Source organism: Hemicordylus capensis, chromosome 11 (genome assembly GCF_027244095.1).
Source record: "Hemicordylus capensis ecotype Gifberg chromosome 11, rHemCap1.1.pri, whole genome shotgun sequence".
NCBI classification, from domain to species: Eukaryota; Metazoa; Chordata; class Lepidosauria; order Squamata; family Cordylidae; genus Hemicordylus; species Hemicordylus capensis.
The window spans coordinates 7,038,054-7,325,299 of record NC_069667.1 but is presented as its reverse complement, the minus strand read 5'-3'; the positions used below and the strand labels follow the sequence as shown (position 1 = coordinate 7,325,299).

Genomic DNA, 287,246 nt, shown 5'->3' with positions numbered 1-287,246 from the left:
CTATCAGCCCCTTGTGTTGTGACCAGGTGTATGTCATGAAAGCGGTGTGACTCTAAAATGTTATGGAGTCAGGAGCAAGGGCAGAGCTGTTAAGTTTCGGCCCTCCTGCAGATGTTGGCCTACAGTTCCCATAATCCCTGGCTATTGGCCACTGTGGCTGGGGATTGTGGGGACTGTAGTCCAAAAACAGTGGGGAGGCCTAAATTGAGCAGGCCTGCACTAGGGAGTTCATAGGAACATAGGAAGCGCCATATACTGAGTCAGACCATTGGTCTATCTAGCACAGTATTGTCTTCACAGACTGGCAGTGGCTTCTCCAAGGTTGCAGGCAGGAAGGAATCTCTCTCATCCCTCTCTTGGAGATGCTGCCAGGGAGGGAAGTTGGAACCTTCCGCTCTTCCCAGAGTGGCTCCATCCCCTGAGGGGAATCTCTTCCAGTGCTCACACATCAAGTCTCCCATTCATATGCAACCAGGGCAGACCCTGCTTTGCTAAGGGGACACGTCATGCTTGCTACCTCAAGACCAGCTCTCCTCTCCGCTTCATGTGGGCACTGGAAACATGGGATTTGAATCAACGAACTGTACTTCTTTGTCATGGTTGGCCCTGGTAGATTACCTTTTACACCCCAGTATTTAGAGTTAATACTAAATTTACCCGAGTATTTACCCTGTAAGGTAACAGATCACAAGAGGAGAAGGATGTTTGCATTCCAGGCCACATATTATGGACACAGTTTGGGCATGATCGAATTAAAATATTGAACATGGGATAAGAAACTTCATAGGAGTACAAGGAGTGTGAACCTTTTTTACTAGTGCCACTAAGGAAGACTGACCACTATTGAATCACGCATGGCTTTCCTTATAGGACTACCAGGAATCTCCCTGAACAAAACGAAATTGATTTAGAATTTTATGGGAAACATCCTTTGAGATCCTCCTTCTACTTTGGAGCTTCAGGTTTTTTGTTGGCAGGCTTTGTTTATAAGATATGCTTTTGTCATACACAGATTATTTAAGATGACTTTATGATTACTGTACTTATACTCTTTGTATTGCCCTCCATATGGCAACATTGATTGGTTCATATTAATTTTCTTTATATTGTTGATTAATTAAGATATTTTTATACTCTGGTAGAATATTAGATTTTGAATTTGGGGTTTTGGACTTATAAGTGTTGGACTACAATTCCCACCATCCTCAGCGACAATGGTCAAAAGCCACTGTGGCTGGGGATGCTGGGAGTTGTAGTCCAACAACATCTGATTTTAGAACCCCAGCTATCAGGTATATCACAAAACTGGTGTGCAAAGGTCCAAACCATAAATTACACCACATGTGCATTCATGCTCCTCACAAGAGTATTGTAATGGCAATAATTAAAGATGAATACTCACGAAAAAAACTTCTCTAATGATACTAGTTTACTTATATAGCTTCTAGAACAGCATATATAGGCATTAAACGTAGACAAAGCTTAAGACATTAAAACATAGCATTGATTACAGAGGGCATTTCATGAAAAGCAGTGTCAAGACACAGAATGCTTACTTGCAAATGGTGAGGTAAGAAAAGAGTAAGCTGAGGTACCTGATGACAATCTGAATCGCCATCCAAATGTCCACTGTTTTAGCCAAAAATTTCTTACCCTAAACTCCATAAGTTAGTTAGTTTGTTTGTTTGATGAAAATTTCTAGAATACCGCCTCCTCCAAAGACTCTAGGCGGTGAACAATAACAATAATAATAGCAATAATTCACACACACACACACACACACACACACACACAAATGTCTGGCAGGTCTTAAGAAGGGTTTCAAAAGCCACGACGGATGGGCCTGAACGAATCTGAGGGGAAAAGGTGATCCAAAGAAGTGGGACGGCCACAGAGAAGGCCCTCCTATGGGCCCAGACACCATGCACTACGCTAGGGCCCAGAACTCTAAGGAGGGCCAACTGAGAAGACCTCATAGAATGGGATACAACTGGCCAAGAGAGGCAATGCCATAGATATACAGGTGCTAATTTTATTATTATTATTATTATTATTATTATTATTATTATTATTATTATTCCATTTCTATACCACCCTTCCAAAAATGGCTCAGGCCAGTTTACACAGAGAAATAATAAAGAAATGATAAATAAAATGGATCCCTGTCCCCAAAGGGCTCACCATCTAAAAAGAAACATAAGATAGACAGCAGCAACAGCCACTGGAGGGATGCTGTGCTGGGGTTAGATAGGGCCAGTTGCTCTCCCCGTGATATATAAAGAAAATCACCACATTAAAAGGTGCCTCTTTGCCAAGTTAGCAGTGGTAAGAGTTTTGTAGGGAGAACCATCACTTTGAATTAGACCCAGAAGTGTACAGGCAACCAGTGCAGTAACCATAAAAGAAGTGTGACACTATCAGATCTACGGCCACCCATGAGGAGGTGAGCCTCTGCATTCTGGACTAGCTGAAGCTTCTAAATTGTTTTCAAAGGCAACCCTAGGTAGAGCACATTACAGTAATACAAACGAGAGGTAACAAAGGCATGTATTACTGTTGCCAGGGCCTGCCAGTCAAGGAAAGAGCGTAATTGGCGAACCAGCCGAAGCTGGGCAAAGACACCCCTGGCCATGGCCTCCACCTGCTGTTCAAGCAGGAGCCACAAGTTCAGAAGGACCCCCAGATCATGAGCCATCTCTTTCAAGGGAAGCGCAACCTCATCAAGAGATAAGCTCACACACAGCAATTGGCCAGACTGCAAACTGAACAAGAGCAACTTGGTCTTGGGGGGATTGAGCCTGAACTTGTTTTGGCCCATCCAGGTCCTGACATCCAAGGACATCCAGGTCCTTGTTTTGGCCCATCCAGGTCCCCAGCTCTAGGCATTGAGTCAGCACATGAACGGCATCACCTGTTCAGCCAGGAGGAACAAGGCAATGAAAGTGCTCAGCCTGCAGCACCATGGACAGCTCATAAGAACAGCCCTGCTGGGTCATCAAGACCAAGGTCTATCTAATCCAGCATCCTGTTTCCCACAGCGGCCCATCAGATGCCTCTGAGAAGCTCACAGGCAAGAGGTGAGGGCACACCCTCTCTCCTGCTGTTGCTCCCCTGCAACTGGTATTCAGAGGCATCTTGCCTCTGAGGCTAGCCTGTGATAGACCTGACCTCCGTGAATTTATCGAAGCCCCTTATCAGAAGCAATATGTTGCTCCAACTTGAGCCAGAGGCAGACTAAGCTCTCAATAAATCTGAGCTCAGACTATCCTTCCTTGGCTCTGTCTCCCTGCCTGTAGTATGGAAGCCTAAAAGGGGCAGCCTTCTAGACTCTGCAGCCCTCAGGGACATATTCTTCCAGGTGAATAGTCCTTTGGGTGGAAGGAGAGAGCACTGAAAAACGACCCCCTCCTTCGAACCCAGGTCTTCATAATTCATCACTCAGTCTCCTAAGAACTGTACTACCAGCTTGGATGGATTTGAAAGACTTAGACAAATTCATGGAGCACAGGTCTGTCAATGGCTACTAGTCTTGATGGCTATAGCCCACCTCCAGGCTCAGAGGCAGGATGCCTCCAAATCCAGTTGCAGGGGAGCAACAGTAGGAGAGAGGGCAGGTCTTCATCTCCTGCCTGTGGGCTTCCCAGAGGCATCTGATGGGCCACTTTGGGAAACAGGGTACTGGACCAGATGGGCCATAGGCCTAATCCGGGAAGCCTCAACTCATGTTCTTATGTACTATATATGTAGAATATAGGAAGCTGCCTTCTACCAAGTCAAACCATTGGCCCATCTAGCTCAGTGATGTCTACATAGACCGGCAGTGGCTTCTCCAAGATTGCAGGCAGGAGTCTCTCTTAGCCCTATCTTGGAGATGCCACAGAGGAAACGTGGAACCTTCTACATGCAAGCTCTTCCCAGAGCGGTCCCATCCTCTAAGAGGAATATATTACAGAGCAAACCAGGATGGACTCTGCTTAGCAAAGGGGACAATTTATGTTTGCAACTACCAGAATAGCTCTCCTCATACTCATGAACTGGGTACCACTCATGTGGTATCCAACAGCGCTAAGACATAACATACAACAAGGAATGATGGTTCCACAAGTTCCCAAGACTTTGAGTAAGCCTCAACATCCTGGTCGGTGTTGTGCCTTATATACAGTGTATTGTATGCAATATTTTAAAACCCCACCTCCCGTGAAAGTAACTGAAGGCATAGCTAGACAAAGATCGGCATTATTACCATTATCTTGATAAAAGAGCCGGGACACACAGTCTGCCTGTCACAATTAGGGTGATAGATGTCCTCTTCTTTGAAGCTTGTTTGAAAGTCAATTATGCAGATTATTTTGAGAATACAGACAGATGGTCTTTTCCCCCATATGAGATTATCAAGTTGAACTTTGATATGTGCATAAAAATATTGTAATTTGTCAGGCTCCAATGGGGCCACTTTATCACGCCATCACCACCAAAGGACTCTGTGGGTTTTTAGATGTAGCCCTTTCCCACCAATATCGCCGATGCGCCTTTTAAAAAAAATCATATTTTTTCCCTAATTGGAAGCTTTGCTACATTTCAGTCCAAAGTCAAATATTGATCTTGCACTCAGAGCATCAGGTTTTGATTAACTCCGAAGGTTGCCGAGAGAAAGGCGTTCCATTTGTATTCTCCTTTTTAAAAATTATTATTATTCGCTCAGTGCAGTAAACCTTTCTTTTTATTTTCCCGACCGCTGAAAACAGAAAAAAAAATGGATTGATCCAAGGACCTGAATAATTCACAAGACAGGCCTTTCCTGGAAAAACCTAATGCAATGGTGACCTTCAGTACGACTGCTGCCCAGGCTTTCTTGCCAAAGGAACTGTAATTCTGATGTTCTAATGATGGTTTTAATGGATCAAAAGATTTAAAGAGATGGTGGTCAAGGCACACATTTACTCAAAGGAAAACATATTGCTCTTGGCGTGATTCCAAAGCATGGCCCTGATTCAGAAAGACTGTATGTCCACCTTTGTTCTCTGTTAACAGATGTTAAGCTGCTTTGGCTGGGGATTATGAGAGCTGAAGTCAACAACGTCTGGTAATCCTTGTTACAGAGAACACTGATTGCAAAAATCCCACCACCACCCATACTGGATGGATAGATTCTCATCCCTTTCAGCTCTGAAAGTGGTGGCTACCTTTGGTTGGTATGGAGAAAAGTAGTGACTAGAGAAGCTTTGTATTACCTGGTTTCAAATGTGAATGTGTCCAGCTTGTGATGCTTTCTTCTATTCCAAAGTGATTCAATTTCTCGCCAAAGTTCCTCAGCACAGATTGTAACTCTATGGCCGCCTTCAGATGTAAAGCAGAAACGTGGGTCCATTGGACCCACGGTTCCATGCCCACATCCCCACGCTCTTCCATCAACTCTGGTTTCATGGGACCCAAACTGCGGTGCCATCCAGTGGCCCTGGACCTCCTGTCTTCTTCACTCTCCACTCATGATGTTTCTGCAGAAGAGCTATATGGATGTGGTGGAAAACAATACATTCCCAGCATTCCTCTTCTCTCACTCCTATGTAGATAACATCACACATTCACTGCACTTTGATCAGCAGCCAGAAGCGTGCCAATGTATTGAGGAGGAGGGAGGGAAGGGCAAAGAACAGGCTGTTTCCCATATAAGAGGGCCCAGAGAGATTCAACCCCCACCACACACACACAGAGAGAAACAAACACATGCACCCCTTGTTGGATTATAGCTACAGCCCTCAGCAGGGGCATGGCATCACCCCAACTATCTGCCCCCAGAGGCAATTGTCTCACAATGAGGCCATTCACACAATCAAAAACTGTGTTCTACCCAGGTTTGGAGCTGAGTCTGCTCCCAATTTTTGGTTGTGTGGACGCAAGGTAGGACGTTACGTTTTCTCCTCCCTTGCTTCCACCCAATCACTTCTACTCGGGTTTTCCTCTTACCTTGCTTCCTTCTTCTTATCCGTTCAATTGTGTCTGACTCTTGGTCACTCTACAATGCACTCCATGCCATCCTATCTTGTACAGCTTCCTTTAATTCCACCATGGTCATTCCAGTGTCATATTTAATAATATCCAGCCACCGAGTACAATGCCGTCCCAATCTCCTTCTTTTTCTGATCATTTCCAGCATAATTGTCTTTTCAGGTGAAGCAGCTCGCATGACATGACCAAAATATGTCAGTCTTTGTTTAGTCATCTTGGCTTCTAGCGATATTATTGGTTTAACTTGATCTAAAACTTCCTTATTCGTGATTCTCGCTGTCCATGGGATACGCAACAGTCGCCTCCCTTACCACACCTTGCTTCCACACAACCAAAAATTGGGAGCACACACAGCTCCCAAACCCAGATAGAACACAGTTTTTGATTCTGTGAATGACCTCCTTCTCTCATGAAAGGGCAATATAACTAATAGCCAGGAAATTTAGGAATTTTTCTTTTTCAAAGACTGCATCATTGATCTATGGAATTCTCTGCCACGGGATGTGGCAATGGCCACTAGCTTGGATGGCTTTCAAAGGGGCTTAGATAAATTGATGGAGAGCCGGCCTATCGATGGCTACTGGTCTGGTGGCTATAGGCCACCTCCAGCCTCAGAGGCACGATGCTTCTGAATAACAGTTGCAGGGGAGCAACAGCAGGAGAGAAGGTCTGTCCTCACCTCTTGCCTGTGAGCTTCCCAGAAGCATCTGGTGGACCACTGTGGGAAACAGGATGCTGGACTAGATTGGCCTTGGGCTTGATCCAGCAGGGTTCTTATGTTCTAAAGGACTGCCCCTGATCCACAAAACTGGACTCAGCTCAATTCCAGAACACATACAAAAATCACATAAATATGTTTCTTTAAAAGCCCAGTAGGAATGTTTTCTCATTAAAATGCTCATAAAAGATGCAAAACAAATTACTGAAGTCAAATCTCCCCTTCAGACTTGAGTGTTCATGTGACAGCCTTTTAAAAGATCAACTGTTTAAAAAAAGAAGTGGGGGTGGATGGAATTGAAATCCAGTATTCCAGACATTTGTTTGCCCTTTAGAATGTGTTTGAAAGGCTTTAATATCTGTAATATAAGATCATTGCTTCATAAAGTGTTTCTTATTAAAGTACCTGTAGTACAAGACGTGCGAGTTTGATCAGGTTACATTCTGCTCCTCCAAAAGCCAACATGCAAACAAAAAATGAAGGAAATGAAGATTTTAATTTCACTCACATTGTTTTAACCACTTCTTTGACAGTAGACATAAAATGCCAACTTTAATTTATATGGTAAAGAGAGAGAAAGTGGATTACTTTGGCGCTCCCAAAAGTGGCACAGCAGCGTGATTTCTTTTCACTGTCAAACAAAGGGCATATTCCTAGGAAACAGGTTACATGTTCATTGGTAAAACTAGCATCAGCCACGATGCTGCAGTGTTTTCTCAAAAGTGGTGAACTTCTTCTACTTTCCAAACAGGCCCCATGGTGCTTTGCACAGGAAGCTGATAAGACTTTAGTGCCTGAACCACATGAATTGTCCCCTTTGCTAAGCAGAGTCTGCCCTGGTTTGCATTTGAATGGGAGACCACATGTGAGCACTGTAAGATAACATACAGTGTCACTCCTTAGGGGATGGGGCTGCTCTGGGAAGAGAACCGTCATGCTTGCCTGAAGAAGGTTCCAAGTTCCCTCCCTGGCATCTCCAGAGAGAGCTGAGATTGTCCAGCGAGGAGACTTCTCCTCCTTGGAGAAACTGCTGCCAGTCTATGTAGACAATACTGAGTTAGATTGACCAAGGGTCTGACATGGTCCAAAGGCAGATTTCTTTGTGGTTCCCATTTCCCTACTCCATCACAGTGGAATGTGTGCAAGATTACACAAGCACAGTTAAACCATTTCCTCCTGATGTACTAGATTATTTGCAGATTTTATTTGTATTATTGTATTTTTAGAGCATTACATGCGCATTCGGGGTCTCTCTCTCTCTCCTTCTCTCTCTCTCTCTCTCATTCTCCTGATACAAACACAGGATATTTATGAGCTTGATATAGAACATATAATGCATTGGGATATGAGGGCTCGAGAAACCCTGTATTTTACAATATGTTAGACTGTTTGAAGTCATCTGGACTTCAGAATCCACACATCTTAAAGTCCTGTTTGGTAATTCCATTTTAACAAGGATTGCCAGCTTTCCAAAACTGATCTCCAGACATCAGTGCATCAATCTCCAGGTGTCTCTTGAAAGCAATCCTGAAAAGAAATCTGCAGGGATAGCTTCAGACAAAGTTGGCAACCCTCCTTTTAACGCAGCTGTAAAGAAATGCATCAACTGAAGGAATCCTTGTTTGCTGATTCTTTTGATATGTTTTCCTGCTTCTGTTCTATAATAAAATATTTAATAAGAGTTCTGTCTAAAGGGGATCATTCTGCACCCACATGTTACACGAGAGACTGCCTAGATTGCTTGGTTACATGCTTTCCTAAAAGATGGCCTTCTGCTCAGATTATCAAAGGAAATTCAAAAATCTGGCTAGGTCAAGTGGGGACGTCCCAAACCTTAAAGTGGTTCTTCCCCACAACTCATGTTTTATTGCAGGGGAGAGTCCAAAAGAGCCATAACACCTTTGGTGGTGGCAGTTGTTGAAAAATAGTCCTCGTTCACTTTAAATTTCCTAACAGGCTTGAACTGAGAGTTTTACTCTGGGACTCGAAAGCTGTAAAGAAGAGACAGAAAGATCCCATTACAATGAAAAGTTAAGCCATCCAAGAGAAAATGGTAAAAGTGGCATTCCCCCAGAGGTAGAAGATTCAGCTTTTCACAGCATGGAAGCTGTTTCACAAAAGAGATGTTGTCTTGTAAAGAGGTGAGCATGTGAATTTGCCCACAGACATACTGAGCACCACAGAAAGGTCTTCCAAAGCAGCTCAGAATATATGAAGCTGTCTTGTACTCAGCCAATGTTTATTCAATTTAATTAATTAATTAATATACCGCCTGACTCCAGAGGCTCCAGACAATTCACAAAAACAAAAACAAAAACAAAAACAAGCAAGAACAGCTATTAAAAATCTAATGCATTCAAAAATCACAGTAATTTTAAAAAAAATCCAAACAGCAATTATTATTTTTTTAACATTCAGAAATTACAGCCAGTAAAAAAAGCTAAACAATATTATTGCCATTCCATTCAAATTAGGTTCGAGAGCCATTTGGCACCTTTTAAAAATCATTCAGGCCCCCTGATTGGTTTAAAATGAGGTCACCCAAATGGAGTTGAATTGATTCGAATTCAATTCTAATCGAATCTTCGGACCAGATTTGAATGTGATTCAAATTTGGAATGAATATTCAGAATTCAATTTGAATTCATAATGAATTTTTTTTAAAAGTGTTTCATGCACATTCTCTACTCAAAAGCCAGGTGCGGAGCCAGACCGCCAGCGGACCGTGTTCGGCTGCGGCAGCAACCCCGCTCACCCTGCCCCCACGTCTGGCGTGAGACGCAAGGGGCATGCTCTGGCTCCCGAACGGAGCTGCGCAGCTCCATTCGGGATTTAGAGACTGGCTGGTGCTGCATTCGCAGCGCAGCCAGGAGCAGCTCTTCCCTGCCTTAAAGGCAGAGGAGAGCCGCTTCTGGCCATGCTGCAAATGCAGCATTGGCCATTCAACTCCCAGACGGGGCTAGATTGGGGCCGGCGCTGCGTTTGTGGTGTGGCCAGGAGAGAGCCGCTCTTGGCTGTGCCACAAACACAGCAGCCATTTAACTCTTGAATGGGGGCCACACGGCCTCCACTCAGGAGCTAAAACAGCACCCCCGCGTCTGACGTAAGATGCTGGGGGCATGTCGGGGCCGTGAGGCGTGGCCCCTGATTGGCAGTGGCCCGGGTTCTTTGAACCAATTCGCCCAGTGGTGGCTCTGCCCCTGTTGAATGCCCTTTTCTCTTCCACTTCCCCTCCCTTCTCAATATCAACCCTACAGTGACAAAGGAGGGGCCACCAATGAAGAGAGGTAAAACAAGGAAGAGGCAGCCACCTTTCAGCGAAGAGCTGCTCAGAAGGTAGGGACTGTGGAGAGAAGCAGGTCAGATGATGGGAGAACATCTTGCCACCCCAACTGGAAGCCCAATAATGCACTGCTCGAGGTGACCACCTTCCCTTATGAAAGGACCACCCCTGAGGGAACTGAATTGGGAATCTTGTGCATTAAAAAGTATGCCTAGAACACCTTTCTTATGAAGCAACACTCCAACAGGTTCATCTACAATTGCCACTCATCTGGTGGCTGTGTAGGGATGGGCCTTCTCCATTGCTGCCCCGAGGCTTTGGAACACGCTCCCTGATGAAATAAGAGCCTCCCCATCTCTTACATCTTTTAAAAAGGCAGTCAAGACACATTTGTTCACCTGGGCTTTTAATTAGATACTGCTTTAATAGTTTGATGATTTTTAATAGTTTTAACGTTTTAAGTTTTAAATTGTTGTAATATTTTAACTGTTTTATTTGTTGTTTTTTATTGTTGTTTTGTAAACCACCCAGAGACTTGCATTTTGGTGGTATACAAATATGTTAAATAAAAATAATGATTAAAAAAACATCCAGGGCTTTTTAGTCTCAAGATTGGGTGACTAATGGAAGACATGAGAAGAGTTCTTATAAAATTATGCATGGTGTGGAGAGAGTGTGGATAGGGAGACGCTGGTCTTGTGACAGAAAGCATGAATTGTCCCCTTTGCTAAGCAGGATTGACAGACCAATGTCTGACTCGATATATGGCAGCTTCCAATGTCTCCCTTCAAGAATGCTCTACTTCAACACCTCCACCCCAGAGGTGCACCTAGGTAATTTTGGAGCCCGGACCCAAAGGCCTTTGGAGGTCACCACCCTATCCCCTGCAAATTAAGCATAATCAGCTGGGCAACCACACCACCCGGGACAGACTAAAGAGTATTGGGGGGGGGCAGGGGCTGTGGAGGCCCTGGACTTCGTCCCCAAAGTCTAGGGGAAAGAGCACCTCTGCTCCACCCCCCAAGTGATCCACACTGGTTCATGGCAGTTGCAATGCCCTTTGGCTGGGGATGATGGGGTTTGTAGTCAACAACATTTGAGAATATCACTGGCTATCAGCACAGCCAGGCTCTTTGCCACAGATGGCTGACTTTGCAGTAGCACACTTGGAAACCCTGAGACCCTCTGAAGCCAACTTTCCCTACTCTTCTCACACCCTGACAAAAGCACCTTTTATTCTTTTGTCTTTCCATCCCACTTCTCTCTCTTTCTCTCTTCTTCTTCTTCTTCTTCTTCTTCTTCTTCTTCTTCTTCTTCTTCTTCTTCTTCTTCTTCTTCCTCCATGCCAAAGCAAACTTACTGTCCAGGTAGGCTTCGCCAAGCTGCCAGGCCCACGTTTCAAGACGCCGTTGGCAGAAGGCAAAGTTTACACAGAAAGTCAAGGTTTTGATGAATGTCACACTTGAAAGCCAATTAAGGGGGCTGAAAGGAAGACACAATTTCCCATTGTCTAATTGCCTCGTCGCACCTTCAAGGTAATAAATTTGTCACATTGCATTATTAATGAGAAGCGAATATTTGACTTGCCGTGTTGAATAGAAAAGAGTTCATTATCCGTCGGCATTGTTCCTTCCAAATAATGAGTGTGACGTGGGGGGAGTTTAAGAAGAAGGCAACTTTGTCTTTCTAATTTCATCCACCTTTCCATTGAACACTCAGTACTTTTTTTTTTCCCTGAAGGGGGAAAAAATCCATTAACACTTATCCTTAACCTTAGTTAGCCTATCTGTAGCTACAGTTTAAGGAACATTCTCTCTCAATGTTCCAGGACAAAGGTCCAACCCACACATGCATTTATTTATTATTATTTACATCAGACATTCACGGGGGCCCCCTAAGATGGCTGAAAAATATCAACTAAAACAATATAAAAAGGTAAAGTGTTCCATCAAGTCGATTTCGACTCCTGGCGCCCACAGAGCCCTGTGGTTTTCTTTGGGTAGAATACAGGAGGGGTGGACCATTGCCTCCTCCCACGCAGTCTGAGATGATGCCTTTCAGCATCTTCCTATATCGCTGCTGCCCAATATAGTACCAGCCGGGATTCAAACCAGCAACCTTCTGCTTGTTTGTCAAGCATTTCCTCACAGCTCCACTTAAGGTTAAAACAATATATGCCCCATTAAATATCAGGATGAAAAAAAGAGCCAAATGAATCAGAATTCAGAAGCAAGATGTTCAAATCACAGAATGTCTGAAGGGGAAGAAATAAACTCAACCAAATCGCATAATATGGACGATCCATGTCCAGATCTCCCAACCTTCTAAATGTTTTACCTTAAAGCAGTGTTGTGGGAGGTCTGGCTTTGATCAGAGAAGAGGGCCTGCAGCAGGAGATCAGCAGTAGAGCATCTGCTTTGCATGCAGAAGGCCCTAGGTCCTATCCTGGCATCACTTAAGTGGGAGTGGGCTGAGAAAAATTCCTGTCTGAAACCAGAGAGAGCTGCTGCCAGTCAGTGTAGATGATACTGAGCTAGATGGACCAATGGTTTGAGAATGAGATTATAGCTCAGTGGCAGAGAATCTGCTTTGCATGCAGAAAGAAGGCCCCAGATTCAATCCCTGGCAGCATTTTCAGATAGGGCTGAGCAAGACCCCTCTCTGCCTGAAGAGCTGCTGCCAGTCTGGGTTGACTTTCTTCCTGGCAAGATTTTGCCCTGGAAGAAGAGTTACCTGGGCCTGAAGGCTCACGTTTATTTATTTATAATATTTCTATACCTCCCAAAACTCTGATCTCTGGGCAGGGCATGCAGTTCTGCCTGGAGTACTGCTGTAAAGCATTTTAAAACTGGAGGCATAAAAGCAAAAGGAGACCCATAAATGTGTGGTTTATGTTCCTCTTCCAAGCACTCTGCCTCATCACAAAAATATCATCCCCATCTACCGGAGACAAGACAGATACATCAGTACATTTACTCCTCTGACTGTCCAGTCAGAGAAGGGAGAGTATTTCAACTGAAGAAGCTATTCATTTTATTATCAGGTGTTTTTATAGGTTGCCCGGCCTCTTCAATTAAAGAGATGCGAGTGGAGGGAGGGGAAAGAGAGAAATAAGGGAGAACGGAGAGCTCAGCCCATGCAAGGAACAAGCAACTGAGCGGATCCAGGATTTGCTACTTCTAATAGAGGATTCTGTAAGTCTGGGAGGAACGCTGGGGTTGTGGTAGTGAGTACGAATTGTTCAGTTCAGTGCATTTTATTACAATCCTTGATCAAGTACACAGTCCAAACCCAGATAAAAGGGCCCTTAAAAGTGAATATCGATACAAATGTATACACACATATAGGAACGATGACATAACATTGGAATCAATTAGAATAGGGTGAAACAAACAAAATACCCGAATGAGCCATTTCTAACACACCATGTTGCTGCCCCGAGGCTTTGGAAAGCGCTCCCTAGTGAAATAAGAGCCTCCCCATCTCTGACAACTTTTGAAAAGTCTTTAAAGACGCATCGGTTCACCCAGACTTTTAATTGATATTGTTTTGATTGTTTTAATGTTGTTTTTAGGATATTGTTTTAGGATTTTCAAATCGATGTGTTTTAAATCTCTTGGTTTTGTTTTTAACTAATGTTTTACTTTTGTTGTTATCTTGTTGTAAACCGCCCGGAGACGTACATTTTGGGCAGTATAAAAATATGTTAAATAAATAAATAAATGTGCTGATCTTAATCGCAGCCACACAGAATTTGGTCGCCATTTGTGAGACATTGGTGTATTTTACCCTAGTTATCCTAACCCCTGCTAACTAGGCAAAGAGGCACCTTTTAAACATGGTGATTCTCTTATATTTCACAGGGGGGGAGCAACTGGCCCTATCCAGCCCCAGCACAACATCCCTCTAGTGGCGGTGGCTGGTTTATAACTTATGTTGTTTTTTAGATTGTGAGCCCTTTGGGGACAGGGATCCATCTTATTGATTTGTTTATTATTTTTCTATGTAAACCGCTTTGGATGCTTTTGATAAAAAGCAGTATATAAATATTTGTTGTTTTCCAGAAAGAAATAAGTTTATATAAAACTCATCAGAATTATTTGGGTATCTAAAAACAAGAGGAGCGATGTATCTACAACACAAATCACAATAGAAGGAACTGTACAAAAGCACATGGCCAACTGCTTTTGCTAAGTCAGGTCCACCTTGGTTTTCATTTGAATGGGTGACTACATGGGAGTGCAATAGCTCAGCTGTAGCTCAGTGCTAGTGCATCTGCTTTGGATGCAGAAGGCCCCGGATTCAATCCCTGGCAGCTTCTCCAGGTAGGTCTGGGAGAGACTCCTTGGAGAACCACTGCCAGTCCAAGCAGACAATACTGAGCTAGATGGACCAAGGGTCAGACTCGGTTGGAGGCAGCTTGCTTTGTTCCTAAGTATGTTCTCTGCATGACTCGTTTTGAATAGATTAATGTTGATTTGAGGCATTTCTGGCTCACATCTGATCTGCAGGGCTTGCACGCTACGTGTATCTCATCAGCATATATCATTTGCGGTGACAATAGCTCCGTGCAGATGTTTCTTTGTTTTATTACAATGTTTTTAATCTTACCTTTTCCCCCTGTAGGAACTCAAGGCAGCTAACTCAAGAGAACAATAATGCATCCTTCAAACACAACCAAAAGACAAAAGCAGCAATTAAAAAAACCTCATCACAGGAGACAGGGATGTGGCAGATTGTAATGGGGGAGGCAGTTGTGCAAAACTACAGAAAATCCCCACTCCTGCGTCATCACCAACTTTCCCCCTAAAGGCAGAGGGACCTGCAGGAAGGCTTTCCTAAAAGATCCTAGACAAACATAAGAAGTTGCTGTCTACTGAGTCAGACCTTAGTCCATCTCGCTCAGTCTTGTCTGCACTGACTGGCAGCAGCTCTCCAAGGTTTCAGGCAGGAGACTCTCACAGACCTACAGAGGTCCTCCAACCTCAGAAGCATGATGCCTCTCAATACCAGTTGCAGGAGAGCAACAGCAGGAGAGAGGGCATGCCCTCACGTCTTGCCTGTGGGCTCCCCAGAGGCATCTGGTGGGCCACGGTGTGAAACAGGATGCTGGACTAGATGGGCCTTGGGCCTGATCCAGCAGGGCTGTTCTTATATTCTTATAAGAATAGTCTTATATTATTAATTATTATATTATAAATTATTCTTATATTCTTATATTATAGGGCTGTACATGGAAACTCTGCCAGGAATTGATTGATTGACTGATTGATTATTGGTTTGTTTGTGTTATCTATCTATCTGTCTGATTGAATTTATATACCGCCTAGTATAAAAATCTCTAGGCGGTGTACAGAATTAAACAACATAAAACATAACCCATTTAAAACTCATAAAAAGATAAAATCATAATAAATAAAAAATACATTAATAACACATTAAAATTTTAGAAATTGAAAGAAATATTTTAAATATTTATATCCCACCCCTCCAGTACAGTACTACTCAGGGAGGCTCACAACAGTAAAAGTAACATAACATTTAAAAACAAATAAAAGACAGCATAGCACAAAATGAATTAAAACAAGCCCAATAAAAGAAAAACCAAAAAAGTCCATCAATTTATAATTAAGAGATTATAATTTAATTAAATTTATAATCAATTTATAATTAGATTTTAAAAGCCTCCTAAACAGATGGGTTTGGAAATTTTTTATTTAAACCCCAAGTGAGGGAGCATGACGAAGTTCTTCTGAAAGGGCATTCCATAGCTGAGGGGCCACCATCATAAAGGCCCTGTCTCTTTTCACCACCAACTGCAGCTTGGTCAGTGGTGGATAGAACCTTGCAGGGAGTGGACCTGGGACCCTTCTGCACGGACATCAGATGCTCTACCACTAAGCTATGGCCCCACCCCCAAAGATGTCATATATGGGTCTCCCATCCAGGCAATGAGCACCCCGAGACCAGCTAAACCCCACCAAAGTGGCTGCGTCACGTCCCTTCAGCCCAGGGCTGCACAACTCAAATGCCCTGGTGGGCCAAAACCACCCATGACTTGGTGGGCTTGGTCCAAGGTCGATTGTCAGTATATTATTACATTAAGGTCAATCAATCATTAGTTACTTGTGGGTCTTCTCTTCTCGTCAAAGGACCCACCGCATTAATCAAGGAGAGTGGCCAGAAAATAGACCCTATACTTGCTCAGTCAGTGGGCCACCTGATTGCATGTCGGGCCCTACACAAAAGCCAAGTAAACAGAACGGATGGTGCTGTAAGGCAGTTTCCAGCTTCTGTGTTGCTGTAGGATATTCATAGCTGCAGGCCAGTAAGTCCTGGTGGGCTGGATTTGGCCCCTGGGCCTTATGTTGTGCAGGCCAGCCTTAGATCATGTTCTAGGACCTTCTATGGGCTGAGCAGACGCATGTGGAATGGGCAGCCCTTCTGGGCCCTAAGCAGGCAGGGAGGGAGGCCAGCAGTGGCCCGAGTTCTGCCGCCGCTGCAGCTTCCTAGCCCCGCCCCCTGCATCTGACATCAGACATTTAGCCATGCCCCCTATGTCTGACGTCAGATGCGGGGGCCTGGTTTAGCTCCCGAATGGGGCCATGGGGCCCTGTTTGGAGCTAAATCGGCCAGCACTGCATTTGCAGTGCGGGCAGGAGTGGCTGAGTTGCTTAGCTGTGCGGCCCCGTTTGGGAGCTGAATCACACCCCTGCGTCTGATGTCAGATGTGGGGGCGTGTCTGGGGCATGAGGCGTGGCCCTTGAGGGGCGGCGGCCCGTGTTCTTTGAACCCGTTTGCTCAATGCTGGCTCCACCCCTGGCCCTAAGCCCTTAAGGGACTTGAAGGATACCTTGAAGCCCACTGGCAACCAGTGCAGCTGATCAGGGTGGAGCTACAACAGGGCAGACAGGTCCGAACAACCCGCACTCTCGCCCTGCCACAGGGGCTCTCACTCCCCACCCCTCCCCTGCTGGCCAAATGGCAAACCACTCCAGTTGCTGCCCACCATGCTGCAGCACCATGCTGCTGCCCATCTCTGGCAGTGCACGGTTCTTCCGTATCGTGCTGCACCTTCCCAGCCACTCTGGGTTCCGACTGCCCTGAGGTGGCCAGGAATGAGGGGGCCCGTGTGTGCTTCATTGGCAGCCACCTTGGAGTCAGAGCCAGCTTGACCGTAAAGCCTGCTTGCATTATATTGACCACAAGTGCCTCATTCGTGAAGGGCTCCATTAAAGGAGAGGAGAGCTGGTCTTGTGGTAGCAAGCATGAATGGACCCCTTAGCTAAGCAGGGTCCTCCCTGGTTGCATGTGAATGGGAGACTAGAAGTGTGAGCCCTGTAAGATATTCCCTTCAGGGGATGGAGCCGCCCTGGGAAGAGCAGAAGGTTCCAAGTTCCCTCCCTGGCAGCATCTCCAAGAGAGGGCTGAGAGAGACTCCTGCCTGCAACCTTGGAGAAGCCGCTGCCAATCTGGGTAGACAATCCTGAGCTAGATAGACCAGTGGCCTGACTCAGGCTATGTCAGCTTCCTATGTTCCTATGTAAAGATTGTTGCACACTCATGTCCGCAACCGGCGAGTTTGTGCTAATATAACCACTTGTGCTAATAACTTGATTAAACTCGTGGTGTGTTTTTGTTCTGAGGTTTATACTTTAAGACAGCTGACATTACTAGAAGACCAAAAACACACACAAAAAAAAAACACCTGCATTTCAGAGAATATTGCAAGATGTTGGTGCAAAGAGCAGCTTGCTGTTATTGTCCACATTCATTATGGGGCCATCCCTGCCTCTGCCATGTCTTGTCAAAAGTAAAATGTATGGCCTGATCATAGACCTTCACCTGTCCTTACCCAGACCATCAGCTGTCACCGAAGTCATCCTAGCAATACTCTATTGAGCCACAATTTTTTATTTGCAGTTTCGTGATGAACTCGACAGACCTGATGATTTCATTGTGGTTTTTTATATCAGCTGATGCGGGCGATATATTTCCTCTCCAGAAAGAAGATTCTGCAAGAAGCACTTTACATGGAGCAAAGTGTATTATTATCTATCTATCTATCTATCTATCTAATTCTCTTAGATGTACCCGTTGCTAATCCTATGCGTGGCAGCTCTCACAAGAGTTCGCAAGCGAGAAGAAGGGAGGGGGAGAGGAAAGCAATGGCGGCAGGGAACATACGGCCAACTGACAGGTCAGTGATCAGGTTGGTGGGCGGGGAAAGAAGGTGGCTGTGGTGGCAGCAGCAGGAGGAGCGAAAGCAGCAGTGGCAGAGTGGACATAAAGTGGCGGTGGGAGAGAGAAAGCAGCAGCAGCTGCTGGGGCGGGGAGGGGAGAAAATGGCATACAGCCAGGGCGGAAGAAAGCAGCAGGCAGCCGGAAAATGTTGCTGGCCAGGTGGCCACCCAGAGAGAAAAAACATTGGAGGGGGGAAGAGGGAAGAGGAGAGGGGAGGGCTGAGAGTGAGGGGCTGAGAACGAGGGAGGGGGTGACAATGGGGAAGAACTTGAAGTGCAGATGTTCTGCGCCCAGGTGAACTAGTTATTGTTGTTTTTGTTTTTTAATGTCCACTCAGTCAATTTTAGATCCCGCTCAGGCTGAAATAATAATAATAATAATGATGATGATGATGATGATGATGATGATGATGATGATGATGAAAGCCCCACTCTGAATACACATGTGCACACACTGCCTTGATGCTAGGACTTCAGTATGTGAATCATGATCTCTGTCATCGAGCTATGGCTCTCTCAGTCTGATGTTTGACCCTCTTGCATCAGTGAATTTGTGGGGTGAGGGCCCCATTCTGTGGCACTCACGAAAGATCCCCAATCTAGTTCTTCACCAGATGCATCAAACACAGTTGGGCTCTCTGTGATCTCCTGTTTGGTCCGCGAAGCTAAAATATTACTCTAAGAAGATTTGTCAGTCCCTTTTCCCCAGTTCCTGGTAAAGAAGTGCTGTTTAATCAATACAAATGAATAATTTAAATTCAATATCACCCTGTCACTATCAATAATACTTTTGTGAGTGATGTATTGCTTCTGTAATTCAATTTGTCAGGTCCTGCCAGCTTTATATGACTGTTTGTTCAAGTTGTAAACTTAATTTACCAGTGGCAGTTGACTTGGGCTGCTTGAATTACATTGATGTTTTATCTAAAAAACATTGATTTTCTTTAAAGTATCTTTTCTGCCTTATCTTTATTGCGTTAATAAATAAGCAGGCCCAGGTAAAGAAAACGTGCATTCTTCTCTATTAGTTTTTCTCTGTTCACCAAGGTCTGCGCTCACTTATGAATATCTTGAATAAGTTTTCTTAATTAAATGGATTTTTATTTTATTTTTTGCCGGGAGACAAAGTGAATGCTCAGAAGCTGATTTGGTGCATTACACACTGCAAAACAATGCAGAAGAAGATACTTACATGGTCTGTCTAGCACCCATCCTTTCTCCAGAAGTGGCCACCTCCAGAGGTTCCTGGCTCTTTCCTTCTTCATCTCCTCCACACTTCTATGCTTTCAGCTATGAGAGATCCCTTTAGCAAGCTCTGACCATATTTCTTCTTTTCTTGGATTGAGCCAGTGTGGTGTAGTCGTTAGCGCATTGGGCTAGAATGGGGAAGATCCACGCTCAAATCCCCATTAATCACGAACCTCACCGGGTGACTCCAGGCCAGTTACTAATCTCTCAGCCTAACCTACCTTACAGGGTTGTTGTGAGGGTGAATACAGTATAACCATGTACACCTCTCTGGGCTCTTTGGAGGAAGAGCGGGATATAGAGAGTGGGATATAAATTCCTCTTTGGAGGAAGAGCAAGTAATAAATCAATAGAATAAATAAATCTTTAGAGCCCACCCCAACCCTTAGGGTGGCTAAAAATCAAAGAACAAGTGCTTTTTTCTTGGTGAGAGAGATTTTGCTACTTGCTCCACCGTACCTCAAAGATAGGGCCATAGCTCAGGGGTAGAGAATCTGCTTTGCATGCAGAAGGTCCCAGGTTTAATCCCTGGCAGCGTCCCTAGGTAGGGCTGGGAAAGACTCCTGCCTGAAACCTTGGAGAGCTGCTGCCAGTCAGAGCACACAATACTGAACTAGATGGACCACTGGTCTGACTTAGCAGATTCCTATGTACCATTCAGTAGCTAAATGGATTAGGACAAAGGCAACTGGGCAAAGAGGCACCTTTTGCCGTGGTGATTCTCTTTATTTAGCAGGGGGAGAGTAACTGGCCCTATCCACCCCCAGCACAGGACCTCCAGTGACTGTTGCTGGTGTGTGTCTTATGTTTCTTTTTAGAATGTGAGCCCTTTGGGGACAGGGAGCCATCTTATTTGTTTGTTATCTCTCTTTGTAAACCACCCTGAACCATTTTTGGAAGGGCGGTATAGAAATCGAATTAATAATAATTAATAATAATTAATAACTGAAGGACTGCTTCTCCCCATATGAAATGGCCTCCCCCACCTCTCCTATCTTCACAACAGCCCTGTGAGGTAGGCTGGCCCAAGGTCATCAAAAGAATGATGATCTGGACCCAGGTTCTAGTCCAGTGCTCTGACTACCAAATCACACTGGCTTTGTTTGTTTTTAAAGAACCCAATACATTTTCCCTCCTCTCCAATTAGACCATCAGGTCTCTCTCTAACTGCACTATTTCTGGCTCTGCACCCAGAGAATCCCTGTTTCTCTCTTCCTTATAGATTGCTGAGGTTTTGGAAACAGGGACCGTAGCTCAGTAGCAAAGCATCTGCTTTGCGAGCAGAAAGTCGCAGGTTCAATCTCCAGCGACATCTGTAGGTTGGGCTAGAAAAGGCCCCTATCTATCACCCGGCCAGGGTGGGTCTGTAGCTGATAGCATGCATACTTTGCATTCAGAAGGTCCCAGGCTCAATTTCTGGCATCACCCAATGAGGCTGAAAATGCAGAACTGCTACCAGTCAGAGTAGACAATACTGAGCTTGACGCACCAAGGGCCTGACTCAGTAGAAAGCAGCTACTTATGTACAGAATTCCGAGTGCCCCGCTAGCTTGGGTGCAGTGCTGAGAGAGGAACAATCGTACTCAAGGTGACCCGAAGGTGTGTGCCACAGCCGCTCTGGTTTGTATCCCCTTGCCAAACACAACCATTTCCAAGCGAAGCAGGGAAAGGCAAGAGAATCTGAGGGAGCCAATTAAACAGCATTGCTGTTAACAAGAGCATTCTGTCCTTTCTGTTCACTCCTGTGCTATACGGAATAATAAACGTCCCGGTAATAAAGCCATATTGCAATAAATATGTACGCATTAACTATGCTGCGCTTGTTTGCCAAGTGTGCTGATGTCAATTTCCCCCCTAAGAAGATGAGCTCTCACCTGCCTGCCTCTGACATTTTTATTCCTTTTATATATATATATAAAGGGAGGCTTTTGCTACAAGGAAGTCAAGACGGCTGCCCAGATTATCTCTGTCTACTTGAAATAAAAAGGAATTTGTTTTATATACTTGACCTTTGATAGACTGCCATTCAATAAATCCTTTTCATTTCCCTCTTCCTGCTGCGAGAGTCTATTTAGCCAAGCACAAAGCAGACTCGATTGTCGGCTCCGGCATGCAACCACAACAAAGAGCGAGAGGCTCCAGAAAATGTGTTGGTTTCGTACGTGGCCATGTCCTTGTTTTTAAAAGCTAATGGCCGTCCTTCAGAGACGGCTTCCGGGAAAGATGTATTTGAATAATAGGCATCCATGTTTGCAAGTGACGGCAGACCTGAAGCCCTGACTAAAGCCCAAAATGTTTACACCAAATGCAGACATGAATTCTCAATTATTATAGCCCAGAATGCGGCAGCCCGCTTGCTTATGGGCACTAGAAGATATGATAGTGTGACTCCTCTTCTGCAGTCGCTGCACTGGTTACCTGTTTGCTTCCGAGTCCAAGATTCGGTCTGCCTCCTCCCTTTCAGCCTTTAAGACCTTATTGAAGACATTTCTTTTCTGCCAGGCATTTGCGCTATAAAATCTTTTTTTTTTAAAAAAAAATCTCAGATGCTGTTCCTGCTTTGTACACTGCCCTGAGTCTGTGGATTGGGCAGTATATTAAATCTTTTAATTACTTACTTACTTACTTAATTATGTTCATTTTATTATTCATTTCTTATTATTAATAATAATATTTTATCAGTTTTATTTATTTTTATTATTCTTTCTTGGTTGCAGTCAAACTGGTGTTATTGACTGGTTTGTTTTATCCAGACATCGAGTCCTTCCCAAGGACCTGGGATGCCAGAATTTTTTTTATCACTATTGTTGTTGTTATAGATATCGCCGCAAAATGTAGGCTGTTCCAAGTAAAGTCATCTTTTGTAGTTGGCTGATGGTGATGGTGATGATGATGATTCGGGTAGGAGAAGCCTTCTACCCTAGTTCGGAGCTGTGCACACTCCTGAAATTTGGTCGTGTGTTAGATAAGAAAGAAAGAAAGAAAGAAAGAAAGAAAGAAAGAAAGAAAGAAAGAAAGAAAGAAAGAAAGAAAGAAAGCAAGCAAGCTTGGCAGCAGGGAGTTTGCTCATCCATGCAACCCCAGCTGGGTAGGATGAGCACACCCTACCCAGATTCCATCCCCAGTTTCAAAATGAGGTAGGAGGGAAAACCATCCTACCCAGCTGGCCTTCCTGCTGGCCATAGGGGAGGGGCGTGATTACTCACCCAGTTGTGGGGCCGAGAAGACGGAGGCTGCACCACTCCCAGGTACAGTCAAAGCCAACTGGGACCTTCCCCAGTGGCCAGGGAACCAACAGACCGTAGATGGGCCAGCATGGGCCAGCAGGTTGGCCCTTGGTGATGAAGAGGATAAAGCAGGGCCTCAACAGCCGGTGAGACAGGCAACAGCTGAAGGAGGAAGGGTGGAGGCAGCTAGATTGGAGAGGGAGGAATCAAGAGAGGGTGGTTGGGATTGACCTGATTGCAAGGCTTTATTTAAGGTTGGGAGGTCTGGAGCGATGGGAGTGATTTGGCCCTAGAGACTCCTGGCGTGGAGCGATCTGACCCCTCTCTCTTAAGGGTGTGCACAAAACCAGAAAACCCAGTTTAGTTCGAGTAGAACCAGACTCAAACTGCATGGGGTCCAGTCCAGTCCTGTGCACACTAGAACCAGGCTTGGTCTGGCTCTAATCCAAACCGGTTCAGGCCCGGCTCAGGGGAGGGGGATGGGAAAAAATGTAACAAAAAGAAATGGTGGACTTACCTCCAATGTGGAGCTTCAGGGGGCGCTGCTGCAGCTGCGGTGGGGTCTGGCCAAACTGGGCCTGGACCAGACCGCCAGATTTGGCTCAACTTCGAGCAGAACCAGGCCCGGTCCAGCTCAAGGGTGATCCTTGGAGCCGGGCCAGTTCGAGTGCAAGCCAGCTCGACCTCGAGCCAGCTCACACATCCCTACTCTCCCTGACTGCTGGCGGAGGAATTGAGTGATAATGAACCCTTTCGCCAGGACTTCTGAGGCCACCAATAGAATTTGTACAGAAGCAGAGGAAGGGAGGCAGTTGGTGACTGTGGTCACAGGCACGTGCGTGACAGCAGATAAGCAAGCTCTGTTCTAGTCAATGACCGTAATAAAGATCTGACTCTGGTTCTGGCAAGCAAGCTCCCCACCTCCTCCAACCTGGCTGTTATCTCACACATGATCAAATTTGAGGAGTGCGCCCAGCTCCCAAAGCCAGGTAGGGGGTTTCTCCTACCCTTGTTCCAATCATGAGAACAGTTCTTTCTGTCACAAAGGTCCTCCTAGGCCAGGATCCTGTTTCCAACACGGGATGGGCCCGTAGTTCAGTGGTAGTGCATCTGCTTTGCATGCGGAAGGTCCCAGGTTCAACCCCTGGCATCTCCAGTTACACGATCAGGAAGTGGGTGGGATCTGTGTGGACTCTAGAAAGCTGCTGCCAGTCAGAGTAGAGGATTCAGGGCTAAATGGGCCAATGATCTGACTCAGTATGAGGCAGCTTCCTATGGTCCAAGAAGTCCCATTCCTTTCTTGCTCCAGGTATAATCACTGGGCATCATGGTCCATTCCTCTGCTGCCAAGGAACTAGCTAACTCTGCATGAATTTCTACCACACACACACACACACACACACACTTACGATCGGCGCTTACTCTGAGATCCATTCCCTGCCCTCTGGTCCCTGCTCTTTTACTAGAAACATGTAGCTCTTAAATTTTGTGTTCGAGTCTTTTAAAAGGACTCAGAATTGATTTTCTGGTGTTGGAGGAAGCTCGTAAATTATTGCAAAACGAAAATCAGAAGTCGCGAAGAAAGAAAAGAGCAAAGGTTCCACACAAAGAGAGAAGTCCCTACTTTTTACTCAGGTTCATGGAAAATCTAGCAAGCAATGAGTGTTTCTCACAAGGAATGGCCTGTCATTTGTATTGCTCTAAAGTCTTTCAGTCTGTTGTCGCTCTTTCTGTTGGACGACTCAGATCCAGGCCAGGAAAGATGCTGATCAATGTATTTCAGTAGCTTGAACTAAGAAGGCAGGAAGGCAGGGAAGGCAGAACCTCCTTATTCATACAGGAGCCAGCCGGGGTGGTCAGTACTAGGGATGTGCAAATCGATTCAAGTACAAAATGATTTGTACCCAAATCTACCTCTCCACAAATCGCCCCTGTGCTAGCTGGCCAGATTTGGGTCCAAAACAAATCGTCCAGATTTCGGACCTGAAAAATTTGTAGATTCAGACCTCAATTTTGTGTCAGAAAAGTATTTTGAAAATCCCACCCTCCCAAGCTTCAGATTGGTGACTTACAGTGTGCAATTTCCCTTCCTTCCAGATTGGCTCGTTTCCATTCAAATCTTGTGTAGCCAGGGGTGTCTGACCCCGCATTGCCTAGGGGAAGGGTCAAAGGAGGGACAAGGGACGGGCAGGTCAAAGGAGGGGTTTTTACTTAAGGAGGCCATCTATTTCAGGAGATTTGTGGACAAAACAAATCACCCCTGTGCTAGCTGGCCAGATTTAGACCAAAAACAAATCAGGGGTGATTAGATTGGGGTACAAATCAAATCAAACAAATCTATTTGTGCACATCCCTAGTCAGTACCATGTGTGGGGACCGAAGTTCTTAGGCTGAATTCATATGTATTGTAGAACCGCGTTCCAATGGACCTGCAGTTTCTTACATCTGCATTCGGACATACTGGAGAATGGGAGTTGATTTCTTTCTTGCTTAAAGGACAACCTGCACAGCCAATCAGGGAGGGAGAGAGGGGTGAACTTTTCATTAAAATAATTCCAAATTGGTTTACAATATAATAAAAAATTGTAACTGAAATACAAATTAAAAGTGCAATCATTAAATATAAAAATAATACATCTCTATTTAAAAGTTGGCAAACCTATATAAAACAGTAACACACACACAAAAAAAAAACACCAAAGCAGCAGCAGTGAAAACTGTAGAGTACTCTCATATAAACGCCTGGGGGAAGAGTCAACTTTTTACTTGTTTTCTAAAAGCTGTGATGGAGAGCATACCAAAGCCCAGGGGCCATGACTGAGAAGACCCTGTCCCACATGCATGACAGCCAAGCTTCTTTCACCGTTGGCACATAGAGCAGAGTCCCCTCCAATGATCTTGTCAAGCAGACACAAACCCTTGGGAGCAGGCAGTCCTTCAGATATCCAGGGCCCAAACCATTGAGGGCTTTAAAGATCAAAAACAGCACCTTGAATTGGACCCAGAAACAAATTGGTAGCTAGTGCAGTTCTTTCAGAATGGGTGTAAAATGATCCCAGCAGGCAGCTCCAGATAAAATCCTAGCTGCTGCATTTTGCTCTAGCTGCATATTCTGAATATTCTGAATATTCTTCAAGGGCAGGCCCACGTAGAGTGTGTTACAGTAATCCAACTGTGAAGTGACTAGGGTGTGAGTAACTGTGGCCAGATCTGCCTCGAAAAAGATCTCAAGAAAGAGAAACAGCTGCCCTTTTTCTCATCCTCCCTGTGATTCCACCCTACTGTTTTGGCTACCTTGATAGACCTTCTTCATCATCATCATGAGCTTGAACACCTTGGGCATTGATAATATTTCAACACATCAAATACAGAAGGCCACACTACTTGGGACATCACAAATACTACAACAATATCTTTAATTCTTCTTTAGTTGTCCTAGAACCTTGGGAAGGGCCCAATAATTAAAGTAACAAATTCAGTCAATAAAATCTGGTAGACTGTGTGTAAATATTATCATCATCATCATCATCATAGTAATAATAATCATATTTATATACTGCTTTTCAACAAAACTGCCCAAAGCAGTTTACATAGATATAAATAAATAAAATGGTCCCCTGTTCCCAAAGCGCTCACAATCTAAAGAAAAGAAACATAAGATAGACACCCACAACAGCCACTGGAGGGATGCTGTGCTGGGGATGGATAGGGCCAGTTGCTCTCCCCCTGCTCAATAAGGAGAATCACTATTTTTAAAAGGTGCCGCTTTGCTCAGTTAGCAGGGGGTAATGCAAGGATTGGGCCCCTGGAATGTTGCACCCCATTGGGAAGCATTTCCTCCTGTTTATAAGAAGCAGCAAGGAATGAGCTCAAAACACATTGGCATTATCAGGGCCAGGAAAAGACTGATGGACGCCATGGAGACGTAATATGGTTAAGAATCCCTTCGGGTACCATAAACAGGGAGCGAGTGAAATGAGGCTCTAATTAGCTTTTACAATACTGGAAGCAAACCGTCAGGCTGTTGGCTCCATAAGACCAACACAGGACTAGGGACTGCAGGTTGTAGGAAGGTCGGAAGCTGCCGCCATATACCTAATCCGACCTCTAGTCCATTTAGCTCACTGTTGCCTACACTGACTGGCAGCAGCTCCAGAGTTTCAGGCAGGAGTCTTCTCTTTCCCAACCCTACTTGGAGATGCTGCCAGAGATTGAACCTGGGACCTTCTCCATGCAAATCAGGTGCTCTACCTCTGAGCTTCAGCCCCATCCCCGAACAGATAAAGCTCCATCAAACTTCCAATGGAAGGATTTCCCGAGGAGCGTAGGAAGCTTCTTTTTACTGAGTCAGACCCTTGGTCCATCTAGCTCAGTACTGTCTGCACTGACTGGCAGCAGCTCTCCAAGGTTGCAGGCAGGAGCCTCTCCTCATCCTACCTGGAAATGTCGGGAATTGAACCTGGCACCTCCTGCATGCAAAGCAGATGTTCTGCCACCGAGCTAACGTCCCATCCTGTAGCACCCATTAGTTACAGCACTGGACAGCTCAAGACGTCAAGAAATGTCATGTCATCACATTTCGGCCAGCACCACCTCTTGTCCAGAATCATATGAGACCTCAGAAGAGAGAGAGAGAGATTGCCCTCACTTGCCTATACTGCGGTCCGGCACTGGGGTGGGGGGTACCTTTAAGAGTAGCGGGAGGGTTTACTTACCCCTCCCGCCGCTTTCCCGCTCTGCCGCCGTAATCTTAAGAGTAATTGGGGCGGCAGGATACCTCCCTGCTGCCCCTTCCCCGCTGTTACTGTAAAAAACTCCCAGTAGTCCTTTGCACACGCGCACATCGTGCGCGGGCTTCACATCTCTGTGACGTGCGCACGTGCAAAGGACTACTGGGAGTTTTTGAAGAGCAACATCGGGGAAGGGGCGGCAGGGAGGTATCCTGCCGCCCCCATTACTCTTAAGATTACGGCGGCAGAGCGGGAAAGCAGCAGGAGGGGTAAGTAAACCCTCCCGCTGCTCTTAAAGGTACCCCCCACCCAAACAGAACCATCCAGGTCTGGACTGGTCCGGACTGGTCCAGAGGCCTTTTCAATGGCCTCCGGACCGGTCCGGGCCCATCCCTACTATACAAAACATTCAAAGCGGCTAACAGGGCCTATTTCCTGCTAGCCATCTCTAGAGCCCCCTTTGGCACCTTAAACACTGGGGAGCAACTGGCCCTATCCAACCCCAGCACAGCATCCCTCCAGTGGCTGTTGCTCAGGTCTCCCTTGTGTTTCTTTTTGGATTGTGTGTCCTTTTGAGACAAGAAACACTTTTATTCATTCATTCATTTAACATATTTATATATTGCCCAAAATGCAAGTCTCTGGGCTGTTTACAACAATACAATAAAAACAGCAAATAAAAAGGTTTAAACACACAATTTAAAACTTAAAACAACGTTACATAGAAACATAGGAAGCTGCCTTACACTGAGTCAGACCCTTGGTCCATCTAGTTCAGTATTGTCTACCCCAGACTGGCAGTGACTTCTCCAAGGTTGCAGGCAGGAGTCTCTCTCAGCCCCATCTAGTATCTAATTATAAACCTGGGTGAACAAATGTGTCTTGACTGCCTTTTTAAAGTTGTAAGAGATGGGGAGGCTCTTATTTCAGCAGGGAGCATGTTCCAAAGCCTCGAGGCAGCAACGGAGAACACCTGTCCCTGAGTAGCCACCAGACGAGCCGATGGCAACAGCAAATGAACCTTTCCTGATGATCTCAATGGGCGGCGTGGTTCATAGCAAAGTTTTTGCTACATGAAACGCTTTGAGAACTTTTTTGCTGAACGGCAGGAGCTAAATATTTTTAATGTTGCAATTAGACTTATTGCAATATCAAATACTCATGATATAAAATAATTAAAAGAATTCTCCTTTTAACACACCCAGAGGAGCAGCATCCATAATTGCACCGGCAGATCAACTCCATGTGGATACCTTAGCTTGGTTTTGGTTCGGGGAGGGGGGATTAAAAGTTGACACTTAGTCCGCATTCGCACATAACACAGAACTGGTTTTGAATGGGACAGAGGCATAGTGTGAGAATGCGTGCAAATGTGGTTCCATACTGCGACGTACCTGAGGTTTCAGGTTTTTTTACTCCAATCTGAACCCTTTGCCGCAACTGAATGCAGAACCACAGGCTGCATCCCCTTCAACCGGGAGGAAGCTCGTCCCTCAACTCCAGCCATGATTGGCTGTGCGTTCTGTTCTTCAGTCATGAAGGAAGCCCACACAACCAGTTCCCCTCCTCTTTGCAGTCTCGCTGACTGCAGAGGGATCACTCTCTCTTATGTCTGAATTCGGAAGGGAGAGCAGGGGGAGTGGAAACCTGGGTTTATTGGACCCGCGGTTCCGCATTACATGGGAATGCAGTCTTAGCAAAATTAAAAGCTAGCTCACTGGAGTTCTGTTTGTTCACCTTCCCTCTCTGACTGAGCATATTTGCTTATTTGGGAGGGCTCACTGCCAACCAGATCCCTGTGCCATCACTTCCATGGCATCACTGCTCCCTCACTTGCCCTTCCCTGTGTCAGATTTCCCTGCGTCTGGGCCTCTGCTTACCACTGGCCTTGTGATGACTTGCTGCACTACAGCAGATTTGGGGCTCCAGGCCTATTCTGGTCCCATCCAGAATAATTATTGGCTTCCCTGCTGATAGGAAGATTATAAGGGGCCTACTGCCTCCAAAGCTGTTGCAGTGCAATAAATCCCCACAATGGGCAGCTAAAAGCCGAGTCCCCGCCTCAGGGAGTTTTGACAAGGAGAAGGGCATGTAAGGGAGCAGTGAGGAGGCAAGCAAGTGAGGGAACAGGGCTCTGGATGGCAGTGAGCCCTCCAAAGTACAATAAGGATCATTGCACCCCTAGTTACAGTTTAGCTACTCCCAGCAAGCTGAAACAAACTAAACGCTAAACCTCTCAGCCGGCAAACAGAATTGATGCTTCTACTCATTGGTAATGGCTGTCAGCCTTGAGTGTAGCAAACACAGAGATGCTCCAACCTTCAGCCAGACTTAATGATGATATAAATGGCCTGAAAAACATTGCAACCAGCAGCCCCCTCATGGAAACCTTCACCTCCTCCATCCTGCTTTTAGAGAAAATGACTTATGGTGATAACGCAATAAGGATGATATGAGCCAATAAGTCTGCGACAAACTCCCTGTTTAGGAGATAATTTCCAGATATATAGCTGTGCATTTATTTGAAGGTATGTAATGGATTTCTTTAATATAAGTGACAGTCTCTAGTTCATGGAAAGAGGCTCCGGAATATTTTGCATTTATCTCAGACTCATTACCCTAAATAAATCATACTGTTTCAGGGCAGCTTCGCCGTCAATGCTGAAGGTTCAGGCTTTGCATATAATAAGGACAAATAATAGAAATGGCTCATCATATTTGCATGGTTTTTTAGAAAATCGTGTTTTTTTTTAAAAAATAAGACACAAAAACAAACTCAGTCAGGATAATGCAACACAATCCACTTACAACACTGATAATAAATGATCAGACTCCCCACCTGATAATTCGGATTTGACACAGAAACAGACCATTTTAGCTGGAAATTAGTAGGGATGTGCAAATCAGTTCAAATCTGAATCCATTTGAATCAAATCTGGGTGATTTGAGTGATTCAAATTTGAATCAAATCACCCATTAAAAGGGCAATTCAATTCAAATATTTTCAAAAATCAATTCAAATTCAAATTAAGAGCCATTTGGCACCTTTTTAATACCATTCAGGCCCCCGATTGGTTAAAAAAAGGTACCAAAACAGGGTCAAATTGATTCGAACTCTATTCAAAATCAAATTGAATGTTCAAACCAGAATCAAATCTGATTCAAATTTGAAATGAATTTTCAGAATTTGATTTGAAATCAAAATGAATCAGAAAAATTTTGTGCGCATCTCTAGAAATTAGTATTTGTTTACTATCTCAATGTCTAGTTAAATTTGTTAATGGATTCCAAACTATTTAGAAGCCTATGAAGCCATCTTTTTTTTTTTTTTTTAACAAGAGATCGTGGCAATTTCATTTGGGGGCAATGTCTACTCATAGTGCTATTGGTTGATTGATTGGCTGATTAAGTGCCATCAAGTCAGTGTTGACTCTTAGCAACCACATAGATAGATTCTCTCCAGGATGATCTGTCTTCCACTTGGCCTTTGAGGTCTCTCGGTGATGCATTCATTGCTGTCGTGATCAGGTCCATCCACCTTGTTGCCGGTTGTCCCCTTCTTCTCTTTCCTTCCACTTTTCCCACCATTATGGACTTCTCAAGGGAGCTGGGTCTTTGCATAATGTGTCTGAAGTATGATAGTTTGAGCCTGGTCCTTTGTACCTCAAGGGAAAATTCTCAAGTGGAAATAATAGTGCTATTAGCAGATTTAATACCAGGTCCTGAGCTACAAGGTCAGAGAGATATTTTGCGTAGCTTAACGATACTGTCCCTTCTACTGTCTATATGGGATGGACACATCAGCCTTTATGCAAAAGAGCAAGTGGACGCAAATCTGGCATTTTAAAAAATGGCAGCATCCAGTGGGAGAACTCTTCTGGGACCCTTTGCTACTAACAATCACCTGAGAAGGCTCTACTTTGCCTGCCAATGCCTGCTGAGGCCCATTTGTTTACAAGGGACAGGGCCTTCTTGGTGGTTGCCCCCAGGCTGTGGAACTTGCTCACAGATGAGAATTGTATTGTATATTTCATTTTTTTAAAATTCATTTTAAAAATATACATATAAACAAATAAAATAAATACAGAAAGGCTTTGTTAAGGGTGGCCAGAACCTCAGGGGTATACTTGTGAGTCAAATGGGCCGTAACCCAAAATTTGGCTTTTAAAAAGCCAATCAATTTCCTTCTAAAGGCTGGGAGAGAGGGAGCCATGTGGATCTCATCTGTGAGCAAGTTCCACAGCCTGGGGGCAACCACCAAGAAGGCCCTGTCCCTTGTACTCAACAAATGGGCCTCAGCAGGCATTGGCAGGCAAAGTAGAGCCCTCTCAGGTGATTGTTAGTAGTAAAGTGTCCCAGAAGAGTTCTCCCACTGGGTGTTACCATTTTTTAAAATGCCAGATTTGCATCCACTTGCTCTTTAGTGTTCCACTGAAAAGCAACAGATCTCTTGCATTTATTGGGTGCATGTTGTGGTGTTTTTGGTTAAGCCATTCTTTGATCCACACCAGTTTTTGAATGGGGCTCTAGTTACTTGAACATAAGAACAGCCCTGCTGGATCGGGCGCAAGGTGGCCCATCTAGTCCTGTTTCACACAGTGGTCCACCAGATGCCACTGGGAGCCTACAGGCAGGAGTTGAGGGCATGCCCTCTCTCCTGCTGTTACTCCCCTGCAACTGGTACTCAGAGGCATCCTGCCTTTGAGGCTGGAGGTGGCCTACAGCCCTCTGCCTAGTAGCTGTTGATAGACCTCTCCTCCATGAAGTTATCCAAGCCCCTCTTAAAGCCATCCAGGTTGTTGGCTGTCACCACATCTTGTGGCAGAGAATTCCACAAGCTGATTATGCGTTGTGTTAAAAATTACTTCCGTTGGCTGGTCCTAAATTCCCTGGCAATCAGTTTCATGGGATGACCCCTGGTACTGGTGTGATGTGAGAGGGAGAAGAATTTCCCTCTATCCACTTTCTCTACACCATGCATGTATTCCAGTATTCCAGTCCTGGAGTAAAGGCGGGGCTAACAAACAACCAGTAGCAAGAGCACTGCAAAGCAGTCTGCACTTGCCTCTCTGTACATGATCTCGATTTCATTAAACTATTAACATTCCTGATTCCACTCCACTGCCTTGTCTTTGCATACCACAACTCTTTCCCTTGGAGTGTACGTGTGTGTGTGTGTGTGTGTGTGTGTGTGTGTGTGTGTGTGTGTGATATCAACTCTGTGCATCTGTGGCATATCTCCAGTCCACAAAAGCTGACCCCACAATAAATCCCCTCAACTTCCAGGTGCCACAAGGCTCTCTCTTGTGAGAGATCAGTTTTTGAATCCTACCAAAAGATTCATCAGCAATGCCTAGTCTGCTATTTGAAATTCCTACTATTCGCCTAATTGCCACTATTCTCCCAAACTGGTTTATTTTTGGACAAGATCACAAACAATGAATGACGCTGGCAAGCTCAGCGCAACATTAGCAATATCTTCATTTAAAACTAGGATTTATTGGGTGTCCGTCTAGTAGCCAGTGATATATATTTATACAGTGCTGTATGAAAATGTGATGTGACAGAGAAAGATGACTCATTCCTGGGCACGTATGTCCATATTTTACTTAAGAGTCCAATACTGTCTGCTTCCTCTTCGCTTCGTCTATACACTAGCACTGATTGGCTATGCATAATAACCATTGTGAATTCCCTTCTAAAGGTCTTTAGGTGACCATGACTAACCAAACCACACACGAGGCTGCCAATGAAAGGGCTACATTGTCTAAATCTGCACATATGTGACACTAATTGCACAGTCAGAGGTGCACCTAGGTAATTTTGGAGCCTGAACCTAAAGGCCTTTGGAGCCGCCAGCCCCCCAGCACACACACACACACACTGTGACACATGCAGTATGGTTACCATGTGGGTTCTTGAGGGCACAAACAGCAAATGAACTCACACGAATGTACGAATATAAAACAGGTATACTGATGCAAATATGCATTAGCAGAACGCATATTTCCGCACACAACTTCACATCTTCCCAACCCACATATTTCTTTCCCCCATCTGCCCCCCAAACCCCGTCTCACAATCATACTCAGCCACGGCACAGTGTGGGCCAGCAGCGACCACACCACCCAGGACAGAGTAATGAGGATTTGGGGGGCCCCAAGGGGTGCGGAGGCCCTGGACGACAGCTCCAATGTCCAGGGATAACAGCACCTCTGACAGTCCCATGCATTTATTTTTTTAAAGAATCCACTTCCATTGTATTCAACAGGTCTTACTCTCAAGGAAGCATACGCAGGAATCCAACTTGAGGGAATGTGTGACATACCCACCTAATGGCACAGTGGGGAAATGACTTGACTACTAAGCCAGAGGCTGCCAGTTCGAATCCCCACTGGTACTATATGGGGCAGCAGTGATATAGGAAGGTGCTGAAAGGCATCATCTCAGATTGCGTGGGAGGAGGAAATGGTCAACCCCTCCCACCAAAAGAAAACCACAGGGCTCTGTGGGCGCCAGGAGTGGAAATCAACTTGACGGCACGCTTTACCTTTAAGATGTGTGGAGAATGATTTGGTTTTCACCATGTCCTTAGAAGTTCTTCTACAGCAAAGACACAGAGGGTGGAGAAAAAGGTGGGAGGTGGGGGTGATCCATCTTTACTTCTTGCCTCGGGGGGCATTCCCACCTTGCCACGCCCCAGAATGTATTATGAGGACCCAGAAGGAATTAAAATGAAGGGCAATAAGGGGCACTTGAGTCCATGAGTGATAGGGATATAGGAAGCTGCCTTATCCTGAGCCAGACCATTAATCCATCTGGCGCAGTATTATTTACACTGACTGGCAGCAACTCTCCAAGGTGTCAGGCAGAGGTCCCTCCCAGCTCTACCCAGAGATGCCAGCGTGTACCTGGGACCTCCTGCATGCCAAGCAGAGGCCCTGTCGCTAAACTGTGGACACATCCTGTAAGGGGAATATCTTACAGCGCTCACATGTCTCCCATCCAAATGCAGACCAAGGCATACCCTGCTTAGCAAGGGGGACAGTTCATCCTTGCTACCACAAAACCAGCATTCCTCCCAGACCAGCTCTCCTCCTGTGATCCAGTGTAGTGATTGAGAGGGTGCAATTCTCCTTGGATCAAACCCAATTTGAGGTGGAATTGTAGATTCAAGATAATAAGTGGAGTGAGAGGTCCGAGATTTCGTGAATCAATTTCGAGATATTCCCACCAGACTTCCTTTTCTCTGTTTACCTCTCTGTCCACATTTGCCCATATGAACCTGCCAGGGCCCTCCATTTTAATGTACTGGGTGGGGGGGTAGGGTTTTTAAATTGTTTTATGGTGTTTTTAAGATTTTTGTTTTTGTTGTTGACTGATTTTAACAGTTTTTGTTTTGTTTGTAAACCGCCCTGGGCCAAATTGGGAGGGGCGGTATAAAAATTCAATAAATAAATAAATAAAATGTGGCATCTATGGCCCGAATGGAGGTCCAGCTGGTAAGGACTAGAGACAGGGCCTTTTCGGTTGTGGCTCCTCAGAGTTCGAACACCCTCCCAGAAGCGCTTTGCCATGCTTCCACCCTCAATCTTTTTAAAAAAAAAATAATTCAAGGCATGTCTTTCTAGAGAGGCTTCTTAAAGTTTTATGTGCTGCTTATATCTGACCTTTTAAATACATATTGAATCTATTTTATTTTTATTCTTTATGGTCTCTATGTTATTAATCTAAGTCATCCTGGGCAGTAGTGCACTGGAAGGGCTCTGAATTTAAACAATAAAATAAATCAAGGTGTGTCTGGATTCCTTTGGAGCTACATTCCCTGACTGTTGGTGTAATGAGAATTCAGGAGCCGGCCAGCAGCAAGGCTGAGGTGCCATTTAGCAGGTAAACACAGACTCTAGTGGTTAAGCAACCATGAAAATGAACAGCGCGCTTTGCCTTCAGGCTGGGGTAAGCCAGGAGTAGGCTCAGCCAGCTGTCTTTCTGCAGCCTGGCAGAAATCTCTCATTTCTTTCTTTTTTAAAAGGCTAAGCAGTTTGGAGCAGGACAAAAAGTCTTGTAAAGTTCCTGGTAAAGTTTTGAGGGAGCTGGCTAGCCACCATTTGGTTTGCCAGGGCAGAGGGTATCATTAAGTGTATCTTAATGGCCAGGGGCGTAGCAAGGTTGCAGTGGGCCCAGAGACAAGATTTTAAAATGGGCCCCTCACTGATATACACACACAAACACACTTCACAAATATATAGTGCACTCACACTCACATCCCCATTATGAATACAGTGAATATCCAGTTCACATTGAATCTAGTTTTTTTTACTCTCTGCTCCTGCCGATCTCCAAGAGACTCAACATAATTCATAGGGGGTGCAACATGTGGGCGGAATAGGGAGTGATGTGATGTGCCTCTGGGGGCCCCCTCGAGGCAGTGGGCCCCCAAGACGACTGCCTCCCCTTGCCTAATGGTAGTTACGCCCCTGTTAATGGCAACTTAATCCTAATGGTAGCTTAATCTTCATGGGTAACAATGATACCTTAAAGGGTATCAGGGCAGCAGGTATCTCGTAAACTTTGGAATGATTTATGTCACACTTAACTATTTATTTATTCAGAGTCTCATGCATGTATTTAGAAAGGGGGTTCCCAACCTGTGGTCTTCCAGATGTGGCTGAATTGCAGGTCCCATCATGGGAGCTTGTTCATACAAGACCAGTGCTCTTCTAGAAGAACAAATCTAGATCGTTCATCTGCCCGCAAGGAGACTACATCTTTGCGTAAAGTGGCTTTTGATGTCTGCTCCAAAGATAAAACTGGAAGGCAATACTGACGGTATTGTAGCCAATACTGAGCTAAATGGTCTCTCTCCAAACTTGGCAGCTTCTTATGTCCCATAATACGGTTCATCTCACTAAAAAAAACCAAAAAAACAAGGAGCATGTTAGTCCATAAAAATAATATCTGGGGGTTTTCCCTAATGGATCAACACAACTACCTATAACGTGTGTGGGTTAAGTGAGATATGATCTGAATTATGGACATTCCGTAAGGGAACTAGTTGTGGGGATGTCATTAGAAGTCATTAGAACCCTATCTGCAAATCTAACTGAGAGATGCAGTTACGTCTAGAAGAACTAAGTAAACCATGCGATTATTTTGTGTAAACACAGCAGTTTATTAGCCTTTATGCTGAGAGATCAGTGGCATGAACCTCACCATGGATTCGTGGTAGCTTCCTCCCAGGTTTCCTCATTTGTGCTATAGAAAATTAATCGGACAGAATTCTGCTCAATTAGCAACTGCTTTAGTATTATCGTGTTTGCTAACGGAGTAGCAGGCACATTTTCCGTGCCCGCTGGCAAACAGCTGCTGAAGGTTTGTTCTGCCACTTTATTGGAGGGGAGGGAGGGGAGAAGGGAGGAGAGAGAGAGAGAGAGAGAGAGAGAGAGAGAGAGAGAGAGATCTGCGGAACTGGAGAGACTACCAAGTATCTCAGGTCTCGCGAATAAACCCAACACTGAATGAATCATCTTCATTGCCTTGGTCCCCAGAGCATCTCACTAAAGGCCACTGAACAAAAAGTTGCCAGAAGACAAACATTTGGATCATGTAATAATTAATAATGTTAGATGTGCTTCATCCCTATTGAAAATTTCCACAGCTTAACATTTCCAGGTGAAAATGGTGGTATGAAAAACCACTAAAAGAGTTTTGATAGTCTGGTCCAACTCTGTACCCACCTGCTCTCCATCTCCTTCCAAGTAAGTGATGTGTACAGTGCTCAGATACTCAAACCCCTGCTAACTGAGCAAAGAGCAAAGCACCACTTGGAAAGTGGTGATTCTCTTATGTTTAGCAGGGGGAGAGCAACTGGCCCTACCCAGCCCCAGCACAGAGCTATAGTCAATCCATCTGACCTGTGAGAAAAATTCCAGAACTTTTATCGTTGGGGGGGGGGGTTACCTAAAGAATGATGATACAGCACTGAAAGGATAAATTTACTCCTGAATTACATCCTTGGATAACCAATAGGTATTCCTTGTCAGCATTTGAACTGGGTTTTGTTTTTGTTTTTTGACAGAAAGGTAAAGAAGAGGAGTTTTCAGCAATACGGTCCAATTTTAATGAATTGTTCACATTTCAAAGAAATATATGCTTAGAAGATGCCCCCCTTCCCCTTTTTTCCCTTTTGTTTTGGCCAATTATGTTAAATTCAATGCTTAAGGGTTTTTTTTTTTTAAAAATCATTGTTTTCTTTTTTCAGTTATACATATACATAATTCATAATTTTGATTATGTTACATTGTTTGTAATGCTGTAATAGGAACATAGGAAGCTGCTGTATACCAAGTCAGACCATTGGTCTATCTAGCTCAGTATCATCTACACCAGGCCTGCTCAACTTAGGCCCTCCAGCTGTTTTTGGACTACGACTCCCATCATCCCCAGCCACAGTGGCCAATAGCTAGGGATTATGGGAGTTGTAGGCCAACATCTGCAGGAGGGCTGAAGTTGAGCAGCCCTGATCTACACCAATTGGCAGCGGCTTCTCCAAGGTTGCAGGCAGGAGTCTCTCTCAACCCTATCTGGAGATGCTGCCAGGGAGGGGACTTGGAAGAACCTCCTGCATGCAAGCAGGCAGGTGCTCTTCCCAGAATGGTCTCCCATTCAAATGCAAACCAGGGTAGATCCTGCTTAGCAAAGGGGACTATTCATACTTGCTATCACAAGACCAGCTCTCGTCCTTTAGTTGAAATAATTTTTTAAAAAAAAGAAATCCCCCTTCTTTTTATTTTTTAAAACCCTCCCAAATCTAATAACCCACCCCATATCTTCAATCCCCAATTTGTGCTGTGTTTCTTTGAACCCATCTGCCCAGTTATCACTCCATGCCTGATCTTGTCTATCTATCAGCTTCCAGCAGCCCTGAGCAGCCACTGTGAGACACGAATGCTGGGTGAGATGGACTTCAACCTAGTCCAGCCGGGCCGAATGCTGCATTCATCCAGGATGCATCCTTTGGCCCACTTTAATTACCTTTGGAAGACTTCCCTTCCTAGGTAAACCTAATTGCTTTGGTTTTCGGGCAATTCTCTGCTGTTGGGCTGATAGCTTAGCCTTTGAATGCCAGACTTTACCGGCAGCTGCCTGAAGGCTCTCACGCCGTCCATGCTGCGGCTTCAAGATAATTCTAAATCGCAAACATTGACTGATTGCAGCCGAGCAGGTGACGGCAGGTGACCATCTTACAAGATAAAGTGGATGTGTTCAATGACTGCCTTGGAATAGACACAGAGCAACAGCCTGACTCTATTCACTTAAGAAACCCAACTTGAGAAGAGTGGAGCAAACCTTCACCAGCATTACTAGCTGCTTAGCTTTCATCTGCAGAAACACAACTTCCTTTTCTTCCTAGGACAGTTAACAAACTTATTAATTATTTTAGTAGTAGTAGTAGTTGTTGTTGTTGTTGTATTGTCATCGTCATTGTCATCCCTGCTAACTGAGCAAAGCGGCACCTTTTAAATTGGTGCTTCTCTTATATTTAGCAGGAGGGGAACAACTGGCCCTATCCATCCCCAGCACAGCATCCCTCCAGTGGCTGTTGCTGGTGTCTGTCTTAGGTTTCTTTTTTGTATTGTGAGCCTTTTGGAGACAGGGATTCATTTTTTATTCATTCATTCATTCATTCCTTCATTTATATCTATGTAAACCATTTTGGGAACTTTTGTTGAAAAGCGGTATATAAAATATTTGTAGTATTCGTATACTTTTTTTTTTTTTTACACAGTCAGACAGGTGTCATTGACTGGTTTGTTTTATCCAGACATCGAGTCCTTCCCAAGGACCTGGGATGGCTGAATTTTACTGTCAATTGTTATAGATATCGTCGCAGAATATAGGCTGTTCCCAGTAAAGTTGCTTTTTGTAATTGGCTGATGGTGATTTCTATGGTCCCTATGGCCACAGAATTTTATTATCATTATCATTATCATTATCATTATCATTATCATTATCATTATTTCATGAGAATATTTATATACTAATTTTCAACCCCAAAAAATGGTTCTCAGAATGGTTTACACGATTTCCTGAAATATTTTATACAACAAAAGAAACAGAATAACAGTTCCTATCCCAAAAAGGCTGGCAATCTAAATACAAAAAGATATGAGGGAAAGAACCATGGCGGGGAATGGAGCCATCGCTCAATGGCAGAGCATCTTCTTGGCATGTTGAGGGTCCCAGGTGCGATCCCTGGCAGCGTCCCCAGGTAGGGCTGGGAAAGACTCCCACCTGAAACCTTGCAGAGCCACTGCCAGAGCAACCCAGGGTCTGACTAGGTAGAAGGCACTTCCTCTGTTCCAGCAGCAACCACTGAGAGCCATGCTATGCTGGAATAAACAGTAAGGATATGTGAACAGGTTCGAATTTGAACCCATTCAACATCAAACATGGCCGGTTCAATGGTTCAGTGTAGAACCACCCCTGAACTGGCCCCTGTTTGACCCAATCTCAGACTGAACAACCCCCGGGTTGGGTTCAGGGGTTCGTAAAAAAAGGAAAAAAATTAAAGATTTTTAAAAAACGTAATTAAACTCCGCCACCTGGTCCGGGGGCTTCTGCGTGGCCACAGGGGGTTCTCCAGAGATTCCCCCCCCCCCCGCTGGCCTCCATTTAATTCCAAATAGCCTAGTTCAGGCGGTCTTCAGCCCGTTCCAGGCCTGTCCATGGCGGTGGCCATTTTGGAGGCCACCACTCATGCCCAATGGGCCTCTGCCTGACCAGGTCGTTGCCTCATTCCCAGAAAGTAGCCACATCATTTCTTTGGGTCAAACTATATGACATCAAATGCATCACTGACCCTGGAACATAGGAATCTATGCCCACTGAGTCAGACCATCGGTCCATCTAGCTCAGTATTGTCTGCTCTGACTGGCAGAAGTTCTCCAGGGTTTCAGGCGGAGATCTTTCACAGCCTACATGGAGATCCTACCAGGAATTGCACCTGAGACCTTCTTGCAGAGGCTCTACCACTGAGGCTAGGGTCCATCTCTAAAATACTTAACACAAAACTTAGACACTTAACTAAGCAACTGCTCTATACCTTGGTGATGGAGTTGGCGTCTCTATATATCATTTGCTGGGTTTCTTCTCAGTGTAGTCCTGAGCATCAAGTCAGGACACACTGTAGAGATAAAAATCACAATCGATATTTATTCCACAGACAGGCTCCTGGTCTTTATATTCGAGTCCATCACTCTTTGTAATAAATCACTGCCTTCCCTGTTGGATGTAGCACCTGATACCAACGACATAGATCTGAATATACACTGGTGTTTATGAGAAAGCGAGACTAATAAATGAAAAATTATGAGTGCGAACGGAAACTGCCAGATGAATTCTCAGCCATAGATTAACATATGCTGCATTTGCAAATATATATATATATATATATATATATATATATATATATATATATATTTCCTCCAACCCATATTAAATATTAAAATTGCTGCAGTTTCCTCGATGTTTTCTGTGTATTGTAAATGTGCATATTGCATTAGCTGCAGAGGCATCCTTAATAACTTTCTAACTCCCGAATTCCTGTCATTCAGGCTTAAATTTGAAGAGGCACTGAAGGTCTATGAAACAGGGGAGAAATAAGCAACACACAGGGAAAGCAGTACTCTTTCATTGCCTTTGTCAGGGAAAAGTTCCCTTTGAGATGCATAATTGAAAAGCCTAACACCAGCACAAAATATTACCAGACGGGCATTTCCATGATAAAGCTTTGATCTTACAAACCCAAACACAATGTATTGTTTATCACAGATAATTGCAAACCATTTTAGCTCCTTTGTTGGCTTCTAAATAAACTCCCTGTGTCAATTTTACAGAGGGGAAATGGGTTTTTTTCCCTGAAGGGGGAAAAAATCTTCATTTTTTTTAAAGCAACAGGGAGTGTAAATGAACACATGAAGGGACAAAGTTACCCCAGTGTAGAACAGCTGCAAACTTTTGGAGATAAGATACAAGCCTCAAATCTTGTATTACAATCCTTTTTGGTTTCTGAAGGAAAGCTTAAGATCCTGTCTTATAATTTTAATCTCTCTATACACATCTTTGTTCTTGCCACTTTCAAATTTCCCAGAAGAAAAAAATACTTTAGTTTATTAACTTTATTAGCTAAAGTTGCTTATCTCGAACTTAGCAATGACATACCTATTAAAATATTCATACCTTCTTAAAAGAGTGGATATAATTGAAAAATCGCCGACGACAGATCCATAAACAATGCAAATATCAGATTTAAATCATATCTCTCAGTTTCTTACAAAACTTTGGAGGGATGAGAAGAGAAAGATGATGCACCAGCAATATAGCCTTAACACTCCCCTGGAAGAGCTAATTTACAGTTTTATGTATACATGCTGCATCCACTGAAGTTAATAATAGTGATTGTTCCTTAAATCAGAAACCAGAGATTTAGACATAAGATTGCATGCATCCTCCTCTGTTAGTTTCTGTAGGGGAGAATTTGAATCAACTCCTTGTTTGGCAGAGAAACCCAGTTTGGTGAGAACAGAGCTCAGGGTGGAGATCTTGAGGCAATTGCTTAAGGTCTAAAATGAGTAAAGATTTATTTGAAGAAGTTACAAACTTAGATAGTGGCTGCCTTCAGACATAACAGAAGACCAGAGGCAAACATGCCAGAGGTTCAAGATTGTGCTAGTCCAAATGTGTGAAACTGCAATTTTGTCGCCAAACCGTGGGTTGGTTTTCAACCCAAAACCTGAATTTGAACCGTAGGTTTGCATTGAGTTTCACCACCAAAACCTCAGGTTTGAAGATGACAACAACAAATATTTATATACCACTTTTCAACAAAAGCTTCCAAAGTTGTTTACACAGAGAAACAATAAATAAATAAGATGGATCCCTGTCCCCAAAGGGCTCACAATCTAAAAAGAAACATGATAGACACCAGCAACAGTCACTGGAGGTACTGTGCTGGGGGGTGGATACTACTACTACAATATTTACTTACCACTTGTCAACCAAAGTTCTCAAAGTGGTTTACATAGAAAATAAATAATACATCAAGAAGATGGTCCCCTGTCCCCAAAGGGCTCACAATTTAAAAAGAAACATAAGGCAGATACCAGTAACAGCCACTGGAGGGATGTTGTACTGGGGTTGGCCAGTTACTCTCCCCCTGCTAAATGAAGAGAATCACCACACTAAAAAGGTGCCTCTTTGCCAAGTTAGCAGGCATCATGTCGTCCGGGTTCCGCCGCAGTGTCCTCCAGTTTGTTCAAGCTGCACAACCCGGAGTTAAGGGTAGGAAGCTCCTCCCTCTCTCCTACCCTATTGGCTGCCACAGCTTTCCTTCACATGAAGGAGGAGGGACATGCAGCCAATTCCTTTGCAGTCTCCCAGAGACCACAGATCACGACGATCATCTGGAAGTGCGCCAGGAAATGGAGGCTAACCGCAGGTCTGTCAGACCTGCGATTTGCCTTTATGACCGAAGGTGGCCAGAAAGTCTGCAAGCTGTGCTAGCTACCTCCTGGTGGAAGGAAGAAGAGGGAACAGCGAGGCCACCAGAAGAAGGGAGTGTCCTAAGAGTATTAGACAGCCACATAGGGAGGCTGGCGGCGGCTCATGTGCGGTCGCAGTTGCAGCCTCTTGACCCCACCCCCTGCATCTGATGTTAGACGTAGGGGCCCAGCTAGCATCTCCCTCACCTCTGACGTCAGACGTGGGGGCGTGGTCTCCCTCCTGAACAGGGCCACACAGCCCCATTTGGAAGGGAGAGCAGCCCGCGCTGCATTGGGCAGTGCAGGCCGGAGCAATTCTCCCTGCTTCAAAGGCAGGCCAGGGAGAGCTGTTCTGGCTACGCTGCCAATGCGGCATGGGCTGATCTCTCTCCTAAACGGGGCTGTGTGGGCCCGCTTGCGAGGGAGATTAATCAGCCTCGCTGCGTTGGTAGCGAGACCAGGAGCGGCTCTCACTGCCTTTAAAGCAGGGATAATCACTCCGCCCACGCAGCAAGGGCTGATTTGGGTTCCAAATGGGGCCACACAGCCTGTTTGGGACTGAAATAACACACACACCCCCGCACGTCTGACGTCAGATGTGGGGGACGTGCCTGCAGCCCCGGATTGGTACTGGCCTGGGTTCCTTGAACCTGTTCGCCCAATGGTGGCTCCGCCCTTGGTATTAGACCAGGGATTTGCAACATTGGGTCCCCAGATGTTATTGATTGATTGATTGATTGATTGTTAAATTTATATACCGCCTTTCATTAAAGCAATCCCAAGGTGGTTTACAGCAAAAAATTTAAACACAAGATGGGGAAAAAGACACAATTAAAATATTAAGTGAAGAAAATATTAAACAAATCTGATTAAAAATTTAAAACAAAAGCATAAAAGCAATACAGACTATAAAGAGCAGCAGCAGAGAATCAAATAAATGCCTGGGCAAAAAGCCAAGATTTTTCACTTTTTCTAAAAGCTGCGATGGAGGCTGAGGAGCAAATAGCCACCAGGAGAGCATTCCAGAGTCTGGGGGCAGCAACAGAGAAGGCCCTGTCCCGCGTGCACGACAACCAAGCCTCCCTCATTGTCAGCACCCGGAGCAGAGCCCCCTCAGATGATCTCGTCAAGTGGGCAGCAACTCTTGGGAGCAAGCAGTCCCTCAGGTATCCTGGGCCTGTTATTGGGCCTATTAGATGTTACTGGATTTTTACTCCCATAATCCCCAACCACTGGGGCTGGGGATTATGGGAGTTGAATTCCAATAACATCTGAGGACCCTACATTGAGGATCCCTGTATTAGACTACCTATCACAAGAGACTTGGAGCAAATATACAAGGATATAAAGAGAGAACAAGGGGGGAATCCTACAGTCTCTGTTTCTATTCCTGATGTCCCCACTGGTAAGTAGGCATTATTGGCGATGAGAGTCAATGCCTATAGCAGGGCAGCACAACTTTGGCCCTCCTGCAGATGTGGCCTACAAATCCCATCATCCCTGACTATTGGCCATTGTGGCTGGGGATTATGGGAGCTGTAGTCCAACAGCAGCTGGAGGGCCGAAGTTGAAGTCACATCTCCAACACTTTCAAGAAACATGCATTATTATTTTTAGTGAAACATCTAGTTATCCATATTTAATGGCTGTGCAACAGAATGGTGTGAATTTTAATTGATTGTTGGTTTTATTTATTATAAACCTCCTGGAGCTATTTTAACAGAGTGGTAGAAAAATCTATTAAATCAATAAATAAACCTGCTCCTGTATTTCTGTGAATATTTCCAATTTTCTGGTCTCTGTCTCTCCGTCTGCTTTCTCTCCATCTCCACCTCCTCTCACCCTTTTTGCTTTCTTCACTGTCCTTTGCTGGTGGTGACTGCCAGTGCTTCAGACCTGACCACAACGTTCTCAAGAGATACTGCGCATGTGTTGGATTGGCCTGCATTGCCCTGGAGTAAGGCTGCAAAAAATTATTGTCCCCTTTATTGTCCCACCAGCTCGTTGAGAATTTCTCTTGTAGTGGTAGGGCCCTAGATGCACTTCGACCCAGAGGGACTGAATGGTCTTAATTTCCACCGCCAATAATTAACCAACCGCCCCATCAATTTGCCATACCTGTAACAGAGCTTGCACAGGAGGAAATAATGTTGTTCTATATGGAATAATATTTAGAGCAGAATGTCAGTTTCAGGCGTAGTTACATTTGGTCGTGGAAGCAGCAGCTCCATCAATTAAAATTTTCTAATAAACAGTTATGAAGATTGGCACCTTGGAATTAATTAAGTATTACATATTTTCAGGCAATTACTGTGGCAGTAAAGTTAGACGTGCACATTTTCAGAGTGAGGGATAATGCGTGGCTTTCATCATCATATTCAGTGGAATCATTCATATTGGTTTTGACATAATGATTATTTTTCATAATCAAATTTGCAGCTTTTCCAAACAATTAGATACAGAAAAATTTGGGGACAGTTTTACAGTTTGGAACCAAATTCTTGCATTTGGAAACTTGTAGTTAGTTACTGTATTTACTTGAATCCAACACTAGGTTGTTGTTTTTTTACCAAGTTGTTTAATATTAGAAAGCAGGAGGCTGTCTTAAATCCAGAGTCCTGTTCCTTCTGAGCAAATGCAGGCATAACCTGTTTTGTTTATTTATTTATCATATTTAACCTCTGCTTTTTAAGAGGGTCGTCTTAAATTCAGAGTAATCTTTGAACTGGGTAAATACGGTATATTAGAGATAATAAGGAGCTACAGAGAACTTCAAATGCATTTACATTCATTCTCTCAAGGCCATTCAGCAGAGAAAATGCGTTTCAGTAAACATTGCTTCTAAACAGCCTCTGAAGAATATTTATGGCCCCCACAAAAAGTAGCTACATATTCTCAGTTATATTATTATACTTTTATCAGCAGCTTTTTGAATGTTTGCCAATAGCGTCATAATTTGGTTAGCATAAATCGGAGAGTAAAAACAATCACACATTTTCTGTGGAAATAGTATGCCAGAAATGTACAGAGCATTTCTCCTTGGAGCACATTTTCTTGAGGTCCCTTTAAAGTGTCTCAACTGCTTGTGTCAGCATGATGGTAATCACCAGCTTCTGCCAGGAGTCCGTGCTGACAGAGGGCAATAAGAGATATTTAATTGTACTTTGAATTCTCCTCCAAAGTTGGACTTTTGATGCCAGGCGTGTGTGTTTATCTAAAGAGAATTTGTAGTTGTGTGGCTTTCATCCTCTCTCTCTCTCTCTCTCTCTCTCTCTCTCTCCCACCATTCCCACGCTTTTTGCAGAGTTAAAAGAATCACACGAACAAATAAAAATGGAGTGGAAGCAAGAAGCAAATGCACCATTATTAGAATCATGGGATTAAACATGAAATGTATCCTGATATTTGCCCATAAGAACATCCCCAATCACTTGGATCCAGCCATTCCATTTAATCTACAAACCCTAAAACCCTCTTTAGACCTTAATTGGAAAAGGAAGCCGTACATTAATGGTGCACTATATATAGTTCTCAGCTTCTTAGGACAACGATCATCCATTCAACAACTGTAGGAATTGTCTTGAATGCCTTGCTGGATTAAACCAGCAATCTGTCTCCCAACAGTGATCGGCCAGATGTTCCTGGAAATGCATAAGCAGGATACAATGGAGTTTGGGTTTTTTTCCTTTTTTCCCTACTGATAATAACAGATAAATGATCTGGTGGTAACAGATAAACAGCCTCTGGACATGGAGGCCAATGAGTCATTCAAGAAGCTAGTTTATACTGAGTCAAAGTATGAGTGCTTTCAGACGTAACGTGAAACCGCTGGTTGATGAACCTGAAGTTAATTCTTGAAACCAGGGATCGTCCTGCAGATGATTTTCCAACCTGGGTCAGGTGGCCTCTGGTTTCAGGGCAGAGGAGCCCCACCATCCTCCTAGTCCCCCAGCATGCATCACCAGACTACAGGCAAGACGTCAGCAGGTTGGCAGCCATTGGCCACGATCTTCACATTGCACGTTGGGGCTGCCTTTGAAAATGGTCCAGAAACTGCACTTGGCCCAGTTAAGGCAAGATTATTTACTGGGGCTGGGCATTCTGATCACATCAGGCCAGTGTTTCCTTGGTTGCACAAGCTCCCAGTCCATTTCCAGGCTAAATTCAATGGGCTGGTTTTAACCTTTACAGCCCTAAACAGCTTGGGGCCAGGTTACCTGAAATTACACCTTGCCCTGTATGTCCTGACTCTACAACACCTACAACACCTGGGGCTATGTCCCAACTCTACAACAAAGGCTACAACACCTGGGGCTATTTAGTTTAGGGGGGAAAAGATGACTGTGGGGAGACATGTTAGAGATCTATAAAAGCATGCATGGTGTGGAGAAAGTGGATCGAGAGACATTCTTCTCCTTTTCACATAACACTAGAACCAGGGGTCATCTCATGAAATAGATTGCCGGGAAATTTAAGACTAGCAAACGGAGGTACTTTTTCACACAACACATAATCAACTTGTGGAATTCTCTGCCACGAGATGTGGTGACAGCCAACAACCTGGAAGGCTTGAAGAAGGGTTTGGATAACTTCATGGAGGAGAGGTCTATCAACAGTTACTAGTCGGAGGGCTATAGGCCACCTCCATCCTCAAAGGCAGGATGCCTCTGAGTACCAGTTGCAGGGGAGTAACAGCAGGAGGGAGGGCATGCCTTCAACTCCTGCCTGTAGGCTTTCAGCAGCATCTGGTGGGCCATTGTGTGAAACAGGATGCTGGATTAGATTAGCCTCCTTGGGCCTGATCCAGCAGGGCTGTTCTTATGTTCTTATGACTCAGACCTGAAGATCTTCTTTGGAGGCCCTGCTCTGAGTGCCTTGCCAAAAGGGGTGAGGCAGGTGACTACTAGGGAGAAGGGCCTTTTCAGTGGTGGGACTCCATCTATGGAATAGCTTCCCCAGTCGGCATGCCTGGCACCCTCACTTTGTTCTTTTAGACACCCGGTGAAGACCTTTCTGTTCACTCGGGCTTGTAAAAATTGATTTTTTAAAAAGGTTTTTAAATTGTATTTTCTATTTTTTTATTTTCTATTGTAACTTGTTTGTTTTGTGTTTTAATTGGAAGGGTTTTGTGTGTGTGTGTGTGTGTGTGTTGTTGTGAGCTGTCCAAAGAATAATTTGTTATGGGGCAGCTAACAAATAAAGTTGTTTATTATTATGCCATTTACACACAGTCTACCAGATCTTATTGACTGGATTTGGTACTTTAATTATCGTGCCCTTTCCAAGGGTCTAGGATAAGTAAAGAAGAATGAAAGATTTTGTCATAGTATTCATGGTGTCCCGAGTAGTGTGGCCTTCTGTAATTGATGTGTTGTAAATTTATTACAACACATCAACACATCTCGATGCTCAAGGTGTTGAGAAAAATTACAACACATCAACTACCAAAGGCCACACTACTTGGGACAGCACAAACACTACGATGATGTCTTTAATTCTTCTTTAGTTACCCGGCCTAGACCCTTGGAAAGGGCCTGATAATTAAAGTACTTTTATTCTTATTTAACTATTATTTACTTTAATTCTTATTTAATTCGATTATTATTTAATTATCATCATTATCATTATCATCATCATCACAATCATCTGCTGTTGTTGCTGCTGCTGCTGCTGTTGTTGTTTACCCTGTCCTGATGTCCAGTCTGTGCCCTAATTATTGCAAGAGGGGGTGGATTTATTTCCCAAGGCAAGCAGATATCCAGGTTTATTGCAGGGGGTGGGCCTCAAGCAAACATTGATATGGACCCAACTTTAGTGCTACCACTGATGGTCAATAGATGGGCAGTCATATGTATATTAAGTTGTGGCCAGAATCTAAAGCTATGCCTACATAGAAAAAAGCTTCCACAATTCCTCATGAACTTTTGGCCATTTGTAGTGCCTTGATACTGAAACCGTCTAATGTTTTGATGCTCCTCAGAACAAGTATCTCTCTCGCAGACTTATGTGGATTTTGCAAGCACCGTTGCTTCTGTCATCTATCTTACACAACAGGCACGTTCAACTCATATGTGAAGGTAAAAGGGTTTATAGAGCTGGTGGCGGCTGTTCTGAATGCAGTTATTGCCCATGTTTCAATACACCTTGGAAGCAAATAAGTCGTGCAGGGGATAAAGAGAGAGATTAAATTATTTTGCTTGTAGCTTTATCTCTGGTTTGGCTGGAACTGGAATCAAGTCCAAAAGATAAAGAAAAGCTAATTAGCTGGGAGGTCATATAGATCTAGATTCCACCGGTTTCAAGTTCGGGACAAGGCTAGCAATAGAGAGACACAGAAAGCTGCCCATTGGTCCATCTAGATCAGTGTGGTCAACACTGGCAGGCAGAAGCTCTCCACAGTTTCAGGCAGGAGTCTTTAATCCCCAACCCTATCTGGAGATGCTGCCAGGGAATGAACCTGGGACCTTATGTAGGCAAGCATGCAGATGGTCTTCCACTGAGCGATGGTTCCATCTCCTAAGAAGAATGGCTGCATTCACATGTAATGCCTTGTTGCAGGACCAATAGATGTGCAGTTCCACTCCCAACCCCAACCCCACCCCGCTCTCCTGTACGAATTTGGATGTAACGGAGAGGACTCTCTCTGCAGTCAGCGAGACTACAGTTAGGAGGGGGGACTGGCTGTGTGGGTTTCCTTCTTGCATGAAGGACAACCCACACAGCCAATCATGGCTGGAGAGAGGGAGGAGCTTCCTTCCTCAACTCCAGTTGAAAAGAACACAGCCTGCAGTTCCAATTTTGGATGCAATGCAAATTGCATTGAACCTAGGGTTGGGATGACGAAACTCACTACAACCCGAGGGTTCAAACTGGAGTTCCTGAGAGGAAACCTTGGGTAACTCCTCTCGCGGAACCAGAGTTGCATTCATTCAGACATAATGGTAGGACAACTTCTGGCCCCTTTTACTCCAGTTCCATGTTACATGCAAATGCAGCCATTATCTTACAATGCTCACCCTGCATAGCAATGGGGACACATCATGCTTGCTACCACAAGACCAGCGCTCTTCTACAATAACTAATATGGCTTGTTCATCTGCAAGGGAAGAAACTGCATCCTTGCAAGGAGTGGCTTTTGATACCTGCCCCAAACACAGCTACTGGGAGGTAATACTGATGACATAAGAAGAGCTTGCTGAACATCTGTTTTGGTCCAACACTTGATTTCCAGTGTTGGCCAAGCAGAAGCTTCCAGAACACTAGCAAGTGTTTGGAGCACTTAGATCAAGGCAGATAGGTACAGTTAGATTAAGGCAGTTTTCCAACTTCTTAAGCCACTAAATTTAATAAGGGTATGATCTACCCACAGGCAGACAAGAGTAACTTGTGTTGCAGAGAAATTACAGGAAGCAACTTTAAATGAGAAACAAGAGTTTGATATTTATTACTAATTAAACTCACCGTGATGTCCGATTGTGTGCAACTCCAGTTCTGTGAGGCGACCCAACTGAGATTGGCATCTTGAAACTGCAATCTGAACCTGCAAGTTTCTGTGAGTTTCATCACCCCAATCCGAGGTTCCACACAGCCAGTGTGTCGTCTGAATTTGGAACTGCAGGCTGCATTCCCTGGGACTGGAGCTGAGGGAGGAAGCTCCACCCTCCCTCCAGCCATGATTGGCAGTGCAGGCTGTCCTTCACATCAGAAGGAGGCTGACACAGTCAATTCCCCCTCCTCTCTGCAGTCTCACTGACTGCAGAGGGAGTGCTCTCCATTACATCCAAATTCAGACAGGAGAGCAGCGGAGTGGGGAGCAGAACCTCAGGTCCATTGACCTGCAGTTCTGTGTTATGTGCAAATGCAGCCATACAGACAAGCATGTCTAGTACAAGAACTGAGACAATGCTATGGCAGAATCCCAACAACGTTCAGGTCAGGGAAGAGAAGGAGAGGAGGGGCATGCTATGGGCACACCAACTTCCCATCGTGAATTATGGCCATCTACATATGCCCATGCATGCATGCCAGTCAGGGGGAGAAAAGGAGAGGATAAAGGGAAAGAAACCATTCTGTTGAACCAAACATATGAAGCCAGACTCATATGGGTGGGTGCAGTGGAAGGGAATCATGTCCTAGTTTCTAGGTAGTTCTCATTACTATAGCCTACCACGGCTACTCAGAATGGCTGTTTATGGACCCATAATCCTGACTGAAAACCTAGATTTCGTTAGAACCATCACCAAAAAAAATCTGGAAACCTCAGGCTTGACACAGAAAGATGTGTCAAAATTGACAAAATTGGAATAGTCAATTGTGCCTTATGAAGCATCAAAGAAGAGCATTTTCTGGCTTTGACTGAAAAGCTGTGCCATCTTCTGTCCATCAAAGTAACATCCAATGTTTGGAATGGGTGAGGAAGTTCCCCACCCAATCAGGGAAGAGTTTGAACCAACCTCAGCTTGCTCTCTGAGTCAAATAGTCACTAGTTACTTCTTACATAAGACAAAAACAACCCATCCTATTGTAAAACCTCCCGCGGTGGAAATAGCCTTGACATCAGGCAGAACTTCTAGAGGATTCATATGTATTAGACATCGGTTGTGAATGACACCTGCAAGAAACATTACTGATGAGCTGCATAATGAACCAACGTGGACAAGAAGTCTATGATTCCTGAAATTTGAGGATTCAGTAATGCTATAACTAAATGATCATTGTAGCACCATTCGGTCAAGGGCATTGTGAATCTAAATTATTTCTAAAAGGGGGAAGATTTATCATTCTTCAGTCGTGATCAGCAATGATGCTAAATTTCACAGAACCAACCAACGTAGTCGAGAATGTCTATGGTTCCTAAAATTTAAGGATTCAGTAATACAGAAGGATTCAGAAATTTCTTCTCAAATTTTGCAGTTCTGAGTGATCTGGTCTTGCTTCCAAAGTGAAATTAGTGCAATAAGAATCCTCAAGGTCCCATTTTAATTTCTGCATCTTGTATCGAGCGCTATGCATGGACAACTATTCTTTATTATTGTTACTCTTCGCCAACTGAGCAATGAGACACCTTTTTAAGTGGCAATTCTCTTATATGTCGCATGGGGAGAGCAACTGGCCCTATCCCGCCCCAGCACAACATCCCTCCAGGGGCTGCTACTGGTTTCTCTTTGTCTCACCTCTCCCTCCCCCCCCCCAACCCCTTAGCAAGAGATGCCTCCCACCAGCACCTCTCTGGCCCTTTAGCCAGAAATCCATGTCAATGCTGCACAATGTGTACTACAAAACCAACCTGCGTGGAAGAGCAGAGCAGATAAACAAGCAGTTGACAAGTGGACGGGAAAGGGGGTATTTTCTTCTTTAGAGACATGTGTAACAATGATTGGAAATAAACCTTTGCTAGGTGGAAGGGAAATAATTAGGAAACCCTAGAGAAGGTTGCCACATGCACAGTAGGCATAAGCATTTATTTTTTTAACACGGTGTGTTATCGGCCCAGCTTTGCAACATGGCTCAAGTGGCCAGCTGCTCAGCAGAGATTCGGAGACAGCTCCCATTTCTGTAAATACTGTTTGACTGCAGAAAGGCCTGGAGGAAGGGGAAGAAACTTCTGCAAAATTCAACTCTGCTTCCTGAGCCAGCAAAAGACCCAGGAATCATTTTAAAGGCTCCCCCCACAAAGGATAAGTGGATTTAGATATTGAGATGCACCCCCCACCATCCCCCTCCAACATACACACACACACACACACACACACACACACACACACACACACACACAGCTTTGATCCAAAGAGAAATTCAGTCAGCTTCATGGTCCCCAGATTATGTGTGTTTCTTCTAAAGTCCTTTTATCCAGGGAGGATTGAGGAGTGATGTAAAAATATCCTCATTTAATTGAAATCTCCGTCTCGGACTCGCTTCCAAGGATGGGTTACTAATCCAATATGTTTGCCACCGCGCCAGTCTCCTTGTTCTCACTTAAGAACTCTCCGCTTGCCCTGTCCCATTTAAAATTGCAAAGTGGTCTTTCCTTGATGGCTTTGCTATCTCCGCAAAGAGCTTTATTGAAATTCAGATTTGCTGCAAAAAAAAAAAAAAAAAAAAAGAATGGAATGGAAGAGGAAGCAAATCAGCTTGGTCTCTGGTTGCTGCAGAGTAAAGAGGCAGAATCTCGAGGTGATAGAGTTGACACACTACCACTTTGGACCCCAGGTGATATATTCAGCTTGTGTAAACTATATTTATTTATGTATTTTTATGTATTTATTTATACATTTCTATGTATTTAACACATTTCTATAAACGTAAGTTCTCTGGGCGGTTTACAAGACCATGTAATACCATGTAAAAACGTATTTGTCCCTGCAAGTAGAGAACTTGTGCATCAGGGAGAGAAAGATTCTAACCCAGCCCACTCCTGCTGTGCTAGTTTTCTACTTGCAGTGCGCAAAACATAGGAACATAGGAAACTGCTTTATAATGAGTCAGACCATTGGTCCATCCAGCTCAATATTGTCTACAATGACTGGCAACGGCTCTCCAAGGTTTCAGGAAGGAGTCTCTCCCAACCCTACCAGGAAATGCTGCCAGGGATTGAACCTGGGACCTTCTGCGTGCAAAGGAGATGCTCTACCACTCAGCAATGGTTCCATCCCCAAAAATGTTTTAGACATAGTTACATAGGAAGCTTCCTTCTACTGAGACAAGCCGTCAGTCCATCTAGCTCAGTATTGTCTTAACTGACTGGCAGTGGCTCTCCAGGGCTTGAGGCAGGAGTCTTTTCTTGGAGACAAAATCGAGACGAATTGGCAAATCAATATGAATTTGAATCAGCTCAACTTGAATCTGAGTGATTCGAGTTATTTGAATTTGAATTGAATCGCCACTTAGAAGGGCAATTTGATTTGAACCCAAAAAAGTTTTTTAAAAAATTTCTTTTCAAAATCTTTTTGAAATTTCTTTTCAATTTTTTTTGAAATTTCTTTTTGAAATTTGATTCAAATTTGATTTGAGAACTCTTTGGCAGCTTTTAAAAACCATTCAGGCCCCCTGACTGGTTGAAAAAAGGCACCAAAACAGGGTTGAATAGATTCAAATTCTATTCAGATTTGAATCAAATTTTTGGACCAGATTTGAACTTGATTCAAATTCAGAATTTTCAGAATTCAATTTGAATTGGAAACAAATGGAAAAATCCATTCCGTGCACATCTCTAGTTTTTTCCCCAGTCCTCCAGTGGTTATTAAATGACCCACCAAAAGAAGGGAGCTTGTCTTGTGGTAGCAAGCATGACTTGTCATCTTAGCTAAGCAGGGTCCACCCTGGTTGCCTATGAATGGGAGATGTGTGAGCACTATAAGATATTCCCCTCAGAGGATGGAACTGCCCGGGAAGAGCAGAAGGTTCCAAGTTCCCTCCCTGGCAGCATCTCCAGATAGAGCTGAGAGATTCCTGCCTGCAACCTTGGAGAAGCCACTGCCGGTCTGTGTAGACAATCCTGAGCTAGATGGACTCAGTATATGGCAGCGTCCTATGTTCCTATGTTCGATGTTTAGTTGGAATGACGTCTGTTTTCAAATATTATTCAAGAACCTCTTGGGTGATCTTCTTCACCTCTTTGGTGATCTTCTTGAACAAAGGCCGTTTAAACTGTGCAACAGATGCGACGGTACCCAGGACCCAAAGGCCGGCGGCTTGTGCTTGGAGCCTTTCTCTGGGGGCGGCCAAGGCTCTGCGTTCCCATCATGCACTGCAGGAACCAGGAATATGTCATCCGACCAGCCTGCACTTCAGTTGATCGCATGTTGGGCATTTGCACTCCAAGTGCCAAGTATACTTACTTGAAGGACATTATTTTAATGAAGTCATTTGTGCCATTAAATATTAATCTGTCAACGCAGTTAAAGTCTAGTGACTGTAACAAAACCAAATAATATATAATGGAGAAAGGTAATGAGGAAAAAACGAAGCCAAAAGTCAAGGTTAAGTAGCTGACTAAATGAGAGAGAGAGAGAGAGAGAGAGAGAGAGAGAGAGAGAGAGAGAGAGAGAGAGAGATCAAAACCAAAACCAGATGAGTTGTTTCCTTGCTGCAGATATACTTAAGAACATCCCTGCTGGATCAGGCTCAAGGCCCATCCAGTCCAGCATCTCTGCCGTGGCAGCATGTAAGATCCGTCAGGTCCTGATTGCCTGTCCATGCTCCTTGCACCAGATTTCTAGCTACTGATTATTTTACTTGATTGTCTCGTTTTAATTTGTGGCTCTACTTCGCATTTTAGCGATTATGTGTTATTTTAACTATTTTCTACTTTTAGATGCCCTACTTGCAAAAATAGTTGTCTACTTACCCTTGTTTTATCGCTACTTTATTAATCTCCCCACAACTTCTATGATTGTATCTCATAAGTTCACCCTGGTTTTATCTCATTTTATTAGTCACCCCACAATTTTTAGACTTGTATTTCACTAATCATAATCTTATAGTCTAATTATAGTTACGAATTTGCAGCAGTTTAGTTGTGCTCTGTCGGTTCGAATCCCCGCTGGTACTATGTCGGGCAGCAGCGATATAGGAAGGTGCTTAAAGGGATCATCTCATACTGTGCGGGAGGAGGCAATGGCAAACCCCTCCTGTATTCTGCCAAAGAAAACCACAGGGCTCTGCGGGCCCCACGAGTCGACACCGATTCGAGGACACAATTTAACCTTATCTTACTTTAAGATAATCTGGTTTCTAATAACTTTAATGACCTTTTATTTCATTGTATTTGTACTATATCCTGTGCTGGTCTTTGACTGTAATATAGATGCTTGATTGATTGATTGATTGATTGATTGATTGATTGATTGATAGTCCAGCAACCTGCTTCACACAGTGGCCCACTAGATGCCTCTGGGAAGCCCACACGCAAGAGCTATGCCTTCTCTCTTGCTGCATCTTGCCTCTCCCAGTTATTTTCTGGGAGATGTGTTGGCAAGACTGCCTCCACGGAGAGCTTTCCCCCCTCTCCTCAGCAGTCCCTCACGTGCACCAGCCACACCCCCTGTGTGTGATGTCACACCCATGGGTGTGGCCAGCATGCAGAGGGCATGGCCAGCCCCCCACCAAGGGCCAACACAGCCCTCCACAATTCGTTTCCCAGCTGGCTCCGTTGCTGGCTGGGTGTTTCCTTTGCGCTCTCCTCCCCTCTGAGCAAGGGAAAGAATGAAGACAATATCTAGCGGACAACAAAGCTGGCTGGGAAATGAGCCTACCGAAGCTCAGGAGAAGGTGAGGCCGAGAAAGGCGGCCTCCAGTTTCTGGGCGGCTCAGGTTCTTTGAACCCGTCTGCCCAGCTCTGCCCCGGCTTCCTCATTGTGACAAAATGTGCATTTTGCACATTTCATACACTACCTATCATCTATAAGGGTTTTGCAAAAAAACATGGCCTTATAGTATGTTCTCTTGCCAGTGAGTATATATAATATCGACTTGGGAAATTGCTTACGGTGACAGTGGTTGAAAAAGTGGGGAAACGCCTGATTCCTACCTGGGGAATTTCCCCTTCTGCACAGAATTGTTGATCTCTATGAACATACAGTTATTCACAAGTTATATACAAATATGCATACAGCAGCATACAGGATCTGAGGTTGTTAAATGATGGGATGGGTGCTACCATTCCCTCCCACTTCCACTGCACACACCTTTCTAAGTCGTTCCTGTCACACAAACCAATGGCTCCCAAAATGCTCCCTGTGAGGGCTTCGTTTCCTATTTAGCCAGGAAAGATTCTACTAGGAAGTGTCATTAGTAGCTGTTTAATGGCACACAGTACACGAACAGGAATTGGAATAGAAGTCGTTATACGGTCTTTCTCTTCTCAATGACATTGATTTTCTGATGGTTTCTGCTTTGAATGTATCTGGCTCTAATGGATTTCTCTGAGAGGAGCACGAGACTACCATAACAACATTCACAAACTGAGATCTGTAGACATCAGACTCTACCTCTGCCGGTGTGAGTTTCCAGAACCCTTTGCCTATGAGAGATATCTCTGGGCACACCGTATTTCTTTGATAATGGCAACTGGCCAGCTTAATCACGTCTTCCGTCATTTTAAACTTTGTATTCCCTGGCAGAATCAAACATTATTGCTCAAAATATATCAACCCGCTCATTAAACTGCCCAGTAAACCTGAAGGTTAATCTGAATCAAAGGGCGAGAACTCGAGTCATTTATTGTTGAGAAGAAGAATGATTCAATCATTGGTGGGCCATGCAGAGATGGCAGGGTGTGATGAGATGGGATACTGCGTGAAGCAGGAGCTGTTAATTTGCACTGTTTGGATTGTAAAAAGAGAGGAGGTTGAACTGCCAAACTGCTGTCCTAGATGAACTGAGGTTGTTGGAAATAACTATAATACTAAGGGACGAGCATTCTGCAGATGCATAGAGATATATTCCCCACCAGCTGCAGAAGAAAACAATCCTATCAAGTTGGGAAATGCATCTCTGACATTTTTTTCTCCTTACAAGGGTGTGTGCTTTTAACAGCTCATGGCAGACAGATATTCAACAGGTGAAGCCATCTCCTCTGGCGCTTCTTCCTCCCCACAGCATCTCCATACACTTCTACTTTTCCTGAAAAATTTATCTAGTTAGATAGTTAGTTAGCTGATTGATTTTTATTAAGTTGTTCAATCCAAATTCTCTGAGTTGTTTGTAGAGAAGAAATACAGCTATCCCTCACCAACTGCGGTTTTCCCAACCATGGTTTTGAGCATCCACGGCTGGGACATTGCTTGTCAACCACAACTGGAGCATGCGCGATTCTCGTGGGGGTTTGTTTGCAGGAAGCACAATTTTTGTGGGCGAGAGAGGCGGAGAAGAGAGGAGGGAAAAGTGGAGGAGAGAGAGACATTGGAGAGAAGTGGTCCAATGGAAGAGGAGAGCTGGTCTTGTGGTAGCAAGCATGACTCGTCCTTTTAGCCAAGTAGGGTCTGCCTTGGTTGCATATTTATTTATTTTATTTATATATTCGATTTCTATACCGCCCTTCCAAAAATGGCTCAGGGTGGTTTACACAGACAAATAACAAATAAATAAGATGGACCCCTGTCCCCAAAGGGCTCACAATTGAAAAAGAAACATAAGGTAGACACCAGCAACAGTCACTGGAGGTCCTGTGCTGGGGGTGGATCGGGCCAAGCTTTCAGGCAGGGGTCTCTCTCAGCCCTACCTGGAGATGCTGCCAGGGATTGAATCGGGGATCTTCTGCGTGCAAGGCAGACGCTCTATCACTGAACTGAATTCCCAAAAGGAGAATACCTTATAGTGCACAACGGTAGTCACCCATCCAAATGCACACCAAGGCAAAACCAGCTTAGCAAAGGGCACAATTCATGCTCACTCCCACAAGATCAGCAGGATCTGGAGATAAATCTGGGTGGATGTCAAAAACCAAATTTCAATGGCTCATTCCATGTGCTCCGGAATGATTCACCGTGTGATTCCTTCCTGCATATCCCTTCAGCACCAGAGTCCTGAACCAAGAGGAGTGGGAAGGTTGGTGTGGGCTGTCCCTGACATGCAAACACAAAGTGTGCCCTTTGCTAAGCAGGGTCCCTTTGCTAAGCAGGGTCCACCCTGGTTTTCATTTGAATGGAAGACTCCATGAGTGAGCACAGTAAGAGATTCCCCTTCAAGGATGAGGCCACTCTGGGAAGAGCATCTGCACGCTTGCATGCAGAAGGTTCCAAGTTTCCTCCCTGGCAGCATCTCCAAGATAAGGTTGAGAGAGACTCCTGCCTGCAACCTTGGAGAAGCTGCTGCCAGTCTGGGTAGACAATACTGAAAGTGATGGACCAATGGTCTGACTCAGTAGAAGGCAGCTTCCTGTGTTCCTATGTAAGGCTTTTTCTCTCCCTAGCTTCAACTTTGCTGAGTTCCTGAGCAATTTCTGAAGTCCATCACCAGGATCTCACGCACACACACACCCCACCCGCCACAAAGTCTGTGCTCCACTGCACACAGGCCCATTTTCCATGAAAGGATCCTGCTCGGGAACCTCATTAGAAACCAAATTACTACCTGCATCAGGTTTGCACTAATGCATTGACACCTACAGCAGTTGCTAAATGAACTGTAAATCCAATACACTGAAGTCATTTTCAAGTGAATCAAATCAGCCCGCAGTCAAAAGAATTGCCAAGCGTGAGCAACTTAACGCCAGACACTTTCATGGCATTCCCCAGCTAGATGGCTTGAGACGCAGAGCGAAAATTGTGAGCCCGGGAAAGCGGCTGAGCTGGGTGGGCTGCGCCGTGAGCATACTAAACAGAGGGCTGCGGCTTTGCAGACAATAATGTGCTCTAATTGAGTCGTTGGTAAACGTGCGCAGATATCTGGGTTTCTTTGTTTGCGGATCGGTTTTCACGGCTCTGAATCCTTCTCTGCCGTTAATTCAGGCCGTCCAATTAGAAGCCAGATGGCTTGTTCGGAAGGTCCCTTTTAGACCTTTCGAAAAGCATGTAAGGATAATGAAGTAGAAGGTACTTCATTATCTCAGAGAGTACATGAACCAGCTGGGGTGGCTGGTAACATCTGAGGGGCAGGGGTGAACATAAGAACAGCCCGGCCGGATCAGGCCCAAGACCCATCTAGGGTGCACCTAGGTAATTTTGGAGCCTGAACCTAAGGGCCTTTGGAGGCCCCACCTTCCCCTGCAAATTAAGCATCATTGTGCTCCACTGGGTGACCACACCACCTGGGACAGACTAAAGATGATTTGGGAGACCCCAGGGGCTGTGGAGGCCCTGGACTTAGGCCCCCAAGTCCAGGAGTAAGAGCACCTCTGCCTCTCTCCTGCTGTCACTCCCCTGCAACTGGTACATAGGAACATAGGAAGCTGCCGTATACCGAGTCAGACGCTTGGTCCATCTAGCTCAGTATTGTCTTCACAGACTGGCAGCAGCTTCTCCAAGGTTGCAGGCAGGAATCTCTCTCAGCCCTGTCTTGGAGATGCTGCCAGGGAGGGAACTTGGAACCTTTTGCTCTTCCCAGAGCAGCTCCATCCCCTGAGGGGAAGATCTTGCAGTGCTCACACATCGAGTCTCCCATTCATATGCAACCAGGGTGGACCCTGCTTAGCTAAGGGGACAAGTCATGCTTGCTACCACAAGACCAGCTCTCCTCTCCGAGGCATCCTGAGGCATCCTGCCTTTGAGGCTGGAGGTGGCCTATAGCCCTTCGACTAGTAGCCATCGATAGACCTCTCCTCCATGAAGTGATCCAAACCATCCAGGTTGTTGACCGTCACCACATCTTGTGGCAGAGAATTCCACAAGCTGATGATGTGTTGTGTGGAAAAGTACTTCCGTTTGTCAGTCCTAAATTTCCTGGCAATCAATTTCATGGTTCCAGTGTTATGCGAGAGGGAGAAGAATTTCTCTCGATCCACTTTCTCCACACCATGCATGATTTTATAGACCTCGACCATGTCTCCCCGCCGTTGTCTTTTTTTCTAAACTAAAAAGCCCCAGGGGTTGAAGTCATGCCTCCCAAGGAAGGTGCTCTAGTGGTTGGGTGGGATGAATGCTCATTGGGATTTTTGACCAGTCTACACCCCCAGAGATGGGAAAGAGGCAATTGCATTGCAGGACTTAACGAATACGGATACGACAAATATTTATATACCACTTTTCTACAGAAGTTTCCAAAGCGGTTTACACTGATATAAACAGATAAATAAAATGGCACCCTGTCCCCAAAGGGCTCACCAGCTTTTTTTTTTTTTCCAGGTAGACAGCTGCAATAGCCACTGGAGGGATGCTGTGCTGGGGGTGGAGAAGGCCAGTTGCTCTCCCCCTGCTAAGGCGGGAGTTTCAGCTTTCAGTGTGTTATCCTGCTTTTATGGTCCTGACCATCAGGCCTGCAGCCGCCAAATCTGCGATGGCATTTCAAAAGCTTTGAAAAGTTTTAAAAACACAAAAACGGCTATAAAATGTGATTGATGTTGTCAAAGGTATGGAAATGGAAATTGGAAGGAATGTTCTGCCAGGTTTACTCCATAGGGGGAGCACAGCAGTGGGTTCATTGTTACCCTAACCCTTTGCTCTGTGCAAAAATGATTCCAGTTTTACCCTAAACATTTGGGGATAGGGTTAAAGAAGGGGTGATAACACAGAGAAACCTGTAAGAGCAACGGAGCACCTATTTTCCATCTCTAATGGAGTAGATTTTGCTAAGAATCACCATGGGCCTTGATCCCTTGAGATGGCACCAGTGACCCAAATTTGTGAGCCGATATCAGGGGTGGGCAAACTTGGCCCTCCATCGGTTGTTGGACTACAACTCCCATCATCCTCTGCCACAATAAATTGTGGCAGGAAGTGATGGGAGTTGTAGTCAACAACAGATGGAGATCCGTTTGCCCACCCCAGCCTAGATCATTGACTATATACAGGTGGCCCTCATGGAGGCCACCTGTATAACTTCACAGGGGTTCTGCTCTCACCTATAGGCACAAATATGGAAAGCACCAATAAAACCTTACCTCTATGGGAATCTAGGGGTTAGGTTCCTAACAAAAAAAGGAGCCCCACCCCCCCAAAAAAGCAAGAAAGGCAGAAATAAGAAGAGAAAAGCACTGTACCTTGTTCTTCAGCTCTCCAGCCATGCCCCCCAAACCCTGAAAACAGTTGAATATTTGCCTCCCCCCCCAAAAAAAAATTGTTTTAAGAGCCACAAAATGGCTGTCCTCTGTAAAATGGAGTCATTTCCAGGTAAGGAGTCATTTCCGGCCATTCAAAGTGGCAGAAAGATGAATTTCACCTATTGTTTTACCCGCAGAGAAAGAAACTGGGTCTCTAAGACTCAATCACAGCTATGAGATCCAGCGGTCAAGGAGTCCACGCTTCATAAGGGCCACCTGTACCAATCATCACTCACTGGTCCTTTCCCAGGAGCTGGGATCTGTCCATGGTCCTGGGAAAGCACAGGACCATGGACAGATCACTGGGCAGTGATCTTTCTAGCTCAGGGTTTCTTAACCTTGGGCCCCCAGATGTTGTTGGACTGCAGCTCTCAGAATCCCCAGACATGGCCTTTGTGGCTGGGGGATTCTGGGAACTGTAGTCCAGCAACATCTGGGGGCCCAAGGTTAAGAAACTCTGGTCTAACTGATAGAGCCTGTTCCCAAATCTGGGGATTCTGGAGGAGTAGAGGACCCTCCTGAATCCTCAGAGGAAGGACAGGCAGTTGTGTGAGCCGTAAACCACCCACAAGGCCCGGTCATAGGAACATAGGAAGCTGCCATATAATGAGTCCGACCCTTGGTCCATCTAGCTCAGTATTGTCTACCAGGGCTACTCAACTTCGGCCCTCCTGCAGATGTTGGCCTCCAGCTCCCATAATCCCTAGCTATAGCCACTGTGACTGTGGATTATGGGAGTTGTAGTTCAAAAACAGCTGGGGGCCCTCCGCTTTTATATTGGAACATAGCAAGCTGCTGCCGACTGAGTCAGACCATTTGTCCATCTAGCTCAGTATTGCCTACACAGACTGGCAGCAGCTTCTCCAAGGTTGCAGGCAGGAGTCTCTCTCAGCCCTATCTTGGAGAAGCTGCCAGGGAGGGAACTGGGGACCTGGATGCTCTTCCCAGAGCGGCTCCATCCCCTGAGGGGAAGATCTTCCAGTGCTCACACTTCTAGTCTCCCATTCATATGCAACCAGGGTGGACCCTGCTTAGCTAAGGGAATAGGTCATGCTTGCTGCCACAAGACCAGCTCTCCTCTCAGTCCTCAGTGAGTGCCTGACCTCAGCCCGTGAAGCAGAGCCCTCTTGGTAGCTCTTTGAGCTGGGTAGATTCAGCTGAGAGCAGACAGCCCCTAAGATCTCTGGGGCCCAAGCCATTCAGGGCTTTAAAGATTACAACCAGCACCTTGAAATGGACACAGAAGCCAATCAGGAGCCATTGCGGATTCTTTGGGATTGGTGCCATATGGTCACCTCAATCTAGTTGTTGCCTTACACGCTAGCAGTTGCTTCCAAATATTCTTCAAGGGCAGCTCCACAAGGGGGCGGGGAGAACTGGCCTTGTGTTAGCAAGCATCAGCTGTCCCCTTTGCAAGGCAGGGTCAGCCTTGGTTTGCATTTGGATGGGAAACAACATGTGGGCGCCGCGGTGCTCAGTGGTACAGCATCTGCTTTGAATGCAGAAGGTCCAATGTTCACTGCCTGGCAGCATCTCCAGGTAGGGCTGGGAGAGACTCCTGCCTGAAACCTGGGAGAGCTGCTGCCGGTCAGTGTAGGCAATACTGAGCTCGATGGACAAACGGTCTGACTCAGTTGGCAGCAGCTTGCTATGTTCCAATATAAAAGCGGAGTTCATAAAGCTCCACTTTGGAGCTGAGTGAGCAAAGAGGGAAGCATGAACAGATATCATGGTGTGTCTGGATTGGGGAGCAATTGCACCCCAGTTTGTGTGTTTGTTTACTGCAGATGTGTGTCGGAATGAAAAAGGCTGGGAAACACTGGGATAAGATACAAGCCAGGGATTCCTAGAGGGGCGAGAGGACACTGAACCAGCTCTGCCAGCAGCCGAATGGCGTAAAAACAGCCTCCATAATCGAGAACTGGCCTCAGGTGCTCAGTGTCCAGCTGTAATCAAGGCCCGCTTGTAGCAAATCCTTCCCAAGCCTTGTATAAAAGCCGCCACACAGAAGTCAAGCAGATGGGGGGAACCACGGCTGTTCCAGGCGACAGACCCGTAACAATTTACGAGCCTGGATTGGGGAGAGGGGGGGAGAGCATTAACCTGTGCACAAAAAATATGTTTGTTGTTATTATTCTCGGTAAACTTGTCATATGCCGGTGGAAATATACACCGTAAAAAACACGGTGACTGATATAGTGTGATAGTAAACAGCCCGTTAAAGAGAAACAGTAAACTCAACAAAATGTGCTTGATCTTGGTCAACGGTAAAATACGGTATGGGCTTGAAGCTCGCAAGTAGCACAGGCCAGATCTCCAGCAGCGTCTCTGCCCGTGCCCCATCCCAGGAAGGACACAACACAAGCAAGGGACGACAAGGCAGATATACACTGAGGAGGAGGTTTAATTTTCAGATCGATTTCCCGAGTCACAAGGATTTCTCCCCCATTTGAATTCCAGCTAGTCAACGCAATCACTTACCTCATTCAAAGCTGCTAGAGCATCTCATGCATGGGCATGTGGATCGCAGTTGTGCTGCGTCATGGGTTTCACAGTCCTGCAGCAGCACAAACCCCCCTCTTTATAGAGGTGAATTGAGGAACCACCCGCCTCAAAGGTCCCAGCGCTTCATCACTTCCCTCAGTCAAAGGTCCTGGAGCTTCTCATGCAAGGGTTTTTGGATCAGAGTTGGGCTGCATCATAGGTTTCACAGTCCTACAGCAGCACGAACCCCCCTCTTCATGGAGGTGAATTTAGGAACCAAATTTAGCTTTCACTTCCCTCATTCAAAGGTCCTGGAGCTTCTCATGCAAGGATTTTTGGATCAGAGTTGCCCTGCATCATGGATTTCACAGCACAAGCCCTTTTTATATAGCTTGGGGCTGCACAGCTTTGACCTGCTAGCTGTTGTGGGACTACAACTCCCATCACCCCTGGCCATTATAGCTGGGGCAGTGGTGGGAATTATAGCCAAACCACAGCTAGAGGGTGAAAGTTGGGTCATCCTGATATTGAGACGACGTGAAAATATTGTGGCAATACAGAAGAGTCATTACTTTGTCAATGAAAAGCACTAGTGGTCTTCCTGGATTTGGTTTAAACACTGCCAATTTCAGTAGGTCTGCTCGGGAACCCTGTTCTGCTTCCGCAAAACCCGCCACGTTCAAGCCAAATATAGAACTTTGCAGCTTTTCCAATCAATGCGTTCCAAAGAAGTGGGCGGTCGTTTAGTGACCCCAGAAGAGCTTGTGCGGTCCACAGCAAAGACAGCTTTGAGGGTAAAATAATGCTGGGAGAAACAGACTCCGGCCTGAAACCTTGGAGCGGCGGTGGCTGCTGCCAGTCAGTGTAGACAATACTGAGTTAGATGGACCAATGTCTGACTCAGTTACACAACAGCCTCCTGTGATCCCATCCGTTCCTTTGAGGATGGAGAGCAGCTCATGGAGAAATCAACAAATAATTCAAAAACAGAAAGAGGCAACTTCTCATTTCTTGCTCACCTACAAGAAACAAGAGATCGGGAATTAGAGTTTGTTGGAAGTGATGTCACTGAAGTGATGTCACTTCAGACCTTGAAACTGTCAAGGTACCTGGGGTCGCACCTTGTTCTGGATTGAATACACACAATCATGAAGTGTGTTCTACCCACCTTCGGGATGGGAGCTGTGCACGCGTCCCATGTTTGGTCATGTGTGGGTTAAAAAACTAGATCAGGGAGCGGGGAGTGGTCCTGTGGGAGGTGGGCATAGGTTCCACCATCCTTGACTTACCCACAACTTGGGAGGTGAGCTGGTCTTGTGGTCGCAAGCATGACTTGTCCCCTTTGCTAAGCAGGGTCCACCCTGGTTGCATTTGAATGGGACAGTACTTGTTTGAGCACTGGAAGATATTCCCCTCAGGGGATGGGGCCACTCTGGGGAGAGCAGAAGTTCCCAAGTTCCCTCCCTGGCAGCATCTCCAAGATAGGGCTGAGAGAGATTCCCTCCTGCAACCTTGGAGAAGCCGCTGCCAGTCTGTGTTGACAATACTGAGCTAGATGGACCAAGGGTCTGACTCGATATCAGGCAGCTTCCGATGTTCCCAGCTTCCATTTGTGTCTCTTTGTATTTTGAAGATTCCCCCTTCCACAGATGGGGACTCAGAAGTCTCGGAGTATAGGGGTGTGCACAAAACCAGCTTGTCTGGTTCGGTTCGAGTCTGAACTGGACCTGGACCGGACCAGGCCAGTTTGGCTTTGCCCCCCACCAACTCCCCCAAGGTTTGGGGGGGTTTATGGCGTTATTGTTTTTAAATTTTTAGTACTTACCCCCTCCAGGGCTCTTCTCTGAGGCCATGTGTGGTGGGGGGGCTGGAGGTTTCCCCTCCCCCTGCCGGCCTCTGTTTTGCCAAAAACTGCCCTGTTCAGGTGTTCCTCAGCCCATTCAGGGCCTTTCCCCTTTGCAGTGGCCATTTTTTAGGTTGCCGTGCATGCGCAATTGACCTCTGCATGGCCTGGATCATGGCCTGGCCATACAGGGGCCCATTGCTTGTGCCGTGGCCTCCAAAATGGCCACCACAATGGGGGAAAGGCCCGGAATGGGCTTAAGTACACCCAAACCAGGCAGCTTTTGTCAAAATGGAGGCCAGCGGGGGAGGGGGAACCTCCACGGATCCCCCCCATGGCCTCAGAGATGCCCCCCAGAAGAGGTAAATACTAAAAAAAATGTTTTTAACAAAAAACACTTGCAAACCAGCCAAACAACTGGGAGGGGTAGGTCTGGGATCCGGGAAACTGTCAAACCGAACCGGTTCGATCTCAAATGAGCTCAACATCGAACCAGTTTGCACATCCCTAACAGAGTATATTGCGGAAGTTTATTTTCATTTTAGATAGCCAATGGTGCTTTTCTTCCGTGTTTGACAAGGAGCAGCATTGAGGGAGGAGAGCTGGTCTCATGGTAGCAAGCATGACTTGTCACCTTAGCTGAGTTGGGTCTGCCCTGGATTGCATCTGAATGGGAGACTACATGGGTGAGCACTGTAAGATATTCCCCTTAGGGCATGGGGCCACTCTGGAAAGAGCTCCTGCATGCTTGCAGGCAGGCAGTTCCAAGTCCCCTCCCTGGCAGCATCTCCAAGATAGGGCTGGGAGAGACTCCTGCCTGTAACCTTGGAGAAGCCACTGCCAGTCTGGTTATAAAATATTGAACCAGATCGCTAGCTTTTAACTCATAAAGTAAAGTACAGTTGTGCCGTCGAGTTGATCTCAACTCCTGGAGCCCACAGAGTCCTGTGGTTTTTTGTGGTAGAATACAGGAGGGGTTGACCTTTGCCGCCTCCTGCACAGTATGAGATGATGCCTTTCAGCACCTTCCTATATCGCTGCTGCCCAATATAGGTGATTCCCATAGTCTAGGAAAAGATACCAGCAGGGATTCAAAGCGGCAACCTCTGGCTTGCTACATGACCAAAAATCTGGAATGCACACAGCTCTTGAGGAGGACTCTTGTCCAACCCAATTAATAGTCGTGTGCACTGCACATTTGTGACTGTACATTTAAATGTGTACCGTACACCATAAAGGTGATTGTACATGAAGTGGTTACATTAATACTTCCCCAGAATATACTGTGAGGGGAAAAGGAACAACACGGGGTTTTCCCCCCTGGGTTTTTTCCAGGCCTTAACATTTCTATTCATGGTAGGTTTTGCCTTGGAAATATTCCATGGCTGGTGCCCACTTCTTCCCCAGGCAAGGATGAGAGGTGTATCTTTCCTTACCAAAGGAGTCACAAAACCTGATCTGTTCCCCTGATTGTGTTATCCTCTGTGGAACAAAGTAACTTTTAATAATGTGTGCCAGTGCCAGAGAAAAATTGATCTGATCACAGAGCTGGTATAATAGGATTTAATTCTGCTTCAGATGTGCTAGTTTTAATAAAAAGGGATTGAACAAAGCTAAAATAAATTACACAGAAAGGTCAGGCTTACTGCTTGTACAGTTATGTTAACTCTACCACAGACATTTTTAGAGACTCTATTTATGAGACCTTTTGATTTCGGGAAGAAGGATATAAACCACATCTCTGGTTCCCCCATTATTTGCGGCCGTGATTCACTTCATTTGCAAGTGACGGTTCTCGGCACTTAAACACAGCCTCTTTAAGGGGAGTTCATCTATACTGATGGCTTGTTTATAGAGCGGGTGTCCCCAATATATTAGCACAACTCTCTGCCCTTCCACTCGAAAATTAGAAGATCTTAACTAGCTGGCTGGGTATGAAAGATGGGCTCATTTACGGGCTGGTCTCATTCTGTAATTGTTTCCTGCTTTTCGGTGATTACTCTGCTTACATGTTAAATATTTAATTGGGTGGGACATAAAGAGGAACCTTGACAGCGCAGGCCAAGGTTTCCTCCCATCCCTCCAAATCCTTCACATACAGTATGCTATAACTGTGAGAGAAGACATATGGGTGTGAGGAAGGGAAAAGATGGTCTTGTGGTAGCAAGCATGAATTGTCCCTGTTGCTAAGTAGAGTTGACCCTGGTTTGCATTTGAATGGGAGACTACATGTGTGAGCACTGTAGGATATTCCTTGTAGGGGATGGGGCTGCTCTGGGAAGAGCACCTGCATGCTTGGATGCAGGTTCCAAGTTTGCTCTCTGGCATCTCCAAGATAGGGCTAAGAGAGACTGCAACTTTGGAGAAGCTGCTGCCAGTCTGTGTAGGCAATACTGAGCTAGAGGGATTAATGGTCTGACTCAGTATATGGCAGCTTCCTATGTTCCAAAGGGCCATAGGAATGCATGGAATTTCTGAATGGCCAATGGATTTCATGCATTGACCAATGCATTTCATAGTCATTTGGAAGGAACCAGGGCTTTTCAGTGGGCATTCCCTGTCATTCATTTTAGTCCATTCCCTAGAGTATCTTCTTTGCATGCAGAAGGTTCCAAGTTCCCTCCCTGGCATCTCCGGGGGGGGGAGGGAGAGACTCCTGCCTGTAACCTTGGATGAGCTGCTGCTAGTCTGTGCAGACAATACTGAGCTAGATAGACCAAGGGTCTGACTCAGTATCAGACAGCTTCCTATGTCCCTATGTTTATATGTTCCAATGAAGCTGCTAAAGTTGCTGTGATGTATGCCCACATATGTTTGTGTGTGCATGCAGGTCTAAATATATGCATATGCATGTCTCTATTTGTGCATGTGCATGTGCATGTGTGTGTGTGTGTGTGTGTGTGTAAATGTTTTAGGACTATCCATCAAAACATATGCATACAGAAAACATACATATATACATACATATTGGACTACAGCAATGTGTTCTGTGTAGGGCTGCCTTTGTACATAGTTCGGAAACGTCCGTCAGTCCAAAATGCGGCAGCCAGATAGGTCTCTGGGGTGTCCCAGAGAGATCACATTATGCCTGTTCTTAAACAGTTGCACTGGCAAATTACAAAGTGGTGGTTATTACCTTCAAAACCCTGAATTGCTTAGGTCTAGGTTACCCGAGAGAGCTCCTTTCTCTACAAGATCTCTACCACTCATTAAGATCATCAGGAGGGATCCATCTTCAGGTGACACCTAGGGATGTTCTAACAGGTTTGGAAACAAACCTGTTCAACATCGAACTGGTACGGTTTGATGGCTCAATATTGGACCGAACTCCCCCCACCCCGGTTCGGTTCGATATCGAGCCAAACCCCACCTGGCATGTTTGGGGGGTTCGTGAGTTGGTGTTTTTATTATTATTTATTTATTTAAGGAGGCCGCCACACTTGCTGCCTCCATGGGGGTGAGGCCCAAAATGAGCCAAAGACTGCCCGAAATGGCAATTTGGAAAATAATGGAGGCCTGCGGGAGAAGGGGGACTTCTGGAGACACCCCGCCCCCATGGCCTCAGAGAATCCCCCGGAGCAGCGGCAGTGAGTTCTATTTCTGTAATAATAATAATAATAATAATAATAATAAGAAGAAGAAGAAGAAGAAGAAGAAGAAGCACCTCAGCACCATAGGGGTCACAGAAATCACCATCAGCCAATTACAAAAAGCAGCTTTAATGGGAACAGCCTATATTCTGCGACGATATCTATAACAATTGACAATAAAATTCAGCCATCCCAGGTCCTTGGGAAGGACTCGATGTCTGGATAAAACAAACCAGTAAATAACACCTGTCTGACTGTGTAAACAAGAAATAATTACAAGTCTAGTCCAACTAGAAGAGGTTATTTAAAAAGAATGTACCAAATTTGGAAAGAGAAGCATCCAGATACAGAAATAACAGAACAAAGGCTAGCAGACCAGAGAAGATTCATAATAAGAAATAAAGTATTCACAGGAGTTGAGCCGGAAGAACTGCAAAGAGCAACACAGGCTCAAAATATGGAAGAAGAATTACCACCAATTGAAGAAGTTGCTCAGGCGCAGGTGGAGGAGGTGTTGGAAATAGAGGATGCCACCGTTGCTGAACTGTTTCAAAATCAAAACCAGGCAATCTCCCCTTTGCCTTCACCTCAAAAACCCAAATGCCGTTTAACAGAAAAGCAACAAGAACTAAAGCAAAAAATAACTGAGCACATGAACCAAACAACCACCAGGGTTTGACTTCCAGCACTAAAAACAGTTGCCAAAAAACATCTTGCTCAGGTATTAAAAGATATCAATGCTGCACTTGCAGAAATAACTAATAATTTGCAAGAAACAAACCAACTAATATACAGTGCAGCAACAATAACAACACAAGAGCTGGGATACAAGATCAATGGACCTGTCAAAAAAGAAAGTAGTACATCACCTAAATGGAAGATTAGATTAGAAAATAAAATCTCCAGGCTTAGATCAGATGCTAGTAAATTGAAAGATATGAAAGACAAGAAGCTGAAGAATGAAAACACCAAACAGTATCTGATCCAAAAATACCACCTAGATTCAAGGAAAATTAGAGAAGTCCTGGAAATAGTAAAGCAGCAAATAACAGCAGTGTCAAAGAAGATTAGCAGATACGAAGCCAGAATCACACAACACAGGCAGAATCTCCAATTCCAGTCGAATCAGAGACGTTTCTACCAAAGCATAGAAGGAGAAACTGCAAGAAACCTAGAAACACCAAATAAAGAAGAAACGTGCAATTCTGGGGGAAATTATGGGACAATCCAATAGATTATAAGAAAAAGCAGGCTGGATGAAAGAGGTCAAAAAATGTAACCAACAAATGCAAGATCTAATAATAACACCAGAATTAATAAGTGAAAGAGCAAAGAAAATTAAAAATTGGACTGCGCCAGGCGACGATGAACTGCATGACTTTTGGCTTAAACACCTAACAAGCCTTCATAAACAACTATCAAAACAGTTCAATCACATTTTGCAAGGAGGTGATATTGAACAATGGCTAACAACTGGGAAAACTCATCTCATCATGAAAGACCCAGCAAAAGGTGCAGTTCCAAGTAATTATAGACCGATAACCTGCCTGCCAACATTGTTCAAATTATTAACTGGAATAATAGCAGATGAAGTGATGCAACACTTATTAACTAACAAACAGCTTCCAGTTGAACAAAAAGGAAATTGCCCGAACACCAGAGGCACAAAAGACCAGCTGCTGATTGACAAAATGATTTTAGAAAATTGCAAGAGAAGAAAAACCTATCCAAGTGTTGCATGGATTGACTACAAGAAAGCCTCCGATTCATTGCCTCACACATGGATACTAAGATGTTTAGAAACAACTGGTGTCAGCAAAAACATTCAGATATTTATTTTTAAAAAGCAATGAGCATGTGGATTACACAGTTAACAATCAGTGGTGAGACACTTGGACAGGTTAGCATTAGAAGAGGCATTTTCCAAGGGGACTCACTATCCCCTCTGTTGTTTGTAATTGCCATGACCCCACTTTCACAAATACTAAACAAAACAGGCCTCGGATACCAAACATCTAAAACATCAAGTAAAATCAACCATCTGCTGTACATGGACAATCTGATTGGACGAACCATCAATTGTATGGAAAGCCCCAGTCAGAAATCGAATCACTGCTAAACACTGTCCATATAATCAGTAGCGATATAGCAATGGAGTTTGGACTAGACAAGTGTGCTGCATTAATAATGAACAGAGGAAAAATAACAAAAACAGAAGGAATAGAACTGCCCAATGGAAGCAACATCAAGAACCTGGAAGAGAAAGAACATTACAAATACTTGGGCATTCTCCAGGCTGATAACATTGCACACACTGAAGTCAAAAGAAAAAGAAATCACAGAAATCACCATCAGGAGAGTTAGAAAAATCCTCAAGTCCAAAATCAATGGCGGGAACACCATACAAGCCATCAACACCTGGGCTATACCTGTTATCAGATACAGTGCAGGAATAATAGACTGGACCCAGGCAGAGCTAGAGACACTAGATCGTAAGACCAGGAAAATCATGACCATCAATCATGCTCTGCACCCCCGCAGTGATGTCGAGAGGCTATACCTCCCTAGCAGCTCAGGTGGAAGAGGAATGCTGCAAGTCCATCAAACAGTAGAGAAGGAGAAAAGAGGCCTTGAAGAATATATCAAGGACAGTGAAGAAGATGCACTTCAAATGGTCAAGAACGCGAAACTATTCAACACCAATGAAACAAAGCAGGCCTACAAGAAAGAACAAGTCAAGAATTGAGCAGAAAAATGGAAAAATAAGCCACTGCATGGTCAATATTTGCACAATATAAGTGGAAAATCAGACATCACCAAGACCTGGCAATGGCTTGAGAATGGCAACTTGAAGAAAGAAACAGAGAGTTTAATACTGGCTGCACAAGAACAGGCACTAAGAACAAATGCAATAAGAGCAAAAGTAAAAAAAATCCACAACAAACAGCAAGTGCTGCCGAGAAGAAGCGGATGAAACAGTGGACCACCTAATCAGCTGTTGTAAGAAGATCGCGCAGACTACAAACAAAGGCATGACAAGGTAGCAGGGATGATTCACTGGAACATCTGCAAAAAATACAAGCTACCTGTAGCCAAAAATTGGTGGGACCATAAAATTGAAAAAGTTGAAGAAAATGAAGATGCAAAAATATTATGGGACTTCCGACTACAAACAGACAAACATCTGCCACACAATACATCAGATATAACTGTAGTCGAGAAGAAAGAAAAACAAGTTAAAATAACCGACATAGCAATACCAGGGGATAGCAGAATAGAAGAAAAAGAAATAGAAAAAATCACAAAATACAAAGATCTACAAATTGAAATTGAAAGGCTGTGGCAGAAAAAGACCAAAATAATCCCAGTGGTCACTGGAGCCCTGGATGCAGTTCCAAAACAACTTGAAGAGCACCTCAACACCATAGGGGCCACAGAAATCACCCTCAGCCATTTACAAAAAGCCACTTTATTGGGAACAGCCTATATTCTGCGACAATATCTATAATAATTACAGCAACAACATTGATAATAAAATTCAGCCATCCCAGGTCCTTGGGAAGGACTCAATGTCTGGAGAAAACAAACCAGTCAATAACACCTGTCTGACTGTGTAAATAAATAATAATTGTTGTTGTTATTATTTAACTCGCACACTCCCCAAACCCAAACCAAACTGGGGGCATTCAAGGTGCACAAAACCAAACATGACCAGTCCAGTTCAGACTTGAACCGAACCAGGCAACCTGGTTTTGTGCACTCCCCTAGTGCTACCGGTTCATCTGGTGGAAACCTGGGATCAGGCCTTTTCAGTTATGACTCCTAGGTTGTGAAATACACTCCCTGTGGATGAGAGTTGTCTTCTTTGGAGGCCTTCAGGAGAGCCTTAAAGGACCCATCTTTTTAGCCTGGCTCTTAATGATATCTAGTTTTAGTTTTAGTTTTAATCTGGTTAAAATGTTTTTTGATTTTAATTGTTTTATTATGTTATTTTAATGTAAACCACCCTGAGCCACTTTAGGAAGGGCGGTATATAAATTGAATAAATAAAATAAAATAAAATAAAATGTGCCATTCCCAAACGGCAGAAACCCTGGACACCACAACAATGCAATATTTAAGTGCTAAAGAAGCAAAACTGATTTTGTATGTCACCCTGAGCAGTGGTGTACTGGATGGTCAGGGTATAAGTATAATACGAAATAAATAATCAGATCAATGCAGAGAGATGGGGAAGGAATCAAATCAGATGAATCAAAACCTAGCCCAAATTCAGTTAAACGTGACAAAAGAAGAAGTGAACATACGGCCGCAGTCTTTGAAACCTCTGCAGCTCTTGTCTATCAGAGCTCTGGCTTCAGTGGATTGAAATGGGCCCTCCCTAGCCATGACCTCAACCGAAGACTGAAACAGCAATACTCTCCTAACCTTGCAAAGCTGTGTGACTCACACACAACTGGCCTCCAATTCTCTAGTGCTTTCTGATGCTTTGCAATGTGTACCATCAAATGGAGAGATTAACATGGAAGGCATTTTCATTCCGTGGGGAGAAGATACTTGACAATGAATAGGATCACTCAAGAGGCTGAAGCTGCAGTGAAGGGAGGGATATAAGGAAAGTAAATTTGTGCCGTCATCGAGTTGGTGTTAACTGTCGCCTCCTGGTGCCCACAGAGCCCTGTGGTTTTCTTTGGTAGAATACAGGAGGAGTTTCCCATTGCCTCTTCCCGCTCAATATGAGATGATGCCTTTCAGCATCTTTCTATAGCACTGCTGTCTGATATCAATGTTTCCCATAGTCTGGAACACATACCAGTGGGGATTTGAACTGGCAACCTCTTGCTCCCTAGACAAGTTACTTCCCCGCTGCGCCATTAGGTGGCTGGTATGGGTATAGAGAGTAGAGGTGTGCACGGACCTGGCTGGCCCAGTTTGGTTCCAGTCCAAACCGGACTCGAACCGGACCAGGCCAGTTCAGTCTGGCACCCCCTCGAACCCCACCCATTTGGTTCAGTCCGGGGGGGTTCACGGATTTATTTATTTTTCAAAAAAAAATCACTTACCCCCTCTGGGGGACTACCTCTAGATGGCGGAGGAGTCCATAGGGGTTCCCACTCCCCCTGCCGGCCTCGCCATCCTAACTGGCTGTTCAGCCGGCTCTTCGCGGGCCTTCCCCCTCTGGCACGCCGGCTATTTTGGAGGATGAGCCGGCCATGAAGAGCCAGTCGAATGGCCAGTTAGGGTGGTGAGGCTGGCAGGGGGAGGAGGAACCCCCGTGGACAGCCCCCTGCCACCTAGAGGAAGTCCCCTGGAGGGGATAAGTGATTAATTATTATTATTTTAATTAAAAATCATGAACCCCCAATGAGGTTCGGTCCGAGGTCGGACCAAACAGGGGGTGGTTCGGTTCGACCCCAAACAGTCAAACCAAACCAGTTTGACATTGAACCTGTTTGCACACCACTAATAGAGCAGAATACAACCCAGCAATCTTCTGCATTACCAGATGCTTAGACTGAGCGATTACCAGGGCTTCAGAGAGCCCTTTGCTTATGGTGATGAAGGATACGTCTACCATGGAGAGTACAGTATCAACGAGACACAATCAAGACAGCTTTGGCCCAAAGCCTGGAGGATTCCGGGTAAGGTCTCTCCTTTTGCTTCTTTTTTCCCCCCCAATGTGCCTCGGTGGGAAAATAAAACACCACCTAGCACATGTGCGACATGCTGTGAAAGGCATGGAAGCCACATTATGGCAGATGCTCCACCACCTGCCTCTGCAAACACCAGTGATTCATCTTGTCCCTCTGGGCTCAGCCGTAATCAGATCGGAAGCTCCTCTTTTTTTTTTCCCCCTCCCCCCCCCCGCCACGGAATGAAAGTAGGAACTGTTGCTGTGCTCAGGCCTGGTATGATTCAGAATGCGGGCTGTGAATGTAGAGAAAATGGGAACTCCCTGGTTACACTCTTGGGTTTTCTTTCCTTTGGCAGAAGTCTCAACTCTGTGCAAGTACCCCTAAGTGAAAGGGGCTAGAATAAAGAACCTTTAGGGAAAGCAGCAGCAATGACTCCAAGGATGCTCCCCCGCAACATACGCCCCACTCCCCCTCTCTCTCCCCCTTCCAGTTGACTGGAACGTTGTAGCCGAGCATCAGACAATACAGCCAAAGCATATTATGGTCTTGCATTTCAATTAGACTTACAGAATGTATCATTGCTTTCCATTGTTTTCATGTTTCAACATTGTTTTTAATTTGTGTTTTTTTGAATCGTAAACCATCCAGAGACTTGAGTTTGGGATGGTATATAAGCATGCAAAATAAATCAATACAAAGAACTAAATTAGGGATGTGCACTGATGTTGGGGCGGGGCAGGAAGCAGTTCCTCTAAGCATGGGTCAAGCAGGTCTTTACCTGCTCCTCCACCCTTCTGCCTCTTTCCCAGGCATGCAAAATAAATCAATACAAAGAAATAAATTAGGGATGTGCACTGATGTTTGGGCAGGGCGGGAAGCAGTTCCTCTAAGCATGGGTCAAGCAGGTCTTTACCTGCTCCTCCACCCTTCTGCCTCTTTCCCAGGTATGACGCTGAGCTGCTCAGACGTCCACATGCTGCCACAGGGCTTTACCCAGCAGCCTGCATGCGGCTGCTATGTGCATGCTCGGCAACACCCTGCTAACCATGCACATGGCCACTGTGCATGTGCAGGGGCCATGTGCGTCCTGCCACAACATGCAGGCTGCTGGGTGAAGCCCCACAGCCATATGCAGACTTCTGAAAAGTCGGGGGGGGAGCAGTGGAGCAGGTAAGGACCTCCTTTACTCGTGCTTAAAGGTACCGCTCTCCACCCCACCGAAACGATCCAGTCGGCCACACCGAATCGATTTGGCACGTCCCTACTGGACACGCCGATTCGATTTGTACACATCCCTAAAATGAATTGAATATTTTCAAAAGCCTCCATTGTTTAAAGACCACCTCAATTTAAAGGACTCTGGCTCATGTCAGAGCAGTGGGTCAACATCAGCTAATTTTCAGTGTGCAGAGACGTAGAAACAATTCCCCATGGCATCAAAAATGAGCTGAACATCATTGAAGGACTCAGCAACGAAGCATCCAGCATCAAATCTGCATGCAAACTATTGAGCAGCTGTGCATTCACCTGGGACCCCCCCCCCCAGACCCTTTGTTTATAGGATGCTGTGAGCTCTCCAGAAAACCCCCAATATGCCACACAAGACAATTTATTTATTATTTATTTATTATTCATCATTTTATACCACCTTTTGTCTGAAGACCCCAAGGCAGTTAACAAGATCAAAACAGTACTAAAGCTTCAATGAAAACAAACTGCTAAAGGAAAATTACAGTTACATTAAAAAGAGAGCTGGGAGTCATAGGAACATAGGAAGCTGCCATATACTGAGTCAGACCATTGGTCCATCTAGCTCAGTATTGTCTACACAGACTGGCAGAGGCTTCTCCAAGGTTGCAGGCAGGAATCTCTCTCAGCCCTATCTTAGAGATGCCAGGAAGGGAACCTAGATGTTCTTCCCAGAGTGGATTCATTCCCTAAGGAAGATTTTACAGTGCTCACACTTCTAGTCTCCAATTCATATGCAACCAGGGCAGACTCTGCTTAGCTAAGGGGACAAGTCATGCTTGCTAGCACAAGACCAGCTCTCCTCCAAGTCATTCATTGGCCAAATGCCTGTTTAAAAAGGGCAGTCATCAGATTCCTCCGAAATGCTGGGGAAGAGGGAGCTGTGTGGATCTCAACTGTGAGTGAGTTCCACAGCCTGGGGGCAACCACTGAGAAGTAGGGATGTGCAAACAGGTTCGACCATTTGGGGTCAAACCAAACCATCCCCTGTTCGGTCCGGCCCCAGACCGAACACCCCCCGACTGTTCGGGAGGTCCACAGATTTTAAAAACTTTTTTCTTAATAAATCTTTTTTTTTTAACTTACTTAAAAAAATAAAAAAAATTGTTCATGAACCCCCCCGGATCAGACTGGACCAGGGAGTTTGAGGGGGTGCTGCACCAAACTGGCCCACTCTGGTTCAGATCCCGTCCGGACTCAGACCGTATCAGACCAGCCAGGTCCGTGCACACCCCTACTGAGAAGGCCCCGTCTCACGTGCTCGACAAATGGGCCTCAGCAGCTGTCGGCACGCGGAGCAGAGCCCTCCCAGCCGATCTAGTCAGGTGGGTAAATTCAGCTGGTGGCAGGCAGTGCCTAAGGCACTCAGGGCCCAAGCCATTTCGGGGCTTTCAAGGTAATAACCAGCACCTTGAGTTGCACCCAGAAACAAATAGGCAACCAGCGCAATGCCTTCAGAAATGGTTCTCCTCCTTCTCTCTGATCTTGGCTGATGGCTGTGTGGACGCCATTGTATATTTTCATGCTAGAAACAAAACAAAACCAAAAAAATCCAAGCCAGCAAAGTCTCTTTTTTATCCACTCCCTTTTTGCCTCACGTGACCGCAATCAATAGTGGCACCTATTGATCGAGGACATAAATTCAAAACATTAATTTACATTGAGTACCGTAACCTAATAAAAAGGCAACAACTGAATTTGCCCAGATTGATTTCCCTTTTGTTTTCCAGAGAAAATCTGCAGGTCTGTGTGGGAAATAAAGCATCGATAAGTTGTGGTTATACAAAAGCAGTTAATTATCAGTAAATATCACAAAGTCAGGGACTGAACGTCTCTAAGCAGAAAATGTATAATTACTGAGCTGGGAAAATTCACAGACTATGAGAGTTAAAAAAAAAGCCACCTAAATTGACTAACAAGCATAAGGTTGCCTGTTCAAATCCCCGCTGGTACTATATCGGGCAGCGGTGATATAGGAAGCTGCTGAAAGATATCATCTCACACTGCGCGGGAGGAGGCAATGGTCAACCCCTCCTGTATTCTACCAAATGAAAACCACAGGGCTCTGTGGGTGCCAGGAGTCGAAATCGACTTGACGTTACACTTTACCCTTACGGAAGTAAAGGGGGAGGGGGCTCCTTTTTCCAGTCCTACATGGAGAGCGGATCTTGCAGTAGCAAGCATGAATTGCCCCCTTTGCTAAGCAGGGTCCACCTTGGTTTGCATTTGGATGGGAGACCACTTTTAAGCACCTTAGAGGATCAGTCATAGCTCAGTGGTAGAGCATCTGCTTTGCATGCAGAAGGTCCCAGGTTCAATTCTGGCATCTCCAGGCAGGGCAGGGAGAGATTCCTGCCTGCAACTCTGGAGAGACACTGACTGTATGTGTATTAAAGGTAAAGTGTGCCGTCGGGTTGGTGTCAACCTGTGGCGACCACAGAGTCCTGTGGAGTTTTTTGGTAGACTACAGGAGGGTTTTACCATTGCCTCCTCCTGCGCAGTATGAGATGATGCCTTTCAGCATCTTCCTATATCGCTGCTGCCCAATATAGGTGTTTCCCATAGTCTGGGAAACAGACCAGCAGGGATTCGAACCGGCAACCTCGGGCTTGCTAAGTCAAGTCATTTCTCTGCTGTGCCATTAAGTGGCTGGATGTCTATTAGGGATGTGTATTAAGGTTCCTGATTTATTCCCTGGGATCTCCAGATGGGGATGGGAGAGTCTCCTGCCTGAAACTTTGGGGAGCTGAAGCCAGTCAGTGCAGACAATACTGAGCTTGACAGACCAGGGTCTGACTCAGTATAAGGCAGCTTTCTATGTTCCTAAAAGGGATTTTTCCTCTATTGTTTGAAGACAGAACACATGCTTTGCCCTCAGAAGGGCTTCAGGTTCATCAGTTCAAACTGTCCCTATTTTCTGGAGTGGACTTTGGGCATTGTGGCTGAAGTCGATAGGAATAGAGGAAGCTGTCATCTTGAAGTCCAGTAATTATGTCAAGTGTCCATTACCTGGGAGGAGAGCTGGTCTTGTGGTCGCAAACATGAATTGAACCTTTTGCTAAGCAGGGTCCACCCTGATTTGCATTTGAATGGGAGACCACGTGTGAGTATCATAAGATAGTCCCCTTAGGGGATGGGGCCGCTCTGGGAAGAGCATCTGCCCGCTTGCACACAGAAGGTTCCAAGTTCCCTCCCTGGCATCTTCAGGCTAGGACTGAGAGAGACTCCTGCCTGTAACCTTGGAGATGCCACTGCCAGTCTGTGAAGACAATATTGAGCTAGATGGACCAATGGCCTGACTCAGTCTACGGCAGTTTTCTGTGTTCGTATGGCTCCCACATTGGGTGCTGGCTCCTAGAGCCAGAGGAAATTAATCAAGGCCCATAGTGAGATATATTCAAATAAGATAGTAGATTATGAAAGCGAAAGAGAAAACCGGGGGATGCAGAGTCAAGTTTTGTAAGAGTGCAGATCAGAGGCGTAACTAGGGAAAACGGCGCCCGGGGCAAGCATTGAAATGGTGCCCCCCCCCGCGCCCCCAACATACTACATTATACTTAGGTTTTTCCTCACAAGCGCCCGCCGCCGCCGCCAAGCCAGGCCACTGACTGGCCGCCAGGCGCCAGCAAAGCAATGGGGGGGGCACGGGCGGCACACAAGGGACCGCTCGTGGGGGAGGGGGCGCTGACGCGCTCCCTTGACTGCTGCAGCACTGCTGCACTGAGCAGGAAACATTTGTATTAAAAAAAAAATTTTTTTAATTTTTTGTTATGGCGGCGCCCCCCATGTTACCAAAAAAGATGGCGCCCGGGGCACGTGCCCCCCCTGCCCCCCCTATAGTTACGCCTCTGGTGCAGATGGAGAAAACTGCCTATTGGCAGAGAGATAATAAAAATGTTAAGAAGCCTATGGCTTCCCAATACAATCACTGACTAAGCTGCTGACATTACTATAAAAATGTTAGCATTATATCCAGTGCCTCCATTTGACAGACACCTAATTAAAATTTTACTAGGTTAAATTTCTTCAAGGACTCGGTTGCATTCAAGTCACTGCTTCAGCAGAGGAGGAGAGTAAATGTTACGCCTCTCTGCGATGTGTGGGTTGATCATTTATTTAAGTCACGGAAATCGCCTGGAATTTTAAAATGCAACGGCAATTATATTCTGCATGTAGGGCTCACGTGTCCTCAGATTTTTCCTGCGATGGGCTTGAAAACCTTGACATTAAACGGCGCTCCTGTAGTGGACGAAAGAGCAGAATTCAAGCACCGCACTTCAAGAGCGTGTTGTCGCTCGCTGTTGCTTTAGGAAAATGGCTTGTTACAATAATGTCATCGTAATTAGCAGGTCCAACAGCTATATTAAATCAGAGATCGTATTTTACACAAGGTCCTTAGAAATTGAATTTCTGTGCTATTTTTATTGTATTTTATTGTCACATTTCTACCCTGCTTTTCCTCCAAGGAGCCCAGAGCAGTGCACACAGTTTTGTTTATCCACACAACAACCCTGTGAGGTAGGCTAGGCTGAGAGAGAGGTGACTGGCCCAGAGTCACCCAGTGAGTTTCATGGCTGAACAGGGATTTGAACTCGGGTCCCCTCGCCCCAGTCCAACACTCTAACCACTACACCACGCTGGTGCTCAGTCAATTGGTTGATCTTACCTACCTTTGCCATAAACCAAGGGTCTCAAATTGTGGCCCTCCTGAAGATGTTGGACTACAACTCCCATCATCCCTGGCTACTGGTCATTGTGGCCGGGAAACTGCAGCCTAGGAGGCAGCTGGAGGGTTGCCATTTGAGACCTCTGCCCCACAGATGGAAGCCTTTAAAAAAAAAAAAAAGATGGCGGGAATCTCCATTATAACTCCTATTTAATTACTGACGATGGGTGGACACAGGAGATAGTTTCCCAAAATGTCCAAGCTGGTATGACAGAATGAACACTGCCCACCAGTTATTCTTGTCCCACCCTAATGGCACAGCGGGGGAATAACTTGACTAGCAAGCCAGGGGTTGCCGGTTCGAATCCCCACTGGTATGTTTTCCAGACTATGGGAAACCCCTATATAGGGCAGCAGCAATATTGGAAGATGCCGAAAGGCATCATCTCATACTGTGCAGGAGGAGGCAATGGTCAAACCCCCCCCCCCCCCCGTATTCTACCCAAGACAACCACAGGGCTCTGTGGTTGCCATGAGTCGACACCGACTTGACGGCACAACTTGATCTTTACTTTACCCTGGTCTCTGGTCGAACTTCTTTTGAAACATTTTGTAGCACTGCCAGGATAACCTGGGGAAAGCCAAAGTTAAACAAATGACCCATACAGAGTCAGACCCTTGATCCATTTAGCTTAGTATTGCCTACACTGACTGGCAGCAGCTCTCCAAGGTTTCAGGCAGCAGTCTTTCCCAGCCCTACCTAGAGATGCTGCCAGGGATCAAACCTGGGACTTTCTGCATGCAAGCAGATGCTCTTCCACTGAGTAATGGCCCCAGCCCTAAGGGGAATATCTTACGGTGTTCACCTGTAACCCCCCAAGACGTACCCTGATCAGCAAAGACGACAATCCAGGCTTGCAGCCACAAGACCCGCTCTCTTCCCCAGCCTTCTCAGCCTATAAGATCCCTGCCTTTTCTAAACTTGGCCATTCTTTAGTCATCATTGAATTCATTTAATCTTTTCATTGCACTTGGACAAACAGCTGCCCCCTGGAGAAAGCGCTTTTATCCAATTCTGCAAACAGACGCTGTGCCCAATCACAACGCTTGACAGGAGCTAAAATATTGCCACAGCATGTCGGCCGGACATCATTTCCCTCCAGGCCAGAGGGGTCCTGAGTAATTTGTTGAGACTGTTGTTGTTCACTCCGCATTTCAGCAACGGAAGGGGGATCTTTTCTTACGCACCTCTGTGTGGCATTAACACCAAAACAAAGCACAATGCTAATCCACAATCCGAGAGAACACCTCAGCCAGCGCCTCGCAGACCGACAAAGATCAGAAATGTGCAGAATCCCATCGCTTCAAAGCGAGATAAAGGCACACGCTGGGCGATTTCATCTCACTTTGGCAGCATAAGAGATTTGTGTTTAGACTTTGTGATTTTGAGATATGAACCATTGGCCAGGCCTTTTGTGTGCGAATCATCAAAAGGACGAGCCCGAAGGCAACTTCTCCCATCAGAACATTACGGATTGCTCACTCCCATTGATGGGGACTTTTTGCTCTGATCTCCACTGCACATCAGCATTGTTCTCTGGTCTGCTTCCATCCAGAAAGTCAAGAGGTGCATTGCTACAAGACAGTCTGGTTTCTTCATGTTGAAACTGTACCCAATTAAGCGATTCCCTGAATTGTTGTTTATGCTTTCTTGTGTTTTATCTATGTATCTATGCAATTATTTTGCTGGTCTATGGACCGTAACAATAACATTTAAGTTTCAAGTTCAATAAGCACCAGGTTTCTGATAGCGATGTGCAAAAAATTCAACCAAATCAATTCGAATCCAAATCAGATTTGAATAGGCTCGAAACTGCTTGCACGGATTGGGATTCATTTGAACCTATTGAAATTCGGGCAAATTTGAATCAAATTCACATTGAATTCGAGTGAATTTGATTCGGATTCAGCCAAATTCGAATAGATTCGAAAGAATCCTGTTCTGTGCACGCAGTTTTGAGTCAAACCAATTCAAATTCAAATTGATTTGGTCAAATTTCTGTACATCCCTAGTTTCTGAATAGGGCTATCAAAGCCTATGTCTCTCTGGGCTCAAATAATGGATCAGGAAGATTCCAGAAAGCTTGGGGGAGCAGGCAGTACTGAGCCCCTCTTGATAAAAGACAGAACTGTCCAGGGGCAGGCTACAAACTTTGGCCATTCAGCTGCTGTTAGACTACAGCTCCATCACCCCTATTGGCCACGGTGGCTGGACATGCTGGGAGCTGAAGTCCAGCAAGAACTGGCGGGTCAAAGGGGTGCAGCAGCCCTGTCTTAGGAATAACTCAGCGAATGGTGGCGACCAGCAATCCATCTGTATTCAAAATAGGAATCTCCCTTGGCTGTATCCCAATGATGACCCTCCCTCCTCCAATATCTCACTCCACACCTACGTATCAGTAACAACCCTGCAGCAAGGGGATAGAATAATGGTCTCATCCAAGAGTCCTCAAATGTGGGTCCCCAGATGTTGTGTGGGACTACAGTTCTCATGGCCTCTGGCCTTCATGGCTGGGGGTGATGGGGATTGTAGTCCAACAGCATCTGAGGACCTAGGGTTGAGGGTCCTCAAACCTAAAGGACCCAGGAACCACTGCCAGTCTGGGTAGACAATACTGAGCTAGATGGATTAATGGTCTGACTCAGTGTACGGCAGCTTCCTATGTTCCTAACCCCTGGTCTAATCCAGTGCTGGGGAGTGTCCGTCTTGCAGAAGGGTGTTTGCAAACCTAGGTTGTTTTTTTAATTTACAAAAATTCCGTTTCCCAGTTTCATGGCCTGATCTGTAAACTATAGTTAAGCCACAGCTCCAGGGGCGTAACTACAATTAGGCACGGGGAGGCCGTTGTCTTGGGGCCCCCGCGTTGGGGGGGGCCCTCAGAGGCTCTCCCCCACCCATCCCTGCCCGATGAGGCTCGTCTCACTTCTCCTGCAAACCCGCCTGAGCTGCTAAAGGAGAGGGCGAAGGAGTGAGGCACAAGTAGGGACGCCGCTAAAAGAAGCGCAGGCTGGTGAAAGCACAAGGAGGGGCAGACATTGGAGCCCTTCTGTCGCCGTTTGCTGCAGAGAGCAGCTGGGGGCTGGACTTAAATAGAAGACCTCCGCGATTCCTCCGAAGGTTCCCAGCGGGGTCCGATTCCCGCTCTGCCCCCTACAGGCGTCTCTGTCCAGCAGCTCGCTGGCCGCTGCTGCGCTACCGTGCGCCACGCGGGAAGAAGCCGCCCGGCCCCATAATCTTGCTCACCATCGCCCTTCTGGCCTGGACCTTGCCTCTCCGCGGGAGGATGTCACGGATCGCTAATGGGATTCAGACCCACGCGGGGCGGCCCCCCTTCCCCGCCCGGTCCCTGCTCGATCGCTTTCCTTTTCCTGCTGAAACCAACCTCTCTTGCCGTGGGACAGCAGAGCTCACGGAGGTGCCCAAAGAGCACACGAGAGGAGCCCTCCCCCTTTCTTCCCCCAAGGCAACCGGGACGGGAGGAGCTGCTGCTGCTGCAGCTGCTACTTCTGCAGGGGGACGAGGGCGGGGAGGAGGAGGAGGAGAGAAATGTTATGTCTCCTTCGCTCCTTGTTTTCCATCCCATCAAAGCCGGGAAGGAGGGGAGGGGGTGTGATTGCATAATGCTCCCTCCGCAGAGGAAGGCTGGAGGGATGTCTCCCCACCCACCTCGAATCCTTCTTCAGAGCACTCGCACAGCCTCCAAGACACACCACCCCCTATCTCGATCATCACCTCCTCTGGATAGCCACACAACACATACCTTTCCTCTGTTCCTACAGCTGTAGTCTATGCCAGTGTTTCTCAACCACCGGTCCCTGGACCGCTGCCGGTCCCCGAAGGGTTGAGTGCCGGTCCCTGACTGGGAGTCAACCCCCCCCCCCCCCAACTGAAATCAAGGCACTCACTTCCTCAATTTTGCACATGGCATGGAAGAGGAAGAGTATCACAGAGGCATGGGACCCTTCTTGTGCCTTGCCTCCACGTGCTGCTGAGATCTTCCTACAGCTATCTTATTCCCTATCTTTACAGCTTCAAACTGTATGCGATGCGGGGGCATGGAGGAAAAAGTATGGCAGTGGGCGCCACTTGAAGGGCTACTGGTTCTTGCATGCTCATTGTTTGCAGCCAAAGGTTGGTTGATTGAAACCCAGCTGCCTGTTGTGGTTGAGGCGCCTTGAGAGGGAACGCTGTTTCCCTCTTGCATCAGTGGGGCTTGCTTGTATGTTGTTTTCATTGGCCCCATGTAGCTTTTGAATTTTTCTAATGGCCCAACATCCCCTCTCCATTGAGTAATCACAAGCACCTCCACTCCAGACATACTGGAGACAAATTTGTTCACCCAGGCTTTTAAATTCAGGGGTTCTCAACCTTGGGTACCCAGACGTTGGTGGACTTCTACTCCCATAATCCCCAGCCATAATGGCCAAATGCCATTGTTGTTGGGGGTTATGGGAGTTTAACTGAGGGACCCAAGGTTAAGAACCCCTAATATTCCATGTTTGCAAAAGATTCCAAATTTAATTATTTCAATGCTTATATTATTTTCATTCTAAACTGCCCAGAGATGCAAGTTTTGGGCAGTATAGAAGTCTGATAGATAGATAGATAGACAGACTTGAAACCCCTTTACTAACTGCTGGTCCGGGAAACTGCGCATGAAGAATGTAGCGGTCCTTGAAACTCTGCACGAAGAATTTAGCGGTCCTTGACTCCAAAAAGTTTGAGAAACACTGGTCTATGCCATGCCCCTACCCCTCCTCTCTGGGATGTTGCGCCCCTTTTCAGACTTATCCAGTTAACCCCGCAGCAGGAAGACTCATTCATCAGCTACAGGTTTTGATTTCCTTAGCAAGCACAGAGCGCCTACCCGATCTTCCTTTTGAAGTCATTAAAAAAAATTTCTCAGGGGGGGGGCATTTAAGAATCTTGTCTCAGGGCCCACTCCAACCTAGTTACGCCCCTGCACAGCTCCATGCCAGAAGCAAGGGGAGGTAGCAGGAGGAGGAAGCGTGTGGGTTTGAGGGTCCTTAGCCTCATGTCTGCAATCCAAACAAACCATTGTTTGTTGAACTCACTCAACTGGAACACGTTTTCGCAAATTGCAGGGATCAAATGGAGCAAAGAGTGGCTTCCTCACCAAAAGATTACACTGCTATTCCAAAGTTTCAAAAGCTTAGGAGCTTAATTTACATTTTCAAGAGCTGAATAGATATCCAGCAAGCATGACCAAAGCAAAGAAAGGACCACAGTACTCCCAAACACAAATTGCATCAAATTCATATATTTTCTCTTATCTTCTGTTCCTCCAGTAGTAAATATCCTCTTAGAGACTGTTTGAAAAAGTTCTGCGCAAGGAGAAAAGTTGGAAACAAAAAACAAAAACACATGAAAAAAGTGTTTCCACAAGACTCCTCCAGTCATTTTAATTCAGTTTGTTTTCCACAATCATATAAAGTAGCAAACAACAATAATACAACGATAGAATCAAGGGGGAATTTTCTTCTGTCAAAGCAGCAGCATATAAAACATATAAAAGCGAAAACCTCAGCACAAGCTTCAGAAGAACTGGGACTGAGTCAATTTTGCTGAAGACATGAAAAATCACAAAATACAAGTGCACAAAAATATTGGAATGCATAAAATATAAAGCTACACATTAGGTAAAGAAAGGCATTGTAAAATATACAGATTTGCAAAAATTAAAACCATGGGATTTCTTTTTTCTTACGAGTACCATGAATACATCGACGGTGGCAATAACACTGGCAGATAGAGAGAGGGAAAGATGGCAGTTTTAAATTGAACATTTTGTTCCCCGCTTTTATGTCTTGACTTTCTTGGCATCCTTTTTTCCAGAACTCTCCGCAGCTGAATCTGCTTTTCTTTTTTGTGACTAAAAAGAGGGGGAAACACAAATTTTAAAACCCTCAATTTCAGCAGTCTTAACAAACTCTGATACTATACACATATAAATGTACTGAAATCTAATAGACCATGATGTTGCCAGCTGAAGATAACAAAGGATTTTAAATTTCTCAGCATTTCATCCATTCATGAACATACACACAGGGTAAAAGACCAGCAATGGAGATCGCATTCGATGTAAGATTTGCTTGCTTGCTAGTCCTAACTTTATAAGGCCCTCCATCTGCACACTCAGCTGCTACTGGCTGATATGATGAGGAAAATCACTCAAAGTAGTCCCACAGATATGAAAAAGGGAACATAGGAAGCTGCCTTACACTGAGTCAGACATTGGTCCAACGAGCTCAGCACTGTCTACACAGACTGGCAGGGGCTTCTCCAAGGTTACAGTCTCTCTCAGCCCTATCTTGGAGATGCTGTGAGGAAGGGAACTTGGAACTTTCTGCATGCAAGCATGCAGATACTCTTCCCAGGATGTCCCCACCCCTTCAAAGGGCATATTTTCCAGTGCTCACACGTCTCCCATTCAAATGCAAACCAGGGCAGACCCTGCTTAGCAAAGGGGACATTTCAAGCTTACTACCACAAGACTAGCTCATGCCTATCTTGTCCTCTTAATTTCAATGGGACTACTTTCGAGTAGTTTTCCTCATCTTATAAAGCAGCAGAAGGTACCCCCACACTCACATGGAGCAGCAAAGAAAAATCCACCCTTCAAACAATATTTATGGATGAAGTGGGAATGCTAAAGACCACATCAGAAGTGAGAGCGGATTGTGAGCCATTGGGGACTCACATCTCATCCATCCATCCAAACCACTGTGAGCACTTTTCTTGAGAAATGGTATTCATCGTAAAATGATTCAGAAGCTTCAATTAGTCCAGAATGCAGCAGCCCACCTCTTTATGGGCGGCCGTAGATTTGATAGTGTCACACCACTTACGGGTGCTGCACTGGTTTACACCACTTTTAAGTTTTTTCTCTCTCTGTGTGCTGTCATAAGCTGTTTTGCATACGTGCTGGAAAAGTGGGCTGTACACATGGTAAGTATTTAAGGAACAAGCTTAAAAAGATACACAAACACTGATTAATTACCGCTGGAGTTTTTGTTCCTCGTTTCTTTTTTTCAGCTTTCTCTTTTTCCTCGATTTCCATATTTTCTTTTTCAATAAGCGATATGAGTGTATTGCAACGTCTCTGGAGCTCCTGGGCAACGTGACAAAAGAAACATCAAATTCTGCAGCATTGTTCAACAAAACATACAGTGGGCATATTAAAGGCCAGATACCTGGGGAAAGCACAGATCACTCAGACTGGTTGAAATTTTGAAAGCACAGCCACAAAGTCCTGTGAAATTCGTTTCATGTTGATTGCAGCTTTAGGGGGCAGTTCAAAGCCATTAAAATCTGAGTGTGCTTCATTCTGAAAATGCAACAGCTGACATCCAGACTGAATTATTCCACTTGAAATGAAGTAGCCTTTTAGAGCAACTCCTGAGCAGTAGTATTCAGTAAATTAGCCTGGATGTCAGCTGGTGGGATGTAGATTAGACCCCGAACTGTTTCTTATGAGATTCTGTAGCAACTTACAAGGATATGTACATCTTCAAACAACTTCATTGCACAAAATGACTGCACTGCCAGTGAAATGAGCATTTCTGACAATATCAAATCAGTGCTTTATTTTATTTATTTATTCATTCATTCATTCATACATACATACATACATACCCTGCCCCTCTAGTACGCTACTGCTTGGGATGGCTCACAACATTAATAAAATAGACACCATGTAAAATAAGACTAATAAACAAGTTTTAAAAAACCAGGCTAGATCTTTAGAATTACAATTAGAATTACAATTTTTAAAAAAAGTTTCAAATTAAAAGTTATTTTAAAAGCTGAAAACTGAGAACTACAGATGCAACATATGGATGTATGGATGCAAGACTCTTATATACAGATTAGTATTTTGAAGCCCGTTATAATAACGGGCGCTAGCCTTTTCCTCTCCTCTTTATTGGTTTTTTTTTAAAAAAAATACTGCTGCCGCTGTTGCCACCAAAGTCCCATAGTTCCGAGACCACCTTACCCCGGCCCGTGTCAGTTGAGCAAAGTAAGTCCTTAATTGAAGAGGGAGAGAGGAGCTCGTAAGCAGTGCTCCTCTCTGAGCAAAGGCTCTGCCCGAACTGGCGCTTTAGGCGGAAAGGACGCAAGAGGTGTCCTTTCTGCCCAAAGCGCCAGTTCGGGAAGAGGCTTTGTAGAGGGAGGAGCACTGCTTGCGAGCTCCTCTCTCCCTCTTCAATTGAGGTCTGTCTTTGCTCAACTGTCACGGGCCAGGGTAAGGTGGTTTCGGAAGTTGGGAGGGAGGGTGGGGCAACAGCGGCGGCAGCATTTTCAGTTTAAGTTTTATTCGGCCTCCGGCCTCCGTCTCCCTGGGCCGGTCTGGACCCCCGCCGCCATTCCCCCTCCCGCCACCCACCGCGGCCCGCGGCTCTGGCCGGTCCGGCCACCCACGGCTCCGGCGGGCCCGCCACCCACCGCCGCCGCCCGCGGCTCCAGCCGGGCCCACCGCTGCCCGGGCCCTCTGCCTTGTCACCTCGGCGTGTCCTCTGGCCAAGGCGGCGGTGGCCAGTGTCCCCTGCCGCCGCTCACCCGGCTTCTTCTGGGCGGCCACTTCTGGCCGCTCAAGATGGCCACCGGGTGCCGGTGGTCGTGTCTCCCTTGCTCTGTTCTGGGCATGCGCTCCGCGCATGCCCAGGACAGGACAGGGAGGCACGGACACACGCTTGGTGTCCGTCCACGGACGGACACCAAGGGTTTTATTATAGAGGATATACAGAGGCAAGACTCTTCTAGAGCTTTCGAACCATGCATGAGAAGCAAAGGGAAAACTGTCTTTTAATTTGCTGGGTGAACTTGTGTGTCTAGGTTCCTGGCCAGCAAATGTCCTTGTCTTCCAGCCACCTCCTTTCAATCTCTCAACCCAATATCCACTTCTCTCCTCAGGTGGCCTCATCCAGCTCACAATGGTCAGTCTAATAACTCCATTTCTTCTCACTGCAAATATTTTTGATCCTCTCCTCATCTCTTGTCCTTGCTACACTGTCCACCTACTGAAAGTGCTGACGTCCCATAAGCCTGGCAATATAAAAGTTGATTAGAGAAGGATTGTGCGATTTCACTAGGTATCTCTCTCTGGATCTCGGATGGCATCTGTGTGTGTCGGAATTGCTGTGAAGGGGAACTGGAGATGATAAAAGCTGAAAGATCTCTTGAGCTTTATATAGAAATATTTTGGAACAATCCCATTTGTTCAATTCCTTGAGAACAATACATTGAAACAAAAGAACAATCTTATTTCTTGCTCATGAAGACAGTCCATTTGTCCCTTCTACTTATTAGGACAGGCACTCTGCAAGAGGAGCTGCCCTTCCAGACAAGAGTAACCTGAAGATATTAAAAATGACCTAAAATGACCTTATGATGCGGTTAACAAACTGCGATGGGAATTTTCCACATCTTTTCCAAGCGTAAATGAGGCAAATGCACAACCTCTTTCAAGGCAGTATCGACACCCATGCACACTCTAATGAACCTCAAAAGCAGAGACATACAATGCTGTTTGTTCTGTAACCTTGCAACCCAGTGCTTTCAGAAACAAGTCCAGGATGTAATCATATCACTGAGCAAGAAACAGATCTCCTAGGGCACTCAAAAGGGTTTGGAGGGAGGGGATAAGAGCGGTTCCTGAGCGGTCTAACCATTTAACACGTCTAACTGACCAGTGCTGGTTATGTATACCAGCAATTTATGTATACTCTGCAATTTCAGACTGTGTGGGGAGCTTCCATACAAGCATCAAAAGCCTCCCAAAATATCCTGAGCTGATGAGGAAGCCATTTACGTGACCGACCCCATGGTAAGATGCACTGCAGTGAAGCAAGGTGAGACACTTCTACACAGAAATAGTCAGCGTAATATGTAGAACAAGTGAGTGTAATGGGTAATGGGTAAACGGCTTAGGCCCTGGGTATCTAAGAGAGTGTTTTCTTCACTACGAGCCCCACTGCCCATTGATGTCATCTGAGGAAGTCCGTCTCCAGTTACCACCAACTCGTTTGGTGGCTACACAGAGACGGGCCTTCTCGGTTGCTGCCCTGAGATTGTGGAATGTGCTTCTGGCTGAGATACAATCCTCCCCATCTCTGGCAATTTTCAAAAAACACCTGAAAGCCCATCATTTCGCCCAAGCTTTCTCAGCTTCCTAATTTTTTTTAGGTTTTAATCTCTGGTTTATTTTTAAATTTTTAAATTGTTTTAAGTTTTTAGTTTTTTGTATATGTTTTTAACTTGTTTTATGCTATTGTTAACCGCCCAGAGACGAAAGCTTGGGGCGGTGTACAAATTCCAAAATAAAATAAAAATAAAAATAAAAATAAAATAAAATAAAATAAAATAAAATAAAATAAAAATAAAATAAAATAATGCCAGACTAGGATCGGCAAGACCCGGGTTCAAAGCTCACAAGGTAACCCTGGCTCTCAGCCTAATCTACTGTGCACGGATAAAATACAGGAGCAACCATGTACACCATTCTGAGATCTCTGGAGGAAAGGTGGAACACAAGAACTTGCCTTCTACTAAGTCAGACCCTTGTCCATCTAGCTCACTATTGTCTACACAGACTGGCAGCGGCTTCTCCAAGGTTACAGGCAGGAGTCTCCCTCAGCCCTATCTGGAGATGCTGCCAGGGAGGGAACTTGGAGCCTTCTGCATGCAAGTATGCAGATGCTCTTCCCAGAGCGGCTTCATCCCCTAAGGAGAATATCTTATAGTGCTCACATGTAGTCTCCCATACAAATGCAAACCTGGGCAGAGCCTGCTTAGCAAAGGGGACAAATTCATGCTTGTTACCACAAGGCCAGTTCTCCTCCCCTGGGTGGAATTAAAAGGGGAAGCAATACTGTGTTTCTGCAGAGCTGCTGCGAACTTCTAAAATAATGCCACCGCTGTTTCACAAACATGCTCTTGCACAACATTGCTAGCACTGTTTTAGACACCCGCAGCTGTGTGGGCAGCAGTGTTCCCTCTAAGGCGTGCACGTGTGCATGTGCTCACATGGTTTTTGATGTCTGTTCTGTTAATTTTAGAACCCGCTCAGGTTGAATCAAGAAGGCCCCACTTTGAATGCCTTGATAGGCATTCTGGCCACACTGCCTTGATACTGCTGCTCCTCAGACCAAAACCCATTCCACACACCGATGAAAAAAATTACTGGTGGGCAGTGCAGATCCACCCATGGTACACTACATAGCACATCAGCCTATGGAAACTACCTCCATTCCACTAACCTCTAAGAGACTACAATACATTGAGTGAGTGCAAGCATGTCATGTCTTACACGAGTTATGGATTATCACCCATCATGTCTACTGGCTGAACAGGAACGGAAGGGAGAGATTTTGCCCATTTTCCTCTTCGACCTCTAAAAAGAAATGTCATTATTGCGGTTAGAGAGGAAAAAACAGGGAATCCAATGAACGCGGTAAGTCAATCAGATCTTCCGCTCAGTCTCTGACCCCGTGCGATGGGTGCAAGCCAGGCCGTGTCTAAATAGCTGTCTCACATAAGCACGTACTGAAAAGCCTCTATTTCAGGCAGAGGACAGAGAGGCTGTTCTCCATTATTTTGGGCAGCTTCTGAATTCCAGAGCCTGCATGTCAGCATCTGCTTTGCACTGAGGCAGACTGGAAAAGCAGTTCCTGTAGGCATGAGTTACAGTGTTGTTCATTACTCTGCAGCAGTGACCGACTTCACATAAGAACATTAAAAAAAAACCTTGCTGGATCCAGACCAAGGCCTATTTAATCCAGCATCTTGCTAACCACAGTGGTCCAGCAGATTTGCTTTATTTATTTGTTTATTTGTTTATTTATTTATTTAATTTTTACATTTATATCTTACTCTTCCTCCAAGGAGCCCAGAGCGGTGTACATGGTTATGTTTATCCTCACAACAACCCTGTGGGGTAGGTTAGGCTGAGAGAGAAGGCCTGGGCCCAGAGTCACCCAGTGAGTTTCATGGATGAACGGAGATTTGAACTCAGGTCTCTCTGGTCCTAGATCCCTACACCACACTTGCTTCCCTGCAACTGCTATTCAGAGGAATCCTGCCTTTGAGTCTGGAGATAGCTAGCTTATAACTATTAAGACTAGCAGCCACTGATAGACTTGTCCTCCATGAATTTGTCTAAAGCCTGCTCAGAGCCATCCAAGCTGGTGGCCATCAGCACATCCTGTGGCAGAGAAATCCAGAGATTAATTACGAGCTGTGAGAGGAGAGCTGGTAGCAAGCATGATTTGGCAAGCATGAGTCCACCCTGGCTCGCATCTGAATGGGGGAATACATGCGAGCACTGTAAGATATCCCCCTTAGGGGTTGGGGCTACTCTGGGAAGAGCATCTGCACGCTTGCATGCAGAAGGTTCCATTCCCCTCCCTGGCAGCATCTCCAAGACAGGGCTGGGAGAGACTCCTGCCTGTAACCTTGGAGAAGCTGCTACCAGTCTGTACAGAGAATACTGAGCGAGATGCACCAATGGCTTGACTCAGTAGAAGGCAGCTTTCTGTGTCCGTATAACTCCTAAGTTTAGATTTCCGCACTTTAAGAAATCTCAAACTATTTGCACTGCTTTAAGGGAGCTATATAGCCTTTTAACCAGCAGGCCAGCTTTAGCTGGCCATTCCAGATACACAGAGAACCCTCCAACTGCCAAGAGACTGGAAGTGGAAAAGCAGGCCTCCTTACGCTCTTCAGTGAAACCTCCAGCCTTTCCAAGCCCCACTTGTGGAGTCTGCGAAATAAAGAGGCAACTTGAGAAAAACAGATGTTATGTTTTAAAACACACTAAAAACTTGGGATCCTTGAAAGTGATAAACAGCCTTGTTCACGTTGTAAATGCCACACACTGTTCGCGTTACAAATCATCTTAGCATGGGATAAGGCTGTCGTATGCTTTGCTTTGAGCGGCATGTTCCTCTGCTGAAGTGATGCCTCCACTGAGCGCATAAAACCCAGAGTCGTATTTTATCTGTTGGTTAACACTCCTGTCCCCCGAGGGGGGTTCACAACCCTAAAACATTAATGGTTTCGGGGATAAGAGAGACCAAGTAAAATCAAGATGACACTGTCAACATAAAATCCACTTAAAAGGGGGGGAGGGAACGGCACCATCCCCACCAACCGCCAAGGCTACTGTTGGAAAAGGTGCTGGGCTGAGCTGGATGAGGCCAGAGTTAGGCAGTGGGGGAGTCCCTAAGGATCTGCCCAGGAGGGAAGCAGAGAACTCGCAGGACTCAGAATGCTGCTGCCTCCCCAACTCTAATACGTAGATTGTTTCACACAGATACTGGTTACCACCATTTCCTCCCTTCCATGGATGTGGGCTTGAAATGGACGGTTTTGGCACAAGGGGAGATAGGAAGAGGACAAGTGGCACATTCCTCCTCAGACTCTGCGAAGATGAAACACTGGAGCCTTCACTCCACAGGCTTCCAAAGGACGTGGGGGGTGTTAGCTTGGAAAGGAATTCTTCTGGACGTTTAACAGATCTGCACTAGAACACTGAAAATGTCTCTCTCTGTCTCGGTCCTCCTAGGTGTAGCATGGCCAGGATACTGCAGCTGGTTGATTGTCACATTCATTCAACAGCACATATCAGGATGGTTCCCTTACTCAAAGAAGGCAAAGGCTAATCAGACCCCCACCCAACCAGCTTGCTTATGTTTTAAGCAGATAGTAGGGTTGAATCATGCACTAGCTTTCAAGAAGGGGGAAGAAGCACACTTTGGAAGTATTCAGAACTTGTACCCAAGAGACACGCATGAAATATTCTTTATTTTGTGCAGGCTGGAATGTGAATGAGCTCGGATTCCTCCAAGATGCGGTTCTGTCCTCCTCCTCCTCCTCCTCGAAATCTAGTGCACAACTCAAGAGCTCTCTCCTGTCCTTACTGGCACATCAACACAGGGCGGTGTTTGTGACCACAGAAGCATGAAGGCCACCAAGAGTTCATGATTTACTGAAGGTTACTGGTGTCACTGATACCATCACTGTCGTATATGAAACAGAATAGTCAATAATGCCTACTGGTTTTTCTGCAAAGCTGCCTCGGGAAAGAAACGTATGAGGAGCACTGAGTATGATACCAATTCTCAGTGCACTGAGGAGCAGGGTTTAGAACTAGATATTTCTTGCTAATACCAACGGCAGTCCAGATTTCTGGAGTTAATCTGGATTCATGAATTCTTTGCATAGATCCTACCTAAGATCCAATATTATCCTCCAGAGATCTGTGGAATATTGCACTGATGGACAAATTAACTCAACACTTGCACATTTCTCAAGAGGCTTCCACCTCAGGTTGTTTTATTAACTGCTGGTATCCTCTTATACACAAACAACCATCCAGATTGCTGCCATGGCTCTAAAAGACAGTTTACATTTTGGAAGGACGTTCTCTCTCTGAAATAAAAACAGTTCCTTTTATTCTATTTTTCTTTTTCCGATTGTCTTGTATCCAACAGATATTTCCCTGTAATGTTAACATCTTGCTGCACAGTTGCTACTTTTTGTTGTGAAACTGCTTGGTTGGTGGGTTTTCCCCCTTTTCTTTAAAAAGATATGTAAAACTCATAAAAATTAAATATAAAATTCAGCCCATGCTATTTGTCCTCCTCGTGATGATGTTCACACACTTCAAGCCCAACAAGCAGGAGTGAAACCTGCTTTAGTAGTCATTTATTTAGTAGCTTTAGTAGTCATTTATTTCCCAAGTTTTCCACCTTTCAGGTGTTCCCTGAGAATTTCTCATCCATATAATTCTGATGTCCAAAGCATGAAGAATTGCTACATCCTGCAGGCCTCTTGTGTCCACAACAGGATGCTCTACAAACACTAATCTCAACTTTCCTTGTATCCCACACTTGAAACAATTCCATGCCTTTTGAGAACATCTCCGGGCTCCTTCCGATTTAAAACTTGCTAATCAAACCATTATAGGAACTCTCTTGTTTACTCTTCTTGAGAAGCCTGCCCTAGAGACCAAGCTTCACTAGGCTTGGCACCCTGGATAGGTTACCGCTTGGAGTAAGAAAAGCAGGTGTCCTCACGGGCACCACCTATGTCGTAAACTTTCTCTTTCAACCTGTGTGTCTGCACTTCTAACAACTGCTCATGCCTCTACAGGGAATGCTCCCCGATATTTGAAGAACTTTGGATCCTGAAGGAAAAAGTCTCAAGGGTGGACTATCCTTCCTGACAACCATGTGCACCTCATCTCCCAGAGGTAGAAAAGAGATCCTGTTCACTGCTGCTGAGGTCTATGCTGTAAACAAGTTAACAGTGATGCAGAAAACGTGAGACACATTTAATCCGAACTTGTAGAGAACGCAGAACCCAGAGATCCTGGGTTAGGGTTAGGGAAGTATGCAGAGAACAGACACATGCCACGCCAGTTTTGAGTCAACGGTGCTCACCGCCCCCATTTTCAAGGCACAAAGACAAAGAACATACAAAAGCAAAGCATCTAAACAGAAACTGCAGAAAAATTGGAAGCTCACAGAAACCATCATGCCATTTATGAGCTCATAAGCTCACAAGACAATAAGAAACACACAAGAACTTTATTTGTTTTCTGACCAGAAATTTTCAAATCAATATATAGCAGAGGTGAAATAACATGAAGGAAAACCGCCATATTCACACAGAACTGGAGAGACATCTAGTGGCCAACAGAAGGTAATGAGAAGTTAAGGGCTTTTCCAGAGTTTGGCTCTCTGGTTCCAACATAATCTTAGAGAGAGAAAGCTTACAGTTGGGGAGTAATGGCAGCAGGATGATACACGTTCTAACGAGGAGTCTGCTTCGAAATATTTTCTTGCAAGACCCTCAATACAAAATGGCGGCCGACATCCGGACGAACGAAGCCCTTGCTGTATTAGTGCGAGACTGTTGTGCTAATCGCCGGCTAGTGGAGCATGAGCACAGATATGTCTGCACTTGCACAAGGTGCCCCAAACATTTTGCAGGGAACTTTTATGCAACATAGTTCATAAGCCAGGCCCACAAGTTTGGGCCACCGGTAACATCTCAGGGGGCCCAGGATTATCGTGATTTTGGCAACATCTACCCCACTAGAAATGGGAAAGGGGTGACAGCACTGTTGCACTTACAGCTTTCTTTGTGTTATCACCTCTCCTTTATCCCTTCCCCCAAATGATCAGGGTAAAACTGCAGTCATTTTTTGCACAGAGGAAAGGGGTAGAGTCAGGTCAGGGTCACAATGAAGAAATGGTTGTACTCCCTCCATAGAGTACATAGGAACATAGGAAGCTGCCATATACTGAGTCAGACCATTGGTCTATCTAGCTCAGTATTGTCTTCACAGACTGGAAGCAGCTTCTCCAAGGTTGCAGGCAGGAATCTCTCTCAGCCCTATCTTGGAGATGCTGCCAGGGAGGGAACTTGGAACCTTCTGGTCTTCCCTGAGCAGCTCCATCCCCTGAGGGGAATCTCTTCCAGTGCTTACACATCAAGTCTCCCATTCATATGCAACCAGGACAGGCCCTGCTTAGATAAGGGGACAAGTCATGCTGGCTCCCACAAGACCAGCTCTCTTCTCCTGGCTAGACCAGCTCTCCTCTCCTGGCAATGTCCTCCCAGTAATTTTGGGAGGACATTCCTGCCAATTTTCATCTCTCTTCCTCTGGCATCGATAAAATTCTATAGCTTTTTGAGTTTTTAAGACTTTTTAAACCAAGCTTGGAGTGGAATGACCTCGTTTTGAGCTTGGAACTCTTGGACCTTCTTAGTGCCATTTTGGACTCCAAATTGGCACTCTCCTGGCCTCTGCACAAACCTGGCAGTCAGAAGAGCCCCATCTCTGTGTAAACCATCCTGAGCCATTTTTTGGAAGGGCAGTATAGAAATCAAATGAATGAATGAATGAATGAATGAATGAATGAATGAATTTTGGAGCCCAACTAAGAACAGTCCGACAGAACATTCCACGGATCTTGCATTCCATTCCATGCTCTGAATGTTTTGTCAATATCCCTATAAAACTACATGGCACATTTGGCTGCTGCAGGCCTGAAGGTCAGTACAATAAAGGTTGAACGTCTTGCAATGCAGTTGCCTCTTTTCCATCTGTAGGGGTGTGGACCTTGTCAAAAATCTCAAGGAGCATTCATCCCCCACTGATGGTACTGACCACCCCAGCTGGCTCATGGACTAACCGTGCGAATTAGATCTTCCCTGTAACTTCACTCAGCATCATGATTTTCTTGTACTAGTGCAGCTTTGTTGTGCAAGAGAGTTTCATTCGTCTGCATGCCAGCCAGTAGTGGAGTCAGGTAAACAAAATATGGTAACAATGCAAGTCTCTTCTCGGTTACAGAAAGGGAATTTTTTCCCTACAAAATGCTGGATGTTCAGGCACACATTGTGGATAAAATTACAGACCGACGGCACTTTAAGGGAGCAAGAATCCCACCTTACGATCCACTATTGGGAGAGGGGCTGGGTGCTACATCAGCACATCCCCACTGCTTGGGGGGCTGCATCAGTGTCATGATCAGACTGAAGAGGAGAGCAGTGAAGGTCATCAGCACTACTACGGCACACACAGCTCTAATGGACTGATACAGAGCAGTGATGTAATGCTGTTCTTGGCACAGAGTGGGGTGGTGAAAAGCCATAAATTGAGACTTCTTGTCCACACAGCATACAAAAGGTATCCTGCTTGCTGCAAAGTAGCTTTGCCAATGCAATCAATGCATTTAAAATCTGGAGATCAACGTTGGTGCTCAAGAGCGCAGAACTAGGGAACCTGCTAAGCTTTGGGGGATAGCTTAAGGAGGTCTCAGCTACTGGGCAGCTTCCACACGGGGCTCTCGTACAATTCTCTGGGAGACTTTGTAGCCCCCAAGGGTAGGAAACAGCCCCATGTCAAACAGCACCAAAAGCATCAATTGCTCACACCACTTTTAACCAAGAAGCTCCACCTCATCAAAAGAGCCATTTTACATGCAAAAATAGAAATGCACAAAATTCAGATTGGTCTAAACAAAATAAATCACTCTTTAATCTGATTTGGTTACAAAAAAAATATTCGGTGCTTACTGAGGCAGCCTATCTTTCCCCTGACTGTACAGAAAATCCTTGCTAAACTGCCACTGCATCATATACTGTCCGTCACCCTCTCAACCTCACTCCCAGCAGGACTGCACACATACCATCTTCCTTGGAACAAGAAACATGAGCAGATGAACCACAAAGAACACAAGTGAGCTGTACTAGGTAGCACACTGTTGAGAAGTATTGGAATATAATGGCAAACCAAAGTACAAGAGGACCTCGTTAATCGTGGGTCCAGCACTCACCGTTTCGCGTATGTGCAGCTGGGTAATTAGCACCTGACCTCGGTATACTGGGGGACAGGGGGAGGGTTAAACCAGGTTGGGGTGGCCAGAAATGACCTCAGAGGTCATTTCTGGCCACTATTTTATGTTTGGGGGCCATTTTATGGCTCATTGAGTTGGAAAAATGGAGCAAGAGGTGCAATTTTCAGTCGATTCTTGGGTGCCCTGGACCACTCTGCAGCATGGTAGGGCACTTTGGGGGGTGATGGGGGGAATGGGGCAAAACTGTGCTTTTGGAGCCGATTTCTGGCCATTTTGAGCAGTCCAGAAACCTAACCCCCACCCCCCATTCCCACGGACCTAATGCCTCATTATTCACGGATTCACTATCCATGCCCCCACCTCTGGAATAGAACCCCAGCGAATAACGGGGTTTTCCTGTAGTGCAGGGAAATGTCAAGATTAAGTCAGTATTCCGATCAACTAGCTTTCTAAGCAACCCGCCTCTGCCTATCCCCACACTACCCTACATATTCTGGTGCAAACATACACATACACACACACACACAGAATGCAAAGATCTTCAGTCTCATTTTATGCCAAGTTTTCTTAGGAGGGAAAAAGCACTCAGCCAATCTGAAAAAGAATGAATTTCACTCCTCTAACTTTCATGAGTGAATGTGCACAACAGGGCCAAATCTGCTTCTGCTCTGAATCTATGTCTGTGGCCACTACAGAGTCAAGCCTGACTTGGAAAGTCTATGTGTTCAGCTACGTTGCCCAGCAACATAGCAGGCGACATGACATTGTCAGGAGCTTCCAGATGGCAATTTCTCCAGCTAGGAGAACGCCAGAACAGGGAATTAAACAAGAAGTACTTCCGAGAATGTGGGCTTGGTGTTCTGGTGCCTGGTTTACTAGCGCTGCTGTGGCAACCAAACTGAGACTTCTGGTCCAACTGCAGTCTCCAGGTCAACTTGGCCAATTTGGAGTGCCAGATCCTTTCAAACACCTCCACTGGGAAGTGCTCTTACACTGGAATCATGTCAATATACAGACTCATTCTCAAACTTACCAGTTCCACTCATCCTCAGGTCACGGCAGAGTGGCACACGGGAAAACTGATTAATTTAATATGCCTATATTGCTTTTTCACCAACAAAACAAAACAAAACCCTCTAAGCAGTTAAGTTCAAAATATAAGACAAATACAATCAATACAACCAGCATAACATAAACAAAAGTCCAAAGACCCTAAAAGAAACAAACACATACAAAATGTAACTGACACACACACACACACACACACACACACACACACACACACACACACGTGCTGTTACCTACCATTGCTGTTCTCGACTTGATAAACCAGTCGAATCTGAACTGGGGTGCATTGCGCACACACTGCCTTAGCTCTTCGTACACATTTTCTTTATCAAAGCCCATTTTGTGTAGCATGCATATCAAGAATCTGTCTTCTTCTTCTGTGTAGTTTTTGCCTTTGTTTGTTCCATACTGAATACGCAGTTGATGAAAAGGGGCCTTATACCTTGCAATCTAAAATAATAATAAAGAAAAAATTATGATTAATAGTATGTGAGAGGGAGGGGAGGGGGGAGAGAGGGGGGGAGAGAGAGGGGGAGAGGGAGAGGTTGATTCAGTAAGTAAGAGACATTCAATTACCATTTAGGAGACATTGACTGCAATGAAGTTTGGGGAATTAAGCTAAATTTATTTGTTTTATTGTTAAATCATCTCCTAATCAAGGCATTAATATAGCCAGTGCTGCAGTCTACTATTGTTGAAGCAACTTAAATACTGTAGCACCAACCACGTGTGTGTACACTGGATATTCCATCCCAAAGGGCTTTATCCAGTAAAACCACTCGTCACAGAAAAGAATGGCATCACCCACCACTGAACCAGCATCGGCATTATCCTGCAAAACGAGAAGGGGCTGCAGTTCAGGGGGCGAGCACATGGCTGGCACGCAGGAGATCCCAAGCTCAGTCTCTGGGATCGACAGGTGGTGCTGGGAAGGGACCCTGAAGAGCAGCTCCTGAGCTTCGTAGACCAATAGTCTGACTTGGTAGAAGGCAGCAAAATTAGGAGGGGACCGCAAAGGCTTTCAGTGGGGAACACAGCCACATGCTGCTTTGTTAAGGACATTAGTCAGAAATATTCATTTGGAGAATTACTTTGACATCCAGGGCCTTCTTAATGCTAATCCGTCTCTGTATTCTGGCCTCCCCTCGTTCAATCTGAGCCATAATCCTCTCAATGTCCTGAAGTTCATTGCAGCGTTCCCAGAAAACAGCTGAAATTTTCAAGCATTAAGGAGTTAGATGTTTGGGAATAAAACATATTAACAGTTGTACATAATTAAAACTTTTTATTCTTTTACATGATTACCCAAACACAATGTACAGCGCTTACTTTGTCTCTATATTTAAAGGAAGGTTTTTTTAAAAAATCCTATCATCACTGCACTGAATTTATATAGCCTTTTACGCAAATCTTACATACCCTTAAAAAGTTGAAAGAGAAATCATATATATGGTTCAAGGCACTCTTGTGAAAAGGCGTAAAACAGCTTGAATCCCAGCAGTGCCTTCTGAGCAGTCACTCTTATTTAGGGATGGAGCCGCAGAGTGGGAGAACATCTACTTTTCATGCAGAAGGTCCCTGGTTCACTCCCTGGCAGCATCGCCAGGTCGGGCAGGGAAAGACTCCCGCCTGCAACCTTGGACAGCCGCTGCCAGTCCGTGTCAACCATACTGACTTAGCTGGAGCAATGGTCTGACTCAGCGTAAGGCAGCTTCTTATTGTTGCTAGGTTTCTCTACAAGTGCTGATTCCAGATACTTCAGCTTAATACTCTGTGGATAAAGCTCCATCTTAAAACAGCTGGTTCTACACACACAGGGCTATTTGCTCATCTCTTCCCTTCTGTTCTCAGTGAACAGAGGCGGATGAGCATGTAAAGTGCAGTGGCGCCGGGTGTAGGGATGGGGACCGGCCAGACCTGGGCTTTCTCCTAGACATGGTCGACACTGTTTTGTTTTGTTTTAATGCCTCCTCCCTGATGGGCCTGGCCTTCAATCCTACATGGACAGGCCTACAAAACAGAATTCTGCTTGCTTACACCTGGAATTTTGGATTCTTCCTAATCCCCAGAACAGCTTCAGCTCGACGGTGCTTTCGAGATAAGGCAAGAATAAAGGGGAATAAAGAATAAATAGATCAGCTTCCCTCCCTGCCTTGTCCTCTTCGGCGGTGTCAAATGAAGCATGTCACGAACTAAAAATCAGGTAGCGGCAAATGGTAATGGCTAAAGAGCAACGCAGTAGCTTTCTCAGCACAATCCCTGTGCAGATCTTAAATCTCTCCGTGCAGGAAAGGAGATTCCTTCTTCACCTCACCCCGCTTCAAAATCCCCTATACGTAAAATCACAAAGGTCAGCCAACACCACCCCTCTTGCTAGAGTCCCTCTTATTTATTCAATCGGCACACCGGAATACTCAATCACTTCTTCGGGCGACTTTCCTTCCACCTCACGGGCAATATTGTCTATGTCATCGCGTCCATATTTTTCATTAGCTTTGATAAACTGGTTGAAGTCTCTTTTGTTCCAGTTTGTAAAACCCTGCAAAGCAAGAAGTTGCCGTTAGCAGGAGGAGGAAGCATTTGGCTCGAACTCGCATCTCCGAAGGATACAGTCGGATTCGCTCGTTAATGCTCTGGTGCAATGTCACCTAATCATTACAGGGGGTTAATGATCTTGCCGGATTTCCATAAACATCTATTATCCAGGGTTTATTACTCCGCCGTAAAAATGCAAGCGAGTTGTTTTTGCACACCGCTCCACATGTGGAGGGGAGAGGCGCCTTTTAGCCAGGCGTGCGAATGGCAGGTCTCTGAAGAAACAAGGTTCCATGCCAATCTTAATGGATTTTCACTTCTATCACATTCCAGCCACCACAAGCAACAAATATAGCAGGAAGAGTTTGGGAGCCCTAGTCCAGATGTCAGTGGCCGTCTCCTGGGCAGCTTGGTACAAAAGGCAATCAGTCCATCTTGAGGACTTACGAAGCAAATGGCGAGTGAAATCAACATCTGGATGGGCAGAAAAGGAACTCCCAGCACCCTCCTCTCTGCTATTTATTCCAAGCCATTGGTGAGATCCTCCTATTGACTGACGCACCAAAGGCAATCCAAGAAGATGCAATGCATAGGGAAACCAGGAAATCTGGGCTGTGCAGTTCCAGTCCTCCTGCTACTGAAGGACTACAACTCCCATCATCACTGACTACTGGCCACTCTGGCTAGGGATGATGGGAGTTGTAGCCCAACCGTAGCTGGAAGGGCACAGCTGTGCAGCCAGTATTAAATCGCCCTTAAAATAGCCAACACTGCTATTCAGAGGCCCTGGAGAGGTGACCAGTGAGGGCCACAAGGCACAAGACTGCGAGAAGGCCCCAGAGTCCTCTGCGCTGCCACAAGGTAGTCTGGGCACCACCAGTAGCAGCTTGTCCTAATGAGCCAGCGAGGGGAGGTGTCAAAGGAGGCACGGCTGCCTCTGCTTCCCAGCAACTCGGGTTGCTTGCTTCCTTCTCTTCTGCCCCGCCCAAGAGACACGCTGCCTGCAGGCTGGCTATGCATCAGGTAGAGCTGTGTCATTAATGGCACAGCTCTACCTGATGAATGGCTAGCCTGCAGGCAGTGTAGCTCTCAAGTGGGTCAGGAGAGATGGAGAGCAGCAACCAGAGCTGCTCCCAGGAAGGAACATAGGAAGCTGCCATATACTGAGTCAGACCGTTGGTCTATCTAGCTGAGTATTGTCTTCACAGACTGGCAGCGGCTTCTCCAAGGTTGCAGGCAGGAGTCTCTCTCAGCCCTGTCTTGGAGATGCTGCCAGGGAGGGAACTTGGGACCTAGATGCTATTCCCAGAGCGGCTCCATTCCCTAATAAGGGGAATATCTTCCAGTGCTCACACTTCTAGTCTCCCATTCAAATGCAACCAGGGTGGACCCTGCTTAGCTTAAGGGGACAAGTCATGCTTGCTCCCACAAGACCAGCTCTCTGCTGGGAGCTGTAGGCAGCATTGCCGCATTAGGACGATGGCGCCACTGGGTCCCACACTTCCTTTGCAAATAACTTGGAACACTGATGCATTTGCTCCTGGCTGGGCCCCTTTGCCTAATGCCACCAGCCTTTGGGGCCAACCACGATGCCTCATGGCTTGGCCAAAGGGATCCTCAGTCTAGGAAGTCAGATCGGTTGGAAGTCCTGGTAGTCATGACAGCAAAAGTGCTGGCAAAGCTGATAACAAGCACAGTTATGGCAAGGGGTGGCCATGCCTTGCCTTGGGGCACAGTGGATGGAACTTGCCATTGGGACGGAGGAGATTGCCACTGAGCAACTCCAGGGCTAGGGGGAACTCGTGTCTGGGTGAAGGACATAAAATCCCTAGCCCAGAGATCTCATGCTTGTGAAAGCAAGCATGAATAGCCCCCTCTGCTAAGCAGGGTCCACCCTGGTTTACATTTGAATGGGAGATGACATGGGACTGTGACAAGATATTCCCCTTAGGGCCATAGTTTCCAACCAAGGTTCCTCCAGATATTGCTGAACTACAACTCCCACCATTCCCAGCTACCATTTATTGTGGCTGGGGGTGATGGGAGTTGTGGTTCAGCAACATCTGGTTGGGAAGCACTAGCTTAGGGGATGGGGAAGAGCAAGACGGTTCCAAGTTCCCTCCCTGGCAACATCTCCAAGACAGGATTGGGAGAGACTCCGGCCTGCAACCTCGGAGAAGCCGCTGCCAGTCTGGGTAGACAATACTGAGCTAGATCAACCTATGGTCTGACTCGGTATAACCCATACACTCTGCGGCTTATGCTGCTTTAGTTAACTAAATGAGGCATTTATCTTGAGTTTTGTTGGTTCATCTCAAAATGCTTTGGGCTGAATAAGAAGTGGACTGTAGTCTGGTGTTTCAGCTATTAACAGGAGCCTGGGAATCCTCTGTCCCTGATTCTTACATTCATATTCTTACACTCAGTGGATACTTTCAATGAAGGATACTTTATTTACTTTAGAGTCATAAACTAATACTCTCAATGACAATTAAGGAGCAGGTCATATTGCTATGACTTGATCAAAGTCATCTGCGTAAAGAACTACGAAGAGAAAAAGTTGTTTCCAGGGATTTGGGCATATCTAATTCCAGGTATTAATACTGGCGCTAAAGACCTTCAGATTGTCTGAAGAGAGACTAAGAATGATCCCGTTGATACTGTAATTTCAAGTGAAGATTCACTTCAATCAACACAGACAATTTAAACTTCCAAAGAACAATTACTAAAATATCCATTTTAAGAGCACCACTCAAGAATGTGAATGCTTAATGCAGAACTATATTACGGGAAATGTGACAAAATGCTACGCTTCCTGCTTCTTAGAAAAGCAGAGAGGTTGAAAAATGGTCTTCCAGCAGTCCAGTCTAAATCGCTTTACTCACAAGAACAATTACACTGATTTCAACAGGACTGGTTAAATCCATAAAGCAAATCTAAGTGTATTATATTAATAACACTGAATGGGCACAATAGATGGTGAAAAAAGAAATGCTGGCATGAAGCTTTTACCAGCAAGAACTCACTTGAGTATGTTCATCCAAGAAAGATTAGTACAGCAATCAATGTTCAGAGAGGAGGGGCATTCAAATTTGAGAGAAGTCAGCAGAACTTCATTGTAAGGACATTCTCCAAGGACTTGAGACTCAGTGGGTCTTGCCCATTACAATACCTCCCTTCTCTGAATGTACCTACTTATGCTCCTCTCTTTTCAAATGGCAGCTGACAAGCTGTCCCCATCTCCTCAGGAAGGTGGGAACAGTCTGTCAGCTGCCATTTTGAAAAGAGGGAACCATAAGCAGTTATTCCCATCTTTTCTTTGCATAAGAGATTTAATGCATCGGGGTTGCTGTAACTAACGTCCCTTTAAAGCAATAAACTTGGCAAGATTATTTACCAGGTATTATGACATCTTCTGTTTTCCAGAGTATGACTACAACTTTTACTTTATTTGTTGACTGTGTGAGGCTATTATCAATCCTTATCACCAGATTCCAGCTTGTCACACAATAAGAAGATAAGCTTCTAATTGTTTCTTCTTTTAAAAAACATGCAGTGTAAAAAGCAATTTACCTGGGTGAGAAGTTTTTCTTTCTCTTCTGCCTCTTCTGAAGTCAAAGGAGCAGACTCATCAATCTTCCGCTGTTCTTCTTTCTGTACCTGAGCTGCGTTTGGGAGCTCAGGATTTCTGGGGACCTGAAATCAGCAGTGGAATGAATTGTTTTGTTTTGTTTTTTTAAAGCTGGGCCATTAAGGGTTCTGTATATACACCCATCTATCTCCCTTTTACAGCCTGCTCCTGAAACACAAGTCAGGCAGGACTGATGCATTTCTCTTCTACAGAGTATTTGTTAGGGGGAGGAAATATTTCCCTGGCATCAAGACATTGGTAAAGCAATGTTTCCTTTACTTGTGCGTACATTCCTCAGAAAGTTCTCCAGGCAATGTGAATGTAGCATACCATAACTCTATCATCCACATTTGTCCGTTCATGGCTTACAGGTTCTTGTTCCGCTGAAGTATAATGATAATGGCAACCAGTGAGCAATGCACCCCAAAAGGTTTACTGAAAGGTGCTCCAGGATATCAAGAAAAAATCTCTCTCTCTCTTTGTGTGTGCATATTATAGAGAGTGGTCTCCGTATATACTCCAGTTATTAGGTAGTGGAGCAAACTTTGACTTTTCTAGTTACTTTTATCCAGGATGAGATGAACTTTTATCCAGGATGAGCTACAATTATTTAGCATTACAAGAATGATTGAAGTGCAACTGTTTGGTGCTTTGAGTTCCTTTAGCATTTCTAACCTGCCCCACACAAATGGCCGACACGCATGCACATGCGCGTGAGCACGTTGGCCATTTGCGTGGCGACGTTGGTCTGGGTTGCAATGAGGCACGCTGTAGCCCCACGTGCCTGCTTTTCGGAAGAGTGCCGTCAGGGGGAAAGCAGCGGGGCAGGGGCTGGCAGGTAGGCAGCGCCGAACCAGATGTGATCTCAGCCTACTACTGGCTTTTGGGTGGAAATTAGGGGAGGGGGTGTCAGAAGAGCCAAGCTAGCTCAGGTCACAAGCAGCTTCCTGCAATGTGCACCTGGGAAACAAGAGACAGGCAGAACACACACTAGGTCCTGGGAGCCATGTGTCTGAGAAACAGATGCGGCTGTCCCCTCGCCATCGACAGGAACAAACCAAACAAAATAGCCAGTTACAGTAGGACCTCATTATTTGCGGATCCGCATTTCCACGGGGTGTCTAAGCATTACAAGAATGATTTAAGTGCAACTGTTTGGTGCTTTGAGTTCCTTTAGCATTTCCAACCTGCCCCCCACAAATGGCCAACGCGCATGCACATGTGTGCTGCACGCATGCACGTCGGCCATTTGCGTGGCGACGTGCGTCCAGAATCCATGGATATGAAAGGGTTAAAACCCACATATCCGCAGTTCCTAGAGGGCCAGAAGTGATCACGGAGATCACTTCCCCCCGCCATTTTGTCTGCAGAAGCCCAAGAGGAGACAAGGAATTTATTTTTAAAAATTGACTTCTCCCAGCAATTTTCCACAGGTTTGGGGGGCACTGCGTCCGTGGTTTGAGGGGGCATTCCTGGGCACCTGGGGGGATTTCTGGACATATGGAGATGCCGCAGAGCACACCAAAGTAAGTTTTTTCTCCATGTTTTGCCATTTTCCCTCCAGCCTGGAACCTAACCCCACTTTCCCCATAGGAATAATGCATCATTACTTGCAGTTCCATTACTCACTATAGAACTGAGACCTTTTCCATCTCTCTGGATGAAGACAGCATCCCATTGTCATATACAACTGAATTCTGTGGGCCAAACTGGACAAGCCAAACTAGGTTTGGTTTTACCAAAGGCAGCCTGTTGGAAGCTGCTTTCTGGACCAGGAAAGGATGCCGTGAGGAAGAAGGGCCTCCGGCATTCCTAGTAGACCATTTTTCTACTCAAAATTGCCCACTCTGGGCTGCTGTTGGCTTGCAGAGACAAAAGCGGCAAAAAAAAAAAAAAAAAAACAGCCAGGAGGGGACAATCTGCATAGGTAAAGTGGCCCACAGGGAATATGCAAGCACACTGCAAACCCACGTGCAAACTGCAGCTTCCCACACATTGTCTAGGTAAACACACACACACACAAACACTGGGGAGAACGTTAAAGGGAATTTGCATTGCATGGAGACAGCAGGTGGACAGTCCATGCATCTTCTGGCAATGCCTGCAGCCCAGCTGGCTTCACGTCTGCAATGGGTGTCATAGCAAGAAATAAATGGGCTGGCAGCTGGCCTTCTCGGGGATGCAGTCTCCACATCACTTGCCCAGCAGTTTGCAGTACACCACAGAAAGGACATTTTGCCCTTGCTTTTACTTGAAAGCAAGTACTCCTGGGAGGAAGCAAATCCAGGCACTTTCCTATCCAACAAGCCTTTTTTCCTTCGAGCAGCACTCCACAAAAGGCTGGGGCCCAGCCCTGTATTTGTATTTTCTTCCATTTGCCCAAAGAATTTCACAAATTTTATTCCTTTTCAAAATGTAGATCTACAGATGCCACTATACTTCCCTTCTGAAAAAGAGGAGGGGCGGAGGGAATCAGACTGCTTGTTACCTTGTAGCCTATGGTCTTGCGGTAATAGAGAATTTCTTTTTCAAGGAGTTCAAACAACCGTGGTGGAAAGAACTGGAAATCTTGAATATTTGGCTGCTTGGGAGGACGCGGCGCCTTTGAAGAAAAATGCATACATGTTAATGCTACATTGGGATTTAGTATTTCTCATTCAAAGACATGACAGTATCTCTTTCTTAATGTAACAATGTTATTAGACAGGAAAGAACAGCACAGAGAAGAACGCCATGCTCTTTCACCTTTGGGATTTTGGGTTCACTGACACGGAGAGCTTCTCGGAAATAGGCGTCCACAGCATAATTGGCTTTGCGCTCTCGTTTTGGAGGCTCGATCCATTCCATCATGCTGAGCTAGAAAACAAAAAGCCAGCTATTAAACTCAGTCCCATTTCTTAAGAAAAAAGTAACAAGAGATTTTAAGAAGTAACCCAGATTCCTCTGGACAGTCAAGATAGGTTGTCAACAGAGGTGTTCTTTTTAAAAAGAATGAATACAAGTTGCAATAGAAAGATTAAATGACCTAAATTGCTATATGAATACTAGCAAAGCACACGATTCAAGGGGACTTGTCTTTTAGACTTGTCTGTCCACATAAGAGCAAAGAAAAGCTTGCATCTATTTTCATCTAAAAATTATAGACGCCTACTGAGAAGAGCCGTTCAGACAGTGGATTTTCACAACCCCTGCCTTATGCTGCAACAGATTACTATCATCCATTTATGCTTGATTTACCAGCCATCTCTTGCTATCCCCATACACCTTGAGTACCAAGTTCTGTTCTAGTGCCTCATTCAGAGGTGCACCTAGCTAATTTTGGGGCATGAACCTAAAGGCTTTTGGAGGCCCCCCGCCTCCTCTGCAAATTAAGCATCATCATGCTCAGCCGGGTGACCACACCACCTGAGACAGACTAGAGAAGATTTGGGGGGCCCCAGGGGCTGTGGAGGACCCGGACTTCGGCCCCAAAGTCCAGGGCACCTCTGGCCTCATTGTTTGACAGGAGGCTTCTCAATCAGCCCTTAGGGCCTGATTACTTCCATTGCCCAGCCTTTTTTCTTTTCCAAATATAGAACAGTTCTAGATTGATTGCACTGGATGTGTTTTCCATGATTCCTGACCCCTTCAAAACAAGTGAATGCAGAGGCTTAGTCTTCTAAGTAGAGAAATAATGCTACAGAGCTAAATATATGTCCTGGTTGTACACCAAGGTTCACTGCTCTATCTTAAAGCTCAAATTACAAACAACAAAAGATGCTATCCTCCGAAGAGAACTGCAACGTCTGAAGAGACCCAAAGCTCCTAGTAGAAGCTCCTGGTCCAACAGCAAACTGCAGATCGCTCTGAAGCAACAGTCCTCCAAAAAGCACTCTGGAGAAGGAGCAGTTCTCTGCCCAAGCACAATGCTTCCTACAGTGGGCTATTACTGCACTACTACTGCAAATATTTATATACCGCGTTTCCTTTGCATAGAAAAAACAAAGATTATTTCCTGCCCCCAAAAGTCTCAGTCTAAACAGAAATACAAGACAGATACCAGCAACTACCACTACAAATATTTATATACTGCTTTTCAACCAAAGCGGTTTACTCAGAAAAATAAATAATACATAAAGAAATAAGATGGCCCCAAAGGGCTCATAATCTAAAAAGGAACCTAAGGCAGATTACCAGCAACAGCCACTGGAGGGATGCTGTGCTGGGGCTGGAGAGGGCCAGAAAAGAGAATCATCACTTTAAAAGATGTCTCTTTCCTCAGTTATCAGGAGTGGAGGGATGCTGTGCTGGGCTCAGACGGGGACTTCGTTAAATGCCTGGGATATTTCCTTGCACTCCATTGTCCTGCATGGATTAGGCCTCAATCCATTATGTGTCCAACTGCCATCAGATTAACTAAGGGGGGGGCTTTTCCCCCCCTTTATCTTATTCCACCCCAGTTCCCCTCTAGTCTGAGGATGTCCCTACAACAACTACAGGTAAAGCCAACTGGGAAAAGCACAACATGTCATAAAGTCTTAGATCTTCAATGTGAACTGTCCTTTGATCATTTTTGTCCTCCTTTAAGTACAGATCCAACACAAAAACACTTACAGTGAGGGAAATAAGTATTTGATCCCCTGCTGATTTTGTCCGTTTGCCCTCTGACACAGAAATGACCAGGCTATAATTGGAATGGTAGGTTTATTGTAGCTGTGAGAGACAGAATAACAACAAACCCTCAAAAGCCCAGTGCCCAAATGTCAGCGATGGATTTGCATTGTAGTGAGGGAAATAAGTATTCGATCCCCTATCAACCAGCAAGATTTCAGGCTCCCAGGTGTCTTTTCACTATATGCAGGTAACGAGCTGAGATGAGGAACACCCTCTGTAAGGGAGTGCTCCTAATCCCAGCTTGTTACAGTACCTGTATAAAAGACACCTGTCCATAGAAGCAAGCAATCACTCAGCTTCCAAACTCACCACCATGCCCAAGACCAAAGAGCTGTCGAAGGATGTCAGGGACAAGGTTGTAGACCTGCACAAGGCTGGACTGAGCTACAAGACTATTGCCAAGCAGCTTGGTGAGAAGGTGACTACAGTCAGCACGATAACTTGCAAATGGAAGAAACACAAAACAACTGTCAATCTCCCTCGGTCTGGGGCTCCATGCAAGATCTCACCTCGTGGAGTTGCAATGATCATGAGAACGGTGACAAAGCAGCCCAGAACTACACGGGGGGAACTTGTCAATGATCTCAGGGCAGCTGGAACCATAGTCACCAAGAAAACAATTGGTAACACTACGCCGTGAAGGACTGAAATCTTGCAGTGCCCACAAGGTCCCCCTGCTCAAGGCAGCACATGTACAGGCCCGTCTGCAGTTTGCCAATGCACATCTGAATGATCCAGCGGAGAACTGGGCGAAAGTGTTGTGGTCAGATGAGACCAAAATCGAGCTCTTTGGCATCAACTCAACTCGCCGTGTGTGGAGGAGGAGGAATGCTGCCTATGAGCCCAAGAACACCATCGCCACCGTCAAACATGGAGGTGGACACATTATGCTTTGGGGGTGTTTTTCTGCTAAGGGGACAGGGCACCTTCACCGCATCGAAGGGACAATGGACGGGACCATGTACCGTCAGATCTTGGGTGAGCACCTCCTTCCCTCAGCCAGGGCATTGAGAATGGGTCGTGGATGGGTATTCCAGCATGACAATGACCCAAAACACACAGCCAAGGCAACAAAGGAGTGGCTCAAGAAGAAGCACATGAAGGTCCTGGAGTGGCCCAGCCAGTCTCCAGACCTTAATCCCATAGAAAATCTGTGGAGGGAGCTGAAGGTTCGGGTTGCCAAACATCAGCCTCGAAACCTTTCTGACTTGGAGAGGATCTGCAAAGAGGAGTGGGACAACATCCCTCCTGGGTTGTGTGCAAACCTGGTGGCCAACTACAAGAAACGTCTGACCTCTGTGATTGCCAACAAGGGTTTTGCCACCAAGTACTAAGACATCTTTTGTGAAGGGATCGAATACTTATTTCCCTCACTACAATGCAAATCCGTCGCTGCCTTTTGGGCACTGGGCTTTTGAGGGTTTGTTTGTTGTTATTCTGTCTCTCACAGCTACAATAAACCTACCATTCCAATTATAGCCTGGTCATTTCTGTGTCAGAGGGCAAACGGACAAAATCAGCAGGGGATCAAATACTTATTTCCCTCACTGTATATTGTCGGGACAGCAAAGGGGTACCTTCTGTTTCCCTCTGTAATCTTCACCTTCAAAGTTGTACAAGCTCATTTCTGTTTCCATGGTGAAGTTTCGGAGAGAGCTCTCGCCCATCTTTTGCAAGCGCTGGTTCATTTCGGCTGTCTAGAGCAGGTCACAAAGAAGAATGCCATCACCTTTGGGGAATTCCAGTTTGTCTGAGTCAAGCATGCAGATCAATGTGATCGACTTATCTGAGAAGCTGGCTAAACAGGCCTAGTTCTTTCCTTCTGATATCAGAGCTGATCGTTATTATACAGGCACACGGCAAACAAAAACAACATGCTCGGTATTTAAAATGACCCAGACCTTTTTTTCACCTCTCTCTAGAATTGTGGTAATGTCCTCGTCAGTCAGCTCGCTGTCCTTAGAGGCAAACACGTGTGTTGCACCATGACGGATCATCTGCAGCATCTCATCCTTGGCCAGTTTATTCGACTGCTGGTCAATAAGCCTCCCTACCCCAGGAAGCAGAGAGAGAGAAGAGTTATAATCTGAAACTCCTCGGGGTGTGTGTGTTAATGCAGGTTATAACGGGACCATTACTCATCTGACACAGGGACATAGGAAGCTGGCTTCTACCAAGTCAGACCCTTGGTCCATCTAGCTCAGTAACTGACTGGCAGCAGCTCTCCAAGATTTCAGGCAGGAGCCTCTCCCAGACCTATCTGGAGATGCTGCTAGGGACAACCTGGGTCCTTCTGCAAGCAAGCAGATGCTCTCCCCCTGAGCTCTGGCCCCATCCCCTAAGGAGAATATCTCCCAGCAGACAGTGCTCACATGTAGTTTCCCATCTAAATGCAAACCAAGGCCAACCCTCCTTCGCAAATGGCCCATCCATGCTTACTACAAGACCAGCTCTCTACCGGATCATAACACATTTGATATAACTGGAGGGAGACAGAATGGATCCTAGTCTGTTTTAGCCACCTACAGATGTACAAACATTCAACAGTACCTTGCTGTATAACGATCGAGTCCAATCTCAGTTTTATCTCAGCTCTCTCTACGATCCGCTCTTCGACAGTGTTGTCCGTGATGAGTCGGAATACCCGCACCGGCTTCTTCTGGCCAATACGATGTGCACGATCCTAATGGCAAAGACAATTAATCTAAAGAACGCATCTAGACACAGCTGCAGCTGTATTTCTGACGGAATCAGAGAAATGCTGACAGTGTCGATATTAGCACGAACCAGAGGATTTGGGATTTGTCTGTGTCGGTTGTGGTTCGTCCTAATAAGCCAGGGGGGAACCAATGGAGGCAGCTCAGGTTGCTCCTCTCTCTCTCTCTTGCCCAAGAGCTGCACTGCCTGCAGGCTGGCCATGCATAAGGTAGAGCGGTGCAATTAACGGCACAGCTCTGCCTGATGAATGGCCAGCCCACAGGCAGTGCAGGTCTTGGGTGGGACAGGGGAGAGGGAGAGAGAGAGAGAGAGAGAGGATGGATCAACTTGAGCCGCCAGGAAGCAGAGACAGCTGCGTCTCCTTTGGCGCCCTCCTTGCTTATTAGAATGAGCCATTACTGTTGAAACATATTTCAAAGCTAGTAGGGCTTGAATGTGGGGGAAGAAGGGAATGGGGGCGGGAGGAGGAAATACTTCATGTTACATGTAAACCAAGCCCTAACCTGCTTCTCATCTCAGGGAAGACTCCTGGCAATTTGGTAGTTTGCCCGCTAAGCTACCAGGGCAGGGCCTATGATGGCACAAACTTCACGAGACACACTAAAAAAATTCCTCACCATCGCTTGCAGATCAACCTGTGGGTTCCAGTCGGAATCATAGAGGATAACAACATCAGCGGTGGCCAAATTAATCCCAAGGCCTCCAGCTCTGGTACTCAGCATAAAAACAAACTTTCTGCTGTTGGGAGCATTAAAGGTGTCTATTGCTTCCTAGAAAGAGAGACAGGGAGAGCGCAATCTTAAAACGGCAGGAATTTCAACAAACAATGCTTTTGTTGGCAATTAAAATTCCAGTTTATTCTGTCCCCACGGAAAGCTCTTGAGCTAACTTTGGTCATGGAAAGAGCACCACAGATCGAAGTGATTTCCCTTGCACACCCCCGGCACAGTTACAAGGACATCTTAACCCCAGCCTCAGATACCTTTCAGCTGCCCTGTTGCTCTTTTCTGGCACGAGCTTATGGTCTCATTTGCAAGTGAACCTTTGACTTACTTCCCCATCACATAACTGTTTAACTCAAATTGGTTTCTCTTCAGGTCGTAAAAATCTTTCGCCTTTAAATTAGAAGACTGAATGGCAGAAAAGGAACCCAAGAGACCATTCAATAATATCCCGATTATGACCCTGCCACCAAAAGGGATCCTTAGCAAGCAAAATGGCACCTTGGGAAGCTTAGAGGCTCGAAAAGAAGTGACGTCGCTGGATGACAGCTACTGACCAGCTTTCAAACTGCCTCCAGGACAGAGTAGAACACAAATTCAAGTAAGTAAATGAATCCTTCTCACCTCTCTTTCTTCATGTGGTGTTTGCCCATCTAATCGGCAATATTCATAACCTCGCCACATGCAATAATCTTCCAGGATGTCCAATAAACGCGTCATCTGGCTGAAAACAAGAACTCTAGAACCTGAGGGGCAGGGGATGAAAGAATATTTTAGGATACTGCTGAAGTAACATATTAAGGGAATATTTTACAGCTGCGTAATCTTGTTCATTAGAATTCAATTAAAACTACAGAATCTTCATAGCGCTAGAAAGGACCATGGAAGGCCATCTAGCCCAGCCCACAACTCTGTGAAGGGAACTGCTAGAGCTTCAGTCTCCATCTGAAAATTTCCAGCAAAGGAGAGCCCACCACTGCATGAGGCAGGCTGTTCCACGGTCAAGAAGCACTTAGGGAATTCCTCCTAATTTGTAACCTGAATCTGCTTCTTTGCCATTTTGCTTTTGTGGCGCCACCACAGTGAATGGCAGCCATTCATTTATATGGGAAAGAAAAAATGAGTCCAGCTGAGACTCACCAGCTGGGATGAGAGGTAAATCTTCTCTAGACAGCCATGTCCAGGATGGGGGGGGGGGGGAGAAGAGAGCTGTTCTTGTGGTAGCAAGCATGAATTGTCCCCTGTGCTAAGAAGGGTCCACTCTGGATTGCATTCGAATGGGAGACTACATGTGAGCACTGTAAGATATTCCCCTTAGGGGATGGGACTGCTCTAGGAAGAGCACTTGCATGCTTGCATGCAGAAGGTTCCAGATTCCCTCCCTGGCAGCATCTCCAAGACAGGGCTGAGAGAGACTCCTGCCTGCAGCCTTGGAGAAGCTGCTGCCAGTCTGTGTAGTCAATACTCAGCTAGATGGACCAAAGGTCTGACTTGGCAGAAGGCAGCTTCCTATGTTCCTGTGGGTTTTAGGGATGTGCACAAACCTTGTGCACAAACACAAGGCCATGTTAGAGACCTGTGAACTGGTTCGCAAGTGGCCCGGTCCGGCGGTTCGAAGCTGGAGTGGGGGCTGTACCTACCCCTCCCACCCTCCATTTTTTAGTTAAATTTTGGGGGTGGCAGCGTTCCTTCCTGCCACCCCTGCCCCCTTGTTGACTGGTAAAAGCAGAAGTAACTTCCGTGCATGCGACCGCCACTGACGCATGCGCGCTGCACACATCACACATTGCGTGTGCACGCTGCGCAGCACGCTGCACGGCACGTGCGAATCAGCGGCGGACGCATGCACGGGAGTTACTTCCGCTTTTACCAGTCAACAAGGGGGCAGGGGCGGCAGGAAGGAACGCTGCCACCCCCAAAATTTAACTAAGAAATGGAACACCAGAGGGGGGAAAGGAGCAGGAGGGGTAAGTACAAACCACCACCACCCGCCCTTAAAGCGAGACACACACACACCCGGCGTAGGACCGCGCCTCCGCAGTCCGTGCACATCCCTAATGGGTTTGTCCCCTCTCAACTGTGTTCCAAAATTGCAACTCGTGTGTCCTATACAACTACTACTGCTATGTACTGCTTTTCAGCCCCCTCTCAAAAAAAGTTCTCAGAGCAGTTTACATAGAGAAAGAAGGAGAAGGTGGTTCTCCTGTCCCCAAAGGGTTGACAGTCCAAAAAGAAACACAAAGCAGACACCGGCAACCACCCATGGAAGGATGCTTTGCTGGGGCTGGATAGGGCTAGCTGCTCTCTCCGTGCTAGATATAAAGAGATATTTAAGAGAATGTCTTCTTTGTCATGAACCCCACCGCCTATTGAGATCATCGGAAGAGGTCTGTGCAGTTGCCACCAGCTCGTCTGGTGGCTACTTGGGAACAGGCCTTCTCAGTTGCTGCCCCGATTGATGCTTTGGAACACGCTCCCTGCTAAAATAAGAGCCTCCTCATCTCTGACAATTTTTAAAAAAATGTTAAAGACACATTTGTTCACACAGGCTTTTAATTAAATGCCAGTTTAATAGTTTTAACATTGTTTTAAAAAAAATTAAGTTTTTAAATTGTATATTTTTAAACTTTTTGTTGTCATTTATTTTAACCAATGTTTTAATTTCTCTGTTGTCATTTATCTGTTTTAATAAATGTTTTACCTTTTCTGTTTTTGTTGTAAACTGCCCAGAGACGTAAGTTTTCGGCGGTATAAAAATGTTAAATAAATAAAATAAAATGAGAATTACCACTTTGAAAGGTGCCCCCTTCAGTGCGACCCGCCAAGAACCAAGTCAGGCCTGCAGAGATTCTGGTTCTGGGTCACACCAGGGCTTTTTGGGGTGTTTAGAGCACAGGACAGAATGCTGGAAACTGACAGGCAGAAAGAGATTTCTAAATTAACAGTTATTCACGATCGGCCTTCCTTACCCTGTTCTTTGAGTTTTGCCAGCAATTTATCCAGAGCGACCATTTTGCCACTGTTGGTGACAAGGTGAGTGTCCGTGGTGTAGGGAGGGCCAGGTTCGGCCCCATCAAACAGGTAGGGGTGGTTACAACACTTGCGGAGCTGCATCAGGATGTTCAGCAGCCGCATCTTGTCCATCTTCCCAGCCGAATTCAAGATGTCAATATCTTTCATCAGGATCTTGGTATACCTGCAGGGTTAGCAGGCAACTTATCAGCAGCTGTTATCATCCACGTTTGAAATATGAGTCCCCACTTACTGCATCTCAAATACATTTACTCAGAAGTAAGTGCTACTTATTTCAACACGACTTTCTAAGTCAACGGGCTTAGGTTTACACCTAACCATGTACACCTAACCATCTCTGGTCTCCTCAGAGGAAGAGCGGGATAGAAATGTAAAAAATAAATAAATAAATAAATAAATATCTCCCAGGTTTCTCCACGGAGCTTGCACTAGATCCTATACGTTTTTAAAGTATTGAACTGTGTCCTTGGGCCAGTCTTAAATGAAAGATAAACAAACACCTTACCATTCTCTCTGCATTTTGCTGAGTCCCAGATAGATTTTGACTTCTTTTTTAGGAGGCAGGCTCTTTTCAACCTCCGCTTTTATGCGCCGTAACAAAAATGGCTTCAAAACCTAAAGCAACAACAGGTGGGGTTTTTTAACAGATTTTTCCACACGCCTTGTGTTAACAGACTCTACCAGAGTCCTGGGTTCCTTACACGGAGCCTTCTGCCTCTTACTAAGCAGTTCTGCTGTCGTTGCTTTAAGAGCAAGAAAATAAAGTGGAAGACGAGCTACTAAGCCAATGCAGAACATCTGAGCATGTGCAGAAAGGCTGCCACTTTCTATGGCATTTCTAGGGCCATTGGTAGGACAGGAGCAGCCTGGTCCCTGCAGAGAATGGCACTGCCTCCCAATGACCCTTGACATCAGAGCTAGGTATGGAGAGTCTCAAGACTCCTCCTTACATTTAGACTGATGAAAAAGCACATGAGTGTTTCATATAAATAAGGGAATATCATTTAAGATGGGATGCTTTGCTTCCAGCTGTGGGGTGGGAAGACACACATGTCCACAAAAGGCTACCCTAAACTGGATGTAAACACTTCAATGCATCCCTTCAGCTCCTTAAATACTGACCTATATGGCAATGGATATCTGTTATTTCTTAGATGTATACATTACACAGTTACTCCAAGAATAAAATGCTGGCTTCACAATACAATTTGCCATGGCTGGAGCACAGGAAGAAGACAGAGACAGTAGCTGTCTCATTCTGCTGCAGGGGAAAAAAAAAAGTAATCATACTTACTGCATGGAGGCGCTCAACCAGCTTTTGATCTCCAAGGCAATTTTTAGTGTCAAACCATGAGTCAAAGTCCTGTAGGTTTAAACATTATTATTATTGTGTTAGTAATTTCCCTGTCATCCACACTTAAGAGCACAAGTAGAAATGTTAGGGTAGAACTATGTCTTATGAGCAACACGAGGCTGCTACTGAAAATGGCATCTTCATGTCAAGTTCTCCCCCAGGGTAACATATAGTAAAAATGACCCTGTGCCCTGGCGTCATCACGTTGTGTGATCTGTCCTCTATATGCTTCACTGGCTGCTCTTAGGAGGGATGGGAGAAACACAATGAGGTCATTCACACACTCAACAACTGAGTTCTAGCCTGGTCTGGGAACGGTGTGTGCTCTCAGTTTTCGGTTGTGTGCAAGCAAGTTAGGAGGAAAACCTGGGTATCTTTTCCTCCTACCTTGCTTCCACACAATCCCTTTTACCCAGGTTTTCCTCCTACTTTGCTTCCACACAACCAAAAATTGGGAACACAACCAACTCCTAAATCCAGGTAGAGCACCGTTTTTGACTGTGTGAATGACCTCTACATGTGATAATGTCAGGACATGGGTAAGTTGCATGACACATGATGGCTGACAGAACTCAACATAGAAATGCTGCTTTCAGCAAAAGCCGTGTGCCTCTCATTGTTTGCAGTTCCGCTCTGAAATGTGGTCCAAAGCGACTGTACCAATACAGTATTTCAAGAGCAAGGCCAGACTATCCAGACCTTCCCTCAAGCACAGCTGTAGATCAGCAGAGGTCAGTGGGAAAGAAGGCAACACAGATGCTCCGACAGCATAAGCCAAGGCTGCACAACTTCAGCCCTCCAGCTGTTTTTGGACTACAACTCCCATCATCCCCAGACACCGTGGCAATAGTCAGGTATGATGGGAGTTGTAGTCCAAAACATCTGCGGAGGGTCAAAGTTGTGCAGTCCTAGCATAAACCAATTCCTCCCGGTTGATTCCTCCAGAGAGAAGGAAGACGGTGAGGCTGCCTCCATCAGCCTGGCTGGGACCACATGCCATTTGCAGCATCCGCTGCCCGCACGGCCTCCAGAAGTGGCCGTTCTACCTTGTCATCTTGGAAGTCTGCAAATGAACTTATTCCCCTTGTTCCTCCCTCCTTTTCCATCTCTTCCTTCTTAAAAATGGTTGTTATAAAACGTAGACTGCCTTGAGCACTTTGGCAGAAAAGCAGTGGGTGAGTATGCAATAAATCAATAAACTAGATTATTATTAAAAGGATGTGAACAGCACGACGATTCCAATGCCCTGTCCAAACCTACCTCTGCAGAATTGAAGACATCAGGTAAAAGAAAATTGAGCAAGGCCCACAGCTCATGAAGATTATTCTGCAAGGGAGTCCCTGTTAATAGCAGCCGGTTTGTGGTCTTGAACTCACGAACAATCTCAGATAACTAGGAATTTTTTTAAAAGAGCATTTATTATCATTGCATACGAAGATACGTTGTTACCAGTGGTATTACCAAGTATATAAAATAAAGCTCTGAATTATCATTAACTTTCCAACATGCAGTTATAAACACTTTGAATAAAGCAGATGTAGAAGAGTTGTTTTAAATTCCACTCGTAAGAAACTTTCACTGTCACCATGACAAAACATATATTTTATAACATCACCTTTTTGCTTTTGGAAGTGTACCATAAGAACATAAAGACAACCCTGCGGGATCAGGCCCAAGGCCTATCTAGTCCAGCATCCTGTTTCACACAGTGGCCCACCAGATGCCTCTTGGAAGCCCAGAAGCAGGAGATGAAGGCATGCCCTCACTCTTGCTGTTGCTCCCCTGCAACTGGTATTTATTTAGAGGCATCCTGCCTCTGAACCTGGAGGTGGCCTTCAGACTAGTAGCCATTGATAGATTTGTCCTCCATGAATTTGTCTAAGCCCCTTTTAAAGCCATCCAAGCTAGTGGCCATCACCACATCCCATGGCAGAGAATTCTATAGATTAATTATGCACTCTGTGAAAAAGCAGGGTCGTAACGATAGGGGGGGCGGGGGGGCACGTGCCCCCGGCGCCACTTGGTAGGGGGCGCCAAAATGTGCCCCCGCCAATCCCCTTCCTTTCTCAAATTTTTTTTTTTTTTTTGCAAACAATTTTTTTTGTAAAATATTTTGAGTTGGGGTCGGCGGTGGCGCCCCTCCCCCCCCCCTCGGCGCAGGCACGACTTGCCAGTCACGCGATCTTTCCGGGCGGGGTGGGTGCTCTCCCACCATTGGTTCCTGGCTGATGACTCCTGCTTCTGTAAACCCCAAACCATGTGCTGCTTCAACGCTGCCGTGCCGACATCTCCTTCAGTGCTCCCTCTTTCTCGCTCTCAGTCTCCCCGGCCCTAGGAATGCCTAGCCAGTGGGGTGGGGTAGGCAAGCGAGGCAGCCCAGCGGAACCTGTGTACTCGGTATAGATCTGTCCCAGCTAGCCGGTAAGGTTCGACCCCGCCCCTCTCCCTAGGCAGGAAGCGAGTGGGCTGGTGGATCATCGTGGATGAAGGCAGGGAATGAAGAGGAGGCTTTCCATGAGCTAGGGGTGTAAGCGGGGGGCAGGGGGCAAAGAGAGTGGGTATGGCTCCAGGAGAATGGGGAAGGGATACGGACCAAAGGAAGTGCTGCGGTGGGAGAGGAGGAATGGGCAATAGTCTCAATGGCAAAGGAAGAAGTGGGGAAAGCTAGTGCAGGTACACGGAGAAGGGCAAGGCTTCCAACAAGCTGGAGAGAGAGAAAAGCAAAGAAACGTCTGTAACCTCTCCCAGCTCGCCCCGCCCCCCTATATAGCACGGCAAAAAGAGTAGCGAGCAGCCAAGTGGCTTGATGCAGCTATTTGCTTCCTGATTGTGCTCCACCCATAACTCTTTGCTGGCAAAGTTCAAATCAGCAAGGAGTGGGATTGCTGACTGAGCTGGAGATACGCTTTTCCAATTAGCACCTAACCTGCACGTGAGAAAAAAATAGTTACTCTCCTCTGACTGACAGTATGTTTGTATTTAGGGTGTTTGGTTTTTTGGGGTGTGTGTTTTTTACAATTTGCACCTCCTAAATTGCTTACAAAATCTTTTATTAAGTCTAATATCCTTGCCTATCCCCGAGAGAGGCAGAGATATCCAGCCAGTTTGCCTTTTGCATATTTTGCAAGTTGAACTTTGAATGGTGAAGAGGATGACTTTTGAGATTTGTCTACTGTTTGTTAGGGGTGTGGGGTGGGGTGCTGATTCTCTCTCTCTCTCTCTCTCTGCAAGAAGGCTTCATTTGAGATGTGAAGATCTCTGAATCGGATAACTGGGCTGGGGGGAGAGAAAGGTCTGTTCAGTCGTCCCCCGCAATTCAACAAGTGAAAGTAGTGATATATTTTCCATGAAAATGGAGAGTGATATGCATGTCTTAATTTTTCAGTGAAGAATCTCCTTAGCAGAATGCTAAGTGGAATCTATATTCACACACATCAATGATTTCACTTGACTTTACCATGTCCGGCTGCTAAGGAGTTTCTTTGATAAAAGTACAATGAATGAATAAAGTGGGCAGGGATGTTTCCTAGGCAGTATCTGCCATATCACCATCAACAAATAATTTATATTCCAAATGAGAGGGGAAGGGAGTGGGGGTGGCTCAAGATGTAGTGAGAAGAAGGAAGTGGGGTGGCTCCTTCTCCCATGGAGAGCCTCCTCCTCCCCCCATGTATGTGTATGCACAGTGCACACTTTTTGTTTTGTTGGGCAGGGACTGGGGAGACCCAAGTTCAAATTCCCACCCAGCCATGATACTGGGTGCTCTTTGCTTCCCCATTCTGGTTTTCAGCCTCTTTTTTAAAAATGACACAATGAACTACTATTGAGTCTTCTTTGCCTTGTGCTTAATTTTTGGATTATTTTTAGATCTCCCAAGTACAGCCTCTTTTAAAAACAAAAAATTATATACCAGTTATTTGCCAGTTCTATTTTGTACTGTTTTGCTTTACAAACCTGCAGTTACTCATTGCTGCAGAATGCAGTCACATAATAGTTTTAGTGAAGTATTTCTTTATTCATGTTTAAATGTACACTCCATGCTTCCTCTGAGGAGTCCGGAGTGGTGTACACATTTATGTTTATCCTCACAACAACCCTGTGAAGTAGATTGGGCTAAGTGAGTGGCCCAGAATTACCCAGGGAGTTTCATGTCTGAAAGGGGATTGAACTAGGTTTCCCCAATCCAAATTCAGCACTATAAACCTTTTAAGGGTTGCATGTATATGCTTATCTTTATTTCACTTTTAAAGTCAAGTTTTCATTCTTGTACTTGTCTCTCTAGTTAACCTGCTACACAATATTACACAAGTCCTTATAGTTTTATGACAAATACATGGGTGTAGGGGAAGGAGATGAAGGTGGCAGGGTATGTGTGCGTGTGTGCACATTTCCAAATCTTGTTGGGACCACTCCAGGGCGCTTTCCAGACTGCAAGAGGAAGTGGTGTAAAATCACGCAGCTTTTACGCTAACGTTTTGAAGCCACTGTCAGAAGTGGGGGGGATGACTGACTGCTTTCCCTCGCCCCCCTTCCCTTAGTGAATTTGCAATGGCCAACTTTCTTGCCACTCTCTTCCCTTGACTAAGAGGCTCCCTGTCCACCACGTCTCCTCCCTGCAGCCAAGCATGGGCAGGGAGGCACCCCCTCTCCTTGGCAGTCGCTTCCTGCAGCCATGTCACTGGGTGGATTCCCCCCCCCCACCCCATTTGCACAAGATGCAGCACTGTGATCTGCATAAGCCAGCGTGGTGTAGTGGTTAGAGTGCTGAACTAGGACCGGGGAGACCCGAATTCAAATCCCCATTCAGCCAGGAGACTTGCTGGGTGACTCTGGGCCAGTCACTTCTCTCTCAGCCTAACCAGCTTCACAGGGTTGTTGTGAAAGAGAAACTCAAGTATGTAGTACACCGCTCTGGACTCCTTGGAGGAAGAGCGGGATATAAAATGTAGTAGTAGTAGTAATAATAAATAGCATAGGGTTAGGGTAAAAACAAAACTGGCGAAAAATATTCTGCCTCTGAGCAAGCCACACTTCTATAGCTGCAATCTTATGCACTTTTACTTGGGAGGAAGTCCACTGAGTTGAACTGTGTAAATCAAAATCAGCCTCCAAAAACTAATCAGAGAAGCCATGTTTTAATTTTTAATTTAATTTAAAATAGCAAAGATGTCTTGAAATAAGATAATACCATTGCACTTTTCCCAATTATGGGCTTCATCCAAATTAGAGCTTTCAGTGGAGCTACATCTCTTTCAGGCCTTGTCTTGGAACACCATCTACAAACACCATCTACAAACACATTGATTCACCAGGATTGGCATTTGGACCTCTGCCACATAAAAATCTAAAGGGTGTTGTCAGATTTGTGAATCAGGCTTATTCATAATTTATATTTCATCCCTTATTTGTTATTAATGTAACTTTGCTAATCACAATTGTATGCTTTATTTATTTGATGTAATTGCAAATAACATAAATGTACCAATTAGTTCCTGGGACAAACTGGTTAGAAAGGAACTTAATTAGTACAATTAGTAAATGTTTTAATAGAGTTCTGAATTGTTAACAAACATGGCTGCAAGGGGGGAAATGACTCTACCAAGTTTACTGATTCCCTTTTTGTATTATTTTTTTCTGGGCCAACAAACAAAACAAACAAACAACCACTTAAAACCATCAGTTTAAACAATATAAAAACAGATTTACAAGTTTAAAACATTTAAGAAGAATTTAAAAATCTAGGAAGGTCAGACTGAACAAATAGGTTTTTAGAGTTCTCTTGAAGGCCAACAACGAGTCCAAACTATGAATTTTTGCTGGGAGTGCATCCCACAGGTAATTTTTGTAATTTTTGGTAATTTTGGTAAATTTTGTAATTTTTGGGTGCGTGTCAGATGTATGGGCGGGGGGGGGGCGCAATTTCAGTGCTTGCCCTGGGCGCCGTTTTCCCTAGTTACGCCTCTGTGAAAAAGTACTTCCTTTTGTGAGTCCTACATTTCCCTAAATTTCCTGGAAGTCTCAAAGGTCTTCCTCTCTTTCCCACTCCCCTAAATTCCCCAATCCCTCCACCACCACCACCACCAAAAAAAAAAAAAAAAAAGGCAAGCATTATGGCATTTATTTCTACAGAAATGACACTGAAAGTTACCTTAGATTTTTCATTCTTAATCCGATGAGCTTCATCAATCACCAGATACCTCCAGTTAAATTTTTTGAAGACTGATTTCTCTTTAATTACCATTTCATAGGAGGTCACACACACATCCCACTCTCCAGGCATCATGACATCACGGATGAAAGCGGCCTAACAGAAAATGAATGCGGGAGACAGATATAGCTAAACAAGGGGGGACGATCTAACTCGGCAGAAGGCTGCTACCTACAGCCATCAATAAGAGGTGAAAAGATGAAAGAGAGCAGGTTCGAGAAAGCAGTTCCATAAAGGGTTAATGCCAGGGCTGTCACCCGATTGAAAGAAATCTTAGTCATATGAGTCTTAATCAATTAAATATGCATAAGAGGAAAAAGCATAGTTACAGAGGAACAAAGGAAACTGCCTCCTACGGAGTCAGACCCTTGGTCCATCTAGCTCAGAAGGGTCTACACTGACTGGCCGCAGCTCTCCGAGGTTTCAGGCAGGAGTCTTTCCCAGCCCTACCCAGAATACAACTACGACGAATATTTATATACTGCTTTTCAACAAAAGGTCTCAAACTGGTTTACGTAGATTTTATTTATTTTATTAGAAACATTTAATATACCGCCCACTCCAAAGACTCCGGGTGGTGTACAAAAACATGAAAATAAGGCAACATTAAAGATTGCATTCTAAATTAAAAACTAAAGTAGCTAACGGAAAACAAATAAAGTAAACTACAGGACAAAAGCCAGGCGAAAAAGAAAAGTCTTCAATAGAGATTTGAAGATCCGTAAGGAAGGGGCTAGACAAATCTGAAGGGGAAGAGAGTTCCAAAGAAGTGGGGCAGCAACCGAAAAGGCCCTTTTGCTGGTCTGATAAACAAATAAAATGGCTCCCTATCCCCAAAGAGCTCACAACCTTAAAAAAAAGAAACATAAAATAGTCCCCATCAGTATTTCCTCTAACAGGGATTCCCAGATGTTGCTGACTACAACTCCCATAATCCCCAAACAAAAGCCACTGGATTCTGAGAGTTGTAGTCAACAACATCTGAGAATCCTTGTTAGATGGGACACTGGACCCCAGCAACAGCCACTGGAGGGATGCTATGCTGGGAATGGTTGCTCTCCCCCTGCTAAATAAAGAGAATCACCATTTTGAAAAGGCGCCTCTTTGCTCAGTTAGCAGGGGACTAACCGGGAGATGCGAACAGCAAATGAACCTGGGACCTTCTGCATGCAAAGCAGATGATCTGCCACTGAGCTACAACCCCAGCCATTGCTCCCAGATGAGACCCACGTGCCACAGCAGGCATCATGGGGGAAGCAGCAATCCTCCTCTCTTGCAGATTCCAGGCTGGAATGCCCCTTTTAAGAAGGTCTCTGCTGCCTCTGCCAATGGGGACTGGCAACATCTTTTTAATCGTTCACAATATTTTTAATCAACTATGGTAAACCCCTCCTGTACTCTACCAAAGACAACCACAGGGCTCTGCGGTCGCCAGGAGTCAACACCGACTCGACGGCACACTTTTACTTTACTTTAATCTACTAAACACTAGGAACATAGGATGCTGCCATATCCTGAGTCAGACCCTTGGTCCATCTTGCTCAGTACTGTCTACCCAGACTGGCAGCGGCTTCGCCAAGGTTGCAGACAGGAATCTCTCTCAGCCCTATCTTGGAGATGCTGGCCAGGGCGGGAACTTGGAACCTAGATGCTCTTCCAAGAGCAGCTCCATCCCCCAAGGGGAATATCTTACAGTGCTGCTCACACTTCTAGTCTCCTATTCATATGCATCCAGGTTGGGCTCTGCTTAGCTAAGGGGACAAGTCATGCTGGCTACCACCAGACCAGCTCTCCTCTCCACTGTCCTGCTTAGTTAGGAGTGCTCAATATACAATCAACCCTCACCTTCGTGGGTTTCCCAACTGTGGTTTTAAGAATCCGCGACTGGGAAATTGTGGCAGGTCTTGCCAGCTGCAACCCAAATATCTGTGGTTTGGTGAGATTTTTTTTGCAAGGGGGGTGTTTCGTGATTTCTGGGGCTTTGGGGGTGATTTCTAAAGGTCCCCCCTCACTCTTCTTGCTAACTATGGCTGATTCCAGGTGTTTTGGGGTGGTCTTTTAGTCTTTTTTCTTTATTTTTTGGTCTTTTCCTGACCGCAATTCCCCTAACCCCTTTCCAATGCATTTCTATTGCTCGCCAACCACAAATTCACCAACCACAAGGTTTTCCCAGTACTGAACCCTCGTGGTTGGCGAGGGATTACTATATTCCAAGTTATGACGACTGTGATTTAGTAGCTTTGAAATTCTAGTACTATTCCAACAAGCCAAGGGAACAAGCCAAGGGAACTTTCAGAACTTCAAGTAACAGTAGCCCTGTTAACGCACTATACAATCTGTGTACAGAGTGCACAGGGACACTTATTCACATGTTATGCTGGGGCACAGGTACTGCAGTACACTTCCAGTCTATACCACTTCTAGCCTATATCAGAGGCGGGGCCTGGACCCAGGTTCGCTTTGAAAAGGAATGCTGGTACAGTCGTTCACACAAACACATGTACAAGTGTGCATGTACATTTGGACACAGGTCCAAAAAAAGTCTGAATAGGATGAATTAACTGATAAACATGGCAAACTGATTCTAGTTCTTATTGATTGATTGATTGATTGATATCACATTTGTATACCGCCCCAAACTTTCGTCTCTGGGCGGTTAACAATAGCATAAAACAAGTTAAAACATATACAAAAACTTAAAACAATTTAACAATTTAAAAATCAACCACAGATTACAACCTAAAAATTTTAAAAACTTTAAAAGCTGAAAAGGTGGGTTTTCAAATGCTTTTTAAAAATTGTCAGAGATGGGGAGGATCATTACGTTAAGCTTCTACGTTAAGCTTCTTAAAGCTTTCCTTAGCATTCATAACATTCATTTTTCTGGGTAGTGCCTTGCTATGGTTCCCCTTCCCCAATTTCAGTGCCCCACTGACAGGCCCAACTATATAATGAGGGGTCTGTTTCGCAGGTATTTGTGAGCAGAGGGTAAACCTGAGTAGTGGTAGTAGCACAGTATTTTATAACATCCTTCCTAGAGGTTTCTGGGAGGGGGGGGAAGCAACCACCAGCCTACACAATGAGTGCCATCCCTGCCGCAAAACAGGTGACCAAAGGAAATGATAACGTGAGAGGGGAATTAGTTCAGTGCCCCTTTCAATCCCATCCACATCCCCCCCCCCTTAAAATTCTATTAAGAACTTTTGGTCCAGCTCAAATCAAACTGATTTGCTTAAATGGCCACAAAACTTGAACTAGTTACAAGAGAGAAACGTTCCAGAGGTGACATGAAAAGCATCACCCCAGTGGTTACTCACTCTGGCATCCTTGTCCCCAATGAGACAAACGGCCCGCAAAGAGGGAACCCAGCGTTTAAATTCATTCATCCAGTTGTGCAATGTTGATTTGGGAACCAGAACCATGTGTGGGCCTGGAATGTTTCGGTAGTGCTTCAGATAGCCCAGCAACGCAATGGTCTGGAGTGTTTTCCCCAAGCCCTAGTTTAAAAAAAACACAAAACCCACGCAAAAAGCATTAGTTTAATATTATGCGACACTGTTAGCAGTACTGAACTAATTTTCATCTATAATAGCGCGTGGAAAAGTCTATGTACACAGTACCATCTATGGAACAGAAATCTGCCATAATTTCAATATATTGCAATATGCAAATTACAACTCTGGTTAGTTTGTTCTGAGACAATAAAATTACAGCTTCTCATAAGCATTTCTCATATACATGAGATATTGCAGAGAATGAAATTTTTAATTACATTTTGCTCTGAGCCATGTTACAAGCGAACACTTGAATCTCAGGCTGTACTATGGTTATGCATTATGCATATTCTCCTTGAATTGCACACAGAACTGTCCTTCCTTGGTTATCTAAGATCCCTGCTATTTCATTCGTTTTCTCCCTACAGAAAAGGGACACATTGTCAACAACAGCAACAGAGGGTAGGTTAGCTGTGATACTTATTTTCTTTCTCATGCCGAATCTTGTTTCCACCTAAGAGAAGAGGGTTATGTGATACAGAGTTAAGTCTAGACCAGGGAGACCCGGGTTCAAATCCCCATTCAGCCATGATGTTCACTGAGCCACTAATTTTCTCTTGGCCTAGGCTACCTCAGAGGGTTCTTGTGATGAAAAATGGCGGGGGGTGAGGGGAGAGGATCATGCATGATGCTCTGTGCAGTCTCTCTGTACACGCCACCTGGACAGTCACTGAACACCTTGGGAGGAGGCTGCATTCTGATTCTAGACCGATTCTTTGCATACAGTGTGCACTAATGCACAGGATTTATGTTTGCATCTTTGGAAGTAACTGTTTTTCAACAGACACACACACAACAAATATTACCATTTCATCTGCCAAAATGCCATTGACACCATTTTCATACAAGGAAATCATCCAGTTCAAACCCCGAACCTGATAATCTCTCAGTGTTCCTCCTTTAACATCTGCAAAAGCACAAAACACCATTTCATTAGCTAAACCTTTGATTATACCATAATCTGATTTTTTTAAAATTTTATTTTTTTAATCATCACAGCAATCCAAGCAAATGGACAAATTTACCAGTGAACAGACTTACAAGAAGGGGATTCCTCAAACCGAACACACACATTAGAGGTTTTTCGGCTCTCAGAGAGCAGCTCTTCATCTTCCTCTTGCTCTGTGCGCCTGTGGCGATAGCTGCAAGAGAATGAAGACACTTAACAAGTATCTCCAGGAAGGACCTTTCTGTATAGGACATCTCAAGTCCCTTTGCCTGTTGTGGCAGGTGGAACTTCACAGGTACACAGATCGGTTTCCTCTGCCAGTGATGGCAATGAAGAACTTTAGTATCTAACTCTGACTTCTGGCAGATCACACCTAACCTGAAACACACATTCTGACGTGCATGTTTTCTGCAGTAACCGAGGCCTAGTTCTCAGCAAAGTGGTAAACCTGTGCATGGGCTATGCAATTTCAGACGTAGGCTCACATGATTCAGTGCGGCTCCATATACCTATTAGGTTTTTTTTCTTTTTTGTTAGTTACTTTAGTTTTTAATTTAGAATGTAATTTTAATGTTGTCTTGCTTTGCATGTTTTTGAACACCGCCCAGAGTCTTCGGAGTGGGCGGTATATTAAATGTTATAAATAAATAAATAAATAAATAAATAAATGAATGAATGAATGAATGAACAAAAAATTATTCCAGGGAGAAAGGTTCTAGACTAGTCTTCTCTCAAACATCCTATTTTTCTATGTGTGGGAATTTTTAAAAATATGGATCAGCTTAAGTTATAAGAACATAAGAACAGCCCTGCTGGATCAGGCCCAAGGCCTATCTAGTCCAGCATCTTGTTTCACACAGAGGCTCCCACTTGCTATTTGAGGTAGCATGGTCCAGACACGGGGCACTATCTTGTTGACAGCTAGGGCTAAAATACACATGGGGCACTGGATTCAATTTCTGTCACTGAATCCACTCTCATTTGCTACCAGAGAATCTACTCCCAGAACACCTCAGAAACAACAAAAGCCCCATGGGTTTTTGGGTTTGGGGTGGTTGGCACCCTATGTGCACTACACCACTCACTCTGGGCCATCCCAGTGCCCCCCAAGTAGTGTTATGGGGCTGCTGAAATCCCCACTATTCCCTGAGGGGAAAGCTTAAAAACACGCAAGATTCAGAGGTTCTTTAAAAATCACCCCTTTCACCAATTTATTTGAAATCTGGATGATAGCAAGCACCCATTGGGGCACTACCACCTGACCCGCTCTTCTGCCCCTGAAACCCCCTTTCTGCCCCGAATATGCCCCAAAGCCATGCGAACTTCAAAAATCATTTAAAAATCACCCCTTTGCCCAATTTCTTTGAAATCTGGGTGGTAGCTTCCTTGCACCCATTGGGTACTACTACCCACCACAACCCACTCTGGGCCACCCTGGTGCCCCCACATGGAGCTATTATGTTGCTGAAATCCCCATTATTCCCTATGAGGGAAAGCTTAAAGACATGCCAACTTCAAAAATTCTTTAAAAATCACCTCTTTGCCCAATTTCTTTGACATTTGGGTGGTAGCTTCCACCCATTGGGCACTACTACCCACTCCACTCTTTTGGCCCCAGGACCCTTTTTAAAAATCCAAATAATTCGGATTTGGAAAATTCTGGTACAAATTGAAACTGGGGTGATGGGGGGCGGTCAGATTTAGACCCAAAACAAATTGGAGGTGTTTCGATTCAGGTACAAATCAAAATGAAAAAATCGATTCATGCACACCCCTAGTAGCAAGCACGAATTGTCCCCTTTGCTAAGCTGGTTGCATACAAATGGGAGACTACATGTGAGCACTGTAAAATATTCCCCTTAGAGGATACGGCCGCTCTGGAAAAAGCACCTGCATGCTTGCATGTAGAAGGTTTCAAGTTCCCTTCCTGGTTTCTCCAAGGTAGGGCTGAGAGACTGCAACCTGGAGAAGCCGCTGCCAGTCTGTGTACAGAATACTGGACCAATGATCTGACTCAGTATATGGCAGTTTCCTATGTTCCTATGAGAGAGGGCATGCCTTCATCTTTTTCTTGTGGGCTTCCCAGAGGCATCTGGTGGGCCACTGAGGGAAACAGGATGCTGGACTAGATAGGCCTTGGTCCTGATCCAGCAAGGTTCTTCTAATTCTATGTTTATGTACTGTATACAGAGATATTCCTAGAAGATTGGGGATATGTGTTAATTACATCACCATACATACATAAGACACATAGAGTCAATTTCAAAGTTAAATAATTCCATCTCAAAATATTTAAGCTATAAGCAAAATACTCAAACATAAACAAGCTTTTAGAACAGCATTTTGGGGGCTGGGGATCAACCCACTGTCCAAACTATTTGGGAATATATTTAAAGAGTCAAACCTGCATGGTTATGCCCCTTATCCATCAACTTCTATGGGATTCGAGTACAGTCAGTCAGTCCTTTATTACGGTCATGGACCAGTGCATAGCTAAAACATACATACTTACATGCTTACATATAAGAAAAGAGACTCAGCATAATAAAACAGACAGATTATAACACAATAGTACCAAGTTAAAATTAGAACAGTTATGGTGAACTCCAAATAGGTCTGACTGAAAACCTTATTAAGCAGAGCACCCTCCATTGCAATCATAAGACAGGAATCACAGGGGGAGGAAAGAAAAGAACAGAACATTATTGAAAACCTGAGCGGATGGTGCAAATGATATGACAATACCTTGCCATTTTGATGATTAGGTTGTCATCAGAACTGGACAATAAGTACTTCAAAGAGAAGTCATCCAAGTGCCCGGGAAAACGTTGCAACAAAGGGGACACTAATCTTAAGCGGGTGTCCCTATAAAAGTTACAATAAAGTATGGCATGCGCAATTGTCTCCACTTGACCAGACCCGCAAGGGCAAAGTCGAGCAGAAAAAGGGGTACCTTTAAATCTTCCCTCCATGACAGCAGATGGAAGCACAATAAGACGGGCGAGCGTCAGAGCACGTCTAAATTTGGGGATGGTAACTAGACTTAGATAGCTAGCTGGTTTAGTGTTGAAGATTACATAACTGGATATAGGTTTCTACCTAAAAATAAAAACCCCTAAACATGTTTGTTCAAGTGTTTACATAAGACTTTGACTGAATATTTCCCATTACCATATACCTGTATAATACAAGCAATGAGATTTAAGCCACAAAATGCAGCTTAACACCTTAACATAAATTTAAAACAAAACTGAAAAACTGAAGCATACTCTCCAGCTGAAAGCAAGCTCTGCTTTTCATCCTTCTTTATCCGCGGTCTTCCAAGTTTCACTTTGAGGGGAGATGTCGGTGACTTCTGTGCTGCAGGTTGAATAAAATGTGCAAAAAGTTCTGTCTGCTTCAGCAGGAATTCAAACCTTTTGGCTCGATCTGTTTTCTACATTCAAAGCAATCAAAGCAAAATAAGATCAGAAATACAATGCAGACAGATGACTTTAAACACACACTGATGCTCCTCCTGGTCAAAAATATAACCGGCTTACTATTGAATATAGACTTAAGTCCAAGTAAACATGCATAGGATCAGGCTGCAAATATATGAACTTGCTATAGTGACTATTCTGGTGTGTTTTATATTTTGATTTCTGATACTTTCACTTTTGTACACACAAAACATCTAATTGATTTCCATGTTATCTTTTGATATACATGCAGACACAATCTAATTAGAAATGATGAAACAGGGCATCACTCTGTGAGAATAGAATTTGTTATTTAACAGCTACGATAATAAATATTTTTGCATCCTCTTGCTTATCCCAGCAATAGCATAAGACACAGCAAAGGTTTTCATAAGAACCGCTGAATCATAAAATTTACCATCTTCTCTTCATATTCTGGGTCAATTTCTTTTTCAAGTTTAGATGCCTTTGGAGGAGGTTTGAGTTGAAATGGAGGATCATTTTTCTGTAAATAAAATTTAAAATTATATAAATAAGGCATGGTACACACACACATATTCACACTCACTACCTTTGGGATCCCTTTGCTGCAAAGGCAGGGCACAACAACTTAATCTAGAAATTTCTATACTTCATAAATTAGGGGGAAAAGTTGTCTGTGCTTTTGAGAACAAAGCCTAATCACCAGTCACTCCTAAATGTTTTCTGCATCCAGATCCTGCTTTTGAAACTGAGGACAGGACTTTGTTATATGACAAGAAATCTGCTATTTCAGGACATTAATTACAGTGTGTGGTATAATGGTTAGAGTGTTGGACTAGGACCAGGCAGTCCTGAGTAGGGATGTGCACAAACCGGTTCGGCAGTCTAGTCACAGACCGCCAAACCAGTTTGAAAGAAACTGGTTCGGAGACTGGTTCGGAGTTTGGTTCAGAAACAAACCGGTTCGAAGACAGAGAGGGGGTTGTTTTAAGGCGCGGGGAGGGTCTCCTTACCTCCCCTGCCACGTTTTCCCTGCCGGCGCTGCTGTCAAAATCACTGGCACGGGGCGGCTGTATACCCTCTTGCCACCCCGGTCAGCGTAATACCGGAAGTGGCTAGCCCACAGGTGCTTGTCACACACGCACCGGCTCGTCTGGTAGCTGCTCAGGGACACGCCTTCTCCACTGCTGCCCCGAGGCTTTGGAACACACTCCATGCTGAAATGGGTGGGTTTGGGGGTGGTTGGCACCCTATGTGCACTACACCACCACTCACTCTGGGCCACCCTGGTGCCCCCCAAGTAGAGTTATGGGGCTGCTGAAATCCCCATTATTCCCTAGGCGGGGGAAGCTTAAAGACACGCAAGATTCAGAAGTTCTTTAAAAATCACCAATTTATTTTAAATCTGGATGGTAGCAGGCATCCATTGGGGCATGACCACCTCAGAGTTAGAGCACCAGACTAAGAGGGGAGGTCCGGGATCAAACCTGGGTGATGACCTTGAGCCTGCCACTATCTCCCTGCCTTGCCTACTTCACAGGGCTGTTGTGAAGATAAAAGAGCAAATATTGTTTCCCCTCTTTTATTGAATATCCCTGGTAGAACTGAGAATGGGTATGTTTCTTTTCTGTTAGGAGACTGTAGTTAAAGTATAACACTTAATGTGGCTAAATTTTGTGCAGCAACAGTCAAGATTAGGTCTAAATTGTTTGAGTAAATGGTATTAGAATGATTTGGTTTAAAAAATGCTGCCCTGACTTCACTGGAGGTAGGCCCGGATATACATGCAAAAACATAACTACATAATACATATACATTTAAGTGAAGCTGTTTTTGTGTGCCTTATGGAAAAAGAGGATTGCCATCCTCAGCTCTTTTGAAATGGACATTTTGATCCTCCCAACATTAACATATCCAACTGTGAAACAATAAATGGCCAGTGAGGCTTTCTGAATGGCCTTAAGAGCTTCATTGTTAAAAAAAACCTGCTAGGTAAACTAACATTAAGCCTGGCTTTTTACCAGTCAACAAAAACTTAAAAGGCCATTCAAATGTTTAGCAAATACCAGCCCAACACACCATCCGAGACATTTTACAGAGCATCTCTGAGGCAGATGCTATAACAGCCTCTCCTCTCCTCAATAAATACAATGGACTTTGTGATAATCCTGACTCCTGGGCATTTGTGAGTGTGTAGCACTGCTACCATTTTGCTCCCAAAAATTCTGGCCCTGGGAATGACTACGTGAAAGTGTGTAAAGTTCCTGTGTCCCACGATTCAAACATGGTGCCATGCAGCACCATGGTCAGCACACAAATGGCATCTGCACATGCACAGACGCCATGCTTGTGCTGGTTTACTGGGATGCACACCGCCCCAGCAGGAAGCTGGGTAAGGACCGGCTCTCCTTTTTTTTTAAAGTTCTCTGTCTCATTTCCCCAAAAGTGTTCAAACCGTGGTCCGTGCGCATCCCTACCAAAAAGAGCTTCAGCCAAAGCTGGAAAGCCTCTGAAAGCCACCCTGGAGCTCTTAATGAGCGGATATTAGAAATAAATTTGGCAGAGAGCAGTCCTAAAGGAGCTCCGCCCAGAGCTGACAGCACTACAAGAGCAATCTTGGAGATTTTAATAGCTGGATCTTAGGAGGAAATATTGGGGGACACTAGATATCGGAAAGCTTCAGAGCTGGCAACCCTACAGAGCTTCCATGGGTGGATGTGAGGAATAATTAGGGGAGAGGGGCCCTCCAGGGAGATCTCCTGTCAGCCACCCCACAAGGAGGAGAAGCTCCTGCTGAGGAGAGGAGGAAGAGGAAAGAATATGGTTGCCAAAATTCCACTAATTAAGAGCTGATTAAGGGCTGTGAGGCAAGGAGTATGCAGGAATAGGGAGCTTGAGTGCTGTTATGTGCTTTTATCACTTTCAACTTAAACTACAACTTAGATTGCTTCTCCTCTGCTTACTGTTATAACAACTCGGGAAGAACCGAGTTCGAATCCCCATTTAACCATGAAAGTCACTGGGTGACTCTGGGCCAGCCTAACCTACTTCACAGGGTTGTTGTGAGGATAAACATAACTATATACACCGCTCCAAGCTCCTCAGAGGAAGAGCAGGATATAAATGTAATAAATAAATAAATAACCATGGTTAGCCAAGCTGAGAGGAGAGCTGGTCTTGTGGTAGCAAGCATGACTTGTCCCCCTTTGCTAAGCAGGGTCTGCCCTGGTTTGCATTTGAATAGGAAACTACATGCATGAGCACTGTAAGATACTCCCCTCAAGGGATCGGGCAGAGCAACTGCATACTTGCATGCAGAAGCTTCCAAGTCACATCTCCAAGAGAGGGCTGAGAGAGACTCCTGCCTGCCACCTTAGAGAAGCTGCTGCCAGACCGGGTAGACAATTCTGAGCGAGATGGACCAGAGGCCTGACTGGGTATATGGCAGGTTCCAGTGCCTATTCTATTTTAAGGGTATGCAAATTATTTATGGGATGTTTAAAGTTTTGAAAAGTCTGCTGCCAGTCCGTGCAGGCAATTCTGAACTAGGTAGACTGGTGGCCTCACTCAGTATATGGCAGCTGCCTGTGTCCCCATGTACTATACTGTTTTAAGGATATGCAAATTATTGATGGGATGTTTATGTTATGTGTATGGGAAGTTTCGAAATGCCCGCTGCCAGCCCGTGCAGACAACTCCGAGCCAGGTGGGCCAAGGGTCTGACTCAGTGGGAGGCCGCTTCCTACGGGTCTGTGATGATACTGTGATTCTCTTCCCTGGAAAGAGGAGCCTTGCTGCTCGCCTCTGAAACCAGCAGCTCTCCCCCCAGGAGGAGCCCCCCCTGCCCCTACCTAGCGGCCACCCGGCCCTCCATGATGACCCGCCCCCGCCCCACGCATGCCCAGTGATGACAGGCCCTGACAGCTGTCAATCCTTTGGGGCGCCCAGCAGTCAGGACGGTTCAGGTCCATCTTTGGGGTCTATGAAGGAAAGAGAGCCCGGGGGAGGGGTGCGGAGGGAGGGGCGCATCAGGCATCATGGCCAGGACGGGAGGGACAGGCCGCCATGGGCTGAGGCAATGGGCGGGCGGGCGGACTCTCAGGGCCGGGGGGCGCCTCCCTGCTTCCCGCCCGGGCCGTACCTCCTCTAGGCCGGGCTCCTGCGAGGGGGCTGGGAAGGCGCCAGAGGTGGAGGGCTCCTCTTCCTCCTCCTCCTCCTCCTCCTCGCCCTCCGGGCTGGCAGCAACGTCGGCGGCGGCGTCCATTTTGTGGAGGACTAGCCGCCGGTGGGAGGGGGGAGGGGCGGGGGAGCGGGGCTGGGGGGAGGGGAGGGGGACCCCCGCAAGGCCCGCCCCCTCCTCCTCCTCTCCTCACCCTTCCCACCCCGGGCCGCGCACTCTCGCGAGGAAGCCCGAGAGGGAAGGGAGGGCCGCTCCAGCCGCGTCCCTCCGCTCTGCCCCTGCCCTTCTCTCTGTGTCTCAATCAATCAATCAATCTCTCTCTCGGTTCGTCACTGAGCATGCGCGGTCGGCCCTCGCTTCCGAGGCCGCTGCGCCATAGAGAGAGAGAAAAGGACTAGAGCGGCCCCCGGCAGGCCGTTTCCGGAATCTGTTCCCCGTCGCCTTGTCGCGCTGTGAAAAGGTGAGGCGTGGCTCTAGGCCTTGGCATCTCTGTGGTAGAAGCGCTGGGCCGTTTGCTTTGCTTAAGACTAGAGCAGGAGGCTGCGGCTCAACTTCGTTCCACCCACCCCCGCTGTTTTTGGACTACAACTCCCAAAATCCCCAGTCACAGTGGCCAGTTGCCAGGGGTTATGGGAGTTGTAGGCCAGCATCTGGGATTCTCAGTGTTGGGTCCCCAGATGGTATTAGACTTCAACTCCCATCATCCCCAACCGAAGGCCACTGGGTCCAGTAACATCTGGGGACCCAACACTGAGAATCCCTGAGCAGCCCTGCTTTAGAAGGTTAGGGTGGGAAAACAGTTCCGTTTTTGCTGTTTGAAATCTTCACTGGACACATGCCTAACAAGACCCTGTTGCAGAGGCCTGCTGGACTACTACTCCCATCATCCCAGCTGCGATGTATTGCAGCTGGCGATGGTGGGAACTGTAGTCCGATAACAGCTGGAGAGCCTTGGATGCGCCACTCCTGCCCTACTACTATATGAAAGAGTAATATCTGTATTAAGATATCCTATACTGCTTTGGGGTCTCAGAGCATGCTGGAAGTCTGGCACGTGATATAGCTATCTTGCTGAAGCTAAGCAGGCCTTGGTGTGGCCAGCACCTGGATGGGAGATCCTTGTATGTCACCTTTGACTGGGAAAGACAGATTGCTGCCTAGAACCTTGGAGAAGCCGCTGCCAGTCAGTGTAAACAGTACTGAGCTAGATGGTCTGACTCGGTGTATGGCAGCTTCCTGTGTTCCTCTGCTTTATTATTATTATGTGCATGGACGATCTGAAGTTGTATGGAAAGTCCCAGTCAGAAATCGAATCCCTGATAAACACTGTCCGTATATTCAGTAGCGATATAGCAATGGAGTTTGGACTGGATAAGTGTGCTGCATTAATAACGAACAGAGGAAAAATAAAAACAGAAGGAATAGAACTGCACAATGGAAGCAAGATCAAGAACCTGGAAGAGAAAGAACATTACAAATACTTGGGCATTCTCCAGGCTGATAACATCGCACACACTGAAGTTAAAAGAAAAATTGGAAGTGAATACATCAGGAGAGTTAGACAAATCCTCAAGTCCAAACTCAATGGTGGGAACACCATACAAGCCATAAACACCTGGGCTATACCTGTTATCAGATACAGTGCAGGAATAATAGACTGGACCCAGGCAGAGCTAGAGACGCTAGATCGTAAGACCAGGAAAATCATGACCATCAACCATGCTCTGCACCCCCGCAGTGATGTAGATAGGCTATGCCTCCCTCGCAGCTCAGGTGGAAGAGGAATGCTGCAAGTCCATCAAACAGTAGAGGAGGAGAAAAGAGGCCTTGAAGAATATATCAAGGACAGTGAAGAAGATGCACTTCAAATGGTCAATAAGGAGAAACTATTCAACACCAATCAAACAAAGCAGGCCTACAAGAAAGAACAAGTCAAGAATCGAGCAGAAAAATGGAGAAATAAGCCACTGCATGGTCAATATTTGCACAATATAAGTGGAAAATCAGACATCACCAAGATCTGGCAATGGCTTAAGAATCGCAACTTGAAGAAGGAAACAGAGGGCTTAATACTGGCTGCACAAGAACAGGCACTAAGAACAAATGCAATAAGAGCAAAAGTAGAAAAATCAACCACAAACAGCAAGTGCAACCTTTGTATTGGTTTATTTCAGCCCAAGGCCAGCATAAATACCAAAGGAAAAAGAAACAACAGGAGTAAATACATAAAATAGATAAAATACATAAAACATAAAATACATAAAACATTAATACCTTCAGATACCGTATACATAGCTAATTTCATTTGCTACCCTCCTGTAAGCATACTCTGACTTAGCAGCAACCAGGAAAAGAAACTTGTCCTTGCCAGAAGGGCAATTAGAATTGTAATGAGTTAGTAGTGGGGAGAGAAGCTTTCCCCTTAATTCAATATAAAATCTGCACTTCAGCATCAGATGTTCCGTAGTCTCCACTTCACCGTTCTGGCAGGGGCATAATCTTTGATCGTAAGGCACCTTCCCAAAACGTCCTTCCAATACTGCCATATGAAAGGCGTTAAGTCTAGCCGCTGAAAGTGCCCTACGATGATCCCCGTTAGAGATCCTAAGTAAATATTCAGCGGGGAAATGGCTACTGATTTGGTCTCCTGGGAATAGGCCAGGACCTATTTTGGCAACATCCCCCTGCTTCGTCATGTCCCAGATACGTTGGGTTATGGCAATTTTGGCCTGCAACCTTTGTAAAGAAGCAGATGAAACCGTGGACCACCTAATCAACTGTTATAAAAAGATCGCACAGATTGACTACAAACAAAGGCATGACAAGGTAGCTGGGATGATACACTGGAAGATCTGCAAAAAATGCCAGCTACCTGTAGCCAAAGATTGGTGGGACCATAAAAATGAGAAAGTTGTAGAAAATGAAGATGCAAAAATATTATGGGACTTCCCTGACTCAGTGTATGGCAGCTTCCTGTGTTCCTCTCCTTTATTATTATTTTATTTTATTTTATTTTATTGTTGTTGTTGTTGTTGTTGTTGTTGTTAATTTATTTGCTTTCTATTATTAAACCCTTCCAAAAATGGTTCATGGCGGTTTACACAGAGAAATAACAAATAAATAAGATGGATCCCTGTCCCCAAAGGGTTCACAATCTAAAAAGAAACATAAGATAGACACCAGCTACAGTCACTGGAGGTATACTATGCTGGGGGTGGATAGGGCCAGTTACTCTCCCCCTGCTAAATAAAGAGAATCACCACATTAAAATCACCACTTGCCTCTTTGCCAAGTTAGCAGGGGTTAGTTATCCAAGTTATTTGGGGGGGGGGGAATCTCTGTCCCACAAGCAGTTATCAACCATTCAAAATGTGTCTTGCCAGCACATCAAAGGGCAGCTGGTACAACCCATGATGGCACTTTATAGGAGTTTGTGTTTGTGTGTGTGTATTGCTATCAGAGCTACATTCAGAGAATTAACTTCTAGAGATCCTGGAGGATGAGCTGAACCTCGAAGAAAAACACAAGCATCTTATTTTTAACAAGGCATTGCCAGCGACCTGTATTTTGTTTTCTGCAGCTAGAGCAAAGAGATTTACGTTTTGGAAAAATAGGCTTAAACACCTCATAGGGACATATACTGCCATATACTGAGTCAGACCATTGGTCTATCTAGCTCAGTATTGTCTTCACAGACTGGCAGCGGCTTCTCCAAGGTTGCAGACAGGAATCTCTCTCAGCCCTATCTTGGAGATGCTGCCAGGGAGGGAACTTGGAACCTAGATGCTCTTCCCAGAGCGGCCCCATCCCCTGAGAGGAAAATCTTACAGTGCTCACACATCAAGTCTCCCATTCAGATGCAACCAGGGTGGACCCTGCTTAGCTAAGGGGACAAGTCATGCTTGCTACCACAAGACCAGCTCTCCTCTCATCCCCTAGCACCACTGTGCTAATCCTGTTCCTGATGGGCAGACCATCTGCTAAGCAGGGTCTGCCCTGGTTTGCATTTGGATGGGAGACTACATGTGTGAGCACTGTAAGATATTCCCCTTAGGGGATGGGGTCACTCTGGGAAGAGCACCTGCCTGCTTGCATGCAGAAGGTTCCAATTTCTGTCCCTGGCTGCATATCTAAGATAGGTTCCAGAGATCCAGTAATGCACCTCCTCCTGCTCCTGCATAAAGTTTAGTTTCATTCTGAGAGCTTGGCCTTAAAAAATATTACTGAATACTGTAGTAGGAAACTACTTCCCTGCTGCCACTAGAGCGCACTGGCTCCTTATTTAACGAAGGGATCAGGTTTACACAAATGCATTGCTGCTAGGTTTGCTTTCCTTGCTAAGGGATAAAATTTCAGCTTTTAGGAGAAACTAAATTGATGTGCAGAGGGTTCACATGGATGCAATGGGTTGCACACACACCTCCAATTCCTGAGCAAAGTACACATTTCCTGTATCACGGGTATCAAGATACAATATTTGTTCCTTAGCTACAAGAGTTGCTAACAAAAAAGAAAGCCAGCAAGAAAGAAACCAGATAAACAAGTCTTAGGGCAAATACAGAGCTTGAAACCACAAGGACAAACTCAGTTACAGTTCACTGATATTTGCATAACATGAAATGGATTAATTTGAATAGAGCTATCCCAGATGATAGGAGTGGGTGGAAAGGGGTGGGTGGAAAGGAGTGGGTGGAAAGGGATCCTGCAAATTAAAAAAATTAAATATTTTTTTTAAAGGTCCCCTTTGACATCTATAAATTGTACATCTTTCTTTTAATGTGGGTGGCAATATTTAACTTAATGAAAATTGAAAGTATCCCCCCCCCAAAAAAAAATCCCAAACCCCCAAAGTGGCAATTTGTCCCCACTTGGGCTGCAGATTGCCACTTGGGCTGCAGATTGCCATTCTTGCGGGGAGGGGCCAATGAAAATGGCACCTTTAAGAGCCAGCGTGGTGTGGTGTAGTGGTTGGAGTACTGGACTAGGACTGGAGAGACCCGAGTTCAAATCCCCATTCAGCCATGAGACTTGCTGGGTGACTCTGGGCCAGTCACTTCTCTCTCAGCCTAGCCTACTTCACAGGGTTGTTGTGAGGAGAAACTAAAGTATATAGTACACTGCTCTGGGCTCCTTGGAGGAAGAAAAATGAAGAATTTTTTTACATAAAATGTAAAATTATACTAATACTAATACTAGTACTAATAATAAATTCCCCTCCCCCATATGCCATACACACACATCCTGGATTGGGGCCCATGTGGCTAATTTCAGAGAGAAAAGGAGCACTTCTAGACTGGTCCGCTTCCATGTTTTAAAGATAGTTAATGATTTCATGTCATTTGTAAAGTTAAATGTCATGTTGTAAAACATTTTATTGTTTTAACTTGTTTTCATTGTTTTAATGATCTGTCTCCCCTCCCTGCTTTCTATAAACCACCATGAGCTTTTGTAGTTTGGCAGCATTACCAGGCAATGAAATAAACTGGCTCTCCCACTCCTCTGGTGCTGATTCCTCAGAGATCCAGCCGACACTCCTCTCAAACAATCTCATCCCCTTGCTTCCCCTGTTACGATCATTTCCCCCCTTTCATTTGATATGTGGCCTTTCTCTTTGGCTTAACCCTTAACAGTTACAGTGTGAATTGAAATGCGCTCAGTAGTGCTCTTTGGACTGGACTTCTGGGTGGACGTCCATTCCCCCGCAGGCCTGGGGGGCCTCCAAATGCTGAGTGGCCCACTAATTTAAGTGGCAGGATAGTCCATGCAAAAGGTGATATTTCTCTGCAAGTCAGTGGGAAGCATCTCATTCAGAATATCTTCTAAAAATACAGATGGGGGGGGGGAGTTCTAGCTTTCCCTGAGCATGTTCTAGTATAAAAACAAACAAACAGTACATTAGAACATAAGAACAGCCCTGCTGGATCAGGCCCAAGGCCCATCTAGTTCAGCATCCTGTTTCATACAGTGGCCCACCAGATGCCTCTGGGAAGCCCGCAGGCAAGAGGGGAGCGTATGCCCTCTCTCCTGCTGTTGCTACCCTGCAACTGGTAATCAGAGGCATCCTGCCTCTGAGGCTGGAAATGGCCCACAGCCACCAGACTAGTAGCCATTGATAGACCTGTCCACCATGAATCTGTCTAAGCCCCTTTTAAAGCCATCCAAGCTGGTGGCCATCACCACATCCCATGGCAAAGAATTCCATAGATTAATTATGCTCTGTGTGAAAAAGTACTTCCTCTCATCATTCCTAACTTTCCCAATCTTCAGTTTCATGAGTTCTAGTGTTGTGAAAGAGGGAGAAAAATTTCTCTCTGTCCACCCTCTCCACTCCATGCATAATTGTATACACTTCGACCATGTCTCCCCTTAGTTGCCTCTTTTCCATGGTAAAGAGCCGCAGGTGTTGTAGCCTAGCCTCAGAAGGAAGGTGCTCCAGGCCCCTGATCATCTTGGCTGCCCTCTTCTGCACCTTTTCCAGTCCTACAATATCCTCCTTAAGATACGGTGACCAAAGCTGTACACAGTACTCCAGATGTGGCCGCACCATAGATTTGTATAAGGGCATCTCATTGGCTTCATCTCAATAATATTATAATTAGCATTTTTATTTTCAATCCCCGTCCTAATGATTCCTAGCATGGAATTAGCCTTTTTCACAGCTGCCGCACACTGACCAGACACATTCAACGAGCTGTCTACCAGGACCCCAAGATCCCTCTCCTGGTCAGTCACCGACAGCTCAGATCCCATCAGTGTATATGTGAAGTTGGTATTCTTTGCCTCAGTGTGCATCAATTTACACTTGCTTACACTGAACTGACTTTGCCATTTTGTCACCCACTCCCCCAGTTTGGAGATTTTCTAGGGACAGTGGGAGCAGGGGCGGATTGTGGCAGTGGTGGTGGCAAAAGGCCTTTCAGTCCAGGCTCCAAAATGACCTAGGTGCACCTCTCTGAATATACCACTCAGGGGTGTAGCAAGGTTGGAGGGGGCCCAGAGACAAGATTTTAAAACGCACCCCCCTCTCACTGAAGCTCAGCTCATGAAGTAAAGAAATCTTAAATGAGAGTGGTAACAAAAAGCATGTGTCTCTCTGTCTGTGTGTGTGTGTGCATCTCCTATGTGCCACAATAGAACATCATCCTACATTATTTTTAAAAAGCTTTTGTAAATTGTGGATGATGCAAGTCATTGAATGGTAGTAGAGAAAGACATGCTGTTCTGGTAGCTCCAGGTCTTAACACGCACATCGGAGTGTTAACACTCACATTTCAGAGGATGAATACAACTGAAGGAAGCCCGGGCGGGTGTGTGGCTGGGGGAGTCAGTCATGTGACTTGCCTCTGGGGGGGGCCCCAAGGCAGCGGGCCCCCAGACAACTGTCTCCCCTTGCCCTATTAGAGTTACACCCCTGATACCACCTTAAGTGGCGTAGCGGGGAAGTGCTTGACTAACAAGCGGAAGGTTGCCGGTTTGAATCCTCGCTGGTACTATATCAGGCAGCAGCGATATAGGAAGATGCTGAAAGGCATCATCTCATCCTGTGCGGGAGGAGGCCATGGCAAACCCCTCCTGTATTCTACCAAAGACAACCACAGGGCTCTGTGGGCGCCAGGAGTCGACACCGACTCCACGGCACACTTTACCTTAACCTCTCCGAATGCACTCTCTTTTCGGGGACAGAGAACTGGTCACTGGGTGGGTGGGTGATGCCTGTCTTATGGGGCCGCTCACCCACCACCCCTCCCTCTTCCCATAGGTGTTCCACAGAAGCGAAACTGACCAGCTGCTTTCTCCCGGGGGAGTCCGAAGGAGCCCCGTGTCGTCAGTTTCACGGGGCGTGTCCCAAGCCGGGTTCTTCTCGCCTATTGTGGCGGTTGCCTTTGAAGTGGCGGGTGCAACTGACCAGGCTGCCCTCCCTCCCTCCCTCCCTCTGCGGACCCGAAACCTCCCTGCAAGCGGCCGGATTTACTCTCCCGCTCTCAGCGCAGCCGCCGCCGCCTCCGCAGGAGCTTTTTGGAGCCGCTCGCGGGCGCGCTGCCCGGGCAAGTGCCGGCCGGCCGCGCGGTAAGATCCAGTCCGGGTTTTCACGCCTCTCTGCAGGTGGAGCCCGACTCCGCCGGGGACAGGAAAAGCCCGCGGCTGCTGCTGCTGGCCGAGCCGGTGCGCTTCTCGGGGCAGGCTGGCGCACACGTCGGCGCGGCGCGGCAGCTCCGGTGGTGCGTGGTGGGGTGGCCTCCCCCCCCCCGCAGCAGGCAAGGAGGGCGCCCCCCGCCGCTGGCGAGCCCCCCCCCGCCGCCCCCCGAGAGAGCCGATCCGCAGCCCAGGTAAGCGAGCGAGCCGCGCTGGCGCTTCGACTTTCGCTCCGGATCTGGCGAGGCAACTTCGCGGCCGGCACAGCCCCGCCGCGGCCGCCTCCGGCAGGCTCCCTCCCTTCACATGCAGCGCTGCTCTGGAGGGGCAGACACGCGTCCTGCGGGGGGGGGGGGAGGAAAAGGAGAAGGGGCAAAGGGCACTTATGGGTGGGCGAGCTCGAGCTCTGAGACAGCAATGGGAGGCGGGGGAGGCGGCGGGCAAGCCACCTTTCGGGGGAGGGGGGGTGCTGGCTCCCCTTCTGGAGCTGCCCGGGGCTCACCCTCCTGCCCCCACCGGTGCACAGTCCTGCCCCAGGAACAGGGTTACTTTTAGGCCAACTGGCCACGTGTCCAGGGTACACCTCAAACCCGTTCACACATTCCGGTTGTGTTCAACACGGGCGCCACCTGTGTGCAGCAGTGTACACGCAGATATAGATTTGGGCACAGGTGCGTGCAGTGATTCCCAGGCGATGTTGAATGCAGGTAGAGCGGTCCAGTTTCTATCCATCTCCTGAACTGGGGGGCCCAGAGATCAGTGCTCCGTCTAAGGCGTGTGCATGGGCGCGCGCGTTCACACGTATGTGGATGTCCGCTCAGTGAATTTTAGATCCCGCTCAGCTTGAATCAGGAAGGCCCCACTCTGAATGCACATGGTGAGCACACACTGCCTTGATACTGCCGCCCAGAACAAAATTCATTCCGCACACAGATGGGGGGGGGTAGCGAGAACGCTGCTGAAGACCCAAGGTTACTTTTAAAAGATATGCAGGTACAGTCATTCACACATCCTTGTACAAGTGTACAGAGCTCTCTTATGCAGGTACAACATAAGAGACGTCTGTTTTGGGCGCTATACAAATATTGTCAAATAAATAAATAAATCATGTCTGAACGGGGCTTGTCCCCGTCCAGGAATCAGTCCCAGTCCTGATACTTTTTGCATGTTCTGTTCAGCACTTGTATTGTCTGTGCACAGCATCCACAGGTACAGATCTGTACAGCCGTCCACTTCCTTTCTGTATCCTGGATTATAGGGGCCTTTACCCAGGTTTGCTTTAAAAATGAATGCAGATATACAGTCATTCACCCAAATATGTACAGCATGTGTCGAATGCAAGTCTAGCATCATGTCTTAATGGGGCTCATGAGTGTGTGACAAATGTGTGTCTGCAGAGTTGTTGGGGAGCTGTAATTTGACTCGTTCTCGGGGTCACTATAGAGGTGTTGTTGTTTGTTATTTCAATTTGAAATCAGCTATGGGCAAAGGATTTGGGTCAGAACCGTAGTGTGTGGGTGGAGCAAAGACTGGATTATTTTCTCCCCGGCTATTTTCTGAGTTGCAATACAAGTTGCTATTTTCCCCACGGGGTGAAACGTACAGGTTCACACATTTCAATGCCTCTCCTGCTTCACATCTAGTTCGGCAAAATTAAGCTTCCTTCCCACTACCACCACCACCACCACCACAAAAAAAAAAAAAATCCTTGCACAAAGAAAACTAGGGGATCTAGCTTAGCCTTCTTTCTGACATGCTAGTTTTTTGGGTGCGGGGAACGCTTTTGTACGGAGGAACATTAATCACACAAGCACCCATCACTGAAGTCATACCTTGAAGTAGTACATAGGAAGCTGCCATATACTGAGTCAGACCATTGTCTACCCAGGATTGTCTCAGGATTGCTCAGGATTGTCTACCCAGACTGGCAGCAACTTCTCCAAGGTTGCAGGCAGGAATCTCTCTCAGCCCTTTCTTGGAGATGCTGGCCAGGGAGGGAACTTGGACCTTTCTGTATGCACTCTCATGCAGGTGCTCTTCACAGAGTGGCCCTATCCCCTAAGGGGAGGATCTTACAGCAGACAGTGCTCACATTTATTATTATTTATTTATTTCTGAAAGAATTGCACTAGCTGGCGATATGTTTCTGCGTGGAATACAAAGTGCTGGTCATGACTTCTAAAGCCCTGAACGGCTTAGGTCCAGGGTTCTTAAGAGAGCGCCTCCTTTGTCATGAACACTGCTGCCTCTGAAGATCGTCTGGGGAGGTCCTGATGATCCTGATACTTTTTCTGTTGTGCTTCTTCCAAGTCAAAGGCCAAGATGCTAGGGATTAAACCTAGGACCTTCTGCATGCAAAGTAAATGCTTTCCCACTGAGCTACAGCCCCATCCTCAAGGGCTGGAACACAGGAAGCTGCCTTATATGAAGTCAGACCCTTGAGCCACTGAGCTCAGTATTGTCTAGACACTGACTGGCAGCAGCTCTCCAAGGTTTCAGGCAGGAGTCTCTTCCAATCCTGACCTGGAGATGCTGCCAGAGAGTGAACCTGGGACCTTCTGCATGCAAAGCAGATGCTCTACCACTGAGCGATGGCCCCATCCCATAGTTTATCATTCATATATGATTGTCCCTACCTTCCTCCGAGTAGCTTAAAGGGGCATACACCCCCACCACCATGCTTGCCTCAGTCTTTTGAGGCGGGTTAATCTGAGAGGCATTAAGCTGGCTCTGTGGCTCAATGTCACACAGCTGTTGTGGCTGGAGATGATAGGAGTTGCAGTCCAAGAACATCTGGGGAGCCCAGTTGGTCTATGGGAAGAGAGTGGTCTTGTGGTACACTGGAACAGAGGAAGCTGCCATATACTGAGTCAGGCCACTAGTCCATCTAGCTCAGGATTGTCTTCACAGACTGGCAGCGGCTTCTCCAAGGTTGCAAGCAGGAGTCTCTCTCCCAGCCCTATCCTGGAGATGCTGCCAGGGAGGGAACTTGGAACCTTCTGCTCTTCCCAGAGCGGCTCCATCCCCTAAGGGGAATATCTTCCAGTGCTCACACTTCTAGTCTCCCATTCAAATGCAACCAGGGTGGACCCTGCTTAGCTAAGGAAAGAGGACAAAGAGGACAAGTCATGCTTGCTACCACAAGACCTGGTAGCAAGCATGACTTGTCCTCTTTGTCCTCTTTCCTTAGCTAAGCAGGGTCTGCCCTGGCTGCATTTGAATGGGAGAACATGTGGGAGACTGTAAGATGTTCTCTGGGAAGAGCATCTAGGTTCCAAGTTCCCTCCCTAGCATCTCCAAGATAGGGCTGATTCTTGCTTGCATCCTTAGGAACATAGGAAGCTGCCAGATACTGAGTCAGACCATTGGTCCCTCTTGCTCACGATTGTCTTCACAGACTGGCAGCGGCTTTTCCAAGGTTGCAGGCAGGAATCTAACTCGGCCCTATCTTGGGGATACTGCCAGGGAGGGCACTTGGAATCTTCTGCCTGCAAGCATGTAGGTGTTCTTCCCAGAGCAGCCCCATCCCCTAAGGGGAATATCCTACATTGCTCACACATGTAGTCTCCCATTCAATTGCAAACCAGGGCAGGTCCTGCTTGGCAAAGAGGACAATTCATGCTTTCTTACTCAAGACGACTCTCCTTGGAGAAGCCGCTGCCGGTCTGTGTAGACAGTACTGCGCTAGATGGACCAAGGGTCTGATTCGGAATATGGCAGCTCCCTATGTCCCTAGCCACTGGTTTAAGCAGCCGATTGGCTCTCCTCCCTCCAAGCCAGCCCTCCCAAGGGAGGTTCTGTGTCCAGTCCCAGGGCGAGTTTTACATGCTATCTTGCTCTGCCCCAGGCGATTCAGCAGCTTAAGCCTCAGCCTCCTGTTTCATCCTGTTCCCACCACAGGGTTCGTTTTGTGATTCCGTTCCTTTGCATTAAGGTATTTCCGGAAGCCCCCCCCCCCCGCACCTTCAAATATCAAATATAGAGCTTTAGAACAACAGCAAGGAGGACAATGGTCTCTCTGTCCTGCAGCGGACTCTCTTTGATTGCCTTATAAATCAGCCGTGTAATCTACGACTCCCAAAGATAATAACACAAGAGAACCAGTCGCAAATTATCTCGAGTAACTTTCCGGCAAAGTCACCGCGAAGGAAAGCCGCACAGGCGACCTGCAGATCCGGAGTGGGAGTGGAGGACCGGTCTCCTTGGACGGCGAAAGCCATTCAACTTCTGGAGGTGCTGCCAGATTGGGCCATGTGTCTCTCCAATGGCCAGTTAGGATGCCACTGATCAGGGCGACAGACTTGTGGCAGCCCTGTCTGCTGGGGTGGAATAAATGGGTCTCACTTCAGATGATATCCCCTGAGCACCTGCAATTTCAAGTTATGCCTGTGCAACCGGGAAGATTAAGGGGTGATTCGGGCCAAACCGTAAAGCAAGGCTTCTTACACTTGGGCTCCTGGCTGTTGCGGGACTACAACTCCCATCATCCCCAGCCACAATGACTGGGGGTATGGGACTTGTAGTCTTGCAACAGCTGGGGGACCACTGCACTAAACCGTGGAGTCAGTTCCCTACCGAGGCTTTCTAGAGCTTTAAATCGTTGACGAGGGAGATGGGCACATTAGGCTTGTTGGGTCTCTGGGCCTAATTTGGGAGCCATGCATGCCCCCGATTGGCCATCAAGGGAATTTCTTGTCTGCTTGCTGGGTACACAGGCTGATCTTCTACCCTCACTCTGGAGCCGAGGACAAGTCCCTTTTGAGCCACTTAGGCCAGTGGCTCAAAATGGCTCATTCCCAGCCTGGCCGGGAATGCATCTCCCTGCCTTTGAAAGTGGGGAGGGCCACTCCCAGCCATGCTGCGAACATGGCACTGGCCGGGAATTTGCTCGGAATTGGGGTGTGCACCCCATTTCTGGGCAAAACTTCACCCCCTGTGTCTGACATCAGACACAGGGGTGGGGGGGGGTGAGGCGCGGCCCTTGAGGGGCGTGGCCCGGGTTCTTTGAACCCGTTCGCACAGTGGTGGCTCAGCCTCTGGGGCTCCATTGCCACCCGCCGCCGTACCCGGCTCAAAAAGGAGCATTTCCCCCCTCTTCCTACATCGCTTCTAGAATTCTCACGATGGGCTGTCAGGAACCTGTCTGGCTGCCGGATTAGGCTCAGTGGCTTCTCTTACCCTGACACCCATTGTGAGGATAGCCCTCTTCTGCTTCTGATTCAATGAATACGTGTGAACAGGAACACGTGTGTGAAATAAACAGGTGTGAACTGGAACATGTGTGCGCAGGAACACAGGAAGCTGCCATATACCGAGTCAGACCCTCGGTCCATCAAGCTCAGTATTGTCTACACAGACTGGCAGCAGCTTCTCCAAGCTTGCAGGCAGGAGTCTCTCATATGCAGCCATTCAGGCGGACCTTGCTTAGTAAAGAGGACAATTCATGCTTCCTACCACAAGACTAGAAGCCACCTAATGGCTCAGTGGGGAAATGACCTGACCAGCAAGCCAGAGGTTGCCAGTTCGAATCCCCGCTGGTATGTTTCCCAGACTAGGGGAAAGACCATATCGGGCAGCAGCGATATAGGAAGATGCTGAAAGGCATCATCTCATACTGCACAGGTGATGGCACTGGCAAACCCCTCCTGTATTCTACCAAGAAAACCACAGGGCTCTGTGGTTGCCAGGAGTCGACACTGACTCAACGGCACACTTTACTTACCACAAGACCAGCTTGGTGCCTTCAAGTGAATAAACTGCCTTTCCCAATATGTGGGAATATTGTAGTATTTCTCAATGTTACAAAATAATATTAATTATTATCTTTTTACTAATTAATAATAATTCATTAATTTATTAATATTAGGACTATTATTGTAATGCTTCTCAGTATTGTTGAGAAACATTTCACCCATGTGATGAGCAAGGCAGCCTTGATCCGCAGCACCCACCAGAAGCTTCCCCCCTCTTTATTGACACCTTCCTGCCTGGTAGGACATGGGTGCTGGTGGGCACCCAGCAAACTCCTCTCCCTCTTCTGGCAAACCACCCCCAGTGATGCTGGCCCACTGAGTGTGCAGGATTATGTCCCGAGCAGTGAGAGTTGAGGGGCAAGTTGGATCTAAAACCAACAGCAATAGATCTGGAGTGAAGCTTTTTCATGCAAGATGGAAAGTGGAAGAGGGAGCTTTTTAGATCGCCTTCTGGTCAACGTGTGTTTTGTTTGCAAATGGGCAGCACAGGAAATGTAACGTTCCTTTTAAGTGCCACATCAGACAGCAACTTGGAGTTTTGTTCACTGCCCCGTTGGGTTCGTCTTGTTTGTGATCGACCAATACGGAAATGGCAAGAGCCTACATCCTGTGGTCTAGACTAGATCAACAGCCTCCACCTATAGAATCAACACAATTCCCCCAAATGTTTAAACTACAGGAGCTGGATTCACTCAAGAAAAAATAATCCGCTCTATAATATCCATCAACAAGCATTTTGTTCCTGCTGCTACGCCAGAATAGCTAAATGAGAATGGTGTATTTAGGAGTTCCTCATCCCCATAAAGTCTGTTTGATCTTCATCATCATCATCATCATCATCATCATCATCGGGATCGGTAGCAATGTGACACTTAATGGACAATATCCATAAAAGATATCTAGACCAGGGGTTCCCAACCTTTGGTCCTCCAGATGTTGCTGAACTACAACTCCCATCATCCCCAATTACAAAGTATTGTGGCTGGTTGGAGGGTGGGAGTCGTATTTCAGCAACATCTGGAGGACCAAAGGTTGGGAACCCCTGGTCTAGAAGTCCGAAGCAGAACTGACTAGTTAGATCAAATTAAGAACATGCATTTAAGCTGCCCACTTCTTTATTATAAAGTCCTTTGTGGCCTCAGTTCTTGGTCTCCTCTGCTTTTTCATCAAACTAACTTCTCCTTTACCTGTGCTTCCCTTACACTCTCTTGGTAATTTTGTACCTTTCTTCCACCATCTTCTCTCTGGGCTTCCTGCTCCTTAGATTCCCTACCTCATGGGATCTCTTCCCAGGCCTCTGTGCTAGAAAACAGTTCCTGTCTTAGGGATAGATTTGCCACAGTCAAGCGTCCCAAATCGGGGTGGCCTAATATGCATATTATGCAAATTATGCAACAACTAATTTGCATTTTATTTATCTGACAGATTTGTATGCTTTCCCCTCCTTCTCTGCCCTCCCATGTGCTCAGATCCAAAGTAAAATCCGAGCAGCGCATTTGAAATGCATGTAAATCTGGGTGGAATTTAGCAGCCGGGTGGAGGAGCCAAAATCCGGGGGCTACCCTAAATTCCGGGGGACATGACAACCCTACTTGGGGACATGTGAACTTTCCACTAGTAGTGTGCCCGAACCGGTCCGGCGGCCATTCCAAAGAATGGCCGAACTGCCGGACCGGTCCGGCCCTGCCTGGTTCGGGTCCGGGTGGGGGGTATGCCTTTAAGGGCGGGAGGGCTTGCTTAGCCCTCCTGCCTCCTTGCCCCCGCCAGCACCCGTATTTTCTAGTATAGGGGCGCTGGAAACCAGCCGCCCCCCCGCCACCGCGGCGAAAGAACTCCCAATGCCAGCCCTCCCTCCCTCCCAGCTAGCTGCCCGCCCGCCCGCTCGCTCGCTCGCTCGCTCGCCCGCTCACCGCATAGGAAACGAGAGGAGCTCCGGCACAGAGCTCCTCTCGTTTGGAAGGCCTCCAGCATAATGGTGTTTTGCGCGCGCCGCAAAGCACGCCATTCGCCGGAGGCCCGGTCTACCCGCCGGGAAAGGGCCGGGTAGACCGGGCCTCCGATGCCCGGTCTACCCAGCGATCGGAGGCCCGGTCTACCCGGCCCTTTCCCGGCGGGTAGACCGGGCCTCCGGTGAATGGCGTGCTTTGTGGCGCGCGCATGCGCGCGTGCGCACAAAACACCATTAGGCCGGAGGCCTTCCAAACGAGAGGAGCTCTGTGCCGGAGCTCCTCTCGTTTCCTATGCGGTGAGCGGGTGAGCGAGCGAGCGGGCGGGCGGGCGGGCAGCTAGCTGGGAGGGAGGGAGGGCTGGCATTGGGAGTTCTTTCGCCGCCGCGGCGGGGGGGGCGGCTGGTTTCCAGCGCCCCTATACTAGAAAATACGGGCGCTGGCGGGGGCAAGGAGGCGGGAGGGCTAAGCAAGCCCTCCCCGCCCTAAAAACAAGGCCCCCCTTCGGTGCCAGTCCGGACTTCTCCGGACCGTGCACATCACTACTTTCCACCCCGCCAAACCAACCATTTCCCCTGTCCTCACAGATTTTGGTCTACAAATAGTCTGACGGCTTTGTTTCCTGAGCAGTTAGAATATTTGTGATCATTCCATGCCAAGCTTCTGCAACTGATGGGTTGAGCTAGGAAAGGCCCCTCCTTGAAACCCAGGAAAGCCGCTGCCAGTCAGGGTAGACAGTGCTGAGCGAGATGGAGCAAGGGTCCAACTCAGTGAAAGTCAGCTTCCTTAGGAGCCACAGGGGGAAGGACTGACTTACTTTGCAAGGGCTTCATTTGGAGACGGCTGAATGCGAAACAATAAAAGCATTCAAAGAAGCATTTCTGTTGGGTGAGATTATTTCTAGATATTGACAGAGTAGGCCTTGACCCTCGGGCTATAAAAGCACAGGGGGAACTGGAAGAACTCTCACGGGCGACTGTTGCGATAAACCACACAGCCCTCTTTGTTTCCAGCTGACCCGTGCCAGGTCAGCAATTCCTCCTTGCAGAACTGCAATTTTAAAGAGATTTCGAGCTCACCTCATTTGTTGTGGTGAATGAAGACCTTCACTGCAGGCCAGTTCACACGAATCCACCTCTTTGCACGTCGGCTTCGCTTGTTTGGGGCCAGGTTGTTTCAACGAATAGTTCTTCAACTCTGCTTATTTGATTAATACTGTTTTTATTGCACCCGTTCTCCGAAGAGCTCAGGGCTGTTCTCATGGCTCCCCACCTGTTTATCCTCCCCCAAGCCCTGTTATGTAGGACAGGCTGCGAGCTCTCACTCCGCTAACCTCGTCTAAGGGGAGGGGGCCTGTGGCAGCACACGATCCACCAAAAGTGGTCTAGGCTCCCTTCGCCTGCTTTTGGTGGATCGTGAGAATCTCCCCGTTCACCTCTACCCAGGTTTTCCTCCGACCTTGCTTCCACACAACTGGAAACTGGGAGCACACACAGCTCCCAAACCCGGGTAGAACGCAGTGTGTTGTGTGAATGACTTCATACTCTTTCTTTCCTTTCCCTAGCTCATAATGTAACTGACTTTTTTTTTTTTAACATGCCAAGTTAGTCCCAGGTTAGGGACTAATAGCAAAGTAGTTAGAGAAGCAAAAAAAGGTGCCTGGGGGTGGGGGGGAGACCCATATTGGAATGATGTTAAAAAAAAAAAAAAACACCAGTTACAGATACCCACAGCTAACTTCTGTAGGGAAGAATTTGAGTTAACCCCTTATTTAGCCGAGGAACCCAGTATGAGGAGAACACCGCTGGTGTAGGAGCTTTGGAGGCAGTTGCTTAAAGTCTAAAGCAGGTGGTCATCTGGTAGCAAGCATGAAGTGCCCTCTTGCTAAGCAGGGTGTGCCCTGCTTTGCATTTGAATGAGAGACTTCATGTGTGACCACTATAAGATCTTCTCCTCAAGGGATGGGGCCATGGCTCAATGGAAGAACACCTGCCTGTTTGCATGTAGAAGGTCCCAAGTTCCCTCCCTGGCAGCTTCTCCAAGACAGGGCTGAGAGAGATTCCTGCCTCCAACATTGGAGAAGCTGCTGCCAGTCTGGGTAGACAATACTGAGCTAGATGGACCAAGGGTCTGACTCAGTAGAAGGCAGCTTCCTATGGTGCAGCGGGGAAGCAACTTACATAGGGAGTAAGAGGTTGCCGGTTCAAATCCCCGCTGGTCTGTTTCCTAGACTATGAGAAACACCTATATCGGGCAGCAGCGATAGCAGCGATAGAGGAAGATGCTGATAGGTATCATCTCAGACTGCGCGGGAGGAGGCAATGGTCAACCCCTCCTGTATTCTTCCAAAGACAACCACAGGGCTCTGTGGGCGCCAGGAATCAAAATCGACTTGACAGCAAACTTTACCTTTTACCTTTACATGCAGTCACCCATGCAAATGTAAACCAAGGCAGACCCTGTTTAGCAAGGGGGACAATGCAACTCTCCACCAGCTCTCTCATCTATACGTTTTACAACCACAGGGCTCTGTGGTCATCGGGAGTCAACACCGACTCGATGGCACAACTTTACCTTTACCTTTATGTTCCCATTTTAAGAAGTTACAGACTTGAACAGAAAGCCTGCACCCTGTACTAGCTACCTCATGGTGGAAAGAAGAAGAAAATAACAAAGAGAAGAAGGGAGCCTCCGAAGAGAATCAGTCTACCAATAGCAAGAGTGATAAGTAAATGAGAGGAAAGTTGGGGAGGGCACTCCTATACTCTCTAACTCCACTCCTAATGTCCCTTGTGGAGTTAGAGAGTAGGGGTGTTGAGAGGCCATGCCTATGGAGTCCCAGCTCCAGCGTCTGCCACTGAAGATGATGGTGTCCATCAGAAGTAGCAGTGCAAGATCTGGCTATACTTGCAAGACTAAACTCTCAACGTGCAAATCAACCCTCTTCTCTATTGGCATCAGTTCAGACGACACGGGAGTCTTCAGATGATACTTAGGAGGGTATCGGTGCCTGCTGATCTCTCACAGCTCCTGTTGTCCAAGGACAGTCGACACACATCACAGCACAAGAAGGTGTGCAATTACAATTCTGTACAGTTCTGGTCACCACATCTAAAAAAGGACATTGTTGAACGGGAAAAGGTGCAGAAGAGGGCAACCAAGATGATCAGGGGCCTGGAGCACCTTTCTTATGGGGCAAGGCTACAACACCTGGGGATTTTTAGTTTAGAAAAAAGATGACTGCGGGAAGACATGATAGAGGTCTATAAAAGCATGCATGGTGTGGAGAAAGTGGATAGAGAGAAATTCTTCTCCCTCTCCCATAACACTAAAACCAGGGGTCATCCCATGCAATCGATTGCCGGGAAATCTAGGACCAACAAACGGAAGTAGTTTTTCACACAACGCATCATCAACTTGTGGAATTCTCTGCTACAAGATGTGGTGACAGCCAACAGCCTGGATGGCTTTAAGAAGGGTTTGGATAATTTCATGGAGAGGTCTCTCAATGGCTACTAGTCAGAGGGCTGTAGGCTGGATGCTTCCGAGTACCAGTTGCAGGGGAGTAACCGCAGGAGAGAGGGCATGCCCTCAACTCCTGCCTGTGGTGTCCAGAGGCATCTGGTGGGCCACTGTGCGAAACAGGATGCTGGACTGGATGGGCCTTGGGCCTGATCCAGCAGGGCTGTTCTTATGTTCTTATGTTTAAGGTGGAAAGACCCTGGCAAAATCAACAGTGCATTGTGACAACTCAAACAGGCTAATAACTGGGGACCAGTCTGGGGTGCTCCTTTTTATTTTCCAACATTCCTCTTATCTCCACCAAGCAGCTCTCCCACAAGGAAATATCCCTTCTTTGTGAGTTGTCTCTCAGGACAAAAAACTTTGCAGATTCACCGGCAAAAATGGAAGCCAGCTTTGGACTGTGCTGTCTGGACTGATGGTGCTAGACCCCCGTCTGATTTTGGGACTATCGTGGATCGAAACAGAGATTAGCAACACAATCGGGGTGGGGGGGGGCGTTGTTGGCAAGCCCTGATGTGATGTGAGCCTGACTTTTTAAAGAAAATCCTTCCATGTGGAATGCCCTCAATGTTTCAGGAGCTGTTGACAGCTTGGTTTTACTCCACCCCTCCCTGGAATGGCTAAGCAGTTTCTGCCCTGAGTGTTTTGCCAGAAATTCAATTGTTTGAGAAATTGCTTCTACCCACGGCAAGCCAAGCAGTCAAGTCACACAAGGGCACAGGAAAAAGAAAGGCAGCGTCCGGGATCTCAATGTCTCTTAGTGCGGCGTTTAAGGTTACAAATGACTTCTCTGTGAGCAACAATTATTTATTAACTTTGCCGGAATGGGCTTGAGAACAAAGGTGCTTATTGGCTTCATTTAAAAAAAAAACAAAAAAAATTGAGTTGAGGATGATGCATGGATTTTGTAAAACATATAGATATGAGAGCTGGTGGAGGGCTGGTCTTGTGGTAGCAAGCATGAAGTGTGCCCCGTTGCTAAGCAGGGTCTGCCTTGGTTTGCATTTGCATGGGGTGACTGCATGTAAAGATAAAAGGTAAAGTTTGCCGTCAAATTGATTTTGATTCCTGGCATCCACAGAGCCCTGTGGTTGTCTTTGGTAGAATACAGGGGGGGTTGACCATTGCCACCTCCTGTACAGTATGAGATGATGCCTTTCAGCATCTTCCTATATTGCTGCTTCCTGATATAGATGTTTCCCATAGTCTGGGAAACACACCATCAAGGATTCGAACCAGCAACCTTCTGCTGGTTAAATATTCCCCTTAGGAGATAGGTGCATAACTTAGTGGTCAAGCATCTGCTTGCATGCAGACAGTCCCCAAGCAGCATATCCAGGTAGGGCTGGGAGAGACTCCAGCTTGAAACCTGGGAGAGCCAGGGGTGGTTTAAGGGATAGGAAAAATAGCCACTTGCCTACAGAGGCAAAGTTTTTCCACTGCAGGTTCTCAGCAGCCACCCAAAGGCCTTTGCTTTCTACATGGAAATAATGTTCATAGGAACATAGGAAGCTGCCATATACTGAGTCAGACCCTTGGTCCATCTAGCTCAGGATTGTCTTCACAGACTGGCAGCGGCTTCTCCAAGGTTGCAGGCAGGAAACTCTCTCAGCCCTGTCTTGGGGATGCTGCCAGGGAGGGAACTTGGAACCTTCTGCTCTTCCCAGAGTGGCTCCATCCCTTAAGGGGAACATCTTCCAGTGCTCACACTTCTAGTCTCCCATTCATATGCAACCAGGGTGGACCCTGCTTAGCTTCGGGGACACATCATGCTTGCTACCACAAGACTGGCTCTCCTCTCTGCTCTTGCTATTCCAGCAGTTTATTACAACACCACTGAATAGAGCACTACAGTTGATTTTATGACCATTCTTCCTGTCATGGGAACAAAGGGAGCTGCTTTATGCTGAGTCAGACCGTTGGTCCATCTAACTCAGTACTGACTGAGCACTGAACACTGACTGGCAGCAGCTCCCCCAAGTCACAGGCAGGAGTTTCTCCCCACTCTTACCTGGAGATATATGCTGCCAGGGACTGAACCTGGGACCATCAGAATGCAAGTCCTACAGTGGACTAACATCAGGACATCCTAAAACGAATGACAGGGATTGCCCACTGTGGCCATGGGTTCCTATGGCCATTTGGAAGGAACCAATGCATTGTGATGGGCATTCCCTGTCATTGGTTCTGGTACATTCCCTTGAGCCTACATAATTCCTGTAACAGAAACCCCCCCCCCAATTGCATATATCTAAGGGGGTGTAAGCCATTGGGGTTGGCACAGAAGAAGAGAGCTCATCTTTTAGTAGCAAGCATGACTTGTCCCCTTAGCAAAGCAGGGTCCACCAGGGGTGTAGCAAGGTTGGAGTGGGCCCAGAGACAAGATTTTAAAATGTACACCCCCCCCCACTGAAGTTCAGCTCATGAAGTAAAAAAATCTTAATTGAGGCTGAATAGTGGTAACAAAAAGCATAGCGAGAGATAGAGATAGATAGATAGAGATATAAACACACTATGTGCCACAATAGAACACCAACCTAAATTATTTTTTAAAAGGTTTTGTAAATTGTGGACTCTGCAAGTCATTGAATGGTACTAGAGAAAGACATGCTGTTCTGGGAGCTCCAGGTCTTGACACTCACATCAGTTTCGGAGGATGAATACAACTGAAGGAAACCCGGGTGGGTGCGCGGCTGGAGGAGTCAGTCATGTGACTTGCCTCGGGGGGGCCAAGTCAGTGGGCCCCCAGACAATTGTCTCCCCTTGCCCTATTATATTTACGCCCCTGGGGTCCACCCTGGTTGCCTATGAAAGGGAGACTAGAAGTGTGAGTACTGTAAGATATTCCCTTTAGAGGATGGAGTTGCTCTGGGAAGAGCATCTAGGTTCCCAGTTCCCTCCCTGGCAGCATCTCCAAGATAGGGCTGAGAGAGACTCCTGCCTGCAACCTTGGAGAAGCCGCTGCCAGTCTGGGTAGACAATACTGAGCTAGATAGACCAATGGTCTGACTCAGTATACGGCAGCTTCCTAGGTTCCACAGCTATGGGGCATGGCTGTCACGGAGAGAGCCTGCTCTTCTGAATTTGTAGCTACATCACTGGAGCACCCTGACTCCTACTTACAAAGCAGAGTGGTTTTCAGAAACTAGTTTGAGCCTAGAATTTGAACTTTCTGAGTTTTCTGAAAGTTTGGATGGCGGGGCTGGGGGGTGGGGGCATGTTTTACGGGAAGCAAGCTCACTGCCGGCATGGTTTCCAATTTCCTGCCTGAACAAATGGGCTGGCATCTTAGGAATTTGAACCCCCATCTGCTGAAATTGCTCACATCATAATGGCTAGCAAAGGCATCAAAGCTTAGATAGGGGATGCAGAGGCAAATATCTGTCTAGATGACAACGCACTGCATTTGCCAGTTCATTTATCCTCTAGAGGGGCTATTAAGTCAATGGCATGCTAGCAGGAGATGGCCATCCCATCTTATAGAAGTTCTTTTTTTTTCCCCCTGAGGCAGCTGAAGGCACAGAAGCAGGCACAATAAACATTACCAAGGAAATGCGCAGGCTGTACCAAAGCGTCATCTCTGTGCCTGAGCGCACAATACAGCACATATGATAAGCAAATAGCTGCAGATCTCTGAGGCTGTTCTCACGCGCTCAGGTTAACCCAGGCTAGGAAAGCCTAGCCTGGTTAGGCTGTGTGTGCAAACTGGCAGGATTTGGCCCAATCCTGGCAGGGCAGTGCTGCCTAGTAGGGATGTGCATGGACCCAGCTGGCCCGGTTCGGATCGAGTCCAGACCAGACTCAAACCCGACCAGGCCAGTTCAGTCCGGCACCCCCTCGAACCCCCCCAACAGCTCAGTCCTGTCTGAGGTGGGGGGTCGCAGACCTTGCGGGGGGTTACAAAAAAAGGTCCGCAAACTCAGGGGGTGATCAGTCTGGGGTCGGACCAAACGGGGTGGTTCGGTTCAACCCCACGCCATCGAACTGAACCAGCTCGACATCAAACTGGCTCGAATTCGAGCCGGTTTGCACACCCCTACTGCCTCTCTCAGCTGTTAGCCGATGTTAAGGGAGTGACTGAGCACTCCCTTAAGCCAAGCTACCTGCTTGTGTGCAAATCCAGGCTGCTTCCACCTAGAGCCCCCGTCTCCTGGGGGAATCCCCCAATGCATTGTGCACATTGCCCAGTGCATTGTGGGATTCCAGTGCACCCCAGCCTCCGGGAATCCCACAATGCATTGCTCCAGAGTTGCTCCATGCGCCGTGCAGCGCTGCTTATCTGGGAGCACAGTCCGCGCTCCCAGGAACATGAAATCACCCATCTGGGGGGAAGGTGAATCTCACCAGCCTCCCTCCTGGCCCACACGCTGCCCTGCCCGCCCGTGTGAACGCCTTGTCTTTTTACTTCTGCCTGCCGGACAATGTGAGTTTCACAGAATTGAGAACGGGAGTGAAACGGCAGGTTCGTGTTAACAAGGGAGCAGTTTCTTCTCAGCCCTCCCTTGATGAGTTTTCTTGGGGAGAGATTTCAGCATCTTCTCAACCTCTCCTGAAGTCCAGACCAGTGCTGGAGCCAAGGATTCCAGTTGTCACGTCTTTTTGTTGGAATGTTATATAGCAGAACGTTTTTGAACTGCCTATATTTAATTTAGAGTGAGGTACTGCATAGCCGTTTAAAGTAATAATGTAGATTGAGGGTACCTATTTGGTGTTTTCGATGAAATGGCAATATGGTTTATCTGCCAGTACCATACATTTATGCAACCAACTTTGAGGTGATAAGGCTTAGGGCTGTGCAATGTCGGGTCGGGGACATCGGAAATGGCCCAAAACAAGTCATTTGGGAGGAAGTTGGAGAAGTTCCTGATTCGTACTAGAGAAGCCCATTTCAGTTCAGACTTCTCCAACTTCCTTTGGAGGCGGCAAGGGGCATTGTGTGTTCTCCGCAATAAGAGGTAAATGAATTTGATGGTGGAGAGTTCTGGACAAAGTTGAGCATGATTCTGCTCTGACGAGAAAGTCCAAAAAAGGATGACTTTCGCTCTCTGACCTACAAACTTTGTGACTGCTTTGCTGAGCCTGGCAGCTTGAAAGAGTCCCTCTTTCTCAGGGCCAGCCGAAACAAGATGCTGGGACCTTCATGATCGGATATCTGGGACAGGGGGGTATTTTGGCTTAAAGCACCTGGCTTAAGACTCTGAGATGCCTGGGGCAGGAGGTTGATTTGAGACCCCACCTACCCCCTGCTACTTTCTTCTCTCTGGCTGACTTACTGAGCAGTGTTATGCACGCGGTGGAGCATAATGTGTATGTAGTTGTGTCAGTGCAAAAATCGTGCAAATGGGATTGTGAAACAGTGCGGCCATTATATGTGTATACATGTATACGTGTGTGTGTATATATATGTATGTATGTATATGTATGTGTGTGTGTGTATATATGTATGTGTATATATGTATACAGGTGAAACTCGAAAAATTAGAATATCGTGCAAAAGTCCATTAATTTCAGTAATGCAAATTAAAAGGTGAAACTGATATATGAGATAGACGCATTACATGCAAAGCGAGATAAGTCAAGCCTTAATTTGTTATAATTGTGATGATCATAGCGTACAGCTCATGAGAACCCCAAATCCACAATCCCAGAAAATTAGAATATTGTGAAAAGGTTCAACAGTCTAGGCTCCAGGTGTCCCACTCCAATCAGCTAATCAATCCATAACACCTGCAAAGGGTTCCTGAGCCTTTAAATGGTCTCTCAGTCTGGTTCATTAGGAATCACAATCATGGGAAAGACTGCTGACTTGACAGTTGTGCAGAAAACCATCATTGACGCCCTCCATAAGGAGGGAAAGCCTCAAAAGGTAATTGCAAAAGAAGTTGGATGTTCCCAAAGTGCTGTATCAAAGCACATCAATAGAAAGTTATGTGGAAGGGGAAAGTGTGGAAGAAAAAGGTGCACAAGCAGCAGGGATGACCGCAGCCTGGAGAGGATTGTCAGGAAAAGGCCATTCAAAAGTGTTGGGGACTTTCACAAGGAGTGGACTGAGGCTGGAGTTAGTGCATCAAGAGCCACCACACACAGACGGATCCTGGACATGGGCTTCAAATGACGTATTCCTCTTGTCAAGCCGCTCCTGAACAACAAACAACGTCAGAAGCGTCTTACCTGGGCTCAAGAAAAAAAGAACTGGTCTGTTGCTCAGTGGTCCAAAGTCCTCTTTTCTGATGAGAGCAACTTTTGCATCTTATTTGGAAACCAAGGACCCAGAGTCTGGAGGAAGAATGGAGAGGCACACAATGCAAGATGCTTGAAGTCCAGTGTGAAGTTTCCACAGTCTGTGTTGATTTGGGGAGGCATGTCATCTGCTGGTGTTGGTCCACTGTGCTTCATTAAGTCCAGGGTCAACGCAGCCGTCTATCAGGAGATTTTGGAGCACTTCATGCTTCCTTCCGCAGATGAGCTGTATGGGGATGCTGACTTCATTTTCCAGCAGGACTTGGCACCTGCCCACACTGCCAAAAGTACCAAAACCTGGTTCAATGACCATGGGATTACTGTGCTTGATTGGCCAGCAAACTCGCCTGACCTGAACTCCATAGAGAATCTATGGGGCATTGCCGAGAGAAGGATGAGAGACATGAGACCAAACAATGCAGAATTGCTGAAGGCTGCTAATGAAGCATCCTGGTCTTCCATAACACCTCATCAGTGCCACAGGCTGATAGCATCCATGCCACGCCGCATTGAGGCAGTAATTGCTGCAAAAGGGGCCCAAACCAAGTACTGAAGACATATGCATGCTTATACTTTTCAGAGGTCCGATATTGTTCTATTCTTCAATCCTTGTCTTCTTGGTTCCATGTAATATTCTAATTTTCTGGGATTGTGGATTTGGGGTTTTCATGAGCTGTACGCCATGATCATCACAATTATAACAAATTAAGGCTTGACTTATCTCACTTTGCATGTAATGCGTCTGTCTCATATATCAGTTTCACCTTTTAATTTGCATTACTGAAATTAATGGACTTTTGCACGATATTCTAATTTTTTGAGTTTCACCTTTGTGTGTATGTGTGTGTGTGTGTATATATCTCACTATATAGCTGCACAAATGTTACGTTCCACCGCATCCATAACATAAAGTAGGACAGCCTCTGCAGCCCATGTCGATGCAGTAACCCGAAATACTGAAATAACTCATGATCTTGGGGTTATATTAACTGGTTGATTTTACAACCTTGAATGAAAAGAATTGTTCTGCTCATTTCAAATAGTGAACCATGCGTTGGAGCGGGGGCACCTCCATGTGTGGGGTTCCGGGAGAAATTCCCCTCGGACAAGGCCCTGCTTGCAGGGGAGGAGGCTTGAATCAGATGGAGAAAGCAGCCCTGAGTGCCTCCAACCATGTTCCTGATCTAAATTGCCCCACCTCCAGAAGCAGTTTGCCTCTGGGGAGACAGAGAGAGTGTGTGTGTCAAGATGATTTCCCAGCAATTCTTCTCGTTTGGACCCCACTAATATATATATTAGTAATATATATATTAGCTGAATCGCTTGATGCCTGGCCTTTCCTCCCCCCCACTTGCTCCCGCCTGCCAGGTTCTATGCGAAAGCCCCACCCCCACATTTTCATTGGTTGGGGCTGCAACAGAGGTGGGGCTTGCCACATATGACCTTAGTATATTGTGTCTATATGTATGTGTGTGTGTGTATATATGTTTGTGTTTGTGTACACACACACAACACACACACACATTAAGACACTTGGCAAAGGCCTCTGCTTACCATTTCCCCCACCACCACCCAGCCATTTTTACTGAGGTTGGATCTCACTGTTGGGCTGATATTACTTCTGGAGCCCTGGCAGGCTTTTAAAAAAATTTAAGGGTGGCTTGCTTGAGATCATGTGCTCAGGCACGAGTAAACATCCCGGGTGCACAGAAGCGATCGCCACATGTCGCCTTTATCTCAAACAGCATCTCAGGGTTTTGTTTCCGTTTCCTTTGCAGGGACGGCGGGACCAGACTGCAGGGCAACGGCTGGCGTTCCTGCCCTCTGATTCCCTCCGGCACCCATAAAGCCGGCAGCCAGACGTCGGCTTCTCATGGTTTTTGAGACATTTCTTTAGATTTCCACCTGTGCATGGACACACTACCTGGACATAACCCCGCCGAGGGACCGTTTCAGCTCACACAGGCATGCAGCGTAGAGGACCGCAGCGCCAGAGAAAAGACCTGTGCCCTGAAGTTCAGGCTTGGCTCCTGCAGCGAGTGCTTCTCTGAGCAATGCTGGTATAAAAGAGTCCTTCTGCCCCACCCCACCCAAAACACACACGTTCTAATTCGGACTGCATGGTATCCCTCAGACTCTCGGGCCAAGACTCTGCCCATGGCCTTGTCAGCCCTCTGAGTTGCTTCTGAGCCAGCGGCGCCTTGATTGGCCGAAGCACGCAGAGGGGAAGATGCTGGACCTCAGCTTTCTGACGGAAGAGGAGTACGGCAAGCTGATGGCCGTGCTGCAGAGGGATGCCGAACTCAAGAAAAAGGATGGAGATCGGATCAGGTAGGAGGCTGCGGCCACGGGACCTGGGAGCTCGTGGGGGTCGCCTGTTGGAGCCTGTGGATAGCCAGGAGGTACTCGACGCCCTGGTTCATACATCGTTTGGATCTAGGCTTAATGGGGGTTACCGACATTTGTGTGATTGTGTGAACCCATACCAAAGTTAGTTGTTTTAGTTTTATTAATCAAGCAATTAATTAATTACATTTTCAATGCCACCCAATACGAAGAAGTCCCCAGACAGTTCACAATCTAAAAAACATGAAAGCCTTAACACAATTAAAACAATTTAAAAATACAAATAAAAACTCTTAAACCCAAAGCTTTAAAATCTATAAACTAAAAGCCTGGCTACCAGAGGCGTAACTAGGGAAAACGGCACCCAGGGCAAGCACTGAAATGGCGCCCCCCACCACCACGCCCCCCCTGCTGCCCCCCCAACATACTACATTATACTTAGGTTTTTCCTCACAAGCGCCCGCCACCGCCGCCGCCAAGCCAGGCCACTGACTGGCCGCCAGGTGCCAGCAAAGCAATGGGGGGGCGCAGGCGGCGCGGAAGGGACCGCTCGTGGGGAAGGGGGCACCAACGTGCTCCCTTGACTGCTGCAGCGCTGCTGCACTGAGCAGGAAACATTTGTATTAACAAAAAGTTTTAAAAATTTTTTTAAAAATTTGGTCATGGTGGCGCCCCCCACGTGACCAGAAAAGATGGCGCCCGGGGCACGTGCCCCCCCTGCCCCCCCTATAGTTACGCCTCTGCTGGCTACACAGCTATGCTTTCAGGTCCTTCTTAAAAACATTCAGACTGCAATTCAAGTACTGTTTTTAAAAGTTTTTGTTCAGCCTTACTGAACAAAATGTATCTATCTATCTAACTATCATATTTCTATACCATATTTCTATATTTCATGTGTATATCTCTAGGCAGTGTACATAATTTAAAATGCAACAGAATAAAAACAATTGAAAACAAACAGTTTACAGTTAATTTTACTTAAAAGTCTGAGAAACCAAGTGCATCAAGGGTCTTTTAAAACACAATCAGAGATGGAGAAGCTCTTATTTTGACAGGGAGTGCATTCCAAAGCCTTGGGGGCAGCCACAGAGAAGGCCAAGCCCGAGTCACTATCAAACAAGCCGGTGGCAACTGTAACCTAACCTCCTCAGATGATCTTAATAGCCATAAGGATTCACCTCCTTTGTGCTCTCTTAAGTACCCTGGACCTGAGATGAACCTGAGATTCCTGAGTTTATGACCTGAGATGACTCTGAGATTCATCTTGGCGTGGGTTCACACAATCACACGAATGTCAGTAACTCACATCAAACCTAGATTTGAATGGTTGTGTGAACCAAGCTGGTTTTTTTTAAAAAAAGAGGTCTCAAGACTGCCCGTCTAGCTGATCCTCAGTAAATGAATTTGGCCAGCCTGTCTTTTTGAAACAGATTTGTTGTACCTGCGTTGGCATCTACTCCTCTGTGGCTGTACCCCACAGAAAGAGAGGGGAGATGCTAAGCATGGAAGGACAGGCTTCCTTCCATGGGGAAGGGGGTGGGTATACATTCAGAATGGAAAGAACAGGGGGACCCAGTTTCCTGAAATTTTGTGAGCTGCGGTCTTTAGAAGGCTGCAAGGTGAGCACATCCTGATTAAAGTTGGGGGTGGTCCCTAGGGATTACATTAAGAGCCCCCTTGCCTTCACCCTCTAATTCAAGCACTGAACAGACCCATGCCTGCATCTTACACTAGGCAAACACTCAGACTGGAGTGTTTAAAGGAATCTTTGCTCCTCCTTAAAACTGCCTGGGACAGGCTTGACCCTTGAGAGAAATGCATCTGCCCGTCAGAAGGGACTGTCCCCTGCAGAGATTAAGGGATGAAATTAAGCTTGCGATATACAAATGTTTGCAAATTCTAGAAACACCTTTGGAGCGGGTCAGGGGGGTGTCTCAGCCTTGGGTCCCTAGATGTTGTGGGACTACAAATCCCATCATCCCCTAGCAATGCCCATTCAAGATCACCTTCCAGCTGGGTCTCTATCATGCTGGGGGAGGAGAGCTGGTCTTGTGCTAGGAAGCATGAATTTTCCCCTTTGCTAAGCAGGGGCCACCCTGGTTTGCCTTTGAATGGGAGACTACATGTCTGAGCACTGTATGATATTCCCCTTAGGGGTTGGGGCCACTCTGGGAAGAGCACTTGCCTGCTTTCAGGTAGAAGGTTCCACGTTCCCTCCCTGGCACCTCTTAGGACAGGACTGAGAGAGTCGAAACTCTTGCCTGCCACCTAGGAGAAGCCATGGCCGGTCAGTGAAGACAGTACTGAGCTAGATGGTCCAATGGTCTGACTCAGTATAAGGCAGCTTGTTGTGTTCCTATGCCTGTGGTGGCTTTACCTTCTGACTGTGTAGAAAAACCCTCGCTTTCTGGGAAACTGAAGTGAGCGTGACTGCACTATTATAGCCTGTGGCATTCTCATTCTAGTGCCTTGTGTCCCAAGGTAGTCCCTGGTCCAGCAAGTTTTGCAGGATTTCACCTGCGAACACCTAGCAGGATAGAATAATAGGACCGAGTGTCCCTAGACAATGACAGCTGCATCGTATCTTCTTAGTCCTTAATTCCCTGGAAAACCTTTTCTGCACAGCCTCAGATGACAAGGCAAACTGCCTCCAACCCTGTGCTACAGCCTGATCCCCAACAAAATATTCTAATGGTGTAGGACATCGCTTCAGTAAGCCCAGGAAACAGAGCTACCTTCTACTGAGTCCAGGTGCATAGCTAGGGGACAGTGGGCTCCTGTTCTCCCCACTCCCTGGCGGCAGGGGTGTAGCTATAACTGAGCAAAAGGGTTCAAAGAACTCAGGGGCCCCAGCTCCTGAGGGCCCCCCATCTTCACCCCTCCTGACTTTCTTCATTATCTCCCTCACTCCGAGGGGCCGCCAGAGAGAGGGGCGAACATGGGCCCCCTCTGCCCTAGCTACGCCCCTGCCCAGCACCCTCTCATGCACGGCAGCCACGCCCCCTGCCTGTGATGTCACACACAGGGGGTGTGGCCAGCATCCGGAAGAGTCAGCACTGCCCTCCGGAGTGCACTTCCCAGCCAGCTTTGTTGCTGGCTGGGTGTTTTCTCTGTTCTCTCCAGGGCCAGATTAAGCTAGTGCGGGGCCTGTAGCATTTGTTATAAAGGGGCCCTAAATTTTAAAAATGCACATAAATATTAAAACATAAATTATCTACTTGCATTGTAAAGTAATTCACTGAGTCATGAATGAATGAAACAAATAAAAACAAATATTCTTATTCAAATTGATCCCCAGAGTAAATCTTGCTCTGATATTAACAGCAGATGGTTTTTCCTTGGATCGGCTTTTTAAAAAACTACTATTTTAATGTACAAACAGCAGATAAGGCTATTAGCACCTTTCAGGGTACCGGGGGCAGGGTGGTGGGACTTGGGCATCACCATCTCATCCAGCATTGTAAGGAAAGCGAGCGTGACAAGAAATTTCCAAGAAATGGACAGGCTATTTCCTTTGGTTTGCTGCAAGCCCCGGCTTTTCACCATTTGGAACACTGCCTGGGCAGCAGAGCAAACTTTCCCTTCAACAGGAATGAATGATGCTGCTGAGTGACCGGTGAGCACTAAGACTGCAACAGCTCTTTTCCTGCCTAGGGTGGATTGCAGAAGCAGAGAGGAGGAGAGATCTCCAGACACGAGAGGAGGTTATAGGAAAAGGAGAAAAACTTGCAAGCATTTAGTGAGGGGCCCTCAAAAATGTGGGGCCCGTAGCAAATGCTGCTTTTGCTGCTAGGTTAATCCGGCTCTCGTTCTCTCCTTCACTTGGAGCAAGGGAGAGAATGAAGAAAATAATCAGCCGGCAACGAAGCTGTCTGGGAAATGAGATTGCCGGATCTTTGGGGGAGGGAAGGGGCTAGCCAGGCGGCTCTGGAGAGCTGGGTGGCTCGGGTTCTTTGAAGCCGACTGCCCAGTTATAGCTCCACCCCAACTGAGTCACATCATTGGTCCATCTCGGTCAGTACTGTCTACATCGATGGGCAGAAGCCCTCCAGCATGTCAGACAACCTTTCCTAGAGATGCAAGAGATGCATTTCCTAGAGATGCAAAGTCTATGTTTTACCTCTATGGTCCCTCCCTCTATCTGGTCCAGCGAAGGGATGCGTTTTGCAACCCCAGCCCAGCTGAGATCTGTCTGCATGAGCTATCTTATCTCGTTTGCTCAGGAGTGACTAGTCTAGAACAACTAGTTTGGGGGCGCAAAGGAGTGGCAAGGGACATTATTTGGGAAGTGAGGATTTTGCTAGTAATAATAACTTATTGAGGAAAGGTTGTTAGTTTCTTTACCTTATTAATGAAGCTTGATAGACATTTTTAAAATCATGAAGAAAATGGGCCAAAAATACTGTCTTTTTTATTGCTTGTTTGTTTATTTGATTGATTGATTGATTGATATTCTGCCCTTCACAAAATGGCTCAGGGCAGTTTACACCAAAATAAAAACAATTAAAATCAATTAACAATTAAAATCAAAACTAAATCAATTAAACAATTAAAATCATGTAAAAATTAAAACCATTAACATTAAAATCATTTAAAACCAACATTAAAAATGTAAAACCATGAATCTAATTAAAAGCCTGGGTGAATAAATGTGTCTTTGGGATGAAACCAAACTGTTTAGCCTGCTTCCGAGGCTCGTTTTCAATTCCTGCCCAAGACCATGTGGCAAGAAAGACTGGGGGGGTGGGGGAGAAGTCAGTATTGGGCCAGCTGAAATCTAGGCTGGGAGAGACCTGCCAGGATCTGGAGAGATCTGGCCAGGAAAGAAGTGAAGGGACTGGCCTGGTTCCTGGGAGGCTGGAGGAGTCTCCTACCTACCTGGCTGCTGCACTGACTTCTGCAGTCTTGATCTGGCTTAGAGGAGTGAGTGAATGAGGCATCTTAAAATAATGGAGGCCTTTTAAAATAATTGATGCAAGCGATAGGACCAGAATATACTCTTGCTGTATTGTCTGACACTTTGCTATAGAGTCTTGTGGATATATTTATTTTATTTGTTTGTTTGTTTGTTTGTTTATTCGATTTCTATGCTGCCCTTCCAAAAATGGCTCAGGGCGGTTTACACAGAGAAATAACAAATCAGATGGCTCCCTGTCCCCAAAGGGCTCACAAACGAAAAAGAAACACAAGATAGACACCACCAACAGTCACTGGAGGGATGCTATGCTGGGGCTGGATAGGGCCAGTTGCTCTCCCCCTGCTCAATCAAGAGAATCCCCGCGTTAAAAGGTTCCTCTTTGCCAAGTCAGAAGGGCATGTGAGAGCAGGAAATGTGAGAGCAGGAAATATTTGCAGGGAGTGGCCAGTGCCCCTTGCTATCTGTTGGAGTAGCATGAGATTCAGTGTTTCATGATATTCATTATTATGGGAGATTTATTGGTGATATTTTCCTTTTAATTAGGGGCACCGTGCATTAAGCCTAAGGTTCACCTCATGTGTGTAACCAAAGACACATAGAAAAGTGTGGGTGTGGGCGCAGAGGCCCTCTGTCCACACTGCATTACTTGCAATGGAACAGACGCTGCATGCATAGCTCCCTCCACATCCTGAGGCGACTAATTGCAGGAGCGGAATCAGGATACATGTGCCTGTCTATATATATTTGCTTAAGTATAGGTTATAGGCACAGGTTTTGGGCAGTATATAAATATGTTAAATAAATAGATATCAATATAAGCCTGGCTTTGTTTTTTCATCCTCGGTAAGACGACTACAAGACTCCCTGAGGGACGAAAAGAAGAAGAAATTTGTGACTGGTGAATGGTTTCATGATGTGAAGGCGCAGCGATTTCAGGAGACGTTGGAAGGCTCTGATCTCCTTCGAGTGTCAATCAGAAAGAAAAAGAGCCACACTGAGCGTAAGTGCATTATCATTAGCCGCACACCCGGTTCAGGCAATCCTCCAGTTCCCAACTGTGGCATGAAGAGTCTTGAGTGAGCTGCAAATTTGTGCATTCCTCAGATTGCATAGGTTTTTTTGGGCTCACTGCTCTGGACCATTTTCCCCCCATGTTGTGGGATGTAATGGCAATCTTTTCGGAATAAACTTCCTCCCCTTCGGCCCGGTTCATGTATTCCAGTCTGTTCGGAATACACTTCTGTTTGGAAGTGTATTCCAAATAGAACCGAGCCTGGTTTGGTTCGAACTCGGACCTACCCCTTTGGGAGGAGCTGGTCCGGTTTGAGCTCGAGCCAGTCAAACCGGGCCAGCCGAATAAAAGCGGATTCTATTTGAACCGGTTCTGCACACCCCTACTTCATGCCCTGTGGTCTTTCGATGCCGGAATGAGAAGAGAGTAAAGAATGAAGTGTGTGTCCTAAAACAGGGGTTCCCAACCTGTGGACCTCCAGAAGTTGCTGAACTACAACTCCTGTCATCCCCAGCCACAATTTATTGTGGCTGCGGATGATGAGAGTTGTAGTTCAGCAACATCTGGAGGTCCACAGGCTGGGAACTCCTGTCCTAAAAGAACATTGACGACCAGTCACACTGTAATAATCGGTGGTGTTAGTCTGGAGCCCCTGCCCTCCTTCCAACAAAAATCAGGTATTATTGTCTTGTACTTTGCTTGAAAATTCATGCCAGTTTCTGAAACAGGACAAATATGACTTGACTGAGCTTTTATGAGGTGAGTTCATTAAGGCTGGGCTCGAATCCAGATTCTGCCAGACTGAATTTGGCACTTGGTTATCAGGGTGCTTTTGTGACAAACCACATGGGGAGATGATACACGTGGACATGGAGACAGGCCAATTAAGCCTTGGCCGAAATATGAGGGGGCTGGTTCGCACAGCCTCCGGACGCATTATTTTTGTGAGGGCGGAAGACGTCAGATACTTGAAAAAGAAAGGTTAACTGTTGGTTCAGTTGATTCCAGGAATCTAGAGGCCTGCTCAGTTGGAATTATCAGAGATGTTTAGCCCATTCTTTAGAATGATCCTTTTGAAACTCTGTTCTAAGTGGGGGGGGGTCTAAATTAATCGAGGGGTTTGCTCCTTTTTCTCATCCCTAGAGGTTTTCATCTGACACTCCATTCTGAAGTACATGTTGAAATGGTTGCTTATCAGGATTCAGGAAGTAGAATTTGCAACTGGTTCTAACAGCTATTTGTTCCCCATGTTTTATAGACCACTTTTCTATAGGAGCCACCCAAATTGGTGGACAATGCTATAAAACTATCGACAGATATGTAAATACGTTGCTCTCCTGAGCAGTAAGCAATTCCCAGGGCAATTCCAGGTTTAATTTCCTTTGGCTGAGACAGCCCTTTCTCATATTTGTTTTATTTACAGCTATTCAAACAGAGCATACTGGAAGCAAACAGACACTCCTAAAACAGGCAGAACATCTGTCAACCCTGCATATGATTCCCACAGAGAGCCTTTGTACCGATAGGTATGTTCGCTTTCAGGCAACTCACAGCTCCAAACACGCTCTCTCCCCCACTCCTTAGCTTTAAGAAGTATCACCTTCCCAAATTCTAATGGGTATTGCATCCCAAGGCTGAAGAGAGATTCGCAGCTATCAAGGAATGTTGATGCCATCTTGTTAAATTCCTAAGCCCCATCGGGTGACACTTGAGGCAGAACCCACCCATATTAATCAAGATGGCCAAACCCACAACATACTAGTATAGCATGATATATATGTTAGGAAAGACTCAAGCAGATAGAGATTATGCAGGTTACCTTGAATATGAAAAACAACATTATACTAAATTCTCACTTCTTGCAAACCAACTTGCACTTCTTGTCCTGCTTTTCGGAGTCACTTTCTCACTGTGAGAACCAGTTCTGAGTACACACATAATTCACTACTACTATAACTACAATTACTGGAATGTTATTTGGTTTTTTTTAAGTGTCTAAGCTGCCTGCCTTGTCAAATGCAAGACTGCTTACAGAAAAATTAAAGCACAATTAAAAACTCCTCCCCCCGCCAAAAAACCACAACCAAATCAAACCTATTTAATAAAAACTGGAGAAGAAAGAAGAAAGTCAACCAAAATATAAAGTTCTTAACAACCTGGCTTCTCCAAGATAGGGCTGAGAGAGATTCCTGCCTGCAACCTTGGAGAAGCCGCTGCTAGTCTGTGTAGACAAATACTGAGCTAGATAGACCGATGGTCTGACTCAGTATATGGCAGCTTCCTATGTTCCTATGTTCCTAACCTGGCAAAATGCAAGCAAAGATGGAACCAGCCAGATCTCCTGGGGATAAAGTTCTACAAGGTGGGAGCTACCACCAAAAAGACCGTGTGTGGGGGGGGGGGGTGTTTGCAAAGATGTAGTATATCGCTTCCTGACTTTGCTCCCAGTTCTACATTTATGACATGGAACTTCTGGCTTGGTCAAGGAAATAGGTAACGTATTTTTAAAGCTGGATCAGAATTTGGTTCACCACAGTCTGGCTTAACTTGTCCACATCCTGCTTAGAGAACTGCACTTCTGCACAGAACCTTCTGTGTGCAGAGACATGTGCCCTGTCACTGAGCTCTAACCTAATGAAATAAATGTTCAGTTCCCTTGCCATATTTTTTAGTCTGTTAATTGTTCTGAAGTTTTGTTGTGCCTTTGATTGATTAACAGTACTTTAGGTTGTTTTCTGGTAGCTTTGGTACTTTCCCCCCCATGCTTATACAGAAACCTGTTTTAATCAGAACAAGGGGAGTGTGGTGTAGTGGTTAGAGTATGAAGCCAGGGCTGGGCAAGTCAGATTCAAAGCTCATTGGGTGACCTTCGACCAGTGACTCACTCTGTCTAACTTCCCTCACAGGGTTGTTGTAAAGATAAGCTCCTTGGAGAAAGGGCAGGATACAAATGTCCTAAATAAAATGTTTGCAAACTGCATTCCTGAAGCCCCAGTTGCAGATAGAATATGACGATGACTACCACTTTTCAACAGAAGTTCCCAAAGCGGTTTACATAGAGGAATTAAAAATAGAAAATAAATAAATAAAATGGCTCCCTGTCCCCAAAGGACTCACAGTCTAAAAAGAAACATCTGGCAGATACCAACAACAGTCACTGGAGGGGTGCTGTGCTGGGGATGGATAGGGCCAGTTGCTCTCCCCCTGCTCAATAAATACATTATTTGTTTCTTTGTTTGATTTCTATACTGCCCTTCCAAAAATGGCTCAGGGCGGTTTACATCAAGTTAGCAGGGGATTGGCTCAGTTAGCAGGGAATAGTGTCACAGAAAGGGAGAGAAGCTGAGGATAAAGATCCCACAGTTAACCCTGCCCTCTTCTTCTGCTCCCCAATAGAAACAGCAATGGTGCTCCAACGGCGGCCATGCTTGGTTCCCTATAAATTAAAGGACCACTGTAGGAAACGGTTTAATTGTAAACCGCCCTGAGCCTTTTTGGAAGGGCGGTATAAAAATCGAATAAATAACTAATAAAATAATAAATAAATAGTGCCCCTTTAGTTGAGGTGGGTGGCAGAAATAAAGGTTCCGCCATTATAAGCCCTCAGATCCTATTGCTTATAAATATGCCACTGGCTGAGCTAAGAACTTGAAACTTGGAGTGTGTGGTCTACTTGATGAGATCTACAGATGTGCCAAATTTTGAGGCGATCTCTTTTTTAAAAATGCCACAGCTGCAGCAGGTTAGAAAGTGCTGAAAACTGACACTTTGATCCTCTCCCCCAATCTTTAGAACAGCTGCATAGCACACATTTCTTTGCAAATTTGGGAGAAAGTGACGGATGCACTTTGACAGGTTTGTTTGGGAGGAGTGTCGTCTTTGGTCTGCTGAAGTCTGAGCAGCAGTTCAAAGGTTCTTATGGCTTTCCTGCCCCATTAAAGTCTACGGGAAGCAAGTTGTGGAGAAGTTATGCAGAGCATGGCTGTTTGGCTAATGAAGCTGGAATGCTGGCACATTTTGCCAATAGTCTGACACCAGCAGGGGGAGCCAGCCATTGGATTCTGTGGCAGGCACATCCATAAGACATCCCAGCTCTATGCAGCATCTACGCCCCTGCTGGAGATCGGATCAGGTAGAAGGATGGGGCCACAGAACTTGGGAGCTCACGGGTGGTGCCTTTTGGAGCCTGTGTTTAACCTGGAGGCCCTTGATGGCCTGGTTTGAATCTAGGCTTAATGTGGGTTACCGATATTAGTGTGATTGTGTGAACATAAGAATAAATAAAGTAACCTGAATGCTTCCGGCTCTTGGGATTCTTCAGGCCTCAATTTGCAAAAAACAGTAAATTGGTGGAGAGGTTATAATTTTAGAGAAGCAGAACCTTTAACTAAACAAAGAGTTGAGCACGTTGAACTTGTTGGACAACTGTGAGCGAAGAATGCCATTTGCCTCTGAATTCTGACATGTCTAATATGCCGAAAGCACTGTTTGCGCATATATATATATCCAAAATACTTTAATAACAGTCAGATACAATGCAAAACTTACCAGAACAGAAATCCTGCTAATCTCCAGACTGAATTGCTGTAAAGTTAAGATTTGCCCATGTTTTTCATCCGGCGAGATGCAGTAGTTTAAGTTTTGACATTTTCCTGGGGAAGAAATTGAGAGGAAAGGTTGAACATTTTGCAATGCACAGCTGAGCTGCATGATCAGAAGAACGCTGTTGGCTGGCATGGCCTGGACTAATCTGGATAAGTTGAGCATGGAGACCAGGGTGGCCTGACTTCAGTCTTCATGATCTGCCATTTCTTTTCACTGGAATCCTTAGCCCCGCTCAAGCATTATGTTGCACACACAAACAGGATGTGTCTGATATACTGAAAGCAACTTTTTGCAATTACATTTTCAGGGAAACATATATATGTTTTTGTTTTGTTTTTGTATGGCTGTATAATATATGTCCGTTTTTATTATTTGTTTGTTTATTTGATTTCTATACTGCCCTTCCAAAAATGGCTCAGGGCGGTTTACACAGAGAAATAATAAATAAATAATATTTTAAAGTGAAACTGGTACAGACCCTCTCAAATACAGGTACAGCTAGGAATTGTCCATTCAACATAATGTGTGAAGAGCTGTACCTGTGGACAGATGTATGCATAACAGCGCATACACTGTGCACGGATGGTGCATGTGTTGATTATAACACCTGGAGGAGAGCTGGTCTTGCGGTAGTGAGCATGAATTGTCCCCTTTGCTAAGCAGGGTCCACCCTGGTTTGCATTTGAATGGGAGACTACATGTGAGTGCTGTGAGATATTCCCCTTAGTGGGTGGGGCCGCTCTGGGAAGAGCACCTGCCTGCTTGCATCAGAAGGTTCCAAGTCCCCTCCCTGGCAGCATCTCCAAGCTAGGGCTGAGAGAGACTCCTGCCTGCATCCTTGGAGAAGCCGCTGCCAGTCTGTGTAGACAATACTGGACTAGATGAATCAATGATCTGACTCAGTATAAGGCAGCTTCTTAAGCTCCCATGTGACCCTATGTGAGGATTTTGTTTTACTAGCAGGTCCTTAGCCCAGAGAATAAGCACCATCTGGGCTTTTCGCATCAGGCCAGAAAAGTCCCTGCAAGAAAATGAATGGGGCATATAGCAGAGGGAATAGCAGAGGGACCCCGGATATTGTTGGACTACAACTCCCATCATCCCCAGATGCAATGGTCTTCATCTGGGGACTCAAGTTTGGGAACCTCTGAAATAGAGCAATGTCTGATGAGAACAAAGGCTCACATATCTATCATTGTTATAAAGAGATTATCCTTATTTTCTTTGGTGAAATGATGGAAGGCTGTTCTTGGATTACAACTCCCATCATCCCCAGCCAGAGTAGCCAATAGTCAGGGGTGATGGGGGTTGTAGTCCTCCAAGGAGGCTGAACTGGTGCCCCAATGCAATTCTGAGATACCTCTACACGACTACACGCCCTCCGAAGCCCGCTTGGGTTGAATTTTTTCTTTTTCTGTTGGTGCCACCAAGCTCCTCGAGCTCCTCCGAGGGATGGCTTCCTTCTGGCCAGGACAAACAATAGAGGATCTCCTTTTATGAGCTCTCTTGGCCGCAGGCTCTGTTTGCCCAGATCAGATGACCTTGACTCAAAACAGGAAGTAGCACAGTTAAAATCCTGGAATGGATTGATGTCTGTTGACAGCCACAACTGCTTCTGCCACATCCTGTTTAGCTTTGGAGTTGGGTTTGATCACTCAGCACACATTATTGAATTGAATTGAATTATTACACCAACAGAGACACTGAGCTGGGACCCTTGCTGGGGTTGAACCCAGGGAGGCAGCAGCACTTCACACTGCTGGTTCTTTCTTTCTTTCTTTCTTTCTTTCTTTCTTTCTTTCTTTCTTTCTTTCTTTCTTTCTGATGTGCTGTGCTGTGCTGTGATTTGCTGTGATGTGATGTGATGTGATGTGATTTTTATACCGCCCTTTTTAAGTGGCTCGGGGTGGTTTGCACTAAAATCAAAACTACATAACAGTTAAAATAAAAAACCAATCAAACACAGATTAAAATTACAATTAAAACCAATTATCATTACGAGCCAGGCTTAAAATACCCCTGCTAAAATACCCCTGCTAACTTGGCAAAGAGACAGCTTTTAAGTTGGTGATTCTCTTTATTGAGCAGGAGGAGAGTAACTGGCCCTATCCAGCCCCAGCACAGTAAACCTCAAGTGACTGTTGCTGGTGTGTATCTCATGTTTCTTTTTAGACTGTGAGCCCTTTGGGGACAGGGATCTATCTTATTTATTTGTTCTTTCTCTGTGTAAACCGCTCTGAGCCATTTTTGGAAGGGCGGTATAGAAATTGAATGAATGAAAATGATGGGTCCTTTAAGGCTCCCCTGAAGGCCTCCAAGGAAGGCAATCCTCTTATATCCACGGGGAGCATGTTCCACAACCTTTTGAATGGTGGCTTCCCATCTTCGTTCCTGCCAAGTCTGTGAGAAGCCTCATGTGTGTCCAAGAATCAAGGGCCTCCATACAAGACCCTTTGAACCCTTGGATGCAAATGTATGAGAACTGAAAGCTGCTCAGTCAGCACAGCACGGTAGCAGTGGAACATAGGAACATAGGAATCTGCCATATAGTAAGTCAGACCATAGGTCCATCTAGCTCAGTATTGTCTACCCAGACTGGCAGCAGCTTCTCCAAGGTTGCAGGCAGGAATCTCTCTTGGCCCTATCTTGGAGATTCTGCCAGGGAGGGAACCTGAAACCTAGAGGCTCTTCCCAGAGCAGCTCCATCTCCTAAGGGGAATATCTTGCAGTGCTCACACTTCTAGTCTCCCATTCATATGCAACCAGGGCAGACCCTGCTTAGCTAAGGGGACAAGTCATGCTTGCTACCACAAAGCCAGCTCTCCTCTCTAGTGGTCAGAAAAGCGTGTAAGCAGGAGTTCCTAAGCCCAGGGGTTCCTAACCTGTGGTGCTCCAGATGTGGCTAAACTACAACTCCCATCATCCCCAGCCAATATCACCAGACTAGGAGCCATTGATAGACCTGTCCTCCATGCCTGGCCTTCAGTTTCATGGGGTGACCCCTGGTTCTTGTGTTGTGAGAGAGGGAGAAAAAAATTATCTCTGTCCACCCTCTCCACTCCATGCATAATTTTATACTCTTTGATCATGTCTCCCCTTAGTCACCTCTTTTCCAAGGTAAAGAGCCCCAGATGCTGCTGAATCCTAGCCTCATAAGGAAGGTGCTCCAGGCCCCTGATCATCCTGGTTGCCCTCTTCTGCACCTTTTCCAGTTCTACAATATCCTTCCTAAGATACGGTGCCCAGAACTCTACACAGTACTCCAAACATGGCTGCACTCCAAACATGGAGACCCCCAAGGATCGAGCCAGGGAGCTTCTGCATGCAAAGGCTTATTCTCAGGCTTCTTCTTAGCGTGTTGAGCATCCATTTATGATCCGTGGCGCTCCTACCCCTGGACTTTGGGGGCGAAGTCCGGGGCCTCCACACCCCTGGGGGGCCCCCAGTCCTCTTCCGTCTGTCCTGGGTGGTGTGGCCACCGCTGGCCTGCCCTGTGCCGAGTGGCCGAGTGTGACTGTGACCTGTGCTGGGTGCTTTAGAGACAGAGGGGGGAGTGGGGAAAGAGATATGTGGGGTGGGGATATATTAAGTTGTGTGTTGAAATGTTTCTGCAAATGCATATTTAAATCAATAGACCAGTTTTATATTCTTACATTCTTGTGAGGTCAGTTGCTGTTTGTGCCCTCAAGAACCCATGTGTTAAAAATACTGTGTGTGTCACAGGGGTGTGTGTGTGTGTGTGTGTGTGTGTGTGAGAGAGAGAGAGAGAGAGAGAGAGAGAGAGAGAGAGAGAGAGAGAGAGAGAGAGAGAATATAGGGGGGTGATGCTTAACTTGCAGTGGGGTGGGGGGCCTCCAGCTAGGGTGGGGGCTCCATAAGCCTTTTGGCCCAGGCTCCAAAATTACTTAGGTGCACCTCTGTTTATGACCATACGTCCTTGCTGAGACCAGAATGTTTTGCCCTTTTCTTCTCCTGCCCGCCTTGGATGTTTGGGTGATCATGCAGAACCGCAGTCTGGAGGACTCTCTGCTTGGAATGCAAGATGCTGCAGATTCCTTCCTCGGAGCGGAGAGGCTGTGCCATGGGTCTAGACTTATGCTCGTGGCCTCAGATTCCTGGCTGTGGTGGTCATTCTGTATCCACGCCGCTGCCTTGGGCAGGTGCTGGCACAGACCATCGGCTCCACTTTCACCTGCTCCCTTGAGAAGCAAATGGAGGTTCTCCTGGAGAATCTGGAGGCTCCAGGGCCGGCCCTAAGATTTTGGGTGCCCTCAGCTGGTGGTCTTCACGGTTTTCCAAGCAGGAGCCACTCGGGCAAAACACCTTCCATGTGAGAGCCATTCCCCACTGTGCGGACCTCCACACAGTTCTGCATTTTTCTCAGTGTTGGGCCTTAAGAGATGGAGCCCCCTCTTAAGAGCTCTCTGGGGAAACGGCTGGGAAGGGGGACACTCTGTGCATGCCTTCCAAGATGGTGTGGTGGCTCAAAAGGGCTCCGTTTCCCTTGGAGAAGCCTTCCTGCCCTCTTGTGCCAGGCAAAGCTTATCATGAGACTGGTCACCCACTTATAGGGTGTTAGGACCTGGAAGACCCAAGTTTGAATTCCCCATTCAACCTCACTGGGCGACTCTGGGCCGGTCATGTCTCTCTCAGCCTAGCCTTCCGCACAGGGTTGGCGTGAGGGTAAAAGTAACCATGCACACACCTCTCTGAGCTCCTCACAGGAAGAGCGGGATAAAAATGTAAAAATGTGAACATAAATGAAATTAAAATAAATGGTGCCAGAGGGACTGTGCTGGGTATTTAGCTTTGGCCTGAGCAGCTGATGAGCCCAATAAACCATTGCAGCCACCCCTTGTCAAACGCAGGTTTCCCAGTCGTGGTTTTGAGTATCCGCAACTGGGAAATTGTCGCAAGTCTCGCCAACCGCAACCCAAGTATCTGCAGTTCGGTGAGGGTTTTTTGACATGTGGGGAGAGGGGTTGCAGTTTGGGGGGGCAGGGGTCACTTTGGGGGTTGGGATCATTGGGGGGGCTGGGGTCATTTGGGGGGGTTGGGAGGTCATTTTGGGGGATCTCCTTCAAACCCCTTACTCACTCCTTGTGATTTGGGGGGATTTGTTTTCTATGTTTCACTGTTTTTGGTGGTCTTTCCACGACCATAATTCCCCTAACCCCCGGAGTGCCATTGATTTCATTGGCTCGCCAACCGCGAATTTGCCAACTGCGAGGTTTGCCCGGGACGGAGACGGTTGGCGAGGTTGTACTGTATCTGTCTGTCTAACTGTCTATCTATCATACTTGTATGCTGCCCAAAACATACATCTCTGGGCAGTTTACATTAGACAGGGAGCTGCACGTAGTTACACTGCACATACTTACACTGAACGTTGAAGGGAGTGCCAAATTTGGACTTGGCAACTGGGGCTGGCTGGGGTGGGTGGGAGGCAGTGAAGAAGCAGATGATACCTTTAAAAAAATCCACAAGATGTCCCACCAGCCCATGCCTCTTCCCAGCTCTGTCTCCACACACACACCACTGCCGCTGCTGCTCAACTGTCTGGAGCCCGGCGACCATTTGACAGGTCATTCCGGCAATGTATTTTACCGGGCTGGCCCCTCCAATGGCCCCGTGCATGTTCATTGGCCAACTCTGCACAGGGCGAGGCAGCAGCAATGGGACATTTTATGCATTTTTAAAGGTATCATCTCGCCAGCCCCCACCACCGGGAGCTACCGTGGCTATTCAGAGGGGGGCAGCCGTGACAAGAGTCAGTGCCCTAGCCCGTGGTTCTCCACCTTCTGTCTCTTTCGTCCCACCAATCGCTCTCTCAAAGAACCTGGGTCCCACCATGATGGAAACGAAAAGCCCACTTTTCCCCAAGATGGACGTTTATATGTTTACAGACATTGTTGTTCTATTTATCACTTATGTTAAGTTTTAAGGATGTAAAAAAATAATCGCAGTGGTATTGTTGGGAGTCAATTTTACGGCTATGGCTTTAAAAACACAAACAAAAATAATAATTCCCTAAAACCAGCGGGTTTATCTATAACGATGCTGGGTCAGGTGGGCAGGGCAGACCAAAGGTTACTGGCACAATAACACTTGCCTAGGTTCTCCAGAGCCACCTAATGGCACAGCGGGGAAATAACTTGCCTAGGGAGCAAAAGGTTGACAGTTCGAATCCCTGCTGGTATGGGAAACTCCTGTATCAAGCAGCAGCGATATAGGAAGGTGCTGAAAGGCATCATCTCATACTGGCCGGGAGGAGGCAATGGTCAACCCCTCCTGTATTCTACCAAAGACAACCACAGGGCTCTGTGGGCACCAGGAGTCGACACTGACTCAAGGGCACAACTTTACTTTAGGTCCTCCAGATCGTGGCTCCGAGTGCCCGTCCTTTGAGCTACAGTCCTCCTTTGGGGCCAAAGGAGTTTGGGGTGGACAGCCAGAGCCCACTATTCTGTGCCAGCTTGCCCTCCTCTTCATTAACCCCACCATGGTTTCATAGATTTAGCCCTGGTGTTAATCATATGCCAAAACGTTTCTGTATGCAAAAACAAAACAGCAGCCGTCAGCATATTTTGATTCGGTATCATTGGCTTTTGAACAGATGAGGCCAGTGATTACGCCCGAGAGAGTCTGGAAAGCAGAGAGGCCCGGCTGCCATCTGAAGACACGACAGCTGTGACCTCTCCTGCGTCGGAAGAAGAAGAAAGGTAATGATTAGCGGAGAGCCAGGGAAGTGCGCGTGGCACACGAAGCAGATCTCGGTCAGGACTGTGTAGTGATATCGTTAGTTTGATCCCTGTACGTGGCACTTTGCAGAGTAAACTGGGACTTGCCATGTAAATGCAGGAACATAGGCACCTGCCTGGTACAGTTTCCTCTGCTTTATACTGCAGAGAAGGGGAAAGGGAGTCGATACATGTTGCTTTTAGGAACATAGGAAGCTGCCATATACTGAGTCAGACCCTTGGTCCGTCTAGCTCAGTATTGTCTACACTGACTGGCAGCAGCTCCAATGGCGGATTACCGCAGAGGCAATGGAGGCAATTGCCTACGGTGGTGAATCCTGGAGGAGCGGCAGATCTTGGGAAAGGGGAGAAATTTTTTCTTTTGATTTAAACGTTTGTTTTGTTTTACTTTTAAAGCTGCCACCGCTGGCAACAGAGGTAGCAGCAGCGAGAGACGAAGCCTCTTGCCGCTGCAGCGAGGAGGGGAGGGGGGGTGACGAGGATGAAGCCCCCCCTTTTTACTTCTAAATGCTGCCACCAGTGAAAGCTGAACAGCAGCAGCTGTGGGGAGGGCCAGGGAATGAGAGGCAAGCTGTCCAGAGACGTAAGTTTGGGCGGGCTATAAATTTTATAAATAAATGAAATGAAATGAAATGAAGTCCTCCCCCCCCCCCCCCGACTTCTCAGCGTGGAATGCTCTGGGCTAGCGACACGGAGCACAGCCAGCAGTGGTCTCAACAGAACTGGGCCGGAAAACCTCTGTGTGCATTGCAAAATGTCCTTCCTCCTGCTGTGACTAACTCCTGCTGTGACTGGTTAAAAAAGAGCCCTTTCAAGCAAAAGGTCGATCCATCTTTAAATCAATTGTGTGAGGACCGGCACTGAAGTGTGGCAGCATCTCAGCTGATGCTTGCTTAACTATCAACCTCCTTATTTGCCTTTTGCTAAAAGTCGGGTGCTTTTTTGAAAACAGTCAACCACATGAGGAAAGAGTCAACAGAAATATAGGAACAGTGGTAGCTGCCCCCTGCTGAGTCAGACCATTGGTACATCTAGTTCAGTATTGTCTACTCTGACTGGCAGCAGCTCTCCAAGGTTTCAGGCAGGAGTCTTTCCCGGCCGTACATGGAGATGCTGCCAGGGATTGAACCTGGGTCCTTCTGCATGCAAAGCAGATGCTCTACCACAGAGCTACAGCCCCATCTCCATGATCAGAGGCATATCTAGGGAAAATGGCGCCTAGGGCAAGCACTGAAATTGCACCCCCTGTCCAAACAAATGACACCCATCTTTCAGATAACTTTGCCATAATATCCACTGAAAAATACAAGTCAAGCTCGTTAATCTTTTAATATTTCAAAAACTATTTAGCAGTGGATGTAGCCAGACCAAAAAATGGAGAATTTGACTTTTCCCAGATGCTCTGAAAATAATTAAAAGATATGCAGAATAAACTGTGTCACTGATTGGAATATATTCTACTATTTCAGAAAGACAGTTAAAATGAGAGAAAGAGAGCAAGAAACTCTCAGTGGGCCTTAATACTAAAGATTTCACACTGATTCAAAAACACACTCACCATTAATAGCCATATTATTAAGACATCACATTTAACTCACTTATCACAAGAAGCAAAGTAAGAGCAAATGAATACAATCCTAGCTCATAAGCTTCCACTCAGTATTCACAAGCCCTGATTCTCTGTACATAGTGCAGAGTGCACACTGAATATGTACAGTGACATATTATATTAATTATTTTTTTAAAAAAATTATCTGTAGCCACTTCAGGGGCTTCCTAAAGGCTGGGGGGGGGGTCTGCAAAGGTTTCCCCTCCCATGCTGGCCTCTAGGGCCTTGCAGGAACCATTTGAGCATGTGCGGTGGCCATGTTTAGTTTTTTTTTAAAAAAGTCCATTGAAAACAAAATAGCCACTGCGCATGCTCAAATGGTCTCTGCAAGGCCTGGCATGGCCTAGGGCCTCACAGAGGCCATTTGAGCGTGTGCAGTGGCCATTTTGTTTTCAGTGGCCTTTTTTTTTTAAAAAAAAAATTTTTTTTAAAAATTGCTCCCCCCCTTCAAGTAGCACCCGGGGCACGTGCCCTGCCTGCCCTACCCTAGATACGCCCCATCCATGATACGTTCATTGTGTATCTGTGTAGCTTCCAGATAATTGTATGCAGCAGGAATTATTCTTCCAAGGGACTTTCATTGAAAAGTTTGCCTTTGATACAGTCTGTAGGTTCCAAAACTTGTTTCTCTGCAAGAATTAAGGATGCATTTGAAATGATTGCAATGGGAACAGCCAGGAAACATGGCCATTTTTTAAAAGCACACACACCAAAAGGAGCATCTTTCTTAGCATGTTCAATCTGTGGTGCTTTGTTTGAAAAAAAACACCCCTAACAATGATCCTGAAACTGACCATTTTCTCTTTTTAAAAAATTCTCTGATCTGTCAATGAATTGTATTGGACAATCTTGATCTGATGCGTACATTAGCAGTCAGTCACTTATTAAAGAGGGGGAAATATAAATTTCTGGAAATGTTTTTATTTTAAAATATTTCTAGCTCTCTAACAATAAACAGGCAGCAGCAGGGTAAAGACATAGCAATAGCAATAGCAATAGCAATAGCAATAGCAATAGCACTTACATTTATATACCGCTCTATAGCCGGAGCTCTCTAAGCGGTTTACAATGATTTTTTCGCATATTGCCCCCAACATTCTGGGTACTCATTTTACCGACCTCGGAAGGATGGAAGGCTGAGTCAACCTTGAGCCCCTGGTCAGGATCGAACTTGTAACCTTCTGGTTACAGTGCGACAGTTTTTACCACTGCGCCACCAGGGCACTAATGTATTCTTGTGATAGCAAGCATGAATTGTCTCCTTTGCAAAGCAGGGTCTGCCCTGGTTTGCATTTGGGTGGGTGACTGCACGTGAGTACTGTTTGCCAAGATCCCCTTAGGGGATGGGTATTCCCTAGATAAGTGGTAGAGCATCCGTTTGCCCACAGAAGATCCCAGGTTCACTCCCTTGCAACCAGAGATCCACCTAGGTAATTTTGGAGCCTGGACTTAAAGGCCGGGGGGGTGGGGGTGGGGGGCAACAGCTCCTGCTGCCGCCAATAGATAAGCTGCAATGCATTATTTCTTTACACCAGAACATGCTCAGGGAAAGCTGGAAACTCCATTTTTGTTTCTTTTAGAAAATATTCTGAATAAGATACTTCCCAATGACTTGCAGAGAGATACCACTTTTTGCATGGACAATCCTGCCACTTCAATTAGTGGACGGCTCAGCATTTGGAGGCCGCCCCCAGGCCTGCAGGAGACCGGGCCTCCGCCTGGAAGCCCAGTCCAAAGAGCTCCACTGCTTGTGGCATCTCGGGATAGGGCTGGGAGAGACGCCTACCTGAAACCTTGGAGAGCCACTGCCAGGCAGTGCTGGCAATACTGCGCTAGATGGACCAAGGGCCTGACTCTGTATGAAGAGGAGAGCTGGTTTTTGTGGAAGCAAGCATGAATTGTCTGCTTTGCTAAGCAAGGTCCATTCTGGTTTGCATTTGAATGGGAGACTACATGTGAGCACTGTAAGAAGAAGTGGGCCCTCTGGGAAGAGTACTTGCATGCAGGAGGTGTTGGAAATTCTCTGTGGTGAGAGAATCCCTTTCTCATTATAGCAGAGGGCACAGAGGCACAACACAGCGGAATTTGCTTAGGCATGCATGTATGCTGAGAGTAAAGTAGCTTGGAGCCAGTTCAGTTTCAAATCAATATATAAGGCATTTATTAAGGAACTCCATTCTAGATAGGAAAGTGAGGAGTTAGGATCTCTAATCTATCTCTCTAGCTGGATGCAGATGGATTCTGCATCTTCTCTGCACACATGGTGCAGGGAGAGGAGCTTGCCATGTTGCAAGGTAGAAGGGCAGGTAGGGAAGAGAGAGAGGAAGGAAGTTAATCCCTAAGAGTTCCAATCTACATTTCAAAGGGATAGTGTCAGAGCAGTGGAGAAGGCGTGACCAATGTCTTGACCCTCTAGCCCTCTGACTCACTAGTCTGTCCTCCACTGTCTGAGACAAGAGACAGCGCAAAGCCCTTTAACTTCCAACAGAAGGTGCCAAGTTCCCTCCCTGGCAGCATCTCCAAGATAGGGCTGAGAGAGATTCCTGCTTGCAACCTTGGAGAAGCCGCTGCCAGTCTGGGTAGACAATATTCAACTAGATGGACCAGTGGTCTGACTCAGTATATGGCAGCTTCCTTTCTTGCAAAGGGCTATAGGAATTCATGAAATTTCCAAATGGCCATTGGCCATTCGGAAATTCAACACATTCCATTGCCATTTGGAAAGAATCAGGGCTTATCAGTGAATGTTATCGGTGGGCATTCCCTGTCATTCATTGTAGTACATCCCTAAAGGACCTCCATGCTTGCATGCAGGAGGTTCCAGTTCCCTCTCTGGCTTCTCCAAGACAGGGCTGAGAGAGATTCCTGCCTGCAACCTTGGAGAAGCCGCTGTTAGTCTGTGTAGACAAATACTGAGCTAGATGGACCAAGAGTCTGACTCAGTATATGGCAGCTTCCTATATTCCCATGTTCCACATTTGTTTCATGTTAGTCTCTTTTCACTTCAAGACAGAGGTACTGATTGCAGGGGGCAGGTCAAGACCTGAGAAATGGTTTAGATCTGCCTGTTCTGGATGGGGTTACACTCCCCCTAAAAGATCAGGTTCGTAGCTTCGGAGTGCCCTTGGATCCAAAACTCTCTCTGGTTTCTCAGGTTGAGGCAGGGGCGAGGAGCGCTTTTTATCAGCTTCAGCTGATCCATCAGCTACTCCCATTTCTGGAGGCAAATGAGCTTGAAACATTAGTACATATGCTGGTGACCTCCAGGCTTGATTAATGCACTCCCTTTGCACGTTGTCTGGAAACTATAACTGGTACAGAATGCAGCAGCCAGATTGGTCTCTGGGACTACCTGATTGATGGATTGATTGATTGAGTGCCATCAAGTCAGTGTTGATTCTTAGCGACCATATAGATAGATTCTCTCCAGGATAATCTGTCTTCAACTTGGCCTTTAAGGTCTCTCAGTCGTGCATTCATTGCTGTCACGATTGAGTCCATACATCTTGCTGCTGGTCATCCTTTTCTTCTCTTTCCTTCAAATTTTCCCACATTATGGACTTCTCAAGGGAGCTGGGTCTTTGCATAATGTGTCCGAAGTATGATAGTTTGAGCCTGGTCATTTGTGCCTTGAGTGAAAATTCTGGATTGGTTTATTCTATGGTCCATTTGTTTGTTTTCCTGGCTATCCATGGTCTCCTCAAAAGTCTTCTCCAGCACCAAGGTTCAAAAGCATCAATACTTTTTCTATCATGCTTCTTCAAAGTCCAGCTTTTGCACTCAAAGAGTGTCATGGCATCTAAATATCCTTTCCAAGGCCTTCATTGCCATATAATACCACTTCTGAAAGAATTGCACTAGCTGGTGATAAGTTTCAGCGTGAAAAACAAAGTGCTGGTCATTACTTCTAAAGCCCTGAACGGCTTAGGTCCAGGGTTCTTAAGAGAGCGCCTCCTTTGTCATGAACCCTGCTGCCTCTGAAGATCATCTGGGGAAATCCTGTTATGGCTCGTCTGGTGACAACTCAGGGCTGGGCCTTCTTTGTGGCTGCCCCAGGACTTCGGAATGCACTCCCTGTCAAAATAAGCGCTTCTCCCTCTCTGATTGCTTTTTAAAAGACCCTTAAGACACACCTGTTTTCTCTGGCTTTCAATTAAAACTGTTTGTTCTACTCTCTGAAATTGTTTTGTTTGTTCTGTGTATTGTTTATAATTGTTTTTATTCTGTGTAAGTGTTTTAATGGTTGTAACTTGGATTATGTACACCGCCTAGAGATTTACATATCAGGCAGCTCATAAATATGATAAATAAATACATAAGTTCATGGAAGTGGGAGGAAAACCTTGTCAGTTTCATCAGTGCTGCCCTCAGCCCTCTGATGAAAGTGACATAATTAAAGTTAGTTCAATATGTGTTATGCAGTTGTATGAGAAAGAGTAACAATAAAAATGACAGCAATTAAAAACCAGCAACAATAGACAACATCCATCTTGAAGTGTGTGTGTAAGTGTGTGTGTGTGTGTGTGTGTGTGTGTGTGTGTGTGTGTGTATAATAACTGCTTCCATCTTGGAATCTTTTGATAAAGTACCTTCCTCCTCTGCAGATCTCATGAACCCGCCTTGGAGTCTGCAGAAGCACACAGGACCAAGCCAAAACCAAGACTGAAGCTGTCTTCCCTACCATCCTCTACAGAAAAGGTAGTATCTGACTGAAATGGCTTGGCAGCGGATTCAAGCCAGAGAAAAGAGTTCTTCTTGACACAACTGTGTCGTTCATCTGTGGAAGTCAGTGCCACAAGATATGGCAAAGGCTACTGGTTTAGACATGGAGTTAGACCATTTCATGGCAGAGGAGAGATCTCCTCAAAGGCTATTAGCCAAGATACTTCAATGAAACCCCGTGTTCAGAGGACCCATGCCACTGAGTACTGGTTCCTGGTGAGGGGTTGCTCCAGCAGAGCTGGGGGTCTTCCTGCATACCTAAGCAGGAGTTATCAGAAGCAGAGGAAGAAGGCAGGCCCATCTCACCAGCCATAGGAACATAGGAAGCTGCCTTGTACTCAGTCAGACCCTTGGTCCATCTAGCTCAGGTTTGTCTTCACAGACTGGCAGTGGCTTCTCCAAGGTTGCAGGCAGGAATCTCTCTCAGCCCTATCTTGGAGATGCTGCCAGGGAGGGAACTTGGAACCTTCTGCATGCCAGCATGCAAGTGCTCTTCCCAGAGTGGCCCCATCCCTAAGGGGAAGATCTTACAGCAGACAGGGCTCACATTTATTGTTTGCTGTTTGTTTGTTTGTTTGTTTGTTTGTTTGTTTGTTTAAAATATTTCTATACCACCCAAAACCTGTGTCTCTGGGTGGTTTACAATTAAAATAATTTAAAACATTAAATCAATAAACAATTAAAACCATTTAAAAAGTTTAAAGGATTTTTTAAAAAAAGATTAAAAACATTTAAGGGAGGCATTTAGTCCTCCATCCACATGCCAACCAGGGTGCAACCTGCTTAACAAAGGGGCCGTTCACGCTTGCGACCGCAAGACCAGCTCTCCTCTCCATGCTAGCAGAAGGGCCTTCCTTTCAAGGGTGGCAGCTTCCGGGGATCCTTCAGGAGAGGGTTCCTGAGCCCTGCCTTCCTCATCGGGGGACCCTCCTCTAATATAGGGGGTTTGGCTCATGGGCCATGGCACCCTGCTGAACCTAGCAGAGTGCTGCCGTTTCCCATTTTGCCAAGAAATAAAACTCCTCTGAAACCTCCCTTTCAGAGATCCAGCCTAGAAGATATCTCTCCAGCAGACAGTGGTGTTGGCGTAAGTCCATTCTTGGCTACAAGGAACAACTCACAACTGTACGGAAAAGGTACGCTTTGTTTACTGTGTGTTGCTTGTGTGTGTGTGTGTGGGGGGGTGTCTCCTTTCTTCCTCCAGGGAATGCTATGGAGCATATGCCCCAAGAAGAATGCCCAGGAATAACATTGTGACTGCAGGCCGACTGAGCATTTTAAGAGCAGCGAGGGTGGTGTGATAGCAACCTACAATTAAAAAAACATTTTGTTCTGTCCCACTGCGGAGCTGCGATAAAACTGATTCTGCAATCTGCAGGTTTTCAGTGCACTCCAAACCAGATCAGGAAAAACGCCATTTGAAAAAGGCTCATTCCAGGGATGTGTATGCAGCAGCCATTGCACGGGGGTCTTGGCTAGCACCAGTGACAGCCATGACTGGAGCTTCTCCCAACCCCAGCCCAGGAGCTGTTTTGCAATGGCTTCTCAGTGTTTATTGAAGGTGCAGTAATGGCACAGTGTGGAAGTAACGTGCCTAGGGAGCAAGAGGTTGCCAGTTCAAATCCTCGCTGTTATGTTTCCCAGACTATGGGAAACACCGATATCGGACAGCAGTGATATAGGAAGATACTGAAAGGCATCATTTCATATTGCACAGGTGATGGCAACAGTAAACCCCTCCTGTATTCCACCAATGAAAACCACAGAGCTCTGTGGTCACCAAGAGTCGACACCTTGCTTTAGATTATTCTGCTTCAGCACCACTGAATCTGAGATGCATTCGCCACCTGCTAGCACTACTCACAAAACTAATCTTTTTGCTCTTTTGAGTCATGAGTTAATTTGAATTGGGGGGGTGTACCACTGAGTATGGGGTGAAGTGGGATGTGCTTGTCTGGAGGAAAATGGGAAGAAAACAAGAATTAATTGGCATCACCTGATATTGCTAATGCTCCCACATACTCTTAGCTCTGTGCACAGGTAGCTCCACCCTTTGTTACCCCTGGCTCTACCCATTACCTGCCCTGCCTACTGCCCGACCATTTCCAGGTGCCACCAGCCACCACTGGCCCAGGCCTGGGTGAACTGCAGAGATACAGGTCTCTCAATGAGCCCCTGAATAGCCTCTGAGGTTTCTCCTTTTTTGTTGCTGTAGGTTATGAAATACACTCGGCAACATCGGCAAAGTTTTCTGAGAAGGACCTTGATGACTTTCCTTACTCAGCTGGAGTGGATGTGCCTGATACAGCAACAGAGAGTCCAGCAATCCAACCTGTTCCACCCAAAGACACCAATGCCGCCTGCAGCAAGATACCAGTTAAGAGGAGGTCTAGCAAAGGTATCTCTTCTCCCAGCACAGATGCCAGTCATCGGTCTGAGAAACCAGAGTTGGGTCTATCAAAGAAAGAGTTGTCAAAAAGCTCAAATTTTCCTTCTGCAGAGCTGGAAAATGGCCCAAAGACACCCCCAGGTGGGCGCTGCGTGAAGCAAGGGGCCAATTATACGATCTCATCTATCAGCAGTAAAGATGACGAAACTGGCCTGGATCGAGAACGTTTCAAGAACCTGAAGAACTTTTGGGAGAAGGGAGGCGAGTCTTTCTTGGCTAAGAGTGTCTCTGAGGAACCTTTCGAAATGGCCAGCAGCATGGAGGTCAATGGGAGGCCGACGCGACTGAACCGGACTCTCTCGGCACAGTCCAACCAGAGCCAACATGAAGACAACCAGCTCAATTCTAACATCTACCCCAAAGGCAGAATCCCCTACAAAAAGACAGCCACCTTGTCATCCAGCGAAGATGAACCCACTTACATTGCACCCCCGAGGAAAGCATCGGTCTCTTCGGTCCCCAGATCCACATACGGCAGAAGCAAAGGGGCAGCCGCGGTCCATGGGAATGGGAAGCAGAATCCCATGGAAGAGGAGAAGAAAGTGCCACGCTGCCCTAGGCGATCCAAACTGCCGGTCCGGGTGCCTTCTGTCAAAATAGAGTCACCGACCAAAGAGCGGGGTGGGATCCTTTTTGAGCCAGAGACGCCCGCAGATGAGTTTGTCATGGCGGAAGAGAGCAAGCATAAGAGAGATTCGTTGGCTGGCAGGGTTCAGATATTGATAGAAGCTGCATCTTTGGAGGAGATTGATAAAGCGGTCAGTGCTATGGAAATAGGTTCTGACCCAGTCACTCAAAACAGCCTGGACACTGAGGAGGAGATGCCTGAGGATGAATCTTCTAGTCCTGCAGGGGATCTGCTGCAGAATGACACCGCAGGTGAAAGAGAAGTCCCTCAAGAAATGGATTCCTCTATGCTTTCAGGTAGCGTTAGTTAGTTAATAATTGTTTGGAATTAGCCTTTCGCCGTGACTTCGTCATGAACCCTCCCGCCTATTAAGAGCATCTGGGGGGGATTTGGTTACAGTTGCCACTGGCACATTTAGTGGGCCTTCTCTGTAGCTGCCTCGGGGCTCTGGAATGCACTCCCTGTCAAAATAAGAGCTTCTCCCATCTCTGGCTGCTTTTAAAAAGAGCTTGAAGGCACACCTGTTTTCTCAGGCTTTTAGTTAATTAATTTCAAACTGCTTGTTTTGTTTTGTAAAACGTTAATAGTTTTATCCAGTTTTATACTTGCATTTTATCAATCAATCAATCTTTATTATGGTCAAAGACCAGCACAAGATATAGTACAGAAACATTAAAACAGGACTCATAAATATTATTATAAACCAGGTAGATGGACCTAAGATGCTGTAAGACCATGGCTATAATTAGCCTGAAGGAATAATAACAATAATTATGATTATTATGGTTGTTGTATTATGATTATAATAAGTGAAATGTAACTCTAATGCTGATAATGATTATAATATGATTGAGATTAATAGAATACCACTCTAAAACTATAGAGAAATCAGTAAAATAAAAAACTACAGGGTTAACTCTACAGTTTAGGGTAAGCCTAAAAACTGTGAAAAGAATTAACAACGTAAAAATGAAACAGGAGTAAGTATACAGCTATCCTTAAAGATAGGGCATCTGAAAGTATAGAGTGAATAAGATAACATAAAAAACTACCATGTGAAGTAAAAAAGCAAATTAAAATTATATAATCAAGTAAAATAAGAATCTACAGGTGGTGATATTAGCTGGTCATCAGGACCCGGTGGATCTTGCAGGCTTCCCCACAAAACCTGGCAACATTATACATGAAAGACCGATTGTCATCTGAAAGCAACATCTTGGTGTAGACTTGACTAGAGCGACCAGGGTGTTTAAGAAGCAGGGGAGAGATCAGCCTGTCCCAACTGTCTTTATGGAAGAGACACGGAAGGGCACATGGTCTATGGTTTCCACCTCTCCAGAGTCACAAGGACAGAGCCTTTCCATAAATGGTATCTTCTTATATTTGCCTTCCAGAATGGCAGAGGGAAGGACATGACATCGGGCAAGGGTGAATGCCCTTCTGTGGCTTGATATTTCCAGTTGTGCCAGATATGCAGGGAGGGAGACGGTAAATCTGCGGCTGTCCACAGCCAGAAAGCCTGATGCCTTACTTAAATCTGCCTGGCATTCCATGTCCAGAATCCTTTGTTTAATGGCCGCTTTTACCTTGTCCCAGCCCATTGCAAATTGGAGGGATGGGGAGAGGCCCAGCTGTGCCACTTTATTGTAGACTGCCCCTTTCCATGAGGATTGAAAATTGTCCTGAAAGGTTAGTGGGGCCAGGCCCCTACTTGTATTTTAAATTATGCATGCCTCCTAGGGACACCTATCAGACGGTACACAATTATGATCAATAAAAAATTAATTAACAGAAAGAGAACAATGCCAATAAGCACATCTCATATTTATTTTATTCAGATTTTTTTTTTTACTGCCATTTGCCCTAAGACCCCAGGGTGGTAAAGAAAAAGTTGAACATTAAAAAAACCTTAAATAAAAACATCTTTAAAATAAAGCAGAGGCAGCTACAACCACTAAGAGGAGTAGCAGGGCCAACCTGTTGGCCAAACACCTTTATAAAAGTGACAGTCTCTTCTGAAAGACTGCAAGAGTGGGAGCTGTGCAGATCTTAATCGACAGTAAATTTCTTAGCTTGGGGGCAACCACCGAGAAGAAACTGCCCTGCATGCTCGACAAATAAGCTTCGGCAAGCATCAGCATGCAAGACCTCCCAAACCTCCCAACTGAACTGATTGATTGACTGATTGATTGATATACCACTTTTCATTAAAATAATATCAGAGCGGTTTACAATATAATTAAAATTGGTTGGCTTAAGGCTGTAATAAAATTGATTGATTGAATATAATTAAAACAATGCATAATTAAAATACAAAAGTGCAGATAATATGAATAAAATAATATCTCTATTTAAAAATGAAATAACCCATTAAAAACAATAATACATAAAACAGCAGCAGTAAAAACAATATTTTCATTTAGAAGCCTGAGTGCAGAGCCACGTCTTTTGTTTTTTGCTAAAAACTCACAAGGAGACTGAGGAGTGGATGCCAGCCAGGAGAGCATTCCAAAGCCTGGGGGCCATGACTGAGAAGGCCCTGTCTCGCGATCTTGTCAAGTGGGTAGATGTGAAAGAGAACCTCAATTTTGAACTTGATATTTTCAATAATAATAATAATAATAATAATAATAATAATAATAATAATAAATAATTTAAAAAAAACATCCAGAGCAGTTAGGAACATAGGAAGCTGCCATATACTGAGTCAGACCCTTGGTCTATCCAGCTCAGTATTGTCTTCATAGACTGGCAGCAGCTTCTCCAAGGTTGCAGGCAGAAATCTCTCCCAGCCCTATCTGGAGATGCTGCCAGGGAGGGAACCTGGAACCTTCTGCTCTTCCCAGAGCAGCTCCCTCCCCTAAGGGGAAGATCTTACAGTGCTCACACATGTAGTTTCAAATGCAAACCAGGTCAGACCCTGCTTAGCAAAGGGGACAATTTGGCTCATGGTGTAATACAGGCGTGTTTGTTTTCAATGTATTCCAGAAGGAAACGGGCGTCATTCTCCTGTGGCCAAGAAGCAAACACGCAGCAGTGGCTTCAGTCTTGCAAAAAGCATGGTGAACCTCTACACATCCACAGAGAGTGAGTGGCAGAGACTGCTGCGATCCGCTTGTCCCACTTTTTCAACGCTCCGGACCCAAGCCATCTGTGACTCCCTGCGCGAAATGCATAGACTCCCTTTCTCCCTGTTTACCAGAGACACTGGGCTCGTTCTCATGACCGTATGGGGGTGGGTGGGCTGGACCTCATGCCTACTAGAAACCCAGAATCTCCTTTGGGCTCTGCAGCTCACATGCCCAAGACATGGGTTTGGAAGCCTAACATCTCACTTGGCCCTTTCTACACAAGCCAGGAGCATCAGAATGGCTGAGTTCAGACGTTCAGGATAGCCACCGTTATAGCTGGAGGAGGTTGTGACTGCAGTACGCCCTAATGCGAAAAACCGCGGTTATGGGCCAAAAGCTAGCTCCGGTTTGCCTTGCCAAATCCCAATTGGAAGCTTTACCGAGAACTGAGGTTTTGCCACCAAAGCGTTACGCCCGAATGCTAACTCAGCCATAACCACTGTTTCATACCTATTCCAAACACCAGTCATAGAGGTGGCAGTGATGTGCCTCGGCACCCGGGCAGCAGGGAGGGGCTCTCCTCTCCTTCCACTGGAGTTTGGCTGGCCACGGTTGGGTGACCGTCTGTGGTATGATTTGGAGTTAAGCACTGAAACCTCAATCATGCTTAACTCCAGTTAACATGTACGTCTGAACTCGGCCATAGTTTTGGATGCCTTGTAACTTTGATTTCAACCACTAGAGGGAGCTGAAACCTTCCTTAAAGCAATGCAGTCAAAGACATTGATATCCTCTTCGTTTTCTAAGGGTACCCAAGATGACAAAGCATAGGCTGCAAAAAGACACTTAGCATCCTGCGGATTATAGGAGGCTTGTCTTCGGTCTGTTGCATTCCTTTTTGCTTTACTATTTGCTGTTTCTTCCTTGCTAGTTCATGCACCATGGCCTCATGCATGTAGTGCTCAGCCATAGCTCAGTGGCAGAGCATCTGCTTTTCACTCAGAAGATCCCAGGTTCAGTCCCTGGCAGCATCTCCAGGTAGGAAAAAACTCCTGTGTGAAACCCTGGAGAACTGCTACCAGCCAGAGTAGAGAATGCTGAGCTAGATGGACCAATGGTCTGACTCAGCAGACAGCAGCCTCTTAATTCAGAATGAGGTTGTAGTTCAGTGGTAGAGCATGCATAAAGTCCCAGGTACTTTATGCTTAGCATGCATAAAGTCCCAAGTACAATCCCTGGCAGCATCCCCAGGTAGGGCTGAGAAAAGCCCCTGCCTGAAACCTGGGAGAGCCCCTGCCAGTCAGTGTCAACAATACTGAGCAAGGTGGAGCAGTAATCTGACTCTGTTAGGCAACTTCCTAGATTTGATGTGTGTTTCTTGCTGCTTCAAAGTATAGCGTGCCTAATTCTGTTTTGTTCCCCTCTTCTTGCCTCCAGCCTATACCAAGCCTCAGATACTAACCCACCAGTACCTTGAGCCTGAGAGAGCCAAAGACCTGAGCAAATCGACTCCCTTGCTGCTTTCTGAGGTAGGCCCACTTGGGTGGCCAGAATCTTGAGAAGCAGGTGCCTGATCCAAGCTGCCCAACCCTTGATGCTTGTCCCTGACATCTGGCGAGTGATGTGTCCTTAGCTGTTATGAACAATCAGTCCTGAAGGTCCTATCCTGCATGGATTTGTTTACCCCTCCAGGATTCCCAGCCTCGCATCCCTGGATATTGTTGGACTACAGCTCCCATCATTGTTGCTGGGGGATGATGGGAGTTGTAGTCCAACAACATCTGGAGATCCAAGATTGGGAACCCCTTGTCTACTCCATGTGTGATCGTGCATGAGATTGCATTTGCCTGTAAGGGGGCAGAAATGAAAACATAACCATAGACATCACTCTGGGCTCCTCAGAGGAAGGGTGGGGCCTTAATGTCAAAATAAATACATAAATCCCCCTAATCTCGCAGGCATGATTGCGATTTCTGTCATGTGGGGGCGGGGCAGGTACTTTGTGTAAAGACGTGGCAGATTCTTCACCAATTTTGGTGGCGGGGTTTAAGGGAAAGGGCTGGAATCCACAGCCAGGAATTGCCTCCACTCTCAGCATCCTTGGGCATTCCTGCACTTTCCATGACCGGTTACTCGTTCCTGAGGCTACCTGTGCAGTGCAGACATGATCTTTGACTGCAGCATATACAGCACCCCACAGACACTACATCCTTTCCCCCACCTGCCCTGATGAAACCTCCCTTCCTCCCTGTTTCCATCCCACACTCCTCAGGGCTCCTGTTCCAGGGTTTAATGCTCCTGTTGCTTTGATTTGCAGACAGAGTCAGACACGGCTTCCGAAATCAGCTTCCAGTTCAGCAGGCACAAGAAGTCGCCGAGCGTGGGCAGCCATTCTTCGGATATGGCCTCTGTCTCTTCGGTAGGTGCTCGAGGGGTCTCTGCACATAGGGGGCCCACTCTGCTCTGAGCAGCAATGGCCAGATGCCTTTCCCAGCCTTGCTGAGGCTTTTTTTAAAAAAGCAAAGATGCTAAGGAATGGACCTAGGACCTTCTGCATGCAAAGCCACCCACCTACTATGGTTCCTTCTCTCCACTTAAGAACATAAGAACAGCCCTGCTGGATCAGGCCCAAGACCACACAGTGGCTTATTCACAAGCAAGAGAGGAAGGCATGCCCCCTCTCCAGCTGTTGCTCCCCTGGAATTGGGGTTTATAGGCATACCTTGGAGGTAGGCTATAGCCACCAGACTAGTAGCCATTGATAGGCCTGTCCTCCATGAATTGGTCTAAGCCCCTTTGAAAGCCATCCAAGCTGGTGGCCATCACCACATCCCATGGCAGAGAATTCCATAGATTAATGATGCGCTGTCTGGAAAAGGGGCTTCCTTTTATCAGTCCTAAATCTGATTTTTATCAGTCTGAATCAGTCCTTTCCTGGCCATCAGTTTCATGGGATGACCCTCAGTTCTGGTGTTGTGAGAGAGGGAGAAAATTCCCAGTCTCTCCACACCATGCATGATTTGGTTGTCCTGTCTCCCCTTAGCCACTTTTTTCTAATCTAAAAAGCCCTCGATGTTGTAGCCTTGCCTCCTAAGGAAGGTGTGCTCATCCCTGTGAATGCTCCTCTTTCCCCTTGGACAGGTCAGCGGCAGCGTCCTGAGTGTGTACAGCGGTGATTTTGGGAGCGTCGAAGCCCAGGGACTCGTTCAGTTTGCCTTGGATTACGACGAGAAAAACCGAGAATTCCAAATTTACGTTTCCCAGTGCAAAGACCTGGCCATTGTGGATGAGAAGAAAGGCAGGACGGACCCGTGAGTGGAGATCAAAAGGCTAGACTGGATGGTAGCAAAGGGGGTGGTGCTTTCCATGCATAGCAAGGGGCTCAACCAGGGGTGGGCCAACTTGGCCCTCCAGTGGTTGTTGAACTACAACTTCTATAATTCCCAGGCACCATTTATTGTGGCTGGAGAAGATGGGAGTCGCAGTTCAACAACCACTGGATGTTCAAGCTGGCCCACCCCTGGACAAAATGGACACCACTGGGGAGTCTGGGATCCAGGGCCACCATCCTATGTACTGGGGAAATGTAAGACTGTGGTCCGATTAAAGGTTTCATAGTCCATTAATCTTATGGTATTTGTTTGATTGACTAATCAAATATGCATCAATGTGCATATGAGATGAACTTTTTTTTTAAAGATGTGGCACCTTTATCGCAGTCATCACCAGGGCTGCACAACTTCAGGCCTCCCGCTGTTGTTGGACTATCGTCCCTGGCTATTGGCCAGCGTGGCTGGGGTGGTGGGAGTTGTCGTCCAAGAACAGCTGGAGGGCCCAAGTTGGGCAGTCCTGACCTAAAAGTAGCATTTCCCCTTCTCCTGAACACAGGAGTTAATGCCTCTTCTAAGGTGCTTGCCACCCAAGTTTTATAAACATGAGAACATAAGAACAGCCCTGCTGGATCAGGCCCAAGGAGGCCCATCTAGTCCAGCATCCTGTTTCGCACAGTGGCCCACCAGATGCCACTGGAAGCCACAGGCAGGAGTTGAGGGCTTGCCCTCTCTCCTGCCATTACTCCCCTGCAACTGGTACTCAGAGGCATCCTGCCTTTGAGGCTGGAGGTGGCCCACAGTCCTCGACTAGTAGCCATTGATGGACCTCTCCTCCGTGAAGTTATCCAAACTCTTCTTAAAGCCATCCAGGTTGTTGGCTGTCACCACATCCTGTGGCAGAGAGTTCCACAAGTGGATCACATTTGTATTTAAAAACAAACTAAAAAAAATAAAAATAAACCAGCTGCCTTCTTAGTCAGTCAAGATATGTTTAACTTTATGAAATGAATTGATAAGTTGCCGAATCTAATATTCTGTTTTCAGATTTGGTTTTTGTGAAGCGCTGGGGAAGAAGAGGTAGGATTCAAAGAAGAGTTTTGGTGGGCATAGGGCAGGCCGGCTAGAGCAGCATGTCAGAGCTTGAGACTGCAAGGGAAGCCATGATCAATGAGGAAACCTTAACCCCATTATTTTTAAAATCCCCGTTCCTGTACAGTGGTCCCTCGACTTACGAACTACTCGACATCCGAAGTTTTCGACTTACAAACGACAAAAATGACCGGAAGTCGTTGCCGGTTTAGATGCGGCTTCCTTGACTTACGAATTTTTAGATGCGGTTTCCTCGACTTACGAATGTTTCCAGACCTCCGTGGGTGCGCTTTTCGACTTACGAAAATTTCGACCTACGAACGTGCGTTCGGAACGGATTAACTTCGTAAGTCGAGGGACCACTGTATATTGTTTTGAACCCTGTCTGCCAACCAGTTTCCAGATCACTTCCTGCCACCATGAGGTCTAGAAACTTCTTTTTTTGAAGAGGAAAACAGAAAGCTGGAACTCTCACCATTCTGCTCAAGCAGTCCGATGTCATTTCTTGTACTTGCACATAAACCCTCTTCAGACAATACGTTGTATGGGTGTACAGATGGCAGTACGCGTATACATGTTTGTGTGAATGACTGTACCTGTGTTCATTCTGAAAGTAACGCTGGGTCCAGGCCTCTCAAATGCATGATTCGGATCGGAAGCATACTGCTGAACCTGTGAGCAAGGCTTCCCCTGAGGCGACCCGGGGCTGGGGGCGAATCAGCGTGTGCGAGGCCTCCTTCACACTTCAGTATAATTCACATTACATGTTCACACACACATATAACTTCTTTATTTGACACATTTGCGTCCCTCTCTTACCCTCTTGTCAACCGTGTCCTAATGGCCGGACAGGGCTATCGTCTCACCCACACGATTCCCAGAATTCTGGGGAACCATTTTACGATCACGAAAACCTTTCCTCCTAAACAGTCGGATCGTTTTTCATGGTTCGTGGCTCCCGACTGGCAGCCCCGTTACTTCCCATTCACCTGGTGATAGAAAACTTCATGGTCCCTGGACCTTTCCCAGACAACAGGCTTTTTTTACCATGGGTTTTCTGTGGGGCTTTCCTGCAAGTTCGAAGTGGCCCAAAAGAAACGATGCCAGAAAATGTTTTTTATAAATCCCGGATACAAACTGGACCACATGCTAACGTGTCATGGAAAACCCAAATTGTGTGTGAAGTTCTCCCCGATAGCTCGCAGGGAATTTGCAGTAAATTTGGCCAATATGTGAACGCACCCCCTTCGGTGTGGAAAAGATGCGAACTAAAAGCCACGTGTGAAAAACCTCCTGTTACACGCAGACACACACACACCACCACCACCACCACCTTCCCAGATACCCTCTCACATTTCACCCATAGATGCTGCTGCCTCCACCACCACCACCGAATCACCTGCAGAGGTGCTTTTACCTCTAGACTTCGGGGCCAGAAGTCCAGGGCCTGCAGAAGTCCTGGGGGCCCCCAGATGCTTTTGAGTCTGTCCTGAGTGGTGCAGTTTGTTCCCTCAAGAACCTACAAGTTAAAAAAACGATGCTTAACTTGCAGCAGGGGGGCCCCCAAAGGCCTTTAGGTCCAGGCTCCGAAATTATCTAGGTGCACCTCTGGTCACCCGCATGAATATCCAGCTTTGTCACAACCTCCTTCCCCATCTTTTACAGGTGGAGACCTAACAGCAGCTCTTCCATAGCAGTCTCTAAATCACCACCTGACCATGTCTAGGCAGTCTCTTTCCGTATGCGTTGGAATGATTTATAACTCCACACCGATGCCAAGCTAACCACCCAGCGGGATTCTTCATTAGACATGCCGTCCGCTTCAAGGGGCCGGTTTGTATGTTAAGCGTCTGCTGTTTTTTACTGTTAACTCCGCAGGAATCTCTTTCCAGGTATGTCAAGACCTACCTGCTTCCAGACAAAGCGCGGATGGGCAAGAGGAAGACATCCGTGAGGAAGAGGACCGTGAGCCCCATTTACAACGAGGTGTTGCGGGTAAGGATGGATAAAAGCGTGGGGAGGGACGGAGCAGGGAAAGGGCTGTGGCTCGGCGGCAGAGCATCTGCTTTGCGTGCAGGAGGTCCCAGTTTCAGCACTTGGCAGCAGCTTCAGGTAGGGTTGGGAAAGACTCTTACCTGAAACTCTGGAGAGCTGCTGCCAGTCAGAGTAGATAATACTGAGCTGTGGACATAGGAAGGAACATAGGAAGCTGCCTTCTGCTGAGTCAGACCATTGGTGCATCTAGCTCAGTACTGTCTGCACAGACTGGCAGCAGCTTCTCCAAGGTTGCAGGCAGGCGTCTCTCTCAGCCCTCTCTTGGAGATGCTGCCAGGGAGGGAACTTGGTGCCTAGATGCTCTTCCCAGAGCAGCCCCATCCCCTGAGGGGAATCTCTTCCAGTGCTCACATGTTTCCCATCCAAATGCAAACCAGGGCAGACCGTGTTTAGCAAAGGGGGAAACTCGTGCTTACTACCACAAGACCAGAGCCACCTAATGGCACAGCGGGGAAGCAACCTGCCTAGAGAGCAGGAGGTTGCCGGTTCGAATCCTCACTGGTGTGTTTCCCAGAATGTGGGAAACTCCTCTATCGGGCAGCAGCGATATCGGAAGGTGCTGAAAGGCATCGTCTCACACTGCGTGGGAGATGGCAATGGTCAACCCTCCTGTAGTCTACCAAGAAAACCACAGGGCTCTGTGGGCACCAGGAGTCGAAATCGAATCGGCAGCGCAACCTTTCCTTTCCTTTCCTTTCCTTTCCTTTCCTTTCCTTTCCGTTCCTACCACAAGACCTGTTCTGCCCCAATTTTAGATGGATAGATGGTCTGACTCGGCAGAAGGCAGCTTCTTATGTAAGCCATGATATTATCACCATCACCACTATACTGTGCCTCTTTCCAACAACAAAATAAGTGACCAAATGTTTAAAAAAGGAACAGGAAAATAGTTCCCTGTCTCAAAAGGGCCCACAGTCTTTAAAAAAATAAATAAAGGGGAGATACCCGCAACAGCCCCTGATAACAGGAATGCTATGCTGGGCTGAATAGGGGCAGTTGCTCTTCGCCTGCTAAATATAATAATTCTGAATATATCACAGCTGTTTTGGGCTGGGATCAGACACTTTCTGTTAGAGTCAGGAGAAGAAGGTGGCTGCTTCCTCTCTCTCTCTTTTTCCTCCCACCAACTTGCATCGCCTTCCACCATCTTCCACAGTCATGCCTACCAAGGAGCTGCCAGACCATTAACTGGGCCCTGTGGTATGATGTAACTGGGAGAACAGGAAGAAAAGGGAAGGCGAGCTGGCCCTGTGGTAGCAACCATGACTTTGCTATACCATCCAAATGGTTCTTTTACTGGGTCAGCGAGCCAAAGAACATCACCAGCGGAGAAGTTTTAAAAGGCTTTATTTGCTCTGCAGAAGCAAAGGTTCTGGTTGGCTATTGCCTAAATTCCTGAACCCCAAGCATCATTTTCAACAGACTTTTATACTTTACAGATCACGTAGGCAAGTAATTACATGATGATTACATTATCTCACTTGTATGTAAATAATAACAATAGAAATCGCTGAGGAGATTCCGATGATAACGGTTGAGCTACAGAGGAAGTCTCAGAGATAACAGTTGGGGCTAGAGAGGAAATTCCAGAGATAACCTTTAATTAAGTTCTTATCATATAGTGTGTTTTAAACCTCTCAGTATAAAATTGGTTTTCTGAGTATATCAACTTGTCCCCTTTGCTAATCAAGGTCTGCCTTAGTTTGCCTTTAGATGCGCAGCTACATGTAAGTGCAATAAGATATGTGGCCACAGCTCAGAGGCAGAGCATCTGCTTTGCATGCAGAAGGTCCCAGGTTCAATCCCTGGCAGCATTTCCAGGTAGGGCTAGGAGAGACTCCTGCCTGTAATGTAGGAGAAGCTGCTGCCAGTCTGGGTAGACAATACTGAGCTAGATGAGCCAAGGGTCTGACTTGATAGAAGGCAGCTTCCTATGTTCCGAAAAGCAAAACGTTTGCATGTTTCAAGGAGAGGAGAGCTGGTCTTGTGGTAGCAAGCACAACTTGTCCCCTTAGCTAAGCAGGGTCAGCACTGGTTGCAGATGATGGAAAACCTGTGAGCACTGGAAGAGATTCCCCTCAGGGGATGGGGCTGCTCTGGGAAGAGCAGAAGGTTCCAAGTTCCCTCCCTGGCAGCATCTCCATGATAGGGCTGAGAGAGACTCCTGCCTGCGACCTTGGAGAAGCTGCTGCCAGTCTGTGCAGACAGTACTGAGCTAGATAGACCAAGGGTCTGACTCAGTATATGGCAGCTTCCTATGTTCCTAAACTCCCTTTCTCCTTCTCGGCAGTATAAAATAGAGAAAATGGTTCTGCTGATTCAGAAGCTAAGTCTTTCGGTGTGGCACAATGACCCTTTGGGGAGGAACAGCTTCTTGGGTGAGATGGAAGTAGACCTGGCCGGCTGGGACTGGAGGAACAATAAGCTGAACTGGTATATGCTGAAACCCCGGGTGAGTGTGCTTCAGCCAAGGAGGGATTCTCCTTAAAGATATGCCTTCAGGGTTGTGTGTAAAGTGCAAGGGCCTGATCTGTAAAGGGAGAGTTTGCAACGGATGGACCACCACAGAGCAGAGGCTCAAAAACAACCTCAGACGGCTCAGGCAGCAGCGATGTGTAGAGGCTACTGCAAGCATCACTGAAATGTGAGCTCTGCCAGCAGTTCCCTTGACCTCAGGAAAGGAAGGCAAGCAAAAGCAGGATTTCAGCTTAGCAAAGATTTCCCATCTAGTCCCAGGAGCAGAGCCACCGTTGGGCAAATAGGTTCAAAGAACCTGGGCCGTTGTTAATCTGGGGCCGCACCTCGCGGCACCGACATGCCCCCATATCTGACATCAAACGTGTGTGTGTGTGTGGGGGGGTAATTTCACTCTCTTCATTACCCCATTTGGTAATGAAATCGGCCTTCGCTGCATTGGCAGCGTGGGCTGGAGTGACTCTCCCTGCCTTTAAAGAGAGAGTGTTCTGGTGAGAAAGGGACAGTGGCTGCTCTCTGACTCCTCCCTTCTATATTTTCAGCCACAGTTTTTTTCTGCAACATTTCTGAACATTGCAAAAATACCCAAATTTTGTGCACGAAAATCAGCTTGTAGCCCGGCTCCCAAATTTCCGAAAGTGCACTTCCCTCGTGGGTGTGGATATGCTTAACATAACAACTCCAGCAAAAGTCTCCTGGCTTGAAGAAATTTTTTGGGGGGAAGGGGAAAAACACTTTGGGAGTGGAGATATGGCCTCTGAGATATGAGTTCGTGGAGGAGTGCATTAAATTGAGGGGGAACTCCTCAAATCCACAGGGGAAATCTGCACACTGGTTCCAGAGCACCAGCTCTGATCATCAGCTGGTCAAAAATCCATGTGTTTATGCGCATTTTGCCTATCGTAGACTTTTCTGTTGCAGTCTCTCTCTACAATCAATTGCGTTGACCATCGAGGAGTGATAAACCTGTCCATTAAGTACATCCCACCAGGATCCCTAGGTAAAAAAAAACCCTTGTGCCTTCAGAAAAATGTTTCAGGCTGCTAACAGGGAGACTCCATGAAATAGCCACTCTCGTGACTGTATATAATGAGGCTATTCACACCAGCAGCCCAACCCAGGCTAGGGCCGCCCAGACTGGGTTGGACTGCTCGTGTGGAGCACCAGGATTTTTCCCGATCCTGGTGCTTCCGCCCCCGCTAGTCCAATTTTTTAGCCCGGCGATTTGCCGAGGCTAAATGAACGGAGGTTTGTTTAACTGGGGTTCGTTTAACCGAGGTTCATTTAACCTCACCAACAAACCGGGTTTATTTAACCTAGGTTCATTTAACTGAGGTTTGTTTAACCTTGCCAACAAACCATGGTTTGTTTAATCGAGGTTCATTTTAACTTGGTGGCCATCGTGCTCACTGGGCTCCCCCTCCCCTGGTCTGCTACCATTTCTAGCAGCGAGCTGGGGGAAGGAGTGGCCGCACCGAGTGCAGTGACTACTCTAATGTGAGCGGCTGGCAGGAGGGGGAAGTGTTCCCACTCCCAGCTCTTACCTTTTCCACGCCGCCGCTCGTGTGGGTTTGTGGCGTAGCGGAGGGAAGCACGGCTTCCACTCATCTGGTGACCAGCTGCCTTCCCCCACAGCCCTTGGAAGCAGCAGCCGACGGTCGCATGTGCAACCTCAACGTCTCATATATATTACCGGAGATTAGAACGGAATATATCCCTAGCCCAAATGCATAATGAATGACTTTTAATTTGGGGGGTTGCTCCTTTGCCCTCCACATGCAGCTCGCCTTGCACCATCCAGGCAGGGCCGGTGCCAGACTATTTTGTGCCCTTGGCAAACACATTGACACTCGACACTCTGCGCCCCTCTGAGGTCTGCACCCAAGGCGGCTGCCTAGTTGGTCTAATGGTAGCCCCGACCCTGCATCCAGATCTGCCTCAGCAAACTGGTTTACTGTCATGCAGACATAGGAAGCTGCCTTACCCCGAGTCGGGCCAGTGGCCCATCTAACTCAGTGTTGTCTGCACGGACTGGCAGCGGCTCTCTCCCGGGTTTCAGGCAGGAGTCTTTCCCAGCCCTACCCAAAGATACTACCAAGGTTTAAACCTCCAACCTGCCCGATCCCCCAAAGATCAAGGAGTGCTCATAGGAACACAAGAAGCTGCCTTCTAGTCAGGCCCTGGGTCCATGTAGCTCAGTATTCTCTACACCGACTGGCAGCGGCTTCTCCAAGGCAGGAGTCTTTCCCAGCCCTTCTTGGAGATGCTGCCAAATATTTAACCTGCAGCCTTCTCCATACGGAGCAGATGCTCTGCCACTGATCCATGGCCCCACCCCATATTATAAAGTAAAGAATGGTTTCACTTGTTATCAATGTCATGTTTTCCTTGCACAGGGCAGTACACACAGTCTCCCTCCTATTTTATGCTCACAACAACCTTGCAAGGTAGGCGAGATTGAGTGAGAGCAACTGGGTCACCAGTAAGCCCCGCTAATGAGCAGGGATGTGAACAGGAATCTACCTGCCCCAGTTAATCCACTATAGCACATTTTACTGTCCATTGGGATCTGTTTTATTAAGACTTTTGGATGAAGGAAGCTAACATACTTCTTGGTAACCAACCAACTATGTCTCTTGATCCTTCATGGCAGGTCGAAAGACCCCTCCGTCTGGGGAGGTCCATATCTGGGTCAAGGACACCAAAGATCTGCCCCAGTTACGTCCCTCCGGAGTGGACTCCTTTGTGAAATGGTAGGTGTGTCATGGGGCGGGGGGTGGATTTCATAGCCACACGGACCCAAGCAAGCACAACCATATGCTTCCATGGTGCTCATTCATCACACATACCTTCGCTGACAAAGAAATGCTCAGAGGGGTCCCTACCACTTTAAACCCTAAGCAGTTTAGAGCCAACATATCTGAACATGACTCCACCCACCATATAAGATCCATGAGGGAAGCCCTCTTTTTGTTTCTCACCTCTGTCTGATGCTCAGTTGGTGGCGATGCAGGACAGAGCTTTTTCGGATCCCCCACTCTGTAGAACTCCCTGCCACTTGAGGTTCACTTGGTGGTGTCTTCCCTGCTTGTTTTCCAATCCTCTCTTGATTTTTTTTAATCCCAGCAGGCCTCTTAAGTGTGTTAAATGTTGCCACTATGAACTCCGCTCTCTTGGCTTGGGCTCCAAGTTCCATCGTGGATATTAAAGTAATAATAAATAGTAATAGCTAGGCTCCGGAGGGCTTGAATTCTGTTTGCTTAGCTGAATGGCTGGAAAAAATAAGTGGAAGATGACATTTCTCTGTCGCCATTCTGCCTGATGTCAAATGCTCTTTCTCCCTTGCAAGCTACGTTCTTCCGGACACCAGTAAAAAGAGCTACCAGAAAACCCGCATTGTCAAGCGGGACTCCAACCCGGTGTTTAACCACACCATCGTGTACGACGGCTTTCATACAGAAGATCTGAAGGATGCCTGTGTCGAGCTGACCGTCTGGGATCATGAGAAACTGACCAATCACTTTCTGGGAGGTATCCGGCTGGGACTTGGGACAGGTAATAACGAGGCCCTTTCGCCTCATTCCAGTTTCGACATGAAACATGTTCTCCTTGCCCAGGAAATATAAACAGGGAGAGCAGACATCCAAAGGGCATGTTTTGGACCGCAAATCAAAATGGAAAGGGCTTCTCTTCAGAAGCGTGGCTGGGCGGAAATTAGAATTCACAGCAAGCCAGGCCTCTGCACCATTGAAATCAATGAGTACCGTTCATTTCCCATTAATTTCCCATTAATTTTAGTAGGATGTAGTCATGACTAACATAGCCCGGATGATTTCAGGGGTTGAACCTGAAGCCATCAGCATGCAAGTTGTACACTGGACTAGGGTCAGGACATCCTAAAATGAATGACAGCGAATGCCCACTAAAATGCACTGGTTCTTTCCAAATGGTAAGGGGACTGCATGGAGTTTCTGAATGGCCAATGGAGAGGAGAGGAGAGCTGGTCTTGTGGTTGCAAGCATGACTTGTCCCCTTAGCTAAGCAGGGTCCGCCCTGGTTGCATATGAATGGGAGACTAGAAGTGTGAGCACTGTCAGAGATTCCCCTCAGGGGATGGAGCTGCTCTGGGAAGAGCAGAAGGTTCCAAGTTCCCTCACTAGCATCTCCAAGATAGGGCTGAGAGAGATTCCCGCCTGCAACCTTGGAGAAGCCACTGCCAGTTTGGGTAGACAATACTGAACTAGGTAGACCAATGGTCTGATTCAGTATATGGCCGCTTCCTATGTTTCTAACCAGTGCATCTTAGTGGGCATTCCCTGTCATTCTTTACTCTATGATCCTATTGATATATTTGTGCAAGAGTTTGTTTAAATTTGTCGCTTAAGATGATGGTGAAATGCAGCAGTCATGCTAACTGAGGAAAGAGGCACCTCTTAGAAAGTGGTCTAGTTCTCTTGCATTTAGCAGGGGGAGAGCAACTGTCCCTCTTCAGACCAGTACACTGTCCCTACAGTGGCTGTTGGCTGGCGTCTCTCTTGTGTTCCTTTTCAGATTGGGAGCCTCTGTGGGGCAGGGAACCATCTTCTCCTTGCTTTTGCTATGAAAGCTGTTTGGGGAATTTTTCTGGTCGAGAAGCAGGGTAGACAAGTGAGGGGGATAAATAAGAAGGGAGGCAAAGACCGGCCTTGCTGAAGGGGCCCCTGCTGACTGGGCCGAAGGGCACCTTCTCAAAATGGCGGCTCTCTCGTATCCCACAAGAGGGGGAGCAACTGTCCCTATTCAGCCCAGCCCAGTGTCCTTCCCAGTGGCTGTTGCTGGTGTCTCGTTGGTGTTTCTTTTTAGCCTGCAAGCCCCTTGGAGGCAGAGAACCATCTACTCATGCCTTTTGCTGTGGAAGCCCCTTTGGGAACCTTTTCGGTGGAACGGCAGAGGGGACAGCTGCTCAATAAATAATAAATGAGCAGCCCCCCTCAGGCAAAGGTCGGCCTCGTTAAGTACCTGCTGACCAGGCTAGGGGGCGCCTTCTCAAAATGGCGGCTCTCTTCCATTTAGAGGTGCTGTCCCTGTCCAGCCCAGCCTAGGTGGCTGTTGCTTGGGCTCTCCTTTGTGTTTCTTTTTAGACAGTGAGGCCCTTGGGGTAGAGAACCATCTTCTCACTCCTGTTGCCTTGGAAACTGCTTTGGGGACTTTTCCGGTGGAAAAGCAGAGGGGACAGCTGCTCAATGAATAATGAATGAGCGGCCCCCTCAGGCAAAGGTCGGCCTCGTTAAGGGGCCTCTGCTGGGCCAAGAAGCGCCTTTTCAAAATGGTGGCCGGGGAGAGCAGCTGGCCCTATTCAGCCTAGAATAGCATCCCTCCCAGTTGCTGGGGGTCTCCCTTGTGTCTCCCTCCCTTAGATTGGGAGCCTCTTTGGGGCAGGGAACCATCTTTCCTCCTTGCTGTTGCTATAGAAATTGCTTTGGGAACTTTTCTGTGGAAAAACAGAGAGGACAGCAGCTGCTCAGCGAATAATGAATGAGCAGCCCCCTCAGGCAAAGGCCGCCCTCCTTCAAGGGGCTCCTGCTGACTGAGCCAAACGACACTTTTCCAAAATGGCGGCTCTCTTCCATTCAGCAGGGGGAGAGTAGCTGGCCCTGTTCAGCACACAAAGTATAGCAGCCTTCCCAGTGGCTCTTGCTAGGATCTCTCCGCATCACCCACCCCTCTCTCTCAGCTTGTTTTAGACCATGAGCTCTTTTGGAGCAGAGAGCCATTTCCTCATCCCTTTTGCTATGTAAACTGCTCTGTGAACTGCTGTGATATATATGTGTTACAGCTGGGGACAATGGGAGTTGTAGTCCACCAACATCTGGAGAGTTTCAAGTCGGCCATCCCTGCTTCCGAGACCAGTGTCGTTGAGCCTGGAAGAGCCTGTGGGTTAAATGAGTGGCCTTGATTAACAGGGTTGCCAACCCTGACTGGAGCTCTTCCTGCAAGGTTCCCCCCGCTCCCATTTTTGTAATGCAATATCTCTCACCACACCAGGCCAGAAGAACCTCCAGGATTAGTTTCAGTAGTGGATCCTGGAGGGCAGGGCTGGCAAACCTCAGGTCGCTCAAGAAAAACAGCTAGATATAACCGCTGTGACTATACTGTATTTACCCGAATACAAGACTAGGTTTATTCCAAGTATTTTGATGTTAGAAATCAGGAGGTCATCTTATATTCAGAGTCCTGTTATTTTTGAGTCAGTGTAGGTATAACTTGAATGTAACCTCTACTTTTTAAGGGGATCGTCTTAAATTCAGAGTCATCTTCCATAGGGTATTTCCATTTTAGACAGTCAATGGTGCTTTTCTTCTGTGTTTGACAAGGAACACCATTAAGGGAGGAGAGCTGGTCTTGTGGTAACGAGTATGAATTGCCGCCTTTGCTAAACAGAGTCCACCCTAGTTTGCACTGAATGGGAGTCTATATGTGTGAGCACTGTAAGATATTCCCCTCAGGGGATGGGGCCGCTCTGGGAAGAGCACCTGCACACTTGCATGCAGCAGGTTCCATAACTCAGTGGAAGAGCATCTTTTTGCTCTTGCATGCATAAGGTTCCAAGTTCTCTCCCTGGCAACTCCAAGACAGGGCGGAGAGAAACTCTGGCCTGCAGTCCTGGAGAAGCCGCTGCCAGTCTGTGTAGACAAGACTGAACTAGATGGACCAATGGTCTGACCCAGCCTGAGGCAGCTTACTATGTTCCTATGATACACACAGTCCTACCATGAACTTGACTGCTTGCAGCATTGATTATGACCTCTCAAAAAAGGAGCACGATCATAGGTTGCCCCTTTTCATAGCCACTGATACAGCAGTTCATAGGAATATAGGAAGCTGCCTCATACTGAGTCAAACCCTGGGTCCATCTAGCTTAGTACTGTCTACACTAGGGATTCTCAATGTTGGGTCCCCATATATTATTGGACTTCAACTCCCATAATCCCCAGCCCCGGCGGCCTTTGGCTGGGGATTATGGGAGTTGAAGTCCAATATCATCTGAAGACCCAATGCTGAGAATCCCTGCTCTACACTGACTGGCAGCGTCTCTCCAAAGTTTCAGGCTGGAATCTTTCTAGCCCTATCTGGAGATGCTGCCAGGGATTGAACCGAGGACCTTCTGTATGCAAGTCCTACGGTGGGCATTCTAAAATGAATGGCATTGAATGCCCACTGAAATGCACTGGTTTCTTCCTAATGGCCATGAAATGCACCGAATGGCCATTTGGAAATGCCATGCATTCCTATGGCCATTTGGAAGGAACCAGGGTATTACAGTGGGCATTCCCTGTCATTCATTTTAGCACATTCCCTCGAGTCCTCATGATCAAATGCATGGTGTCAGCCTAGCGGACATAGGACCCTTGGTCTGTCTGTCTGAGTATTGTCTACACCAGGGATTCTCAACGTTGGGTCCCCAGATGTTATGGGACTTCAACTCCCATAATCCCAACCAAAGGCCGCTGGGGCTGAGGATTATGGAAGTTTAAGTCCAATAACTTCTGGGGACCCAATGTTGAGAATCCCTGGTCTACACTGACTGGCAGCCGCTCTCCAAGGTTTCAAGCAGATGTCTCTCCAGCCCTACTTCCACTGAACTACCGCCCCATCCCCCAAAGGGAATATCTGACAGTACTCACATGTAGACAGCCATCCAAATACAAACCTGGGCAGACCCTGCTTAGCAAAGGGGACCATTCACGTTCTCTACCCCAAGACCAGCTCTCCTCCTCCCCAAGGCTCACTTGTTTCTTGTTCCTTTCAAAGGCTCCAGCTATGGGATTGCCGTTGACTGGATGGACTCCACACAAGAGGAGGTCGCATTTTGGCAGGAAATGATGACCACGGCGAATGAATGGATTGAAGCGTCCCTGCCTTTGCGCTCTCTGGCTGGAAAAAGGAAGCTGAAATGAACAGCTGGCAGCAGCCCACAGAGGAACGGAGAACCGTTTACACAGAGAAGAGGGCCAATGCAAAGCTGGCTGACCTCAGGATTGCCTGTGCAATGGACTTCGAAAGGACAAGGTATTATTACTCATCCCAAGAGAGGACTGAGCGGATTTTACATCCCAGCTAGCTGAAAGACCTGCTGCTCGTCACCTCTCCATCATCTAGACCTTCGATTTTATTCGACTTTGGGTTTGTACCCAGAGAGCAGGGAAGAAATTGTGTAAATATGTTTATAGTTTATTTTATTACAGTGTCCATGTTGCTGTTTCGTTTGTGCCTCCCCATAGAGGAAGTTATGACAAAACTTTGGCTAGTACAGCCACCAGTACACACAGTATCACAACAAAGTTGAAGCAAACCATGATGCAAATGAAACATGAAAAATCTGTACTAGGATATGCCTGGGTTACCAGCTCTCCAGGATTGACTGAGAGTTCTCCAGGAGCTGGCATTCATCTCCCATCCACATGTTATGTTCAACACTTGTACAGGTGCACAATGTATACAGGTACAGATCTGCACACAGGTACACTCATTCACATGTTATGCTGAACACAGGTACAGAAGTACCTCTCTATACCAGGCATTTGAAGGGCCTGTATCCAGGTTCACTTTTGAAACGAACACAGGTACAGTACAGTCATTCACACAAACACATGTACAGCATAATGTTTGAATCGGGCTCAGAATGCTGAAGATTTTAATGGTTTGATATAATGAAAAATATTTCATTAGTGAGTCTCCAGGAAGCACTTCAGTCTGCTATCGGACCACAATCCCATTTCTGACCTTTTGTGTGCTGACCCCTGGAAACAAGTGTTGAATACAGTCTAATCCAACAAGGTACTTCCTACATTCTTAAAGGGGAAAGGGCATACCCCAAGAGAGATCCCTGTGGGATTTTAAAGACGAACAGATTTATTGGGGTCCCTGGTGAAAGAGCCTCTTGTCCACAAAAACATTTGTTGCAATAAATCCACCAGTCTGTCTGACTGGTACAAGATTGGAGAAGGTCCAAGGTTGAAATCATTTAATGTTGGGGTACTGTAACAGACTTCACATGGCTACCCCTCAAGAATTTAATATGGGCAACTTACACCTTAACTGCTGCAAAATCCTGAATGCCTGTGTTCTTGCTTCGTAAGTTTAGACCACAGAGAATCTAGTAAGGGGGCCGGGTGACAGGCCACAGAAGAATTAAGCCTTCCTCTGCTGTAAGAGTTCTCAGCCGATGCCATTGTAATCCCCATATGTGGTTGGACGGCAATTGTCATCACCATGGTGGCTGGGGATGATGGGAGTTGTAGTCCCAACAGCTGGGGACCCAAGGCTGATAAACCCTACCTGACTATATCCTAACTGGCTGCAGTGGTCTTCAGGTGGGGGCCTTTTCCACCCCCACCCACCTACTTGAAACTGTATATTCAGTCATAGGAACATAGGAAGCTGCCATATACTAAGTCCAACCATTGGTCTCTCTAGCTCAGTATTGTCTACCCAGACTGGCAGCGGCTTCTCCAAGGTTGCAGGCAGGAGTCTCTCTCAGCCCTACCTTGGAGAAGCCAGGGAGGGAACTTGGAACCTAGATGCTCTTAGCAGTGAAGGGAATATCTCACAGTGCTCACATGTGGTCTCCCATTCAGACCCTGCTTAGCTAAGGGGACATCATGTTTGCTACCACAAGACCAGCTCTCCTCTCTATATGATGTCTGCAAAGAATGGATCTTTGACAAGCCAGGCATGTTCTCTCTCACTGAGTTGTGGTCTCTCCTCTGGCATCCAAAGGCTTTATTTATTTGACAGAGCTGTGCTCTTTAGTGGACGCATTAAACGTCGTTACTCAGATTTTCCTTCCTTCCTTGCCGTTCCTGTTAAGGCAAACCTATGCAAATAACTCTCTTTGTAACGGGTATGTTCATATAACCAAGATGTCCCTTACCTTCATCAGGGGCAAATATTTGGCACTTTATTCTGTTCATTTCATAATCTGCGTTTAAATGAACTCTAATTTAAGAGAGAGTGCTTTATAGGATATTAATTAATATTTAATACTGTGGTTAATAGTAATCACAGTAGCAGATTATGCTGTCCTTCAATCTCTTTGCAGGGTGATCAGGCAAATACGTGGCAATACCATCTCTGTTTTACTTTAACAGTTGAAAACACTTTATAAACCCGCAAAATAGGTACTGGTCAATGTCATGAACAGGCCTGGAAGGCTTTTGACAAGTGTGAAGATACCGTCCTTGTTCTCTACGCTTCACGACCTGGCTATATGACTTTTATGCATTTCACTGGGAAGCAGGAAAAATATTTCTTAATGCTGTAGGGCCTTGTGCCTTACACCTATGAAAACATGTCTTGATGTTTAACTTATACATAATAAACCAAAAGATTTTGTTTGTCCTTCTCAGTTCTTCATTCTGAAACACTTTGCTATTTTTTTCTCTCCACTGCAAACCTGTATTAATGGTCTGCAACATGCAGACTGGATCAGCCAGACACATCTTCAGACGGTAGAGCTCCATCATCTATTCCTTAGATTGTATGTGACATTGGGTAGATGCCCAGAGAGCAGGGAAGAAATTGTGTAAATATGTTTATAGTTTCTTTTATTACAATTGTCATGAGGAAGAGCGGGATATAAAATGTAATACATACATACATACATACATAAAGTGGTGTTTTGGAGTCCCCAACCCCATCCAAAAGAATTGTCCCTTTTCTAAGCAGGAGTCACCTTGGTTTGCATTGGGATGGGCAATTGCAAGTGAATGCTGGAAGATATTCTTCTTAAGGGATGGCCCCATAGCTCCGTGGAAGAGCATCTGCATGCTTGCATGAAGAAGGTTCCAGGTTCAAGCCCTGGTAGCATCTCCAGAAAAAGACTGCTGCCTGAAATTCTTGGAGAGTTGCAGCCAGTCAGTGTAGAATGTAGACAAATCTTAGCTAGATGGATCAATGGCCTGACTCGGTGAATGGCAGTTTCCAAGACGGTTTGCCCCAGTCAATCATCTTCTGAATTCTGGAAAATAAAAGGTGAAGGAAATGATGATGAAGGGAAGGATCCTGGCTGATATTCAGAGCAAGGAAGTCTTGGTGCAGTGAAAGAGCAGTCCAGTGCAACTTGCCTAAAAAATGCCCACTGCAGTGGGGAAGCAGTACTTTTTGACACTCCCTTTCCCCAGGATGCCCTCAGTTAAGGTTACCAACAGGGTGACGTAACCTCAGGGCAACTTTAATTGTAAACCGCCCGGAGACTCAAGTTTTGGGCAGTATAAAAAATGTTAAACAAACAAACAAACATAAACCTTGTACACTGATCTGGGCTTCTCAGAGGAAGGGCAGAATATACATGTAAAAATAAATAAAATAAACCGCCCCTTATTAGCAGGGACTGCATTTATTTTAGCCCCAAATAGTCTGTCCCTCATGGGGTGCCATTTGTCCCTTATTTTTCAGCTTACAGCCATCAATGACGGACTCACTTCGCATTCTCCAGGTATCAGGATCATGGAAACCATGCAAGTGATGACTGCTCCATTGTGCTCATGGCTGAAGCTCTTTTCACTGGCTAACAATGCTTCTCTTTCTAGAAAGCAAAATGACATCACACCCAATTTGGCTGATCATGGTTATATCCATCAGTGGAGGAGAAGCAATCCAAGTTGGAACTCAAACCATGGTTTAAATTGAAAGCGGTTTTTTAAAAACCCAACCACAGGCAACTGCACAGTGCCACCTGAACATATGTCCCCGAGGGCTGTGCAGCCCTCTGCTTCCCCACTGCACCGGTGCAGTTAGTTTGGAAATCCTATTAGGCTGCTCTCTTGCCCCGCTGGGACATCCTTGCGCTACATCAGCCAGTGTGCTTAAGATGCAACAGAACTGCTTTTCCACAGCTGAAGGTGCAGAGTGGCCTTCCTGGATGAAAAACGCACAAGCAGCCCTGAGGGTTATTTGAGTTGTGCCTGTGCACCCTTCCCATTTGGGGCTGTGTTTTCCAACAGAAATGAGCAGAGGCTCACAGGAGAGTATGCAGTCAACAACACTGTCTCTGTCGGCGCTTCGCTGGCCCCTATGTCTAATGTATCCCAGCTGGTTGGTTGTTTCAGTGTACAGTGTGTATGAAGGTACAAATCTGTACACAGGTGCAGTCATTCACAAGCTATGCTGAACACAAGTACAGAAGTACATTTCCTATCTGTAACCTGCATTGGAAGGGCCCGTATCCAGGTTCACTTTTAACATGAACACAGGTACAGTCATTCACACAAACACCAGTATGCGTGTACAGACATCCGCACATTTGCACAGCATACATTTCTGAATCGGGCTCTAGGCTTCTTCCCAGGATGTCCCTTCTTCTTCTTCTTCCCAGGATGTCCCTTCGGGCTCTAGGCTTCTTCCCAGGTTCTTCCCAGGATGAGTCAATCATCAATCCAGGTTCTTCCTTAGCAGCTAACTGTATCCCCTGAGCAGACACATGCAAGCTAGCTTTGCCCATTGATAAATCTGAAAACTTCCTTGGAGAGAGGCAGTGATTGCTGGAGGGTATTGTCGTGCCCCTGATCACCTTTTCCCATCCATTCTTTACTGCTGCTTATCTGATCTCTCCTTTGCTAGCCAATGGCTCCTCCCCTTCCAATCCCCTGATAGAAAAAAGCAATTGAAAGAGAACTAGGACAAGCAGCAACAAAGAAAGGCCTGATTCACACCGGCATCCAAACCTAGGTTTAATGTGGGTTACCAACATTAGGTTGATTGCGGGAACCCGTGCCAAGATGGATTATGGCCCGAGCTGAAGCTGAGATGCTTGCCTTGGAGTGGAGTCACACAATGACACTCATGACAATAACCCGAATTAAACCTAGATTCAGACAACTGTGTGGACTCGACCAAAGCATGGAGAAAGGCGACCATGGACTCTCTAATCTCCCACCAGCTTGCTCTGGCCACCTCGGAGAGAACTGCAAAATCCCCAGAAGGCAGAGCCCTGACTTATGTGTGGCTAGATTCCCCAGAGTACAACATCTGGATCCTGAACAGGATCCTGTTCACAGTTCTTGCCCCATTTTGGCCGAGCACCCAGACAGGCCAGAGGGGGAGGTCCCGTGGGGTGCCAGGAGGCAAAGAGCAGAGGATCAGCCAAGGGTGGGTATCAGATGCGGACAATGAGGCCAGAGGCATGGCTGAGGAACAGCAAGCTGATGAAGGGCCAGAGGCAGAAGATGCAGCGAGAGAGTTGGGCTGGTGGCTGGATACCAAAGGCGAATACTCAATCATACTACCTAGGAAGCTGCCTTACATGGACTCAGACCATTGGTCCTTCCCTCTCAGCACCGACTACCTGACAGAAGCTCCCCAGGGTCCCACAATGGCTCCTCCCTCCCTCCCTCCCTCCCTGGGGATTCCAGGGGCTGAAGCTCAGTCCTGCTGCATGCTAAGCAGAAGCTCTACCGTTGAACTACAGCCCTCTCCCCACAACTCGGCCTGCTAAAATCCTTTTGTGTTTTTAGTAGCACCAACACCCTAAACAACTGAGCTAACCAGCCAGCTTCTGCTCAGAGGTTTTAAACAGGATGGGTGTGTGTTCTCCTCCCTGGGTGGTGGTGGGGTCACCCTGAATGAGCCCACATTTGCTGATGATGGTGCTCAGCCCAGCACTGCAGCCGAGAGAATGCCCTGGACCCCCGCCCACCCACCCCTCCCTGGCCGGAGACCAATCTGCCAGCTGGCGGAAGGATTAAGAGGTGGGTAGCACCTAGGACTGGCTGCTAGAAGTCCCAGCAGGAGACCCCTTTCCTTCCACACCCTACTACTGTCGTGCAGATGAATACTCACTTCGGCCAACTTTCATATTCTCAGCACACGTGATCCGTTTGCGTGCCTGGCCCTTCAGTTCCAGTCTCCTGCAGAGGGCTGGAGACCTCCGAGGCCCCTTCCTTCCCACGCCAACATCCCATGTGCCAGTGGCTTTTCTTTCACGCAAAGCTGTACATTAGGGATCTGCTAAACCTCCACACCTCCTTGAGGAATTTCAGCTCGTCTTTCCAAACCTCTGCTAGCTTCCCGCAGTGGGCTGGCAAGCTGGATGCAATTTCGGTAGAGCCCATGTCAGTTGCTAGATCTGCTGGGAAACGGCTTTCAGTGTGGACTGGGGGAGTGATTCAGCACCTGGTTTATGCAGAGCCCTCCATGTATAACTATTATGGGGCTTTGCCTTTTGGGACATACTCCCAGGGGTGCTCAGCCTTGGGTCCCCAGGTGTTGTTGGACTACAGTGCCCATCATCCCCAGCCATGTTAGCCTTTGGCCATCATAGGAACATAGGCAGCTGCCTTCTACTGAGTCAAACCATTGGTCCATCTAGTGCAGTATTGTCTACACAGACTGGCAGCGGCTTCTTCAAGGTTGCAGGCAGGAGTCTCCCTCACTCCTACTTGGAGATGCCAAGGAGGGAACTTGGAACCTTCGCATGCAAGGAGGCAGATGCTCTTCTCAGAGCGGCCCCATCCCCTAAGGGGAATATCTTACACTATTCACATGTCCTCTCCCACTCAAATGCAAATCAGGGTGGACCCTGCTTGGCAAAGGGATCAATGCACGCTCTCTATCACAAAACCAGCTCTCCTCCCATAAACTCCCATCGTGGCTGGGGATGATGGGAATTGTAGTCCAACAACATCTGGGGACTCAAAGCTGAGAATCCCTGCAACAGCTTATTCTGCAGAATTATTTGCAATTAAAATAAAAAATAAAAATAAAAATAATAAAAATAAATAAAAATAAAGAATCAAGTGACTCTCTCATCATCTTGTCTTCACTTTCTCTAAGTGGAACCCTGTTTTTACAACTTCAGTCTCAGGAATGAGGGGACATCTGCAAGTTCCATTCCAGTGTGGGGATCCCTTTGCTCCAGCCAGAAACCGCAGGTGCCACCCCCTTCCCTCTCCCCCCACTACCCCACCCCACCCCACATTCTGCCACCACCTAGAACTCTGAGGAAATTTCACACATCACCATGACTCTGATTTTTACTATTGTTTTGCATGGCTCAGCTGTTCCAAGGAGACTTTTGGCCCCAGTCTCCAACAAACACAATGACGGAAAATGTGAGGGTTTAAGGCATTCTCTTTGCAAAAACAGAAGGCTGCTGTTCAGTGCTGGAAGCTTTCTCTCTCTCTTTTTGCCAACTCAAGGGAGCTTACTAGTTTGCCCTCTCCCCACCTTGATGAAGACATCAAGATAAACTATATTTATGGGGGGGGAATCTCAAAAAATGCACAAATTATGGGCTTGATCCAGCCAAAGTTAAACATAAACAACGACAAATATTTATATCCTACTTATCAACAAAAGCTTCCAAAGCGATTTACTTAGAGAAATAATAAATAAATCAAAGGGCTCCCACTCCCCAAAGGGCTCACAATCTAAAAAAAACAACATGAGATAGACACCAGCAACAGTCACTGGAGGTCCTGTGCTGGGGGTGGAGAGGGCCAGTTACTCTCCCCCTGCTCAATCAAAGAGAATCGCCACGTTAAAAAGGTGCCTCTTTGCCAAGTTAGCAGGGACAAACGTTAAACCCTTGTAAGCTCCAATATTTCAATGCACAGACTCAACTCTCCTATTGAAAGCAACGGGCTTTCATTGTGCTTAACTCTAGCTGGATCCTTCCCCATGTATATCATCCAAAATGGATATAATCCAGAATGGATACTAGCATAAAATATTTTTCGTGCCTCCATTGCGTCCCCTCTCCAAATCTACACATGCTGCAGCAACTGGTGGTCTTGAGGTAGCAAAATGGGTAGTAACAAAATTGATAATACTGTGACCTGCTCAAGAACCACCAGGCTCGCAGCCCGATTTTCTGCAATCGTGGGAATAGCCTCTGTTTCTATTGCTGTTGCTTTGCATCTTTTATGGTTATATTATGCTTGTTTTTAAATCTTTTCATCAGATCTGTATTTTTATCTTTTTGCTGATATTCTTGCCTCCCCATCTCTGGCAACTTTTAAAAAGGCACTGAAGACATATTTGTTCACCCAGGCTTTTAATTAGCTGTATAGTTTTAATACTTTTAATGTTGGGTTTTAAATTATTTGAATGTTAATGATTTTAATGTTTATATTATTTTAATTGTAAACCACCCAGAGATGCAAGTTTTGGGTGGTATAGGGATATGTTAAATAATTAAAATAACAAACAAACAAATGATATTTTAATTGTGTGATTTTTGTAGTCTTGTGTTAACTTTTGTGTGACCCACCTTCAGATGGTTTTAATGAAAAGAGGTCTAGAAATTTAACAATAAATAAAGAAACAGAACGGATTGCTCTGCGAGTCACCATTGCTGTGGGGACGGATGGGTCTATTGTGTGCTGTATCGGTGAGTTCCAGAGGCTCCTTGTTGTGTGACAAGCCACAGAAGAATGGGTTCGCAGAATGACAACATAGTAGCGCCATCCGTGTGTGTGCGCGTGTCTGAGTGTGATTGCCCTGAAATGTGCCTGACACCATTGTTGCTTCTTTCCTCCCAGGGGCCTGAAGGCGTCATGGCGCCAAGCCAGTAGACCTGTGAAACATCTAGCAGGACGTGAGACTTGACTGGCCATCTGCTGCGCCTGGCTTACTGGCCACAATGGCCTTCGGAGGGCAGCCCTGCTATGATCCAGAAAGGAGGAGATTCCTGGCCCGGACCCCCTTTTACAAACACCCCCCCCCCCGCTCTGCCAAGGTTTCTGCTCCTCAGAAACTCTATGATCCAAATGTATTAGCAGCCTCTCCTTCAGGCACCGTAACACCTGTGTGGTGGAGACGTCTCCCTTGACTTCTCTGGAGATCTGGGGGTCCAAATGTTGGGAAGATTCCTCCTGCCCCTTGGAGGAAAGGCACGGCCCTGTTGTCACCCAGCCATGTGTGCTCAGGAACAGACCTCAGTCTGGATCCCAATCTGAAGGGTTGCCAACCTTTTTTACTGGCCTGGCTCCTGTGCCTTTAAAAATGTCTTGACATTCAAAAATTAAGCAGCTGAAGCTTTTGCTGTCATGGAAATGCAGACATGGGAAAACCTTTGGCAATTTAATTTCTGTAACCAGGTATCTTCTAAAGGAACAGGAGCAGGATTGGTTAGAGAGTTGGCAACCCTGGGTGCTTGTGCCCCATGCCCACCACTAGGCCCTGAGAATTCTGCACTGGGAGTGGAGTGGGAGATGGAGGGAGGATAGAAAGGGCCAGTGCTGCCAAGTGGCACTTATGTGGAGGATGGGAATTGCCCCCTCTTGATGTAGCCTGGCTCCTCTGCTCGGAGCAAAAGCTTGACCAGTTTGAGCAGGTGAAGCCATTCCTAGCCTAAAGAGATGGGAAACTGCTTCACTGGCTTAAGCTTTGCATGTCAGGCGTCTTCTGAAGTCACAGGAGCAGGACCAGGTAGAGAGTTGGCAACCCTGCCTGTGGGTGCCTCGTGCCCACCACTGGGCCATGGAGTTCCGCCATCCTTGTTTAGATCCAAATATGGCAGTTGCTGGGGGGGGTCCCCGGCCGGGAGTGTTTACCGGTCGCCATGGGGCTGGAGGTTCCGCTGCTGCCTTCAAACTGTCTGGACTCGACCGTTGGCAGGAGGACTTTCTGGCCTCTCCTGCTGCTCACGGCAAATTTCCGTCCCATTTGGGCCGCGAGGGAGCGCAGAAGATGGCCTCGGGCAAGCAGTCCAGAGTGAGTGTCCACCGCCCGGCCCCAAATAGGTTCATGTGGTGGCAGGTGACCCCCAGGGGTCGGATTTGGGTCAAGGTGGAGACATTTAGGAAGCGACACTGTCCTGGCCCCTTTGGGCTGACCATGGTGGGCAGGAAGGGACTGGCCCAGCCCATCTTCACAGGGTCTTCATGGAGCACCGGCCCCTCATCGATGGGTCAGCCCCCCCCCTCCTCCAGGACCTCTTCAAGCAAGGAAGCACAGAGTGGAGCCACCTGCAGAGAGCTGGAGAAGGAGCTCCTGACCTCTCTGAGCTGCTGCCCAATATAGGGTTTCTCATTGTATGGAAACACACCAGCAGGGATTCAAACCAACAGCCTCCTGCTCTCTAGGCAGGTTGCTTCCTTGCTGGGCCATTAGGTGGCTTGAAAAAAACATTGGTCATTCTTGGGAGCTGCCGGGTATGCCTGCATTGGATGCTCCAAAGGGGTCAGGCTCGGGAACACTTTAAGTCTCCAGCAACACCCCTGCAGAGAGGCCTTCTCTCTCCCTCCCTCCCTCCCTCTTTGGATCGATGGTGATGATGACCTCCTTGTTTTGGAAGGCCTCTTCCTCGGTAGCTTAGAATGCGATAATACGGGTTTTATTGTTTGTAAGCCTCTTTGATATTGTTAAACTAAAACTAGGATATAAAAGAAATGAAACGTTGTGGAGGGGGATGGAGGGGAGGTGGAAACGGCAAGATCTGCCAAGTGGCACTTTGTGGAGGATGGGAATTGCCCGCTCTTGATGTAGCCTGGCTTCTCTGCTCGGAGCAAAAGCTTGACCACTTTGAGCAGGTGAAGCCATTCCTAGCCAAAAGAGATGGGAAACTGCTTCACTGGCTTAAGCTTTGCATGTCAGGCGTCTGTTGAAGTCACAGGAGCAGGACCAGGTAGAGAGTTGGCAACCCTGCCTGTGGGTGCCTCGTTCCCACCACTGGGCCTGGGAGTTCCGCCATCCTTGTTTAGATCCAAATATGGCAGTTGCTGGGGGGGGTCCCCGGCCGGGAGTGTTTACTGGTCGCCATGGGGCTGGAGGTTCCGCTGCTGCCTTCAAACTGTCTGGACTCGACCGTTGGCAGGAGGACTTTCTGGCCTCTCCTGCTGCTCACGGCAAATTTCCGTCCCATTTGGGCCGCGAGGGAGCGCAGAAGATGGCCTCGGGCAAGGAGTCCAGAGTGAGTGTCCACCGCCCTGCCCCAAATATGTTCATGTGGTGGCAGGTGACCCCCAGGGGTCGGATCTGGGTCAAGGTGGAGACATTTAGGAAGTCCCTCTTGGCCCCTTTGGGCTGACCCATGTGGGCATGAATGAACTGGCCCAGCGCACCTTCCCTGGGTCTTCATGGAGCACAAGCCCCCCATGGATGGCTCAGAGCTCCCTCAGCCCCCTCCCTCCTCCAGGACCTCTATCTTCCCGCAAGGAAGCACAGAATGGAGCCACCTGCACAGAGCAGGGGAAGGACTCCTGGCCTCTCCGAGCTCCCGGCAGGCAGCTTCCCCCTTCAGAAGTCACAGCAGCAGGATTAGTCAGAGAGTTGGCACCTTTCCAGGTGGTGAGACTCTCCTATTGAGCAGGGGGGGAGCAACTGGCCCTCTCCAGCCCCAGCCCAGCATCCCTCCTCCCGTGGTCTTGCTGCCATCGGCTTGAGGTTTCTTTTTGGACTGAGAGCCCTTTGGGGACAGGACATCATCTCATTCAGGTGTTCTCGGTTCCTTTCTCTGTGCCTGTCATCCGCTTGGAGTCTTTTGGTTGGAGAGTGGTCTAGAAATATGCGTAGCCGCAGAAGTCCTTGCTTAGATTCAAAAAGTGGCCGTTGCTGAGCTGTATCCCAGGGCTGGGTATCTTGACCTGGTTGCCATGGCGCTGGGGTTCCGACGATCCTGATGGGGATGGAGGTTCCGCTGCTGCCCTGGGAGCCTCTGGACCGGACTGGGGACAGGAGGGCGTTGCGGTCTCTCCTGCTGCTCACGCCAAAGGTTGTCCCTTTGGGGCCACCAGGGAGTGCTGAACGTGGCCTCCTCTGGCAAGGGGACCAGCGGGAGGGCTCACCACCCTGCCTCAAACAGGTTCAATGGGTGGGGGGTGGCGACCACCAAAGTTCTCAAAGCGGTTTGGGTCATGGTGAGAAATCTCGGAAGTGAGTCCCTCCTGGTCCCTTTGGGCTGACCCTGGTGTGTCCGAACAGACTGGCCCAGCCCATCCTCACTCCTGCTCTCCTCTCTCCTGGACAGGACAAGGGAGAAGGAGGCCCCTTACTCCGCGGCGTGGGCAGCCTTGATGGGGCTACTCCTGTGGCTCCACTCAGGTACGTTCTCCTGCTCCTCCTGGGTTATCCGGGCCGTCTCGATGGATGGCACCATGGATTTGAAGACCACTTGGGACCCTTTCAAGAAACATGGCCCCTGCCAGGGTTTCATAAGCTGCCCCCCCCCAAAGAGGTCCCTGTTCACAAGAAGCACCAGACAGAAAGGAATGACAGCAAGGGCAGGCCAAGGGGTCTCCAAAGCCCATCAGTCTGAACTACCTGGGCTTTGGGGGTGGCTCCAGGGGTTCAGGCACAGGAGGCGAGGCAGGGCTCTCATGCACATGGAGCTCTCTAGGGTTTCCAATGGGGCACGGTCCCCTAGTCTGCTCTGCCAGGACTGGGGGGCTGAGAGGCCCCATGGGCTGGTGTGCCTGGCCCACCATTTCTCAGTGCCTGGATTCCAGGTGAGCCCTGCAGCCACCCAGAGCGGGAGACTGGAGCCAGGGTGTGGCTGGCTGCTTCTTCAGGGCTGGATCCCCTGATGCCTCCTTGAGTGGCAGCAGGGGAAAGGGAGCAGTTGGGGTGGGGAGCAGTGGAAGCCCCTCTGGGGGGCAGAGGAGGAGGTCGTGGCAGCCCCTCGGAACAGGTGGTGCTGAGTCAGACCATTGCTCTACTCGCTTCAGGGTGGTCTACTCTGACCAGCAGCCACTCTCCGAACCCCAACCAGGGGAGTTGAGACGTTTTAGAGGTTTTCACACTAGGCGACATACAGGGGTGTAGCAAGGTTGGAGTGGGCCCAGAGACCAGATTTTAAAATGGGCCCCCCCGCCTCAAAGTCCAGGGCCTCCGCACACCCCAGGCCCCCAAGGATTTAAGTCTGATATTTCAAAATAAGTATGCTGCCTGGAAATACATTTCACTGAATACACACACACAAACACTTCACAATATATAGTGATATACATTGAGAACTATATATTTGTGCTACATTTAATGCCCAGAACACACTAGAAACACTAATTATTAAAATGGGACCCTTGCAGCAGATTAGCAAAGGAGACTTTCAACCATGCAGGGTGAGCCTATGTCTGTTTTCTCAGAATTTTGAACAAATTCGGTAAAGTCTGATTGCACGAGGTTTTTCACAGGAGGCTTTTAAAGCCCTTTAACACACCTCTCCTCCTCTGGAATGGAGGTGCTGCATTCCCAGGTTGGCCAGATTGACCCTGAAGTCCCTGCGAGTTCTTGGGGAGCCATTCACACCCAAGAAAAATAAAATAAAATAAAATAAAAGCACCACACATGCTTCACAGTTCTCACTCAGACCTTCTGGGTTGCAGAACAACTTGAGCATAAGTGCATTTATCAATGAATGAATGAATATAGTATTTTTTGTTCCAGAAGTTTTTGTAATTTTCTGCCCTGAAACAGGCCACTTATAGGGCTTTTTTTTTAAGCCAGCAAATTTCCCAAGCTGTTTTAAATTAAATATTCAGAGACTTCTCAGTCTCCCCCCCCCCGTCCATATCAAAGCCCTATGGCAAGCAGATCCCTAAATATTGGGGGGGGGGGGTGAGGGGGTGGTGACCACAAAAAGGAGTTCAGGTTCTACCTGGCAAATGCTGGGCTGGGCGGAGGGTCTGCTGCAGAGAGCTCTGGGGGCCACCCTGCCTGCCTGCCTGCCTCCTTCCTTGCTTGGGGCCTCCCTGCCAGCCTACTCCAGTTCAGGCTTCACTGGGGCCTACACGGAGGCCTCCCTGCAAGCCCCGCCACCCGCCGCTCAGCTGAGAGGCGCCCGGGAGGAAAGCAGCTCTTCCTTGGCAGCTGGTCTGGTGCCTCGATTGCCGGCCGGGAGGACAAGCAGGAGAGAGGCGGGCAAGCAGGGCAAGTGGCCGAGGGGACCTGGGGCTGGGCAGGGGGCAATGGGGAGTCATGCGAGGAGTCTCTGGGGGGCCCCCAGGCCCCCTCCTCCCCTTGCCTAATAGTAGTTACGCCCCTGGCGATATATCAATTAGATTAAACTAAAGAAAGTCCATGAATGTTGCAGGGAGGGGGAGGGTTCTTGCCTCCACGCCCTGCCACGAGGCATCCGGCTGTCCGTTGTTGGAAACTGGGTACTCGGGGTTCCTTCGACACACTCACTCCCTTGTGTCTTGTGTCTTTTTTCTCCTCTCAGTGACTTCCAGCCACAGGAGATTAACGAAAAGCGCTCCGTGACCGAAACCAGCAAATGGTCACTGGTAAGGGATGGAAATCCAGTCCGTACATGGCAGGGCTGGGAGGGGGTGGGAGAGACCCCATTTGAAGCGAGTCTAGAGGGAGTGCGGGAGACCCAGTCTGAGCAGGTGGGAGGAACGTTTTGAGAACTTGTCTTGCAAAGCCATAGGCTTCGAAATTTGCAGTGGTAGTAGCCGTGAATTGGGTGGGTGGGATGAGTGACCATCGGGGCTCAACTACAAGTGACTCATGCCAAGGTGGACGCCCCTCCCTATGGAGGAAGTAGCATGGGAAATTGGGGGATGGGAAGTGCTGAGAGGGAAGAGGGGTGTCTCTACCTGCCTTCCACCCCTCGCTTCTTCCTTCCGCTCTCCTGTCCCAAATCACTCCCTCCCCGCAGGGTTCCAGACTTTGATTTTCTTCTGGACGACCAAGCACAAAACATGTCCAGAAAGGGAGCAGTCTGGAGGGGAACTAGAGTGGGGAAGTCTTCCTTGGGGCAGATTGGGCACTCCTTCCCCTCTGCCCCTGCTCGGCTCCACATCACCCCCTTTCCGGCTTGGCTTAGCATGTAGTTGAGCATCAGAAGGGCCCTCAAAACACCAGGCTGCATCAGACGGCCAGTAGCTCTTCCCAGCAAAGAGAGAAACCTAGCTAGGCTTCGCTGATCTAAAAGCACCTCCCCTGAATGTGAAACCACCGTGTCCCTTACAGCAAGAGGCCTGACTCTCATCCGGGATCCTGTGACTCCAAATGGTCTAATACCTAGGATCTCACCCAACTCCCCAGGAATGGGGGGTGGTGGTGGGGAGGCTGATCTCTGGGCTTCAGTAGATTTTGGGGTTTGGTTCCTCTCTGAGCATTTATTTTTTGAATGAATGGAAACAGATACCATTCCTATGTGTTTCCATTCGCTCTGACACAATGGCACCCATGAAATAAATGGCCATGAAAGTGTGTCCAGTTTGTAGGTCCCATTCGCTGACATTGGTTTTAGGACTGGCTTCTTGTGGTGTACCTGGGCTCCCACTCAAGGCGGGTCGATCTCTATCGGAGACCGAAGGGGCAGCCATCTCTTCCCCAAAGGCATTGCCCTCCATTCTGCCACCCATGACATTCTGGCAGGGCAGGGCCTTGTTTTTTAAGGAAGGTCCCACGTGCTGGAGCTTCCGTTCAGACCCGGTACTTCAGGAAGGATGCACTCTCTTTGTGGTGGGGAAAGAGAAACCAAAACCAATGAGTGTAAAAATAGACTAAAATAAACACACACACACACACATACACACACACATATAAATCAGCTGAATGAAAAGAAAATATAAAGACAAAAATTTTAAAAAATCAAGTTTCAATGAGATAGCTATAGATATATATTGCAAGACTCTAAATAGTAGCTTAGATGCATCATCAAGAAAAGCAATATGAGAACAGGAAGTGTGTCTTTTAGTCAGCAACGCAACTGCAGGGGCCCAGTTCTGTGGGGGAGCGTCCCCAGCACCCTTTTGAGGTGCAAAGGAGCCACTTCCTGCTTTAAGCGCATCTGTTAAGGTCCCTTTGAAGGAGGTGTGACGTTTGCCTCCCAGACGCCCTGGAAAGATCAAGTGGGCGTCAGAGCACCCATTCCTCTCTCCTCTCTCCTTCACAGAAGTCATTCTCGGACGGCTCCAGGATCCAGCATGTCAACAGTGGGAACGGGATCCTGGATGAAGCGGTTGCCAGCAGTTCCCAGAGGAGGTAGAGTTTCTTCTTGAAATGTTGTGTAGGGAAGATTTTCTGTCCCACAGCTGGCCTGGATCTGGGATGGATCCAGTGCAGCTGACTGGCAAGAGGTGCAGGACCTACAAAAATGAGGTCTTCATACATTTTGTAGAAGAATTCAGTCCTACAAGATGTGGTGGTGATGTCCACTAGCTTGAAGGTCACAGGGGACAGCTTCCTGGAGGCATCCGGCTGTCCCCTATTGGAGGCAGAGTGCTGGGCTACATGCATCTTTGGTCTGACCCAGCAAGGCTTTTCCGAGGTACTCATGCCATTGTATTTCTTCCTGCAGTGTCTTCACGGTTGAGGACGATGGGTGGTTCCTGCAGACCATTGCCACCGCATGGTCTTGTGAGGTAAGGACACAGTTCCTGTCACTTTTGTGGATGGGATGGTTGAGGAGTGAGGGGAGATTGCATCTCCGCCTGCAGCAGAGAGAAGTTGGGACGGATCCAGAAAGGGAACCCGAGACCCTGACATGGGTCAGGAGATGAGAGGGTCTTCCTGGCAGAGAGACTCAATGTCTCTAGACTGAAGAGGCATTTCTTGAGAGACAATCATCACCCCCTCTGGTCAAAACAGCAGCCCAGAGTCTCCACAGCAGGAGGGATGGCCCTCGCTCCAGACTCAGGGGCCCACCTTGTCTTTCCCTTTGGAAAGAGGGAGCTAACCTGGGAATAGGAGAGCAGAGGACATGGTGGGCTTGCATGAAGAAGACTCTCGGGGCCAAACTATAAATACCAGTGGGTCCCATTCGCATTTGTTTCCATTCCCCATGAAAGGAATGCAGAAAAAAATGGCAAGAAATGACAACAAGAAATTAGCATTCAATTCTAGAGCTCCTATGCACTGACCTTTCTGTTAAGGACTGCTTTTCTTTGGGTAAAGAAAGAGATCTCGGAGACCTACCTGACATGCTGTCTTTGGACCAGAGCTCCAGAGCGCTGCCATTTTGTTGACCACAGCAGAACGCATATCACAGTGGAGGTTCATTGTTGGGCATACCATGAAAGAAAATGGCCACAAGCATGTGGTGTTTGTGCCCTGGCACTCCCAATAACAGTTAATGTTAGAGCACATTGTTTATTTTTTTTAATAAGACTTTTTTATTTAAAAATCAAAATAATCTAAAGAAATAAACATGAATTCAAAGAAAATGAAGGGAGAAAACCTAAACCCCAAGGCTCTAGGGAGATCAGAGTGAGCACAACTTCACGCATTGCTCTCCTTTTTCTCTCATTTGCAGGGTGCCGACATCGAAGAGGCCGAGATCCCAGAGGTCAACACAAGGGATCAGGAGCTGGACGTGGAGAGTTTCATCAGTTCCCAGAGGTACTCTTTTCTCAGCTGGAGGGGCAGATCCAGAGCTCATGGAAGCAGAAGACTTTCCTTAAGAGCCCATCCTGGGGCCGGGGGAGGTGGTTAGTTTAGCAAGAAGCCGGGGGTGGGCAGAAGCTCTGAGCATCTTGGAGAGTTGTTTGTCTCCTCCTCTTTCCACAAGGGGACAGGGGTCTCCATGCCCAGCCTGTGGGCTTCCTGCAGGCATCTGGCTGTCCACTCCTGGAAACAGGGTGCTGGGCTGCATGTCTCATTCTTCTCATCAAGCAGAGCTCTTTCTAAGCACTGCTGTTCTGATCTCACCTGTCTTCTTTCTTTCTTTTCTTAGCGTCCAGAGGCCAAGCACCGTGCAGAGGAGGCTGCACAACACTGCTGCTGACGAAGAACCATCCCTTGGAGAGGTCAGAAAGCATCCACATCCAGTCCCTCCCTTGGAAGGACTGAGGGTTGGGCTTGTGGGTCCCCCGTGTTGCCCAGGAGTAGAGAGAATGTGGAATGGCTCCAGTTTGAGAAGCTGCAGGGTGGGTGGCCACCTTCTGACAAGAGTTTGCTTAAACCTCCAAAATGGCCGTGCTGTGGTGCAGAATTGGCCTCCCCTGTAGCTCTTCTGGGACATCAAAGGTCCACTTCCGGCCCACTTCCTGTATCCAGCTCACCTGGCGATGACCGCTGGGAGGTGCCCGGCTGGCCTTTTCCCTGCCGAAGCCTGGAAAGCTCAACGCGAGGGCCAGAGCAGCCATTTCTCCCTCCTCTCTCCTTCACAGAGTTCTTCCTTCCCGGGGGCCGAGACTCCGCAAGCCAGCGTGGAGGACGAGGGGTCGGAAGGGGACGGTGACACCAGTTCCCCCAGGTACCTTTCTCAGCTGAAGGGCAGCTCCTGGGATCATAGAGGCAGATCACCTTCCCTGGGAGCCTGGGGTGGGGGCGTTTCTGAAAGGCCTGAGCACCCTGGAGGGATAGTTCCCTGCCCCCCTCACTGCACGAGGACAGGACAGGAGCTCAACACAAGGAGTAGACTAGCATTGGGTGCAGCACAGAGCCCAGAAAATGCATTTTCTCCCTCTCGCCCCACACACCACACATTGAAAGCTACGGGATTCACAACCACAGGATGGGCTAATGGCCACTAGGTCCAGCAAATGATTAGACACGTTCATGGAGGAGAAGCCAATTGAAGACTATTACCCACGATAGCCAAGGAACTTCAGAATCTGCAGGGGTGTGTGTGTTTGTGTGTGAATAAACACATTTTGATGCCACATATAACCAGGTCTCAAGTGGTTCACAACCAACTAAATAGGCATCTGCTGTCCACTGTTGGGCTACACGTGTCTTTCACCTGATCCACAGGGCTCTTGGCATGCATGGATGTTCTTATGCCCCGTCTCTCCTTTCTTCTCTCAGAGTCCCGAAGCCAAAGAAGTGGCTAATCAAGAGGCTGCTGAACACTGAAGTGGTGGAAGACTCGTCCTCGGCAGAGGTCAGGAATGCTCATCCATTTTTTCAGGTGGATGGGCTCTGGGTTGTGTGTGTGTGTGTCCCCTGTTCCCCGATAGGAGACAGAACCTGGAACAGTTCCAGTTCTAGATGCCACAGGGTGGGAGGGATTTGGATGAGTGGGGTGGGAAGAAAATGCAGGGCTCCCGTTGAGGCACTGGGAAGGGGTTGGAAATGCGGTGGAAGGCTCTTCTGGGCAGAGATGCCAAATGCCTTTGTTCTAAGAGGCACGTCTGGTTTTAGAGCATGGCTGCACAACCTTGGGCCTCCTGCAGATGTTGGCCTACAACTCCCATAATCCCCGACTATGGGCCACTGTGGCTGGGGATGATGGGAGTTGCAGTCCAACCATGGCTGGAGGGCCGAAGTTGTGCAGCCCTGTTTTAGAGGGTCATCCGTTCATTGGAACCCTCAGCGCCCCTTACAGCACGATGGATGACCCCAAACCACCTGCTCCTCTGGAAAGTGTGGTCAAGCCCTACTCAGCAGGAACAGGGTGCTGCCTGGACTCAACGCTAAGTCCCTTGGGCTTAGTTCCTCCTCTCAGAAGCCTCGCAAGGTCAATGCAAGCCCTGGAACAATCCCATTTCTCTTCTCTCTCCTCCCCAGTGCTCCTCTACGGACGAGGATGACACCATGTATGAGGTGAGCAGCATTGAGGACGAGGTGTGGGACTCTCCACCGGCCCCCGGTTCGGCCAGGTAGGTACCCTCCTCTCAGCTGAAGGGCCTTAGGAGCCAGTAGGGAGCGGGGGGGGGGGGGCTTTTAGCGTAGCCAGCAGAAGGCTGCAGGGGACAGGGGCAGCTCCCCCATGTCTGAGCCCCCCAGAGGGATGTTTCCTCCTCCTTGCCCTCTGAGAACTCTGGAGGGGGAGTTCACCCAAGGAAGCCGATTGGCAGCAGGTGCGAGACAGACACCAGCAAGTCTATTGCTGGCTGTTAGCAGAGGGAGCTCCGAGACCCCCCTGCTGTTGGCATGGCAGAGTGTTGGGGAGAAGGAGCAGGGGAGGGCTCCTGTCTCGATGCCCTCTCTGAACACTTCCTAGGGCTTCTCAGTGGGGCACGAAAGGCTGGACTTGGGAGATCTCTGGCCTGATGAAGTTCCCCTGCCAGCCACCTCCCAAGGGAGGCGAGATCCTTGCTCAGCATCTCTTTGGGTGCTCGTGTTCTTCTCCAGCTGGCTGCCATCTCCAACAGGACAGACCTTTGAGCAGCTTTTCTCTCTCCTCTCCTCTCTCAGGAACATCGGCGGTGGCGAAGAAGGAAGAGGACAGCTGGCCCCAGACTGGTTCTCCTCGGTCCATCTGGGAGAGGTAAGGGGCGGAAACCAAGGGTGACTTCCCTCCACCCCTCCGCCCTTCCTTTCCTGCACTACGCAGCATGGCGGCTTGGATGGCAGCCACGGTTCACACGGGAGGCGGGGACTTGCCCTTCCCCCTTGGGGATGTCTTTCCCTTGCAGTGGACCTCATGCTCCCTGAGCCAGAGGCAGCACCCTCCAGGCCCAGATGTGCGTGCAGACACCCATGGCACTGGCCTGGCCCCGGGGATTCTCCTGACCCATAACTGTCCCTTGGACTGTGTGCTGAGGCCCGGCCCTCCCCTTCTCCTCAGGGGAGAGCAACAAAGAAGATCGGGGACGTCATCCGGTGCGTGGAGTATGCCAGTGAGGTGGAGGAGAGGTTCCCCGAACTCCTGGTGGGCCTGGTGAACAAGATCCTCACCGGCCTGCAGAACACCACCGAGGGAGTGGGGAACCGGGAGAGCCAAGACCTGCCTCCTGCGTAAGTCATGGCGCTGGGGAAAGCGAGGCCAGCAAGTCCTCCTTCCAGCACTCTGGGAGGACAGGCTAGGGCCATTTGTCACATGTCCCACTCTGATGGGTGAGGAGCATTTCTGGCCTCTTGGGGTGACTCTGGCACGGTGGTCCCCTCCCTCAGCTACACAGAGGAGACCCCAGAATTTGCAGCCCTCTTGGATCTGCAGAGAGCCTTAAAATGTGTCTGCGGTGTTAAAAAACCAGCTGTGGGGAAAGTCACTTCACCCCTGTGGTCTCCCTCCCATGGTCCAAGATACTCCCTCCACCCTTGACACTACGCCACCCCGCAAGGAGACACACACTTTGGGGACAGTCACCTCCTCTTCTCTTCTCTGCAGGGAGACCTCGCAGATTGTCCGGACCCTGCTGGAGAGGGTGGCACAGGTGACCCCCGAGAAGACCTGCTGGGAATCCCTGTGCTCTCCGCAGAGCTGCCTCCAGGGTGTGGCCCTCTTGGTGAGGTAAGTAGGAGGGAAGAGGAGATTTCTCAGGAGGCCTGGGGGCTGGGGTGCTTTGGGTCAGGTCTGCTCTTTCCGGGCCTTCCGCCCCGGACTCAGCAGGGTCCTTTGGTGTGTTGCAGGGCTCTCCTACAGACACCATCCTCCACAGTGGCCAGGCTGAAGGCATACCTGGCTTCCCTCTTCAGCCTGGACAAAGATCCAGAACAGCATTCCCTCGCAGAGGTGGCCTTCTTTGTGGAGGTGAGCAGCATGTTCCTCGGCGTGGGCTTCCCTGAGAGGAGGGACTGGCCCCAGGGGCTGATGGATGTTTTCCTCCTTTCCCTCTTTTAGCTGCTCCTGAAAGACAAAGACTTCGCCGCCTTGGAGAAGACTTGGACGCTCCTGGTAGCGTGGCTAGTCCACCCCAGCCAGAACATCCGCTACCTGAGCGAAAGGGGACTTCTCCAAATGTATGGAAAGCTGAAGGCGGTGAGTGACCCAGACCCACGACTCCGGGAGCATCTCTGGGCATGGAAACTCCTCTCTTTGGGGAGCCCTACCTGAGGCTGGTGCTCCTAGGCATCCCCAGGTGTGATGGGGAGATTTCTCCAGTTGGGTGGATCTAGCCTGTGGAACCCTTGCCACAGGACGAAGGAGAAATCCTTAAGGGAAGGCACAGAAATGCATCTCTCAGTGGGAGCCCTGATTCCCCACGTGCTCCAATGCCGCCTTCTCCCCCCTCTCTGTGCCTCCGGGATGGCTTGAGTGATCTCCTCCCCAAGGCAGTGGATGGAGGCCAAGCGGCATCAGCCCCCCGAGAGGCCTGTGGTCTGTTTAGCAGGGGGTGGACTAGCATGTGTTTGAAAGAACTCCAAGGATCCACCTTTTTTCACCCTAGGCAAAGAAACCCCAGGATTTTAGTGCCGGGATCCTGGGAGGGCTCAGGACCTCCAGTCTGGAAGCCACTTTGGGGGTCCTGGCCTTCATGGAGCGGCTGAGGCACTGCCCATCGGAACATCAGGCCACCGTGAATGCTGCCCTGGCTGCCCTGTGCCGCCCTCTCTTCCACCACGTGAGTACTTGCACGCCAGCCCTCCGCCCCGGCTCTATGAGGGCCGGCCAACCTGTAGATTCCGACCGGGTTGGAGAAGGGAAACCGGACACCCCCTTGAGACCTCTTGCAAGAGACCCATGCAAGCTCTTCTTCATGGTGATGGAGGTGAGGAATTCCTCCCTGCCAACGACAACCCCTGTTTTTTTGTAGGAGGAGGCTAAGATCCGAAGGGCAGCCATGAAGACCCATCTGGATCTCCTGCAGCACCGCCACCACCATCATGAGGGTACAGAAGAGAACATCACGACCCTCATCGCGGTGCTGATGCACGTGGAGGATGAGGACCTGGAGGTAGCACAGGTGAGAGCCCACTTTTTCCTGCCTCCTCTACAAAGGTGTTTAGGCTTCCCCAAGTCCAGCCGCCCAGTGGCAGGCCCCGGAGTTAGCCTCACGGGGTGGTGAATCAACCAGCTGTCCCGCTGTGGCTTGTCCCATCCAGGCCTCTCTGAAACCTTTCAGGGAATGGACCTCTCCACCCCCTTCCACTTTCTCTTCCCAGAGTTCATCCAGGGCCCTTCTTTCCTGGGATGGGGAAAAGCTTCCCCTCTTGAATCTGGCTGTCCTCGGCTGTGCTTCAGCCAACGAGAGGCCACCAAAGTCCAAAATCTCCCCTACTCCTTGAAGCCCCCTAAGAGGTTTCTTGGAATCCCTTGGGAGGCTTTTCCACTCCCATTCCGGTCTTTCATTGGCAGGCTGCAAAGGACAATCTGAGCCTCCTGGCAGAAGCCCTCCTCTGGCACCTGGAGGGCAGGCTGCTGGCGCGGGACTCTTACAGCCTGCAGGAGCTGCTGCACAAGATCGCCAAGCGTCTGGTAAGGGCAGCCCCTCCCTGTCCGTCCCTCGGCTCAAATGGCTCAAGGACCTTTGGGCGATGCTTTGCTCACTCGGGATTTGTCTTTGCTCTTGATCCCAGATTCGGCAGCTCGGCACAGAGGACGCCGTGGAGATGGAGGCCACCAAGATCCTGGGCTTCTTCCGCAGCGAGCAGCCTTCAGTGAGGAGAACAGCTGCCCTGCTGATCGGTAAGGGAAACAAGACTTTTGGGTCTCCCTTCGTGGGTCGTCTTGGTGGGCAAAGGTTCACTCTCCTTGAGGGCACTTCCAGAAGGGTGTGGGGGGGCAGGAGCTGTTCCCTCCCCAGGAGGACTGGCCCAGTGAGCGTTAGCTAGGAGTCTTGACTTCATTTCCTCCCAAGGTGACATAAGAGTCCCTGGAGGAATGGCTCAATCTGTCAGTCCCAGAGGGAGCAGAGAGGGGAGGACTTCCTCTCCTGAATGATGGGAAGTGAGCTGTCCATGCGCAGGGTCCTGAACTGTGGTTCCATTTCCTTCCACCCTTGTTTTTAGGTCACCTGGTCCACAAAAAGGGCAGCATCCTCACTGAAGGGAACATAGAGACCTTCCATGCTGGTAAGTGCAGAAGACCTTCCATGCTGGGAAGGGGCAGTTTCTGTGAGGGGAGAGGCCTAGGTTTAGGGACCACAGACCCTCAAAGGGAAGGTCCCGGTTGCATCCTCAGGGATGCCCAGCAGTAGGGTTTCCCAGAGTGAAGGGGAGAAAGAGTCAGGACTTGCTCCCTCTTGGTGTGGAAATGGTGGGGCTTGGCGAAGGGTGGGGTGATCTCTTCATGCCATTGCTGAAGTTTCTCCTTCATCCTTCCAGCGCTGGAGAGCTTGCTTGGCGACCATGACCCCGAGGTCGGGAGAGTTGCCTGCAAGACGGAGAAGATCGTGAAGAAGGCCTTTTCCCTCCACTCCCGGCACGGGTTGCGGGCTGCCGTTCGGCGCTTGTGGGCAGGCTGTAAGAAGAAGAGGCACCCGCCAGAGTACGGTGATCTCTCCACCTGACCGACTGGTGAGCAGACCAAGGCAGGGCTTCACTGGAAGGGGCCCCGATGGTTAGGGAGGGGGCTGGGGCTGCAGGAAGGGCGGGCAGCAATCTGGGCAGCCCTCCCTCGTGTTGGAATGCCATCTTCGGCCCTTGTGGCCAGTTGTACAAGTAGCCCAAGGGAAAGAGGAAAGATCTCTCTTCCCTCTGGGAAATGAGGACACGGCTATTCTGCCAGGAGTCCCTGGTGCTGGGTGGTGTCATGGGGGAGAGTGTGAGAAGACCCCCAATCTCTGAACCAATGTCCTTCTCTCTTTCCAGGAACAACAGCCCCGTGCTCTCCCCTGGAAGATCAGCAGCTGAAGGGAGACTGAAGAAACACCATGCAGCGCAGTGGATGCGGACCAGCCAGAAGACCTCCTCCAACCCCGTGGATAGAAAGAGCTGTCCACAAGACGGCAGCAGGGAAGTGCAGTTCTGTCTGAGGAGTGAGGGGGAAGCAGGCTCCACTCCCCTGGCCCAAGGAAGCCCCGCCTCTGGGGTGCAGAAGCCCCTCCCCTTGCCTCTGCTGCAGGCTGTGGGAGGAGGCTACAGGACCACCCTGCCCCCAAGTGGCCCTTGGGAACCATTCTTGGGCTCTCCTTGGGTCCGGGGAGGCTGTGTGGCCCCAGCAGGAGGGCAAGGTCACCGCCTCCCTCCATTTCCACCAGCTGGCCGGGGAGCGCCCCCTCCTCCTTCCGCCTTTCTCCCCTTCCCCAGCGGCCTGGCTTCCCCTGGCAGGGGAAGCACCATCCAGGCATCCGCCCCCTCCCCTGCCGAGGGTGTGCTCCTCCCCCCTCCCCTCCCGCAGCCACGCCTCCCTCCCCCCTCCGCTCCCCCCTCCCAAACCGGGGCAGCAGCAGAGGAGCCCGGGAGACTCTGGGGGCCCCCTGCAGCCCCAGTCGCGCCCCCTGGTGCTGCCCGGTGGCAGGCCAGAGAACCCTCCTCTCCCTCCCGCTCCCTGCTGTGTAGCACCTGATGAGGCGTCCAGCGGCAGGCCTCCCCTCCCAGGCCTCCCCAAGTCTGGGGCGCATCCCCTCCCCTCCCCTCCCTGTTACACCAAAGGGGCTCCTCCTTCTCCACCCCAGAGGGGAGGGGGCAAGGGAGGCATCAGCCACCAGGTCTGCCGAGGAGGCCGAGGGAGGGTGCTTGGGCCAGGCTGGACGATGCCTCGACCTCCCGCTGCCTCACTCACCCCTGCTCCCTTCCATCTGCTCTGGGCAAGCGAGGAGCCCCTCTTGCTCCAGCGGGCAGGGGGAGTGAGCAGAAGATCCTCTTCGGAGCGGGGCGGGAGGTGTGGCCATGACACCGTCCCTTGCTGCACAGTGGGGAGCCCGAGGTCGAGAAGAATTCTCTGGCTTGCCCCCCCCCCGTCAACCCCCACCCCACTTCCCAATCCCCGCTTGCTGGGCTGCTGGAGCGGAAAGGGAGGAGGAGCAGGGCAACCCCACTGACGCTGCTTTGTGCTTCTTGCAGGCATGTGCTGCTGCTGGGCGGCTGGAGGAGTCAGTCGATCCGCCCCAGAAGAGGAGACCAAGTGAACGTGCCTGCAAGGAGCTGGGTGGGGTGGGGTGGGGGGCTGGCTGGCTGGGACTCCCTCCAATTTTGTTTGCCCTCCCATTCCCTTTGTGACCCTGGGCTTCCTTCCCTCCCTCCCAGGGGCAGAATGGGCTTTGCTGGTCGCCCTGTTGGGGGCCGAGTAGGAATTTTTGGCTTTCCAACAGATTGGCCGAGATGGAAAGCTTTTTTGCCTACTCCATTCTGCCCTGTTTTGTTTCCTTTAGTTAGAAAGTTAAGTGACGACTTGTGACCTAATTGAGTATCTTAATAAAGTTGCCCCTTTTGTTAGCATCCCGCCGTTTCTTCCTCTTTCCTTCTTGTCTCCCTTGGAGTCTTTGTGCCAGATCTGGTCAGGGCCAGACGGGGGGCACTGAGAGGGCGCCAGACTGTGTGTGGGGAGGGCGCCAGATCTGGAGGAGAATCGGTCGTGAAGGGTGAGAGTTGGGGCGCATGGGTAGGGCACCCCGGGAATCTGCCCTGTCGGCCTGTGGGCCAGCCCGAGCCTGTATCTGGTCCGTGATGGTGCTCGGTCAACATCCTTGTAGCTTCTTCTATGATGCTGCTGATCTCAGCCTTTTGTTTCACTGGAGAGGGCGCTAGAGAGAGAGATCCTCAGCCCCCCCCGTGCCCCCCCATCAGAGCTGCCCCGGCCCCATACGCCAAAGGCCATCAATATCAGTGCGAGCAAGAGTGCCCCAGTTCCCCACCCCAGCAGAATCCCACCCAAATTCCAGCTGCAGCCTCCACCATGAGGTCTAGAAACTTCTTTTTTTGAAGAGGAAAACAGAAAGCTTGAACTCTCACCATTCTGCTCAAGCAGTCAGATGTCATTCCTTGTACTTGCACAGAAACCCTCTTCAGACAATACGTTGTATGGGTGTACAGATGGCAGTACGCGTATATGTGTTTGTGTGAATGACTGTACCTGTGTTCATTCTGAAAGTAATGCTGGGTCCAGGCCTCTCAAATGCATGATTCGGATCGGAAGCATACTGCTGAACCTGTGAGCAAGGCTTCCCCTGGGGCGCCCCGGGGCTGGGGGCGAATCAGCGTGTGCGAGGCCTCCTTCACACTTCAGTATAATTGACATTACATGTTCACACACACATATAACTTCTTTATTTGACACATTTGCGTCCCTCTCTTACCCTCTTGTCAACCGTGTCCTAACGGCCGGACAGGGCTATCGTCTCACCCACACGATTCCCAGAATTCTGGGGAACCATTTTACGATCACGAAAACCTTTCCTCCTAAAGAGTCGGATCATTTTTCATGGTTCGTGGCTCCCGACTGGCAGCCCCGTTACTTCCCATTCACCTGGTGATAGAAAACTTCATGGTCCCTGGACCTTTCCCAGACAACAGGCTTTTTTTACCATGGGTTTTCTGTGGGGCTTTCCTGCAAGTTCGAAGTGGCCCAAAAGAAACGATGCCAGAAAATGTTTTTTATAAATCCCGGATACAAACTGGACCACATGCTAACGTGTCATGGAAAACCCAAATTGTGTGTGAAGTTCTCCCCGATAGCTCGCAGGGAATTTGCAGTAAATTTGGCCAATATGTGAACGCACCCCCTTCGGTGTGGAAAAGATGCGAACTAAAAGCCACGTGTGAAAAACCTCCTGTTACACACAGACACACACACACCACCACCACCACCACCTTCCCAGATACCCTCTCACATTTCACCCATAGATGCTGCTGCCTCCACCACCACCACCGAATCACCTGCAGAGGTGCTTTTACCTCTAGACTTCGGGGCCAGAAGTCCAGGGCCTGCAGAAGTCCTGGGGGCCCCCAGATGCTTTTGAGTCTGTCCTGAGTGGTGCGGTTTGTGCCCTCAAGAACCTACATGTTTAAAAAATGATGCTTAACTTGCAGCAGGGGGGCCTCCAAAGGCCTTTAGGTCCAGGCTCCGAAATTATCTAGGTGCACCTCTGGTCACCTGCATGAATATCCAGCTTTGTCACAACCTCCTTCCCCATCTTTTACAGGTGGAGACCTAACAGCAGCTCTTCCATAGCAGTCTCTAAATCACCACCTGACCATGTCTAGGCAGTCTCTTTCCGTATGCGTTGGAATGATTTATAACTCCACACCGATGCCAAGCTAACCACCCAGCGGGATTCTTCATTAGACATGCCGTCCGCTTCAAGGGGCCGGTTTGTATGTTAAGCGTCTGCTGTTTTTTACTGTTAACTCCGCAGGAATCTCTTTCCAGGTATGGCAAGACCTACCTGCTTCCAGACAAAGCGCGGATGGGCAAGAGGAAGACATCCGTGAGGAAGAGGACCGTGAGCCCCATTTACAACGAGGTGTTGCGGGTAAGGATGGATAAAAGCGTGGGGAGGGACGGAGCAGGGAAAGGGCTGTGGCTCGGCGGCAGAGCATCAGCTTTGCGTGCAGGAGGTCCCAGTTTCAGCACTTAAACTCTGGAGAGCTGCTGCCAGTCAGAGTAGATAATACTGAGCTGTGGACATAGGAAGGAACATAGGAAGCTGCCTTCTGCTGAGTCTGACCATTGGTGCATCTAGCTCAGTACTGTCTGCACAGACTGGCAGCAGCTTCTCCAAGGTTGCAGGCAGGCGTCTCTCTCAGCCCTCTCTTGGAGATGCTGCCAGGGAGGGAACTTGGTGCCTAGATGCTCTTCCCAGAGCAGCCCCATCCCCTGAGGGGAATCTCTTCCAGTGCTCACATGTTTCCCATCCAAATGCAAACCAGGGCAGACCGTGTTTAGCAAAGGGGGAAACTCGTGCTTACTACCACAAGACCAGAGCCACCTAATGGCACAGCGGGGAAGCAACCTGCCTAGAGAGCAGGAGGTTGCTGGTTCGAATCCTCACTGGTGTGTTTCCCAGAATGTGGGAAACTCCTCTATCGGGCAGCAGCGATATAGGAAGGTGCTGAAAGGCATCGTCTCACACTGCGTGGGAGATGGCAATGGTCAACCCTCCTGTAGTCTACCAAGAAAACCACAGGGCTCTGTGGGCACCAGGAGTCAAAATCGACTCGGCAGCGCAACCTTTCCTTTCCTTTCCTTTCCTTTCCTTTCCTTTCCTTTCCTTTCCTTTCCTTTCCTTTCCTACCACAAGACCTGTTCTGCCCCAATTTTAGATGGATAGATGGTCTGACTCGGCAGAAGGCAGCTTCTTATGTAAGCCATGATATTATCACCATCACCACTATACTGTGCCTCTTTCCAACAACAAAATAAGTGACCAAATGTTGAAAAAAGGAACAGGAAAATAGTTCCCTGTCCCAAAAGGGCCCACAGTCTTTAAAAAAACAAATAAAGGGGAGATACCCGCAACAGCCCCTGATAACAGGAATGCTATGCTGGGCTGAATAGGGGCAGTTGCTCTTCGCCTGCTAAATATAATAATTCTGAATATATCACAGCTGTTTTGGGCTGGGATCAGACACTTTCTGTTAGAGTCAGGAGAAGAAGGTGGCTGCTTCCTCTCTCTCTCTTTTTTCTCCCACCAACTTGCATCGCCTTCCACCATCTTCCACAGTCATGCTGACCAAGGAGCTGCCAGACCATTAACTGGGCCCTGTGGTATGATGTAACTGGGAGAACAGGAAGAAAAGGGAAGGCGAGCTGGCCCTGTGGTAGCAACCATGACTTTGCTATACCATCCAAATGGTTCTTTTACTGGGTCAGCGAGCCAAAGAACATCACCAGCGGAGAAGTTTTAAAAGGCTTTATTTGTTCTGCAGAAGCAAAGGTTCTGGTTGGCTATTGCCTAAATTCCTGAACCCCAAGCATCATTTTCAACAGACTTTTATACTTTACAGATCACGTAGGCAAGTAATTACATGATGATTACATTATCTCACTTGTATGTAAATAATAACAATAGAAATCGCTGAGGAGATTCCGATGATAACGGTTGAGCTACAGAGGAAGTCTCAGAGATAACAGTTGGGGCTAGAGAGGAAATTCCAGAGATAACCTTTAATTAAGTTCTTATCATATAGTGTGTTTTAAACCTCTCAGTATAAAATTGGTTTTCTGAGTATATCAATTCCACCCTTTTCTTTTGTGGAAGCTAATTCCTTAGCCCCTTCTGGTGCGATGATATCTTACCCGGGGCATGGATTCCCTTTTTATATGTGTCATCGCCCGGTTGAAACAGTATGGGACCCATGGTATACAACAACAAGCAACTACCTGAATACAAATTATAGGCAAGAGAAACCACATCCCAAAAGCATCAGAGCACCAAAAGCTAAAAGTTAATGATTAACAGATTCCCCCATAGTTCAATCTCCTTTTTCCCTTTAGAACAAAGTTTTAACCCGTCAAGGGGTTCAACTCCCCAGCATTCTGGGTTCTCCTTTGTTGCAACTGTTGCTGATGGTGGACTGCTGGTCCTTCTTCTGGGTCAGGGTTGACATCCTCTGGAGACTCCCTTTAGATTCTTCCCTTACATTTGACCACTGTTTGGGTCACCAACAGAACCTCGAGAGGAACCTGCTTACTGAGAGAAAAGATAGGCATACAAGACATCAGTTCCTCCCCCCACCCCGCAAGGGACAGCATCCTGGAATCAGGGTGGCCAACCAACATTCCCAAAGGAGGAAAGTCATAACCTTTCTTAGGTCTAGTTCTCAAAGCAAGCAACACAATAAGTAAAACCTGAGGCCACTTCAAATTGGTCTTTTGGCAATATTATTATTATTTTTCCAATCATGTTTTTTGTTTCCTTGCTTTCCCTCACTTCCCCACTTCCTAAAGTCCAAAACAGGGGATAATGTCCTCCACTGGGGCCTGCAGTGGCCACTATGGCTTGTGGGCTGTAGAAAGGGCTTCAGCCCAATGGGTCAGCTTGCAAGCAGCAATCCTGGGCAGGAGGCAAAAGTAATAAAAGTCAAAATAAAAAAAAATTATGATGATCATGTTCACGTTCACCCCACCCTTGTGGGTTTGTGACTTTGAAGAAACATTTTAAAACCTGGCAGGTCAAACATAGTCTTGTCACTTGAGAGGCCACAACATCAACTTCAGCACTTGAATCTCGCAAAGGCCTTTTTGGGTAGAACTGCTGATAGTCCTGTTCTCCTGTAGCCTCATGCAGCTCTTCTTCCAAGATGTCCAGAGTGATGTACTACATACTTAAGTTTCCTCTCATGACAACCCTTCAAAGCAGGCCAGGCCGTTTAAGTGGCTGGCTCAATGTCACCCAGCACGTGTCAGGGTTGAATGAGGAACTGGACTCGAGTTTTCCCGGTCCTAGCACAGCACTCTAACCACTACACCACGCTGTGCCAGCATACTTACAGACTTCTGTTTGGGCAATCGGCCTCCATGCAGTGTACTCCAGTGTACCTGACTTCATTCTCCATAACAGGATGATTCGTCAGTGACACCTGGCTTTCGAGATCTTCACTGTCCCCACCTAAGCCACGTTTAGGTAGTGTTCCAACTCTCTGTCAGCAATGTCCTTATCACAACCTATATAAAGGAAACAGTCCTTGCCTCCAGGCAAAATTAATATACCTTGTAGAAATAGGATTGAAATCTCTTTCACAGGGCCTAGTGTCTCATGAAACAAACAGGCTTCTATGGTAAAATGTTATCAAGAAAATTGTCCATAATCTTGCAGAGGGGTGAAGCCTGTGACAAACACAAGTTATTATCAAGTCTCTAATCAAGAGCTGTGAAAACAGTATGGCTTTAACAGCAGCACACAGAAAGCTAGATCCTTTTAAGCTGAGAAGACCTTCAGGTGAATGCAAATGGGTACTTGGGAACTCCCTGCCACTTGTTATAACTGGCTACAGGAGTGGCATCTAGATTTCAAAAGTTTTTTGCGGAGGCAAAGCAAGGCTGGCTGTGAGGAAAAATTTAAATTTAAGCCTTAGACCATTTTATAGTGGCTCTCAGTGTACATGGTAACAAAAATATTACAAAGACATAAAAACCTCTAGTATTTACAACACATTACATCAGCTTGTGTTTGCAACTCCTTTTATCCATTCAGCTTAAAACCTTTCTTCCTTATTTATTTATTTATTTATTTATTTCCTCCCACAATTTACTGACATCCCTTCATAACATAAAAAAATCTTAAGCAAGGTTAACTGTGGGGGGGGGGGGGGGCGAATCTAAGAGCCCCTCCTGTACAAAAGGTGGGTGTGGGACTGGGAAGGTGCTACAGTTCCCCTCTTTCTCATTACTTTATCGATAACTGAACAGACTAATGGCATCTAATAAGACAATACAAAAACCCAAAATAAACAAGAGATCAATTTAAAGGGGTTCAGCTGAATTACAACATTGGGACCTTAGAATCCTTTCCTAATTTTCTACTATTACTATGAATCAAGAGTTAATTTGCCTTATTTCAACTTTAAGAGAAGCACAATCATTTACAGAAGAATCATTCACTATATGACCAAGGCGTTACCCATCTTCAGAGCATAAAAGCTCCCTTTTGCTTCCTCATGAAAGTGTTTCCAAACAACAACTCCATCCACCAAATTCACCCAAGCTTCCCATAAGAGAATGTACAAAGACGTTACATACATAACACACTTGGCACAGTATTAAACTATTTTCTGCAGCTAGTTATCGTATATATATATATATATAATATGAATGGTGAAATATGCTTGAAATCTCTTGATAAAAGTTCAATGAATTCCAATAGGTTGCAAACTGGAGTTCTCCACTAGCTATTCCTCTGGCTGGCATCTAACTGAAAGGTTGGCTGGGTTGGATTCCCAAGAGATTTTACTGAAGCAGGGGGAGAGGAAAAGGCTCCAATTCTCCCCAAGACCCACATACAATGGTTAAAATGCAGGAATTACACTTTTTATATTTAGCTGCAATAAGAAGAAACATGGTGATCCCTTTTCCTTCCAATTTTCCAAAAAGGTAGGCTACTGGTCGTGATGCTGGACCCAAAGATTGGGTCACAACTGCAGCCATACATCCTTTGTCCTCTTTTACAAACAAGCAAAAGGGTTTCTCATAGGTTGGAAATGCTAGTGCAGTTGCAGAAACGAATAAAGGCAGAGAGAGAAAGTACAGACGCAGCAATACCTTGTACATATTTATATACATTTTCCTCCCCCATCTGAGCTAAATCACAGTCATTCTTGGCTGTTCCATTAATTGTGCTAAGGGGAGAGTAAGTCCACCTTCCATCTTCTGCCATTTTTTTCTTATAACCGGGGCGCGTTGGCTTACAAAAGCCATTTTAAGAATGTACTCCCCTTCGTTCTTGCTAATGTCTTTTTGAGTATATTGCCCAAAAGCTTTTTCCAATCTTTCCAGGAATTCGCCAGGGTTTTCCTCAGGCTTTTGTGTAATTTGGTGCACTTTAGCCATATTAATTGGTTTGGGAATACAAGTTTTTAGAGCCTCTTTGTCCCAATATTTCTTTAAAGTTTCTTGTCCTCTAGTTCCGTGATCCCATGCGGGCTTTTCTGATGGGAAGAGAAGTTGAGCTTGTAGCTCATTCTTATCAGTCCCCTCAAGGGCCAACTGGTGGCCGTGGGCTTCCACTAATCGCCTCTCCTCACTTGTTAGAAGACTGCGAGACATCTGTCTGATGTCTGACTATGTGGGGTTGTGAGTCTCAAAAATGGATTCCCATAATCCAGCCATTTTTGTTGGATCTTCCCTAAGGGTGGGGTCGTTATTTTTCCAATTTAATAAATCTGCTGAGGTGAAAGGCACATGTATCAAAGCCACCTCCCCTTCTGCCATTATTTGCTCCCGCAATGGGCATTGCAAGGCTAGGCTTTGTGTCTGAGCCCTAGTACGTGTTGCTATTGGGGAATATTGAGCCGGGGTTTGGGAAGGGGGTAGATTTTGTGGCAAGCCCTGAGATGAGGAGAGTAAATCACGCCGCTCCTGTTTCCCAGTATCAACCAAACCTATGCCCTCCCCCTCCCAGTGTCCCGTATCCCCTAAACCACACAGCCCACAACCTATGCCCTCCCCCCGGGTCTGGACCGGGACGACGTGCTTGCATGTGGAGAATATACGGGTGCAGGGAAGGGATAAGACTCGCAAGGGTGCACATATGGAGGAGGTTTCCTTAGTGGTGGGGCTGCAGGGAACGTCTTCCCTACGGCGATCAAAGAAGTCTTCCGTAGCCCACTTGCTTTTAACATATCCTCCTCTCTCCAAAGCTCCATAAAAGCCTGTGCATAGCTATGTTCTTCAAATTTTGAGGTTCTGGTGCAAAACAGTAATAACTGCAAAATAGTTTGGTAATCAACAGAACCCTCGGCCATTTTAATCCATTTTCTAATTCGTCATATGGCCAACAATTTTGACAGAAATTAATCATTTTCTTTTTCCTAAGGGGATCTCCTCCCGTTAGGGACATCCAATGGTTTAAGACACATTGTAGCGGAGTACAGTCTCCGTCTCTCCCCTTTTTCTTGCTCTGAGCAGTACCCATCCTTCTTTGGTAAGTAGTTTTTAGTCATTTGGGACTTGAACCCGTAAACTAAAATCTGGGGACTCGAACCCCTCTTGTTTAAGTCTACTTACCCGCTCCGGAGCGTCCTTCCCTTCAGCGCGCTTTACACCTTTACCTGCCTTGCCGTAGTTCTCCGATTTCTGGCCCCTGGTTGTGGAAGGTCCCGGTGCGACAGTAGAGCCTTGCCCACTCCTCAACAAAGGTGAGGTGCCGGCTGGGCTGGTTAGTCTATCCGTCGCCGGGGGCCTCTCCACCCAGTGGGGGTTGCCTACGTTCATGTAAGGAACGTGGCCCCGATCCGAGTCACGGCACCAATTTGCTATACCATCCAAATGGTTCTTTTACTGGGTCAGCGAGCCAAAGAACATCACCAGCGGAGAAGTTTTAAAAGGCTTTATTTGCTCTGCAGAAGCAAAGGTTCTGGTTGGCTATTGCCTAAATTCCTGAACCCCAAGCATCATTTTCAACAGACTTTTATACTTTACAGATCACGTAGGCAAGTAATTACATGATGATTACATTATCTCACTTGTATGTAAATAATAACAATAGAAATCGCTGAGGAGATTCCGATGATAACGGTTGAGCTACAGAGGAAGTCTCAGAGATAACAGTTGGGGCTAGAGAGGAAATTCCAGAGATAACCTTTAATTAAGTTCTTATCATATAGTGTGTTTTAAACCTCTCAGTATAAAATTGGTTTTCTGAGTATATCAACTTGTCCCCTTTGCTAATCAAGGTCTGCCTTAGTTTGCATTTAGATGCGCAGCTACATGTAAGTGCAATAAGATATGGGGTCACAGCTCAGAGGCAGAGCATCTGCTTTGCATGCAGAAGGTCCCAGGTTCAATCCCTGGCAGCATTTCCAGGCAGGGCTAGGAGAGACTCCTGCCTGTAATGTAGGAGAAGCTGCTGCCAGTCTGGGTAGACAATACTGAGCTAGATGAGCCAAGGGTCTGACTTGATAGAAGGCAGCTTCCTATGTTCCTAAAAGCAAAACGTTTGCATGTTTCAAGGAGAGGAGAGCTGGTCTTGTGGTAGCAAGCACAACTTGTCCCCTTAGCTAAGCAGGGTCAGCACTGGTTGCAGATGATGGAAAACGTGTGAGCACTGGAAGAGATTCCCCTCAGGGGATGGGGCTGCTCTGGGAAGAGCAGAAGGTTCCAAGTTCCCTCCCTGGCAGCATCTCCATGATCGGGCTGAGAGAGACTCCGTCCTGCAACCTTGGAGAAGCTGCTGCCAGTCTGTGAAAACAATACTGAGCTAGATAGACCAAGGGTCTGACTCAGTATATGGCAGCTTCCTATGTTCCTAAACTCTCTTTCTCCTTCTCGGCAGTATAAAATAGAGAAAATGGTTCTGCTGATTCAGAAGCCAAGTCTTTCGGTGTGGCACAATGACCCTTTGGGGAGGAACAGCTTCTTGGGTGAGATGGAAGTAGACCTGGCCGGCTGGGACTGGAGGAACAATAAGCTGAACTGGTATATGCTGAAACCCCGGGTGAGTGTGCTTCAGCCAAGGAGGGATTCTCCTTAAAGATATGCCTTCAGGGTTGTGTGTAAAGTGCAAGGGCCTGATCTGTAAAGGGAGAGTTTGCAACGGATGGACCACCACAGAGCAGAGGCTCAAAAACAACCTCAGACGGCTCAGGCAGCAGCGATGTGTAGAGGCTACTGCAAGCATCACTGAAATGTGAGCTCTGCCAGCAGTTCCCTTGACCTCAGGAAAGGAAGGCAAGCAAAAGCAGGATTTCAGCTTAGCAAAGATTTCCCATCTAGTCCCAGGAGCAGAGCCACCGTTGGGCAAATAGGTTCAAAGAACCTGGGCCGTTGTTAATCTGGGGCCGCACCTCGCGGCACCGACATGCCCCCATATCTGACATCAAACGTGTGTGTGTTTGGGGGGGGTAATTTCACTCTCTTCATTACCCCATTTGGTAATGAAATCGGCCTTCGCTGCATTGGCAGCGTGGGCTGGAGTGACTCTCCCTGCCTTTAAAGAGAGAGTGTTCTGGTGAGAAAGGGACAGTGGCTGCTCTCTGACTCCTCCCTTCTATATTTTCAGCCACAGTTTTTTTTCTGCAACATTTCTGAACATTGCAAAAATACCCGAATTTTGTGCACGAAAATCAGCTTGTAGCCCGGCTCCCAAATTTCCGAAAGTGCACTTCCCTTGTGGGTGTGGATATGCTTAACATAACAACTCCAGCAAAAGTCTCCTGGCTTGAAGAAATTTTTTGGGGGGAAGGGGAAAAACACTTTGGGAGTGGAGATATGGCCTCTGAGATATGAGTTCGTGGAGGAGTGCATTAAATTGAGGGGGAACTCCTCAAATCCACAGGGGAAATCTGCACACTGGTTCCAGAGCACCAGCTCTGATCATCAGCTGGTCAAAAATCCATGTGTTTATGCGCATTTTGCCTATCGTAGACTTTTCTGTTGCAGTCTCTCTCTACAATCAATTGCGTTGACCATCGAGGAGTGATAAACCTGTCCATTAAGTACATCCCACCAGGATCCCTAGGTAAAAAAAACCCCTTGTGCCTTCAGAAAAATGTTTCAGGCTGCTAACAGGGAGACTCCATGAAATAGCCACTCTCGTGACTGTATATAATGAGGCTATTCACACCAGCAGCCCAACCCAGGCTAGGGCCGCCCAGACTGGGTTGGACTGCTCGTGTGGAGCACCAGGATTTTTCCCGATCCTGGTGCTTCCGCCCCCACTAGTCCAACTTTTTAGCCCGGCGATTTGCCGAGGCTAAATGAACAGAGGTTTGTTTAACTGGGGTTCGTTTAACCGAGGTTCATTTAACCTCACCAACAAACCGGGTTTATTTAACCTAGGTTCATTTAACTGAGGTTTGTTTAACCTTGCCAACAAACCATGGTTTGTTTAATCGAGGTTCATTTTAACTTGGTGGCCATCGTGCTCACTGGGCTCCCCCTCCCCTGGTCTGCTACCATTTCTAGCAGCGAGCTGGGGGAAGGAGTGGCCGCACCGAGTGCAGTGACTACTCTAATGTGAGCGGCTGGCAGGAGGGGGAAGTGTTCCCACTCCCAGCTCTTACCTTTTCCACGCCGCCGCTCGTGTGGGTTTGTGGCGTAGCGGAGGGAAGCACGGCTTCCACTCATCTGGTGACCAGCTGCCTTCCCCCACAGCCCTTGGAAGCAGCAGCCGACGGTCGCATGTGCAACCTCAACGTCTCATATATATTACCGGAGATTAGAACGGAATATATCCCTAGCCCAAATGCATAATGAATGACTTTTAATTTGGGGGGTTGCTCCTTTGCCCTCCACATGCAGCTCGCCTTGCACCATCCAGGCAGGGCCGGTGCCAGACTATTTTGTGCCCTTGGCAAACACATTGACACTCGACACTCTGCGCCCCTCTGAGGTCTGCACCCAAGGCGGCTGCCTAGTTGGTCTAATGGTAGCCCCGACCCTGCATCCAGATCTGCCTCAGCAAACTGGTTTACTGTCATGCAGACATAGGAAGCTGCCTTACCCCGAGTCGGGCCAGTGGCCCATCTAACTCAGTGTTGTCTGCACGGACTGGCAGCGGCTCTCTCCCGGGTTTCAGGCAGGAGTCTTTCCCAGCCCTACCCAAAGATACTACCAAGGTTTGAACCTCCAACCTGCCCGATCCCCCAAAGATCAAGGAGTGCTCATAGGAACACAAGAAGCTGCCTTCTAGTCAGGCCCTGGGTCCATGTAGCTCAGTATTCTCTACACTGACTGGCAGCGGCTTCTCCAAGGCAGGAGTCTTTCCCAGCCCTTCTTGGAGATGCTGCCAAATATTTAACCTGCAGCCTTCTCCATACGGAGCAGATGCTCTGCCACTGATCCATGGCCCCACCCCATATTATAAAGTAAAGAATGGTTTCACTTGTTATCAATGTCATGTTTTCCTTGCACAGGGCAGTACACACAGTCTCCCTCCTATTTTATGCTCACAACAACCTTGCAAGGTAGGCGAGATTGAGTGAGAGCAACTGGGTCACCAGTGAGCCCGGCTGATGAGCAGGGATGTGAACAGGAATCTACCTGCCCCAGTTTATCCACTATAGCACGTTTTACTGTCCATTGGGATCTGTTTTATTAAGACTCTTGGATGAAGGAAGCTAACATACTTCTTGGTAACCAACCAACTATGTCTCTTGATCCTTCATGGCAGGTCGAAAGACCCCTCCGTCTGGGGAGGTCCATATCTGGGTCAAGGACACCAAAGATCTGCCCCAGTTACGTCCCTCCGGAGTGGACTCCTTTGTGAAATGGTAGGTGTGTCATGGGGCGGGGGGTGGATTTCATACCCACACGGACCCAAGCAAGCACAACCATATGCTTCCATGGTGCTCATTCATCACACATACCTTCGCTGACAAAGAAATGCTCAGAGGGGTCCCTACCACTTTAAACCCTAAGCAGTTTAGAGCCAACATATCTGAACATGACTCCACCCACCATATAAGATCCATGAGGGAAGCCCTCTTTTTGTTTCTCACCTCTGTCTGATGCTCAGTTGGTGGCGATGCAGGACACAGCTTTTTCGGATCCCCCACTCTGTAGAACTCCCTGCCACTTGAGGTTCACTTGGTGGTGTCTTCCCTGCTCGTTTTCCAATCCTCTCTTGATTTTTTTTAATCCCAGCAGGCCTCTTAAGTGTGTTAAATGTTGCCACTATGAACTCCGCTCTCTTGGCTTGGGCTCCAAGTTCCATCGTGGATATTAAAGTAATAATAAATAGTAATAGCTAGGCTCCGGAGGGCTTGAATTCTGTTTGCTTAGCTGAATGGCTGGAAAAAATAAGTGGAAGATGACATTTCTCTGTCGCCATTCTGCCTGATGTCAAATGCTCTTTCTCCCTTGCAAGCTACGTTCTTCCGGACACCAGTAAAAAGAGCTACCAGAAAACCCGCATTGTCAAGCGGGACTCCAACCCGGTGTTTAACCACACCATCGTGTACGACGGCTTTCATACAGAAGATCTGAAGGATGCCTGTGTCGAGCTGACCGTCTGGGATCATGAGAAACTGACCAATCACTTTCTGGGAGGTATCCGGCTGGGACTTGGGACAGGTAATAACGAGGCCCTTTCGCCTCATTCCAGTTTCGACATGAAACATGTTCTCCTTGCCCAGAAAATATAAACAGGGAGAGCAGACATCCAAAGGGCATGTTTTGGACCACAAATCAAAATGGAAAGGGCTTCTCTTCAGAAGCGTGGCTGGGCGGAAATTAGAATTCACAGCAAGCCAGGCCTCTGCACCATTGAAATCAATGAGTACCGTTCATTTCCCATTAATTTCCCATTAATTTTAGTAGGACGTAGTCATGACTAACATAGCCCGGATGATTTCAGGGGTTGAACCTGAAGCCATCAGCATGCAAGTTGTACACTGGACTAGGGTCAGGACATCCTAAAATGAATGACAGCGAATGCCCACTAAAATGCACTGGTTCTTTCCAAATGGCAAGGGGACTGCATGGAGTTTCTGAATGGCCAATGGAGAGGAGAGGAGAGCTGGTCTTGTGGTTGCAAGCATGACTTGTCCCCTTAGCTAAGCAGGGTCCGCCCTGGTTGCATATGAATGGGAGACTAGAAGTGTGAGCACTGTCAGAGATTCCCCTCAGGGGATGGAGCTGCTCTGGGAAGAGCAGAAGGTTCCAAGTTCCCTCACTAGCATCTCCAAGATAGGGCTGAGAGAGATTCCCGCCTGCAACCTTGGAGAAGCCACTGCCAGTTTGGGTAGACAATACTGAACTAGGTAGACCAATGGTCTGATTCAGTATATGGCCGCTTCCTATGTTTCTAACCAGTGCATCTTAGTGGGCATTCCCTGTCATTCTTTACTATATGATCCTATTGATATATTTGTGCAAGAGTTTGTTTAAATTTGTGGCTTAAGATGATGGTGAAATGCAGCAGTCATGCTAACTGAGGAAAGAGGCACCTCTTAGAAAGTGGTCTAGTTCTCTTGCATTTAGCAGGGGGAGAGCAACTGTCCCTCTTCAGACCAGTACACTGTCCCTACAGTGGCTGTTGGCTGGCGTCTCTCTTGTGTTCCTTTTCAGATTGGGAGCCTCTGTGGGGCAGGGAACCATCTTCTCCTTGCTTTTGCTATGAAAGCTGTTTGGGGAATTTTTCTGGTCGAGAAGCAGGGTAGACAAGTGAGGGGGATAAATAAGAAGGGAGGCAAAGACCGGCCTTGCTGAAGGGGCCCCTGCTGACTGGGCCGAAGGGCACCTTCTCAAAATGGCGGCTCTCTCGTATCCCACAAGAGGGGGAGCAACTGTACCTATTCAGCCCAGCCCAGTGTCCTTCCCAGTGGCTGTTGCTGGCGTCTCATTGGTGTTTCTTTTTAGCCTGCAAGCCCCTTGGAGGCAGAGAACCATCTACTCATGCCTTTTGCTGTGGAAGCCCCTTTGGGAACCTTTTCGGTGGAACGGCAGAGGGGACAGCTGCTCAATAAATAATAAATGAGCAGCCCCCCTCAGGCAAAGGTCGGCCTCGTTAAGTACCTGCTGACCAGGCTAGGGGGCGCCTTCTCAAAATGGCGGCTCTCTTCCATTGAGAGGTGCTGTCCCTGTCCAGCCCAGCCTAGGTGGCTGTTGCTTGGGCTCTCCTTTGTGTTTCTTTTTAGACAGTGAGGCCCTTGGGGCAGAGAACCATCTTCTCACTCCTGTTGCCTTGGAAACTGCTTTGGGGACTTTTCCGGTGGAAAAGCAGAGGGGACAGCTGCTCAATGAATAATGAATGAGCAGCCCCCTCAGGCAAAGGTCGGCCTCGTTAAGGGGCCTCTGCTGGGCCAAGAAGCGCCTTTTCAAAATGGCGGCCGGGGAGAGCAGCTGGCCCTATTCAGCCTAGAATAGCATCCCTCCCAGTTGCTGGGGGTCTCCCTTGTGTCTCCCTCCCTTAGATTGGGAGCCTCTTTGGGCAGGGAACCATCTTTTCTCCTTGCTGTTGCTATAGAAATTGCTTTGGGAACTTTTCTGTGGAAAAGCAGAGAGGACAGCAGCTGCTCAGGGAATAATGAATGAGCAGCCCCCTCAGGCAAAGGCCGCCCTCCTTCAAGGGGCTCCTGCTACTGAGCCAAGCGACACTTTTCCAAAATGGCGGCTCTCTTCCATTCAGCAGGGGGAGAGTAGCTGGCCCTGTTCAGCACACAAAGTATAGCAGCCTTCCCAGTGGCTCTTGCTAGGATCTCTCCGTGTCACCCACCCCCTCTCTCAGCTTGTTTTAGACCATGAGCTCTTTTGGAGCAGAGAGCCATTTCCTCATCCCTTTTGCTATGTAAACTGCTCTGAGAACTGCTGTGATATATATGTGTTGCAGCTGGGGACAATGGGAGTTGTAGTCCACCAACATCTGGAGAGTCTCAAGTCGGCCATCCCTGCTTCCGAGACCAGTGTCGTTGAGCCTGGAAGAGCCTGTGGGTTAAATGAGTGGCCTTGATTAACAGGGTTGCCAACCCTGACTGGAGCTCTTCCTGCAAGGTTCCCCCCGCTCCCATTTTTGTAATGCAATATCTCTCACCACACCAGGCCAGAAGAATCTCCAGGATTAGTTTCAGTAGTGGATCCTGGAGGGCAGGGCTGGCAAACCTCAGGTCGCTCAAGAAAAACAGCTAGATATAACCGCTGTGACTATACTGTATTTACCCGAATACAAGACTAGGTTTATTCCAAGTATTTTGATGTTAGAAATCAGGAGGTCATCTTATATTCAGAGTCCTGTTATTTTTGAGTCAGTGTAGGTATAACTTGAATGTAACCTCTACTTTTTAAGGGGATCGTCTTAAATTCAGAGTCATCTTCCATAGGGTATTTCCATTTTAGACAGTCAGTGGTGCTTTTCTTCTGTGTTTGACAAGGAACACCATTAAGGGAGGAGAGCTGGTCTTGTGGTCACGAGTATGAATTGCCGCCTTTGCTAAACAGAGTTCACCCTAGTTTGCACTGAATGGGAGTCTACATGTGTGAGCACTGTAAGATATTCCCCTCAGGGGATGGGGCCGCTCTGGGAAGAGCACCTGCACACTTGCATGCAGCAGGTTCCATAACTCAGTGGAAGAGCATCTTTTTACTTGCATGCATAAGGTTCCAAGTTCTCTCCCTGGCAACTCCAAGACAGGGCGGAGAGAAACTCTGGCCTGCAGTCCTGGAGAAGCCGCTGCCAGTCTGTGTAGACAAGACTGAACTAGATGGACCAATGGTCTGACCCAGCCTGAGGCAGCTTCCTATGTTCCTATGATACACACAGTCCTACCATGAACTTGACTGCTTGCAGCATTGATTATGACCTCTCAAAAAAGGAGCACGATCATAGGTTGCCCCTTTTCATAGCCGCTGATACAGCAGTTCATAGGAATATAGGAAGCTGCCTCATACTGAGTCAAACCCTGGGTCCATCTAGCTTAGTACTGTCTACACTAGGGATTCTCAATGTTGGGTCCCCATATATTATTGGACTTCAACTCCCATAATCCCCAGCCCCAGCGGCCTTTGGCTGGGGATTATGGGAGTTGAAGTCCAATATCATCTGAAGACCCAATGCTGAGAATCCCTGCTCTACACTGACTGGCAGCGTCTCTCCAAAGTTTCAGGCTGGAATCTTTCTAGCCCTATCTGGAGATGCTGCCAGGGTTTGAACCGAGGACCTTCTGTATGCAAGTCCTACGGTGGGCATTCTAAAATGAATGGCATTGAATGCCCACTGAAATGCACTGGTTTCTTCCTAATGGCCATGAAATGCACCGAATGGCCATTTGGAAATGCCATGCATTCCTATGGCCATTTGGAAGGAACCAGGGTATTACAGTGGGCATTCCCTGTCATTCATTTTAGCACATTCCCTCGAGTCCTCATGATCAAATGCATGGTGTCAGCCTAGCGGACATAGGACCCTTGGTCTGTCTGTCTGAGTATTGTCTACACCAGGGATTCTCAACGTTGGGTCCCCAGATGTTATGGGACTTCAACTCCCATAATCCCAACCAAAGGCCGCTGGGGCTGAGGATTATGGAAGTTTAAGTCCAATAACTTCTGGGGACCCAATGTTGAGAATCCCTGGTCTACACTGACTGGCAGCAGCTCTCCAAGGTTTCAAGCAGATGTCTCTCCAGCCCTACTTCCACTGAACTACCGCCCCATCCCCCAAAGGGAATATCTGACAGTACTCACATGTAGACAGCCATCCAAATACAAACCTGGGCAGACCCTGCTTAGCAAAGGGGACCATTCACGTTCTCTACCCCAAGACCAGCTCTCCTCCTCCCCAAGGCTCACTTGTTTCTTGTTCCTTTCAAAGGCTCCAGCTATGGGATTGCCGTTGACTGGATGGACTCCACACAAGAGGAGGTCGCATTTTGGCAGGAAATGATGACCACGGCGAATGAATGGATTGAAGCGTCCCTGCCTTTGCGCTCTCTGGCTGGAAAAAGGAAGCTGAAATGAACAGCTGGCAGCAGCCCACAGAGGAACGGAGAACCGTTTACACAGAGAAGAGGGCCAATGCAAAGCTGGCTGACCTCAGGATTGCCTGTGCAATGGACTTCGAAAGGACAAGGTATTATTACTCATCCCAAGAGAGGACTGAGCGGATTTTACATCCCAGCTAGCTGAAAGACCTGCTGCTCGTCACCTCTCCATCATCTAGACCTTAGATTTTATTCGACTTTGGGTTTGTACCCAGAGAGCAGGGAAGAAATTGTATAAATATGTTTATAGTTTATTTTATTACAGTGTCCATGTTGCTGTTTCGTTTGTGCCTCCCCATAGAGGAAGTTATGACAAAACTTTGGCTAGTACAGCCACCAATACACACAGTATCACAACAAAGTTGAAGCAAACCATGATGCAAATGAAACATGAAAAATCTGTACTAGGATATGCCTGGGTTACCAGCTCTCCAGGATTGACTGAGAGTTCTCCAGGAGCTGGCATTCATCTCCCATCCACATGTTATGTTCAACACTTGTACAGGTGCACAATGTATACAGGTACAGATCTGCACACAGGTACACTCATTCACATGTTATGCTGAACACAGGTACAGAAGTACCTCTCTATACCAGGCATTTGAAGGGCCTGTATCCAGGTTCACTTTTGAAACGAACACAGGTACAGTACAGTCATTCACACAAACACATGTACAGCATAATGTTTGAATCGGGCTCAGAATGCTGAAGATTTTAATGGTTTGATATAATGAAAAATATTTCATTAGTGAGTCTCCAGGAAGCACTTCAGTCTGCTATCGGACCACAATCCCATTTCTGACCTTTTGTGTGCTGACCCCTGGAAACAAGTGTTGAATACAGTCTAATCCAACAAGGTACTTCCTACATTCTTAAAGGGGAAAGGGCATACCCCAAGAGAGATCCCTGTGGGATTTTAAAGACGAACAGATTTATTGGGGTCCCTGGTGAAAGAGCCTCTTGTCCACAAAAACATTTGTTGCAATAAATCCACCAGTCTGTCTGACTGGTACAAGATTGGAGAAGGTCCAAGGTTGAAATCATTTAATGTTGGGGTACTGTAACAGACTTCACATGGCTACCCCTCAAGAATTTAATATGGGCAACTTACACCTTAACTGCTGCAAAATCCTGAATGCCTGTGTTCTTGCTTCGTAAGTTTAGACCACAGAGAATCTAGTAAGGGGGCCGGGTGACAGGCCACAGAAGAATTAAGCCTTCCTCTGCTGTAAGAGTTCTCAGCCGATGCCATTGTAATCTCCATATGTGGTTGGACGGCAATTGTCATCACCATGGTGGCTGGGGATGATGGGAGTTGTAGTCCCAACAGCTGGGGACCCAAGGCTGATAAACCCTACCTGACTATATCCTAACTGGCTGCAGTGGTCTTCAGGTGGGGGCCTTTTCCACCCCCACCCACCTACTTGAAACTGTATATTCAGTCATAGGAACATAGGAAGCTGCCATATACTAAGTCCAACCATTGGTCTCTCTAGCTCAGTATTGTCTACCCAGACTGGCAGCGGCTTCTCCAAGGTTGCAGGCAGGAGTCTCTCTCAGCCCTACCTTGGAGAAGCCAGGGAGGGAACTTGGAACCTAGATGCTCTTAGCAGTGAAGGGAATATCTCACAGTGCTCACATGTGGTCTCCCATTCAGACCCTGCTTAGCTAAGGGGACATCATGTTTGCTACCACAAGACCAGCTCTCCTCTCTATATGATGTCTGCAAAGAATGGATCTTTGACAAGCCAGGCATGTTCTCTCTCACTGAGTTGTGGTCTCTCCTCTGGCATCCAAAGGCTTTATTTATTTGACAGAGCTGTGCTCTTTAGTGGACGCATTAAACGTCGTTACTCAGATTTTCCTTCCTTCCTTGCCGTTCCTGTTAAGGCAAACCTATGCAAATAACTCTCTTTGTAACGGGTATGTTCATATAACCAAGATGTCCCTTACCTTCATCAGGGGCAAATATTTGGCACTTTATTCTGTTCATTTCATAATCTGCGTTTAAATGAACTCTAATTTAAGAGAGAGTGCTTTATAGGATATTAATTAATATTTAATACTGTGGTTAATAGTAATCACAGTAGCAGATTATGCTGTCCTTCAATCTCTTTGCAGGGTGATCAGGCAAATACGTGGCAATACCATCTCTGTTTTACTTTAACAGTTGAAAACACTTTATAAACCCGCAAAATAGGTACTGGTCAATGTCATGAACAGGCCTGGAAGGCTTTTGACAAGTGTGAAGATACCGTCCTTGTTCTCTACGCTTCACGACCTGGCTATATGACTTTTATGCATTTCACTGGGAAGCAGGAAAAATATTTCTTAATGCTGTAGGGCCTTGTGCCTTACACCTATGAAAACATGTCTTGATGTTTAACTTATACATAATAAACCAAAAGATTTTGTTTGTCCTTCTCAGTTCTTCATTCTGAAACACTTTGCTATTTTTTTCTCTCCACTGCAAACCTGTATTAATGGTCTGCAACATGCAGACTGGATCAGCCAGACACATCTTCAGACGGTAGAGCTCCATCATCTATTCCTTAGATTGTATGTGACATTGGGTAGATGCCCAGAGAGCAGGGAAGAAATTGTGTAAATATGTTTATAGTTTCTTTTATTACAATTGTCATGAGGAAGAGCGGGATATAAAATGTAATACATACATACATACATACATAAAGTGGTGTTTTGGAGTCCCCAACCCCATCCAAAAGAATTGTCCCTTTTCTAAGCAGGAGTCACCTTGGTTTGCATTTGGATGGGCAATTGCAAGTGAATGCTGGAAGATATTCTTCTTAAGGGATGGCCCCATAGCTCCGTGGAAGAGCATCTGCATGCTTGCATGAAGAAGGTTCCAGGTTCAAGCCCTGGTAGCATCTCCAGAAAAAGACTGCTGCCTGAAATTCTTGGAGAGTTGCAGCCAGTCAGTGTAGAATGTAGACAAATCTTAGCTAGATGGATCAATGGCCTGACTCGGTGAATGGCAGTTTCCAAGACGGTTTGCCCCAGTCAATCATCTTCTGAATTCTGGAAAATAAAAGGTGAAGGAAATGATGATGAAGGGAAGGATCCTGGCTGATATTCAGAGCAAGGAAGTCTTGGTGCAGTGAAAGAACAGTCCAGTGCAACTTGCCTAAAAAATGCCCACTGCAGTGGGGAAGCAGTACTTTTTGACACTCCCTTTCCCCAGGACGCCCTCAGTTAAGGTTACCAACAGGGTGACGTAACCTCAGGGCAACTTTAATTGTAAACCGCCCGGAGACTCAAGTTTTGGGCAGTATAAAAAATGTTAAACAAACAAACAAACAAACATAAACCTTGTACACTGATCTGGGCTTCTCAGAGGAAGGGCAGAATATACATGTAAAAATAAATAAAATAAACCGCCCCTTATTAGCAGGGACTGCATTTATTTTAGCCCCAAATAGTCTGTCCCTCATGGGGTGCCATTTGTCCCTTATTTTTCAGCTTACAGCCATCAATGACGGACTCACTTCGCATTCTCCAGGTATCAGGATCATGGAAACCATGCAAGTGATGACTGCTCCATTGTGCTCATGGCTGAAGCTCTTTTCACTGGCTAACAATGCTTCTCTTTCTAGAAAGCAAAATGACATCACACCCAATTTGGCTGATCATGGTTATATCCATCAGTGGAGGAGAAGCAATCCAAGTTGGAACTCAAACCATGGTTTAAATTGAAAGCGGTTTTTTAAAAACCCAACCACAGGCAACTGCACAGTGCCACCTGAACATATGTCCCCGAGGGCTGTGCAGCCCTCTGCTTCCCCACTGCACCGGTGCAGTTAGTTTGGAAATCCTATTAGGCTGCTCTCTTGCCCCGCTGGGACATCCTTGCGCTACATCAGCCAGTGTGCTTAAGATGCAACAGAACTGCTTTTCCACAGCTGAAGGTGCAGAGTGGCCTTCCTGGATGAAAAACGCACAAGCAGCCCTGAGGGTTATTTGAGTTGTGCCTGTGCACCCTTCCTATTTGGGGCTGTGTTTTCCAACAGAAATGAGCAGAGGCTCACAGGAGAGTATGCAGTCAACAACACTGTCTCTGTCGGCGCTTCGCTGGCCCCCATGCCTAATGTATCCCAGCTGGTTGGTTGTTTCAGTGTACAGTGTGTATGAAGGTACAAATCTGTACACAGGTGCAGTCATTCACAAGCTATGCTGAACACAAGTACAGAAGTACATTTCCTATCTGTAACCTGCATTGGAAGGGCCCGTATCCAGGTTCACTTTTAACATGAACACAGGTACAGTCATTCACACAAACACCAGTATGCGTGTACAGACATCCGCACATTTGCACAGCATACATTTCTGAATCGGGCTCTAGGCTTCTTCCCAGGATGTCCCTTCTTCTTCTTCTTCCCAGGATGTCCCTTCGGGCTCTAGGCTTCTTCCCAGGTTCTTCCCAGGATGAGTCAATCATCAATCCAGGTTCTTCCTTAGCAGCTAACTGTATCCCCTGAGCAGACACATGCAAGCTAGCTTTGCCCATTGATAAATCTGAAAACTTCCTTGGAGAGAGGCAGTGATTGCTGGACAGTATTGTAGTGCCCCTGGTCACCTTTTCCCATCCATTCTTTACTGCTGCTTATCTGATCTCTCCTTTGCTAGCCAATGGCTCCTCCCCTTCCAATCCCCTGATAGAAAAAGCAATTGAAAGAGAACTAGGACAAGCAGCAACAAAGAAAGGCCTGATTCACACCGGCATCCAAACCTAGGTTTAATGTGGGTTACCAACATTAGGTTGATTGCGGGAACCCATGCCAAGATGGATTATGGCCCAAGCTGAAGCTGAAATGCTTGCCTTGGAGTGGAGTCACACAATCACACTCATGACAATAACCCGAATTAAACCTAGATTCAGACAACTGTGTGGACTCGACCAAAGCATGGAGAAAGGCAACCATGGACTCTCTAATCTCCCACCAGCTTGCTCTGGCCACCTCGAAGAGAGCTCCAAAATCCCCAGAAGGCAGAGCCCTGACTTATGTGTGGCTGGGTTCCCCAGAGTACAACATCTGGATCCTGAACAGGATCCTGTTCACAGTTCTTGCCCCATCTTGGCCGAGCACCCAGACAGGCCAGAGGGGGAGGTCCCGTGGGGTGCCAGGAGGCAAAGAGCAGAGGATCAGCCAAGGGTGGGTATCAGATGCGGACAATGAGGCCAGAGGCATGGCTGAGGGACAGCAAGCTGATGAAGGGCCAGAGGCAGAAGATGCAGCGAGAGAGTTGGGCTGGTGGCTGGATACCAAAGGCGAATACTCAATCATACTACCTAGGAAGCTGCCTTACATGGACTCAGACCATTGGTCCTTCCCTCTCAGCACCGACTACCTGACAGAAGCTCCCCAGGGTCCCACAATGGCTCCTCCCTCCCTCCCTCCCTCCCTCCTTTAGTAGCACCAACACCCTAAACAACTGAGCTAACCAGCCAGCTTCTGCTCAGAGGTTTTAAACAGGATGGGTGTGTGTTCTCCTCCCTGGGTGGTGGTGGGGTCACCCTGAATGAGCCCACATTTGCTGATGATGGTGCTCAGCCCAGCACTGCAGCCGAGAGAATGCCCTGGACCCCCGCCCACCCACCCCTCCCTGGCCGGAGACCAATCTGCCAGCTGGCGGAAGGATTAAGAGGTGGGTAGCACCTAGGACTGGCTGCTAGAAGTCCCAGCAGGAGACCCCCTTCCTTCCACACCCTACTACTGCCATGCAGATGAATACTCACTTCGGCCAACTTTCATATTCTCAGCACACATGATCCGTTTGCGTGCCTGGCCCTTCAGTTCCAGTCTCCTGCAGAGGGCTGGAGATCTCCGAGGCCCCTTCCTTCCCACGCCAACATCCCATGTGCCAGTGGCTTTTCTTTCACGCAAAGCTGTACATTAGGGATCTGCTAAACCTCCACACCTCCTTGAGGAATTTCAGCTCGTCTTTCCAAACCTCTGCTAGCTTCCCGCAGTGGGCTGGCAAGCTGGATGCAATTTCGGTAGAGCCCATGTCAGTTGCTAGATCTGCTGGGAAACGGCTTTCAGTGGGGAGTGGGGGAGTGATTCAGCACCTGGTTTATGCAGAGCCCTCCATGTATAACTATTATGGGGCTTTGCCTTTTGGGACAGACTCCCAGGGGTCCTCAGCCTTGGGTCCCCAGGTGTTGTTGGACTACAGTGCCCATCATCCCCAGCCATGCTAGCCTTTGGCCATCATAGGAACATAGGCAGCTGCCTTCTACTGAGTCAAACCATTGGTCCATCTAGTGCAGTATTGTCTACACAGACTGGCAGCGGCTTCTTCAAGGTTGCAGGCAGGAGTCTCCCTCACTCCTACCTGGAGATGCCAAGGAGGGAAGTTGGAACCTTCGCATGCAAGGAGGCAGATGCTCTTCTCAGAGCGGCCCCATCCCCTAAGGGGAATATCTTACACTATTCACATGTCGTCTCCCACTCAAATGCAAACCAGGGTAGACCCTGCTTGGCAAAGGGATCAATGCATGCTTTCTACCACAAAACCATCTCTCCTCCCATAAACTCCCATCGTGGCTGGGGATGATGGGAATTGTAGTCCAACAACATCTGGGGACTCAAGGCTGAGAATCCCTGCAACAGCTTACACTGCAGAATTATTTGCAATTAAAATAAAAAATAAAAATAAAAATAAACAATAATAAAAATAAACAATAAAAATAAAGAATCAAGTGACTCTCTCATCATCTTGTCTTCACTTTCTCTGAGTGGAACCCTGTTTTTACAACTTCAGTCTCAGGAATGAGGGGACATCTGCAAGTTCCATTCCAGTGTGGGGATCCCTTTGCTCCAGCCAGAAACCGCAGGCGCCACCCCCTTCCCTCTCCCCCCACTACCCCACCCCACCCCACATTCTGCCACCACCTAGAACTCTGAGGAAATTTCACACATCACCATGACTCTGATTTTTACTATTGTTTTGCATGGCTCAGCTGTTCCAAGGAGACTTTTGGCCCCAGTCTCCAACAAACACCATGACAGAAAATGTGAGGTTTAAGGCATTCTCTTTGCAAAAACAGAAGGCTGCTGTTCAGTGCTGGAAGCTTTCTCTCTCTCTTTTTGCCAACTCAAGGGAGCTTACTAGTTTGCCCTCTCCCCACCTTGATGAAGACATCAAGATAAACTATATTTATGAAAAGGTATTATCAAAAAATGCACAAATTATGGGCTTGATCCAGCCATAAACAACAATGACAAATATTTATATCCTACTTATCAACAAAAGCTTCCAAAGTGATTTACTTAGAGAAATAATAAATAAATCAAAGGGCTCCCACTCCCCAAAGGGCTCACAATCTAAAAAAACAACATGAGATAGACACCAGCAACAGTCACTGGAGGTCCTGTGCCGGGGATGGATAGGGCCAGTTACTCTCCCCCTGCTAGGGATGTGCATAAAACCGGTTCTCCCGGTTCGGTTCGGGTCCGGACCGGGTCCGGACCGGACCGGGGTGGTTCGGTTTTGGTTTTGCCAGACCACCCCCCCGGTCTGGTTCGGATCTGAACCGGTTCGGATCCGAACCGAACCGGTTCGGATCACAAAAAGTGGCTGGTTTTGAAGGGGACATTGTGTTCTACCTGCCACCCAAATTTCAAGTCGATTGGACCTTCCTCTGATTTTTTACAATTTTTTTTCAAAAAATAAATTTTTGCCCATAATTCACAATGTGGAGCCCTTAGGGGCAAAAAAGCTGGGGTGGGTGGTAGCCACCCATGGGTGTCCTCCACCCCAAAAATCCCAAGGCAATTGGTGGCTCCTAGTATTATTGGTGAATTTCTGAAGAAAATTTTTTTTTCCATTGGCTAGAATGGGGGTTTGGGGCTGCCCCAGACCCACCTCTGTGGGGTGGCAGCACCCCCAAAGTGGGTCCGGGGCCATGGCAAAAATGCCCTCAGTCCCTCCCAGCAATCCTCGTAGAGATAGGAGTGATGGTTCTGTTGTTTTTCTGAGGTATTCTGAGTGTAGATTCTATGATAGCTTATGAGATTTCCAATGAGACACCATGAATCCACTCTCATTTGCTATCACAGAATCCACACTCACTCAGAACACCTCAGAAAAACAACAGAACCATCACTCCTATCTCTACGGGGATTGCTGGGAGGGACTGAGGGCATTTTTGCCATGGCCCCGGACCCACTTTGGCGGTGCTGCCACCCCACAGAGGCGGGTCTGGGGCAGCCCCGAACCCCCATTCTAGCCAATGGAAAAAAAATTTTTCTTCAGAAATTCACCAATAATACTAGGAGCAACCCAACAATTGCCACCCCATCTTTTTGGCCCCTCTCTCTGGGCGCCCTAACACGTAACACCTAGTCAGTCCATCTTAATGCCTACCTACTACCACCACTCCTATCCAAGCAAGTAAGAGGAGGACACTCAGAGAGACAACACCCACTCTCTGATCTAACAAAAAGGCCACTGCTGTGCTGCCTGCCAGCACAGCAGCAGCAGCGGAGCAGCACACTAAGCACAAGAGCAGCACACACAGAGAAGAAGCAGGAGGCGGAGCAGCAGAGCAGCAGACCTGCCGCTCTGCATGATGGGTGACGTGATGCCCAAAGAAACCACCGCCTCACTCAGTGCCTGCCACTGACTAGGCCCGACAGACAGAAGCCAGCCAACCTGCTCTGCTCTGCTCTGATGCTCCGCATGGATGATGCACACACACCCTACATCTGCATCCCAATGACCAGACCAGACCAGACCAAGTGCGCAGAGTCAGCACAGGCCAGCAGCCACCAGCCCAGCAACAACAACAGCTACTACTGCTACCACCACAACCAGTGTTGCCGCTACAATAACATTCCCAGTCCAGTCACGTGCGCCACAGCCTGAGCCTAGCACACAGCCAACAGCTGCTGCCAGCCAGTGCCTGGCAAGCCCAGCCAACATGAGGAGGAGAGAGCTAAGTAGACGGCGCACGCACATCACCAACCCATCACGACGGCGCAACTGCAAGGGGAGAGGGCACAATTACAGGCAGGAGGAGGAGGAGGAGGCAAGGCAATCCTAGCACAGATTTGAAAGTTTAAAATCCACCAGGACATCTTCTAGAATCTAGACTTCTGTTTTTTCTACCACCAGCTGTAGTGTCTAGTTAGTCAGTGTGCTGTGCAGCTGAGCTGCGTGTGAGGAAGGATGATTGTAGCTAGTTCTTTAGTTTCAGCAGACTGAGCATTGAGCATGGGCAGTGGCCTTGGGAAGCAACACAATTACACGACACTCACCTGCTGCTGCTGGTTCTAGAAGTTGCCTCTTCTCGTCTTTTCACCTCTTCGTGTGTGTGTGTGTGTGTGTGCAGTGAGTGCATGCCTTTTGCCTTGCTGGAAAGAAATGCTTCTCTGGTCCACCACCACATATCTGCTCAAGGACACAGAGGCTCAAGGCAGAGGTGGTGGCACCAGTGTGAGTGCATGTGTGCTGGTGGTGTTTGCCACCACAGGTGTTTTGTGTGTGTATGTGTGCGCTGCTAGCTAGGAGGGGGGAGGGAGGGAGGCAGGGAGGCAGGGGGGAGGAAAGGGGAGGGGGAGAGGGATGTAGAGGGGATTGAAGGGGGGAGGGTCCGGCTCAGAGTTGGTCAGCCACATATTTGTGCACACACGTGCTCACGTGTGTGCTTCGGTGGGAGAGACCAGACTCTCATCATCTGCCAGACCGGGGTTGGGGGCAGGTGAGGCGGTGGTGGGCTGGAAGGGAGGGAGGATGGAAGGTGGTGAAGAGGAAGGGGAGAGGATGAGAGGGGAAGGATGGAGGGAGGCATGGGGGGGAGGGAGTTGGGGGGAGGAAAAAAAACATGTAGACTGACACACACTACACACAGAAAGCATCCACACACAGAGACAGTGCTAGGCATCCATTCACACAGACAGACAGACAGACAGACACACAACAGGAAGAGACAGACTGAGCCTGCACCACACACACACACACACAGACCCAATTCCCCCCCTGCACAGTTATCAATCAATATGTTGTGTTGGCAGCCAGTTCATTGCTATTCTGATGGTTTTGGGTTTTTTGCCATCAGCCAACATCAACAGTGACCACAATCAAGATGAACATAAGATGATAATAATTCATTCGTTTCATTTGAAAAAATCACCCAGTCATTTTCTCCATGTAAACCAAGCCCCCCACACATGATTTCTGGCAACATTTTCAATAAAATCAATTCATTTGGCATTCATCATTTTGTTCTCCCTCTGTCACCTTTTTTTCTTTCTTTTGCATAATTTTGAGGCTTGATTTTGACATGGGGTTTTTAAAGAAAAAATTATTTACATGTTTATTTACATACAGTATTTACATATCTACACTGCATTTTAGAACGTATACCCGCCGCTGCCGCTAAGTCTAGTACTCCGTGGGCTGTGCTACTTTGGGGGGGTGTGCCGTGCCCACGCCAGGTCCCCAAATGCTGACAGGTGGATAGATAAAGGGCCTGTGCTGGTCAGCATTGGGTTTCTTTTTAGGTGGGCGTGGGCATTGTAAACATCTGGCCAGTCGCAGCACTACAACAACTACTACAACTGCATCTCTGTGTGGGCACACTACACGCTGCGACTGGCTGGCACGGCTCAGCATCTGTCATGTCAGCTCAGCTAGAGGTGGAAGGGGGGAGGGGAGGGATAAGCACAGAGGTCGAGCCAGGCAGGTGACCAACCATGGGGCAACCCACGGTAATCACTCGCCCGTCTCAAACTGCAGCTTGGGGTAGCCCAACAGGGGGAGGTTCACCTTAAGGAAGACCAGCTGCTCCACCAGACCAGGGTCCAAGCGGGAGCAAGAGGGTGTCACCACGTCCCCGGCACGTGAAAACACCCGCTCGCTCTGGACACTGGTTGGGGGGCAGGAGAGGAGGCGCACAGCCACCACCGCCAGGTCCGGCCAGACTTGGCGGCGGCTCGCCCAGAACTGTGCGCAGTCCACGCCGTCTCCCTCCACAGGCTCCTCCAAGTACTGCGCAACGCATTGCTCAGCACTGGAGGGGGGCCTGGCAGGTCGAGCCTCCCGCATACCAGGCATGGCGCCATAGCAGAACCGCTGAAACCACTGGGCGGATCTCGAGTCGGTAGCAAATGGCTGCTGCGATGGCGCCGCCTGGGATGCCGCGCTGCTGGACTGGGAAGAGGGAGGGGAAGGGGAAGCTGATGCCGGCTGGCCGCCCATGCTGCTGCTGGGTGCGGGTTGGGCCGCGAGGGCTGCCCCCGCACCACTACCAACACCCTGGTCTCTGCGGGCCCTAGCGGCCTCCTCCTCCCTAACCTTCTCGACCAGGATGCCCTTCCACCTGGGCAAGTCGTCGGCACTCACGGCATTGCCCTTGAGGGCTGGGTGACAGAGACAAGCGAGGACATACTCCTCCCTGTCTCCCAGCACATCAACGAGCCGCTTGTCAACCCCAGACCTCAGCCTCCCAGCCAGAGCACGACCCTCTGGCGTGGTCAGAGAGATATGGAGTCCACCCATCAGCTTCCCGAGACCAACAGCTGTGGGCAGCGCCTGGCTCAAGGGAGTGGTGTCGCCACACAAGCCCTTCGTGGCAAGCTGGAAGGGCTCGAGTGCCGACACCACCTCGGACATCTGCTTCCACTCTGAGTTCGAGAAGTCGCAGACATCCAAGGACTTGTCCCTCGCCAGGGCGACAAGGGCTCTCTCCTGCTCCAACAGGCGCTGGAACAGGAGGAAGGTGGAGTTCCACCGCGTCTCCACATCCGTAGGGATGAGATGGCGAGGAAGGCCAAGGTCATCCTGCTTCTGGCGAAGCAGTCTCCTGGACTTCTCGCTGCGGTGGAAGTGGGCGGCCAGCTTGCGGGACTTATCCACAAGCGTGGCCGTGGCAGCAACAGCAGCTGGGATGGGGCGGGCCCCCTTCTCCTGGGACGCCTTCAGCTCCTTAAGGCCAAGGGCGTCCCTGACGGTCAGATGGAGCGTGTGTGCCATACACCGTATGTTCACACAGTCCATGACTGTCTCGACAGCGGCGGTAACGTTGGCTCCATTGTCGGTGACAATGAAGCCGCGGGAGAGGTGTGGACACCCGCCAATCCACTCCTCTATCTGGCGGTCGAGTACGGCCGCCACCTCCTCCGCGGTGTGCCTCGTGTCCATCGTCTCCACGTGCAGGACGGCCCACCTGTGCCGTAGTGCAGCGGGAGCCGCGCCGGACCCGGAAGCATCGCCCGCGGAGGTCCCCTCACTCTCCGGTCCCCACCAGTGGGCAGTGAGGGCCAGGAAAGAAGCGTGCATCCCACTGACACTGGTCCAGAGGTCAGTCGTGAAATGCACGCTTGTCCCGGCCGGAGCTGCACGCAGCTCGGCCGACACGAGCTCCCTGCACCGGCGGTACAGGGAGGGGACCACGTTCCGGCTGAACGTCGTCCTTGAGGGGATGACGTATTCGGGAGCCAGGTATTGGAGAATCCGGCGGAAGCCGTTGTTCTCGACCACCTGAAACGGCTGGTCATCGGTGGAAATCATCTCCCCTATGAGGCGGGTGAGGTGATGATGGTCCACGCGAACAATACGCTGGCTGCCCGAGGACTGCGTCCACCGCTGGACGGGCAGTGTAACCTGCCTGCTGGCTGGCACACTGCCGCTGCCCGCCCTAGTGGCAGATGCACAAGGCGCACTAGCGCTGCCAGCCTGTCCCCTGAGACCTGGGTGGTGACGCTCTAGGTGTCTCAACATAGGCGTCGTACCCAGGTGCGCAGGGTCCCTTCCACGGCTGACAAGCATCCTGCAGTGGACACAGCGGGCGTGGAATGGGTCATCTTGAGGGACCTCAAAATGCACCCATGCACCACTGCCCTTGGCCTCCTGCGCCCTGGGCGCCGTCCTAGGCCGTTTCTCGCAGGGTGGCTGCAGTCCTGGGGGGGGGCGGCCGCCGCTGCCTGCCCACTGCTGCCACCCAACCCGCCCCTTCCGCCCTCCACAGCGGAGGAAGGGCCCGGCTCAACTGGCATCGGAGAGGCAGGCCTCTCCTCCACCACCTCGCCAGACCGCTCCCCACCAGAGTGTCGGGCTTAACGAGGGGGGGCCCCACTGAGCGGCGAAAGGATAGGGGGAAGGGGCCCCAGAGGGAGGGAGAACCTGGCTGCATCGCTGCCAGCCGCACGGTCCTCAACGCCCTCTACCTGCTCTTCCAACTCCACAGTCTCCTCCACCTCAACAACTGGCGGTAGCTCAGCAGCACCTGGTGCCGCCGGCGAGGAGGGACCCGCCACAGCCCTAACGGTGCCTCTGCCTCTGCCGTGATTGGCGGCAGCAGGCGTGGGGAACTGAATCCTGCGCACCAAAGATGGGGCCGGAGCAAAGAATTCTCCAATGGGGAGAACTGGGGTGTCCTCAGGCTCCCCGCGTCCTCTCCCTCCCCGTGCCGCAGGCGCACCCCGCACCTGGCCTCTCCCACCTCTGCCTGCCAGCCTTGAGCGAGCCCTGCCCACCACACGGCGCTCAGACATGCTGCTAGGTCAGAAGGAGGGAGACTTTAGGAGGAAGGCCAGAGACAGGGTCAAAAAAATAATTTGGAGGGGCTTAGGGGCCAAAAAAAAGGCAGCTGATTTGGAGACGGCGGGGGGGGGGAGTTTGTTTTTAAAAAAGGAAGCCAATTGGGGGGGGGAAAGGAAGACTTTTTGAAGGGGGGGAGCCAATTGAAGTGAGGGGGAGGGTGTCCTTTTAGAATTTGGGACTCGGGAGTCAACCAAGCCAATTGGGGAGATGGGTCTGGGAGGGTTTTTTTAAAAAATAGGGGGTTAAAGGGTGGACCCCTGGTGTGGGTGGCACGGGCAGTTGGGTGGAGTAGTTGTGGTGTGGGTGGCAAGTTTTTAAGTTTCTTGGGGGGGAGAGTGGATGGGGGGAGGGCACAGCACCTACCGGGGGTGGGGGAGGGACGCAGTCAACGCTTGGGAACCTGCAGATCAAAGGAGGAAAGCCTTATTTAGTGAACTGGAACACAAAGTGTGGGTTCTGGGGGGTGGTTCTCAAGTAATGCTCCTGTGGGGGGAGCATCAAACTCAATGCAGCCTATTTAGTGACTCTAAATTCCACACAACCAAAACCAGAACCCAGTCACACCTAAACAGAGGTTGAACCCACCCACTCTGTGACTCTGCCCGCCCAATGCCATGGCAAGCAAGCAGCAGCAAACACTTGATGGCAGCATCATGGATTGAACATCATCATCATATGTGTTGGCCCAGCATGTAGTGGCAGCATCAGAACCCAGGACCCCACTCAGACTGCCCCAGAGGCAAGGAAGCACTCTGGCATGGCATTGGCCCAGCATGTAGTGGCAGCATCCGATCCCCTGACCCCACTCAGACTGCCCCAGAGGCAAGGAAGCACTCTGGCATGGCATTGGCCCAGCATGTAGTGGCAGCATCCGATCCCCTGACCCCACTCAGACTGCCCCAGAGGCAAGGAAACACTCTGGCATGGCATTGGCCCAGCATGTAGTGGCAGCATCCGATCCCCTGACCCCACTCAGACTGCCCCAGAGGCAAGGAAACACTCTGGAAGAAGGCACCTGTTCAAAAACCACCTGCAAGACGCATGCAATGCAACGCAACACACAGCAGCAGCAATTTCTTTATTGGGCATGAAGACACAAGTTGCAACGGTACATCTCCTCTCCCTCCTCCCCACACCCAAATGCATTTCAAGATAGGGGTGTCCCTATTTAAAACCGCCAGCTAGGGAGAGAAAGGGGGCAACAAAAGGTGCACAATTGCACATGCACTAACCCCTCTTCTTCCGGTCCTTCTCCTGCCGCTCACTGCTGGTCACGGATGCGCCGCCAACAGCCAACCCCCTAGGCTGGGACACAACAGGGCAGCCGCACGAGGCACAGGCAACCGGGGTAGTTCAACGATGGAGGGGCAGAAGTGAGGAGACCACACTATTTATGTGTTGTTGCTCAACTCACCCCCAAGCAGAGACAAATGAAATAAAACAACTTTCAAAAGAAAAATAACCGATGGCGGGGACCTCCAGGTGAGGTCGGAGGTAGGATACTGTGTGGCTGCAGCTGTGGGAGGAAGAAGAAGTGAAGGGATGAGGAGAGAGAAAGAGAGAGAGAGAGGAAGAAGAGAGGAGGAGCTGTAATGTAGCAGCAGGGAGGGGGATTCGGGTGTGGGAGGAGGACAGCAGCAGCAGCGGTGACGGTCCCAAGAGGGGGAGAGACCAACAGAGGGTGTTTGGGGGGTGGAGTGTGTTTCAGGGGGTCTGGGGTATGTAGCGGGGAGTCGGGGGGCAAGAGGGGGAGAGACCAGAGGGTGTTTGGGAGGTGGAGTGTGTTTCAGGGGGTCTGGGGTATGTAGCAGGGAGTCAGGGGGGCAAGAGGGGGAGAGACCAACAGAGGGTGTTTGGGAGGTGGAGTGTGTTTCAGGGGGTCTGGGGTATGTAGCAGGGAGTCAGGGGGGCAAGAGGGGGAGAGACCAACAGAGGGTGTTTGGGAGGTGGAGTGTGTTTCAGGGGGTCTGGGGTATGTAGTGGGGAGTCAGGGGGGCAAGAGGGGGAGAGACCAACAGAGGGTGTTTGGGGGGTGGAGTGTGTTTCAGGGGGTCTGGGGTATGTAGCAGGGAGTTGGGGGGCAAGAGGGGGAGAGACCAACAGAGGGTGTTTGGGGGGTGGAGTGTGTTTCAGGGAGTCTGGGGTATGTAGCGGGGAGTCGGGGGGCAAGAGGGGGAGAGACCAACAGAGGGTGTTTGGGAGGTGGAGTGTGTTTCAGGGGGTCTGGGGTATGTAGTGGGGAGTCAGGGGGGCAAGAGGGGGAGAGACCAACAGAGGGTGTTTGGGGGGTGGAGTGTGTTTCAGGGGGTCTGGGGTATGTAGCAGGGAGTTGGGGGGCAAGAGGGGGAGAGACCAACAGAGGGTGTTTGGGGGGTGGAGTGTGTTTCAGGGAGTCTGGGGTATGTAGCGGGGAGTCGGGGGGCAAGAGGGGGAGAGACCAGAGGGCAGGGTGTGTTTTGGGGGGATTAGTATGCGTCAAGGGGGATGAATCTGGGTGGGAGGGGGCAGGCAGGGCAGGAGTGGAGGAGGAGGAGGTGGCAGTGGGGGGAGTGGGTTTCTGGAGGGGAGGGAGGGGGGAAGCTGGGAGCAGAGGGCCACACAGAGAGGGGAACAATCAATGAATCAATCAAAGCAAACCAAACAATATGAAAAAAAGTCCAAAAAAAAAAAAAAAAACACCTGGGAACAATGGGCAGAAAGTCTGGGGCGGGGGGGTGAGAGGAACCAACAACAACCAGCAGGGAGGAATGGGACACACACACAGCAAAACCAGAACCAAAAGAAGCTAATTGATTTCACACAAAAAACCAAAGTAACTAAGACAGGACTCAACAGGCAGCAGCAGCAGCACCAGGGAGGATGGGGAACAACACTCAGTCTGGGTGGGAGGGGGCAGGCAGGGCAGGAGTGGAGGAGGAGGAGGTGGCAGTGGGGGGAGTGGGTTTCTGGAGGGGAGGGAGGGGGGAAGCTAGGAGCAGGACCACACAGGGGAACAATCAAATTTGAATCAGAACAATCTATACACAAAGTAAAAAAAAGGAAACCAAAGGGCAGCCAGAAAGTCTCAGGGCGGGGGGGGGGGGGTAACAACTACCAGGGGGAGGGACTGGGGGAGTGGGTGGGACACACACAGGGAGCAAAACCAAAACCAGAACCTAATTCCACAAAGAAATCCAAAGAATGCAAGGCTCAACAGGCAGCAGCACAGGAGGGAAACAATCTTATCTGGGTGGGAGGGAGGGAGGGAGGGAGGGGGGAAGCTAGGAGCAGGGCCAGAGGGGAACAAATTAACAATCAAAATCAGAACACAAGGAATCAAATTGCAGCAATAATATAAACTAAATCCTCAGAAACACAACTCAGACAGGCAGCCAGCAATAACAATAGCAGAAGTTATTAATTAAAAACCAAAATCAGCAAATATATAAATTTACACAGAAGCAATAATTGAATGAAACTCAAAAAGTGGAACAAAAGGCAGGCAAGGCACAAAAACAGGACAGCAATGCAGAAGATGGGGGGGGGGAGGAGGGAAAGCCAAAACTTTGGGAGAAGGGTTGAGAGAGAAAGGGTGAAGAGAACAGAAAACACAACAGGAAAAGTTGGAAAAAGTTGAGGGGAAAGTATTAAAGAGGTTTGGACAGAGACAGACAGAGGGCAGATGGACAAGGTGGCACACAACAACACACAGAGAGAGCAGAGAGACAGACACACACTAATGTGACACACAGTCAGCAGGGCCTCACAGCAGACACCAGCAGCAAAAGAGCAAGCAAGGTCTCAGAGATGATCCCACAACTGCAGCCAAGAGAAGTTTCCAGAGAAGAGGCTTGGGTTTATATAGGTTTGAAATTCCCTCCTTTGGGAGCCCCCACCTTTGCACTCCCCCCACGGCCAACAGGGCGCCAGCTCTCAACAGTGCAACAGCCAAGCAGCCTACCAGACCAAAGGACTCATTCTGGCCAATCAAAGGATCAATAGCGCAGCCAATACAATGCCTGAAAATAGCATCACAAAATGGATGCTAGGAGCAAAAGTTTCAGGAATGAGCCACAAAATGGAGGACACACTTCAAACTTTAAAGGGACACTCCACTGACTCCAGAGACTCAATTGAACTCCCGAACCGGTTCGGGAAACCCGAGCCGGTTCGGAGCCGAACCGACTCGGATTCGGTCCGGATCGGTCCCAGAAGGGCCCGATTCGGTCCGGGATCAAACCGCCGGATCCGGACCGGTTCGGGACAAACCGGTCCGGATCCGGACCGAACCGCGCATCACTACCCCCTGCTCAATCAAAGAGAATCGCCACGTTAAAAAGGTGCCTCTTTGCCAAGTTAGCAGGGACAAACGTTAAACTCTTGTAAGCTCCAATATTTCAATGCACAGACTCAACTCTCCCATTGAAAGCAACGGGCTTTCATTCTGCTTAACTCTAGCTGGATCCTTCCCCATGTATATCATCCAAAATGCATATAATCCAGAATGGATACGAGCATAAAATATTTTTCGTGCCTCCATTGCGTCCCCTCTCCAAATCTACATATGCTGCAGCAACTGGTGGTCTTGAGGTAGCAAAATGGGTAGTAACAAAATTGATAATACTGTGACCCGCTCAAGAACCACCAGGCTCGCAGCCCGATTTTCTGCAATCGTGGGAATAGCCTCCGTTTCTATTGCTGTTGCTTTGCATCTTTGATGGTTATATTATGCTTGTTTTAAAATCTTTTCATCAGATCTGTATTTTTATCTTTTTGCTGATATTCTTGCCTCCCCATCTCTGGCAACTTTTAAAAAGGCACTGAAGACATATTTGTTCACCCAGGCTTTGAATTAGCTGTATAGTTTTAATACTTTTAATGCTGGGTTTTAAATTATTTGAATGTTAATGATTTTAATGTTTATATTATTTTAATTGTAAACCACCCAGAGATGCAAGTTTTGGGTGGTATAGGGATATGTTAAATAATTAAAATAATAAACAAACAAATGATATTTTAATTGTGTGATTTTTGTAGTCTTGTGTTAACTTTTGTGTGACCCACCTTCAGATGGTTTTAATGAAAAGATGTATAGAAATTTAACAATAAATAAAGAAACAGAACGGATTGCTCTGTGAGGCACCATTGCTGTGGGGACGGATGGGTCTATTGTGTGCTGTATCGGTGAGTTCCAGAGGCTCCTTGTTGTGTGACAAGCCATAGAAGAATGGGTTCGCAGAATGACAACATAGTAGCACCATCCGTGTGTGTGCGCGTGTCTGAGTGTGATTGCCCTGAAATGTGCCTGACACCATTGTTGCTTCTTTCCTCCCAGGGGCCTGAAGGCGTCATGGCGCCAAGCCAGTAGACCTGTGAAACATCTAGCAGGACGTGAGACTTGACTGGCCATCTGCTGCGCCTGGCTTACTGGCCACAATGGCCTTTGGAGGGCAGCCCTGCTATGATCCAGAAAGGAGGAGATTCCTGGCCCGGACCCCCTTTTACACAAACACACACACACACCCCCGCTCTGCCAGGGTTTCTGCTCCTCAGAAACTCTATGATCCAAACGTATTAGCAGCCTCTCCTTCAGGCACCGTAACACCTGTGTGGTGGAGACGTCTCCCTTTGCTTCTCTGAAGATCTGGGGGTCCAAATGTTGGGAAGAATCCTCCTGCCCCTTGGAGGAAAGGCACGGCCCTGTTGTCACCCAGCCATGTGTGCTCAGGAACAGACTTCAGTCTGGATCCCAATCTGAAGGGTTGCCAACCTTTTTTACTGGCCTGGCTCCTTTAAAAATGTCTTGACATTCAAGAATTAAGCAACTGAAGCTTTTGCTGTCATGGAAATGCAGACATGGGAAAACCTTTGGCAATTTAATTTCTGCAACCAAGTATCTTCTAAAGGAACAGGAGCAGGATTGGTGAGAGAGTTGGCAACCCTGGGTGCTTGTGCCCCATGCCCACCACTAGGCCCTGAGAATTCTGCACTGGGGGTGGGGTGGGAGATGGAGGGAGGATAGGAAGGGCCAGTTATGCCAAGTGGCACTTATGTGTAGGATGGGAATTGCACCCTCTTGATGTTGCCTGGCTACTCTACTCGGAGCAAAAGATTGACCCGTTTGAGCAGGTGAAGCCATTCCTAGCCAAAAGAGATGGGAAACTGCTTCACTAGCTTAATCTCTGCATGTCAGTCGTCTGCTGAAGTCACAGGAGCAGGACCAGGTAGAGAGTTGGCAACCCTGCGGCTGTTGGTGCCTCGTGCCCACCACTGGGTCTGGGAGTTCTGCCATCCTTGTTTAAATCCAAATATAGCAGTTGTTGGGGGGGGGGGTCCCCAGCCAGGAGTGTTTACCGGTCGCCATGGGGCTGGAGGTTCCGCTGCTGCCTTCAAACTGTCTGGACTCGACCATTGGCAGGAGGACTTTCTGGCCTCTCCTGCTGCTCACGGCAAATTTCCGTCGCATTTGGGCCGCGAGGGAGCGCAGAAGATGGCCTCGGGCAAGGAGTCCAGAGTGAGTGTCCACCGCCCTGCCCCAAATAGGTCCATGTGGTGGCAGGTGACGCCCAGGGGTCGGAATTGGGTCAAGGTGGAGACATTTAGGAAGCGACACTGTCCTGGCCACTTTGGGCTGACCATGGTGGGCAGGAAGGGATTGGCCCAGCCCATCTTCACAGGGTCTTCATGGAGCACCGGCCCCTCATCGATGGGTCAGCCACCCCCCTCCTCCAGGACCTCTTCCAGCGAGGATGCCCCGAGTAGAGCCACCTGCAGAGAGCTGGAGAAGGAGCTCCTGACCTCTCTGAGCTTCTGCCCAATATAGGAGTTTCTCATTGTCTGGAAACACACCAGCAGGGATTCAAACCAACAGCCTCCTGCTCTCTAGGCAGGTTGCTTCCTTGCTGGGCCATTAGGTGGCTTTAAAAAAACATTGGTCATTCTTGGGAGCTGCCGGGTATGCCTGCATTGGATGCTCCAAAGGGGTTGGGCTCGGAAACACTTTAAGTCTCCAGCAACACCCCTGCAGAGAGGCCTTCTCCCTCCCTCACTCCCTCACTCCCTCTTTGGATCGATGGTGATGATGACCTCCTTGTTTTGGAAGGCCTCTTCCTCGGTAGCTTAGAATGAGAAAATACGAGTTTCATTGTTTGTAAGCCGCTTTGATATTGTTAAACTAAAACTAGGATATAAAAGAAATGAAACGTTATGGAGGGGGATGGAGGGGAGGTAGAAACGGCAAGATCTGCCAAGTGGCACTTATGTGGAGGATGGGAATTGCCCCCTCTTGATGTAGCCTGGCTCCTCTGCTCGGAGCAAAAGCTTGACCACTTTGAGCAGGTGAAGCCATTCCTAGCTGAAAGGGATGGGAAACAGATTCACTAGCTTAAGCACTGAATGTCAGGCGTCTCCTGAAGTCAGAGGAGCAGGACCAGGTAGAGAGTTGGCAACCCTGCGGCTGTTGGTGCCTCGTGCCCACCACTGGGCCTGGGAGTTCTGCCATCCTTGTTTAGATCCAAATATGGCAGTTGCGGGGGGTGGTCCCCGGCCGGGAGTGTTTACCGGTTGCCATGGGGCTGGAGGTTCCGCTGCTGCCTTCAAACTGTCTGGACTCGACCGTTGGCAGGAGGACTTTCTGGCCTCTCCTGCTGCTCACGGCAAATTTCCGTCCCATTTGGGCCGCGAGGGAGCGCAGAAGATGGCCTCGGGCAAGGAGTCCAGAGTGAGTGTCCACCGCCCGGCCCCAAATAGGTTCATGTGGTGGCAGGTGACCCCCAGGGGTCGGATCTGGGTCAAGGTGGAGACATTTAGGAAGTCCCTCTTGGCCCCTTTGGGCTGACCCATGTGGGCATGAATGAACTGGCCCAGGGTACCTTCACTGGGTCTTCATGGAGCACAAGCCCCCCATGGATGGCTCAGAGCTCCCTCAGCCCCCTCCCTCCTCCAGGACCTCTATCTTCCCGCGAGGAAGCACAGAATGGAGCCACCTGTACAGAGCAGGGGAAGGACTCCTGGCCTCTCCGAGCTCCCGGCAGGCAGCTTCCCCCTTCAGAAGTCACAGCAGCAGGATTAGTGAGAGAGTTGGCACCTTCCCAGGTGGTGAGACTCTCCTATTGAGCGGGGGGGAGCAACTGGCCCTCTCCAGCCCCAGCCCAACATCCCTCCTCCCGTGGTCTTGCTGCCATTGGCTTGAGGTTTCTTTTTGGACTGAGAGCCCTTTGGGGACAGGACATCATCTCATTCAGGTGTTCTCGGTTCCTTTCTCTGTGCCTGTCATCCGCTTGGAGTCTTTTGGTTGGAGAGTGGTCTAGAAATCTGCGTAGCCGCAGAAGTCCTTGCTTAGATTCAAAAAGTGGCCGTTGCTGAGCTGTATCCCAGGGCTGGGTATCTTGACCTGGTTGCCATGGCGCTGGGGTTCCGACGATCCTGATGGGGATGGAGGTTCCGCTGCTGCCCTGGGAGCCTCTGGACCGGACTGGTGACAGGAGGGCGTTGCGGTCTCTCCTGCTGCTCACGCCAAAGGTTGTCCCTTTGGGGCCACCAGGGAGTGCTGAACGTGGCCTCCTCTGGCAAGGAGATCAGCGGGAAGGCTCACCACCCTGCCTCAAACAGGGTCAATGGGTGGGGGGTGGCGACCACCAAAGTTCTCAAAGCGGTTTGGGTCATGGTGAGAAATCTCGGAAGTGAGTCCCTCCTGGTCCCTTTGGGCTGACCCCGGTGTGTCCGAACAGACTGGCCCAGCCCATCCTCACTCCTGCTCTCCTCTCTCCTGGACAGGACAAGGGAGAAGGAGGCCCCTTACTCCGCGGCGTGGGCAGCCTTGATGGGGCTACTCCTGTGGCTCCACTCAGGTACGTTCTCCTGCTCCTCCTGGGTTATCCGGGCCGTCTCGATGGATGGCACCATGAATTTGAAGACCACTTGGGACCCTTTCAAGAAACATGGCCCCTGCCAGGGTTTCATAAGCTGCCCCCCCCCCAAAGAGGTCCCTGTTCACAAGAAGCACCAGACAGAAAGGAATGACAGCAAGGGCAGGCCAAGGGGTCTCCAAAGCCCATCAGTCTGAACTACCTGGGCTTTGGGGGTGGCTCCAGGGGTTCAGGCACAGGAGGCGAGGCAGGGTTCTCATGCACATGGAGCTCTCTAGGGTTTCCAATGGGGATGGGTCCCCTAGCCTGCTCTGCCAGGACTGGGGGTCTGAGAGGCCCCATGGGCTGGTGTGCCTGGCCCACCATTTCTCAGTGCCTGGATTCCAGGTGAGCCCTGCAGCCACCCAGAGCGGGAGACTGGAGCCAGGGTGTGGCTGGCTGCTTCTTCAGGGCTGGATCCCCTGGTGCCTCCTTGAGTGGCAGCAGGGGAAAGGGAGCAGTTGGGGTGGGGAGCAGTGGAAGCCCCTCTGGGGGGCAGAGGAGGAGGTCGTGGCAGCCCCTCGGAACAGGTGGTGCTGAGTCAGACCATTGCTCTACTCGCTTCAGGGTGGTCTACTCTGACCAGCAGCCACTCTCCAAACCCCAACCAGGGGAGCTGAGATGTTTTAGAGGTTTTCACACTAGGCAACATACAGGGGTGTAGCAAGGTTGGAGTGGGCCCAGAGACCAGATTTTAAAATGCCCCCCCCAAAGTCCAGGGCCTCCGCACACCCCAGGCCCCCAAGGATTTAAGTCTGATATTCCAAAATAAGTCTGCTGCCTGGAAATACATTTCACTGAATACACACACACAAACACTTCACAATATATAGTGATGTACATTGAGAACTATATATTTGTGCTACATTTAATGCCCAGAAAACACTAGAAACACTAATTATTAAAATGGGACCCTTGCTGCAGATTAGCAAAGGAGACTTTCAACCATGCAGGGTGAGCCTATGTCTGTTTTCTCAGAATTTTGAACAAATTCGGTAAAGTCTGATTGCAGGAGGTTTTTCACAGGAGGCTTTTAAAGCCCTTTAACACACCTCTCCTTCTCTGGAATGGAGGTGCTGCATTCCCAGGTTGGCCAGATTGACCCTGAAGTCCCTGCGAGTTCTTGGGGAGCCGTTCACACCCAAGAAAAATAAAATAAAATAAAAGCACCACACATGCTTCACAGTTCTCACTCAGACCTTCTGGGTTGCAAAAGAACTTGAGCATAAGTGCATTTATCAATGAATGAATGAATATAGTATTTTTTGTTCCAGAGGTTTTTGTAATTTTCTGCCCTGAAACAAGCCACTTATAGGGCTTTTTTTTTAAGCCAGCAAATTTCCCAAGCTGTTTTAAATAAAATATTCAGAGACCTCTCAGTCTCTCCCCCCCGTCCATATCAAAGGCCTATGGCAAGCAGATCCCTATATATGGGGGGGGGGGGGGCGTGGTGACCACAAAAAGGAGTTCAGGTTCTACCTGGCAAATGCTGGGCTGGGCGGAGGGTCTGCTGCAGAGAGCTCTGGGGGCCACCCTGCCTGCCTGCCTGCCTCCTTGCTTGCTTGCTTGGGGCCTCCCTCCATGCCTACTCCAGTTCAGGCTTCACTGGGGCCTACACGGAGGCCACCCTGCCTGCCTGCCTGCCTCCTTCCTTTCTTGGGGCCTCCCTGCCAGCCTACTCCAGTTCAGGCTTCACTGGGGCCTACACGGAGGCCTCCCTGCAAGCCCCGCCACCCGCCGCTCAGCTGAGAGGCGCCCGGGAGGAAAGCAGCTCCATCTTGGCAGCTGGTCTGGTGCCTCGATTGCCGGCCGGGAGGACAAGCAGGAGAGAGGCGGGCAAGCAGGGCAAGTGGCCGAGGGGACCTGGGGCTGGGCAGGGGGCAATGGGGAGTCATGCGAGGAGTCTCTGGGGCCCCCAGGCCCCCTCCTCCCCTTGCCTAATAGTAGTTACGCCCCGGGCGATATATCAATTAGATTAAATTAAACTAAGTCCATGAATGTTGCAGGGAGGGGGCGGGTTCTGTTACCTGGGAGACCCCAGTTACCACAAACCAGACAGACAAGGATGGTTGAAGGAAGCAATAGTCACCATTTATGGAACCAAAACCAGCGCTGGTGGCTTTTTCCGGTGCCTCGCGGCCTACCAGGAAAAACGCGCCAAATACCCAGTGCCTTGGGGCTTTATACCTTGGCATTGTTACACAGCTGGGCGTCCCCCATTCAGCCCGAGGGACCAATTGATTCATGACATTTACACATGTGTTTGCCTTGAGGCGGGACTTTGCCCTAAGTTTCGGTTCTTCAGCAGACAGACAAGCAGATTAAGAGAAGACACATCCACATTCCAAGAAACAGAACAGTTACAGTTGGGAATAAGCCGATCATTCGACGCCTATGCTAATGAAGTTTGCAACACCCGGACCCTCTTCCCCCACCCTGTCTGTCCTTGGCAGATAAGAGACTCCACAGTTTCAGCAGTAGAGAACAAGGAGGAATTTTCCATCTCACATCTCCCCCCTCAAGAGCCCATTTCAGGGCTCTTCCTTTACAGGCAGACTGGAGTACATTGCCATTATGTGTGGGGCAGCTTCTTTCCTGACTATAGCAGAGACAGCAGATTCTATTATTCTAGTTAAACAAGGGATCACACAGGGTAACATCAGCAAGATAATCACAATGACAATGAAGACAATAAACCATGATTTTAACCAGGCAAGGTCGGGCAGCCAACTTGTGAGCCACTGCCACATCCCCCATTCGGAGGCGGGCTGACCGATGCTATGAAAGACTTGGATGGACTCTTTCAACTTTGCCGCCTCTTGATCAATTTTGCCTTGGTAGTTTACATAGTAACAGCATTTTCCCCCAATTAAGGCACAAGCACCCCCTTGCTGAGCAGCAAGGATATCAAGCGCCTTTCTGTTTTGTACTACCGCCTTTGATAGGGAATCAACCTCCTGTTGAACTTCCATTAACATTTTCAGTGGGTTATTAAAGGACTTTTCCATTTCCTTTGAGATGTTTTTAACTGCTTGTTCTAGTTCAATTACACCAAGACCTGGTAGTATGGCTCGCCAGGCCTGATGAAACCCGGTGTTTCGAACCACAAGGGGGTTTTCCGCGCCACGCCTCGCGCGGTACAGGAAACTGCCCGTATTTAAAACTTCAGAGGCATTTAGGCTTTTGCGAAGCTCTACCTTGGGTGCTAGGTAGGCAGGGGCACATCGACCATTCCAGCCTTGTGGTAGTGCTTTGTACGCATTTCTCCCACAGAGCCAGGACATTCCAGGCTCTCGCAAGGACAGGGTCAGAACGTCCCCTGTCTCCCACTCTCCTGGCCCCACCTTCCGTTCCCCTATATTCAGGGCTGTGGCACACTCCCCGTCTAGGCTGAAAGGTCCGGATTTGCTGGACCAGCCCCCAAACCAGGAGAGAGTCACGTTAGGGTCTTTGTGGTGCGCACATGTTATACTTAACCAGATGTGCCAGAAAGGGGATTCCCATGTGTTAAGTTTACTGTCACACGTGTCATGCTTAGTCTGTGTTTTGTTGACTAGAATGCCCAACCGATCATGTACATACAGAGTGTGATTCCATAAAAATTTTGACTCCTCCCGCCAGGGGCCACTAGTAAAATTGAACAGAGTGACGGAGGTGAGTGTCATCTCCCCCCCCCCATACAATCCAAAATACCTTCCCACAGCGGGATCATCCCCATCACATTCCTCCTGGTCAGGTCCATGATCGTCCAGCAACGGTGTGAACTCGCCAAGAGATTTATCAAATGACCAGGTGTGAGCGCAATGGGCATGTGGAATTGCTCCCAGACTGGGTCCTGTACTGCCAACATTCTGAATACAGATGGGATGTTGTCCCAGCAAGGATTCCACTTCATATTCGGGCACCCCTTTGGAATACCAATTGCGTTTCCATTCCCTCACATAGCGGTAGGGCTGACGGTTCCCCCCTCTTGTGTCCGGGCGCCATGCCAAATCAGTGGTGCTAATCCATGGCGAACACCAAGTGACTCTGGGTTTTTGCACCCACCAAGCGAGGGATACCGGGCCCACCACCAGAGCAACCTTTTCCTCAGAGTGTATATCTCCATGGGTGCAAACCCAGCAGTCTTTAAGAGACGTAGCTCCGATCACAGTCTGGAGCCCCGGGACCTTCGGGTGGGAAACTTGGTATGGGGTGCCCGTTCCCATTACCCACAGAGTTAACAATGCCCGAACCCACATGTCCAGGTAGAAAAAGGCTCTCCCCTCTCGCCTCCCCCTCCGGTGGTCCGTACGTAGAGTGGCCGCTTCCGGTATTGGGCACACAGTAGGGACGTCCAAAAGTCGTACCCTGGACCCGTGCGAAGACGTGCACCCGTTCCCGGTAGGGTGTAGCGGGGGTAGACTCAGGGTAGACGGCGGATCTTCAGCTTCGTCTCTCCGGTCCTCTGTGCAAGCCACGAAATGGGCGCCTCCGCCCGCTTAACCCTGGTGTGATGGACCCACGCCTTAATTCCTGCACATTTTAAAGCAGTAGGAGTGATTAGCAGAATTTGATACGGGCCTCCCCATCTGGGCTTCAGCGGTTCCACATTCCACTTCTTAACCCACACCCAGTCCCCCACCTCGTATGAATGCACAGGGTCGATTATTGGAATGGGAATTGTCTCTTGTAGGGAGCTGCGTACATCGTGCAAAACTTTAGCCCACTGAGCTGTAGAGGGCGGGCGATCTCTGTCTGGGACGCGGAGAATGGGTGATGCCCTGCCATACATGGCTTCAAATGGAGTAAGTTTTTCCTTGCCTCTTGGGGTCTTCCTAATTTTAAACAGCACATAAGGCAAAAGAGCCACCCAGTTCATTTGCGTTAGTTCTATCAGCTTGGCTAACTGATCTTTGATTGTTCTGTTCATGCGCTCCACCTTGGCGGAACTCTGGGGCCGCCAAGCAGAATGGAGTTCCCAGTGGCTCCCAAGGGCCCTAGAGACATCTTGCACTGCCTTGCTGACAAAAGCCCCTCCATTGTCTGAGTTGATCTGAATTGGCAGTCCGTGGGCGGGCAGGTGGTCATTGAGCAAATATTTCACCATGGCTTCAGCACTCTCAGCTCTTGCATTCACCGCCCTCAGGTCTTGCACTGGTCTGTAGCGCCCTGGTTCCCGCTTTTCCACCGGAAAGAGTGGGGTATTCCATGCAGACCGGCATTCTTGCAGTATTCCCTCTTTGAGATAGGCGGTGATGGTTGGTTGAATTCCCTTTCTTTTCTCCTCTGAAATTGGGTATTGTGGTATGTTGGCAGGTGTGGCTCCTGGCTTCATTCGAATGCACACAGGGGGTTGGTTAACAGCTAGCCCAAATCCTCCATTTTCAGCCCAAACCTCTTGTGGTACTGGCAAGCTTCCTGCCATGTCTTGCGCTATCAAGACTTGGGTGGCCTCCGGTTTCCCGTCCCACCAGGCTTTCCACTTCCAGGCCTTTTCTTTGGGCATTTCTATTGTGCAAACGTCTCCCCCTTGTGGCGTTTCGAAGGTGAAGCTTCCGTCTTTTGCAAAAGTCAGGGTAGCTTGTAGCTTACACAAAATGTCCCTTCCCAATAAATTCAAAGGGCAGTCGGGGAGCCACACGAATTGATGCCTAAAGGTATTTCCCTTGACACTGCAATTGTCCACATCAAAAATAGGTCTGGAGTTACTGCGACCTGTGGCCCCCTGTATTGGCAATTTGAGGGCTGTCTTCTCTCCCATAGGTTGTTGAATGGCCGAAATAGTGGCCCCGCTGTCAATCATAAATGGCACCTTCTTCCCCTGTACAGTCAAAGTCACCGTGGGTTCTGGGGAGAGTGGTAATTGGTGCAGCGAACCCTGGCCCCGTCATTCTGTCTCCTCCACACGTCCAGCCATCACTCGGGACGCTCTGTGCCCCCTGTCTGCATTTTCCTCCTCAGGTCTTTCCGGGCACTCATTCTTCCAGTGGCCATGTCTCTTGCAGATGGCACATTGGTCACGGCCTAGGCGCTCTTGGTAGGCTCCTCTGCCTCCTCGCCCTCGCCCTCTGGTACTGCCACTGCCACCTCGTCCCCGTCTGCCTGGCAGTTCCCCTCTGATGGCCGCTGCCATCACAACGGCAGCCTTCTGCTGCTTTTCTTCCTCTGTATCTCTGTTTGCATATACATTCCTGGCTAATCCCAATAGCATCTCCTCAGGCATGTCCACTGCTTCTTCTTTCTTCTGCAGCTTTCGGCGAATGTCCTTCTGGGCTTGGGCTATGAAAGTCATGTTGATCTGCCCCCTGTCAAGGTCTGGCCCAAGGCCAGCGAAGTACACGGCTCGGCTGCTTGCTGTGGGTGAATGACAATTGTTGAAACTCAGCAATGAGTGGGAGTCAGAGGCTCCAATTTATGGAGCCAGTCGAAAGCTCCCAGGTGTCAGGATTTACGTCTTGTCAGCCTTCGATAACAGGCGCTTGCTCCTCCGCACCTCCTCCAGTTGTGACCTGCGTTTGAAACACCTGCGTTGCTGTGGCGTCGGTGGAGCTCCAATGCCTAAATCATCCCCCGATTGGTCGCTGACATTTTCTGCTGGTTCAGGCTGTTGAGTCTGTTCTGAACCGTCAGCTAATTCCACTGCAGTCGGGCTCTGCCCTTCAGACATTCCAGACTCGGCTGAAATGCCGACAGCTTCCCTTTCTTCCTCGCTGTTAGAGCTAGGGGACATGACACCCCCGATTCCCTGCATCATCTGGGTCAATGCTCTTCCATTGGCTGTAGGCTGCCTTCAGCCGCTCCATATACATGCCGGGCGCCTCCTGTGGTCCCTGCAAGACTTCTGACACTTTGGCGAGATTAACATTTCTTCGGCCCGCTGCCTTCATGCCCTCTATCACTAGGTCTCGATACTTAGTCAGGAAATCTTCACCCTTTCCCACACCCGGATGCCAGTTTGGGTCTTTGGTCACTAAGTAGAGCTCGTACAGCTCCTTTGGATTTGTCCCACTTTTGAGCTTCTTTGCATGTTCGTCTAATGCCTTTTTCATTCCCTCTTGGACTCATCCCCGCTCTTCCGAGGACAGCAGAGTCACCATCAGTGTCTGTATATCTCCCCAAGTGGGACGGTGGGTGCGCATAATCGTCTCAAAAAGTTCCAGCATCTCTCTTGGGTCTTCCGTAAGGGGCTTAGTTGTGCGCTTCCAGTTTAGCAGGTCTGAGGATGAGAAAGGCACGTACTGGTACTGATACAGTGCTTCTCCTTTCTCCCGTGGGAAGGTGGTTACTCATAGAGGGGCCATGGTTGCCCCCCCCCCTTCTTCTTCTGGACCTGGCTGCTGTTTCTCTAGTTCCTTCTTTGCCTTCTCCAGTTCCTCCATCCTAGCTTGTAGTAGCTTGAACTCCCTTTCCGCCACCTCTTCTCGCTCCTGTATCTCAGCCTCCTTCTTCCTTTCCCATTCTAGCCGTTCCTGCGCCTCCTTTCTTTTAGCCTCTTCTTCTTCTTTCGCTTTTGCCTGCCGTATCCGCTCCTCTGTCTACCTCAGGGGATAGGGTGGGCCACGTGGGACTTTGGGGTACAGTGGGTTGTAGGGAGGAGGCGGTGGTGGTAGTTCTGGCTCTTCCTCAGTCTCTAGGAGCTGGGGTGGAGGTGGTGGCAGCCACGGGGCTGAGGCCCCTTCCCCCTCCGTTTTCTGTGGCTTGCCTGTGCTCTTGGTGCGGAGCGCCAGCACTGTCTTTGCTCCCTGTTTCTTCCTACAGTCCCGTAGCCATTTTGGCCCCTCTATGGCGTTCAACATCCATTGGTCTATGTATGCATACTGGTCAGGGTGGCTTTCAGTCACTGTTATATGGACTTTGCAGATTTCTTCTATCTCGAAACTCCCATCTGCTGGCCAAGTTGAACTTTGGGCTGGCCAGTTCAGTGTACAGTGTCTGACCAGGATTTCAGGTTTACAAGGTGGATCGCCATAGTCTCTTGTGAAGCCCTTTTTAAAGTTCTGGACCATGCAGTTCAGTGGGGTGCATGCTCTCGAGCCTCCCCCACCCATGCTTACAGAATTGTGCTCTCTTTCACTCCAGACAAACAGACAAGTAGGAGAAGGGAACAGACTGTGGGTGAGGGGTCCCGCAGTGAGACACAAAAGGGATTATGAACAGACAAATTCACGCCCGCACCTCTGATTTGGGTCCCCTTCCCGTCGAACTTACTCAGGAGTCCCGCCTTGCCACTGCAAGGCCACTTTCACGGTGGGTTTCCCCCTGTGGGGTCCCCCTCTGCACTCACCAAATCCTTGCAAACTGCACACAGTCACACACAACCTCCCTTTTTTTCCTCCCAGAGCCCGTCCTGCTTTTAGGCAGTGCCCTCTGCCCGCAGCGGCTCTTGACACAGGGTGGGCGATTCCCCGGTCCCCCTTTGTCTCGAGACCCTTAATACTCCACCTGTCCGGACGCCTGCGTTGGTGTGCCTCGTTCCGCGCCCGTCTTCGGTGAGCTTGGGAGTCTGGGTCTCATGCCGCCGGGGGTCAAAACCTTCCTTCTTACAACAGGAGAAGTGGCACCGAAGGGTTGCTCTCCCACGACGTGAGAAAGGGACCCCCCAAGCAACCACCGATGAGCAGGTAATCACCAGCCGACCATCCGAGTCACGGCACCAGTTTATGTTACCTGGGAGACCCCAGTTACCACAAACCAGACAGACAAGGATGGTTGAAGGAAGCAATAGTAACCATTTATGGAACCAAAACCAGCGCTGGTGGCTTTTTCCGGTGCCTCGCGGCCTACCAGGAAAAACGCGCCAAATGCCCAGTGCCTTGGGGCTTTATACCTTGGCATTGTTACACAGCTGGGCGTCCCCCATTCAGCCCGAGGGACCAATTGATTCATTACATTTACACATGTGTTTGCCTTGAGGCGGGACTTTGCCCTAAGTTTCGGTTCTTCAGCAGACAGACAAGCAGCTTAAGAGAAGACACATCCACATTCCAAGAAACAGA

The 287,246-nt window shown here is 47.7% G+C and overlaps 5 protein-coding genes and 1 long non-coding RNA gene across 7 annotated transcripts; 4 read left to right on the top strand and 2 right to left on the bottom strand.

The window, feature by feature from the left end:
• Positions 1-86,611: 86,611 nt before the first annotated feature.
• Positions 86,612-137,974, bottom strand: SMARCA1 (SWI/SNF related, matrix associated, actin dependent regulator of chromatin, subfamily a, member 1). Its single transcript, XM_053273734.1, has 24 exons — positions 137,621-137,974; positions 133,916-134,002; positions 133,306-133,472; positions 130,129-130,229; positions 129,894-129,994; positions 128,851-129,030; positions 125,474-125,629; positions 120,586-120,717; positions 119,266-119,334; positions 118,477-118,586; positions 117,908-118,134; positions 115,563-115,684; positions 114,834-114,986; positions 114,049-114,181; positions 113,400-113,548; positions 113,076-113,195; positions 109,591-109,701; positions 109,334-109,447; positions 106,788-106,910; positions 103,086-103,218; positions 101,771-101,889; positions 100,917-101,129; positions 88,241-88,351; positions 86,612-87,112 (listed from the first exon to the last, which is right to left on the bottom strand). The coding sequence occupies exons 1-24, from the start codon at positions 137,741-137,743 to the stop codon at positions 87,041-87,043; spliced, it is 3,126 nt and encodes a 1,041-aa protein (XP_053129709.1). The 5' UTR covers positions 137,744-137,974; the 3' UTR covers positions 86,612-87,040.
• Positions 137,975-145,581: 7,607 nt separating this feature from the next.
• On the top strand, positions 145,582-214,708 carry LOC128335716 (synaptotagmin-like protein 4). 2 transcript variants are annotated; one of them, XM_053274398.1, is made up of 17 exons: positions 145,582-145,726; positions 165,035-165,587; positions 171,369-171,520; positions 182,754-182,859; positions 189,112-189,205; positions 190,272-190,365; positions 191,445-192,602; positions 195,295-195,393; positions 196,815-196,906; positions 197,695-197,796; positions 198,519-198,688; positions 201,691-201,793; positions 204,144-204,305; positions 205,250-205,328; positions 206,982-207,081; positions 207,678-207,883; positions 212,120-214,708. In XM_053274398.1, the coding sequence occupies exons 2-17, from the start codon at positions 165,487-165,489 to the stop codon at positions 212,263-212,265; spliced, it is 2,964 nt and encodes a 987-aa protein (XP_053130373.1). In that variant the 5' UTR covers positions 145,582-145,726; positions 165,035-165,486; the 3' UTR covers positions 212,266-214,708. The 2 variants fall into 2 exon arrangements, with proteins under 2 accessions (XP_053130373.1, XP_053130372.1); XM_053274397.1 differs by having other exon boundaries at positions 145,608-145,986.
• Positions 214,709-221,998: 7,290 nt separating this feature from the next.
• On the top strand, positions 221,999-232,886 carry LOC128335587 (uncharacterized). The gene is made up of 12 exons (XM_053274130.1): positions 221,999-222,022; positions 225,891-226,174; positions 226,467-226,530; positions 228,153-228,241; positions 228,558-228,621; positions 229,512-229,597; positions 229,932-230,004; positions 230,368-230,453; positions 231,008-231,083; positions 231,710-231,801; positions 232,340-232,412; positions 232,713-232,886. The coding sequence occupies exons 1-12, from the start codon at positions 221,999-222,001 to the stop codon at positions 232,884-232,886; spliced, it is 1,185 nt and encodes a 394-aa protein (XP_053130105.1).
• A 381-nt stretch (positions 232,887-233,267) lies between these two features.
• LOC128335329 (uncharacterized) lies at positions 233,268-238,186 on the top strand. The gene is made up of 10 exons (XM_053273364.1): positions 233,268-233,378; positions 233,498-233,618; positions 233,709-233,846; positions 234,256-234,429; positions 234,622-234,771; positions 235,164-235,283; positions 235,385-235,493; positions 235,817-235,879; positions 236,132-236,323; positions 236,618-238,186. Exons 3-9 carry the CDS (start codon positions 233,826-233,828, stop codon positions 236,314-236,316), a joined length of 822 nt encoding a protein of 273 aa, XP_053129339.1. The 5' UTR covers positions 233,268-233,378; positions 233,498-233,618; positions 233,709-233,825; the 3' UTR covers positions 236,317-236,323; positions 236,618-238,186.
• Positions 238,187-239,875: 1,689 nt separating this feature from the next.
• Positions 239,876-258,237, top strand: LOC128335307 (synaptotagmin-like protein 2). The gene is made up of 6 exons (XM_053273327.1): positions 239,876-240,219; positions 247,678-247,839; positions 248,784-248,862; positions 250,516-250,615; positions 251,212-251,417; positions 255,649-258,237. The coding sequence occupies exons 1-6, from the start codon at positions 240,064-240,066 to the stop codon at positions 255,792-255,794; spliced, it is 849 nt and encodes a 282-aa protein (XP_053129302.1). The 5' UTR covers positions 239,876-240,063; the 3' UTR covers positions 255,795-258,237.
• Positions 258,238-258,426: 189 nt separating this feature from the next.
• Positions 258,427-266,058, bottom strand: LOC128335739 (uncharacterized). The gene is made up of 2 exons (XR_008311708.1): positions 265,099-266,058; positions 258,427-258,856 (listed from the first exon to the last, which is right to left on the bottom strand). It is a non-coding gene; the product is annotated as an uncharacterized LOC128335739 (long non-coding RNA).
• Between the last annotated feature and the right edge of the window lie 21,188 nt (positions 266,059-287,246).

What these genes read in the sequence shown, in the direction of transcription:
- SMARCA1 (XM_053273734.1), bottom strand. Translation starts at nt 137,743, where the DNA reads ATGGACGCCGCCGCCGACGTTGCTGCCAGCCCGGAGGGCGAGGAGGAG. An exon ending in CAGAATATGAAGAGAAGATG is followed by an intron (nt 133,473 to 133,915) that starts GTAAATTTTATG and finishes CTTTGAATGTAG; the next exon opens with AAAACAGATCGAGCCAAAAG. An exon ending in ATTACAGAGGGAAACAGAAG is followed by an intron (nt 109,702 to 113,075) that starts GTACCCCTTTGC and finishes TTTGTTTTCTAG; the next exon opens with CTCAGCATGATGGAATGGAT.
- LOC128335716 (XM_053274398.1), top strand. Translation starts at nt 165,487, where the DNA reads ATGCTGGACCTCAGCTTTCTGACGGAAGAGGAGTACGGCAAGCTGATG. An exon ending in GTGGACTCCTTTGTGAAATG is followed by an intron (nt 207,082 to 207,677) that starts GTAGGTGTGTCA and finishes CTCCCTTGCAAG; the next exon opens with CTACGTTCTTCCGGACACCA. An exon ending in CCGGCTGGGACTTGGGACAG is followed by an intron (nt 207,884 to 212,119) that starts GTAATAACGAGG and finishes TTCCTTTCAAAG; the next exon opens with GCTCCAGCTATGGGATTGCC.
- LOC128335587 (XM_053274130.1), top strand. Translation starts at nt 221,999, where the DNA reads ATGGCCTCGGGCAAGCAGTCCAGA. An exon ending in GCCAGCAGTTCCCAGAGGAG is followed by an intron (nt 228,242 to 228,557) that starts GTAGAGTTTCTT and finishes TTCTTCCTGCAG; the next exon opens with TGTCTTCACGGTTGAGGACG. An exon ending in CCACCGCATGGTCTTGTGAG is followed by an intron (nt 228,622 to 229,511) that starts GTAAGGACACAG and finishes TCTCATTTGCAG; the next exon opens with GGTGCCGACATCGAAGAGGC.
- LOC128335329 (XM_053273364.1), top strand. Translation starts at nt 233,826, where the DNA reads ATGTATGGAAAGCTGAAGGCG. An exon ending in AGGACCTGGAGGTAGCACAG is followed by an intron (nt 234,772 to 235,163) that starts GTGAGAGCCCAC and finishes TTTCATTGGCAG; the next exon opens with GCTGCAAAGGACAATCTGAG. An exon ending in AACAGCTGCCCTGCTGATCG is followed by an intron (nt 235,494 to 235,816) that starts GTAAGGGAAACA and finishes CCTTGTTTTTAG; the next exon opens with GTCACCTGGTCCACAAAAAG.
- LOC128335307 (XM_053273327.1), top strand. Translation starts at nt 240,064, where the DNA reads ATGTTAAGCGTCTGCTGTTTTTTACTGTTAACTCCGCAGGAATCTCTT. An exon ending in TTTACAACGAGGTGTTGCGG is followed by an intron (nt 240,220 to 247,677) that starts GTAAGGATGGAT and finishes CCTTCTCGGCAG; the next exon opens with TATAAAATAGAGAAAATGGT. An exon ending in CATCCCACCAGGATCCCTAG is followed by an intron (nt 248,863 to 250,515) that starts GTAAAAAAAACC and finishes CCTTCATGGCAG; the next exon opens with GTCGAAAGACCCCTCCGTCT.